Genomic DNA, 271,504 nt, shown 5'->3' with positions numbered 1-271,504 from the left:
AATGCCTAAACACCAACCTGTTTGCATTGTCATTGTGAGCATGTTAGCATGCTGATGTTAGCACTTAGCTCAAAGCCATTCTTCAAGTTGCCACTAACTTGTGACCATCCCAGAATTGAGCGACCCACTGTTGTGTTGCAGTTTCCTTGTGTTATGACTACTTCTAAATTTTCTTTCTTTTTCCAGTTTGTTAATTGGTACAAGACTACACCCTACATGGTGTGTGTTCCTTTTGGTAGATTATGCAAACTTGTTACTCTCCTCTGAGTACATAGTTTCCATCTCTCCCCCTGGCTCTTCCTCTCTCTAAACCGAGTGTTTGATCTAATTAAGGTGTAAAGGGTCCGCTGCTGCCAAACATGGCAGTGTCTTTAAGTCCACGAGTGATGCCTCTCTCTGTTCAACACGTCCACATCCAGTGCCAAAAGCTTTCACATAATGTTTATCTTTGAGGACCAGTCCCGCTCCGCTCCATTAAACCATCAGTGGTGCAAGATTTCCTCAGATATCTTCAGTTCTAATTGAAAGTTACAAAGGCTGCACGCTGAGTATATTTTTAGTATTCACCAGACCAACAAATGGCCCATCCTTTGTTTTCTTTTCTTTTCACGTTCTTAGCTGGGTCCATTTTTTTCTTGTTGGGATTCAAAGAGGCTTTCTTGATCAGCAGCAGTGCTTAACTTTCTGGAATCCTTTTCATGTGGTCTGGAGGAACTGCAATATTTTCCACTTCCACGTTCATTTTTCGGCAAAGGAGTTTGCCGCAGGTGAATTAGCAGTGAAGACAAACAAATGAGGATGAAGGGATTGTTATTAGTTTTGCAGGGATATGGTTATGAACTGAACTATATTTAATCTCGACCTGATAACATTGCTACATAAGCTATAGGCTCAGCTTTTTTGAAATTATCTTCAGGTGGGCATGTTTATATAATTGCATGGCAATCTATCCAGTAGATGTCAAGTTCCATTTATAACCACAAATTTAGATAGTGCTAGAGGAAATGTCAACCGATCTAGTAGACATTGAAATATTTCATTGGATAAGTGACAGTTTTGGTCTATTGGTGGCATTAGATACAAATATTAATCATTAGGTTTCATCCACTGGGGACCAGGCATGAATATCTGTGCCAAATGTCATGCAGAGCACTCTATAATTCTAGGAATTCCGTCTTATAATACTAGAAGAAAAGCCAGGGGATCCCCACAGTCAGTAGGTTTCATCCTCTTGGGACCATGAAGGGATTTTACGATAATAGTCGTTGAGATATTTCAGTTTGGACCAAAGTGGTAAAGAAACTAGTACACATTCTGTAGGGTGTAGTCCAGTCTTGTGCCCAATCAAGACCTTGGAAACAGTCATTTAGTGGCAGCCATAACACAAGACAGCTGCTGCACAATAGTATCACCCCTGGCGTGGTCATAAAAACAAAACAAATTTTGCAGCTTATTAAACTAATCAACTCTAATCTCATTTTGGGCACTTTGCCTGATCCACAGTGAAATCAGGCAGCTTAAGATACCATGTGAACCCAGCTCATGATATGCTGACACATGCACTAACTTTACATGGTACAACCCGTAGATGGGCTAAATATGGTTTATTCAGGTTTTATGTTTAGACAAAGCGGTCTATGAGGATAATACAAGACACTAAAGGCAAATGATATTGCTTTAAAGCATTCTCATATGTGAGTGTACTGTGCCACTCTGGCATACTTTGTGTGTGGAGTCTATATTATTCCAGAGAGCCATTGGGGAGAGGGGTTAAAGCCTGGAATGCACACTATTTCCCCACAGGAAGCCAAGCATGGAAGTCTACCATTGCCCCACGCCCAGATCTCCCCATCACACGCACAGTTGGCAGGCTACTCAATTATGGTAGAAAAGTCTGAGATTCTCACACAAGTCATGTATGACACAAAGAGTGAAATAAACATCCAAGTAAGCCGCTCTTGATCTTTTGTGTTTTATTAGACATTTGTATCTTTTATGTCTTACTGTTTCATACAAAATTTCACATGAACATTACAAAAATATTGAAAGGCATTTTTTTTTTTATAAACATACTAAATCTTTCTGCCTCGAGAGCTTTGTTTCTCATAAAACCTAATATTCACAAATTGTCAACGTTACTGGATGACATCTGCCAAGCTTTGCCTCTTTAAAGCAGCATGTTTTACATTTACACAGGTCTCAACACACAAGTCATAGTGGGTGTTTCTTCAAAAGATATACTGTATATATATATATATATACACATGATACATTATTGTACAATGTATGTGATCTTCTGATGCTGTACATAATAGATTCAAGACATGTATGAAGTAAAAATAGTTTCCCTAGAAGCATCAGATCAAAGTTTGTCTCTAACTTAAAACTGAGTTAGGGTAATGCTTTCAGTCAGTGGTTTTAAGTGTGTCTTGCTAAAAACTTAATTACATTAATGTCATGAAAACATAATAGCATCATTACTACTTTAAAATTCAATGTAATGATTTTCGTCTCTTACAATGCAGAGCCTCATTGCCCTGCTGTATTACTTTGCAAGATATTAATCGGTTATAATGTGCAAAATAATGATTTTTTAAAAAACGGTTTGGCTAAATTGTGCTTTGATACTGAAAAACTACTGTAAGTAACCACTGCTCGCTAAGGGAAGTCCAGGTCTCTATTTTAAGTATATGTATATATATGCCTGTGTAGCATACAGTATAATCACAGGATTTCTCAGTGACATGAATCATCACTATGAATTGTAACAGTAAAGTACATGTACTGCACGTGATGCTTTTTTTCCACAGTGTTCCCGTCTCGTGTTACATGTGTCTGTTGGAGCAGGTGCCTGTTCTCTGGCTGAGGAGAGGCAAACTTGTAGGTTATAAACACTGAAATATATAGACATGACATTAACACGCACTGGCACGCTCATAGAAAGACCTCACCCAAAGACACACACAGACATACGCACATGCAAGGGACACAAACAAACACACACACACACACACACACACACACACACACACACACACACACACACACACACACACACACACACACACACACACACACACACACACACACACACACACACACACACACACACACACACACACACACACACACACACACACACACACACACACACACACACACACACACACACACACACACACACTCTGACCTAACACTTGTGAACACCCATCTGGTACATATAACAGACAGTCATTTCATTAAATGGCTCAGCGGGGGCTCGTCCTTGCCAGCAGAAAGAGGCCCACATCCAACACACACACACACACACACACTCATGTACTTTCCATGTACTGTAACTTAAGTGCACCTACACTCGCACCTAAGGAACACTACATTATGGTCATAACAAAAGCTTACAAAGTCTTACGAAGCTTTCCAAAAGCTTCACTTCAGGTCATTCAAGTGGTGACAAACAGTACTGAGTTTAGCTAAAATAGTGCTATAAATCACACATAAAATGCTTTATGTTTGTAATAAAACCAAACAAAAACAACATCCTTCATGAAAACAAGGAATCTGTTTTTTTGTCGTGATATGTTTGTATAAGTCACACAGTGAGTGAGTGGCAGGAATATTCGTGTAGCTCCCACAACGGATGTAGCTAAGGGGAGAAGGCACCAAAGCCTCACACAGCTTTGTTTACAGCTGCCATTTCTAAGTTTGGTTTCATTTCAGACTTTTGTCCATGGAAAGGCCTTGCCAGATGAGAATCTCCGATAATCTTCATAACAGAAGAGGTACAAACATCCCCGGTCCTCTCTCTTTTCCACATTAAACTGTCTGGTGATACTGAGGAAAAAGATGAGTTTCCATTGAGAAAGCAAAACTTGCTTGACTGTTTTCCGTAGCCTCTTCTCGTCCTCTGATGTGTTCAAGATTCCATATTTGTCTGCACTCTCCAGATTGTTGGGAGCTTATTTTTATCCAGTATTGACCAGTGGCTGTAGTAGTGATTTAATTGGCACAGGTCAGGGTTATGTACAGTCAGTTTGCAGTGTTTTTTTATGCCATGATCAGATGGTTGCTTCGCTCTCTGATGTCTGCTGGAGGAACAAGATCTTTCTTCACAGGGGTCGGCGACAGGTTAGAGCGTCTACCTTTAGGCTTAAACAAATCAGACACAAAGAATACCTGCGAAGGGAATAGAAAAAAAATGAATATCTAATCAAATCTGAATCTGTTATAAAGAACTGTCACAATCCAGAAATTGTTCCAGAGAGAAGGAACAGTACAAATCTAAGTTACACAACATAATAGACAGTAGACCAGACATATAAGAGATATTCTTTGTTGTATTGTGTCCTCATGACACTACTGTCTGTTACCTTAAATGTAGAATGTGCTACATTTACAAATAATTGCCCCTGCCCCCCAATCTTTCTGACAGATTTCTCTTGTCCAAGGTCATTTCTTTTCCCATTAAAGATACAGTATGGAGTTCCTCAAGGTACTGTATCAGGCCCACTTCAGTTCCCAATTTACATGCACCCTCTCTACGATAAAATTGCAAACAGAATCTCTTTTCATTGTAAATAACTGTCAAACAATATACTACATAACATAAATATTATCATTATTATTTAAGTGGAAAGTTAGAATAACATATTACGAAATTAATTTAACGTTAAGGCCACTAATCTAATCTAATATAGAAGATTGCAATATTGCAATAGAGTAATAATAAAAAAGCAATATAACCACTCACTATGCAGTAGGCCACCAGGGCTCCCTGCACAAATCCCGCCAGGACATCAGTAGGGTGGTGCTTGTGATCAGAGACCCGGGACAGGCCGGTGTAGAAAGACATCATGACGAGTGTGAACTGGGTCAGAGGGCGCAGCAGGCGAGCTCCATGCCAAGTGAAACGAGACTGCAGGTAAAACTGTAAACGAGACAAAATTGTGAGGTTATATACACTTAAGCTCTTTATTATATAGGGAGGAAAAACCGTTGTTGTTTTTACTACAGTGTGTATTTATACACTGTACAACATTGTAGTTACTCACCACAAGGTAAAGCATGGTGTACATCGAGAATGATGCATGTCCAGAGAAGAAAGACTTCCTGAGAAGAATAGGGGACAATTAGCATTTCATTTACAATATGTACCAATATATATGTTCTTCACCGAAACAAATAGTGCGTTTTAAAAAAAATCTTTAATGCACAAGATTGTAAAATATGTTGCGATATGTTTCTTTCAATTTCTCAAAATACCTGGCCTCCTGAACTTTGCTCTCTGGCCCCTGACATTGGTAGTCGGTGATGTATCCCAGGGAGCAGTTGATAGTGGAGAAGTCAGGTTTGCACACATCGAGGAAGTGAGGGCGCATGCGACCCACTGACACTTTGGCGATGTCAGTGAAGGACTGGCTGATTGCACAGCCAAAGACGAACACGCCGACCTGCTTGTAGAGAGCAGATATGTAGGGGTTCCCTACAAAAGACTTGGATCCCTCGTTCAGAAAGTAGATCCTGTAGCTCTCCCCGATGATGATCTGAAGGCGCAGAAAAGACGGCAACATCAGTGGATATAATGATTTTCATCACAATGTCCACATTAACTCACAAAATACCTTAATCCACATCTCCAGAGTGCTCCGTGAAAATGTGCGAGTGCAGGACGGCCAAAATATTTTACTGAGGAATGGGACAACACTTTGAAATTATATTACTTTCACAGGAATTTGCTTGGCCAGTCAAGTGTGAGACACATAAGTCCAATATAATTTAGTACTCAACTTAACGTCCATTGCTCATGCTATGAATATAATAAAACCTAATAAACTTCTTGGAACGTCTTTTTTCGCGCTTTTAAACAATCCCTGTCATCACCGTTTTTAACATTAGAAGACTTTAAATTGTGGGACTTAAGAGAAGTCCAGAGTGGAGCATTTAAGTGATGTATGTGACTAAAACAACTTTTTTTTCAGGCTAAAGATGTTATTATGACAGAAATAGAATTCAGTGTTTTCTCTTGAAGTGGTTTGAAGGGGGCCACTTTATATTTGAATGTGTTTACCTGTGCCGTTCTACTTCTGAGAGAAAATAGCAAGGCGACGTGGGAGGCAACTCAAACCGTCCGCAGCGTATAGTTTTCTGTAAGTGTGTAAATAAACCACTGTCTAAAACCGACGATTGACGCGTGAGGCGCACGTAGGGGGGAGGTGGACAGCCGTAACTCACAACAGCTGTTCCAGCTCAAAAACACCTTCCCAATCCCCTCATGCCCTGTTGTCCAGCAGCTCACAAATGAAAGTGAAGAGAGAGGAGTCAGAAAGAGAGTGTGGGGAGTTCCAAGGAGAAAGTGGAGGGATGGAGGGCAGAGTGACAGGAAGGGAGGATATAAAAGCTAACAGAGCACAGAAGAGAAAGAGAAAGGGGAAGAAAGAGGGAGGTGAGAGGAGGAATGAGGAGTGGAGCGGCAGGGAGCGGGGGGAAGACACCGCTGGTTCTAATCAGCAGAAATGCTGAGCTAGGCGACGTGTCTGATTTTGGTGGCCAGACTCCACCAGGCGCACGTCGGGGCGCGTTTGTTTTTCACCGCTCTGGCTGCCTCTCTGAAACGGCTCCGATTTCACACGGGATGTCTGGCTGTTTTCATGTTAATATCTTGGTTTCATCAGACATTCTTCTGAGGGGCGCAGAAATAAGTCTCATTCTGGGAAACACTCTCTGCAGAGGGATAGCCCTTACAGAGATTTAACAAGCTGATAGAGAGTGTTGTTTCCACCATTCAGGCCTTTAGAGCCAGCTCGATAAAGCCCAGCTGCTTTCATGGGAGAGAGGGAAGGGGGCGAAAACACATCTGGTTCCCCTTGTGCGAAATATTTGACTGTGTGAATGAATAAATGAACTGGCACTGTAGGACATGTAGCTGTTACACTGAGACCTCAAGAGATAATAGTGGGTGCAAGACGCAGATTTGTGGCTTCTGTCAAACGTCTTGTATTTCCAAATTGACACCACGGTGCTTTCATTCTTTCTCAAAAAGATCTGCATAAATTATAAAGGATATGGCCTCTTCTGTTTCTCAGCTCTATTCAGTTGGAAACAAAGCACTCAATTGCCTGATGTTTGTGTTTTATGGTTCAGAAAACACAAAGACTGGCCAGAAAGCTCCCGGGGGAGACGGATTGTAAAGTCACATTTTGCAAGGGAAAACAAGATATCTGGCTAAGTCTTCTTGTTTTGGGCCTTCACCACAATTCCACCCCACCAATTACAGTATTTAACCAAACAACCATTGCGTCAACCATAATTACACGGGGCCAGAACTCCTTCTCACCATTAAAACCCCTGTGGCCCCAAGCCCGTATAGTAGCCTGCTCTCCAGGAGGAGGGCACTACTGGCTACAGGGAAGCAATGCCATGAAGCAAGGCACCTTCTCACTACGGGTCTTCCAGGTGACAACTGCACATATGGGCTTTTTATTTCTTAGGCGTGGATAGGTCGGTTTGTGCACGGAGGTAGGCGTTTTGCTACGCTACTGTTGAGATATGCAGAGTGGACTATGTGTATTGACATTGGATGTTTTGAGCCATGGTACAGCTTTCAGAAATGTTTTTATTTCTATTTTTATTATTTTTATTTAAGTGGGGGAAATACAAAAGGCAAACGAAACTCTTCAGGTCCCAGTTATCAGTGTTAAGTCTAATGAAATGCTCTCCATTACGAAGCCCTGTAGACAGATGCATTACCCAAAACGGAAAGCATGTCTGAAAACCGTGGCAAAAAAAAGTACGGAGCAGTTTTTAAGCTTTAACGTCTGAGCAGTGGCAAATGGAGAAAGTTAAATTGAATTACAGGATGTTCTGCCGACGGTTTTGTGTGTGTAAATCTCGGGTTCACCCTCACTGTTTTCTCCCAGAAGAATGCAACAAACTACTCAACACATCACTTGCTAAAGTGCCTTTATCAACTGAGTCATCTTAAGCCCCAGAGGAGAAAAGGTCTTGAACAAATGTTGTTGACTGCTTGTTATCTGGAATGTGCTGAAGCCAATCAGAGGGACTGATAGCACAGGTATGGGGAGGTGTTTTTCACAGTAATCATTTAGGATAATCTCAGTTTATACCAACAATGAGTCAACAGTCAGATAAAGCCCTCTAATGGAGTGTGCACAAGTGTATTTGTCTGAACACGAGTACAGTGGGGATGTGGATGGTTTGGTTTGAGAGAAGCATGAACACATTGTACTGATTCGACTTTTTGAAATACTTCAATGCACTGAGGAAGAAACATAATGCGGTCAACATCTTGGGTGTGCTGCTAGTAATGGTGAAGGCTGCTGAAACAAAGAGTGGTAATGACATTAGTGATCAGAGTGAGGTGACTTACAGAGAGGATGGTGATAAGAATGCCAGCAGCGCTAAGCACACCGTCGCTAATGGTGTCTCCAGTTTTGGCCGGGTACTTGATGGACTCATCATCGCAGTAAAACCCTCTACGGTAAGGTTGAACAGCGCTGGTCTCAATGACCAAGAAAGGCAGGCCGGCTAGTGTGAAGAAGCAAGTGAGTGGCACAGAGAGAAAGATGGGGGTGTGGGGATGGGTGAGGGAGAGAGGGAGAGAAAGAGAAATGGAGGTGCGGGGTTAATGATACGCAAATTACAGAGGTCGCAGGTACAAGCAAGAGGCAACAAGGGAACATCTGGGACAGGCTCAAATCCATTCTGTGGCTGTTATCTGTGACTAATCAAGAAATAATGAATCCAGCTTTGTTCAATATTCAGTATTAGAGGGGATTTTTGAGCAGATGATGTCTTAAAGGGTCATAGCATTTTCCACAGTCTACCATATGTTTTTAGATCTCTTAAGGCTTTTTGTAATGAAGAGGGAAGCCTTTTGCTCGCTGCTTTTGCAGTGCTAAGCGCCTCACATTTTTTCGCTCTATGCACTTGGGGTTTTTGCAGTAACGCCTTGAATGCCTCGAGTTGAAAAAACTTCAACTCACAGTAGAAAAACACCTAGACATTTGGAAAAAGAAACTTAAAATACACTTTAGAAAAAGTGATTGCTGACAATTTTAAAAGTTGATTTGGGGTTTTTAAGTTATTATCGCAAACAATTTACTTGTTCCAGCTTCTATAATGTGAATATTATTAAATTATTTTTCGCCAAAACAAGCAATTTGATGGGTAAAAAGTCTGACATTTTATAGAAATAATTTTCTTTACAACTGACTATTTTACTACACATTTTTGGTAATTTCTACTTACTGTAACAGTTAATACATTTCCTAATGGAATGAAATTAATAGAAAGCAGTGGATGCCCCTAGACAATCAATCTGAAAGCGTATGATAATACACAGTAGCTTTGGAAGATAGCTGGCAGTAATGCACCGTATACATGGTTTGCTGCTAATGAGGTAAAACAAAGAAACACTGAGCGTGAGTCAGAGCCTGTCAAACCAATTGGGTCTTTTGAGGTGTCACAAGCCAACCACTGGATGAATCGAGAGTGTCCCAACACATGATCTCAAGTTCTCTTGCAGTACCACAGCAGGACTTACTGAGACCACGGGCACAGTGAAGCCCACGGCTGTGAGCACGGTGGTGGGCACCGTGCTGCTCTTATAGGTCAGCCGGATGCTGTTGTCATTGCAGAAGAATCCTCTCTGGTAAGGCGGGAAGGGAGATTTGTGCAAAAACACAGCAACAAGCAACACTGTATGGTTGGACACACACGAGCAGAGGTCAGACAGCTCTTTAAACCAACAGTGGACAGCTGAACCAATAGACATCATCAACAGGAAGACAAACAAAAAAAGCACACAGACACAGATGGAGAGAAATCGGAGACATTCATATGAACATTTTAAAAGCTCCCAGCAGACATGTTTTCAAGGCATGTATCTCATCCTGTTTTCAAAACTGACACTGATGCTGTCATGAGAAAATGAGCCAAAATAAACAAAATATAAAATGTGTTGGAATTAATACCAAATCAAAGCTACATCATTGTTTTAGACTAAAGTGAACCTTTTATGCTTAGAATAGCATCAACTGATCTCAAACAGGCTGAGTATGCGCTAAAGGGATTGGATGTGTCACGTCCTTACAGTAAGAGAGAGACCATTGCTGCTAACTGACAAGAAAGACCACAAACAGTATCAGAGCCATCCGTGCTTTCCTGCCGAGGCTTTCAAGTGCGCTTAAAAAGGGCCCACTTTAAGATGCCTTGGGGGGTGTCTGCGTCTGATCAATCTAGCGCTTTTTTGCCACTTAAAGTGGCAAAAAGATCTTATTTATCTCCTGACAACAAACACGAGTGGGTGTTACTGCGATGCAAGCCAAAAAGGAAGGCTTATTTTCCCCCATTTACCAAAGGCTTCAATGGAGGACTTTGAAATTTGAGTGTGGACGTGGTACCCAGGAGAGGCCTCAAATCTCTGACAGAATTTGGAGAACAGACTTTCAAATCACTTCAAAGCGGCATTTAACTGATGGTGGAGCTTTCAAGTCTCTCTTTGAATAAATCTGCGATCTGCCCATACAAAGGAAAACAAACATTGGCGCTCACTTTCTCACACGCTCTCTCCCTCTGTCCCAAAAGCCAAAAAGCACCGGGGTGTAGAGGTCAGCAATGAGACCTGCTGCAGGCGGGAGGGTTGTGGTGAGGGGGGGCATTATTTCTAAAACCAAATGTCAACACACGCTTCAGTTGTTGAGCCCCTCGATTTCTTACATCCACACACACACACACACACACACAGCTGACTTAGACCTTTGATGGCCCAGCTGGGTTGAGCTCAGGTTACAGACCAAGCTTTGCTGCCTGATGGGAACTCCAGAACGCTGGCCTTCCCTCCAGATTCAGCAGGATTCACATTATTAACTTTCTCATTTTCATTCTCACTCTTCAAACAAATACCTGGACGGAGCTACAATCAGCTCCAGAGGAAGTCTGGTGGTGAGAGAAAAGAGCAGGGTGGTATGTCTCAGAGATCTGGAACTGTGAAAATATACAGTGCTTTACAGTACCTTAAATCCTGAATGTCTGATCTCTTCAGTTTGCTTAGCCTGGCCATGAACAGAACCACACAGGGCAAACCAAAACAGGGTCTTTAGCTTCTCATATTGCTGATATATACTGTATGTATTTTTAAAAAACAAAGCCTACACAGCTGAAAGTGCTGAATGTGAAACACGTTAACCCCAGTCCTGAACCCTGCAAGCACCTCTAAACACATTCACAGAAGTGGGAAAAACCCCACAAGGCCAGAGCTAGAGGGCAGTGATTGATGGAAAGAGACAGAGGTGGCAAATGGATTGATGAAACAAAGTGCCCACAGCTTTTAAGGGAACCTGCACCGGTCAAGTGCTTCAGTTAGCTGATTGGAGAGAAGATGAACGCAACCACAGAGAGAGACTGTCACGTCCTGTTTTCCTGACATTCTGTGGGGTTTTCTTCTCTGTTCAGTCCTCTGACCCCTTCCATCCGTCTAAACAGTGCAGCATCAGCATTGAATGCAGCAAAGGATTTTCCCCTCCTACTCTCTTCCTCCTTTCCCGCTTCGAACAGGGGGTGAGGAGGAGGAGGAGGAGGGGAGAGGGTGTCCTTGTCCTGCCAACGACAACACCAGTCAGCAGGCATGGGTATGTCTTTTGCATTAACTCAACATCAACCCAAAGACAACAGAAACAAACAAAATGGGAACTGGAGATGGAGGGAGATGGAGGGAGATGGAGGGAGATGGAGGGAGATGGAGGGAGATGGAGGGAGACCCCCCCCCCCCCCCCCCAAGGTTTTCAATTCTAATGTCAGCATCAGGTTTCTACTATTTGCTTTTGCCCTAAAGCGCTTTGCTTAACAATAAACTGGGGAAGCTTAACTGAAAATAAGCAAACGCAGTAAATTGAGCACAATAATGACTTCTTCAGCACACAACCAAGCACCGTTTTACATCAAAATACGGGAGACAACTTATCGTTAAGGCATACTTTAAAATGTCCTACTCTCGCCTGTTTGCCTTTCCCCCAGTTCAGCACCGTCAGCTCCATGTAGCTGAAGTTTGTGGAAACTAGAATCAATGTACAACCCTCACACTGAATTAAATCCCCACCATATTTTGGAGGCATTCGCCAAAACACCAAGTGTGACTATTAAAATAAACAGACGCAGTTTTTCCACTCGCAGGGATCTCTCACTGTCTGGCATAGAAATGTATACATGTCTGAGGTAGTTGTGGTGTATACACAGATGCAGTTGTTTTTACTCGCAGCAGCCTCCACACAACTTGCCCCCTGTCTGTCTGTCTGTCAGTCAGGCCCGCTGCAAAACTTAGTTCATAGTTTCACTGTTGAAGGGAAACCAGGTCTGCCGCCTTAGGTTTAAGAAAAGCATATTTGCGTCGAATTGCTTGCGACAATAACTGCTGCTTTTCTTCTGTTTTTAACTCCATTTATCATTCACATCTATATATAAAAAAAGAGTAGGTATTTCAAACATGGCAGTTTGCGTCGGTTCCTCCTGAACTCCCACAGTCCACAAATACACAGTAATGTTGATACTAAGGTGGTCACAATACCAGACTTTTGAACTTCAACAAAATATTTGAACAAAAAACCTCCTTTGATATCACAACAAAAAGAATATCATTTTTCTCCATTATTTTTGTTGTTGTGATTCGTTTTGAAACACAAAGTATTGAAAAGTATTGATACTTTTGACAACCTTAATTGAAATTAACAATACATGTACATACAAACATAAATAAATGAGCTTATACACAACAATGTCACAAAGTACATACATATGTTTATACACATATGACCTTGAATTCACACGATATACATGTGGTATTGATGAATTTTAATGTGAACTAAAGTTAAGCATTTAACCTCTTGACCTTGAAAGACTCAAAACCCATCTAATTGGCTGCTCTGACTAGGCAGCCCTGGTTTCTTTCGACTGAATCTTCAACTCTTCAGAGTACTTTCACTTTAGCTAGCTAATACAACTTAATCAACATATTTTACTCTTTGTACTATTTTTGTTTTGAGTGAAAATGTTCAGCAAATCTGATTTAGATCAAGCTTATGTTAAAGTTAAACGTAGAATTACGTTAAAAGGGTCAAACCAACAAAATTACATAAATTGAGATGCTTTCACTTTGTGTTTATTTTCTGAAGCTTTGAGTTATTTCCACAAATAAATACCAGAAACATTAGGTATCAGTACCGGTACCAGTTTTTTGGTGTGTGAAATTGGGTAAACAGACCATATAACTCAAGCTGTCCACACTCTTTACTGTTTACTTTATTCAACATCAAGAAAGAAGGCCATGTTTTTACAAAACTTCAAAATATAGGTGCAATTGTAGTTGATTGGACACATTCTGTGCTGATCCAGTGCAAAAGCACACAGAATCATAATAATACGATTAACAGGAAAGCCACCCGCTACAGCTTAATGTAAAAGTGAACCTGATCACCTCACCAGGGTTCAAGCAAAAACACTAAATAACGGCCTTCTGCTTTCCTCAGGATTTAGGATTTAGTTCTAATCACCTCTGAATCAGGTTGAATTTCTCCTCTAGTGTACTGACTAATGTTATCTTTACTAGCACCGGTGGGACTCTGGGATCACGGTGACCACAGATGGTTCATATCCTTGAGAGCAGGGGAGCTATATCGCCGGATGCAGTAATACTAGAACTGTAATCAGTTTGTGAGAATGGAGGACGGGTGATTTCCAGCCCTGGCCCAACATTTCCTCCTTGCGGTTGCGCTCTTTAAACCACATCTTCAGCCAGAAAACCCTGCTGGTTTGTTGACAAGCTTCTCTGTGGTGAAGTATGTCCATGCAGAGCAAATCAGGGGGATTTACCCTCCACAGAGACAAAAACTACAGTGAAACTAAATATAGCTTGTCAAACAAAGACCGTTTCTACTCTCTTTCGTGGGGTTGTTTTAACAATAGCTGGACCGGTGCTTTCCCATGCAGCTGCAACAATTTTGTTTTATGGTTGAACACTGGTTTGCTGTTTGCAATCATGTTCTCACTCAGAACACATCATTGGAAACATATGGTTATATCAGAGAAGAAACTAAATGAGTCAAATAAGCGAATGGCCTCAAGGATGGTCAAACCTTTTTAGGACTTTTTGGGTTCAAACTTGAGTATTAAAAAAATAGTGTCACCCCACAAGAACAACCTTCACCCAGCGTCTGCAACAGTTGAACATCACAGGACCCGTGCTGATGAACAAGCACACACAAACACACACTCAGACCTGACCTTTTCACCACTTCCCTTAATTACACCACACACACATATTATGCCAGATGTTGAGATCAAGAGAATTCCTGCTGGTGAGGAATGTGAGCCATTCTGGAAAATATAACGAGGAGTCAGAGGCACAGTACAGGTGTGGCTGGAGACCAAAGAAATATATCCCTCCTTGAGCACTTTCTTATTCCCCTTTGCCAGCACTATTTTTTTGAGGGGTGGTGGCTGAGGAAATCATACGCCCACTAGCTAATGTATTCTTGGAAAATATGTAACTTAATAGCTGTTACAGCCAAACTTGTAGGCTACATTTGCTAATGGGCAGTGGAGGACATTAACTAAAGTACTGTACTTAGTAGAGTTTTTAAGCAATTGTACTTATTGTTTTTTGGAAAAGTCTTACTTTGACTCCACTACAATCAAAAGTCAAGTATTGTACTCCACATTTCTATAAAGGCTCTCGTTACATTTGCATTCATGGATGTTTTTCTAACCCTTTAAAAGAGGAGAGGGGAGCGAATAGTTTTGCACCTTTGGACTTAAAATTGGGTGGATGTTCCCCCCAAGTTAAACATATTCTATTTGTTATTTTGAATTCATACAGTTTTAAGTAAGATTCTTCTGTATAACGTTATAAAGCTAAAGGTGTTGTGTATCTGTAATGTTACAGTAGAGAGTTTTATTTTTTTAAACAAGTTATATCTACAGCAAGTCCATTGTGAGGTTGGGTTTTAAATGAAGACAAACAAAATGTTGGTCCTTTTTTATAGGATTTTCAGTATATTTAAGAAGCCTTTGATTCTTGAGGTTCTGTGCGTAAACCATGCATTTAGTGGGTTGTTGAATCATTGGGATCTTTAAATGTACTGACAGTATACAATGCGTTAAGATGGGGTGGGGGGTACTTTGAGTACTTGAGTTTAAGTACAAGAGTACTAGCTTTTAAAAATACTCAAGTAATAATTTGACTCTGCAACTCTCACTTTTATTGGAGTAACATTCACTCGAAGCATCTAAATACCTTTTTATAGTTGTAACAACAATCTAAATGTGTCCAAGTTTGATTCCTGTCACAGGACCAGGCTTGAAAAGTTCTATACTATCACTCAAGTAATGGAGTTGTGTACTTTGTCCACCACTGCTAATGGGGCATCACTTGTTGCTAAGGTAACGCAGCTTGTCGAGCTAGCTAGAACATTTTTGGCTAACAAAAGTTTTTTTGTATCTTAATTTACATTCATTTAACTGACACTTAGCTAACTTAACTGAACCTATACGGGCAACATCAATAGATAAAGTGAGTCATTTAAATATAATAACGCAGTTACGCTAAATGTATTAAACTAAGTTGCATAATTTAGAGAAACAAGATAGAAATACAGTATGAGAAGAGTACCAGAAGTCGTCATAGTAACAGACGTTATATCACCTTCGTACACTTATCATACACGTTATAGATAACGGTTAGTCGACACAGTTGGGGCTCTTACCTAAAAACAAGCAGAAGAGATCCACTCCGACCAGTAACTTTCTCCGGCTGTGGTCTTTGCAGTTATTGTTGTTCATTGAACTCCCGCCGTTCCTCGTCTCGGCTGCCATAGTCTTCTCATATATCAAACAGCGTTGCATTTAAAAACGTGTTATGTGCTTTCAAATGTCAAAATAAAAAAGTGGACACAACTCTTGTCTTGTCACAAACTATTTCTACTACTACTAAGTGCGGTTACTTCTACTTGAATCCTAAAGGAGACGTCGTCGTCGTCACGCAAGTCTAAACTAATGTTAGTCTGCTGTTGAGAAAACACGCTCTGTCAACCATTCCGCCCTCTTCCAACAATCCCAGCTCGCTTTCTTCTACCCATCCTTTTTACTCCTCTTTTTTAGGGCTAGTAGTGTGAGTTCCAAGAAAGCCACTCCTCCTCCTCCAGCTCCTCCCCTTTCAATTAATACCATATGGGCAGCTCCTTCACACCGAGGGCCGATTCCCACACTGCCCTCAGGGTGCTGCTCCCTGCAGCCCAGCAGTAACAAGAGGGGGTTAAAGCTAGAGACTATCTGAGAGGCTGAAAAGTTGTCTACACCGCAGGGGTTATTATAGGATCAGAGCTTTAAGGGTGCAGAGCATCCATTGAGCCTAAAAATTTCATTTTTGACTGTCATTTGTGACAGAAGAGCATCAGAGTATTCAATGAAAGGACACATAACCAAACAAACAACTCTTTTTAATCTAATAAGAGATACAAGTTTATCCATATCTATTCATAACATTTTTTTCTAATTGAATATTGGGCTAGGGGTGACACGGTGCAGTGGTGGTTAGCACTGTTGCCTCACAGCGAGAGGGTTGCTGGTTCTCCCCATGTCTGCATGGGTTTTATCCGGTTTCCTCCAACAGTCCAAAGACATGCCTGTGTTCGGTTCATTGATGACTCTAAATTGCCTGTAGGTGTGAATGGTTTGTCTGTCTCGCTTCGTCTCTATGTGCCCTGCGATAGACCGGTGTCCTGTCACGCCCGATGTCAGCTGGGACCCCGACAGGGACAAGTGGTTGAAGATGAATGAAAATGAATATTGGGTTGCTGTGGGCTAGGCTAGGGTGACAAGATGAGAATGGGTGAAATTTGGGACAGAAGAAGTTTGTGTTGTTAAAATATAAATATTAAGTTTAAACCATAATCTGGTTTGTACAGGTGCTTAAAATGCTTGAATTTAAATGTTTAAGGTTTGAAAAGTGCTTGAATGTTGCATAAAGTACTTGAAATTGTATCTGCATTTCTTTCAGAACAAATAGCTTTGGAATACAAATACAATAAGTCAGAGCCTGAAATTAAAAACTTGAAATAATCATTTTCAGTATGTATGTATTCGTAGAAATATGTTATTTTACCACAGCTGTAAGGTGCTGGAAAAGCTTGAAAATGGACCTTGAAAGTGCTTGAATTTTACCTTGGAAAAGGTGTACGAACCCTGCATATACTGTCCAGGGTTGAGCAGCCCTTAAAGGTGAAGTAATTATATTAGATTAAAACAGCTTTATGTGTCTGAAAACTTCAAGTTTTAAGTAAGATTTTGCACATATCAATGACAGAGATCCAGGAATAGGAGCATTCATTTTCCTTTAATGAGCATTGTTGTTTTTCCTCTTTACATTAGTTATAAACTGGTGAACAGTCTACCCTGATGAAAGACAAGATGTAGGCTAATACAGACACTGTGTGACATCCTGTGCACCAAGACAAAAGGAAAACCCTGAAAAATGTAATGAAACGTCAAGCAACAAAATGTAGATGTCGGCTCATATGTGAAGTGCTGATTATAAACAAGATAAGACAGATTGTATCAGTTATCTCTGGAGTGAATTACTCTAGGTCTACAAGCGATACACTTTATACATCCTGATTCTTCCAGCAGGGTTTTTTTGCTCCACACAGGGACAATGTCATCAAAAGCATAAATCAATAACAAATATTCATTAGAAGTAACAAAGAAAACAAAACAAAATCCGAATGCAAAAGAACACATTCACAAACAAATCCTTGCGTGATAGTTTAAGTGAACAGTTACTTAATGAAATTGCTGTTTGGATAAAGTGCAATGATTCCATTTGTGCTGCATTATCAGGAACATCAGAAAAAAAGAAAATGTGCCCAACAAACTACACAAAAAAGTTGAGATCAGAAGTATCGTACAGTCACATGTGCAGCTCCATTCATGATTTTCTCCACTGCAGAGGATCAAAAAACACTTTCAAATACATGGCACAGTGCTCCACATGGTATCCCAAAGGTGAAGTTTTTCATACCGTCATTACCTGCTTCGGCCAATGAGGTAATCAGAAGGTGTCAGCATACAGCGGCGGGGGAGGAAAGAGTTCCAGCTCTGTGAAGTCCACCTCCTGCTCACTGTCATACAAAACATAATGAGACATCACAGTTCATGAGGAGAATGTCAAAAAACAGGAAGTTCTGTTCGGGCTGGACCAAATGTCATTTTATTACATTTGAAGCTTCTATCGAGGCTTCAAATGAACACCATTATAATTTATAACCAAAAAAAGAAAGAAGAAAATCCTCAAACAAAATCCTTCATTTGAATAAAATCAGATTCAATTAAAATCATTATACTAAAAATGAACTAGAGCAGAAGTAGATCATGGTTATATAGGTGTTATTTATGGTGCTGTTAGATTGAGGTCCATTTGTGCGCAGCGAGCAGGAGAATAAACTTTTGACTGCAGTTCAAATGTTTGCCTTTCAAAAGGCTCTTTGGAAACAATTATGAATCGGAGCAGAATATTTCATTGGTAGTGATAATCTCTGAAATTCATATATGTTTTTTTCAGTTTGGCTTCTGGACTTAAAATTCAACAGTTTGTATTTACTGGAAATATTTGGATCACACCAGTCAGAAACAATCTTACAAACAATTTTACAAATACTAGTAATATCAGTGTAGCCTTATCTTTATCTGCCACTGTGCAGAAATACCAGGTTTAAACAGAATACACAGACACAGCATTTAAAAGAATTTCAGTGTCCACGTTACAAATGAATATTCGAAGCTTGGAACTATTTGGTACAGCCCTGTACTGCATATGTTGCCTTGGCAAAGTCTGAGTACTCTGCTTATACAAATAAAGATCAAAAGAGAGGCAAGCTTCACTTAGAAGGAAACATGTCAACACTTACGGATACGGAGGCTCCTCAACAGCACACAAGAAGTCTGGATAAAGACGAGCAGATACAAATGTCACATTAACTTTGAACTGTCTCTGCGACAGGTCTCCAGGTTACAGGAGTCAGATAAATTAACCTCGCAAGTTATTTTCCATTACAGGCAAGATGCCAACCAGGCTGCAGAGATTTGTTAGCCCCCTCCTTTTAGCTTCACCATTATCAGTGAGAGTGACAAGTGGTGACAACAGTGGAGTCATGGAAAATAATTAAACTCTGTAAACTTACTTGAGGGCTCAGCACTTTGCATAGGATGGAATGGACGAAATGAAGACAAATGTTTTGGATTTGAGAAAACAAACAGGGTTGTTGATTACAGATTTTGAATAGGACACTATTATTGGAATAAAGTAATGGTTGAGCTCATGGATAAGGGAATACTGTACTTTGTAGGGGCGGCTCCTCCTTTATCAGGGACGTCATCAAATTCCTCTTTGCTGTGCTGAAAGAAGATGGCTAGTTTCTGCAGGGCCTCGTGTCTGGTTCTAAAGGTTGGAGACAAGAAACCGTTAGGACTTGTTTTACTACAACAATGGCTTTCCAGGAGCTAGGAGCCCCTACACATTACATTATAATCCAGTACAGTATCCGGAAAATAAATAAATCCCTTTATTAAGCTTATGATGATCAGCGTTTGTGTCCAATAAACAAGATGTAGGCATCGTTTCAACAAGGCTGCGTATGTTACTCTAATAAAATATCATATCCTGGGCTGGTAAGTGTTAAATGTTTTTGACTTTAATACCAGTTCCAGAAGGATGCATTTTTCAATACCAATTTTAAATTATCCATATTGACAAAAAGAAATGACTTAGGTACAAATCTTTCATTTTATTTTTCAGCTCCTTTACACATATGCGCCACAAACTATGGTCAAGCCTCTGAAAATACAACAGCACTCACACGATCCCTGTCTTTGTGCGTAACGTAGTTATCTTCCTGCATGCTTCTATGACCTCTAATGGTAGACAGCCAGTCACCAGCATCATTAGCTCCTGGTACAAGCATGCAGCATGCTTTACTCCCTAGGTATTGAAATTTGGTATTGCATAAAGCAACTGGGTCAGTGCCTAAAAGTATCAAAGTTCGTTACCCAGCTGTATCCCACTTCTGACAAAATAATTCATGCATACAATGTTGGATAAAACCCTCATACTTTCAGGCTACTTTTATGAAACAATTAGTCAAGACGTTCGTCAGGAAGTTAAAGGGCTTGATTTTTGCTCATCGTTGTCACTGATTTTAAGCAAAAAGGCTAAATATTTGCCTGTTTCAGCTTCTCAAACGTGCTGATTTGCTGCCGTTACATATGAGAAATAAATTGAGCATCTTTGAGATTCAGTCTGCTGGTCTTATGAAACAAGCTATTTTAATACCCCACCTTAGGCTCTGGGAATTTATGATGGCCATTCTTTCACTATTTCTTTTTTAATATGTTATAGAAGAAAATATTCAAAAATAAATCTACATATTATGTTCTAAATCAATCACAAATGAAAACTATCGTAAGTTGCAGCGCAGCCAGTTTGGTGTATCCTCTATTGTCATCCAATTTACAAACTACTGTCTTTGGTATCTACTTTAATCATACAGTATAGTAGAGGACTCCAGGAACACCTCCTAAAATGTCAGGATTGATGTTGAATTTTCCCCTTATTCAATTTTATTAACTTTCAACATTACTTTCCTTCTTTTCAATGTTTAAATTTAGTTTCTCACAAAGAAATATTTAGGTACGAATATACATCATTTGTACACCATCACCGCCTTGAGAAAAGGTGGATGCCAAAAGATTTATGTACATAGGGGTAAGCAAGGGAGACGTGCCAAGGTATTCGCTTTGACACTTACTGTGTGTGTAGGTCCTCCAGATTGGCATCGCTCAGAGTGTGCTGGGCGCTGACATGGCCACATGCTGTCAAAGCGAACACATGAAGGGCAGAGGGGGTAGGGTAGGAGAGGGAAAGATGGGGGTGAAGACAGTGTCATAGAGGAAGGAGGGAGGCAGTAAGGAAGCGGCATGGTAAAAGTGCACATCAAAGGCATGTCACAGTCTGCCATATGTCACTGCATAACATAAAACAACCACAGGCAGAGCTTTTATTGCCCTCTCTTAAGGCTAAGAGGGAGGACTATGTTCTGTTCTCATGTTTTCAATTCAAAAATGACTGGATATAAAATGTACTCACTCATCTCAGGCAGAGAGGCAGTCTGTTGGGGAAAGCTACTATACAGAATGAAGAGAAGGAAAAGTAACTTTATATGCTGCATGCAACATAAACTCAATCATATCTTTCAGCAGGAATGCGCTCTTATGTGGTCAATGGTTTTCATGCTTCTTAGAAAGAACAGTGATTTGAAACAAACTTTAAGCCACAGTAAAGTAAAGTACTTACTGGCTTTCATTTGAGGGTGAGAGGGTCTCATCATCACATGTCCACTCCTCGCTCTCATCTGTGACTGTGGGAAAAACTCATTAGTTTGATTAATCACAGCGTGCATGCTGATGATGGATGTTTGGCAGGGTAGAAACTAAAAACCCCCAGCTTACATGGAATTTCTTCACAATCATAAAACAACACAAAGCTGTCAAGCACATGACAACTAGTTAAGTTATTCAGGCCAGGCAATGCGTCGTGTGAGATTATGGGCTGGTTGCCAGCCTCTGTGCAACTGCTCTCCGTCAGGCAAGTGTACTTTATTAGGCTGCAGCGCGTTTAAAGAATGGTTAAGCAGCTTATGTAAAGTTAGGGTTAAAGGTGACAACTTAACAATAGCACTTTAACCGTAGAGCATAGTGCTTTTTGCAGATGCTACTGATACTTACAACTGCTTGTTAGTACAGGGTGGCTAGAGGATCTGCAAAATAAAGAAAATAGTTATGAACCATTGATCATGACACACTGACACATTGGCAAGGGCTGGTTAAGAATCCTTTTTATTGAGAACCCAAATCATTCTTATCAGTGAGCTACCCAGTACCTGCTTCCAATGCTGATGGTATCTCCCTCCAGGTTTCCTCCTCGTCCAGCTGCTTGGGCCTTCTTGCCAAGTTCCAGCATCTCTTTGATATTTAGTTCGACATTCATCACTGAAATATAACCGTCTGCAATACACAGGAGAGCATTTACTAAAATCCCTGATAAATTGTGGTGTACATTGTACATTGGTCCTATTGCTTCTATGTGATCACGTTATTCTTAGCCTGGTGTAATCAAGTTAAGACGTTTACACTCTTTAAATCAAGGTCAAATCTTGTGACAAAAGGCCAGTGCATTGTCATATTTAAATCCTGATTTGAATTCTTGAGCTCATAATGACAAACAATATGACATGTGTCTAAACTCACACTTGTGGTTGGCGTCTCGGGCCAACCATTTGCCTTTGGGGCAGTTGGTGGTGCGTATGATGCTGACCGTGTCCCCGCTCTTCACTGGCAGGTCATTCTTGCGAACCTTGCTAGCCACCATCACCTTGGCGTGGTACATTGGCTCCTCTTCGCCGGTCACCTAGAGAGTTCAGTTTCATTAAAGGGAGGCTGGACTTTTGATTTCAGAAAAGCTAAACAATGCATGGTTTTCTTATTTTCATTGACCGTCATTGTGATACAAAGATATTCATTAAGACGGGCAATTTTCAAACAATTAAGCTAAATGAAGTGTCCCTTCAAATACAGACCAGAAAAAACAAGACCGAAAAAAAATTATCAACTACTAAGTGAATTAATTGCTTAACTAACTTTGAACTTTTTCTTCATCTCATTTTCCTTCTTCTCCCTCTCTTTTTGCTCCTTTTTCTCCTTCTCCAGGCGGTGCTTTTCCCTCTTCTTCTGTTCTTTATGGTCAGCAACGCTGGGGCTATGGCGTTCTTTACTGAAAACAAACTGGACTGCTCAGTGGTAACAAAGAAAACCCATTGCCCCAAAAGATAACATGTACCACCTGAAATATCAATGGAACCATAGGCTAGTGAAAAAATAACAATAAGAAAAAGCAAAGGTTTTTTTCAATGTGAAAAAAGAGGGAACAAGCGTATGGCCAGCTGTATCAGAGATGTCTAACGTACCTGTGGCCGTGATTATGGGCTGAATGACTGTGCTCTCCTGATAAACTGCCCCTGCAGTTTGATTACAACAGTAAGAGACAAATCAATGTGTGCCTTTCGTCTGGCAAAAATGGATCTAATGATAAAACACAGGACTTGCATGTTTGAAAAAAAAAGGGACATACCACGGATTCCGTGGCCATATGTTAAGAGACGCCTCCTCTTTCTTCAAATAAACACAGAGGATTTTTAATTTACCACAGATGATTGTTAAACAAAGTGGAGCACATTGTGTCCTCATTGCATAGGAAGTGTTCCTGACCATAAACTTTACTGCTCTATTATTACTTACTCACAAAGATGACACACTCAATTAAATTAAAAGGAAAAGTTACCATAGGGAGATGGTCAGCATATGGATCTGTAAAATGGTTAACAAGGAAGTTAAACAGGGAAAATAAACACTGCAAAAGGGTTAATATCGAGAAGAAAAACTATATAATGTAAACACTTACTTTTAGGACCACCTTTTCGTTTACGCGAGTGCTGGCCCAAGATTAATTTGTTAATGTTCCCGACCTCCTCATACACATTATTGCAGGCTTCGTAGTAACTGTCCTGTTGAGATACACTAGAGGGGAGCAAAATAATCAAAATGTAAAAACAGGAAATGTCAACACATGGAACAAGGTGTGATTGCAGATAATACAAAGCTCACTTGGGATGAGGTTGACTCTCATCATTCAATGCTGCATGGCTACTATTTTCTGCTTCCTGTGCAGCAGAGTGAGACTCAGCAGCTCCCAGATCAGCCTCTTCAGCTTGAGTGCTAGAAAGAGGATCTATGATCATCTCCTCACTCTGAGACCACTGCTCTGATACAGGCGGCTCTGGGAACTCCGAAAAGTTTATTGGTTCAGGAAAGCTGGCTGGATCAAGGGGTATTATGTTTTGACTGCCAAGGTACAGATCTTGGATGCCGGTGCTCATAAGGGGCTCTACAGGATCACACACTGATAAGTCGGGTTGGGGATCCTCAAAATCAGGGATCCCACAGTCGTCTGGTAGAGGAAGGTCAGTGTTGACTAAGTCTAAGGCCTCCAGTTCTAGTGCACCAAGGTCAACAGCTTCGGCCTCAAGATCTGCTGTTTCCATCTCTGAATTCTCAAAGTCTGGAAACTCTGGAGCGTCTAGCACAGGGCTGGAGATGGCTGGATGCTCAGCTTCTGGCTCTTCGTTTTCTGCTTGGCTAAGACCTGGTGTTACCTCTATTAATAAGAAATCAAAATCAGCACTTTAACAGATGTTCAACCTTTCCACAAATAAGTATAATGTAAACTACAGTAGAGATAACAGTGAGCGATGTCCAAGTCAAATACAACTTGAAATCATATTCTTCAGTCCGTAGCCACAAAAGTCGGGGAGACAGAAAAGGTAAACTTAACATACCATTAATTGTGGGTCGGTGGTAACAGCGGAGATCTACTACTGGAGGCCTGGGGGGTTTCGGTGGTAATAGCCCCAGTGACCGCAAGTCAGGTAGAGGCTTCTTTCGAGGAGCAGAGGTATGATGAAGTTCCCCAGTCCTGACAGGGGGACGAGCTTTATCACTGCAAAACCGCTTATCCAACAGAGAATCTAGACGTATGGAAATACAGTATCGCGAATGCATTAGAAATCATTTAACAGAATAATGCCCAGGCCAGACTAGATACATGAGCATGCGTGGCTGAAACTGCTGCAGGTTGCACGCACGTGTCCACACATGGAGCATTTGCACTGCCTGCCTAAGTTGAGTTTTGCCTATGATAAGGATCATAATTAAAAGAACATTTTATTTCATTTTTATTCTAAATGTAATTTTTTACTCTTTAAGAGAGAGAAGGCTGAGATGCTGTGCTGTGACATATTCTGTACATTGAAACTGTAGTCAAAGGGCTGTTATGATGTCAAGATGACTGTCAAAAGACCATTTACTGTCTCTTTTGGCTCTGCAATGTGCACATGTGCGTTAACACGGGTTAACAAGCAACTGGCTCAGCGATGCACAAACGCTGCTGTTTGACCCCGGCCGTAAGTAGAAGAAGATAAAGGTGCCTAATGTGGACAAAAAATGTTATCACTGAATATAACTCACTGCGTGCAGAGTGGTTAGCTCTGAAGAAAGGTCGAGCCGACAGACAAGCCAGGTGTGGAAGACAGACTGGTGGGGGTATGGGCAGCTCAGGCTCAACAATGTTCTTTGGCGGAAAAGGGAACCCCTTCTCTCTTGAGACGTAGTCAGGGGAACGCAAACTCTTAGGTTTGGCAGAGATCAATATCTGCCTGCGCGAAAACTTCTTCTTTGCCCTCTCCAAGGTGCTCATGATTTTGTTGTCGGAGTCAACACTTGTCTCCGCAGAAGGAGGAGTGACTGGGATATCGGGGCTGGAGATCGGGAATTCAGTGGTCGATTGGTCACTTCGGAGCGAAACCCCATCTTCGGTGGCTTGTTTTTCCACAGACGGCAGCTCGCCGGGAGCACTGGAAGGTCTGGTGGTCAAATCAGCATACGTAGGCTCCTCTCCATTTTCTGCACTGACCTTTGATGCTTTGGCCGACTTGAAAGGAAGCAGCAAACCTTTCTTCTTGATTTTAGTTTGTGGTAGGACTTGTTTCCCTGGCTCTGGTTCCAGTTGGTGCTCCTTTTTGGCTGGCGGTTCTGTCTTTTGCTCTTTTACAGGCAGGAAAGGAAGCACCAGAGGCATGTGTCTGTCTTTGAGGGACTGCTTTGCTGTGCTATCACCATTAGCCTGCTGGGATGAGGGGGAGGTCTGCTGAGGTTGTGGTGGAAAGGAAATTGGTCGCCTGCCTCCAGATGCCCGCAGCCCATCTCTGAAGATGACCCGGGGAACAACTGGTGTCTTGTTTTCCACAGCAATATTAATACTGCTGACCACAGAGCTGCAGTGACCAGGAGGAGGAAGGTGTTTGGGTTTCTCTGCAACAGCTGGTCGACTGGTTTTGGATTGAGCTAGGAGGGCCTCTTCCTGAAACTTGGCCCTCAGAGCTCTGAAGTTGCTCAGTGCCTCCATTGAAAAAGAGAAAGAAGAGAAAACAAAAATCATCAATCACTAGATTTATAGAAATGCTATGACTTTCACAGATAATTTACTTCATGGTTGATTTAGGCAGCCAAACCCCAATGCTGATGACACAACATAATTTAAGGGTTGGTTTACCAAAATTACAAAAAAGACATTTTCTCACTCGCTCTGCAGCGGTATCTAGTTATGCAGATAGATCGCTTTTACTTGCTGAGGTTTTGTTTCAGACATTTCTGCCTTCACCTCAATACAATGGAAGTGAATATGTCTTTGAACAGAGTAGAACTTCAATGATTAATTGTTTAATTGATTTGTCGATACAATTTAGATAAATGGAATCATTTAGTTTGAAGTCATATTAATAAATAATATATAGTCTATATTTGTTGGTTTCTGAATAGGGTTTGGACTGCTGGTTGGACAAAACAAGACATTTGAAGCTATCAACGTTTGGGAATTGGGATTGGTCATTTTCCAAGTTTTCCAGACAGATTGATCAATAAAGAAAGGTAAATTCTTGTCATTAAAGTCCAGGTGCACCATGGGCAAATAAAAACAAAAGTATCTGTATGACTAAACACCTTTAGAAGTGAATAAGAAATGTTTTCAAATGTGTGTAAAGTGACCCTTTAAAGGTACTACAGTATTTAGAATTTTAAAACCTAGCTAACTGTATAAACCCACTAAACCAAACAAATAAAGCAACTTAACAGCTAGCACAGTGCGTGTTGGGAAGGCTAACGTAACCTAAATTTAGCTAACCTCAAGCTAAAGTAATTCCGTAAATCTTTTTAAAGTTACCTCTTCCATTGCAGCTCGCTCTGTTCATCACTGTTCAGGTTTGTCCATTTGGAGAGCGGTCTAAACTGAAGTGAGGCGGACGCTGTCGTCGTCTACGTGGATAAATTTAACGAGATGACTCCGGACTGTTTGTGCTAAAACAAACAATTTGAAAGCGCCGCCGTGAGACGCACCTGCGTGCTGCGCGTGACCCGAGGACGTGCGCGCTCATGACGTTATTTACGAATCAGAAGCGGCGGAAGCCACTTTGCATAAATAAGAGGTATTATTACTCTTTGATAAAAAATATTTTGATACATTTATAAATGAGATCAAACTATACAAAAAAATATATAAAAAGTTAAAACGTTGCAAAAGCCCTACATCTGTATGAATATCTATGTACCTTATTTTCTGACTGACCTCTTGTATTTTGACTGATTTTAATTTTAATTTTAGTATTTTATTTTTTATTTGTAGTTATTATTATTTAGCTTTGTCTCGTAAATTATTCATTTTTAATTTCTTTATCTGTTATTGATGGCACTTGCTCGGATGTTTATTTATATAACTTGTCTCATCTTGAATATGATATATGCCTTTTTGATGAAAAAATATATCAATATCAAAAGAAATATATTAATAATAATAATAATAGTTCTTTCATGACCGAAAGAACGAGGTCGCGGGTACAAGCGTCCGAAATAGGTTTTCTCAGGAGGGTGGCTGGAGTCTCCCTTAGAGATAGGGTGAGAAGTTCAGCCATCCGTGAGGAACTCGGAGTAGAGCCGTTGCTCCTTTGCGTTGAAAGGAGCCAGTTGAGGTGGTACGGGCATCTAGTAAGGATGCCCCCTGGGCGCCTCCCTAGGGAGGTGTTCCAAGCACGTCCTGCTAGGAGGAGGCCTCTGGGAAGACCCAGGACCAGGTGGAGAGATTATATCTCCACACTGGCCTGGGAACGCCTCGGGATCCCCCAGTTAGAGCTGTTTAATGTGGCCTGGGAAAGGGAAGTTTGGGGTCCCCTGCTAAAGCTGCTGCCCCCACGACCCGACCCAGGATAAGAGGTTGAATATGAGATAAGATGATGAATTTCTTTATCTGTTATTGATGTCACTTGTCCGGTTGTTTATATATATATAACTTGTTTTATCTTGAATATGATGTACGCCTTTTTGAATGTGCAATAAAAAGTAAAAAAAAAAATATATATGTCAAAAAAACTATAATAGTAATAATAATAGGAATAATAATCCATGGATCACCGTATTGCATATATTGTAAGAAAGGAAACGTAGGCCTACATTAAAGGTGTTTGTGTACATTGGGACATCATGTCCTGGCTGGACTGAAGTGTTTGCAGGGGTGAATATGCAGACATGAGGGTAATAGATCATTAAAAAAAACTTTCCCAACTGTTGTAAGAGCCTGTGTTTACTCTGGATCAATCATTCACTGTGGTTGGTCAATAGTTTTAGAAGTCACAACACAACGGCTGTTTTCTTCATCTTAAGCCCTGGCTACTCATTTTCAGTATGAAGACATGTATTCACTTACTTGTGACTTTATGCACACTGTATCTGTATGTCAATTTTAGCCCAGTTGTGAATGCATCCAGGAGGCCATGGACCACTGCCAACAGGTGAAGTATTCCTCAGTTCAATATCTCTTTAATACTGTATAGCCCATGCACCATGGGTATTAGAGGAGAAACTGCGGTGATAATGGATGTTTTTTTGGGCGCCAGTTGGGCCGGGATGAGGAGGGCTAGAGCTGTAAACAGACCAACACCAACCAACTGTAGGCTGGGGAGCTGGTCATCTTGGACTCCTTGTAACTCCTGCACAGACACCAAGGTAAGGGTGTTTTGTTTTTTTCCTGCTTTTGCAGAAATTAGTCATCTTAAGATGTTAAATGAAAAAATTGATTACAACTTAAGCTGAGATTGAGCTTTCTGTCTGGTAGCTCAGATCAATGCAGGGATGAGATGATCAATAGGTCCGAAGGGAACAATGATTATCTTAAATCAGCACTTCTGCTCAATAAAAGAGGGCCTTGCTTTTGAAGAGATATTTTAGGCTCCAAACTCAATTAGGACCTTTGGAACGAATTGTAGACTCAAATGTTACATAGCTACTTATATGGAATGTAGAAATGAACATTTATTGAATTTCTATTATTTAAACTGCGCCACCATGAACATAATGCCACATTGACTACTTAGTGTTTCTGTATGGATCTATCTTGACACCGGTATAAGAGAATGGACATACCGAGTGATTTTAAGAGCCCGTTTGACTCTTTCTTAGGCCCGTTTCCGATACATGGAGAAGCCCTCACAGTTTGGTGGCACAGAGTGCATTGGGACACTGTGGGAGAAGCTGGCATGTCCAACAGAAACAACACCGTGTCTGGTGACAGATTACTGTGGAGATAGCTTCACCTGCAATGAAACAGGCAAGTCTCATTAATGACCACTCAAACAGCACATTTTCTCTTAGCTGTTCATGTACAGAACATGTAAATCTGTCTCTGTCTATCCAGGGCGCTGCATCAGCCAGTCCCTTCGCTGTAATGGAGAGTCAGACTGTGACGATTTTTCTGATGAAGAGGGCTGTGAAGACTTCAACCTAAGAGATGACAAATGTTCCACTTTACTGACGATCCCTGGTGCTAAACGTGGCACTCAGGGGTAAATACGGCTTAGCTTTTCCTGATGTTATTGCTATTATTCACCTTATAGTTTGGCTTACAGGAAAGAGAGTTTTAAAAGCAATGCAAATTAATAATCAGGACAATTGTAAATAATAATAATAATAATAATAATAATGATGATTTCAATAAGCACATACTTTAAAATCCCCATTATTTGCCCAGCATATTGTTTTTAAAAAAGAGAAATGTATACAAATTACACCAGTATTTATTTTGCTTGACATATGTCTCATTTAATCTTTATTATCTTTAGTTGATAATGACACATTTGAATGATTCTCCTTTGCTTAGCTACAACGTCTTGACTGGAGACTTTGTGGATCATGTGCTTGACCCCAAGTACTTTGGAGGCAAGTGTGAATATGTCTATAACGGTGACTGGAGGAAATTCATCTACGATGCGTTCTGCGAGAACCTACACTACAATGAAGATGAAAAGAATTACAGGAAACCATACAACTACCATACTTACCGCTTTGTGGTAATGTTGTGATTTAGACATATGCGTAACTGAGTAAATGGGCTGTATGAACAAAGACATTTTGACATGTAATCCAACCTGTTTACAGGCTCAAGCTACATCAGAGGGCTCTCATGAATACTATGAAGATGCAGTGAGCCTGGTGAAAGCAAGGAAAACGATGAGATCTTCCAGTGGAGGTGTCTCAGTTGGGATCTATTATGTTGAAGTCGGATTGACTGCAAGTGCCGAATCTGAGTTTCTCAAGAACATAACGCAGCATAAAAGCCAGGTGTGATCTATTGACCCACAGGTCAAAATGTTCTTTATGATATCAAGTGCAATTATTTTGTTTTTAGTGTATCATTATTATTTAATTAGTTTCTTGATTTTTTAAAAGACTCTTGGAAATATGATGGCTGTCTTCCTGAGAATTAGATGAGAAGATTGATACTTCCCATGTCTGTCAATAAAATATAAAGCTACCAGCAGCCAGTTAGCTTAGCTTAGCTTAGCTTAGCATAATGAATGTAATAGCCTGGCTCTGTCCAAAGGTAACAAAAATGCCTACAAGCACCTGTAAAGCTCACTTATTAACAGTGTATATTTTGTTTGTTGAATCTGTACAAAAACCAAAGTGAAAAATCGACAAGTTGTGATTTCACATACAGTTGTTTTCTATTATGCTAAGTTAACAATCTCCTAGCTCATTAAAAAGTTAAGTACACAGCATGAAAATGTGTTAAATCTTTTGTAGCCAATGGAAATTACATTATTTTGGGTATAAGATATGGTTTTATAATTTATAGAATTTATGTTCTTTATCATTATTATTTCTACCTCTGAAAAAAAACATTACTCATTACTCCTTTTTGTCTTCAGGACCTCGGGTTCATTAGGCTTTGGTCCAAAGTGGAAACAGCCCACTTCAAAATGAGAAGTAATAAGCTGATGCTTCATGAAGATTTCTACCTGTCACTCATGGAGCTCCCAGAGCAGTACGACTTTGGGATGTACGCCCGCTTCTTCAGCACATTTGGCACCCACTACGTCACAGAGGGAACCATGGGAGGAACCCTTGAATATATCGTTGTTGTCAACAAAACACATATGGCAAAATCAAGTACTGTGGGCTTTCGAGTTTCTTAATCAGTGTAATTGAATACACAATGTAACGTGAGGTAACCTTTGTTTAATCCTCACTCTCACAGATATGGAGGGTAAACAAGCTGCTAGCTGCTTTGGTGCCTCTATTGGTTTAAGCTATGAATACATAGATCTCAAAGTGGCTGGGGAAAAATGCGGTAAAAAAGGATCGTTTGATAAAGGTGAGACATTGAAATCCTGTTCAGTGATTATCTTTATCTTTTTCCATTCAACTATATAATATATGAGTATTGTTTTAGTATGGTGTTAACAGAGCTCGGACTACAAATGTACTTATTTTCCTTTTCTTTTGAAATGCAGGCGATGACGCTAACTCAGCTACGATTGAGGACATTGTTACTCTAGTGAAGGGGGGAGTCACAGACAGCAGCAGTGGACTGGTGGCTATCAGGAACCCTGACACCTACAGGAACTGGGGAGCATCCCTCAAGTACAACCCGACACTCATAGAATATGAGGTAACTTACTGGGATGTTTGGCAAAACATGCTCTTAATAAACAGAAGAAAAACAAAACATAAGTTGAATTCTCAATTTATGACCTCATGCTGTGCCGTTGCTGGTGTGGTCATCTGCTTTTTATTAAGTTTTGTCCTCCTCCTGTCTCTGTCCTTTCTCCCTTCTGACCCAGACCATGCCAATTTATGAGCTAGTGCGTGTCAGCACAGCCGCTGACCATGTTGGTGCAAGACTGGCCAACTTGGAGAGGGGCTACGATGAGTATCTACAGCAGTTTGACTCCTGTCACTGTGCCCCCTGCAGGCACAACGGCATTCCTGTCCTCAAGGGCACCTCCTGTAACTGCATCTGTAAGTCAGGCTACCAGGGAGAGGCCTGTGAAGAGACTCTCAGAGCAGGTAAGACTTGTGCCATAAGTTGAAACAGCAGAGGTTAACGCATTAAAATAATTTCCCTAAATACATGATTAGTTGATTGACATTTTGGAATATAGGCTCATTTGCGTTCGTGCTGAGAGTTTAATGAGAGGCTCAATACCACTCTTGCATCTCTCCCTGGAGACAGGACAGGACACTTAGTTTAGCTCAATTTAGCATAAAAATTCAAAGCAGAAGGGAACACCTAGCCTGGCTAAGTAACTGAACTAACTACCTACAAGCACCTTCAAAGCTCAAAAACTGCGCAAAAACCAACAATGTAAAAGCGAGAAGCTTCATTGTTGGGGGCAGTGAGAGGACTCAAGGAAAACCAAAAATTGTTATTGTTGTTGCCCAAAAATTAGACCAGCATATAAAAACACGGCTTGTTGTGTTTACACCTATATAACTATATTATATGTTGTACTGATTAAACAAACAAGATATCAAATTTCAGTCAAGCAGCACCCTTCGGTGCTAAAGATTTAAGCGTAAGTGCCAAAAGCTGCAGTTCCTTTAATGGCCACTTGAGCCTGGCTTCAAAGCAGATCAATCCCCATAGACACCCATGTTAAAATGCCCAACTTTACTGCAGAAATAAACATGTTTACAGCCTGGTACAAAGAACGGTTTATGTCTTTATAGCTAATTCCCCTGTTCATGACAACTGTACGGGACTAGACTATTTTACACAGTCTATGGTTTTAGTTAGAGCCAGGCTAGCTGCTTCCTCCGACCCCCAGTGTTTGTGCTAAGCTTAGCTAATTGGCTGCAGTCTGTAGCTTCACATTTAAAGTATAGATATGAGAGTATCATTCCTCTCATCTAACTCTCAGGAAGAAAGAAAATTATTTTATTTAATATCTAGAACAATTATACAGATATACAGATCATGTTACAGGTGGTCTATTGCACCCAGACCTTGTTTAAGGAAGTAACAGGTAATAATTAAAGAGTCATTTATTTTCGTCTGAAATGCCATGGATTTAAAGAAAACAGTCACAATGCATAGAGTCACGTAAAGCACCAGTACCTCATTACATCACCTTCATTCATTTATCCGACACTTTTATCTGAAATGACTTAATAATAGGATAAGTGCATCCAACCGTGAAGATAATACCCAAAAAGTGCAAGTAAGTACATAGAAATGATCAAATAAGGAAAAACTGCCTCACCTCAAGATTACACTTCAGTGAAAGTACTTTTTTTTACTTCTTACATCTAACAGCAAGTTGTATATTATATAACTTGGCTACCTGGCAACAAGCGCAAACCTCTTTCTCATGTATGTGGTTCAGTGTTTTCTTACCTTTTCTCATGTGATGATGTGATGAGGTAATGGCAGTGCGTAGACATCATGTTTCCAGATCTATACCCTGATGTCAAAATCAGTTTAAAACCCTCTTAATTTTTCCTCAACAGATACCAAGACGGATGGGTCGTGGTCATGCTGGGGTACCTGGTCATCCTGTACGTCGGGGAGGAAGACTCGAACAAGAACCTGTAATAATCCCGCACCTGACGGAGGCGGAGCAACCTGCCTGGGCTCCACGTCCCAGACTCATCGCTGTTAAAGTCTCTCAGTTTCCAGGGTGAAAGTCCTGTTGAGTGCCAAGTGAGCACTCAAGGGATATAAACTGCTCTTCCACAATCCTTGTATAAATGTCTGGGTTCTGGGGAAAAAAATTATGATGAATACCTTTAATCAGGACACACAAGATGACAAACTGTACAGTATATCCACGTAGCAATAAATGTGTGATGTGCAGACTTTACTGTGTGTGTTTCTGTCTGAGCTTTTTCTAAGCACGAGAGTGAAACTGTCAACTTTAGATGCTTTGTATGAGATTTCTAAAATCCCCCTTTATGTGAATGTAAATCCCCTTGAGTGTGTTTTTGTAACAGAAGCTGAACCCAGGTCGGTGCTTGAGGCAGATCAATGCTATAGAAGAAGCATGGTTTACAAATATGTATTGAAAATCCCTGAACCCATTCAGGTCAACTCTTATTGTATTCAAATAGGATTAATTATGTCACACCAAGAAATCAAAAGACAAACACACCACGGACCAAATGTCTATTTTCAAGGAGATTTTAATAAATCTTCATATCAGTTCTGTTCTCTGAGCAGACTTTTAAAAACATTCAGTAGACTCTTGCTGCAGTCCTCTGCATGCCAGGCCTCCATCGCCGGGTGCTGGGTTGTTACACTGTCGACTCCTCGTCTTTGTTCTTCCAGTGCAGGATGACCACGCACCCCAGCAGCTCCAGCTGCCGTCAATGGCTATAGCTGTGAGAAGGGGCCACATCAAATCACATATCATTATACCAGTATCTCAGTAGGTTTTAGTGCACAGAAAGAAACATATGCTTATGTTGTATGCTGTGTTTTGTAGTTTAGATCTTGAGAACTAACCTTTAGGCCTTTGAGTGATCTCACAGCCCCGTCCGGAGTAGCCAACAGGACACACGCAGTCACACCTGGTGCCTGTTGAGATGAGGATATCTCCATCACAATCATCGTTATCACCACTGAGACAAACTGTGTTGGTGTTACTGGCTTCACTTAATCTTCCTTTAAGTAAAATGAAACCTTAAAAGGTATAATATGCAGTATTATAATGTCACCCCCCCCCACACACACACACACACACACCGCAGTACCTTTCAGCAGGGTTATGCATGTGTGTTTATTTTTTTGCTTTAGAATGTAACTTCTGTGAAACGATCAGAAATTCACTGATTCACTGCTTTGTCCTCACTGAATGGCACTCACTCTTTTCATTCACTCTCTAGGTACACTCTATTTGTGTGTGTGTGTGTGTGTGTGTGTGTGTGTGTGTGTGTGTGTGTGTGTGTGTGTGTGTGTGTGTGTGTGTGTGTGTGTGTGTGTGTGTGTGTGTGTGTGCGGAGAGGAGGAGCCGTATGTGAATCCTGTGTGTATTTATATCCTGGGAAATTTAGGTGAGCAAAAAACATACAAACAAGCTTTTATGCAAATCACTTCCTATGCAGTGCTGTTCAGGAGTTTGGAATCATTGTAGGTTCTGTGTTTTCACTACGTGTTAACGTTTTTATTTTTTCCAGGACACATTTGTATCCAAAGTTTTGATCTGTTATTTATTGCGTCTCTGTTGCTGCTTTTGTGTTTTGTTGTATGTAAACACTGATTTTAGAAAACTGCTATACAAATAAAGTTATTATCATTATTATTATTATTCGTCATGAACATTGAAAAATATATATCCTAATATATATCCTATACCCTATAATATATAAGTACCTCTCAAAACGGCGACTCCGTTGTTTTGGCAGGGAGCACATCGACACGAATCAGCCTCTGCAAGGAACTCTGACAGCGCTCTCTTCAGGTTTCTTTTCAGGGTGGCATCTTGGGAGAAGTCTCTGGAGGTCACCAGCTCATACAGCGGCCGTGTCTAATAAGAAAGAAATGTCATGATTAAACTATCTTTGTACTTTTCAATTCAGTTCTCTTGAACCGGACTGTGTTGAAAACAAGGCGGCCTATTTTTATTTGGCACAGTTGCTATTTGGCATATTTTGCTGTTTGTTCTCCAACTTGCTATTGATCAGCCCAGCTGTACTTTGCCTGTTTGTAATTCGGCCAATTCTGGTGCCTCCACTGACCAACTCTTTCTGTAGATGTTTCTGCTTCACTTAGTCAGGTCAAATTCCTTCAAGACAGTTTGATTATGGCTTCAAATTGAGATGGATAAATATCAAGGGAAAATTGGGTGGGCAGAAAACACACAGATAAGAGAGGCGTATGAATGAGATCGTAGATTTTAATATGACTAAAAACAGAATTGAACAGGGCAAGTAAGGTAAAAAGAGAGAAGCAAAACACAAGGTTTAGTGTAAGACAGAGATACTCACTGTTCTACGAATGAAGTCAGGGTTAAAACGCACGCCTTCGCCCCAGAGCTGCATCAGCTGCGGGGTGGGAAGCTTCTTCGACACCAAAGCAGTGATGGATTCACTACTTCCGCCCTTTACAACAGCAACAAAGTCCTCAACCATGCTGCCGTGCACTGTGTCCTCTGGGGTGAGACAGAAGGGCTTCAGTTAGTTAGCATCAGTTCAGGTGTCTGACGTAAAACAGAGCATTTGATAAAAACGTTGAACCTCACCTCCCATCTCATTCAGCAGGCCGTTACAGGATCCACCGCTGACCCCCGCAGACACATAAACACCATATATATTGGCCCCGACCTTAAGGCCTGACTGCGTGCAGCGTTTGTAGTCGTCCAAAGTATACTCTAGAACAACAAAGGGAGTCAGGGAGTGGTTACTGCCTGTCAACATTATATTATCATTCAAGAAATTGAGCCATTGGGGTCAACATTTCAGTTTATCTATCACCTTATCTATTATATTATATTATTATATATATTATTAAAGAGGATGTCACTGCAATTGCAACCCCAGTATCTGATAATAATAACTATCTTTATGAATTCTCGTGACATGTAGTAAAATAAGAGACTCAGCAATTAAACCACACTTGATTTGACCGAGACCCGGGAGATATGTATTACCCGTCTTCTCGAGCTTCTCCTTGTTCAGAATGATGGTGTGCTCATATTCTCCTCCGAGGGCTGCCTCCGTGATGTAGTGGGTGCCGTAGTCCCTGTAGATCTGTCTGTATTCGCCATAAATATAGGTCTGGGGCAAGGAACGCAGTTGCTGCAGGAACTCAGGGTGAAGCATCAAATTATCTGACTTCAACATGTACTGAGCCAACTCCAGTTCTGCTTTGGCCCTCACAAAGCTGTTAGTCTGAGGAGAGAGCCAACGGGAGGCAGGTGATGGATACATGGAATTTGCACTTGATATTTTTGACGGCTTGTGGGTTTGTATGAACCGCCAGGCCACAAATTTGTTTTCGTGTGCGTATGTGTTTTTGAGAAAGGTTGTACAGAGGTCAGGAGAGAAGAAAAATCAAACAATATCTCACCTTGCCAGAAGCACGGCGAATCTTCCGTTCTGCTTTGGTGTATTTGGCGTTATTGTAGTTGAAGCCAAATTCAGCTACTCCTGGAATGGAAAAGCCAATGGAAACAGTGGTTTGGGTCATGCGCTCCTTTATGGTGTGGTCCATGTAGTCAGAGTATGAGTTAAACGACTGCAGGGTGAAATCGTACGAGCCTTTTGTCTGTAAATACATGGGAAGCAAAATGTCCTTTATAGTGTCTAATATAGGCATACGTTCAAGTAATAATATACTGTCATTTATCTTTATAACATGGAATAACAAATGGGAGATGAAAGATGAAAAAAACATAAAACAAGATTAACCGTGATTATTACAGGTTGAAAATCATCTACAAATCTCTAATAAGGCGCCCTTTATAAAGGGTTTATAGGTTGTAGCATTATTAATGTTAAATTATTTACTAATGCTTTATCAAGCAGCTGTAAACAATTAATACTAACAAATTATAGGTTCATAGGTTGTGAAAATCCCCCTGGCTGATGTTTTGCCTTTCTATTTAGTAATAATGCAGTTATAAATGTCGTCAAGACATTAATAAATGTTTAATAAGTTGTTGGTTATTGAATTTTGGTCCAGTTCTCCTGCAGCCCATTTCTGAAAGGTAAGTGTGGCTTATAACTGATCTATAAAGTACTTTTCAGTGATTTGTTAACCATTAAGAAACACATTAGTTACACAGCTTTGTTGAATACTTCATTCTGATTGGTCAATTAGGTCATTCTACGGTCTGTTTTTTTTCTGAATAACTATGGACGCAGTTCTGATCATCGACTCGTAAGGGACAACTTTTAAATGATTGATTTTGTAATAAGTTATGTAAAGAGAGTGGGTCATTATTATTAATTCAACCCCTGCATCACCCCTTATAAAGGATAACTTATTATAAAGTGAAGCGGGAAAAAATATACTATACTATATAATCTACTATAACTATAAACCCCAACTCAATACTCATCTGACAAAAGTGTGATTAGCAGCCTGTTTCCACCTGCGTAGTGTACTGTTGCAAGTTGTAAGGCTTCCTATATCTGACGTCCTGGATGAAGTGCGGCAAGCAGCTGCCAGCGTAGTATCTGTTATCAAGCACCACTCCCTCCAGGTTACTGTTCAAGATGTTGATTCTGAAAGATGAGCAGCAGCATTACCAGTGAGCATACTAATGTGAGAAGATGTTTACGTTATCTACAAGTCCTCGAACACAGACAGGACTCACATTGCAGACTAATAGGAATGGGACTCACCCTTTGGCAAGGTTTTCAATTCCCCAATACTCTCCTGCCTCCTGCCTGCAGGGCTTGGGAACCTTCTTACAGCCGACCTCATCAGACATGTCCCCACAGTCGTCCTCCCCACTGCACTGCAGAGTTCTGGGAATACAGCGACCTGAAGGAGAAGAAAGATTTAGCAATGGTTCATTTCAAAAACAATTACATTAATTGTGTGACATTTTGGAAATACTCGTTTTTGCTTTCTTGCTGGAGGTCGGATGAGAACAAGGCAGCCAATAGCTTATCTTAGCATAAAGGCTGAAGGCAGTGGGGAAAGAAAGCAGAGCATTATGGGGATACCTGTTTGGGTGCAGAGGAATCCCTCACACAAAGGAACATTGTTACAGGTGTAGCGGGCTGGAACGTCACAGGCCTCCTCTTCCCTGCCATGAAAGTTGCATGGCTGCCCTCCAAACTGAGACGGCTGGTCCAGTTTAGCGTAGCGATACTGGAAGGTTTGAGGGAGACAAACCCACAAACGCTCAGAGAAACACAGAGGAAGGCCCGCCACTATAAAAGGTGGTGAAAGAGCTCAGAAACCTGCTCCTGGGAACTATAACAGCCGAAATCCCATTACAGGGCTGTTTTCACTTTGTCATGTCAAGGTTATTAATCCTCCTCCTTGTAAAGTGAATGAAATAGAGCAGTGAAGTACATCAGCTGAGACCTTTGCCAGCAGTGTAGCCTCTCTACCTCGCAGAAAATCAGCCCACAAAATGTCTTTATCTCGCAATTCTTGAACTACAGGAATGATTTAATCACCCAAATCTAACTGTATATGCTTATCTCATTTATCATGGCTGCTGCATTACAATTGGTTTGATCATTTAATCTGGCCAGTAGTAGTAGGATATTTAATATCGTAAGGCCTAGTCCATTTTATCTGTTTGCTAAGATTGTTAGATCAGGGAAAAGTCTGAAATTTTGGAAAATAAATGTGCTTTACTACCAGAGTTAGAGGAGAAGATTGATGTATCTCATCTATGCTAAAGCTACGGCAGCAGCTGACTAACGCAGCTTAGACCTTTGTGTTTTGTATAAATGAAACAAACCAACATGTGAATTATGAGCTTAGGTGTCCTGGTATTTCATTTATTTGTCTTTATGCTAAGCTGGTGGCTGTAGACCCATATCATGATCATATTGTATTAATCATCACAGTCATTAAGAAACCAGTGCTAAATATAAATGTAATGGACCATCACACATTTTGAGTAGAGTTGAGTAACATTTTACAACAGCCAAGGCCCTAAACATGTTAAACATCAGCTCAAAATATCAGCTGTGAGTGATTTTTATTCCTTCTTGATAACACTGTTGTGTCCTGATGGGCCAACAAATGCATGCCATCCATGCGGCCTATTGTAGCCGTAGTGTCTCCCAGGGCCCACCATCACCTGGCTGGTATCATCACACTTACTCTTTTTTTCTGACAGGTGTCGCAGCGTGACCACGAGCTCCACTCTGATAAAACACAGTCCACTGGATGAACTACCACCTGATTGCCCACTGACCGAGCTTCACGGACGTTGGGCTCTTCGTTGCTCGCTGTTGTGATGGCAACTTTACTGTGACATGTACATGGAAAATCAAAAGCAAAGGTGTTTTAGTTTCTCAGAAACAATTTACTACAGGATTAGGCTACTGACAGAACAACCGATAGATAATAATAAGAGAAAAGACAATCATCTCACAATGAAAACATTTTGAAAACTATTTCTAAAGCATGTCTTTGACTGTTAGTCTTAGTCAACCTCAAAGTAACATTAAAATATAGCCAATCTATGACCAAACAGACAAATTAAACTCATACCTTAGCAGCAGAAATCCCAAAGTAACATGGAGTAAACAGCACTGCAAACTGAGTGCATTCATCTGTATCCCCAGAGGATGCATGGTTATGTTATGACTGACTGTGAACGAGTAGAAGACACTGCTCAGCTCTCTGTGTAAACACACACTGATCAATACTGGCCTGGATATGAACTCGGTGCTGTCATTAGACTCAGAGGTGGAGCTGAATACACAATACTGCCGGCCTCAGGGCCACAAAATTAAGCGTTGAGGTGTTAGTCAGTGTGTATTTAACTCAGGTTTGCTACATTAATGATGAAGCAGGTTAGAATATAAAGGTGCGTTTAATAAGCAGGAGGTCTGGATGTCTTTCCAGTTATTATACTGTATTTTTGTGTGTGTGTGTGTGTGTGTGTTTGCGTGTGTGTGCGTGTGTGTGTGTGTGTGCGGAGAGGAGGAGCCGTATGTGAATCCTGTGTGTATTTACATCCTGGGAAACTTAGGTGAGCAAAAAACATACAAACACGCTTTTATGCAAATCACTTCCTATGCACTGCTGTTCAGGAGTTTGGAATCACTGCGGGTTCTATGTTTTTACTACGTGTTAACGTTTTTTTTTTTTTTGCATGTGCATGTGTGTGTGTGTGTGTGTGTGTGTGTGTGTGTGTGTGTGTGTGTGTGTGTGTGTGTGTGTTTGTGTGTGTGTGTGTGTGTGTGTATAATATATAGGAATGAGATGAATCTGAAATGTCAAGAAAACATGCTTTAGCATAACAATAGGCCATATGACAGTGGTGAAAAATGAAGGCTTTGTAATAAAGTCAATTCCTGTTACAGACTTCTGTGGACAAATCACTGATTCATGTTTGTGTACTTGCAACCTTTAAACTTTGTTCACCTTCACTTATTTGGGATTTTACAGAATGACACAATCCGCTGACTCACTCAGTGAAAATCAACATAACACTAAAACAAACTATCGAATAACTGGGACTTATACTGCTACTGCTGATATTACTAATAATATTATTATAGCTAACACTATATCGAGACATATTGCCCTTGCAGTTTGTGCAGTGGGATGTGATTAGTATGTTTTTTTTCACAGATGTCCAAGTTATTACAAGGTCTATCAAAAGTGATTTCCCCCTCGCAATGTCTCAGATGATTTCATTAAAATAACAGTTTGAGACTAAAAGAGGTCAGATGACCCAATATTTCACATGACTATGAAAAATTCCCAAAAAATAATACAAACATGCACAGCCGGACTTTTCACCCCATTAACCATCTGACGACTCTCAGCTTGATCTTGTGATCCCTTGAAGGGAGCCTAACCCCTACAGGCTGGGAAGCACTGAAATAAACTACCATATCATATAAAAAGTAGTTAAATCCATCACCACGTTGACCAGCTACAATAACATGCTGCGTACACACTGATGCATCAGAAACCTCATAATGTAACATATATATTAGTAACAGGGACGATGTAATGTGTAATGAGTACTTTTATTTACTTAAAACGTATGTTGCTTTTACGTAAGTACAATTTTGAGTGACACTGTGATACTCATGTGATCAGGTAATATAATCAGCACAAACAACAAGGGATGATTATACTAATATATGATCTATTACATGGGAGTATTACCACATTATGTGTGAGGAGAGCAGCCTCTGTTGGCAGGAGATACATCAGCAGAAAGATGGCATCAGAATAAAGAAAGCAGGAAAGTGGGAATCACATGATATTTTATTTGTGACTGAACAGTGGCATGGGTACAGTGTATTGGGGAGTCATAGACGTACAAAAGTCCTTTTTTCTCTTTTTCATGACAATTCTTAATTCCATAAATAAAATTTACAAAATATTTTGGACTATTTCTCATTTTTCTTACACGAGCAGGGGTACAGTTACCATTTGTTATTGTAAGTCTAGCAGTTAATAGTGATATCTCTATTGTTCATATTATATAAAGTTGCCTTTTCTTTTCGACCGTTTTGATTGGGTGGAGCAGACCTAGTGTTACAACAATGACCTGTTTACTGTATACAAATGACCTGACAAGAACAGTGACTGGACAACAGAAATAAACCTGATAAGGCATAGAAATGCACTCTACTGTCTCTGAGCTTGTGGTTATTAAGCCATTATGGGTTTATTCTGCTTATTTATTCAAGAAACCAAACAGAGATATGATTCAGAGAGGCAAACCGTAAACAATGCGACCAAAGCTGGAAATGTAGAATATCTAAAAAACAACGGAATGCTGAAAATCTGCCTCCTATTAGCTTAAAAAAAAACTGTAACCTTTAAGGAGAAGCAGGATTTTTCTCGACCCCGTACATTTCTTTCAAGCTCAAAATGAGTGAGACAGGTACAGCAGGCTTTATTTTTGAATGACCATGTAACACAGACTCACAGTTCATATCTCACCAAGCGAACAGAAACAAAGACATCTTCAGAAATGAAAAATAAATGGCTGCGAAAGTGAAACAAACATCCAGACGTCAAAAAAATGGAGGTGCTGGTAGGGCGTTGCTTGAGAAAAACACAGGTAGTTGGCATCCAAGAGGCAGAGAGCTATCTTATGGCACAGAGGCTCGGGTAATGGGGACTGGGGAGATTTCTTATTTACAAAATAGATGTTTGGCAAATTTTTGATTTCGACATTGATGCCTCAAAGTCATTTTCAATACCTCTAATGACTCTGCCCCATCAAGTAAGAATTCACAGCTTATAAAATAAGAAAAAGAAATCATATATATTTTTTATTTCTTTCAGGTCTCGAGGGGAAGCTGCAGAGATCAGTTCTGCTCACGTCTGAGTCCGCTGAATCCACATTGAAGTCTGTTCATGCAAATGGACGAGTCGGTGGAGCAACACTATGAGAACATTTGGCAAATCCATCTGCTGCGTAGTCTTTGCTGGTGGCGGCGGACAAAACCGAAGGTCAACCACGTACAGTAGGACGCTGCTCCTCTCGAAAGGTTCCAAAAAATAATTTGCATCATCAGTGTCACCATGGCCGTTTAACGTATCCTCACAGGTATAAACTCATTAATCCATTACAGGAGGAGGGGGGCAATCGCCTCCTGCTGTAGGTTTTCGGTCAAAGATCAAAGGTCACTTCCTGGTTGAAAGGTTATTTGATTGGATGATAAAGCCAAAGTCTGGTTGTCATGCTGAGGAGTGCAGTACAGTATGTGGCCTCTGGAGGAAAGCAGATCCTAGGACAGCCAGCTTATTTAGAGAACTGCCAAAATATCCTTTAAAGGTTGAAAAAACAGAACAAGTCTGTGTAATCCAGCTGTGAGAGAGGCTGCTGTTCAGTCACTCATTCCTCTCTTCTTCTCTTCTTCTCTCTTCCTCGTGAGCTTCTGTCTTGGCCTTGAGAGCTTCCATCACCCTAAAAAACAAACCAATTGACCAAATCATGAGGCTGTATTTGTGCAGTTACAACTGGGACCACCGGGTGGCAACATCGGGCCTTCATCATCTTTTGTTTGGGTGATGCGGAGAGGCATAATGACAGAAACTAAACCAAGGCTCTTTCTCAAGTGGCAGCAAACCGCTCATCGGCAAAAGAAAAAAGAATGAAAATGGAAATATGGAGCTGACAAAGAAAGCAGGGCTATAGGAAATAAAAGGGGAGATTCTTTGGACATTGGAGATGAAAAGAGCAGAGGAGAAAATACATGAAATGCCACAATGTGAAGGTAGTTTGTAGATTACACAGGCAAATAAAAAGAGAAGAGGGGACCGTGAAATACCCACTCTGTTTGTTGTTCTCTAGCTGTCTTCCTGTGGACTGGTCTGATCCTGCAGAGGATCAGGGGCTTCACTGGGCACCGGGGAGATCGACCTTGCAACAGCAGAGCCCTGAGAGAGAACGAGAGCTGTGAAATGTCTGTTTTGCACTTGATACATTGGCAAAATGAACTTTCCTCCAGCATATGAGGAGCTGCAATACGTCTGCTTCCTCCCACATTTCCCAGAAAACATCATCCAAACTATAAACTTTAGGATAATGACTCCAATTAGTATGAAACACCATGTTACCTTATTATATATGATCTAATCAAGACACTTAAAATCATCTTTGACCTTTCATGTTAAATTGACTTGACATTTTCTGGGAAAAAAAGAGGGTAAAATCAACCCCATTAGCCCATAATAATGATGTGACATTCTACTGTGTGTGATTAAATTCGATGTACTTGAGAACAGATCCATATGACAATAACAGATTATAGCATTGTGCCACTCAGTTGCTAAATCAAATCCATGGATTTCATTGACCCAGGGGGACGGAGCTCACCGATTGTTCCTCCTTGGCGGAGCTGCATGTGCCCTCTGGGTCTACAGGGGAGTGATCTGTGGGGGCGTCACTGGCCTGGGAAGGGGGGCAGTCTGAAGACGAGCTTTGCTGAGGGGCTGGGGTGGATGCTGCGGAGAGAGGAAATGAGAAATGTTCAGTAAATACAGTAAGAGGACCTTTAGTTTTTGTTTTGTACCACTTTCCAAAATGTGGAGTGTTTACTGATTAATGCTAATCTGCTCTGTGAATATATTTCAGTAGAAGAGCAGTCAAATCCAGATCATGACCTTTATTATGTGTCATCCTCTTGACTTTCTTTTCTATTTTACCTGACATTCTGTATTCAGTACACTATCAAAGAAAGCACAGCTTTATACACATGCATGCGCCTTCGTACCTGTCTGATCTCCTTAAACCTTGTAGTACACCCTGCTCTCAGAATAAAATAAAAAACTACCGTCTTCTGTCCTCCAGAGTTATCAGCAGACTGCAGGGCCTTTTCCTATCGTGCACCCTTCCTTTGGAATAACCACCTGCTACCAGAGTATCTGACTCTTGAGACTTATGAGTCTCAATTCAGCTATTGAGCCTAGCAGTTATAGTCCACGCTTGTCCTAAATATGGTTTTCTGAAAACTACAGCATCTCTCTTAACCTTTGTTTGTTATCCCACAAAAGGGCGCAGAATCCTTTCAACATTTAGGGACATATTAAGTAGGGATCTGGGCGTCCAGTCTTGGCAAATGCTCTCAATATTGAGGTTGACATGTACCCTGCATCCCACCCATGGTTTCACAAGCATATGAGCATCCAAGTTGTGGCTGCAACTGCATCATTCCACATGTTTGGATCTTTTTCTTCCAGGAGATTCAGACTCTCCTATTGTCTCTCTCTCTCTCTCTCTCTCTCTCTCTCTCTCTCTCTCTCTCTCTCTCTCTCTCTCTCTCTCTCTCTCTCTCTCTCTCTCTCTCTGTGCTTGTTTCCTTTCTTTCCTTTCCAGACTTTGTGTACTCTGTCCACGTCTCACCAGTGGAGAGGAGGTTGTGACTCAGGTTAAGCAACAGCTGCTCCCGGATCCATACTCTTCATATATGTGTACATTGTACTATTGTGCTATATTTCATAGCTACGTATACATCAGACAACCACACAAGCACACAACCACACAACCACAAATGTGAACCTCATGGTGCCGCTAGAGAGAAGTCAGTAGGACACATCATCTGGGATCAATAATGCCTTCTATGTAAAGGGATCTAATGGGTGTTAAGATAGTCTGTGATATTGTCATTCATAGAGCCATGCAGCTATAAATGCTAATAAAAGGGTACAGATGATGGTTTAGTTCGGTGAGATGCAATTTAGAAGGAGGACATAATTAAGAACACTTACGAGACTCAGTAGACGGTGATGTGGATGTACCTGGGCTCAAGGTCATCCGAGAGAGATCCAGGTCACTGCAGCTGCCTTCCTCTTCCTGGGTGGCAGCAGCTGAAGGGGGCAGCAGCTGACTGCAGACCAGTGTGTCTGGTACACTCATGAGGCCTGGGGTCCCACACCTGCTCACCGCTGCAGAGGCGACGCCAGGTCCCACACCTGCTGCTCCGGCTCCCGATGTAGAGGGGCCCTCTCCTGCATCTGAGTCCACACCAAGGCCTTCCCTCCCCAGGCTCAGCTGCCTCTGAAGCAGGGTGGGGTCGGCCGTGTGCTGGGGGCTGGTGATGGCGGAGGAGGGGGCTGATATATCGCAGGCTTGGGGGCACATGGTGGTAATGGGTACCAGGCCTTGGAGCATGGCAGCTGGTATGGCGTGCCCTCCCACACCCACTGTCTGGGCCGGCATGTAGGCTGCCATGGCCGCCCACTGCTGCTGAGTGGCCGGGAAAATGTTGGCCTGGCTCCAGATGAGTGGCTGACCACCGGGAAGGACCTGAGCCACCTGGAGGGGGCCCTGCACAGGGAAGGCCAGAGTCTGGGCCTGAGCAGGAAACGGCTGTTGCGCCCACTGGGCCGCCTGCACTGGACCCATCGTCATATAACCTGGAGCAGACAGAAGAGCAGGAAAAAAGGAAGGAAAATGATTAAAGGATATTAAAGCAGGAAAAGAAAGGGGAGATTATTATTATTTTGAGCACAGAATACAAGTTCAATGCATCAATTTTAAAAGCATCTTCCTCTATTAATATTGCTGTATTGTAGTCTTTGAGTAACAATGAGAGCTAAGTAATGGTGAATTTAATAACAGAAGGTGCATTTCAATACAGCATTCTTAAGCTTTTACAGTTAGAGACTTACAGTCAGACTCAGCAGAGGGAGGTGGTGTATTCTCTTGTCAGTGTCAAACAGGCTTAATAATAATAATAACAATTATAATAATAACAATAATAATAATAACAATATTGTTTTCTTTGTATAGTACTTTTCAAGCTGAGCTTATTGCTTTCTAGAGAGTATGCACATCTCAAAGACTTTTTGTTGTGTTTCACAATTATGTTTTGAAGTAAACCCAACACGAGTCCAACCAGGTATGAATCCCAGGTTGAGTATAAACATGTAGCCATCAATGTTTTAGATTTATAATAGAAACGCACATTCATATTCTTGTCCAACATCTGAGATTTGAGAGTCAGCTGCCTTTGACTGCCATTGACTTCATAAGCTGTTGCAGCTTGGACAGGCACATTGTGAACAGGATGAAGTGAATTAAGTTGTTTCCTGCACTATGAAGGTCACTATTCAGTAGGCTGCTGTTTTTAAACGATGATGGTTAGTTCTTGAATGTTCTTACAAAAACCGTAAAATATGCAAACCCCCAGTACCGGTCCTTTAAAAAACATAGCTTTACAGTATCTGTCTCTACAGTGAATCTTTGCAAGGGTTTTCACAAACTACACATCAAAGAAACACATCCCCACGAGTGCTTTATTCTCTTTTATGTTTTGCATTGTGGAAAAGATGCAGCGTTTCAGTCTGGGTAGCTACCTGACGGCACGGAGGTGGGGCTGAAGGGGGCGTACAACTCAGCAGGAGTGTGTTGCTGCTGGCGGCTGCTCCTGCTAGGGTCCAGTGTGTTGGCAGGTGACGGGGGCATCTGGGAGGCAACGCACATGCACACACACACACACACACACACACACACACACACACGCACACGCACACACACACACACGCACACACGCACACACACACACGCACACGCACACACGCACACACACACACACACACGCACACACGCACACACGCCCACACACACACACACACACACACACACACACACACACACACACACACAGAGTCACTACTATCAAAGTCACCTAAAAGTCGCCGTGCTACACATTTATCTTTAATCTGCAGTACTGCCGGATATTCAGGTAATTTAGATCTCTGCGACTCTTCTAATGAAATGACCTAACATTACAGATAACATGATGTATTTTCTCCTTGCACTTCTATAAACTTGTTTCAATTACACAAAGTTAATCAGGGTTTGCTTTTGCGTGGTACTACTCACCGAGGGAGGAGTGGACATGTCGCCGAAAAGATCAAAGTGGTTGATGTTCTGTGAGTCGAACCAAGGGGTGAGGGAGAGAGCGAGAGAGACAAAGTCCGGTGATACATCACAACAAAATGATTTAAAACCCTGAATTCATCTCCAGATAAGGTATGGTGGTTGCATGGGTGGGTAGGTGTGGGAGTGAAATCTTTTCACAAAGGCAGTTTGTGCTGCGGACTGCAAGAAACAACTATCCCCTCATTTCATTATCCGAAAATGGATCTAAAATGAATCTTTCATGGCTCGCTATAATTGAGCGGGTAAAAGGCTATTCAGTCCTATAAAACAGGCTCTGATTAGATATCCTTATGTCTGCCAATCAAGAGGGGCCCTCGTGAGAGCCAGGGCCGCTTTATCATGCTGATTCTACTCCGTGAGCAGATACATACACAGAGGATTGTGTTTATTTAATCAAATAAATGAAAAGAAAGAAGCTCCTGGAACCACCCGACCTAGACAATGAGGCCACCTCACCATATAGGCAGACGTGACCCCCTGCTCTGGTCCCTTCAGTCCTCCACTCGCACTACTTAAAAGGAGAGGGGGACGCGGCTATGGAGGAGACTATGGAATGGCTAAGTTGCATGAAATGTCTCTGGGGCCATGCACAAGCAGACAATGAATCACTGCTAAAAGCACATAAACACAAAATTTTGCATGCTATAAATAAACAGAATACACATACAAACACAGACATTGAAACAAAAGAAAGTAAAGGGAGGAATCGCAGCAATCTGTGTTGCTGATTACAGGGTGTTTATGTCCTCCTTGAATAAGCCAGGACATGAAGGATCGCACAGTTTGCACGGCACTTTGGAACCATTGACGGTCACAGAATGAGTCTGAATTTGGAAAAAAAGGTAAACATTGTACACAGAGGTCTCTCCCTGCAGGCACTGACACACATCAGGGGAACTTGAGGCTCTCAAAAAGCTCCAACTGAATGAACAGACAAGCAGTAACACTTAGAGATATGGAAGCGCTGCTACTTATACTGGCATGGGCTGTTTGGGTGAGATAGCAAGAGGGGGGCCGGGACAGTTTATCTGTTTGATATGCTGAGCAATAAGCACACCAACAGCAAAGACCAGAGAAGCACTTTGCTAGGGCTGTTTTCAAAAGTTGCGCGGAAATTGTCTCTGGGTGAATGTTTGGGGAAATAGGCTTGAATGAATGTTTTTTTAATAAGCGACTTGAGAGATGTTATTGTGTGGTCACTGCATGGTGGTGAGAACTCATAAAACCTACCAGGATGAGATGAAATATATTCTCTGTTTGATAAAAGGGGCGGGGGGGATCAAAAAGGCTTTTTTCCCCAAAAAAAATATATTGCTATTCAGTAAAGGTGTAGCTGTTATGAGCGTTTGGCGGCCTTGATTGTATGTAGGCGTGACTACACTGCATGCAGCTCAACCCAACACCCACCTCACCTACAAACCTCTTGTCCTCATCCTCCGAGGAAGACGGAACAGCCTCCCATTTATTTTATCGGGCCAGTTCGCTGTGCCGGTCAGTGGGAACCGGCAAACAGACTCCAAGCTGATTTTATCTCGACCATCTGGTCACGACATGCGTCAGATTCTGCACAGAATTGGATTTTGGATGCAAAGCCTGCCTGTCTAATGTCCTGTGAAATTGCCAACATCTCTGACTGTAGTTGACCAATCAATTAGCCTTATCTAGAAGGCTAGCCATGACCAAAGTAGCTTTGTTTTATCATAATCCCAGAAAGTGGATGCAGGCATAGACCCCCCTTGGGAAGTACGCTTTAGAGCCTGTAGGCTGTAATACATAACTAAAACTATTAAATACAGTAGAATAAAATGTCACGAATGGACGCTGTCAAAGGGGGCTTAAGGTACTTCCTTCAAGAGGATCTTAGAAAGAGGTTTGCAAGTAGAAGAGTGGAGAAACAAATAACAAAAATTAAAGAAAAAAACAAACACCTACAGTCATGAAATGGCGTTTTGGGACATCATAGATCCCTTCCTTCTGCTGACTGGTTGGGACCTGCATTGGATTGGAGGTCGTTTCAAACGTAAGTGACAGAGCAACACCTTCTTCTCTTTTTTTTTTTTAACAGGCTGGGTTATTAAAAAAGCAGGGGCTAAAAGAACTGAAACATGTCTATTGAGAAAGAAAAAGCTTGCATCTATTTGATTTAGTCTACTTTTTAAGATGTAATTCTATTTTTTAGAGCAATGGGATTATGCTAATCCTACAGCTGTTTTGTGGAATCAATTCTACTTAAATCAATATTGATTGCAAACAATGCTCCAGGATGGTGCGTCCTGGTTCTGTGAGTATTAAGAAAAAGCCTATTGTTATTCTGCAACAGTATGTCTCAACTGATTCATCCAACAGTACAAAAATGCCTCAGCTCTGGCCTCCTTTGTATCTTTCTCTCACATTTATTCGGATTATCTGTTGCTCTTAACCTCGCTGTCTGTCTCTCCATCGCTCCCTCGACTGGTTAACTTTCTGTTACGTTTTCCACAAATCTATTGATCTTGTTTCATTCTGAGATCAAATGGCATGGCAAGTGATTAATCTCTCTCTGCATCTTTCATCTTCAGAGGAACGCAAGATACAGAGAGGCAAAAAGAGGAGGAGGAGAGAGGGAGAGAGGGCGAGAAAGGGAGGGAGGAAGGATTAAACCATACAACAGATCCCTGGAGTCCTAGCTGGTCCTTGAAATGGTCTAAAGCCAAAGGTCAAAGTGTTGGATATATAAAAGGAGCCTGTTACGGGCTTTGGGTGAACTATCCAGACTGAAAAACTGACCTTGACTCTGCTGCAATCGTTAGACGCTACATGAGGCATCAGATTAAACATAAAGCCGCTGCTGATTTATTTTTAGCATATTTTAAGTTTGATAAAAGTGAAAACGGTTGCCATTTTTTCCCGGCAATAGCCATTTAGAAGCATTTATAATGTGTAATTACCTCTCTATATAGAAGTTTGCATTGGTAGTGGCGGAGTCCGCCATGCTGGATTCAAACACAGGAAATGATGCATACATGTAATCCAGTCATTTTATTTCACTGAAAGCCTTACTCTCATTACACTGTATCAGAGCTGAATTTAGTTACAGATAATGTAAATGGAACATCCTACTGCCGCTACTTCACAATAAAAGCGTTCAACTGGTGAAACACTGGGGGCTTTTGTTGTGAAAACCCACGGGAAATGCAATGTATATGCCTCGCCGTTTACGCTGATGTGAAACAGAAAAAGACATGGTCATTTTCACATGTTTTTCCACAGAGGATCAGTTTGAATTATTGCAAAGAGTAATGGATTAAAATCTTATAGATTAGAGCTCTAACATGAACCATTCTGTTTTTAATAGATCTCACAGCTTGAACTGGTTCTTTCCTGATTTCATCTTCAGCCACAGAAACCCTTCTTTCTCCAAAACCAATCTGCACTTTTTGACTTCTTTAAGAAAGGTGCTATAAAGTCATGTTGTTAGTACTGTTACTATTATCATCTATCACAGGGTATGAAGTGGGAGAAGAAAAGGGGACAATGCTTGTCTTTGTACCTGATAAACGCTCTCCTCTGACTGGGGGCCACGGAGGGGTTCGTGTCCAGCCTCAAAGACTATGTACTATAGAACAGAAGTAGTGGGCAAGGCGTAGAGGTGCAGAGAATAATGAGATGGGAAGACAGAGAGAAAGGTTGGCAAATAAAACAGAGGTACAACGAGGGAGTGATACATGACGAGAATAAATGAAAGCACAGGGAAGCAAGATTGGCGTTGAGAGGGGAATGAAATGAGGGTGTAAAAAAATAAAAGGGGCATCAGAGAGAGGAATGGGGGAGATGTGGAGAGAAGGAAAAAAAGAGTGAGGTGGGAAGAGGAGAGAGCACAAGTATAATAAGTCAGGCAGTAGTTCAAGGCAATGTGGAGGTCTTAGCTAGAGGTTTCCCTTCAACAACAGCAATGTGATGCTCCACCTCTCTGAGGAAACAATAGACCTTCGCTTGAGATCCATGAGTGAAGTCTCAGATCGGTCAGTACGTTGATAAATGTCTTTATGGATCTCAAATTAAAGGACTAGTTTGACATTTTTGGAAATACGTTTATTCACTTTCTGGCAGAGAAAAAGACGAGAGGATTGGATAACTTTCTCATATCTGTGTGGTAAAATTGAAGCTGGAGCCAACAGCTGTTTGGTTAGCCTAGCATCAAGACTGGAAATGGGGAAACAGCTAGCCTTGTAGCTCGACATATTTTTCCTGACAAAAACAGGAATAAAACTAAGTAAAAAGTAACCATTGAAAACGAATACTATCAAATCGAAACAAATTGATAACGTGAAAGATGAACAAATGAATTAATTAGTGTTTTAAAGCAAAGTCTTATTAAACAACCTGCATTCATCTGCAGAATCACACGCTGAAGCTTCGCTCCTCCATTATCCTCCAAAAATATCTCTTGCTCAGATGTGGAGCTGTTTGACCTGTTGCAATACCATCAGTATGAAGCGTCGCCCATTTAGTCTTCACCATTTATGTTATCTGGTGTCAACAGTTCTTGGAATAAACAGATTTATGGTTTTAAGTCTTTGGCGATCCAGTGAAAATTAAGAGAGGAAGCAGCAACTAAAAGGTCGGGACAAACTACGAAAACATGCAGGCAGCACGCCAACATTAATAAAAAAGATAAGTTAATGTAACATTATAAAATGCTGTGAATGTGGATGTAATGCTGACGCTAATTTCAGTCTGCTATCTTTCATTCTTTCATGTTCGAGGAATGAGTAAATTGGAGGATTAATATTTAACATCTAAATCTTCCTCTAGATGTTTGCTAAAGAAATGATGCTACGTTAACCAATGTGTACCTTTTATTTTCATGAACAAGTGAGTGAATCAGCTTCTGAATGATTAGATGTTAAGCAGTGAAGAGAACAGCAGGTAGCAGCAGTAATGCTAATGCTAATGCTATGTGAGAGATTAGACATGCTGACTGGATTTACTGAGGTGAATCCGGCTGTTGTGGACACAATGTGTAAAAAAATAAATGTTAAACAGAGCATTTACCACTAACCTCATGATGGATGAGAAAGATGCCTGTAACTATGGTAACTGTTCACAACAAGATGCCGACATCTAGCCTCAAAATGATGACTTAAAGTACAAAACAAATTACTAAAATTAGACAAAAAATTACTACATAAATTTAAAACATAAACTAAATCTAAATCAAGTGCCGAAGCTGACACTTCCAAAGTAAGCAGGATATAATATTTTTGGACAATGCCAAACTAGGGTCTCCGTGCCTCCACTCGGACACCATTTGCTGTTATTGGGCCTATCTGGACACATGCTTTTTCATGGCCCACAAAAGTGACAGCACTGATGTTAATTTGGAATGTCGGGGATGGGGGTGTTCGAGTAGAGACAAGGGTAGCACACGGCTAAGTCATTGGTGTTAGCGTCCTTTTGACGACTTTTGTAACAACAAAGCTAATGACAAAGTAAATGGTAAAAAATATATTCTGTAGATTAAACTGATTTTTTTTTTTAGAACTTTAGCCAAAAACTGCCCGACTGGTGACACAATCAACTGTTTCCCCTCATCTCCGGTCTGTATTTGACTTCTGCTAACTGGCATTTTCACAGCGCAGACATGAGAGTGGTATTGACCTCATCAGCAAGAAAGTGTCAAAGAATAAGTGTATTTCCCAAAAATGTCAAATCACTCCTTTAGAGATTCTGGCCACAGTCTGGAGTTTTGTCAACCAACATCAACATAATCGAAAGCTGCAAATGGAATGACTTTATGCAAAAACACACTTCAAGAGCAAAGAACAGAGGTGATCTGGGAGGTGGTTGGACGTACTGTACCACTGAACATAGCATTCAGAGTAAGAGTTAGTGTTGTCTGTATTCAGTGTGAGCAAACACAGAGAAAAAAAAAAATCATGTTCAGCCAAGTAAATGCACAGGGCAAAAAGAGGAGGGGGCGGGATAACAACCAGTCTTTGGAAAAAATCAGAACATTGACACAGATCAACTCAAAAAATATGGGTTTACAACACTGCACTGGCAAATGGGAGTTGAATGGTTGAACAAAACTGCCCACTAGGATGGTCTACTGTGTATTACTGGAATGGTGGAATATCATGAATCATTAATTCAAGCAGATCAGTGACTTGAGGAGATATATATATATATATATATATATATATATATATATATATATATATACATATAATTAAGGATTACTTGTTTTTTATTCCAAGTTTTAAGAGTGAAAACAGCACCAGTGAAGCCAGAAAAGCATCAAAGTCAGCAGTGTTTGGTTCCTGCTCTGTGTGCCCACAGACCTACCTGGTAAACTGGATCGTCCACTTCGTCCTCCAGGATGGTCTGTGCAGTGGTGGGACAGAAGGAAATGTTTGTTGTTTGTTTTTTCATCAGAAAGACAGTGCAGCCCAGATTAGAGTCTCATTAGAAAATAAATGGAGGAAGCACAGAAAACAAAAATACATTCATCTCATCTGTCTTTTCCTGCAAGCGAGCATAATTACACACTGACAGTGGGTTTTAATGTGTTTTATCCACACACATGTACGCACCCGCACACACCAGCGCACGCATTTCCTGTCACACATACCTGACTCCAAAAAAAAAGCATCTAAACTGTTGCCTTTCCATTATATTTAGATGCTCAACATAGAAATCAATGGTCCAGACAAAAACAATCTGCAATGCACTTCAGAGGAAGCCTGAGAGTGTTAAGATTTCTGTTGTGTGAATGAAATGCTGGCTGAGTTATACAGTATGTGTGATCTCGCCTCCGAATGGGAAAAAAAGAAAAAGAAAAGAAAAAAGCAGAAATGTGCTGTCCTACCTGGTAGACTGCCTGCTCACACTGTTTGTCCTTCTGGGCTTTCTTCTCCATCTCCTCTCGCTGTTTAATGTCGTAGATGAGCGTGAAGAGGTCGCGCAGGTCAATGATGAGAGGCTCCGCCTGGACGAGAGAAGGAAGAGGGTGTGCAGTTAAGGAGAGGGAAGTCAGAAAGGAGAGGAAATGGACAAATAAACAAAGCGATGCAGGTGATCCAGGTCAATGATGAGCAAGGTTCGGGAAGATGGATGAACATCTGTAGGCAACAAAGACTGCATGAAAGAAGTAGTACCATTTTTGAGGCCAGTTTTGACCATATTTGGATGAAATTGTGGAGCTGGGGAGAAGCAAGGCCTGCCTTACTAGAAGTACAGGGTGGGTATAAAGCCAGATGTGCTGGATGTCATCTCATACTGTATCTATTTTGCAAGGGCACCACGTCCGCATCCGGGGCTTAGTGCCAGAATGATAAGCGGTATAGCCAAACCACACACCAGCGCAGTGTTAGTGTGAGTATGAACATTAAATCAAAAACCGAGCGCTCCAGGCTGCAGACAGGCGATTGTGTCCTAATCAACATCAGTTAAAGTTTCCCATCACATACAAATGAGCACAGCAATCGCAACATTAATCAGACATCAATTCTAATGATTTTACACATGATCCATGATGATGAAGATAAAGAATAATAGAAATGCATGGCAAAAATATTGTCGATTATTTTAGAGACCCCCCCCAGCATTTCACAAATCATGTTGTCAGGGGAGGACATGTTTTATTAAGAGGAGCCAAGCTCCCCCTGGCTCCCCTGTAGTTTACACCCTACTCCAGTGCTGACACAGCGCTGCGGATACGCCTTACTACAGGAGATTACCACTTGGTCGGCAACCAGGCAGAGTTGGAAAATGGCCGATTTAGAAGATGCAGGAGAAAAAAAGAAGCGCAAGCAGATTTATTATTTATATTTTGGGGAAATGATCTGAAAATCTTCAGGAATAACAAACCTAAAGTCAACTCAAACTGAATCCTCAGACTGTTGTCCTCAACAATTTTATGAATATTTTTTATTATTAGGAGTGACCTTTTATTCTATTAATGAATAATATTCTAACCTATTATTCTTTACTTACTTCCAATTTATTTATGCATTGATATTATTCATTACATTAATATTAAAACATCCCTGTTGTTTTAGTCAGCCAACTCCTGTAGAATAGACTATGTGACTGCAGAATATGAAGATGTTTGGCTCTGACCTCCTCTACAACTGCCTTGAAACTAATGTAGTAGAAAATAGCATTAGCAGTAACTAGTGCAGTAGCTGCATTTGAATACCGGCATCGCTTTATTATATGAGGACAACTACAGTGGCATTAAAAGTCAGAGCACTGGAGTAAAAATGAACAAGTTTCTGCATCACTATCCTTTAGAAACAACTTAACAGACTTCATCTTTAAATGTTACTGAACTGACCCACAGTACACATCACAGCAATCTTCAGTTAAACCATTGTTTGTGGTTTCCACAATCCTTCTCTGGAGCCCCTGACATGAGCTGCAGTTGATGATTTGTGACTGAACAAACGAGTGCACACTTGCCAGCTTGAGACTTGGGCAGAAACAAGGACTTGCCTGAAACCTGAGTGCAAAAAAACGAAGGTCTCAAATTTTAAACAAAATAAAAAAAGGGGTTTTTGAGAGTGCCAGAAAGACTTTGCACAGCTGCACAACCACGCAGCTTGAATATTTAATTGTTAGGCCTATGCACTGCATGGACTTGGTCTCAGCTATGTAAAAAGACAGCTTTAAAAGGAAAATGCTAAAATCTTAATGATCAGCATTTGGAAATTTGAAAACATTTCATAGCCAGTCTTGTGACCTGGTTTGCCCTCAAGGACTTGAGACTTGACTTGGACTTAAATGAACTTTGAAACAGTTCTAGCCGAGCGGAAAAGTACCTACCGACTGTGAGGTCTTGATGGCCACAAACTTGTGGTGGCCCTCCTTCCCGCAGACGTAGCCAAAGGCCCGGTGGTCCCTGGTGTCCTTGGCGATGTAGCTGATCTCGTGGACTGAGTGGTGATGCATGAGCACCTACATGGCAGAGAATTATTGAAACCATTTATTTTGAGCTTTCTTTTCTCTTGTGTTGAGGACAGATAGGGAGGTTTGAATTGTATTTTTGTTTGAACCTGTGGGTAAAGTCACCCCCCCCCCATGTTCTAGGTGGTGTGGGTTATGTTTGTTATTTTGGCCTTTAAGAACACTGATAGCATTTGTTTGCTTTCATTTTTTTGTCCCAGAATTTGTTTTTGATTGTTTTTTTTTCTTTTCAAAAGTTTAGGTAAAGGTTTTGTGTTACTCCATGTGTTCCCCTAGTCATATAATAAAGGCTGTAACAAGGGGCTAGAAGCACATCTACTCTTTCTCCCCCATTGAGAAATTCTGGATCTGGCCTTGGCCTGCCCCCCACGCTGCTTCATCATCTACCCTGGTTTGACCAGTAAAAGAGCAGCGTGCATCAAGATGGCTAGAAACATCGGAGAGATTCAGCCACAAACCGACATCTGTGAGCCTTACTCTGGGTTCAGACACCGGCTCCGTGGCCGGCAGCCTCACAAACTGCAGTGATTGTTTAGGCATCCTGTCTGGACTGTACCAATCTGACCCAGACTCAGATGAGGAGTCCTGGAAATCGACAACTAGCAAACCTATCAGAATGGTAATTTTATTTGTTTATGTACACTGTATATGGAAGTTTCTGGTGTCTCTGCTGGCTTTTTTTTTTTTGCATTAGCCATTGGTTTAAGATTAGTGACTTGATCTTGCTTTCAAGGCACACGTCTGAATCAGAATTCAGGGAAGTGCACACACACATCTCCCGCTTTAGGAGACACCTTTTTTAGTGACACACTTTGCACGGATAAAGTCAGTATAGTCAAGGTCAGACATTTCAGGGGACATAAACATAAGAAAACACTGTTAATTGGATGGGGACTTCAAAGATTAATTTCTTCCTTTTTTGAAATAATGTTTTACAAGTACAAATACTGTACACTGCCTTGGCAAGAAAAGTAGGTCAAACCTACTTTGAACATCTTTGCATATTTCAAGTCAAACGCAACTAACCGACACAGAGGGAGGAGAGATTCAAGGATGTTCAAATCTGTCACACAGCACTCCATATATATGTTAATAGTTACTATAAAATCTGTAATCCTGCAGAATGATGTTAGTTTTGTGCTGTTCTGTCAGATAAGGTGACATATCAGTCCTTTTTTTCCTTTATTTATGACTTGAGGACTTGATAAAATCAGGAGTCAGTCGCATTTTCTAAAAATGTACTGTATTGTATTCACAACATAATGAGTAGCTCTGAAACACCGGTAAAAAATAGACCCAAAAAAGCTCACAAAACATAAACACACACACACAGTAATTCAGCTGTCAATCAGGCAAACCCACTTACATCCCCGCTATTAACAGAGATAAGCTTAGGCACTGGGGAGGAGCTTTCATTTGAATATTAGCCGATTTTCAGCATGGAGCGTCGCTAGTAACGCCTCAGATTAATGTAAAATACAAAACTAATATGACTAGTCTATTCGATTCAGCAGAGAATCGTGTCAGCTTTACATAAAGCATTCCTATCTAAATGCTTGCTGACGTTGCCTGCGTTGGAGTGATCCCCATTTCCCCATAATAACTCAAGAGGGATATTATGTGTGGAGTGTTATTTACTGCCAGTAATCAGTAAATAAAATGAGGAGCATTAGGGGGCATGATTTCCAAAACAACAAATGAGCTTGTCAAAAAACTGGTGAGCTGGTTGGTGGTGGCGGGAGGCTTAATGTTCTTTTTCATTACAGACGAAAGACACGCCACTATCACCACCAGTCATATTGAAAAGAGATATTATCAAAGGGTGTTTTTTTTTTTTGGAGTAGAAGTAGTAGTTGGTGGTGGTGTTGGGGGTCGGCAGCCACGGGACAAACGCTGTTGCATAATTATCAGTTTAGCTCTAACTACAGCTGAGGTGGAGCCGTGGTATAATTAGCATTAGCGGCAATGATCATTAAGGGGTGGAACTGAGTGCTAATTATCGGTTAGCTGATGAGCAGAGTGGGCCTATCTAGCCAACACTACGCCCCAGGACGGGGGAGAGCCGAGCCCCTCGATCATCCTGTAATGGAACAGCAGGCCTCCGAGTCCGCCAGGGGGATGGAAGCCAGGATGGAGGCGGAAACAGCCCGTCTCATAATATCACCATAACATTGCTCAGTGCGCTATCATTAGCAGGCAGGGAGGGCCTGAGTGATCTTAAGTAGGTCCTGCAGCATACCCCTAATCTTGCTAGGGTTTGTGCTAAACCAGTTTACTCAGGGTCAAATATCAAATGCAAGACCTGTAATTTAATGCTGTCAAGTTCAATCTTCATGAGCCAGAGGGCAGGCTGTCCTGTGGAAAGCATGTTATTGCTCATTTTGCATTGGTATTTGGAGAGGAATTTGGATTTTTGCAAATAAGGTGATAGATTTGTTTCATTTCAGCACAACTTTTTGAATCATCTTCTTCCTGCGCAGGTATTTGCGGCCGTGCTAATATGTCAACCGTGCCAACCAGGCTTACAAGATGGCGTCCCTGGCTGCTGTTGTGAACTGAACCGTGCAAGCAACTGCCCTCTGGATGTCCTATACTGTAGGTTCACAGTGCAGCAGCTGGCGGAGGCTTCACAGGGCAGCTCTGCCATGAGGCCGACTCGATGACATGCTACTCACCCCTGATCTTTCACAGTAAATCTTGATCCCGCCGAAAGAGACCGTCAAGAACACTCTCTGCTTGTGCTCTCCTTTGGAACGTGCCGAGGAAGCCATTCCCTGCAGGAGATTAAAGGAAACGACATGAGGAGATGAAAGGATATGAGCTCAGCATGAGAGACAGTGAGCTTTCTTCTCTTTCCGACTCAGGTGAGTGTGACAGTGGGAGATGGGGATAGAGATTGGGGAAAGATTGGAGGGGTAGGGTGACAGGAGTTACATAAGGTGTGATAGGACAGAGTGTTCTTTCATGAGCCGTTTCTTGTAGCCTCACTCTCAGAGGAATTCACACGTCAACTTGTGCAGCACGTCTTATTATTATCGCGGCCTTTTCCCCCCCTGAGCACCTTTTTTGTCTCCCCTTTTTTTGAAGTAGGTTTACTTCACTTCAACGTGATGCACACAAGTGCCAGCTAACAACAATAAGGTGAGATGTGCTGACTGAATGGATTGCGCTGCTGACCGACCAGCTTGCTCCAACAAATTCACATAGTGCTGACTGAACAACCAATCCAGCCTTTGAAGTACGTTTTTCCCATGGATCTCGGCAGCTCCCTTTGTCTTATATTCTCAGCTCTAATAAAGAAAACAATTAACATTTCCACGGAGCTCCATTTGACGAGACCCGTGTGCTTGACGTGTCTTTCAACGAACAAAGCCTGTGGGGGAAGAAGGGAAAAGACGAGTAGAGAAAAGAACAAGAAAGAGACAGTCTGACAAAACTGCAGGTCCAGTAACGTTGATGAGTGGTCGACCTCTTTTTTACATCAGCTACCCTCCACTTTAGATTTTCCTTTTAAAGCTAAGCTAATATTTAAAACCTGAGACATAACAGGTCACATTAATCACCGTCAAGCTCTGCTTCTGCAGGTAGATGTTATCCTTCCATCTTTACACACATAAATGTACATTCATATGAGAAAAAGAGGAGCTGAAGGGATTAAAGGAGTATAAAGAGGGAAAGGGTAAAGAGAGGAGGATAAAGAGCAGAACAAGCAACAGGGATAAGGAAGAGATGAAGTAAGTGAGAGAGAGGCGGGCGGGAGAGTCGATGGATGTTGTCAATCAGCTATTGGCTTCTCCATTTGGTGGATTAGTCCTCAAGGCATCGAGAGGCAGTTCAATAGAGACCCCGTCCCCTCCTCTATCGCCTGTCCAGATAATAGCAGGTCTGTATCGACTGCTCCATTGACTGTTACAGGCTGGTAGCTGGTGAGTACTGGAGTCATATGGAGGACACTGCTGAAATGTCAGATCGAGGCGGGGAAAAAGTTGTTTTAATGGACATATCACTTGGAATGGATATGGGCGATGAGAGGCTTTGCCTTCCGGCTATACTGCTCTTCTCGTGGGGCTTCCCACACATTTAAGCTCCAACAAAGTATGAGAGAAGATACTTAAAAAGCCATGCATATACGTCCTCTTTTGGAGGAGGATTTATCCCGTAGCCACCTACTGCAAAGATGCTTAAGTGCTGCTTTTTTTCCCCAATAAAGAGAGTCATAAGTATTTCCTGCCTTTTACTTTTGAGCCAGTAAACACAGCTGGCATTTAAGAGGATACAGAATAAACTTTTGAGATGAGGAAGCATGCTATTTCCAAGTAATATGTCATTTATATTGATAAATGGCTGTTAGCTAAACCCCTCGCCAAACAGTAATTGTCCAATCATAATTTAGCAACCATAAGTAGACATAGCAGGTCTTTCAAGCTTTGGATTTATCCACATTTTGAAGCAGTTTGCATCGGTTCTATTAAACTTTTATTCATGTTACGTTAAGTAATGTTTATTTACGATATGTCATTTCATTCTAATGAAATAGCCGCTAGTAACCTCAGCTAATTTGCTAACTTACAATTAGACGAGTCGACTAACCATACACCTACTGTACTATAGCATTATGTGGCGAATTCAATCATGAGTTAGCCTAGCTCTGTTATCCGTGGTCAAAACAATCATATTCTAGATAACCTTATGAGTGTGTCGAGCATTGTTGTAATATTATAAAGTTACCGTACACATTAGCTTGGTGGCTGGAATTTGTCACTTGTCATAGCAGCACATAATAGCATAGTTTTATTCATGTTAGGTTTATTCACGTTATGTCATTTCATTCTAATGAGACAACCGCAAATGGAGCATACCTATGTTCCCCGGGTCCTATGTTCCCTGCTTTGTATGTGACCGGAACACAACAAACAAAAAGCAGCTCCTTTTCTTAAAAAAGGGTCTGGTGTTCCCCGCTTTTGCCAAAAAAGGTTAGAAGTTCCACGCTTTTCACAGAATGGGTCCTCTGTTGCCCTGTCTGTTATTTTTTCCGCAATCAGTGCTGAATTCCCTGGCAAATAGGCCCATGTAGACCCTAACACTACCCCCTAACCCTGACCTAACCATAAGCCCTAACAAAATGCCAAATCAAATCACCGAAGGCATAGGCTTATGCGACAGGGGAACACAGGACCCGGGAAACATAGGGATGACCTCGCCGTAAGGGATGTTACCTAACACAACGTTAACTTGCTAATTTATGCTGGATTCCAGTTGTACTCAATAATCAGAGTTCTCAGTCAGAAATTTTTACTGGTATGCCAACTGAAGTCAGAATTTCTGAGTTTTAAGTCGGAGGAATCCTGCGATCCCGGCCTCACGATCCAACAATAGCGGCGCCCAGCATCAACAATAGTTTAAGCTGTAGGAATCCACTATTTAGCTTTGCTGGTTATGATTTTCTGACTTGTCACTTTCTGTTTTTGACCTCTGAGGTAAATGGAACACAATAATACCATTAGATGAGTCAACTACCAATACAACTAATATACTACATAGCTAATGTTGTGAGGCGAATTCAATCATGGGTCAGCCCATCTTGTTTTAAAACAAGTCAGCTGAAAACAATTTAAAAAAAGGCAGCTGGAGACAACGTTTTCAACCAAGATATTAGGCTTATGTTAATACGTTTAATGTTTAATAATTTAGCTAGCTACAGCTGGTAAAATGTGCTAGCATCAGTTGTCATTTCAGCCGTTGAAACTGACAACAGCCGAAGGATATGAGAAGCCTGCTTTAGTCCACCACTACACGTCATCAATTACCCTATTTTGATACTTAAAATTTTAAGTATCTACACCTGTTATCACAGTTATCTGTGTATTTGCAAGAACAGAAAACTAAGGCAAAGTACATTTTAGTCCACATACTTCAAAATAAGTTCAAGAATACTCAACCCTTTCATCCACAATCACTAGTATTCAGACTTTTTTGCGACTTACTGTAGGGCTGAATTTGACCTAATTTACTTGCAACATTCTGCAAAGAACACTGGCTAAAATATTATCTGGGTCACATTATCACAGTTTGCATATGTGCTACAAGTACAACGTTGTGGACTTTGTTGTAAAAATAGACGGCTGTGACTGACATGAGAAGACATTCAGGAGGCAGGCAAATTAGGGGGTTAGTGTTCTTGCAGTCACACACTAAAAAGTGAAAATTTCCTACTTAAGTGATATACTGCTTTAAGCGTTTCAACATAGGAAGCCAGTTTGCCTCCAAGGTCAGAAAGGCGGTATGAATAAATGCAGAGAGCTTTGAGCAATGCTAAAAATACAGCAGCCCATTAGCGGGAAAATAAAGTACAAAGCTGCTACCATTTTGCTTAAGATATAAAACCAACCTTACAGTAGCTACGTGACAAAGAACTAAGGAATAATACAGCTGGACTTTTATTTGTTCCACCTGGTCAGTTTTTTACGGAGCATCAGTGAGTCACATATAGGACAAGACAGCTTCAATGACTCATTCAAGAGACAATACAGACATAGCCCAGCATGCCTTTTCCAAATCTGACTGTGATGAGTGAAGAGACTAAATGATGAGCCCACGGACACACGCAAACACACAAGTCTGCACCTTGAGCTTCATCATGGAGTCCTGGCACAGCTTGTCCCCGCGCGCTGCTGTCACCTCATCAATCCCGATCAGCTTGGCCTTGTAGCGCACGCCATCTCCACGGAAACGCTTAATAAGCCCCGCCTCACTGCGGTCCTGACCTGCGGCGGGAGAGAAAAAAAGACAGGACGAGAAATGAGGATGAGAAAATGAAAGGTGAGTTACAGGAAACAAGGATGTGAGCTCAACTGAATCCTACAACTTAAGTATCATGCCCTGCTCGAGGTATACAGGCTACTGTGTGTGTGTGTGTGTGTGTGTGTGTGTGTGTGTGTGTTAGTGTGTCAGTCGGCTGCTAAGATATAAATATTTATGGCACAGGAAATGCAGAATGAATTGCAAATTAGCAGCAGCGAGCAAAGATTGAAAAAAAAATTGAATTTACGATTGAAAATGAAGCTGGATAAAAGCGCAGGACTAAATGAAAAAACAACTGGAACACTAAGAACACTCTGCCATCGCCTATTGCAGGGCATTGTGGGGCATTCACACAGAGAGCTCAGGGTGGGAGGTTACGGGGGTAAATGAATTGGAGGGGGGGGGCACTCACTCCTACGCATCACCCACGCCCACAGTTCCCATGGGTGCTATTGGTGGTGACAAACCAGCTTGAATGGCTGCTATTGAGAGGAATCATCTCGGTCCAGTGGTCACCCATAATCCACCAGGCCCTCCCAGGGTGATGGATGCTGGGTGGTGGGACGGTGGTGTGAGACAAGGTGCGTTCGCAAATGTGTCTGGTTGGCCTCGGGCTTTATAATGTCATCCCCTCCCCTAGCTGTTGCCGATTATTCTTTCTGTCAGTCTGTCCTGACACCACCTTGACACTGACACCTTCCTCATTTCGTCTGCCCGTTATCTGCCTCTGCACTGTTTTGGTGTGGGCCTCGAGCGCGTCTCCTGCGTCTTTAACAAATAAACCATCGCCTCGTAACCCGTGCAGGGTTTGTCAGCCGCAAAAACATCATATCCCACGGCATTTACATAGACGAGATAGCAAGGATTTCCAAAATCAAGGTCACCATAACCTCTGAGAATATAACAGTCTTCAGGCTCCTTGCTCACTCAATTCTAGGTCACGAGTCTTGTACAGTACATCAGTTAACGGTACGTTTAAGTGGCTCGCTAAGCTGTGTGCGAGTACAGAACAAGGTTTAACAGAGAGCGTCAGGCTGCACTCAAAGACCGTATTACATCAAAATGACCTTATTCCACAGAGAAACACAAAGCATTCCCATCCATGCTACATCTATGTCTGGGAATTTCTCCTCCCATCCGTGCAATTTCTGGAGAAAAATCCAAAAGAAAATTAAGCGGTTTGTTCAAATGGGGAAAAAAACGTCCAAGTTCGAATGCAAGCACTTGTCTTGGCTATGCACACTCTCTCACTAATTCATGAGGGCACAATTCTCTAAAGGGGGGGAGGGCTTGACGATGCTAAAGTCATTAAAGTCTCTAAGCAAGTAGAGTCAAATCTGGGTCTAATTTGAACTTGTTTCTTGCTTCTAAGCCAGAGGATAATGAGTGTTATATACAGCCACCGTGTACCTCTGAACATTAAACAGACGCGTGCTGGCATGCACACAGCAACCACGTCGAGAAATCATCATTCCTGCTTTGATGACGGACTCACTAAAAAGACAAACTATACATTGTCTTGGACGTGCTATTGCTTAATGCCTGCAGGACAGATGCAAGAGAGGGCGGACTCCTACGATAATGATTGCTGTACCTTCTTCAAACCATTCCTCGCATAGTGACTGCAGCCTATTCATACAGTATTATGCATTCTATCCAGATTTTACTGACTCATACACTAATGTAATGTAAAATGCATGCTGCTCCAGTTGCATTTTAAACACGATCGGTCCAATTCAGCGTAGCTCTCTCAGATGAGCTTTAACCAGATGTTCTGTGCCATTTGTTTCTTTACATACAGCGCGCCATTTCCCCTAATAACACTTCAGGAGAGATTTAGAGGTTTATGCACAGATCCTCCAAAAAAGTAGGCCTTGCATACCGAATGAGAGCCTTGACATAGTGGCATAACTCGTACGCTACGTGCTCTGGGTTCAGATCAAGATGAGCGAGTGTGCTGTATTTGAAAACTAAAGAGCTGCAGGGCATGCTGTTTCATGTTGTTACACACTGTAAGAAAGGAGAAGGGAGAAAGAGAAGGTGTGTGTGTGTGCGTTTGTGAGGGAGGGTGACACATATTCCTCTGGCTTTCTGGATTTACAATTACCCAAGGTTGAATGGTCCTCACAATATTTCTGGCCCATAAGCCTGATGCTCATAATTTGTCTGACAGAGGGCTGCCTAAAGCATAGTCTGCTTCTTAGTGTATCCTAAACATGAGACAACATCCCTGTCATTTGGGAGTCCTGGTGGTCAGAGATGCATACCGACCCTAGGTTAGAATCCAGCCTGGGACCTTAGTCACATTCTTCTGCCACCAATATTTCCTGTTGCCCTCATTTCCAACAATCTAAGAAATGCCACAAAACCTTCAAAACTGGAGCTGAGGTTTAACAGGCAGGACATCAGAGGGCCTTGAATCAAACGTTACTATCACCCACCTGAAACACAGGCCCTGCACCAGGACCATGGAGAGAACAATTACTGTTTGCTCTGCTCCATACTGTTTCAGGGCTTGTCTCTGATCAGTGTTGCATCCTGCTCCTTGCCACACTAGAATGGGGACAATGAAGGGACAGATGGCAACAGATGGAGAGTCAGAGATGCCCCTCCAGATATAAGGACTTGGCAACAAGAAACTTTTTGTTGGGGATCTGGGCATCGAGGCAGCTTCACCTCTGAACCTTACTGAGCGTGTAGTTTGTCTCTTCCTGTCAATATCTCCGTCTGCTTAAAAGGCCACACACTCAGTGCATTGAGCTATGATAAGAGAGTGCAGCTTCGCGACCGAGTCATGAGGTCACCTACATGCAATGTTAACCATTATTTTGTGTTTCTGCACATCTGACATCCCTAAAATGAAAACAGAACACTATATATCAGCACAGGGGGCGGATGACTTTAAGCAGCAGTAAAGAGAATGAGTGACTGAGGAAGGCAAATCTGTCCGCGCCATCTGCCTCACCCATGTGCACGAAGTATCATCTTCAGCCTCAGCAAACACACAGACAAACACTTAAAGACTTTAACAGCAGCACATGTACCCTCATCCTACCCACACTGATGTCAAAATTCCACCACCCAACTTTAACTGGCATTAAAGAACAGATCGAGATTTTCGGTTTAATGACTGATCGTTAAAGCACTTACAGAGTTAATGAGGGGTGTTGTACGTCGTCAACGCAGTGGACAGACCATTGAATCACTGCAGAGTTACATGTAGGTATTGATGTGCGCTGGGCAAGATCATTCTTTAGGTAGGGGGCTCCACAATTATGCTATTATCACTCATGGTGAAGCAGTGGGCCGAACAGTTGGAAGAGCGTACCAGCAATGGATTCGTTCAAATGTGGGAAATTCTGTAGTGTTTGTATAGAGTGACTATGTGTACTACTTCTTACATTCTTCCCAATGTCATACATTCAGAGTGAGAGGTGATTTCATCCTTTTTTTTTGCCGCTCTGTCTCTTTCTGTTTGCTTGCATCTCCGTCCTTCTGCTGCTCTTCTCTCTCAATGTCTCTCTGTCCTCTATTCCTTGTATCTGTTTCTGAAATTAATCTTTTTGTGTGTGTGTGTGTGTGTGCACAGATTACAGTGGGAGCGCAACAGTTGCTATGGAGATAGAGCAAAGTCTCGCATGTAAAGCATTTCTGTTGATGGATAGAGGGGAGCTTTGGCATGGCAGCCAGAGTTTGCTGCTGTGAGGTTTGATTTTTCAAAATTATTTCAAAAAGAACAGGAACGACTGTGACTTTTCTGAAGCGAAACAAAATATAGTGTGTCTAGTATCACACTGTGTTGTTTTTTCCTGTGAAACACGTTCTTTAAGTGTGTCTTGTTAAATGAATGACGATTTCCATTTTGACACATAAATAGTTGTATGGAAAATAGTTTCCTTGGCTGTAGATTGTAGGCTTTGTGTAACATTAGCTAAAAACTACAATTCCCTTCTGTTTCAAGAAACGATTTAGCCTTGTAAAAAAATGTAATTATATATTTAAAATGGGGCTGGACGATATGTAAAATCTTTCCGATATAGGTCATTTCATATCTTGATAGCGATATATACTGTATCACTCATATTTTACTATATATCATTACATATATGATTCTCTGGTAATCAAATAAATAAACACTATAGGAAATAACCACATCATAAAGCATTTTTTGGATACTGGTGCGAATTAAATAAGTGACAAATGAAAAATAGTATAGAATAATAGTATAGAGTATTTTCTCAATTATAAAAAAAACCCTCAAACCCCCTCAGAAACAGAAAAACAGAAGAAGAGAAATTTGAGTAAATTTGCTTGTTATTATCAATTGAGACAACATGATTGTGCATCACAATACCTTGATATATCATCCCGTGATGATTCCATTGAGAGATGATATATGATCATATCTAATTATCCTAATTTGCTGCCCTTTTAAACAGAAAAATAAAAATAGATGACATATCCAAGAGTGGATTGGACGAGGGAAGTCAGAAACCCATTTACACACAGTTGGATGAAAGATGAAAAATATTAAATAAGAGCAACATTGTCCTTTAAATCACACAGTTTCTTCTTTTGCACTTCCCGACCATAAGAATATACAATGCTTTGTCTAAAGACATGTCATCAACCTGGTCTTTAGTAGCGTCCTTCACCTGGCCCCAGCCTACTCACAAACACCACCAGCTGTGCTGCCTGACAGTCTGCATGCATTAATGTTGCCCCATTTCCATTTATATGGATCTAAATAGCATCTTTGCTGATTGTGACAATGGTCCCTGCAGCACATGTGATTAACATGGTAAAGTCAGGGGCTGATAGCCTGTGCTGATAGCCCCCTCCGTTGAGCCACATGGCCACGTGTGTAATAGCCTCCTCGCTCTGCTTTCCCCCCTCCACTTAACTCAAATCAATGGGCCCTCCTCCAGCCTGACCATTTATCTGCAAGACGACAGGGCCAGTGAAACAGCCACAGAGGACCTGGCCCCGCGGCCTCTCACAGCCAGCCCACAGAAGCCAGATTTACTGGACTAGCTGGAGTGGCTTTATTCATGGATGGGGAAATGAGGAGGGAAAAAAAGAGGGATGGAGAGCGTGAACTGGAAAGCATCCTCCTCTTGCTCGCTTCCTTCCCCCTCCCTGTGGATCTCATTCGTTCAACCACTCTATCTCCTCTTCTTTCCTTCTCTCAGCCGATTCAATCCCATTTCAATCTCCGAGTGAAGTTTTGGAGAATGTCTCGTCCTATTACATCACTTATGCTGTTCATCAGAGCGACAGGGTGCGAATTACCCTGTCCATGACACCTAAATCATGGCGCTACCAAACCCTGAGGCTACATGGAATAGCTGTTACTACATCTGGATCCCTGGGAGCTCTCGGCGGGCTTGACTGAGTGAAGCTTCTCTCCATGTAGTCCGGCATTATTTCGCTCCAAACATGACTTGAAGTTATGTTCACTGCCAGATAAATATGAGAAAGCTGCCAGTTTCCCATTTTGTTCCCCTTTTCTACATGTGTTTGAGTACTTTTCCTTCAACATCCTACTGTCTCAGCCTTTTTCTCTCATGTGCATCTACATTTCAGAATTATTGTACCAATGCAGTTCTCTGGCAGAGATTAGAGACTTTACCAAGTAGCATCTCACGCACCTTTAATCCTCCTGGACTCCCTTCGCTGGCTGGTTTTGACACCCGGCTGGAGCTCGGCCTCCGCTGACATCCTCCACTGCTGAGTCCCTCGTCCTGCTCACAGCAGATCCACCATGGGTTAGCGGCACACAAGCTTATCCTCCCAACTCCCAGTGTCCAATTCCCCCACACTCCAGTCTTTCTTTACAGCCACTCTTTGGTGAAGAAAATCTCATTCAAATCCATGATGAGACGTCTGGTACTCCTTGATAAATGAAGATCCGGCATTGATAACTACGCTCCGTCACTGCTTGCCCATGGTGTTTGAGTATTGCTGAACAACACATGAAAAAGATGATTGAATTATGAGCTTGGCGATCCTCTCGAGAGCAGCCTCAGATCAAATTTGACATCTTCTGGAGCGTACCTGAGTTCTCTCCTTGAAGGTCAAGTATCACATGGTCCACTGTTGCTCTTTTCTGAGGGTCCACCTATTACTCAGGAGTAATTCCCTCCGGGCGAGACTGCAACATTGATTGAATCAAATATTGTTCTTCAGAGTAGGTCAGGAGTGGATATTATTCTTTGGTGGAGTACTTCAGATGCAGTCCGACAGCCCATCACAGACACTTGCTCCGAGCACTGCAAGGTGAGGAGACAGGGGTGACAGTTAATGTTAAGCAGGAGGTAGTTAAAAACATTTGAATAAAACACATGCCCCCTGATCACTCATTACAACATTAATTAAAAATACAAAATAGCAGGCACCAATTTAACAAATCAACAAAGATGTTATTATCTCTTCTGGATCATCAATCCTTAATGAGCTGCTCGGTGCCCACCCACCCCGAAAGAGACCTGTGGCGAAATATTTGACGCTTTTGTTTTATGTACAGCTTGTGAGTAAATATAGAACATTAAAGCATGACCGGTGCTTCTGTGCATGCAAAGTTAAATTTCATGAGATTGATTGTTAACGCTCACAGCTCAGGCCAACGGCACGAGAGGAGGGGAAGTAGCAGAGAGCGATGTATGACAGGCTGTCTCAAAAGCAAACTGCGGTGGAAATCCTGGCACAGCCGTCTATAAACTGGAACCCCCCACATTGTGCTTTAATGCCCTTGAATCATCCACTGCTAACACGGGGGCCGTGCCAAGCTGGCACCGTGGCTGGCACTGTTTCTGTTGGCATGGTGATGGGCCATTGTTGGAGAAAGAGGCCTTCAGCCTACCCCGGCCTAAAAAAGAGCTGCTGCACATCGGGCACCGGGCACAACTTACCCTGTTTGACATTGTTTGACATTGTGATTTTGTGCGGTGAGAACCAGTAACCTGAGTGTCCTTTTAGATGTATCGCAAGATTTTTGATTGAATGTAGTTATTTTAGTACATAGCAATTTTCCTGTGATAAGAGAAAAAATAAAACATTTAAAAAGGAACAGTGTGTGTAGGATTTAGGGAGATCTATTGGCAGAAATGAATATACATGAGCATATGATCACCTGAAACTAAGAATCGTTATGTTTTCTTTAGCTTAGAATGACCCTTCGTATCTACACAGGGAGTGGGTCCTCTTCCACAGAGCCATGTTCTACAGAAGCCCATAACGGACAAAACCAACACCAAACACTTACAGGTTTTGTACGTTACCTGAAGGCCACCGTAGCTTCTACACGCTTGGAAACACAGCTAAATCCTGCACACTGCTCCTTTAAAGATGTGACCTGTTAAAGGGTCACCCAAATTTCAAAAAGTATATCTTCTCACTTCTGTTCTTTTTTCTGCCTTGTGTTTTGTTTTGTTTTTGCTTTGTGTTTCAGAGACAATGCTCCAGACACAGTTAAATCTGGGTAAACCACAGACCTGTGAGCATTTTTTATTATAACTACTTTCTATCAAAAAATGGTAGGACTATCACAGAGGATTGTTTATTATCCACAGTAACTGGGACACTGTCTCTGGATAGAGCTGTTGCTGTTCATTTTTTAAAATGTCTTTTTCCAATGTTTTGAGCTCCACAAATGGATATCTATTCACCTCCACTGCAAAAACCTCAGACGCTTTATCTCAGAACCTTGGAACAAAAAACAGAAGCTATCTGCATGTATACAGTAGCATATACCGTATGCAAACTTTACAAGAAATATCTTAAGGCTACTATTGTACCATTTATCCCAAAGTGGGCTGTGCTAAATCGACATATAAATACTATATTTTCACATCTACTGCCGCTGTCGCAGAATCACAGAGTAATATATGGAGTGATGAGGTCACAAATGGGGCTACATGACTAGATACCATTAGAGGTAAGTGGAAAATGTTTTGTTTTGCCAGGCAAACCTTCCAGGCAGACATGTTTTACAGTGTACAGATACATAGCTTTGTGCATTCCTGTATGCATGCATAAAACAAATTGATCTATGAAACAGTCTCTCTACAGCTGTATGCTCACTCTCCTCCTGCAGAGTAGTCCTTCAACACTTCCATTATTCCAAAATGAAGTGTGATATAAAGACACATTTCATTTCCTTTAACAACAGGTCATTGCGATTGCCTCATCACCACCGATTCCCCCTGTGCATGGCTGTCCGGACCATGTGTCACACTTCATGTATGCTTATATGAGGCAGATAATGTCACCCTGGTCCAGGGGAAGGGGGCAATCTCCCTATAAGTATGTCTCAGACAGAGCCCTGGAGTGCCAGCGATGGGAGAGGTATTTTCCATGTCACAAAGAACCTTATCAGAATGTAATTTTCATTACCAACGAGGGAGATATGCCTCATTGTATTAGACGGAAGAGCGATTTAATGTGATGTACGGCTGCTTGTCAAAACCAATGCTATCTAGGTCACCCAGACTCCCCAATCTGCTCTGTGTTTTAACAGCTCCCAGTGTCTCTTATGATTTGGGTCAGAGTTAACGAGCATCACTCGTTTCTCCAGCTACTCTGAACTGTTAGGGGATGTCAAAAGCCCTTGACAAAAGCCACCCTTTATTTATTAATTTGTTCATTTTAGTACTACCTCTCTGAAGTGCAAAGGGAAACTTCCTTGAGGGAAGTCAATTTCATTTCCGCTCACATTTCTTTATTTCAACCTGCCGATGTCTTTGCCTCTGTCTGCCATCTTGAGATGTTTGTTTCTTGCTTGCGTCAAACTCTTTACCCCATAACTGGATTACTGAAGAAGAATAGGCATGATGTGAGAAAACTTGATGTATGGCAACTCTCTTTTCCTTAACACTAAGCATATCAATCATGCAAGCCATTGATTTTTCAGGAGACAGTGTGAGTGTATACCTTGAGAAGGCAAACTAGATCCCCTGGGCAACATGCAGGTACATGTATCTTGTCATGCAGCTTCAGTGTATTGGGATAAGATTTGATCTGATCTTGCACGAGGAGAAAAGATTCTCTACACGTTCGTTTGATCAGTTGATCAAAAAAGACGCCTAAAACCTTTAGTGAGCTGATGTACAGGTCAATCAAAACACAACCAGTCAAATTGTGAACTGGCTTCATGATAAAACATAACAAACTGAGTTACTGCTTTCAGATCTTCATAATTATGTAATTAATATACATACAAAAAAGCAATTTGCTTGACGATAATTTAGTTGCAATGAAATAAAAACTATCATTAAGATTTATGTTGCAGAGACAAAGGGTTGTAATTGACAACAATTATATCGAGTTTCATCTTCCTTGTTGCCTCTATGGATGAAAATGATTCATTAAGTTTGATCAGATTTTCATGCATGTTTACCATTTCAGAACTATAATGGGCAATCACTGAACACGTTGATTTTTAAATCTGATCATTCTTGAGATTCTTTTTCAGCTCCAAGCATTTGTGTAAGTCACAGTTCCTCCGGAGACCGGTGTTTAATAGACTGCACAATCAACCTCATATTGTGAGACAAGCCTGTGTGCAGCGTGCCACCGATGAGTAACAAAGGTTGAACAGCCATCTATCACTGGATATGGCCAATTACACCTCCATTCAAAGTGGTCCCGACGGAGGGTGCAGTCTGTGCTCTCCAGTTTGCTTGTGACTGCTGAGGAGCGGAAAGGCCCCCGTCCTCCGGACCATTTCCGTCTCTTCCTGGCCAAGGCTGGCATGGCCCGGGGCTGGTGGAACGTTTGTTCGACAGACCGGCTCTGGCACCTTGCGCTGGTCATCTTTGTTACAAAATGCCCCCCAGCTTATGGAGTGGGACACAACTGTCACAACCTGGCCAAGCAAAGCTCCACTGAATAGCCCTGCTGTGTTGCCTTGTGTCACCTATGGCAGCAAAGGCCGTCCAACTACTGCTATATCCTCTACATACCTAAAGCCTTTAATGTGTACTGTTGTGTTTTTCCTGGGCCGGACATTTTATTCTATTCTTCTTATCCCAGCCTCACAATTCACAATAAGGTCGTCTCACGTGGCCTTACAAGTACCTGATAGTCCATGAATCTAAGATAAGGTGAATGTTTTTTGACTAATTACACTCCTGATTAGCGAGTGGTTGACTGGCAAATGCTTATGTGTTACACACATTGACCTGATGATAGCTGTAGATAAACACTTTCTAGCCTTTGAGCTATCTTTAACATTCCATTAAAAAAAAATCTGTTTCTTTTTCATATTTTCTGAAACCGTCTATATCCTGACACCTCTATGAGACAGACAATCTGTGAAAAAGTCATGTACCTCTGCTTCCACCTGCTGCTCCCTTTGTGCTGCTAATTGCATCTGCGAGATGACAACCTATCACTGTATTGCATATTCCTTACATAAAGTCTTTTCAGAAACACATTTTTAGTGTATGATTTGGCTGTTGAATTAGTGTGTGAGCAAGTCGTGCTAAAACCAAGCCCCGCCCACCAATCGGACAAACTCTCTCATTTTACAGCTAAATCATGCACTAAAATATGTTTCTGAAAACACTTAATGCAAGAAACAGCCAATACAGTCTTTATTCCCTTTTTTATCCCCGATGCCTAGTTTCACAGTTTGATCCGAGCTCACAAGCAGTCATTGAGTGTGTTTACATGGACATTAATGACTGGGTTATTGGAGGAGCTCAGTACGTAGTGTGTGTTTGTGCTGGTGAAGAGAGAGAGACAACGGATGAACTCAGAGCAGACCGTTGGAGTTGGCGATCGGAGCAGAAAATATAAGCAGAGTGATAACGTTGTGAGGTGGTGGTAAATATACAGTGTAGTGTTGAATACTTCCTGTGGCTGGTTTGTTTTTGTAAACACAGTGCCTGCACAATGAGAACGCAGTAATCAGTAAACAGTAAACAGTAAACAGTTACGTGGTGTATGCAGGAAATATGAATGACCTGATTTCTCCTTTGTGGTCATGTAAACACCATATCCTGATCAGATCATAACTGGGGCAAACCTCAAAAACGGGTTATGTATGTCCCTGTAAACGCACTCATTTAAACAGCATCTGAGACTCCACGGCTGATTGGTTGTCAGTCAGGTGCGGTGGATCGAGCAGATGCCATTAGGAGCAGACAGGGAGCAGCAGCTCGATGCAGAGGTACGGGACTCTTTCACAGATCGTCTGTCTCATGTGCTGTCAGAATATAGTGACAATTTTGACAAATGTGAAAAACCAAAACCAAGATTTTTTTTTACAGGAAGTTACCAACTTCAGCTTTAGTGCAGGATGTATACTGCATTCCTGTTTTTCACAATAAACAAAAGTTCAAGTCACTATGATGTTATGTGATTAATTAACACTTAACAGGTCATCAGTTAAGGAATATTAATTCACAGTTTCTTCCTACATTAAAATGAGCTCTAAATGAGATGGATTCCTCTTACATAAACATTGATTTCAGGACCAGTGGAGTGTAGCATGAGAGAGGCACTAAAATGACAATCATCTAGCAAGAACCAACTGACAAAGAAGAGGAAAATGATCAGATATGTTTAAGCGCCACTGCTTTCCACAACAACACAACTGGGAACAAAACTTAATTCCACCCACTCCACTATGCTGTCAAAAATACCATTGGGTCTATTCTCATAGAAATATGAAATGCGTGGTCCGAAAATAAGCTTTTATGTACGAGGGATCCACCTAATTTGGTCCCATATCAATGAATGTCTGAAGTAACTTTGAATGAACATTCCTTAACTGATGCTCCATTAAGTGGGAACTAATCACTTAAAGTCACGGTAGGAACAGGAATTCACGATTAACTTACGCATGAAATCATCATGAGTCAAGTATTAGTAACGCATTACTCATGTTTATGATTTGTACCTTTATTACAAAGTGTCAACCTCATTGGGGTGCTACAGGGAAAGCCTGCAATTCATCGAATAGTTGTTGAGATATTTGAGTCAGTGGTAAATCATAAATAAGTCATAGAGTGTGGTCTATACCTAGTCTGTAAAGTGTCCTGAGATAACTTTTGTTATGATTTGGCACTATAAATAAAATTGAATTGAATTGAATTGAAATGAATTGAATTCAATTGAATTGAAGCGACAGAACTGTCATCCACAGGTTACACTGCTAGCATGGCTAAAAGCCTATAAGGAGAGTGGACCTGGACCTCGCTCCAGACCTAGCTCCAGAGCAAACAAATGGCTTAATCCCCACAAAAGGTATTAAATAATATTTGTTATTGTTGCATAATCTTTGTATATCATTCACCAAAAGTGCCAAACAGGCCTGTCTTCTTGCACGATCCAAATCTTTTTCAAAACTTGCCATTTTCTGCATGTAGGTCGCTAGCTCGGAGGTTCTTGTTTACCAAAGATGGTTTTGAAAACTGTATTACGCAGAGAGCGGAAGGGGAGAATGATGCGTCTACATGCGTGAGTAGGGCTAGAGAGAACCTGATGACAATCCGTGATGAAACTGAGTAAATGACCACACTTTCTTTTCGCTAGCACGTGTGAAACAAATTGACATAAAATGGAAGCAGGAGAATGGGGACAGCTTTTCAGTACTGTCGTATTTAATATAAGTTAAATCTTTCATTAAGATTTCTGCAAGGATTCATCTGAGGGAAAGCTGAAAAACTGTAGCCAAAGAAGAAGGGCCTCTCCTTTCTTCTTCTTCTCCTCCTCCTCCTCTGCCTTCCTGGCCTTCCAGGGGGAACTGATAGCCTCTGAGCTCAGGCTGTTCAGCCACGGCCCATTAGTTCACCTCATTCTGACAAGATGGAGGGCCTCTGACGATGGAACAGTCAAGTGTGCGAGCGAAGGAGGAGGGGAGGGAAGAAAATACGTACAAAAAAAAAATGCAGTTTGGGCGTTTGAAGCGCTCTCATTTACTTTCTGAGGGAAAGAGAGGCCTCATTGCTTCGGGTTCAGCGGCTACAGCTGGTAAACTAAATAAGCGTTGCCACACAGTTGCTTTGCAGTGCAGATTTATGTCAGCACAGGCCTCGGAGCTATGCACTCAGTTAGGCGTGGCTCCAACATGGCCGGGCACAGCTACACAGAGGGCAGTGAGGATCTGCCCTCTGAAGTGCTCCTGCATTATCCTTTCTACCAACTCAGCTGCAGGATAACTGGGCCCAATTTAGATGGGAGAAGAACGAGGAGAGGATGGGTGTGAGGCTGTGTGTGTGTTTGTGTGTGTAAGTGTGAGAGAGAGGGGGGTGGTCTCTTCAAGTCTGAGACATGACATAAATGAACAAATACTCGTGCTTGCACAGCAAAGACCCGAGATGCAAATATTAATGGGGTTTATTTTGAAAGTTTGCATTTCTTAGACGGCTTCTGTCTCTATAACAGACATATTCAGGCTAATAAAGTGTCACTAGCTCCCTATGGTGACAGTAAACAATAGCATGAAAACAAGATACATTTCTTTCTTGTACTCTTCTAATTCCACCCATAAAGCCGGTCTGGAAACCGAGCTGGTGTGAGACTCCTGCACCCTTCTCGGTACAATTAATCTGTCTGTCTATCCAAAACACCTTCTCTGATGTTGTTCCGCGGCTTCCCCGAGGAGTCTTTAATTCACTGCTGATTTGGTTTGTTGTTGTGCTGTGTCTCAGTGTCTGAACAGTGTGTTAAAACAGGCTATTTACCACGTTCGGTGGGAGAGAGAACTGGGCAGGCTCCAGACGGCCTGGATAAACACCATGTTACCTCACAGCCAATCTTTTCTCCTTCTGTCTCTTTGTGATTTGTTTTGCATTTATCATTTTTAATCTCCGCAGCCTTTTTTTTTTACCCTTTCAATTTCATCTTTACGTCTTTTTTTCCTCTCCCTCCCACCCCTGTTCTCCCCTGCCCTCTTTTTCTTTGTCTCCCTCTCATCCAACATAATGCCTATTTGTGAAAAGAGGTTGAAGCATGTTTTATTTTGCTGCCACCCCCACCCTTGCCTTCTTTTGTGAGTTACAAAAGAACTGTGGATACCTTTGGTCTGGTCATTATTTCATGCGGAGAGTAATTAATGAGACAATTAGGGTTTTTCCTCTCCCTCTGTGTTCCTTTTGAACTAAATAAATAGCCAAAAGGTGTCCTCTTTAATTGCACATGGGTCATGGATATAATTAAGATACACAAGCAGCCTCTTAATGAAACTCGACTGTGAATAGCTCTTTCACTGTTTCTTGTTCTGACTGTATTCATGTCTTAGGAGAAACGTTGGATTCGGCAGCACTACGGACAGGCAATGTGACAAACCCAACAGGATCCAGTGTAGTCGAGATAAAAGTTGTCGTGATCAAACACAAAAACATAACCTGCAGTCTGCGAGACAGCATTAATGAATCTGAAGGGAAACACCGGACAGCCACTTCAAAACAGCGATCCTTCCTTTCTACTTAATGCCGCACTGTCTCATTGATGTGGTCATGACGTGACATACCTCACACACACAATGTTGAGGAGGATATTCACTTAATGTAAATCAGAAAGCAGTGTGACATATTTTATTATTATATTGTTTTTAGTTCCTAATTGCTGTTGTCGTTGTGAGACTGCTAAGGGATTGTATGAACAAAATGAAGGGTTATGTTCATGTTTTTTTGATGAAGGGAGTAGAGTAATTTTTTTGGAGGAGCAGGGGAGGGTCTTTTGATATTTTCCTCCCCAGATTCACATTTAATTTCAGCCTTCCTGTGAGTTGCATAGAGCTGCCGCTAGTGCCCCGTTCAAACATCCAATAATCACTTGCTTTTGCTCAGTTTTTAGTTTCCCCCATAGACAGTAAATAAAGATGGACCATGTGTCTCCATCTCCCACCACAATCCCGCCCATACACCCGCCCGACCAGTGGCGAGTCGATCACAGCTCACAATCTGACATTTCACCCTGTTTTTATAGTTTGAAATAAGTAACAGAAGCCAAACCTATCAAGAAAAATGAACACAACATCAACAACAACAAATATCCGCTGAGCAGGTAGTATACATCGGTTTTTAGAGCCGCGACCAAAAACAACGATGGTGAGAGCGCCGAGAGTGAAAGTTACGGGTCAGACGGGGAAACCATGAGATGAAACTCCGTATAAAGCTGCAGATTCAGCTGATGATTCTCTGTAGTTTCATCACTGAGTGACGCTTTTCACGAGAAAATGACATTCTCAAACAACGAAACTGCATTCTCAGTCACGTTTCGTGTACGGTACATTGTGAAATTGTCATTGTCTTAAACACGTGGTTAATGTTGTGAATTTAAATAAAACTATGTGGTGAGGTTTAGAAAAATATGATGTTTTGGGTTAAAATAAGCACTGTTACCTCATTTCAAAGACATGTGTTTAGTATTTTACATAGGTATGTTACTTAAATAAGTCGATTTCACATGGGACACAAACAGTGGTCTTCTGGGTGAAAGTCCTGTGTGTGTTTGACCTGCCCATCCACCCTGACCTCCTCCCTGCGTAGAATTTTGTCTGTTTATTAAAAATATTAAGAAAGATGTCCGTACGATTCCACACCAATCATTTTCAAACAGTACCTGAGGACCATATTTGTTTGTGTGAAAGTGAAAAACAGTGATTATCCTCTCCTTTTGTTATTTATTTATCATGGTTGTGCACAGTTCAAATGTTAAAAAATCACCCCCTTTATCTTTTCTGCCGCTATAAAAACTCCGGCTGGATTGGGTTTCCTTTCTCACTGCTGCTCCTGGCACAAATACGCCTGAGAGAAAATATAGGCGTGACTGACTCACATACAAAGGAAAGTTAGCATGTGTAACACCTCTTGCTGTGATAACGCAGATGGGTTATTTTGTTTACTTTCATGACTCTACTTGTTTCTTGCAGGCAGCTGTAGGAGCCCTTCAAAGCACAGAAATCCTTCTTCTTCACCCCAAATGAAGGAAACTACTACAACTCTTATTAACATCCCAATTAGTGGAATTTTGCGGCGATGTGATTTTGTTTTTGTGGCTGTACCGTAGATATCATTACTCACAAAGTGCTTTCTTCTTTTCTCTTGAGGGCGCTTTGTTGAAGCTCACCGTCTCCAACTGCTAAGTAACAGGTATCTCGTAAAACTGTACTTTAAAAGAAGCGCACACACACACACACACACACACACACACACACACACACACACACACACACTCACACACACACACATAAACCGTCTATTCCCCTGACTACGGTACAGTATGTGCGGTTGTAATTAGTGAATCTCCCACCACACCTCAACGTCTCTCATTAATCTCTCATGAGTGATTAGGCTGCTGCGACGTATGGAACCACGGGAGGTGTGAAACCGGGTGTGAAGCTGTTGTCATCTCATATGTTATCACACTCTGGAGACTGGGAGGATTAAACCACGCCAGGCACAGCCCATTGGCAGCTAATCATGCCGCTAATGATAACTGAAATATTCGACTGCCTCTTGTTACAATGGCATCGCAAGGTCAAGATCTCACACAGATCGCGAGCACACACAAGCAGTGCCACTGTTGTTAGTCTGAGGCGCCAGCTTCTTTAGTTGTTGTTTTGTATAAACCCAGAGCAGAGGCCGGGTACAAGCCTGAGCGAAGTCTTCTGAATATGACAGTTGATGGCTGATTAGAGCAAAACATCAGCCTCGCCTCCGACTGCGACGCTCTGATGAGAAGTGATCTAAAGGGTCTCGTCAGAAGACGTCATGCTGACCACGGCTGCTGTGCCAGATGCTTGTCGCTCAGAGCAGCACCACATCAGAAATACTGGATAGGTTCCCTGCAGGCATCACTACGAGAGAGATTTCCGTTTGATTAAAAAAAGGTACAAAGTTACAAATGAGAGCAACAGCAATTACTCAGCTTGGGTTTACATTTAGGATAATCAAATGTCAGCAGCCATTAGGGTGAAACAGCCATTCTACATTTTACATACATTTCAGATTACTTGATTGCCACGGAGTTGAATATGGCCTATAGCCCTTTTTCTAAGAATAACATAAATGCATGAAGGATAATGATGCATTAGCAAACCAAATCCAGAAATGTACAATTTCCTCCATGAAGGTCAATCTGAGGGTCAGCTCCCTAGAGTTGGTTCTGAGTCAGGCTGGATTATTGGTCAAAGTGAGCAACTGCAGCGGGGACTGAAGGATCCAGGTTCACTGTGTGACAATGCACAATAAACTGAAATTATAAGGTAGGCGACCTACATTTTAACCTCATCTCCAGAGGTTGAAAACTAGTTTTATGGACATTATTGCAGTTTAAAATGGTGAATAGTCCTGAATAAAATGAGAGAAAAGGTGTGCTCAACAGGCGTCTATTTTTGCCGCGGGCCGATCTTGCAGGATAATCAAGTCCTTCTCAGGGATTAATTTTTCTTCTGTTTGATTAATTTTCTAGAAAAAATGTATTTTGCTGATGAATCTGTGCTCCTAATTAACAAAAGTAGGCAGTGTATAAGTGGGTGAGCAACTCATCTCCTAGAAATGACATTTATGGACTCCTTATCTGTTTTGTCCAATACTTTGTGAAGGCAGCCTGGTTTACGTTCAGTGTCAGCGTCGCCTGAATGAAGGAAGGTTCATGGTTTTGTTTCTCACACAAGTTGAGTTAGGCAATGAAAGAACTCTGGTTAAGCCAGAACGACTCAACTCGCACATGTGTTTTTCTTACGTGAGTGTCCTCTAAAATGTCTGACCTTGACTATACTGACTCGTATCTGTGCAGAGTTTCTCACTAGAGAGGTGTTTTTATATTCTTCTACTGAAGGGGAGGGGTCTGTGCACTTTCCTAAAATCTAAGATTAAAAAAAAATCCTGGGAGAGATATTAGTACATCACAAAGTCGAAAGCCAATCGCTGTCTAATATGCAAAAGCTGGAAAGACGTTGATTACACTTACCATTCTGATACGTCTGATATGCCTGATATGTCTGCTAGTCGCCGATTTTATGAACGGACTCGTCATCTTGATTTGACTGACGCCGGGTTCAGACATGGAGCTCCTCAGGGTGCTTCCGCCTCCTGTCTGACCCCAACATAAGGCTCAAACGTGTACGATGTTTTTAGCCACCTTGATGCACGCTGCTCTTTCATCGGTCAAACTAGGGCAAGCAGCAGGGATGGGCGTGTTGTGAGGCCAGATCCAAAACTTTTTTTGTCTGAAACGAGTTTTCGGAAGGAGGAATTTTCTTCCGGTATTTTCCATACCTTAACCGAGTTTAAGCTTTTAAGAGAGTGAATATTTTGCAGATCTGTTCTGTATGGACATTTGTGATTAGGCAGATACGTCCATTAAGACATGTTGTAAATGTTCCCCATTATGTTGCTAAGCAGTTTTTTTAAATTATTAGTTTTCCTACATCTCAACAGTGTAGTGTTGTTGTTTTTTTACAGACAACCTACTGGCTAAATCTAATTCATTATACGCTCAGCTGACAGTTTATTAGGTAAACAAAGATAAAAACTAATGCAGTCTAATCCAACTGTCCTGCAATGATCCCGCCATCATGAAGGTTATGAGGTGTTGACTCAGCTGTGGTTATCTCAGTGGATGCACTTTTAGTTGTTGACTCAGCTGTGGTTATCTCAGTGGATTTACTTTCAGGTACTGTTGAATTGTATTGCAACGCATTGACTGGAGAATCTTCTTATCAATAACTGGAGACTAAATATATGAAACACCTCCAACTTCAGGCCGCTAAAATGACCATAAAGTTAAATCAACAGTTCCATTGAAGAGATGCTTCGACTGTGTGCGAGAGAATAAACTTTTGCTGTCATTTCAATGTTTGATGACTCAAAACTGTAAATGATCCAAACAGGGGAAAATACGCGGTGCTCAATAAGAAAAAGCATGAATCAGGGCATAAGAAATCACATGGGAATTGAGTTTGATAGCTCCTCGAGGCTGAACTAAACATCTCAATTACCTACGGGGGATTGAAAAAGCACTGCAGTAAGGAGATGTGGCAGATACAATATTTAAATGGACTGTCAGTGGAGGAAAAACCCGGCAAAGCTTATATTTGATTACATATTTTATAGAACAGAAACACAAATGCACGCACAAATGCATCTCAACTACCGTAGTGCCTGCTGCTGCTGCTGCCAGCCCGCTGCACTATTATAATCATCAGCCACATATGGAGCTGCTGTCCCGCCCGTGGGGAATAGGGTTGCAGAACGGGCCAACAGGATGAAACCGGAAAGGACCTCACTACTCAGAGGTGATGAATGCTCCGCTGCTTATGGAGCCTCCTGTAGTGCATCTGTGAGAGCAGATGAATGGGGAGGAGAGGCTGCTAAATTGGGTCACACGAACGTAGCGTTTCTGGGTAATGCGGTGAAAACGCTGGAGGAGCGCAGTTGGGTGGCTGCACGTGCCTACAACTGGGGCAGAGCGGCTCCAAGTTCACTCGATTTGCTCTTTCTGGCTCCTGTCAAGCTCCTGGCATTACTGAAAAGTTACGCTTTTGATTTGCAAGAACATGGTTTGCTTTTTAAATTTCTTAGTCTCTCCATCAATGCAACTCACATCAAATTAACTGAAAAACAGTTCACACATTTTTGGATGATTTGGCTTTTTGACTTTTTTTATTTTTTTGCTGCTATTTACAAATCGTGGAAAATAAATCAATTTTAGGTTGATGCATGTATTTAGTCAAATATAGATCAACAGATATAAGGCCTTTACATAATGTATCAGGCAGATATTAACAATCGAATTAACTGCCAGGCCCGTTGGTTAGCAGCTGATATGAGACATCTTTAAGGTATGCAGCATTTTTGCTTCAACATATCTCTAGAAAGTTCCACATTCATGGACCATTTGTAAATCAAGAAAATCATTTTATAAATCAATATATATATTTTTCCAGTAATTTCTTTAGTAATTAGCTGTGTAATACTATTTGGGTCAGGCAGTCAGGGTCCTGCATCACCCTCTCAGGGTTCAATTTGCATTAATGACCCACTCACTCTACATTCTCCCTTCATTATTCCCTCTACAAATTGTGGAATGCATAATTACTGTATAGCACAATACTGTATGGCACATATGAAAAATGATCTAAATCATGTTCTTTCAGCTTCCTGTTTAACAGTTTAATGTTTTTTATGACTCATCCTGCACTCGGTGGCGGATAGAGAAACAGATCCAATCACACAGGATTTGGGATGACCTGGTAAGCTATCCCATTATGTACCATAAAATTGCACTTGACCTGTTAGCATTTTGGTAGAAGACAGCTATATATCTAGCGATGTAATGGGTTGGAGGTGGGTGAAATTTATTCATGTCTCGCTCATTCCCCTCATCGTGATCTAACAATGCAGGTGGAGAAGAAGGCCAACCGCCCTCTGCAGCTCCTTATAGGTCCATGTTCTCCAGCGACTCATAATATCATAGCCACAGCTACTTTTCAGCGACCTAATGAAATATCTGAATGATTTGATTCACTTTTTTTTCACTAGACCTTTAAAAGGTAACTGGAATATTTGAATGTCAGTTTAACATCAAGCTATGGCAGCTTTGATAGCAAATTAGCAGCATTAACCTTTAAAAACATGTAAATGTCAATCATTAACACAATCATATACGCCAGCTTACATGTACTGTATGGACTGTGGGTATATGCCACATCACAACATGTCAGATCATGTATCTGGAGCTTGACGTGTTTAATGCACTTCTTTTCTTTTAGACTTCTCTCTGCTCTGATCTAATTACACTAATTTGGGGTTGTGGAGGAGTTTGTTGGGCGGTGGGGGCAAGGAGGATGAGGTGAGGGGGTCCTTTGCCTTGGCACAGATGAGAAGACAAACTAGATTTGAGGGCGGATAGATCTTGTCGGCAGCACACGCCGCCTCTTGGCAAGCGAGGCGAAGTCGATATTGAGTCGGGGCCTCTCTTACCTCCTAAGATTTACAGTATGTGGAGCTCCACAGCCTCATACTTCAGTAGATGGATGAACATTTCATACGGAGCCAACTGGCACAACAAGAGTTGAGCTGAAGGTCATTGTGACTCATTTCCAGCACCGAAGCTGGGTGGCTAGAGACAGAACTGCTAAATCTCTACCACTGATTTGTTTTAATAGTACAAAGAAGATGGCTCTGTGAAAAAGGAGCAGACTGTGCCGGTACTGTACAGCAACGGATGCAACACACATGTACACACTGTGCAGTGCCCAAGACAGTTGAGAGTACAGTAGTAGGGTGTGGGTACAGATTGTCATAGAACCTTGAGGCATATGGCAGGGCGCCCCATGCCTCCCAGCTAATTGAGTCCTAATGAATCACTGGTTTGGCATGCTACATGTCCCTTGTGATGGCGGGTGTCATTGATGCATTGAAGATGCCCAGTCCTCTGGAAGTGAAACGGGCAGTGACGGCTGCCGCGGCTGAACGCAGGAGGCAGGCCGACACTGCAGGCTTCACACTGAACACTTCACTCAAACACCAGATGTTACAGGTCAAGGCACAAGGATTACTAGCTACTCGGCTCCACACAATGGAAATAATTGTGTGATGGGCTGGCAATTCACTGGCCCATTTGATTCCAGTAACACTCTCTATAGTGGTGGGGTCGCAACCTCATTGTCAACTCAACAGGGCCACGGCCATGAGAGAAAACACTTGTAGTCAATGGTGCCTGACTGCTGTTTTTGCCGAATTTACATATAAATTATTGAGTGCATATGGACTGATGGAAACCTTAAATTAAACTGTGACTGCAATTAGGAGCAAATCCTTCTTCTTCAGATAACTTCCACTTTTTCATTTCAACATTTAATTCAATATTAAAAACTGAAGTTAACTCTAATGAGGTTGAATGCTTTCATAAACAGAATGGTCCCATTTTTCTTTAATGTCTAAATGGATATTGGGAAGAATATAATGAATTCATATGTAACAAAATATGAACAGAAATAAAGTTGCCATTTACAGCTTTTTTATTATAATGTGAAAGAACATGTTTAATGTGAAAGATAATATCTTGTATTCTGTGGGGGATCTATCTAGTTTTAAAAGTGTGGGCCCATTTCCAATTTTATTACTTAAACAGATCCAGCAAAGACATATTGGAAAGGAAATGTTTATTTAAACACTTTCCAATCTCAGGTTTTATATTTTGCACAACTGCTTGTTGATGTCAGTGAGAGAGTAATAAGTGGGGATTGTTTCTATTTTATTGCCCTGTGTGAGGTCTGTCCAAACTCTCTGCAGGATGATTCTCCCGGAAGATGGTAATAGACGGACATTTTGGGAGTTATGCAATTTCACTTTCTTGCTTTCACCTCAGAGGGAGGATAATAATAAGTAGCAACAATGTCTGTGTAGCGAGGAGGTCGGGATGGATGGATGAGTCAAACAAACACAGGACTTTCACCCAGGAGACCGCTAGTTGTGTCACGTGTTAAACCTAAAGAGGTAACATTATGTACCCTAACTAACTTAACAAACGTACTAATTTTAACCCTAACCAAGTGGATATGTTGCCTAAACATAACCATACCCCGCACACTGAGAAATGACCCCAAAGGCTTACCCAAAGCTAAAAAACGTGACCAAGCGGCCACATGCAACAAGCTGGGAGTGAGAATGTGTTGATGTTAAATATGGACTTAGAACAAACAGCTTTGTTTAACATACAGACTGGAAATGGGTCACTAAAACACTAATTAATGCTTTATATCCCATTTGTTTAACCTGTACAAAAACAAATGAGTAAAAACGACTTTTACATGGTTACGTGCCAGACTATTTCTTGGACCAGCTGCAAAGGAACCAGCAGAGCCTCCAGGAAGTGGTCCCGGCCAAGAAATAATCCAGCACATAACCCAGATAAAGAAGCAAACTGTTGTTTTTACATTTTGATTTTTGTAAAGATCTTCTCATCTGACTCTCGGCAAGAAAGCGAATAAAAAGTATTGACAAACTCTGAGTTCCTTTTCGTGTAGCTGCTTTTACAGCTTGTAGTTTTAGTCTTTGCTCCTGACACATTTGGTCGCCACCACCCTCCCGCTGCACTCTCAACTTCAGATGCACCTGTCATGTTGATTACACTCTGAATTGAGCATGTGCATCATTCAGCATCCAGTACTGCTATCTGAGCAATCTTCCCCCCTTTTGTTCAACTGAGGCGACCGAGATCACCTCTGACCTGCTTCTGCCGGGGGTCACATCTTCATTAATGAGTAAAATGGATGTGATAAAGCCACCAGCAAAATGAGAACTCAGACCCAATCTTGCAGGATCATTAAAATGTAGTATTATGAAAGATTCAGGCCACTCCAGCAATCATGTGTCTAATGCTGAAACGCTCACATTGATGTTAGGGTAACCCCTGTTCGTTAGTTGCATTATCTAAGAGCACTTGGGAAACCTTAGGGGAGTTCAAGCTGGGGTAATGCCACTGTAATATGAAGAGAAACAACAAAAAGTGATAACGCACCAGGCTTTCAGCAAGACAAAAGGCACGAGGTAGCACTGAGGCAAATGGGAGAGACAACCCAAAGGATTTCAGCATTGCTAAACAACAATCCAAATGTTGTCCTTGCTTTGTTGTAATTGTGCTGAGATAACATGAAAAAGAAATAACCAAACCACTTTCGCCATTTTACAGTAATTGCAAAAGGGGGAAAAGCATTATGGTCTTAATCGGATAAGATATAGCTCACATATCCACCCGCTGCTTTTTCTGTCAGGAGCTAAATTAAGTGTCTCGATTCCACTGGGAGACCCAACAAAGAAGCCCTTACTGGAGAAGTTAATGCTCTCTAGTGTTTTGTTCAGCTCAATCTTAAGCCCCACAACTCACACTGGGCTGCAAAGAACTGTCTTGGGATGACAACTGGAAATTGTGCTGTATGTGTGTGTGTGTGTGTGTGTGTGTGTGTGTGTGTGTGTGTGTGTGTGTGTGTGCGCGCGCTTAGCACATGTGTCCTACAATCGAGCCAGTGAGTGCAGCTTAGGATCTGTTGCAGAACATCCCCTGTAAGGAGATTATTATAGGCAGTTTGGCCGATTGGCAGAAGTCGCAGATGAACTTTGGCACCAAAGTCAAAATGCTAACACCGACCTTTGCTTACATCCTGCTGAGACGCAAAATAAACACGACTTGTGGTCATTTGAGCCGACGACATGTAGGCGAGCTACATTATTCACCAGCAGCTTGTTTTATAGCTGCTAGCTGTTTTTGTTACTGCTTTTTGCACAGCAGTAGTCCAGGCCATTTTCCATCTAGCCTTCTCATATACGAGCACTCAAGCAGAAAACACAGGGCACCATGATCGACATATGGTTCAGTACTGAATTGTGCATTTGAACTGGTTATGTTGGCTCATGTTCAGCTTTACCCAAGGGTGTTTGAGTGTTGAGAGGTTACAGTAATTGAAAACCATGGATGGAGTGGGTTTAAGACTTAAGTAGCCCTTGATAAGCTTTAAGAAATGGTCCAAGGGTAGTCTGACAAGAAGGATTTTTACAAAGAATAACTCTTATTTCTCACTCTTTCGTCTTATTATGAATATTTGGCAGTGCTTACTCGCCCCTCATGGAGTCAATATGGTGACATATGGAACCAAAAACCATAAAATGATTAGAAAAAGTTGAATCCAACTTTATTATATGCAACAAAAAGAATGAAAAAAAAGAAGAATCATTGGCCAATGAAATCCATCCATCTCTCATCGGGAGAATCCAAATGTGGGCGCAACTGCACTCCCTGACGCAGTTAAGACGCCCCCCCCCCCCTTCTCTCCACCACCACCACGATAGAATGTCACACAATTAGCAGGATAGTTTTGATCCCACAGTGACCCATGAACGTGAATGAAGACCACCTGACTGGCTCTTGTACAGGCCTATAACACTGATTTGAAGCAGACTTTGGCTCAGCGCTGCCGGTCAGACAGGTGCCGCTGCGCTGTGCTGCGCTCCCATCCAACCAACCATCCATCCACAGGTTCTCATCCCCCCAATGCAGCCCGCTGAGCATTTTTCCAACCGTTTCTGAGCCGTGATCAATACATGTATCAACATATGCGTCATCGTTCACTCAGCATCAGAGCCGGTTAACAACGCAGTCGTTGGAAGATGACTTACTGCTGTTGCAGCAGGACATCTCTTCATTTGAATATTTGTGTGGAGGGAGGGGGTACAGACGTGGCTGGAAAAGCTCGGAGCTTTCCCCTGATACTTGACATCTTATAAAGCAACATAACCAACAGATGTGGAAGTCATGCATCGATGTAATTTCCACACGAGATGCCCTTTTTCCAATTTGTGCGCAATTTAATATGGGGCAGCCGGTTATTTGACAGGCGACCGGCGTTTGCGCTTTAAAGGACTCCACATTCAAATCCACCAAGCACCATATCGATGATCTTCCCCACGAGACGTTTCTGATCCCGTTTGATCCATTTTCATAACATATGTGACTGTTTCTCAGTCACCCACAGCGGACTGTTCCGCAACCCATTTTCATTCAGCGGACAAACGCATCCTATCCATAAATCTTGACATGTCGCGGAGCTGCCTCGCATCCTCAAAGAACTCTACAGTTCCTGCAGTTTTTAAACACTCCCGGTAATAGAGAAGCTCAGAACTGAGATGCCACTCACCTTTTCTCAACGGATGCTTCTCTGGAGTGTCCCATTTATGCGTTTTAATCCACATCTGTGTCCCCTTCATTTGAGCGCTCTATTTTTTTCCCCAATGAGAGAGAGGGAGAGAGAGAGAGAGAGAGAGAGTAAGGGAGAGAGGGGGAGCGTGTTTAAGAAAATCCATTTGTTAATTCCATTTCCCGGACACACAAGGTGAAATCACATTGCCTCGCTTTTTTACATGTTCAAAATTCTTCCATAATTTTAAGATCCCGTAAAGCTTTATCTTCTTTTTTTTCCTCTCTCTCTCTCTCCAGCTCTTAAGTTGCCTGGTTACCCCCGTTTCTCATTCAGGGAGGCTGAGGGCTGCGTACAGCGGCCAATCATAGCAGCAGCCGGAGAGATTAACTATTTCTTGGCTCCACTATTCTAGAGGCGAAAATGAGGAGAGTGGGCGGAGAAACTGGGCCCCCGGTGACAGAAAAAAAAAATTAAAATGCACAGAGAATAATGTAGAGAGAGGGGATCCGTTAGAGGGGGAATGTGTGTGTGTGTGTGTGTGTGTGTGTGTGTGTGTGAGTGTGTGAGTGTGTGAGTGTGTGTGTGTGGGGGGATTAAACATTTTTGAAAAATAAAGGATTGGGAAGAGGAGGAGGGACCAGTTGCCACTTCTCACTACAACAGAGATGTAAGTGAGTGATATTCAAGTCTCGCAGGATGTTATGCAAACTGCAGTGGAGCGGTCTCCTGTCCTCCTTCTCCTTAGGTGGACAATAGGTCTTAAAGGAGCAGAGATCCGTCTCATTTCTGAAATCCCCAAAAAGCAATCCATCAGGGTAATTGATCGTCCCCCTTTAACCAGCCATCCATCAAGCCAACGCTCTCTCCCTCCTTCTCCTCCCTCCTCCGTCTTCCCTCACCCTGTCCCACTCCAGTCGCCTCATCATAGGCCGTATTGATTTCAATTTCCCCCCTCCAGCCGGGGTGAAAGGTGTAGGGGAGCGAGCCGGTACAATCACTGGTACACGGCACGTGGGGGCATAATGACCCCCCACCTAGAGGGAGGCTGCTACTACATCGAGGTTACCCCCCCCCCCCCCCCCCCCCCCCCCCACACACACACACACACACACACACACACACACACACAAACACACACCTACTGTATGACGGCCTTGACCTGCACACCCACCAGTGGTTTCAGACAGGCCCCCCCGGGGTGCCATGCAGAAGTGCTGGTGCATTATGGGGGAACGGTCGGGGGTCCTGACAGCACAACAACAAGCTCCTCAAAGAGACAGCATCCAGTAGGAGGGGGTCACCCATGTGTGGGGGTGTGCACGAGACTGTCTGGGACATTCCAGCAGATAAAAATAAGCCTGACACATTTTTTTTTTTGTCACATCTTACACGTGTGTCACCACATTTGTTTTTAAAAGCAGATTTTTACATTTCACAAAAAAGATGTCAACCGTGTTTGATTCATGCTTTGTTGTAAAAAGAGTTCACACACGATAAAAAACAAACAACAAAAAAACTTTTTCTTTTCATTTTTGTTGTTGTGTTGCAGCTGCTGAGTGTGATTGATGCATTGCTGGCTTCACTCCATCCCACAGATTACAAATGAAAACAACAGTGTTGGGGTGCTCCCTCCCCCACTGCCGGACGAGAGCTGTGTGTCCGTGTGTGGGTGTACAGTTGTGTATTCAACACACACACACACACACATACACACACACACACACACTGGCACAAGTACACACTCTCGCTCGTACACTTAGCGGTTGATTGACGTGTAGCTCTTGGCTTGAGCACAGCTTAATCCCGCTGCTTTCACAGATGGACTCAGTCTTCCTCTTTTTGTCTAGTGTCACCAGCAGTGGCATGTTATACATTTACACACACACACACACACACACACACACACACACACACACACACACACACACACACACACACACACACACACACACACACACACACACACACACACACACACACACACACACACACACACAGTACAGCACCATGTACTTTTGTTTACTGGGGAGGGAGGCTGCTGTGTGGGTCATAATCCCCTCTGTAACCCGCCTTCCCTTTAGCAGCCACCCCTGCTTCTATGCACACACACACACACACACACACACACACACACACACACACACACACACACACACACACACACACACACACACACACACACACACACACACACACACACACACAAACACTACTTTGGTCATTAAAAAAACAAAGGAGGTCAGTATCAGGCAGCTGGGTCCTGTGAAGCGAGAATTAATCCTCATTTCAAGGCCCACAGACAAAAAGAAGCCTCACAGATGAAATGTTTCATGAGTTACACATGAACACACCGCTCTTGTGTCACCTTGTTCATCCATCCATCCACCTTCACAATAACAGAGTGCGTGTGTGTTGTTGTTCAGGCCCTTCGTAGGTTGCTGCGGTGTGTTATTAGCACAAATCAAAGGGGGGGGGGGGGTGGATTAGACTTTTCTCCCCCCCTAATCGTATTCCACTTCTGCAAAGGCTTTGATTTCCATGTAGATGGAGCCGTGTTGATAACACCGAGGAACTGCCCCGGAGAAATGAGGCAGAGCGATAAGATAAGGCGAGCAGATTCCCATCCAGACAAAAAAGACAAAGGGGAGAGTCATCACCCCACATGGCGGTTAATCTCCATTCAATCCAGAGATTACCGCAGTCAAAATTCACATCGCTGCACCCTGGCAAATGATTAGTCATGTCCCCAGAGGAGAGATGGTTAACATGTGCCCCCTCCCCAACACCCCCACAAATCCTCGGAGTGAAAGCTGATCAATACCTAGTTCCTGGTTACAATGACAGAGTAGCAGCTTTGGGATCAAAACATGTACTTGAATGGCAGAAAACACACTTTTCACCGCACAGACACAAGGCGCTGATTTGTGACGGTGTTTCCGGAGCTTGTGTTTGCTAAAGACTTGACCACTGATTAGGCCATTCAGCTTTATTCTTGACACAAGAAAAACAGCCACAGAGTGAGCGTGTTCTCCAGGAGAGAGGGCTGTTTTCTCTGTATTGTGCTCAGTTCTATGCTAATGGACTGTTTTAATCATGTCTAATCGTATTGCCGTACGTGTGCGAGTGATTAGCATTCAGAGAGGGACTGCGGGGAAAGGCCTGACATCGACAAATGACACGTGACCCTTGACCCCGGCCGCTTACCGCTGCTGAAAAGTTCATCTCCTTTTTATCAGTCTCACCAAGGCCTCTTCATTTCCTGTATTATGGCTGATCATAATGTACCCGAACACCAGCAGGTCTGGAGGCAGTCCTCCTCAGGGGACAGAGCGCAGAGCACCTGTGGTAAAGCAATACACCCAGGATTTACTGAGGGAGATAAGCAAGTTGTTCAAGCCAACCATTATGTTATGTGTGGGTCATTCACAAATGTGTGCCATGCTATCATCTTTCTTCTAAGTGAGAAACATGTAGAAGCATGACTCATGAAGCTGTTTTGAATCCCCATAGAGCCCATGTTAAAATGCCTAAATTTACAGCAGAAATAAACATGTTTACAGCCTTGTACACATAAAAAAAAACAAGGTGATGGTCTCTATAGCTGAATTTTTGTATAACTCACCATTTTTAGTTTTCTGGCTGAAACTTCAATGCTCTAGTTCAGTCTCACAGCTCTCGTCGACCACATTTCCAGCTGTTCTTGCCAAAAAAAAGCACTGGTAAAAACCTATTGTATGCTGCCTGCTCAGCACCCAACAACAATAGACGCAGTTTGCAGCTAGCTGAAGAACATGGTGGATCTTTTAGCAGTTAGGATACTTCCCTCAGGAGCTAGTGCAGAACAGATAAAGAGGTACAGTAATAAGAGAATAAATATTGGACTTAAGTCAAAATGACTCCAAATGAATGCTAATGTTGCTCCCTGGCTGCGAGAAGCTTTGGCCAGTGGCCATTTCACCTTCATGTTAATGGTGAATATGTTTACAGCTGTTTCACTGCTCCTGAGTGGCCCAAATTACTCATCTAATCTCTTTATACTGCTTTTAATAACTTTCAACCTCGAAAGACTAAGTTTATTGTTTGCCAATGTCTACTTTAAAACAACAAGCTACTGAATAAGCATTTAAAATGTGTCTGTGTATTGTACCACACATTTAGCTTTGTGTGTGATGATCTCTGCCATTGTTGTGACTGGTCTTGAGTCTACAAGACACAACAGCAGCTCATTAATCTCTTGCATCCAGACCAGCTGTATTGTCAAGGTCATGAAAGGTCTGGAGAAAATCTTGCTCATAAAACATGAGAGAATCCGACCATGGAAGTCCTGATGCAGCTTCTGGTGAAAATGGCACCTCAGCTTTGTTTTCTGTTTGGGGAGACTGTGATGCTCGTCAAATGTAAATGCACCATTCCCATAAAAGCTGCACAGAAGCTGAGGGTGTGACTGTTTATTAGCCGCTGATACTGAATCACAAGAACAGGAAATAAAGCAGATGGACAATGACAGGTGCCAGTTTTCGTTTTGGTAGTGAAAAGGCAATGGCTTTATATCCATCTGCTGAGCTTGCATTTTTAATTACAAGCACTAACACCATGTGGTTATGTTGCATCTGTACACTATTGGGATATAAGACAGTCCCAGTTATAGCCAGTGATTTGGGGTCCGAACATCATGATTATTGTCTGCTGTAGATTTGGCGAACTCGATGGGCCATTTGCATCTTGTGTTTGCTCCTACATTCATGGTGCATTCTTATTGTTTGATGACACATTAAACAATTATTCGATTGTTTGTCTGGTCCCAATGGGCCATATATATCAGAAGATGTCAAATGTTAACATATAAACTGTCATCCACTTATCTGACCAATAGGTTGGTCACCCATCTCCCGGTGATGTAGGTCTGAAGTGAAACTGTCTTTGCCCAACCAGCAACTCTGGGCACACAGCAGCTTCTTCGGGGTACCATGGAAACACACCCCGCTCATGTCCGGTTTTGTCAAAGAGACCCTTTATTTGCACAGAGTATTTAGAAACCCCATCACACACAAGCACATATTGTACTGCGGTCCTTCCACCCACACATCACTGTGAGCAAATTGTCACAGGGGCCCGATGACAAAGACAGTGTGACAGTATGTGATTTATTGTGTCAGAAAAAGAAAGTAAAAGAGGGTAATTGAGGGGTAAGTGTAGGAAACAAAGTTTGCAAGGTGTCAGCGTAACATTGTCTGCCATCACAAGACTATGATGAATTTATTCATAGGAGGGTGACGCTGCCAAGTCAAGGACAAACACCATATAATTACCCCATAAATTTAGGAAGCGATTAATTCTAAATTCTAGCTATTTAATTAAAATATGCAAATAGACCGCCATCGTGGTAACATGTGACACACTTAGCAGAGAAACAAAGTTTGATGGGAGTTTAGTCACTTCCAAACATTAGTGGGATTAAAAAGAGCCTCAGACCACACACACTGACACACACACACACACACACACACACACACACACACACACACACACACACACACACACACACACACACACACACACACACACACACACACACACACACACACACACACACACACACACACACACACACACACAAACACACTGCATCTGTCTCCATTGCACATTTGCACCATTGCGCATCACTGATTTACTGAGCACATTTGGGTCCAACATTGGTGACTCAAGCAAGCTGACTCCTTCAAAGCAGAAGAAGAGTTGGGGAGCCATTACAGATATAATTGGATTTCATTTCAACCATGTGAGTGGAAAAAAGACTTGTCACCACCCTGGAGAAAATGGAGCCAAAAAAACACAATCATTGTATTTACTGCAATGCATAGAGGGGGAGTGTTTTTGTTTATATGTACAGATGTTTTTCACACTGTGCGCCTCCGCGTGTGTGAGTGTGTTTCTCAGTGTGCTGAGTGGGTGCGCGTTGCACATTTCAATCCAGTGTCAAATGAATCCAGAGAAAGAGAGAAATGGGTTTCCCTGATTCTCTTTAAAGCGACGCATCAGAGGACATATTGAAGACAGTAAATGAAGGACGGGAGGGAACCACAGCGTCCGCCATACCTCTGCACTTTCGGAAAATAAGTCTCACAAATTGTATATTATTATCTGTCAAGGCTGCACAACATGTCCATCTTGACAAGCCCTTCAGTGTATGGAGCCCTGAGAAAGAAGGCTATCAGACACGTTTAAAGATGAAGATAATGCTATGTAGATAGAAGCATGGCCTGTGGCTGATTATTCAAAAAGAATTATGTCCTATGTCCTTTTCCGAAACACTCTTCCTTGACTGCGGCGCTCAGAGAATCTGGCTGCACTCACACTTGGCTATGCAAAAATGTGACGCCGGATGTTACTGACGTGGGTTTGCCCTGACGAAACTACAATGGTCTGAAGATGAGATGCACTGTCACTGTGTTGTTCCATGCAGGCTTCAAAAATATTTTCCTTTTTTAATTTAAATTTCATCACTGGTAGTGAATTAATAGGCTACCTGTAACAAAAGTGGTTGTTCACGCTCGCCCTCCTATCCACTCATATTTATCATGAATCCCAATTAGTATGACTGTTTGAAAATAATTATTGCAAACAAACTCCCACAGACTGTTTATCTTGCAAAAATATATTTATTTGTGATGCTTTGCTGCTAGATCTTCATCGGGCAAATGGTTTGTGATGATGAAATCATCCTAAAAAAGGAGTGTCTGTAAGTCCCCAATAATAAGAGGGCATAACTACTAAACATCAATTTACTATAAGACATATGCTTTGTCCCAAATCGTGCACTTCCACGCTCAAACTGGCTTTTTTTATGGTGGAAGTGGAGAGGTGGAGAGATTATATCGCCACACTGGCCTGGGAACGCCTCGGGATCCCCCAGTTTAAGCTGGTTGATTTGGCCCAGGAAAGGGAAATTTGGTGTCCCCTGCTGGAGTTGCTGGAGCTGCTGCCCCCGCGACCTGACCCCAGATAAGCGGTTGAAGATGAGATGAGATGAGATGAGATGGAAGTGCGCTCACGGCAGAAGTAGGTAAATTGCAGTGTACTGCATTTATCCGGTCGCGCACTCAAAAACGGCCAAACCGCTAAGTGTGTATCGATGGACAATGAACGCCATCAATCGCTATAAAAGAAACACTCCATTTGCCTAATGGAGGTCTAGCACCGAAACATCGCAATCTATGTATTTTTGCAAGATAGACAGGCTGCAGTTGTGAGTTTGTAACTTTTGACCAACTTCTCCTTCTCCCGGGCTCCTGTCATGAAAAAGATGTGCAAAGTATTGTCCTGTTATGAAAGTAATTGTTACATTAATGCATAGGCATATATGCGGTCATAAGGAATAATATCCTTTCCTTATGGAATGATGGTCCAGTTACACTATGTCAAAGGAAATAAGAAAGGAAGCATTGCAGCTCCTCTCCTTCACATTAAGATAATTCTACCAGCTCTTATCGTGGCTGCTACTTAGATTTCACTCACTTAGGAACCTTCCCAAGCAAATAAGAAATGTTTTAAGCATAACCTTGCAGGCTAAAATGTTTTAGCTATGTTTCAAGAGTTTATTCAGTGCTACTGCATTCACACTGAACAGCAATATCTTCTATTATTTCAACTTAGTCGTGTTCACGCATTATTCCAAGATGGTAACCCACTGCCAGCTCTCCCCAATGATTTCACACACACACACACACACACACACACACAGACACAGACACACACACACACACACACACACACACACACACACACACACACACACACACACACACACACACACACACACACACACACACACACACACACACACACACACACACACACACACACACACACACACACACACACACACACACACACATTCAAATCACATAAGCATGAGGAAAACAGGAAGTGTGGAATGGGTAAAATAGGAATCAAATAATTAAATATGCAAGACAAAAAGAACAAAGATATATAGTATATATAGTACAGTGTATAAGAGTAGCAAAATAAATGCATGCACCAGCCTTCAACTTTTCTTCTTACACTGCATTTTAATTATTGAACTTACAATATTATTTATTCATGCATTTATATATAATTTTGACTTGTCTGATAATCTTTCACAACATGTTTTAAGTTTGGAGGCTCCATAACAGTCCAGTAGAGTTGTGGAATGGAGATTATTTCACTTGTTTCCAATGCAAATGCACCAGGGTTTACACATATGTTGTGACTATACTTACATACTTTAAATTACTACAGAAGCCTACCAAATTTAAAAACATTAACATTTTTGAAACAAGCGAACAAGCTTTGTAAACAAGGCATATTTTCTCATTTTTTGTGCTCACTTTTCATTTTCTTACGAGGAAAACAAGATGTTAAGACTCAATCCCAGATAAATGAGGAGCAGAGATGGGTGTATTTTGCAGCGCAGCACCCAGATGCCACGCCGGTCTTCCAGGAACGCGTCAGAAAAGTGGAGCTCCACACAGGGTGTCGAGGTGAGGGAGGAGGGAGCCTCGGAGCATTTGATTTTCCATCAAGCGATTCCAAATACCTTCAGACCTCCCCTTCACACTGACAGGCACACCTACATACACATCTTCACATCATCACACTCCTGTGCACATGCAGACAGATGGGTGCAGCTGCTGCACACCTCTCTGTGTCTGACACACAACTGACATATATATTTAACCACCCACACGTACTTTGCATGACACACACGCACACAAGATGCAAATTGAGGCACACTGACACACAGGCAGGCTTTTCCACTCACTGCGCCACGTGTGCAGGGGCTGTCCCCGAGATATTCACCAGAGACTTGGGAGTTTAACTAGTGCAGGGCTCAGATTGGAGGCTTTGATCGTCAGGCAGGAATCAGCTCACCAAGATGTTGACTATGGGTTATTTAGAAGTTGGAGGCTGCTTTGGACAAACACACACACCACTACAGAGCCTGCTTCTTTGGCATCTACAGTCTGGGTTTCCCTCTCCTCCCACAGTATCCTCATCTCCATGCGAAATGTGCCAACCTTTTGTTTAGAGAGTTTTTATCTGGCAGAATATGAAGCTTGAAAATACACAGAAATGATAATAAGGCTCTCCTCTTCTGATATTTTGAGGCTCTGACCCAGTTTTGATTTGTTCCACGGGGGGCGTTACTGCGATACATCGCTTCAGAACTCGATTCTCAACCCTAATAAAGAGTGAATCCGCTCTATAATTACACCAGAAACTTTACCAGCACAAAAACAAATGTTTTGCCGGTGGATTGCTGAGCTTTATCTAGGCTGGACGGCCGGCCAAGTATGGTATTCTCAACCTGCTTGGACAGGAAACAGGTACTGTATATGAGGAATAAGCCACATTGAGGGAGATGCTACGTGTGTGTCTTTGAAGAAGGAGAAGAGAAACAGGATCTGAGGGAAGCAGCAAGTGACAGAAGGAGACAAAAGGTAGAAGAGTGAAAATGAAAAATAGATACAGCCAGAGCCAGATGGAGGTTTGAATATTCTGCTTACTTCCATCCCTCCACACGTACTGTAGCGTGACGTGCGCCTGTCGCCATAACCCGCCCGATGAAGAATGAGGCAGATGCGTAATGGTGTAGGAGAAGAACTCAAATGTCAGTCGGTAATGGGCAGCCTGTTATATTAATCCCAGGCCTCCTTAAGACTCCAACATCCTTGGGGAGCAGTGTCATAAAAAATAACGCAGTAAAAGAGAACTGTGTAGCAATGCAGCATGAAAAATGCCCTCCATCTGCAGTGACTCAGCCAGTGGATCCAAGGTAAAGAGGAATGTGTTTGCCCTCTCTCATTCTCCTCTCATCCGTCTGTCTCTCCGTCTCGCACTCGACACACGCTCGAGTTCATAGACCCGTGTCCGCACACATATGAAGACGGGAAAGGGAGACACTCGCTTTAGCACGTTGTCGGGGCCTGCTTGCATTCATCGGGTCCTGTGTGCATATGGTTTCAGTCATTCTCCTCAAATAGACATGAATTCATGCATGCTCGCTCAAACAATCACCACCGTCTTTCCTTTTCTAAATCAAACAGCAGATGCAGGCCTTTTCTTCCTTCTACCCCCCTCCAGTTTGGCTAATCTGTTAATTCTACATTCCCTGGGTGAGACAGACAATAAAGACGAGGGGCTTCAACGTTAAAACCCCTGGCTATGGGATCTACATGGTGAGACTGTCTATTGTTACGGGGCTTTCTAATGTAAATAGGCAGTGTAAACAACAATCACTACATGCTACTGTCCTAGATAGACACCACTGTGCACTGCAACACCATTAAGCACAAAGACATAGTTATGCATGACTGAGTACACTCACAATTACACTTTGCAGCAGACCGTAGCGAGGCCGAGGACAGCACATGCATAAACAAGCATGAACTCTCATTTAGATGAAGCTCACAGTGTGGAGAGCTCCCTGAATGTCATTCAGTGTCCTGACCTGTTTGAAATTGTGTATAGAGGACAAAACAGTTGGTGCATGTTTATTCTCAGGATGTGTTGCCTTTGCATGACTGCAAACGGGGGAGAGGGGGCCATGATAAGTTTGCCAACATTTGATTTTCCATCCAATGCACCTGTAATTCGAGGAATGACTCCTTGTTTCCTGGCTTACGCTGAATTGAAAATCCATACACAAAAGCAGGGATTTTCCTAGATGATATAGATGCATTCATATGCAGTTTCCCACTATGAATCTTATCCTGTTTTTGATCAATTCTGGGAAATGACATTTACACGGAACACAGAGCAGCCTGGTTATTCATTTATGATTCCAACATTATCCAGGTTTCTGATCATCTGTATCAGTTCAGGTGCGTTCCTCTTGGCCATTTCTGTACTGATTGAGTTACCGCAGCAACAGCTGAGGATGAACCCAGATGGACTGTGCTGCCTTTCCTGGAATTAGCTTCTCCATCTGATCACCAGTAAGCGCGATGCCACAGTCTGCCCTCCACATTACCAGTGTCAGACTACATTTTCATTGCAGCATGTAGACCATCATTGCATCATTTATGATCATATTTTTTGTTTTACATAATTTAGGTTTAAGATGCACTGCAAACATGACAAGGAATGTGTACAGGAGATCACAGGATCCTGGTTTCCTTTGGCGCACTTCAGCTGGCATGTCAGTGTTTTCTCAGTATTTTGACTTGTCATATGACACTTAAATATCATATCTTTACGACAGTAAATATAAGCTGCAGAGTGGGGAAAAATGCTCATGCCATCCGCCAATGTCATTCAATGAGACGGAGATATCAGGAATTTCTGACAGCGACTACCAGATGAAAGAACTACAGAAGAGTCAACAGACCCGTTACAAACCAAAATGGTTGCAAACCCACAACTGCTGGTAGTCATCTGGATAAAACCTCTAAAAGCCCTACACTGGGTTGACTTTTGCTCATATTGACCATTCAAATGGTGTGACTACAAAGGTTAGCAGTGAAGTCCCCATTGAATAATGCTGGAGCATTCCCAAGTTGTCCCATTCTGCCAACACTATGTAAATGCAGCAATAGTAGGGAAAGCACAGGTGTTACAAATAACAGTAACTATGTCTTTTTTTCTGTCACAGTAAGCTCCAGAAAAAGGACCCTTCTACTGACATACTGACACCCTTCCTGACACTGCCCTTCTCACTCACATAAGTACACATGCAGCAAAAAGAGAGAGAGCATGACAGCTTCTGCCGTGGCCTCACTCATCCGTGACCTGCTCTGATGCAGATGTGCTCTCTACCTCGTTAACCTCGACCAATGGGAGCTGCCTGCGGGCAGCTGTGCAGCCGACATGCCGCTCTGCCTCACCAGACTGTGGCGCTGGCACGAGGAACTCTGGCGACAAGTCAACACATACTCACACGCTTGGACACATGTACGTACACACACAGTACACACAAGTGGGCGGACACATGGCTGGAGAGTGCACAGACATGACTGTGTTTTTAAACAGGATCCACCTCTGTGCCGTATGGTGTGTTGACACGTACTATAAGCAGTCACCTTGTTCAAGGCCAGAAATAAATGTGTAATTTATTGACAGGGGCGGTTTTCCTGACTACATTCAATTACACTTTGTGAGGAGCTTGTAGAAATTTATATCTATTCCTATAATGTTCACAGCAGCTCTGCATCCTGCAGGGCTGCAGCTACTACTACCACCTGCTTTACAGTAACCATAGCAACTACTTGGGGCTACCAGGGCTTTGAGGGGAGGAAGGTCAGGGGTTGAGTTCTGTTCAGTGGAGAAATCAAATATGCTCTTTGCTTAGACAGCAGCTCTTAAGATTGATGTCCAGCAGGAGAGGAATCTTTGGAGCGAGTTTCTTTGGAGGGTTCAGGCTTCTCTGACCCGGGCTAAAATCTGCTGCTCACGCCCACTGTGATAGAGTCCCTATCTGCCTGCTCCAGAGGCTTTCCTGTCTGCTTAATCAAGATGTTTTTATCAGCCTGTGCGAATGTCCTGAAACATCAGAGGGTCAGAAATGTTGGATTTATTTCCAGGGTACTCTCCGTCAATCAGTTTGCAGTCTGTTTCTGCCTTTTTCCTCTTTTACATCAGAAGCGAGCCCACAGGTGGTCGCTTACTTGACTGTAGCCATGGCAACTGCCCACGGAAAACCATGAGTGTTTGGCGGAGAAGAAAAAGAAAAAAAAAACAACCTTTACTTACCTTTAGAGGGGCTGCTCCTTGGAAGAGTGTGGGTGGTTTTTCCCTTTGCTAAGAATGTTTTAGGCTCTGAAGGACCTCTAACTCAGAACAAAATGGACACTGCCCGTCAGCCCAGGTGGGCAATGTTCATACCCCTCAAGGCCAGTCCACAGATGGGCTGAGCCAAGAGGGGGGGGGGGGGGGTTGGGGGGGTGGAGGGCACTGGGCACCGTCCTGGCACGGAGGAGCTGAGCCATCTGTCTGTCAGGACTGCTCCGTTTCAGACCCCTGCTCTGCCTCCCCGGTGTTCCCACCACAGATGGACAGCCTTCAGAAAGGTGTTAGTCATGCCTGGGCTGCATCACAGTGACACTAGGAGGACCATACAGTCTGGCTATCATTAAAGCAAAGGCTGAGCGAAGAAAAGAGGATGGAGCGGGAGAACGCAGGAGTAAATCTGTTGTATATGTTTGAACAGGTTTTGTATAAGCATTTACTCAAAATATTAAGTAAACGCTGTGCAGATACCAGATATTAAATGCAACAGCCCACAACCCCTCATTCTACAACCAGGGCACCCACACGGCACCCACACGTCGCTGTGTTCTCCCTTTTGTCCTTTTTTTCCTGCTCTTACACCCCTGCCTTGCTGTGTCATTTTCCTTTTCACATCTGTCTCTTGTGTGTTCCCACGTAAGCACGATGTTTGAACACAAACACACTTTTTATTTTCTCACCTCGGTTTCCTGTCTATCTGTGCTTGGCAGTCCCCGTAGCCCCTCTATCCATTCGCTTTCTTTTATGCCTCACCTTTCCTTCATCACATCATTTCTTTTTGACCTTTTTTCCTTTTCTAATCATTTCTCTCCTCTCCTCTCCTCTCCTCTCCTCTCCTCTCCTCTCCTCTCCTCTCCTCTCCTCGTTGGTAGCCCCATCACTAATCCGTTGGGATGCAGTGCAGCATCTCTGCCCGGGTTTTCTGGGAGTGGATTTGTAAGAGAAACACCAGTAAGCCTCTCTCTCCCCCTGTCTTAATGGCAGATTAGAGCATTGCTCCAGCATTAAGTCGACAAACACACAGAACCGTCGTGGAGCCTCGCAGGCAGGTACAGGAGTAAGGTGGAGCAGCTCGGGGAGAGACTCGACATCTGTCGGAAAAGTGGGAGCGAGAAACGGAGGTAAGAAGAGGGGGGAGGGCGATCATCATAAACTAAACATAAGCTGCTTAATGTACCACCTGCTAATTCAATTTTTCACAGGAGAAAAAACAGGTACGGTGAAACACACATGAACCCCCACATGTTTACCTTTTCACGGTATTGTTGTGATGTTCAGAGAGGTTGACCTTTTTCAAGACAATGGGTTTGACGCTCATATCCGCAAAGTATTTTTGTCCCCCGTGCAGCACAAATAGACCATGCGTGCAGTGAATATCCCAGGTGAAACTGTTTTTGTAATCATAATTGCGTCCTATAAAATCATAATAAGCACGAAAACCAGAATTGTTTCTGCTATCCGGTTTTATTACGTGATGTGATTTTTCCATATTGTAAAAAGTGAGATTTCCATATTTCTTAAAAAATGATAAAGCAGGTCAAAGCGATGCTACTACTATGAAAGTATCAAAACACTCAAAAAAAACCAGTGTCCTTAATCTGAGCCTTCAGGACTTCCCTACAGTTGTGATGTCACAACTATACTATATATAGATAGAAGGTGCTGCTGCAGTGCCGTTAGTTATTCCTCTGCTGCAAAAACGCTGCAGAGACACAGAGAGCGCAGATGCAGAAGACCTGGAAACACTGACCAATCAGAGCAGACTGAGGAGAGGGTCTTAAAGAGACAGGGGCTCAAATGAAGCGTTTAAGACAGAAGGTGAATACAGGTATATTCAGACAGTTTGAGAAAAATAATGTGTTTTTTGAACATTAAAGCATCTAAACATGTTCTAGAAGAAACTTAAAATACAAGTATAAACCTGAAAATGAACCTAATGGTCCCTATAAGATATAAATGCGTATATTGATTTTAAAAATCGGTATTTCTCATATTTGTGAAATATCACAAATATCTAATCTCAATGACTGAATTTAAATTGTTTCATACTTTTGGAGCTGTATATGTAAATTTCATGAGGCTCAATTGTTGTTGTCTCAATTGTTGTTGTCTCTGAGCTAAGCTAGGCTAACCAACAGCAGCATCATATTTACTGTGCAGACACAAGAGTGGCTTTGATCTTCTCATCTAGCTCGGCCATACAGCGATGATGAGTATCTTGTCAGGCCTGGGCAGGAATGAGGACTCAGATGCGAAGGTGAACAAGTTATGCTGGCTTTTATTCTGAAACCTCAGCTGAAAAGCCAAAAAGCTGAAAAACAAACTTAGGCTGCACTGAGCTAGTAAAAACACAAAACACAGTCACTCAGAACAGGAGGAAAACAAAAGGACCATCAAATAAGCTTCTCCAAAAAACAAGGCTGACAAAAATGCAATTAAAATCAAAATCACTCTTCATCAGAGGAAAAACAGAAAAGCAGAAAACAAGAGCGTGACAATACTCAGACTTAAAGGCTGGAACAAGGCTGTGGATCGGGCTGGACGTATTCGACATGACGGACAAAATACTCTGGCAACGGGACAGGGGAAGACACAGACTATATACACATGGGGGGGGGGGACACAGGTGGAAACAATCATGGATCAGGGGGGAACGTCAGACCGGTGACACAAGAGGAAGGGCAAGGGACCTGAAACGAGAGGAGAGTTACTTTTCAAAATAAAACATGAAATTCACAAGACAGAAAACCCAAAGACAGAACAGACCTCACCGTGGTGTGACATATCTCACCAAATATCAAACTATCTCATAAAGTTTTACTCTCTATGATGTTGCCGGTTGGTTAGAACGGCATATTTCTTTTACTTCTTTTTAAGCATTCAGTGGCAGATAACATTTTCCTGATAAAGAAAAAAAACGAAACACTAAGAAATGACATCTTTTTAAAGAAGTTGCAAAAGAAGAAGCAGCAGTTTGTTTGGAATAAATAAAACTGCAAAGTGAAGATGAGCACAGATATGCACTGTGGCTATTCCTGCAGCGCACAAAGGTTCAAACCTAAACATAAAGTGAATGAGAAAAAAAAAAGAAACTGAACTCTGCCTTTCCAAAAGGACAACCAAGATAAGACGGTGAAACACAGGTGTAAGTAAGCCGGTACGGTCCGGACTCAGTACCGCGATGAGGGTAGCCGCCTGTCAAAAGCCACATGCAACAACCTGACGATGACATTTCTAACAAGAGAACACATCTGCAAACATTAGGGCAACATTAACAATTTAGTTTTTTTATAAAGTGCTTTCTAAATTGTTCCACTGTCAGTGTGTTTGTGCCCAACACAGACCTGTGGGTTTTTAATCCGCGCTGGAGGGAATGTTTAGTAACTGCTGCAGCATTAACTTCTGCTCCAGCTAACTGTCTGATATTGAGTGCTGTGGGCTTTTGGCAGGCAGTCATTTTTTTGTTTTGTTGCAGAAATATCCAAAGTAAAATGACAGACAAAATCATTTTGTTATGTGTCATGATGTTCATTCTATTCCAACAACAGGGACTGCTTCTGTTACTCTGAAATAATAAGCACACACACATACGCACACGCACACACACACACATACACACACACACACACACACACACACACACACACACACACACACACACACACACACACACACACACACACACGCACACGCACACGCACAGGGACACGCACACGCGCACACACACACACACACACACACACACACACACACACGCACACGCACAGGGACACGCACAGGGACACGCACAGGGACACGCACACGCACACACACACACACACACATACACACACACACACACACACACACACACACACACACACACACACACACACACAGGGAGCTGAAAAAGAGTATATATATATATATATTAAATAGACATTGCTGCTTTTTATCTGATTGAAAATGATGTTTTGATGATAAATGAAGTTTCTTCACTAGCTCTAATTTAACAGTAACGGTTTTGTATTGGGAGTATGTGGAAAGACCATCAATATCACCCCACAACCCAGAGCGCCGGCCCTTAAAAAAAAACAAAAAAAAAACAGAAATCATGTGGATCATTACTTATAATAAGTATGTAATAAAATCCCTATGCCCACTGGGTGTTTCTGGGCCCTACACTGAGAACCATCTGTCGACACTCTGACATCCTGGATGACTTCATCTGCTGATGCCGCAGATGATCGGACAGCTGGATGTTGCTGCCTCTTTCGCTCCTCTGGCCGCTGTACGACACAGTCAGAGGGACTAACCTAACCGAGTGTGCCAGGTAAGGTGGGCTGACAGCAAAACAGGACAGAGGGCTCGTTACTGGGCTAACGCTTTGAACCGGCACCGCGGCTCACACATCTGACCTACATTACGCTTCAAGGAGCCGGGATACAGGAGTCTCTAGACAGAGTTTTGAAAACATCAGATGAGCTACAGTACTGCTGAGAGTGTACCTCATGTTTCCTTCACTTGCCCTGTTGTTGAGTGAAACAGATTTTCTTTGCTGTGATATTCCTTGTGTTTGTTGCATTCATTCAAATGGAGGATGTGATTTAAGCTTCGTTGTTATTCCAGTACATTTGCTTCTTCCTGTCCAAAATAAACCAACTTTATTTTACCTCTTTTAAAGAATTATAACATGACATTTTTTTTTTAAAGATTTTTTTTTTTGGCAGTTTTCAAGCCTTTTATTGGGTCGGACAGACAGGAAATGGGGCGAGAGGGGAGGGGGGGGGGGGGGGGGGGCATGCAGCAAAGGGCCACAGGTCAGAGTCGAACCCGCAGCTGCTGCCTCAAGGACCTTCAGCCCTTTTACATGGGGCGACTGCTCTAACCACTGTTACACCGGTCGCCCCATAACATATAAGTGATTTAGCTCTAATAAAAAATACACAACCTAATTCTTACTCAGTATCAGAACTGAAAAAGCATTTATACAAATGTGTTGTTCCACTTCCATTAAAAAAAAAACCACAATTATCACTGAAATAAATTGAAACTGACAAAAGTAATAATGAATAATAATTTACTGAACAATGACAAAAGGAAATCATAATTTGCTTTTGTATTGTGGTTTAACAGAACAATAACAATAAAAAAATCAAACTACAGGTATCAACAAATTTGTCCATGTTTATTTGAAGCTTGTTGTTTCAAGGTCTGATTTACTACCTGGTTGTTAAACAAAATACAGTAAGTTTATATTGTTACATCATATATTTTGACAATGTGTGTTTCAAGTCAAAACTGCACCGTGATTTTAATAATAAAACATGCTCCTTTTTAGTTTTTTTTTCCAGCATCCTCAGTTTCCTCCCCCACAACATGTATACTCTCATCAGTGCTGTGCTCCAAAACTAAATACACATGGCTCTACCACAAAATGATATATGAGCAGCCTTATTTATTCACAGAGGAAACATCAGTGCAGTCTGGAGTCATGTTGTGGTGAGACAATATTCTGTGTGATCCCACAGCAGACAGATTTATTTTGGTTGTGTGTCTGGATGTGAGAGTGAAGGATGTGAATGTGTGTGGATGACAGAAATGTGAAGCTTTTAATCTTTATAATGGTTCGCCTGAAATGTCTGCTTCCTAAAAGGGGATGTTCCAGATGTGGTGGGTGTGTCCCAATTATAATTTACTCTATTGGAACTTTTTTTTTTCTTTTACAGCTTTTAAGGTCTGCCATATTTGACCAGGAACACAACACCTTTGCAAAAGTTGACACCACCGATGTGTGTTTCAATTTAGTTAGCCATTTTAAATGTTAGAATAACAGTTTTAGACCTGTTTAGACAAAATAGGAAACACAAAAGAGCAAACACATTTATTAAAGCTGCAGTTGGCTAGTCTGGCAGATCAAGTTGAAATTTCAAATGTTTTCAACTCTCACCCCCCTCCTCAACTACCACCAAACTCCTCCGCTGTCTCCAATCGGGTATCATCAGTGCGCGTGCACCAGATTCCTGTGAACGCGCCCATGTCTTCTCTAATCGATAAACAACATGGAGTACACGCTACACAGAGGTAGGCTGGCTAACTTACTTACAGATAGCAACTAACATCATATAGCGTATGCCTAGCTTGAGACGCGTGCCTGTGATATTGTAACATGCGTGAGGGGGGAGTGGACAGGATGATACGGGCGCGGTTTAATTTTTGCAAAACACACAACAAGCTCTAGGTGCAAGTAGAGGCGCGTTTTTTTCCTAAAACTGGATAATTTATGTTGTTCTATCAGAGCATAGTGTCGGCTTCAGTAAATATGATCAAACAAATGTTGCCAACTGCAGCTTTAAAGAGTAAGATTAACACAAGGCCGAGGGATTAATATTGCTCATGTGCACAACCCTGACTGGACTTATTTAACTACAATATAACCGGTCGTAGAAATAGTGCTCAGTGGGGAGTTTGTCTCCCCGTTTTGCTGGCAGGTTTCGACAGACTTGAAACATACAGGTGTCTTGTTTAGGTCAATAGTTCTTAATATGTGTGCAAAGTAAATTAAACTGCAGGAAAACATAGCAAAAGTCCATCATGCTTGTTGTAATGTTACCAGTAGGGATGTTACGATGTGAGATTTAGACATTGGGATTACTGTAAAATATCGCAGTTTCACACTTGTCCAGAGTATTAATCAGGGAATTTAATATTTAATACTTTAATATTTAATATAAAGGAAAAAGATAAATAAGGATTCTATTGGTCCTGCATGTAAAACATGTTGGCCTACTTTATAATGAAAATAGAGGCATGTAGTCACAGAACTGCAGTTACATCCAGGTAACTACTACTTAATATTGAGAAATAAACAGAACCATGTTTTAAACTACTCCACCCGCGCTGAAACTGTGCTGGTCCCCCTTAGTAACATTATGTTATTTGCTCGTTACATTTGTTTTACCTTGACGAGAGCATAAAGGTGTTTTACATTGTTGGACTCTTTGCAGTCACTTTTAGACGACACGCTTTGCAAATTGGACATCCATCTTCATCAACAACTCCCTGCTCATTTTGTAGATATCCAAAATGCATTTTTACAGCTTTTTCTCAAGGCTTCTGGTGAGTGGAACGACGACTGTCCGACACACAAAATAAAGTGGCACACACAAACAACGTGACTGAGATTCGTGTTCGCAGGGAGACAATGCAGGAATCAGGAGTCTGTTGATATCGAAGCTTCTACACTTTTTACGGTTATAAAAAACGTTATTATAACCGCAGTTAGGGCAAGATAGGTTAATCCCGACATCCATACATACCAGTTAACTACCAAAGATGAAACATGATGAGTTCTTATTTTTGTATATCAAGACACTTTGGACTGTTATTAGCACTTTAAACGGCTGCATGGATGAATAAACATGTAGGTAAAGACATGCGTTATGCGTTGTGTTTTTGTCTCCACCAGTGACTGGCTCCTTTCCCACATGTGTAACTTTGTGTTCGGATGTGTGTACTCCCTCCTTTGTGGACTGCCTATTAGTGGGACAAATGCACATGTTTTCCTTTTCATCTGAAAGAGATCAGTGGATTTGCACAAAGGCAACCCAATTTAGACATCTCTAACAAAGCTTGCCTTCTTCCTCCCTCTCCCCTCTGCCTCACTTTCTGTCTTCTGTCGCACATACATTTGCACATTTGCATGTTCTTTGAGGAAGTGGCGGTTCTCATCCAAAAGCCCAAGCTGTGAGAAAAGGGGATTGTGGAGGCTATAGCGTCTGAACGGACAGAATTAGTGGGAAACTAAGAAAGAGAGCGAGAGGTGTGTACGGTGAGAACGGTCCCCTGACAAAGCTCAAGTCCGCCCTGTTTTAAAACACTTTGATCTTGCTCTGAAGCCGCTCACCCAAGAGTTAACACTGTTGCTTTATTAAGGACCTTCTCTCCTCTGCTCTCAGCTCTGTCAACACGTTTTTTTTATTTTATTTTGGAGCTCAAATTAGCAATTCAAATGGAGGCTATTTGGATATGCTCGCCCAGCTTCCTCCCCTCGGCTTTCCAGGCAGTTTGACAATATTTTTGTTAAGCCCCATTTCCCCCTAACGCAACTGTAGCAACGGGGGAGAGAGAGGAGATGGGTAGATAGAAGGGAGGGCGGGCGGGGAGATGGAGGGGGAGAAAGAGAGTGTTAGTGTGGGTGTGGAAGGTCAAATAGGAGACAGTGTGGCCCTTGCCATTTGGCGCGTTCTCTCCGCTGAGCTAATATGAGGGATAATGACGGTTATTGGAATAATATGGTTCCATTTAAAGCTGGAAGGTTTCAATTCAATCAGGGATTATAAGACAGAGCCACCCTGCCATTAGACTGTGAGACTTTTTTCTGTTTTTCATTCACTGGCTGACCTGAAGGACACAATAAACTCTTGTACCGTTAAGCTGTTCGCAGTGACATTTCCTAAATGTAACTTTTGTTCTTCTAATCAATATTTTATGAGAACAATGGATGAAATGACTGTGTGGGTAATGTGGAAGGTGTTGCCAAAGATAATGAACATTTACCAAGCAGCGAGGAAGTGCCGCTCGCCACAATTATTACATTTTTCTGCGGTCCAGAGGTGTGTTCGTGTATTTCAAGCGGTAAGAAATTCTTTGTAAACATAGGTCAGCACGTCGCAGGAGTCAAAGGACTCTGTCACTGATTTGCTGTGGGGATTAACTGATGGCATTTTGTTGCTAAAAGTTAAGCTATCCCCAACTTTTAGTTTGGCTGCACTTCTCTGCAGACCGCAATTCACTGATCTGGGAGCAGTCGCTGCAGCTTTTCATCATGTCATTTCATGGCAGCTCACCGCTGGCCACACTTCACCTCTGCTTGTTGTGTTTTCTGTGTGACCGTTTTGGTTTACTCTCACCGCTTTGTTTTCAGCACTAGAGGTACAGTTCAGATAATTGTGGGGTTATATGAGGTACTCCAAATTGAATGTAGTGCATACAGTAGATTCCAGTCACCTTGATAGTGTCACAACAGTCATGAAACATTACAGGTGTGTAGTTGAGATGGAAATGAAGGCCAAATTCGAAAATAGGGGTGATCCGAGAAGGAGGGCAAGGGGGGAAAACACATCTGTTGTCTGAGACCCCAAAAGAAATGCGTTGATGCTGCTTTTAAATCCCAACCAGAAAGAGAAATTAAGCGGTGGAGCCCTAAAATCTTGTAGAAGAAAAAAATCCAGTCTAAATTCCAATAGGTACAGGAAGAACTAAATTGATCACGATACATTTAAATTATCATTATGTAGCATTTATTCATACACAGAATGCCAATGCCAATAGATTCATTTGCTTTTCTTGTATTCATACTCACCTCTGTCTTATATTTGTTATAAAAAATAATTCTAGCCTATAACGGCTCAGGAGCTCTCTAACCTACTTAAAGTGACTCTACTGCAGCCAATAAAAAAATGTAAAACACTTAATAAAAAAGAAAACTGGGAAAGAGAACTTAATAGTGATTGATAGTTATTGGAAGATACACTGCACATCTACCAGTCCAGAGGGAACTCTCCTGGAAATACATCTGGTGGGTCATTTCTTACAGTTATGGTGAAGTAAACAATTACATAGATGTAAGACATGTTGTCAAGAGAGGGACTCATTTGACTTAGATGTTTCTCATATATTTATTTTAGTGTTTTTGGAAACGGTATGTACAGCAGTACAACAAATAGCAGAATATAAGGAACCTAGTTGCAAAATGATTTCGGCCGCTGCTTCAGAATTTTATGAAAAGTCATGAAGTCACAACTCCTACACGGCTGCTAGGAGACTTCGCCGGGAGACTTCGCCAAGAGGAGAGTGGGAGGCAGCTCCAGAGATGCACCTTCAGTTAGTAGCTGTAACAGCATGATTCAGCCAAGCCAGTGTCAACCCCCCCAACAGATATTTTCCCTAAAAGACATTGTAAGAAAACGATGAATACAGAGATATGACTGAATTAGGGATGGGCTCTGATTTTCAAATTGTCAATACATGATAAAAAACGAAAAATTGAAGTGATATCATCTTGTCTTCCGCTGTTTTCACCGGCACCAGTAAAACATGTGCAGCACGAGTCTGCCACACAAGGGCAGTATAGCTTCTGCAACAGCACTGTGAGATCTAGCATGTTTCTCTTGTTTATAACATGTAGCTGCTAGATGCTACTACGCAAACAGGATAAACATGCAAAGACGTCATCACTACAGCCATCTAAAAGTTACGCATGGAACTTCACAAAAATAAACAACAACGAGGAGCAGTGTAAACAAATAAAAAGCTTCAGCAGCGCCTTCCCAGACTGACATATGTACCGAAACATGCGGGTTGAGACACACTCTAGTGGAGTATGTGTATTATACAATATTAATTTAATAGTTCCTAGTGAATATCAAATTTTTGCTTGAAATGCCATCCCAAGAATGTATTCATCCGCAGGTCCAACTGCATGAATGATGACTAAAGCAGTTTTGTTTTTTTAAAGTTATTATTTAATGTTGTAAACCTCTTGCCAATAAAGATTTATGTGTGAGGAAAAAAAAAGTAAAGTACACTCCAGTCAGCTAAAGTGTATCAACCAATCATTCCTTGTGGATTTACCTCAGTAACGCGGCCAGTCTACGGAGATTGATGGAAGCTGCAGGAAGATCCCATAAAGAGTGAGAGGTTGCACCACAATGGCTTTAAACCTCACGATTAAAAGGTACTTTCAACCAGAGGTCGACACAAACGCTCACACCCAAGGTTGTACTCATTTGAAGCCGTTCATCATGCACAACCTGCGTGCTTCAGTTGATAGCGTTTGCACAAACACAAACAGGTGAAAGAAGCACACCTGAAACACACACACACACACACACACAACTTCCCACTCTCCCAAGCAACTTCTAGAGGACATGAGGGTGAAATTAAATATTATTTTTCTCCGTGTGAAATGTGGGGAAATATGACAACAGCAGCTAATGAAGCGAATGATATATCTCCCTCCTGTGTGAGGCCTCTATTCTCAGCTCAGCCACAGAAGCCAAAACTGTGGCTCCCTTGGCACGGCCCCTCCAGTTTTACTCCATCAGATTGTATGTTTGTGCAGCATTATCCAAAACAAATAGTCAGTTAAATGACAGTTAAATGCTAATTCAATATCTCTTCGTCCTGTCAATCAGGTCCAACTGATTAGCGGCGCTTGTTCATCTAAATGTGTTGTATCACCTCCTAGCCAAAATATAATGTGATCCTTTCATGCGTGGTAGGCCTGGGCTGTGGCGCAGTGCTAAGTCAGCGCTCTAGTTAATAAGTCCTTTTCATTAAACAAGCGTTCATTAAACATTCATTCATTCACTCATCCTCATTTGCATTTTCTCATCATAAAAGCATTCATGAAACATTCATTTGTTCACTTGTTCTCATTTGCATGGTTTCAAATGCATTCTTCAAGGAATGAATAGAGCAAGAAATAGGCAGACAGTGAGCGAAGGAGAGGCGCCAGGAACAGGACAAGGAGAGGCGAAAGGAGTTTGTTATTACTCCATTTGAACCATCTGTCCTGTAAATGACAGTAGAAATAAGATCATGTCTCCTCTCATCATTATGTAGAGGCGCTCGCCTTTTAACCAAAATTGTCTGTTGCACAATGCGCGGCCACAATATGAAAACAAATTATTTCTTATATCAAAGCATGCAGAGACGGAATATTCGTTCTCGGCTGTGGTTGAATAACGCACCTGCACAAGCAAACGACATCCCATTTTGAAGATGATAGGACTGGATAACAGTTATGCTGCTCTTTGCAGCTGCCCATCGCACCATATCACAAATAATAAATATTGCAACAAGATACAATGGAGGTCGTGCATATGACATTACATAGCATCTTTGTATTTCCTTTTCATTTGATCCATGTTGTACGACTGAACTCTTCCCTACATGATTTTCCCCCCTCGTGAACAGGCCACACATCAAAGACGTATTCAAGGAACCCTCTGTGAAATAGAGAAGCTTTGCTCTACACAACACTGCTCTGGGTGCAACTCCCAGTGCACTATAGTTTGTGTATGTTTTTGAATATCAATGTGATAGATTGAATATCGATGATGCATCAACGAGAGATCATCGTTATACAACTCCAATCGTGGGAGCATTCTACAATCTCCATCCTCTTCATTACCTTTCCCCCCTCTCCTTTTAACTTGTGCCGTCAGGGGAGACATCAATCTGAGTGACAGGTTGTGTGATCCTCCTCCTGGGCTCGGAGGGAGAAGGAAGGCTGTCAACATAAATATCATTCCTGGAGCAGCCATGGCCACCATGAATCTTCGTCCATGATCACAGGCAGAAACAAACCCGAGCCCATCAGCACAGCTGCAAACCACGCCGGCACCTGCAAACGCAACCCTCTTCCCTGCCCTCTGCAAATACCATGATCAATACTGTCAGTTTAGTGCTTGTTCTTGATTGTTTGCCCATTTTGTTTTCCACAGAGGCAGATAATGCAGACAGTGGCTTTTCTAGTTTGACTAAAACAAGCTTGAGAACTTTGGTATGTACTGTATCTGCAAACATTTTGATGTAGAGGTCATCAGGCAAACTTGAGTGCTTCATACATCTCTGGTCCAAATTTACCTCCTAAGCTCACATCTTAAGTTATTTTACTCTGACTGGTAGCTGCAGTCAAAATGTCTGTATGAAAGTAATCCCTCTTACTTCTACATTGACAACACTTAGTGTGAAGTTACGAACAAAACAAAACAGGTATAGCTGAGCACAGGGAAGACTGGAAAATACTTTTTTTGTCATCAGAAGGGATTTAAATTTGGGGTTCCAATTTTTTTGACCACTAGGGGCAGTGTGTGTTGTTTGATGTGTTTGATTCTCATTGGAAAAATAAATTGTGTTATGCAATTTAAAATGTTTAATATAAATTAGAATTCAGGATGTCCAACTCACAGGATGTGGAGTGTTGGGATAAAGCCTCCCATTGGCCGCCCATATCAACCGGCATTCTCCTCCCCTTTTGCCATCTCCGCTCATGCAGCCAGACTTTTCTCTGCTGCGGAGATCTGGCAATGCAAGACTAGAATTACGGTAATTGGTGATGTTGTATACTGTCTTCTGAGTGTGTGTCTCACACATCCACGCTCCACTTGTCTGTCCTGCTATTGGATAATCTGGTTAGGAGTGGCTGTGCGCAGTTAGTGCAAGATAAGATTCAATAGAGTAGGTCAGATCGCAGATTTTAGACCGTAGTTTAATTATACAAAAGTCAATGTCAGCATAAGGTCAGTTTCTGATCATCCATCATCACATGTTTATACTTTCGGGTTCATTTATTATTCATGCATGCTACTACGTGGTAGTATACTGTCTGCTGGTGGATTTTTGTGGGTTAATCTGTATAAATAAGGAGATTAGTCTCACTTCGCTCAGTGACTGGATGTTTCTAAGATCAGTTGCAGCTTTTCTCCAAAGTGCAAAATTAAATTCAAACTTCTCCAAAGATGGATGGCTGGTCCAAATTACATGCTGTATTTTAAATTCAAACAACAACGTAATTTAGTATTTCCTTATTTCCCCTCAGTTTCCATTTACATCACTTTGCCCTTCTGTTGCTTTGGCAGCCTTAATTTATATGTAGTCATTTTTCAATTATACACCCAGATGCACACAGTGACATTAACTTTGCAGCTCAGCGGGGAGTGACAAACCCCCAAGGCCTTATTTGTTAAAGAAACTTAGGCACAAACATCACTCCTGTGACCAAAGTCACAGAGCAAGTTTGTTTTAATGAAAAAACGATCTTGAAGCTACAGACCACACTGTTTTCTTTTTTACTCAGAAACTAAAATAAATTAGTTTCTGAGCATTAGTTCATCCAAAGCCTAGACTAATTTTAAAAAAATGATAAACCGGAAACATTTTGAACAATACATGACCCTGAGGCTAGTGCTTTGTACAAGTTGAACTGTGTGGACAGAAATTGATTATGTTACCCAATTCATCTGTAAAATGAACAGCACCAACCGAGGTGCAGGGAGGTTCGAGGATTCATTGCCACAGCAAACCTGCAGGCAACTCAAGGCTAACACTACATCTCTCTCTCTCTCTCTCTCTCTCTCTCTCTCTCTCTCTCTCTCTCTCTCTCTCTCTCTCTCTCTCTCTCTCTCTCTCTCTCTCTCTCTCTCTCTCTCTCTCTCTTTCTCTCTCTCTCTCTCTCTCTCACACACACACCTTGTTCGACCGGGGCCAGATGCAGCAGATGCAGCTTATTGCACTCTGTCTTCCTCCCCCCTGACTTTATTAAAGATTACAGGAGATAATCCTCGTGGCATCATGTCGGATGCCAGAATCAGGAGGCACAATATCATCAACACATATAGAACAGCTCACTGGGGGAATACAGGATCACTTAGACCTGTGGGATCTGTCCATAAGTCCGGCGACTGTTAAAAGATAACCGCGCTGCCACATGTGGTTTCGGAGGGCTTAAAAAGGTACAGTCCGTAATCCAAATGTATACAATTGGGTCAGCAAACCACCAACATTCAAAACACACGATTGGACCCTGCAGGTGAGCCTTCGAACACAATGACTTACCATGACTAGTAATGTTTTTATATAATTTTAATCATGGGTTGAACAAAATATCAATATGGTTATAGGCTATTGCGCTGGTTTTAATTCAGTTTACTACGACGAAAACTGAAGTGTAAAAACGATAATTTGCAGTTTTACAGTGGCTTATGGGCTGTAAAACCACAAATTATCATTTTGACATGAAATTTGTTGTACAAATTTAAACTTCCAAGATATAATGTGTTAATGTGTGAGCTTAATTGGATTTTGTTACCTCTTGACAGAGTAAACAGAGCTTGTTTTAGTCTTTATGCAAAGCTAAGCTAACCAGCTGCTGGCTTTAGCTTCATGTTTATCGTACAGACATGAAAGTGAATTTAATCTTCTCATCTAAATCTCAGAAAGAAAGCAAATTGTTGTATTTGTAAAGTGGTTAACTATTCCTTCACATTTGTATTCATAAATAGTTCGCAGACATAAGAAACTTAATTATATGTGTGAATTTACTTTACGTTTAACGCGAGGAAAAGTTGTGTGTACCACAAAGCTTTCACATGTGCTAATGTGTGCATACAGTACACATCCTTTGCGAGTTTATGTTCCCTGCATTTGAATGACCTTCCATAACTGCAAAACACCAGCTGAAAACATGTCATTGTTGTCAGTGGAAAACACAGGCTCTCCGCCTATCTATCAGTCTGTGCGAGGCAGCTTATCAGTGGCCTATCATTGTCTGAGCCACAGCCACGGACACCTGCTCTGCAGAGTCACACATTAGAAGGAAGAGGAAGCCACCGGAATACAAATCAGACTGGCAAGCACAAGGAGGGGCAGCGACGATAGGGAGAGAGAGAGAGATTGCAGGCTTTGGTTAGGGAACTAGAAACAGTTAATTAGTAAGGCTGCTCATAATGCTTTCTACTCTAATACCCCCCCCCCCCCCCCCCAGTTTCCTCCGTGACTGCAGGTGCTGAAGGAAATCATCAGGATGATAGAGTCGTGCAAGCTTGCTCTTAAAACTGCCAATGAAAATACTTTTTATATTACCTCATTGATTTTTCATCGTGTAGCTTTTACATTATTGATTAATATGTGTTGAAGGAAATTAATGATGGTGTCGTTTCTATAACAGCAGCTTCAGACTTTTTGATGAATTCACATCCAAACAGTTGGCCTCTTTTGCCTGGGTTGCATAACGACCACAGCTGACTCATAAACACAGCAACCTCTAATTAATATTTTGTTGAGTACCCAAAGCAAGGTCATTATCGCAACACTTCACTTGTAATCAGGGCTGCTCAGCACTGACGCTGTACAGGCAGAGGGTGAGATATAAATATTCTCTTCTTCTTGGTGAAGGCTGTTTGATTTTAAACTAGAATATTAACAGTCTGTAGCAAATGGGAGAAGCCAGTTTATAACCTCTGATGTCTTTTTCATTGTTGGAGGAAGGAGCCAGCCGTCATTATCATGTATAACAAATCTATGACTGACAGAGTCTGAAATTAAGTTTTTGGTTCAGCTGCCAATGGCAGGGCAATATAAAATATTTACAATCCAGAGTTAGTTTTGAAATAAATTTGCATTAATACACTATTGAACTTGTTTTCTATGTAGTTGTACAGAAGGGTATTGTTATAACAGAGTAGTTTATTATTCTGATTAAATCAGATTCAGAGCTGTTTTTTTACATTTTCTCCCTTTTTTTCACTTGTAAATTAAATCAACATGGTTCCAGGGATTCAAAGTCAGTTGGTTGGATCACTGTGGTCCAGACTGGAATATCTCAACTACTGGAAATATGGTTAAGACTTTCATGTTCCCAAAAGGATGAATCCTTGGAGATATTTTCCTCTAGCACCACAATGACTTTGAATAACATTGTCTTGATTATGGGATGGATTATTTTCTGATTAAAATGTGGTACTGACATGTAAATTCCTTACAAGATAAATTGTCTTAACTTTGGAGATTGCCTCATGTTTCATCTATCCTAAATTCTATAAGATCCCCTTCACTTTAAAATGTGCTTGTGCTATGTTATGTTCCCTAACATGTCTGTGACCTTGACTATACTGACTTTTATCTAAAGTCTAAAGTTTGTCACTCGTGGGGTGTTTTCACATTCCTTTACTGAAGGGGGGGAGATGTCTGTGCACTTGCCTAAAATCTGAGATTCAAACGTTCACCAAGCAAACTAGATTTGGTACACCGGAAATTTGAAAGCCAATGGCTGTCTATCAGGCAAAAGCATGAAAAGAAACCTGAAACCGAATTGAACGGAACTGAACTGAACTGGACTGCTCGTTGGAAACAAGGCTTAGGTGGATCTTAGAGATCGTTTTGTTAACTGTCTCCATGGTCCCAGCTAATTTTACAGTTTAATGATACATGGACAATAGATGCCAAAAGGTAAACTGCATTTCTGTAAAAACAGTTACCTACGGGCGATCTCCACCACCTTCATTTGATGCTTCATGGGTGTGGATTTCCTACTATACTACCTAACCTGTCATAATAAAATAGGAAACCATTTAAAACAACACAGTTTACTATGGTATGACATGATGGTCAAACACAATGTGAAGCAACGCCGTGTGACACAACATGTCTTATTTGTATTAAATCAGTATCAGTAATCAAAATGACATTTTTCATTGGCATGCAAATTAACGTAACAAGGTCAGGATTACTGCTGAGATTAATTAATTTAAGCAAATACAAGGAACCCCGCACACATACAATAACCTGATGTTTAAAACAGTATTAGCTGGAACTGGCACACCATGACCATGAACCTGGATCTCAACCAATTTTCCAGAACAAACACAATGTCACCTCCCGCAAATGCAAATCCTCCGATAATCATCATCTGAAAAATTCATTTAAAAACCCCTGGCCCTACCCCTACCTGTCTTCACTAATGGCATGTTGCATGCATAATGTATGAGAGCTATATAATATTATAGATTTTGTTATGCGGATCCACCTATGCTACAAAACACAGAGGGGTGCTGTAAGTACTCTCTGGCATGCATTTCAATTTCAAAGTGGATACACTTTGCATGGAGTCACCTGATCAAACATGTCAAATTGAACCATGCATCAGTGACGGTGAAGCCGTGGCGGCCTCGTGGGGCGATGCAGGCTTCCCTCCCCATCACTTCACTTGCAGCATTGATTTGATGTGAACTTGGACCATCTGTCCCGTGTTAATTGCACATGTGCTGCTATGTAGCCTCATTGTGGAGGCTGATCTACAGAGGGACCAATAATAAAAAAAACTCTGTGTCGTCTTTCCCAGCAGGCAGTCCTCTTGATAATGGGTGGATGTGAGTGGTTCACTTACTCCAAAACACAGTTGGTCACCTTTTAAGTAAAAACATGGAATTCAATGGTGGATCCAAATAGAAGAAAAAGAAAATCTAATCTGTTGCATTTACGGCAGATTCGTAGTAGTAATCAAAGAGCATAATCAATCAAAAAGGTCTGAGCTTGTTCTCAGTCTTGCCTTAAAAAAGCTTTTGTTGATAGTCTACAAATGCTACCCTCACATTCTATATGCCGTTTTAGAGCTGCGGCAGAGCAGGGTTTGGACTTTCTGAATAATAATAAGTGGCTAAAGGGGAGATTTAGTCAGAGTGCATTCATCTCGCTGGCTCGGCTGTGGGTGACATCGCTTTCCCCTCTCCTGCTCTCTGTCTTTTTTTTTTCCTCCGCCGTGAACAAGCACTCATTGAAAACAGCAGGGCCGTCCTCTCTGACTTTAATGTTGCATGGTCGAGATGAGGGAAACACAGAACAACAGTGAGAAGATATTTTGATGCCAAATGATCAGGGACAATCCCAGAGAAGGGAGAGGAAGGAGGTAAATCCGAGCGGGCTAGGAAGACAGACAGACAGAGAGAGAAAGAGAGAAAGAGAGAAGGCAAAAGAGTTCAAGAGAGAGCAAAAGCTAGGGATTAAGACAGCAGAGGAGGGGAATGAAAGAGATATGAGGGCAAAAGAGAGAGCAAAAGTGCAGAAATGAGACAAGAGATAGTGAGAATGAAAGATGTAAGAAGAAGGAAACGCTGTGATCTTCTGCAGTGAGAAAAAGGAACAAGGGTGTCCTGATGGAGCAGGGGGATTGGAAACCAGAGCAGCCGTTTCCTGGTCTTGACAGGTGTCATGTAGAGTTCCAAAGTGCATGATGTTGGCTTTCTGACACACACATACAGACATTCAGTTGAACTGAAATGTCAATTCTTCACTGTACTCAGCTGGGGTTCCTTACAGTATTCAGAATTTGAATAGTATTGTTTTCCCTGTATAAGCGTTTGGATGTCAGTTATCCGCTTAAATGACATCCAAATGCTTTGTGATTTGAGTTAATGGATAACCTCAAATGTATCCATTGACTCTAATCATAATTAGCCATCTCTTGTGCAGTCAAGAAAGTAGGGAAGAACCCCCCAGTTTACACTGCTGGCCTCCAAATCGTGCAAGATAGTCATGAAACTTGGCCACACCTCCATACCTATTCCGCTCACAAATTTGATACTTTTAACTTTCTTTAAATATCAGTTACTTTTGGAAATCACATAAACCCCAAATGAATCACACACAGCCCTAATTTAAAAAGAAAATATGTCAAGCGAGGACTCCTATTTTCTAATTTCAAAACAGTGATAAAGAACATCAAATTCCAGGAGCTGAGTTTTATTAAAAATAGTAATTTTGACTGCTGTGTCAACTGCATGCCAAATAATCAGAGCACAAGGCAAATTTGTCACTGATCTGTTTTAACCGAATATTCTCTGGTTGATCTCAGCTAGAATACAAATCCCACATACATCAGCACGTTAGCATAGCATTTTAACAACCGATGTAAATTTTAATGGTTCAGATAACAGACATTAAACTGTCCTGCAGTTATTACAGACATTTGAACTAACCAAAGTCACTTGCCTCATTCATGGACTCACGGTGGAGCGCTGCTGCACTTCTGGCAGAGAGTCGCTACAGAACGAAACACTGCTGCATGAAACTACCCATCAGATTAATATACAGGTGCTGGAACCCCTGTCCACAATGAAACTCGGTCACTGACAGTCTGGTTGAGCATGAATCCTTTTACGTTCCTTGGAAAGATTCCCTGCACAGCATTCAAGCGCGAGGATTACCCAGAAGTCCATGCTATTGCGTTCAGGTCCAATCACCCTAACTGATGGGGCTATCCCAAACCTAGACACTCAAAGTCCATTCCTAACGTCAACCATCTGCCCAACCACTCGGATGCTAAGCCCGAAGTGTCTTGCCAAGAAAAGCTGCTGGATTCTTTATATTCTTTTTTGGTGTTAGCAAGTGTGTTATGCTAGCAGCGGCTAGTGTAGCCTCGAGCAGAGGAGAGGCGCAGCTACAGAGGTATGATAAACTCACTCATTTCTAACTCCACACCTCCAGGTTTGTTTCATTTTAATTTCATACAAATATTAGAGGCTGAAGTTTGTTTGCATTCTGATCAACATGCCAAAAAAGGGCAGAGCAAGAATCGTTCAAGAGCTGCCGTCCCACCCACTCAGCGCTGATGCTGAACTATAAAGTGGGACGGAATTTAATAATATTAGCAAAACCTGCGGGGTGTCGTGTTGGCGGCCTGCTGGGAGCCAGAAAAACTTAGCCTTTACTCTGCCGCCCCACATATTTCTTGCTAGCTGGCTGAGAAGTGCGGTCATGAAACAAAAAGTATGAAAGAGAGATGTCTCCCTTTTGGGTTCCTGATTTTTTTCCTGATTTTGCTTTTCAAAGGAGAGCAAAGGACACGTGATTCTCAGAGTAGACACGAATGATGTAGCTGGACTTCTGCCAATCACTTCAGCAGAAGATTCCCTATGATCCATCTGTTTACTGTTAAAAAGCACTGGGGGGGGGGGGGGCGGGGACGGGGGGGGGGGGGGGGGGCATGTCTAATAAAGTGGTGCAGTCCTTCCTGTGCATGTCTGACAACACAGTATGCAACACCACCTCTGTTTCCACAGCAGGAGCAGCAGAGGAGGCCAGGCACCTCTCCTGAGAAACAATTAGCCGTGAACTTCAGAGGAGAACAATGATTAGCATGTGAGCGTACGGATGGAGGGGGGAAAAGGAGTTCTCTTACAGTTACACTATTGATCCCTTACATAACCAAGCACTGGATTACATAACATTTTGTGCTCTCAGAATACCCAACCCCCTCTGCTGCCCCACATCACCCCAGTCCCACACACACAGACACTATTTTCCTCTGCCCTGCTCTTTTTCATTGGATTTTTCTTTCCTTCACTGCAGTAACCTCATTTGGACTGCTGCGCTAATTAAAGAGTCTACGAACCAGAGTAAGAGCCCGCCATATGCTCTTGCCGACAGTAGCTCCAGTGTCACAACCTGGAGCATCAGACATACTGTAGAGCAGAACTGAAATACATTGCAGCCTTCTGCCCACCTCAACCAATAAACTCCTCATAAACCCCCTTCAATCTCCTTCAACTAATATTCATTTAATGTGCGTCACATTGTGTTTTTAAGGTGCGTAACAATAATTGTGCTACTGCATTACACATTATATGCAAAGAATGATGTATGCTGATAAATCATGGAGTTTTTCAAAACAAAACAAATTAGGTTTCAAGGTTGAAAATGAATAAAACGTAGGAAACAAAGAAAAGGTAAAGAAGAAAGTGCAAAAAGGCATCCTGGTAAAACACAGCATGAAAAAGGATTTAAAACATGATTCTTGCTCTGCCAGCCAGAGCTCCTCAGGCGAAGCAGCCTATAGGGGCCCTGACGGCATGAGCACCGGTCACCTTTAATCTTTAGTCTCCATTAAGGAAAAGCAAAAGAGCTTTAGCTGAGGCTTGCAGAAAGCTCACAGGCTCATCAGACAGAAAAAAAGCCTACGAGTAGGGAGGATGTGCAAACCTTCATAACAGATCAAATATTAAAATCCAATCCAATATAAAAGACTGTGTTCACTTTTTCTAAATTAAGATTTCAGATGCATGTTTAAAATCTCTTTCTTCGTCATGTGGGTCAACGCACAGTATATGAAAACAGTTACTCTATCCACTTCTATGGCTCCATGTTCACCCAAGTGATGTGAATAATCCAACTGTAATGGGTAATTAGCATACAGATGGGGAGGGTTGCCTAAGACGACAAAGTTTTTACTGCTCATCGTTAAAGCCAGTAAATGACAGTAATGCCTTTAAAGTTGCTATAATGAATATTATATTAACGACTGATCAAATGACTACTGGTTGCTGGGTTTCTTCACACATCATCCGGCTGCAGTTCCCCTGAGCACTTTGGAGAGTTTTAGTCTATCTCAGATCATTGTTTGGGTTTTACGGCTTGCATCTGATGTTTTGGTTCAGTCTCACTGCTCTTATATAGTAGGCAGCTGTTTAGCAAAAGAAAGAAATGAAAAATGAAAATACATTTTTGACTTTTCAATGTCAGTGTTGTCCTTTACATGATTGTTTCCACCATAAAAGTCAGTTACTGCATGTTTAAGTATGCACAGGGTGAACTTGTTTGGCCTCAGTTTTAAAATCTGACCAAAGGCTCAAAAGGACAAAGGTACACAGTCCAAAAACATGCACGTGTTCGGTTCATTGATGACTCTAAAAAAAAATTGCCCATAGGTGTGAATGGTTGTCTGTCTCTGTTCGTCTCTGCGATAGACTGGCGTCCTGTCCAGGGTGTACCCCGCCTCACGCCCGATGTCAGCTGGGATCGGCTCCAGCCCCCCGCGACCCCGACAGGGACAAGCGGTTGAAGATGAATGAATGAATTCTGTATTCTGGCCAATTCAGATATCAGAGAAATAGACTCTTAGCTGACTACACTATGTAAAGGCACCTGTCCTCTAAATATATGATGGCACTATATGTATATGTATTGCATTGTTGTGATTCTTTAAATGTGTCACTACGAATCTCCATTCATCCTCAGATATACATCACTTCAGTTATTTCACTTGAAAAAACAAATTAGGAACCTCCACTGTACTAAAATCCAAGGTAAAGAACAAAAACTACACTAAAGTTGGACTCATTTTTACAAATGTCTTATTACTTTTTAAAAAACTTGTTGGAGTACAAAATCTGGAGGCGTTCAGGAACGGAAAGCTGTTAACATCAAACGGCAAGTTAGATTTCACAATTTCTCTGACTTCTGAAGGAAACTTGGCTCTTAGGATTTTGACTTACAACAGAGCAAGCCATGCTCCATTTTTGCCGTCAGGGTGAAATCACAATATAGGCTGACCTACCAGCGGTGGGATTGAACTAAGTACATTTAATCATGTACTATACTCAAGTACAATTTTGCAGTGCTTTAGTATATGTTAATGCGTTACTTGAGTATTTCCGTTTTATGCTACTGCATACTGTATCTTAGAGGTTAATGAACACTGTGGACGCCCGGCTGGTCTCAACCAGACATTACACAGACAGAGAGTTGAATGTTAAGAGTCGATTAAGGAGCAGCGACCCAGGCACACGCGAGGACGCATGAGGCCGTGGTAGTGCTGCTTTTTTTTTCCAGAACTGAATCTCAATTGTCATATTTGAATATGTTCCTTTTTACAATTTGAATATACATTCAAATTTAGAATATTCATTGACAGACATCATTTATTATTATAAGTTGAGCAACTCAGCAATACATTAATTCAATTTAGCTTCACTTTTACCACCATATGGGCCATTCTGCATAATGATACATTTCTTTTGGTACTAAAAGTATATATTGATGCTAATACTTTTGTACATTTACTGAAAAAGTTTTGATGCAGGATTTCTACTTGTAACAGGGTATTTCGACACTACATTGCTAGTTTTACTTCATTAAAATATCTGAATACTGCTCCCACCACTGAGACATACACATCATGAAATATACAGTAATTAATTACACTCAACTGTTAATCTTATATAACCTCCAGACCTCCTCACAACCCATTTAACACCCTGTCAGTACAGAGCACCACCTCCGTCTGCTCGGCTGGGCAGTCATTGTACGGAGAAAATAAAAAAATGAAGGGCGAATAAAGAGATATGGAGGCTTTTCTCTCATATGTACAGCTCATGTAATGAGGGTCATAGTGCCCAGGGCTACTCAATTGTACAGACAGGAAAAATAATTTAATTCATGAGGGAGGGAGGGAGGGGGGGAGAAGTACTAGCTTTCCATATCAAAGAGGGCTGGCAGCATTTTGTTTGAGAGGCACATTCTCAAATTCTACAAACTCAATATTCTCTTTTTGATTAAAATTCCAAGCGTCTTTGCCTGATTGGTGTGTCAAGGGGGTTTCCAGACAAAAGGTAGTGGATTCAACTCCTTGAGGCAATCGCCGGCTTCAAGTGTTAAGTGCAGTGGGAATCTGTGAGGGTGCACTGTGCAAAAAAAAAAAAAAAGTCTTCAGACAGCGAATCCCAAATGCATTGTGGGGTTTGTGTTCCTTCTACGGCGGAGCAACACAGCAGTGTCAGACAGAAGGCTTGTGATTTAAGTTTGAACCTTTCTGTGTCACGGTGCGAGCCTCATAGGCCTTATCGTGGCAGCCCTCACTCCTCCACAGGATTTCCACTCACCAGAGCAAACGTCTATCAGATCAGACACATTAAGAAGCTAATTGTCCCCCTTGGGTTGGACTGTTAATCATCTGAGCCAGTGCACAGAATTCAGTGAAGCAGGAGCAGAAATAGAGGCCACGGCAGGCTGACACATACAAGCATGGTCAGTGGCTTTGTAAACCACAAACAGGCATCAACGCAGACAGCCTGTGGTTGTACTGAGCCTCCCTCTGTGAAATGAACGACTACAGTTTGGAGACTTTTCCCCCCTCCGCACATATGACCTGCTAGCAAAAAATATTTCATTCACTTGAATATTCTTATTCATTTTTGTCTGTCTCTTCAATAATACATTTTGCAAAAGGCATAGACTGGGTGAAAAGCTCTTCCACCCTGAGGAAAGCTGGTGTTTGCCATGTAAGTGTATTCTTAACCTTATGCGCATTAGTTTGTATTATCCAGCAACTGCACTTATTTCAAAAGACTAACGCTCTCTTTTGGGGAAAAAGAAACGACCTTACCAACTCCTCCGAAAGCAGCAGGAGCCACGTTGGACCCCATCCAAGTAGAGACATATTGGCAGGTGAACATTTAATACCATTCACCCGTCCCCAGTGAACACACAACATCAGCCCCTGCCCCCTTTGAGCTCTAACAAATAACTCCTCTTTATGGCCAACGTGTGTCTTTATTTCCGCACACAATTGAGTCATGATGGGATTACCCATTGTGTGTACAGCTGCAGTCACAGGATTAGGGATGACTAGGGATGATGGCAGAGAAAACACCGTTCTAACCAATTGCACAACACCAGGCACCGGCTCCACGAATGGCAGCTTAGAAAGCCGCCACCAGGACCTGGGATCAAGAGCAGCACTGCAAACTCTGGAGCAGTGAAAAAGATACCACATGAAAATGAGGTAGGGGGTAAAAAAAAAAATATTTGAGATTAGAAAACAACGACAAAAAATCTTGTTTTGTCTAGGATTTATTGCATAATAATTTTAGGGCTGCGCAATTAAGGCCCAAGCGATTATCAAGATATTGAGCTCCCCATCATTTATCATGACTGACTTCCCTGCTGTGCTGCATTATGTTTATAGACCGAAATCAATCCATCAATCAAGCAAAACATCCTGCTAATGTACAAATGTTTGCGTCAAAATACGACTGGTCCTTATTCACTATATCATAATTATCCTAGAAGCAAAATATAAATGAAATTGTAGCCTTCCGCTAACATTTTTGTTTGCTGTCTTTCAAAGGCTGTCTCTGCAGGGTGCATGTGCAGTTGCATGACAGCTTCCCTAAAGGTAAACACACCTCCATCGTCCCCTGGTGGTTGGCTGGTAGTTACTTGATTTGATATGCAGTGTTTTCTATGCGCACAGAGCACATTTATATGTCAAGAACGCAGTGTGGAGAGCCAATATCATGATGGTGATTAATATTCAATTAACTTTGCAGCCGTTAACAATATACATAATATTACTGGATTATAATTAGTGATGCATTAATGTTCATTGCTTTGATGTTGCAGCTGGTAAACGTGGAGCTAATTTGTATTTATATATATATATATATATATATTATATATTACTTTACAAAGTACTGGGTAGCTTGTGAATTTCCTCCTAAATTATGATATTACTACATCAATAAGGCTTTATTGGTCATAAAGCCTTATTGATGTAGTAATATAATTATTTTTTCCCATCAGAATCAGCAAAGTAACTAAAGCTTTCAGAGAGCTGTGGAGTAAAAACACCGCAGCACTGAGCCATCCATCTCAGCTGGGAATGGAGACATGTCTGTCGGAGTCATGTTATTTGTGATTTTAATGAAGCAGACAGGTCACGTTTTCAGGCTTTTAAATAAAGCTCACCACCGTTTACGGCCGTGCGTAATGCCATTGCAAAAAGACGTCAGGTATGCAAGAGTATTATCAACAGATGTTAGAAGTTGAATATGGAGAATGAGCACAACACCGCCATCTAGTGTCTCAAGATCGTCGTCGCAGCAACAAAAAATAATTCCAGCAGTCGGGTTGCCAGGTTCGTTGTCGAGTTTGTCAAGCGATCAGCCTGCACCATGTCAAGTGATGACTCATACAGGGTAACGACTAATTTCAACTAATCACTTCATTTTAAAACAGTACTTAACGTTAGCCAGTGTTCAGGTGGAAGTCTTTCTTTGAGTGGTGTGTAATCCATTAGCTAGCTCTCAACTCAAAATGATTCCTTGTTTCTGTAGCAACAACAACTCTGGCAACCAGCAATCCCACTATTGGCTGCTACAATGGAAACAGAATGTGACAGAAAGTCATTGTCAAACCCGTCAAAAATTTTAAATATTAATTCAGACTAGGGATGCAAATTATCAAGTAATTCATTAATCGATAGTTGTTGTGTCAAATCATTATTCCTTAATCACTCATTTGAGGGCAGGGAATAACATGTTGGTAGCAGGGCTCCAGACTTTGGCCCCCAAATGAAAATTTTAGGGGCGCAACCAGAAATTTTAGGGGCACACACGGTAAATAAATGATAGAAGGAGGAATTACAATGTGCTGTTTCAAATTCATTGTCACATTTTTATTGTGCTCTTAAAGATGAAGAATAGAAGGTAAACCGACAGCACCATCGCTGTCATGGCAGTACAATATTTAAAAAATATACCATACATTCAGAATAAGGGGTGTGACAAGGTGATACACGTGAACCAGACACAACGAGATTTTAACACTAAACTTTAACACTAAAATTTCAGTATTTTCTTTAATGGAGGTTTTTTAGCAGGGAGCTGTGGTGGTGCTGCAGGTGCCTTTGCAAAGTACTTTAGCCGCGGTGTAGCCTACAGTACTCACGATGGTAAAGTATAACCCACGCGGGGTGCCTCGCCATCTAAAAGGGCCCCGCGCCTGTCAACATACGGCACTGCTCCACACAGAGTGAGACAAGAGGGCTCATCTCACAGAACAGATACTTTTCCATTTACGGGGAATCAGGGGTTCAAAACGCAATTAATTGGAATTAATTTATTTTAATCGAGTAATTTCTTATTGATTTTATCATTCAAATCGATAATCAATTAATTGTTTGCATCCCTAATTCAGACTAAATATTCTTTTAATGGAAAAGCAATACTTTCATTCTGTACCCCTAAAAACGCCCCTTGGGTGTACGATTTTTTTTTTAATATATAGCTTTTAATAAAGATTTTGCATTTTCAACCTTTAACATTACATCGGTTTCTGAAAGATATGAACTCTAAAGATACCAGAGGAAGGGACAAACATTTCTCAATGTGGCTACAATTCCTTCAAGAGATTCCTAAATATCTGCACAGCATGTGCTTCTTAGTGATGTGGCTTGTGTGAGAAGCAGACACATTTATTCATCACAACCTGTCAGCTTTCTCCTTTCTGTTGTTCATACCTTTGTGACAACAATCACATATTTGTGACGGTGGGTGCATGTATGCTTTTGTATGCCAGCAGAGGCGGCGAGCAATGACTGTCAGATGTGACACGTGATGACTGGGTTCGCGAGACACACCATTATCGCAACTCCCACACCTCAGGCAAGTATGCTTGTGTGTGTGTGTGTGTGTGTGTGTGTGTGTGTGTGTGTGTGTGTGTGTGTGTGTGTGTGTGTGTGTGTGTGTGTGTGTGTGTGTGTGTGTGTGTGTGTGTGTGTGTGTGTGTGTGTGTGTGTGTGTGAGTGTGTGTGAGTGAGCGAGGCGTGATGACAGGGTATACCTCGTGTTCACATGCGCCTTGTAAAACAGAGCTGCACATCTCTGTCAGCAGATGGGCCCTCATATGAGTGAAGCACCGCAGCCGGTGTCATGGGAACAATGACTAGCAGTGCTGCTATTACACTTCTCTACAAACTGGTAATTTATTGTAATTCTAGTCAGTGTCACAACAGCGACGATGTGCATTTCAAGCACTGTCATTTTTTTTTTCAAGGCTGCAAGCTCGTGATTCCACAGCTGAGGAGACACTATGTTTTTGGGTGTTGTGTTCATATGACACCCTCCCCGACCCCTTTGAGCTCGAGTCACACTGAGAGGCAGAGATGTCAGACGTTGTGGGTGATCAGCGGGGACAGTGTCCAGCCGTCCCATGCCAGCACAAAACTGTCATTGGTGTTTGTGTGAGTCTACATCCTCTCTGGAGAGTGGCGGGGGACGCCAAGGGAGTCTAGTGACTCACAATGTAGATGGAAAGGGGAGCGAGGGAGCTCTCAGAAGGACTGAGAGTCATCACACATGTGCCCACATCATCCCCCTCCCTCATTACCGCCCACACCACCCACAGAATCTAAGAACGTGTTCACACCGCGTTTACGCACACACTCGTGCACACATATGACAGCATATGAAAAGAAGTAGCCTTTCCATAATGGGCGAAGCCGGCTGTAGCAGCGAATCAAGCACTTATTCAGAGCAGCCATCCCGTATAATACAGTGCTCACAATTATTATACAATTTCAGAGAGAGTGGTTAAAAGCTTGTGCAAATGATCATGTTTCAGTGTCTACATACTGAGTCCTGCTATCAGTCAGTGACAGATCACAGCGTGCAATATTCTACAATCTGGATTTCACATGCTGAATAGAAAATACCTATTTCGCGGCGCCTTTGATCAAGTCAGAGAGTTATTTGCCCATGCGTGAGGTGTTGTGAGCAGACTACTGTAGTATTGATTCCAAAAAAGTAATAATAAGCCTTTGTTGGGCGGTGAACATGACTACAGTTTTCCTAGCCATCTGCCTGAAGTATAGCAGCAGTGTGATGCAACTTATCCTCCACACAGATAGAAAAGCATAGGCGTGCAATTACTAAATTAGTCGAGAAATTAATTTCAACCCAGTGAACTGACACAGAAACGCACTGAACTGCTAATCTGGGAGCAGGAGGGCTAAAAATCCTCTGGAATTTAAAGTTTAATGGATTAATGATGTCGTGGCTCTCGAGTGGATAGGACTGAAGCACAAAGTAACTCTGGAGGAATTAAATTGCTTATGGTGCTTATGTCAGAAAGCAAGCCTAAGGAGTCAACTAGTACAGTAGCTGCTCCAATGTGGAGTAACCCACTTCTGTGCAGTCTTAACTACCCATGATGCATCAGAGGCAGAGCTATTGTTATGAGTCTTATTTCACTTGCCATGAATGGCCTCACAGTATGAGTCAGGGAAACAAGTATTTCCTTCAACCTATGGCAGGCCTTTTGTTTTGTAAAAGCCAACCCAGGGACACAGCATCATGTAAGGTCATAAACAACACCACTGATTACCCAGTCAGCACACAGTGATTAGTCATAGCCAAAGAGTCCAAATCCAAAATAAGTAATAGGCCTATTTCTGATTGGCCCCCACACAAGAAGATTAACACAGCGTTTTAATGAACTTGGACCCGAAGGCAAAAGGCTGAATTAATCATTTTGGCAGGAAGGAAGTTTATTAGACAGCCCATTGTCTTTTTCTTCAGCCACGGTTCACAAGTGAACTTCAGCATAAATGTCTCTTTGTAAAAACGGCAGTACAATGCTTGATAGTTGGACCGGCTGAAGGTCTCTGTGGGCACAGACACATGCACACGTGACCTCAGACACACAAGACACAAATGCACATATACATACAATCACATGCACCATGTGCTTGACAAGAAAATGTGACTCCAGAGACCAAATGAAGGTTTATCAAATGGCATGGATTTAGACTCAGTGGAGCTGAGAGCCTTTCAAGACTGAAGAGTCTATGTGCTAGAGACTCTGTGAGACTGTATCCGTGCAGCATTCAGGTTACTGTAGAGATGTGAAAGATTATTGCGAACGTTCACATCATCAAGACAGCTGTATGATTACAGAGTTGGTTATATAAGATTAAACTAGAGTTTACTGACAATATAACACCATAGCCATCAAATGTGTGTGTAATTACACTGAACCATTATCTTTGGTTGCTGTGACACATCCCTATTTGGTTTAGGTTTGGTTTTCAGGCTTTTTTGAGTTTTTGAGTCTCCTTGTTTATTGCTAGGACTTAGTTGGACCTTACTCCTGCACTGAGGAGAAAAGTCTGGAAATAAGTGCAGTGAGCCTGCCGGGACACATTCTCCTCTACCACCTTCTTGTTGCAGCTTCAAACCAAATAATCACCCTTCATTACACTATGCATGAGCTGAGGGCCCTCATGGCGTCAACGTGATGCGATAAAAGACTAGTGGATATGGACCTGAGTAACATCATCCTTCTGCATACCCAAAACTAAAGAGGGAGGGAGAGAGGTTTAGTTAAGAAGGTCTGAGAAAGCACTGCAGGACTATATTTCATTCGGGATACATATCAATTTTGGTATTTTTAGTTAAGTCGCTGTTCTTTTTAATGCAATTTTCTGTCCTTTGTAACCTTTAAATGAGAATTTTTTTTCATTGGGGTGTTTTTGTGATCCTGACATGTTAACTTCTAATGAACATAACCATTTGTCACTCAGAGACAGAGAATGCAGAGCCCAGATGGTGATTTGCCATCACAGGAAACTCTTAGAATATTATTTGGATGTAAAATCTCTCTAAAAGGACAGTCACAGGTTTTATCTAAATTGATGGTGGATGGTGGAGCACTGGTTCTTTCTTAAAAACCTGCACATTTTTTATGTTGACTAACAACTTTGAAAGGTGTTGCTTGCAGTGATGAACCCACAGATTATTATCCCCTGAGGTTTCCCTCACCTATTTTAGAATATTGCAGCTTATTGTATTGGTTTTACGCACCACCGCTTTACTGTTTTGGTTCACCTGCCAAGCCCCAAAATGACAAGACACCCAAAGTTAGCAACTAGCTACTAATCATAGTGGAGCTTTTAGCAGCTAAAGCCAGATACACCCGATCCCATTGTCCCCCCTAAACCCTGAACCATCAGGGACTTAATTGATGTCACCTGGTACTGTAAGTGTAATAGGCTGCAAGAGTTCTAAATGTTATGGAACTGGAAAGCATCAAAACATTTGTACCACTGTGGATTTGGGACTTTTTCCCCCCACATTTTTTACTTTTTTCACAGCCAAGGCTCGACTGCCTGACTTGCACTGAACACGCGGCCAGTCCTCAGGATGTACGGATGTGGACTAAGACAGGAGGGTGTCGAGGCAGGCTTTCAACTGTCTTCTAAGCATTTTGCTCCAGGAGAGGGATCACGGCTGGAGACGTCATTAAGAGGCCCTTATTTTTTGGCTGGCCAATGTGGTGTCCTACCAGGTGACAGCACAGGCTTCTGATGTGCCAAAGTCAATCATTTTTTGAGTTGTGCACAGGGTTGCCAAGGAGATTCACAGATGTAAGTTCAGATCATCTTGTTCCCAATAGTTCAAAGACCTTGAAGGAAGTTGGCAGAGGATTTGGACAGCTGGGGAAGCATGAGGCCTTCAATAAGGCTGTGGGGGCCATAGATGGCTGTGACATATAAAAGAAACCACCCACACATAACCAGTTAGATTCTTTTAACTACAAACAGTGTCACTCCGTTTAATTTTAAGGTGTCTGTGACTCTTTAGGAGATTTATGGACATTGAAAGGGTCATTAGGATTATAAGCACTTTCAGACACCCATTAACAGAGAATGCAGGAGTGCCTTAATAAAATGCATGGCAGATATTTGTGAGGGTCATGAAGGCACGTGCTGGGTACCTTATTCAAGGCACTGGAGATAAGTCATTTCTTATCTGTGTGTTCCTCCCATGGATGTATCAAGAGAACTGGTTACAGTGTTCAAGGAAGTGCCCCTATGAAAGTTGCTAAGTGGCGCATAAACCCTCAAAAGGTTCAACTACTGCATCTCAAAATACCCGGAAGATGTCATACTACATCTGCTAATTTTAGTTTAGCGCTTTGGCTAACTTGAATGCGGAATAAGTTATTTAACTGTGCAGATCTTCTAGACTTTCAGAATGTTATAGGACGCAAAGATCAACTTCTGATATTAACACGAGTCATTTCACAGGAGTTGTGACCCTCGAAAAAAAATTATCCATGCTTTTACAGATGTATCTACGTCAATGGGTGAAAATATTTTTGTGACCAACACGAAAGTTGTAATTCCACCTTTTGGCCTCCTTGTCAAAGACAAGAGTAATTCAAATGTTGGTAAAAACCTAATTTTGCACAGTATGTGACTTTTTTTCCTTTTCTGAGCCCCGCTCACTTTAACCCGATGAGAGGAGCACAGAGGGGGCAAAAAAGAAATACAGAAATCTCTCATGTTAAATAGTTTCGGGGCCATTTAAGTTATCAGAGTCTCAGTATTTCCTTTACATTAACCTAATTTGAGGAATTAGGGGCAGCTCCATTCTGCTAGTTATGTCAGGCTGTGCATCCCCATCACTGGTTTTGCTGGAAGAAAATAACCTGCCTTGTATAAAATGAGGGAAAAGGACAGACATATGAGCCAAACACAACCTTGCTCGGGGGTGGGGGATGGGGGGGCATACATGCAGTACAGTCGACCCGGTCCTTCTAATTCCTGTTGCGTGCTTTTCTCACCTGGCGAGTGTCTCCCCAGGGCAGGTGACAGAGGTCATGCTACAGAGGATAGTTGGCTTGATGCGAAAGCAGTGGCCCCAGGGACAAACTATGACAACCACCACCACCACCATCATCATAATCATCACATCTTCTTCGGCAGGACCCCCATTGTGTAACCATGGCGACAAACTGAAGGGGGGGGGGGGGGTCTAGCACTGGAGGTTGGTGCAGTGTCAGGGTCAGTGCTGTGACCTTCAAACTACCTCTTTACACCACTATGTCAGGAAAACTTGTTTGAAAGGCTTTCATAAGACTCCATATGTCCTTCTTATCTAACACCATGAACGTGTTGTGAATATTTTTCACCTTCGACTCACAGCTGTTATAGTTTGCCACATGTAGAACGAATCATTAGCCTAAGCTCGAGATTGGATGACATTTATGATGCAAAGGCTTTTGTGCTTTTTTTTTTGTGCAGCACATTTTCGGCTTATAGTTTTTGTATTGTAGTCTTCAGTGGAACATAATGATTACAGACAGTCCAGTTAGAACTACAAGAGGTGAAAAAAACATCACACAATTTCTGTTTGCTAGTACAGTTTTCCTGCTTTGACACACAGTACGCATGCCTTTTTTTTCGGCTTTTCCCCAGCTACATTACATAACATTGCGGTGTTTGTTCCAAGCACTATAAATCACAATTACAAAAGGCGGCTACACCAGAGACTCATATTAATTTAAATACTAATTAGCACATTACAGAGACACATGAGACGATGCAGTCATTGTCTATTTTTCTGGTGAATTAGGTTTGCCTAGCAACGATGCAATGTCAAGAATGATAGTCGAGTTGATTTCAACAGAGAACCCTGATTGGGCTTCATTAAAATGGTATTTCCGGCCATTCTCTCATGTTTTGTAAGGGATTTATATTATTTTGATTATCCTTTATTAATGAACCAGTAACTAAAGATGGGTTCTTTAATATCTGTGTATCTGCGCACTCACTTTGCAATCTGTCCTGATCAACTTAGAATCAGCAGCTCGATGACAGAAACCCAATCATGTTCATTATTGAAAGTACTTGTGAGCCCTCTGTATTAAAATAGTGTATTTCCACACTAAACACATTTTTTCTGCCCACACATTTTTGATACTAAGCTTTTAAAAAAGCATCTTAAAACTGGGTAAAAAGTTGTGCAAGCAGAGTACTTTAGTGTTGAAAAGGAAAGCTGAGCTTGAATGTAGGCCTGAAATACAAATGAATTAGACTTTGGAATAACCGCCTCCCATCACCTCCAGCCCCTGTGTCAAGCTAGCACGTCCCTGACCAGTCTGAGATTTGCTAACGATCCTCAGCAGTAAGTCGGATTCGTTCCTGGTGGGGGCTGGCCTTCTCCATTGGTGCGCTTTGTCACCAATCCTGTTTATGATTTTCATGGACGTATTCGTGGTGGGGAGGGGTTGCAGTTCGGTGGGCTGAGGATCTCGTCTCTGCTTTTTGCAGATGATGTGGTACTGATGGCATTGTCGGTCATTGACCTTCAGCACTCACTGCATCTGTTCGCAGCCGGTGTGAAACGACTGGAATGAGGATCAGCACCTCTAAATCTGAGCAAGCTCTCGATCTACCGGTCAATCTTCGTTCCTACCCTCACCTATGGTCATGAAAGCTGGGTCATGACCGAAAGAACGAGGTCGCGGGTACAAGCGGCCGAAATGGGTTTTCTCAGGAGGGTGGCTGGAGTCTCCCTTAGAGATAGGGTGAGAAGTTCAGCCATCCGTGAGGAACTCGGAGTAGAGCCGCTGCTCCTCGCATTGAAAGAAGCCAGTTGAGGTGGTTCAGGCATCTAGTAAGGATGAACCCTGGGCGCCTCCCTAGGGAGGTGTTCCAGGCACGGGGGGTGCCTCGGGGAAGACCCAGGACTAGGTGAAGAGATTATATTTCCATACTGGCCTGGGAACGCCTCGGGATCCCCCATCTAGAGCTGGTTAATGTGGCCTGGGAAAGGGAAGTTTGGGGTCCCCTGCTGGAGCTGCTGCCCTGCGACCCGACCCCGGATAGGCTGTTGAAGATGAGATGAGATAGCCAACACATTAATAGAAATACACATTTGAATAAGGATTTCAGCATAAATATTTTTACCATTCGAGGTATAGTCGACCTAATATAGCCCAAATTTAATTTTAATTTGTACTGCCTAACCCTGCCTTTAACCCTCTATAATCTCAATATAGCCAATGATATCATCATATACAACCATTAATCTGCTATATCAACATCTGTTGTCATTAAGTTGCATTTATTTTTGTTCTCAGATAACTTTTTCATTATTAAATAGTGACTTTAATAAAAACAGAGACAGGAAAAAATGTGAAGATGCAATGAACACACACAGTTTTACACCCAAGTGTTTGCACATGCATTGGGTGTTATGAAAATTTGTCTTAGCTGTTAACTACCATTTTTGTGTCCATATGTTAAGTAGAGCGGCCTTTTACTTTTAACGAGGAATTCACTATTAATTCATGAGCGACATAAGCCATTACCATTAATATTCAATTCTATATTGTACGTTATATAATTAGTGAAAACGTCGACACTAGTGTGTTAAATGTTGTAGTCAAGATGTGGAGATCATCTGCTTGCTCCATTTGTACAGTCCTCCTCCATGTAACACATTAAGGTAGTTTAAACACACCTACATGAGAAGATCCAAAATGTGAATATCAAATGATAAACAACAATGTTAGATATGGTTTAAAACGTCTACAGACGTGGTGCTGAAGACAGGTTTCCACTACACACACCGAGTCAGGTCACCTCTGGCATCTGGGTTATGACTCATTCATCAGCAGGGGAAAGGTTAGGCTACACGCTTCTGTGAAAGTGCACGTCATGCATGATCATTCTTTACTCTAGGCTGAATGGTGTGCATCCTATCCTGTATTTAGTCAACATGTCACATCCCATCTGCGTATGTCTGTGTGTGTGTGTGTCTCAGCTGTGTCTCACCCATGTGGGCTTCGCATGAGAACACAGAGTGACCCAGTGAATGTGGACTCAATATTGTATGTCCACGTCTGCACTTAAGCCACGTGAACGCATGGATATAGGAGTGTATATGTGAAAGTATATCCATTATTACCCCCCCCCCCCCGCACACCTCAGGCTTCTCTGTCAGATGAGCCATGATCACGGGGAACACCTCATGTTTCTGTGTGTCACATCAGACAGCAGCAAATCTCAGATGACGGAGAGGCACAGAGGAAATAAGTTCATGAAACATTAAGCAGAAGCTTCCTTGAGGAGACTGTTATTCATATACATACATCTTCAACCAAAGGCTTATCCAATGTGGCATGTCTGCTGCAGCTTTTTGGATGTCTGCTTCTGCCCGATGCACCGGGCTTAATCACAAGCGCATGGGAATGGGACTTCTACAACAGTGGGCTTACTGAGGGTAAGGCATGGCCGAATTGATTCCAAGTGGCTGCCAACATCTTATCGGCCTCTTGCTAAGCACCCTGCTAAACGGCCCTGTCAGAATGCCATTGTAGCCCGACCATGAAGAAGATTTAACTGCTCCTAAATCACAACTACAAGTGTGTTTATTGTGATGTCCGACGTTGGAAGGAAGTGCAGGAAATTGAGTCGTAAAAATATAATGAGTGGGGCAATTTAAAGAAAAAGAAGGAAATTAGCAATAACACTCATGAAGACGAAGGAGGGAGGGGATGGGAGAATCTATGACAGAAGTTGTAAATCCGCATTTAATGCTGCGGTCTCAAATGGTATCCGCAGAACATCAAAGAACCCCCCTACTCCCCTCTCGCAAAAAATCCAAGAAAGCACTCAGAGGATTATTCTCGCACCGCATACGCTCACACTGATGGGATCCTTCACTCCTCATTTACAGACCCCCTCCCACACCAAGAGAGAGAAGTGTGTGTGGTGAGAAGAAAAAGGAGGGTAAGAGCACTGGGGAGAAAAAAAATATATATTTATAGGTAAGAGATGTAAGGAGATGTGGAGAAAAAGTGACTCAAGTAATGACGAGATAGACTGAAAAGTAAAATGAGGTTAGAGTTAGCCCGAGTGTTTGCCCTTTTAAAAAGGACAGAGGATCATTCAGGCCCACTGAAAACTGGCACTCGACAAGCCACAGTCACACACACACACACACACACACACACACACACATACATACACACACACACACACACATGCACACACACACACAAACACACACACACATACAGCCACACACACACACACGCACACACACACGCACACACACACACGATGCCATGCTGACAGCACAGTTAAAAAAACTGATGTAAAGGATGCTCCAAGAATTTACTATTGCACCATAAAGTTGGGGAACGCACAAGGGAAGAGCAGGAAAATCACAGCAACAGTGGCCGAAATATCCGTATTTCCAGTCCCTAGAATGGGTCAAGCTTTCCGTGCATTGCAGCTGAATTCTCGACAGACGATACAGAGAGGTGTTCACCATTCAATAAAAACAACAAACAACCCTGGCCTCCTAAAGAGGTTAGTGTAGATGATGCAATGGCATCAGTTATATAGAAGGACTCAAGAGCATTTCTTCATTAAAAGAAGAGCAAACAATGCCATGGCAGCCTGTGATAGACAGATGGTTCATCGAAACACCTGCCAGGTTTGTTTTGAAGTGCCCGCCCTTTTCCAAACGTTTCCAATGACAGTTTTCTGTTTGTAACTAACTAGCTAACCTGACTCGTCACATTAGCTAGTTAGTTAGGCTTCAAATACACTACATTTAGTCCATAGTTGGAACCTTCCCGCTGACTAAATGCCCACATAGTTTCACGCCTCTATGCTCCCAGTTTGAACTGCTGTATTATATAGTGGTTTCATCTTAAAGCACAAACCAAGATAAGCCTGATGACATCACCAGGGGTTATTTTCAGACAGAACAAAAGGTGAACATTTAGAGGCTGTGCAAAGTGTTAAGTCAATAGAAAGTTCGGCGAATTGGTCAAATAGACGCCAGTTTGCCCACAAAGGTGCAAACTCAGTGAAAGATGTGTTGCTGCCTATTGATACTGACATAAATAAAAGAAAACATTGCTGAACTTATGATGGGGCTTAATGAATCAGGTGCTAAAGCATCATAAGCGTACAGGGAATATAGGAAATAGGAAAGTGATGAAAAGAACAGAATGAAGTGGACTTTCGGGTGAGTTCTGAGATCAGGTCAGTTTGAAGCTAATGAACACAGACTGCCGAAACGGTCCCGAGGTCGAATTCAAAAGCACATAACACAAGCCCAAACACACTTTTAGCCTTTAAAAAGACTCCAGTACCTTCAGAGAAACAGAAGGCTTTACACAACTGTTTTCATGGGCTAAGAAGTATTTCTCATGATGACATTGAACCGACCTTTATTCGTAAAATCGGCGGATTGCCACTTAAATAAGTATTTAGAGTGATAGAAAACCATTTCTTCCGAGATCTCTGACAGGAATAAGGCAAGAGAGTGAGCCAGCTAACAGAAAGTATAGAGCAGACACCTGTATACCAACATAAAAACATACAGACAACAGCACACTGAGAATATTCTGTCCATAACAGACCTCGGATAAAGTGCCCGGGAAAAGAGGATTGCAGCCCTGCATTTACAGATAATCTTTGGAACGAGGCAGGGCAAAGAGAAACCTAGGAATTCTGTTAACAAAATGAAGGGGGGGGGGGGGGGGGGGTGGAGAAAGAGCATCAGGCACGCTTATCTCTGAAAGGCTCCTGCTACCCAACCGGGTCAGATGAATAAAGAGGCTTTAACCTAATTTCTCACATCCACCGCCGCTCTGACCGTGCCTGACCATAGCGAGCAAGAGAAAGTATGTGTGTGTGTAAAAGTAATGGAATTAATCCAGTTTTCTTTACACAGCTGGAGCCATATGATGAATGCCTTTGGTTGAGGCTGCACATCAAAAGATGCCGTCTTCAAACACATATTCTGCCAGTGTTCTGTGCTCCATGAAACACTTCAAATGCACACTACAAAACAGTGAGCACATACCGTCTGAATAGTTCTTGTTTCAGAGTCTAACAAGGACATTTCAATAAATGAACACAAATATGATAATAAGGACAGCAGTTTTGTGGTGGCAAAGACAAAAGCAAATGAATATGCATGGCGGAGAGCGGTATTAGCCCCTGAACTAATTTACTTCCATCCTGAGTAATGACTCATCACATGGAAAATGATGGTGATGGTTGGATCAAAAAAAAAAACAACTCATACAATGTAGGTTCATATCCAAAGATTACACTGCCCCCTGCAGGATCAAAGAAACAAAATCCATCACAGCACTATGGTCACTTTATTCTTCAGTATTCATCAGTTACACAGAGCCAGCGTATACACAGAGCCAGCGTATACTTAGACTGCTGTTTTCCTGCCATGCACCACTATCACTTTATTATCTAGCTTATAGTTATATATTATATTATATTTATACTCTATTACTGCACTATAGTTCTGTTACGTCTGCTCATTACACACATGTATCACGTCTGACTTCATCTGAATCTGATCACTGTCCACTTATATCTTCTCTGCACTACAGTTCTGTTTATACCTGTTTCAACAGTCTACTGCATGTTTACATTGTTTACATCATATACACCCGTTCACATGTCTGCTTACATCTGATACACACATGTCTTTCTACATCTCACGCCGATGATGTTCTCCGTATCTAACCTATACTAACACACTAACATCCTGACACTTATTCTACCTGTACTAACACACTAACATCCTGACACTTATTCTACCTGTACTAACACACTAACATCCTGACACTTATTCTAACCTGTACTAACACACTAACATCCTGACACTTATTCTACCTGTACTAACGCACTAACATCCTGACACTTATTCTACCTGTACTAACACACTAACATCCTGACACTTATTCTAACCTGTACTAACACACTAACATCCTGACACTTATTCTACCTGTACTAACACACTAACATCCTGACACTTATTCTAACCTGTACTAACACACTAACATCCTGACACTTATTCTACCTGTACTAACGCACTAACATCCTGACACTTATTCTACCTGTACTAACACACTAACATCCTGACACTTATTCTAACCTGTACTAACACACTAACATCCTGACACTTATTCTAACCTGTACTAACACACTAACATCCTGACACTTATTCTAACCTGTGCTAACACACTAACATCCTGACACTTATTCTACCTGTACTAACGCACTAACATCCTGACACTTATTCTACCTGTACTAACACACTAACATCCTGACACTTATTCTAACCTGTACTAACACACTAACATCCTGACACTTATTCTACCTGTACTAACACACTAACATCCTGACACTTATTCTACCTGTACTAACACACTAACATCCTGACACTTATTCTACCTGTACTAACACACTAACATCCTGACACTTATTCTACCTGTACTAACACACTAACATCCTGACACTTATTCTACCTGTACTAACACACTAACATCCTGACACTTATTCTAACCTGTACTAACACACTAACATCCTGACACTTATTCTACCTGTAATAACACACTAACATCCTGACACTTATTCTACCTGTACTAACACACTAACATCCTGACACTTATTCTACTTGTACTAACACACTAACATCCTGACACTTATTCTACCTGTACTAACACACTAACATCCTGACACTTATTCTGCCTGTAATAACACACTAACATCCTGACACTTATTCTACCTGTACTAACACACTAACATCCTGACACTTATTCTACCTGTACTAACACACTAACATCCTGACACTTATTCTACCTGTAATAACACAGTAACATCCTGACACTTATTCTACCTGTACTAACACACTAACATCCTGACACTTATTCTAACCTGTACTAACACACTAACATCCTGACACTTATTCTACCTGTACTAACACACTAACATCCTGACACTTATTCTACCTGTACTAACACACTAACATCCTGACACTTATTCTACCTGTACTAACACACTAACATCCTGACACTTATTCTACCTGTACTAACACACTAACATCCTGACACTTATTCTACCTGTACTAACACACTAACATCCTGACACTTATTCTAACCTGTACTAACACACTAACATCCTGACACTTATTCTGCCTGTACTAACACACTAACATCCTGACACTTATTCTACCTGTACTAACACACTAACATCCTGACACTTGTTCTAACCTGTACTAACACACTAACATCCTGACACTTATTCTGCCTGTACTAACACACTAACATCCTGACACTTATTCTACCTGTACTAACACACTAACATCCTGACACTTATTCTACCTGTACTAACACACTAACATCCTGACACTTATTCTAACCTGTACTAACACACTAACATCCTGACACTTATTCTACCTGTACTAACACACTAACATCCTGACACTTATTCTACCTGTACTAACACACTAACATCCTGACACTTATTCTAACCTGTACTAACACACTAACATCCTGACACTTATTCTGCCTGTACTAACACACTAACATCCTGACACTTGTTCTACCTGTACTAACACACTAACATCCTGACACTTATTCTACCTGTACTAACACACTAACATCCTGACACTTATTCTAACCTGTACTAACACACTAACATCCTGACACTTATTCTGCCTGTACTAACACACTAACATCCTGACACTTATTCTACCTGTACTAACACACTAACATCCTGACACTTATTCTACCTGTACTAACACACTAACATCCTGACACTTATTCTACCTGTACTAACACACTAACATCCTGACACTTATTCTGCCTGTACTAACACACTAACATCCTGACACTTATTCTACCTGTACTAACACACTAACATCCTGACACTTATTCTACCTGTACTAACACACTAACATCCTGACACTTATTCTAACCTGTACTAACACACTAACATCCTGACACTTATTCTACCTGTACTAACACACTAACATCCTGACACTTATTCTAACCTGTACTAACACACTAACATCCTGACACTTATTCTACCTGTACTAACACACTAACATCCTGACACTTATTCTAACCTGTACTAACACACTAACATCCTGACACTTATTCTACCTGTACTAACACACTAACATCCTGACACTTGTTCTACCTGTACTAACACACTAACATCCTGACACTTATTCTACCTGTACTAACACACTAACATCCTGACACTTATTCTACCTGTACTAACACACTAACATCCTGACACTTATTCTACCTGTACTAACACACTAACATCCTGACACTTATTCTAACCTGTACTAACACACTAACATCCTGACACTTATTCTAACCTGTACTAACACACTAACATCCTGACACTTATTCTACCTATACTAACACACTAACATCCTGACACTTATTCTACCTGTACTAACACACTAACATCCTGACACTTATTCTAACCTGTGCTAACACACTAACATCCTGACACTTATTCTACCTGTACTAACACACTAACATCCTGACACTTATTCTAACCTGTACTAACACACTAACATCCTGACACTTATTCTACCTGTAATAACACACTAACATCCTGACACTTATTCTACCTGTACTAACACACTAACATCCTGACACTTATTCTACCTGTACTAACACACTAACATCCTGACACTTATTCTACCTGTACTAACACACTAACATCCTGACACTTATTCTACCTGTACTAACACACTAACATCCTGACACTTACTCTAACCTGTACTAACACACTAACATCCTGACACTTATTCTACCTGTACTAACACACTAACATCCTGACACTTATTCTACTTGTACTAACACACTAACATCCTGACACTTATTATACCTGTACTAACACACTAACATCCTGACACTTATTCTACCTGTACTAACACACTAACATCCTGACACTTATTCTACCTGTACTAACACACTAACATCCTGACACTTATTCTACCTGTACTAACACACTAACATCCTGACACTTACTCTAACCTGTACTAACACACTAACATCCTGACACTTATTCTACCTGTACTAACACACTAACATCCTGACACTTATTCTACTTGTACTAACACACTAACATCCTGACACTTATTATACCTGTACTAACACACTAACATCCTGACACTTATTCTACCTGTACTAACACACTAACATCCTGACACTTATTCTACCTGTACTAACACACTAACATCCTGACACTTATTCTACCTGTACTAACACACTAACATCCTGACACTTATTCTACCTGTACTAACACACTAACATCCTGACACTTATTTTACCTGTACTAACACTCTAACATCCTGACACTTATTCTACCTGTACTAACACACTAACATCCTGACACTTATTCTACCTGTACTAACACACTAACATCCTGACACTTATTCTACCTGTACTAACACACTAACATCCTGACACTTATTCTACCTGTACTAACACACTAACATCCTGACACTTATTCTACCTGTACTAACACACTAACATCCTGACACTTATTCTACCTGTACTAACACACTAACATCCTGACACTTATTCTAACCTGTACTAACACACTAACATCCTGACACTTATTCTAACCTGTACTAACACACTAACATCCTGACACTTATTCTACCTGTACTAACACACTAACATCCTGACACTTATTCTAACCTGTACTAACACACTAACATCCTGACACTTATTCTAACCTGTACTAACACACTAACATCCTGACACTTATTCTAACCTGTACTAACACACTAACATCCTGACACTTATTCTACCTGTACTAACACACTAACATCCTGACACTTATTCTACCTGTACTAACACACTAACATCCTGACACTTATTCTACCTGTACTAACACACTAACATCCTGACACTTATTCTACCTGTACTAACACACTAACATCCTGACACTTATTCTACCTGTACTAACACACTAACATCCTGACACTTATTCTACCTGTACTAACACACTAACATCCTGACACTTATTCTACCTGTACTAACACACTAACATCCTGACACTTATTCTACCTGTACTAACACACTAACATCCTGACACTTATTCTACCTGTACTAACACACTAACATCCTGACACTTATTCTACCTGTACTAACACACTAACATCCTGACACTTATTCTACCTGTACTAACACACTAACATCCTGACACTTATTCTACCTGTACTAACACACTAACATCCTGACACTTATTCTACCTGTACTAACACACTTACATCCTGACACTTATTCTAACCTGTACTAACACACTAACATCCTGACACTTATTCTACCTGTACTAACACACTAACATCCTGACACTTATTCTACCTGTACTAACACACTAACATCCTGACACTTATTCTACCTATACTAACACACTAACATCCTGACACTTATTCTACCTGTACTAACACACTAACATCCTGACACTTATTCTACCTGTACTAACACACTAACATCCTGACACTTATTCTACCTGTACTAACACACTAACATCCTGACACTTATTCTACCTGTACTAACACACTAACATCCTGACACTTATTCTACCTGTACTAACACACTAACATCCTGACACTTATTCTACCTGTACTAACACACTAACATCCTGACACTTATTCTACCTGTACTAACACACTAACATCCTGACACTTATTCTACCTGTACTAACACACTAACATCCTGACACTTATTCTACCTGTACTAACACACTAACATCCTGACACTTATTCTACCTGTACTAACACACTAACATCCTGACACTTATTCTACCTGTACTAACACACTAACATCCTGACACTTATTCTACCTGTACTAACACACTAACATCCTGACACTTATTCTAACCTGTACTAACACACTAACATCCTGACACTTATTCTACCTGTACTAACACACTAACATCCTGACACTTATTCTACCTGTAATAACACACTAACATCCTGACACTTATTCTACCTGTACTAACACACTAACATCCTGACACTTATTCTACCTGTACTAACACACTAACATCCTGACACTTACTCTTCTCTTACACTTTATTCTTGTGATAGGTTAAAATGTATTTGTATAGTTGCACTGTCGTGATTTGCTGCTCTGTGTGCCCTGAATTGCCCCAAGGGGACAAATACCGTTTTTTGAATTGAATTGAAAACACTTACATAAGAGAGGTTACAGTAGTTAAGTTTTTTTTTTTTTTTTTTTTTAAATGTTCAAATTCTCTGATTTCAGCTTGTAAAAGCAAAAAAAGGGACTATTTCAAACATTTATCATGCCTTTCTATAGGCACTGTGTAATGTAATGGGTTCAGTGGTAATTTAATTTTCAAAATGCTTTGAGTTTCTTCTTGGGTCTTCATGGAACTTTTTTATTAATATTTGCACCGCTAACCTGACTCCACCAGAGGGTTTAATTCGTCCATCTGGGAACTCTCCTTTGGAGATCTTTTGGGAAGGGGCGAAAACACTGGTTGCTGATTGGATAAACCATCTGTCTATCACCAACATACGAGCCAAATCAACCAATCAGATCGACAAAGCCTGAAATGATAATACATTAAAAAAAAATTATGAAATAAAAAATGAACAGATGAAAAACAGGAATTTCTTCACAGTAGAGATGTCGTCTACAGGGTCAGAGGGCAGGATGTCGACACTAAAATGTATTTTCCCAGAGTGATTAACATATGTTACCATACAACATTCAAGATAATTTTTTTTTCAAAATGTCTGAAAATTAATAAAAAATGAAAAACAATTGGAGAAGTGACAATACTAGGTTTGACTCCAGGGAAAGATATAGGGGAAATGAAAACCCTGTCCTGGCTCAAATCTCAACCTCTCACCCTTCAACAATGACAAGCTTCTCGGGCTTTGGAAGTTATAAATACTTGATTTATTCTGAAATACTGTTATTTTTTACCGTTCAGAATTTGATAGAATATCAGCCGGGGCAAAACAATCGATAATGAAAAGAACTGTTAGTTGCAGCTCCATTTTACACAGTGCTGACACAAGTTATGACACTCACTTCAACTTTCTAAAACCTTCTAAACACCCCATTCAGGCCTAGACCAGCTCTAAGTTGCTGTTTTTGAGTTATCATCTAGCTCACTGTAAACTAATATTCTGATCCATAACTTGGATGATTGATGGATGCACAGAGTTGATGTTTTCTCAAGTTGCTATGCCTCAGCCATCTCAAAGAAGGGCTCACTTATTCATCTAACATGATGCATAAAACGAGCCATTTCACAGTTGTAAACATAAACATTCACATGTGTCCCAGTTTATTTCCTGTTGCAGAGAAAGTAGGCTGAATGGCATCAATGACAGGAAGTGTATCTAGGCTGTTGCCTAGCAATGGAATTCCGTTGTAAAGGTCTATATTAATACTGCATAAAATTGTTTCCTTGTGGGCGTACAGCAACTACATTTAAACTTTAAATATTTACATGGGTATCAACAAAGCAACCATCCAGCTTGACATTTACAGAAACTTTTACAAAATATCCACAGGAAGTGACTCTGTAACCTGCAGTGATGTGGGGAAACGATACGGCAACAACCCCTTTGGACAGAAAAACAGAAAAACACACAACTTAATAATGCAATGCTATTTCAAACACAGGTGAAAATGACTGGCACATGCCTGCTCTGCTGTTTGACTCCGTTTGTATGTGACCTGTCCGTTAGCCAGGGTTTCTTTCTGTTTGTTTGGTTTAAAACAATATCCTGCTCCTCGTGTGTACCTTGGTGTTTGAACCCACGCTTGTCTTCAAACAGAAGACTTTCAAATGTGTGCTGTAGAAGATAATCCATCATTCACGGTGACCTCAGTTATCTTACTGTTTAAAAAAAGAAAAAACATTATTTGCAATTCTAATGCAAACATTGTAGAACAAATTTGCATCGTACTTGGCAAAGAAAAAAAAATATATAAGGCAATCAATTCTCCTTTCAATGAATATTACATCCTTAAATTATAATGACATAAGAGAACATAGGAAGGAGTGCTTAAATGCAGAATACAGTAAAAGGGCAGAAAATAAAACATTAAATAAATCATAAATACATACGTACAAAGAAATGAATTTAAAAAGTGGGCTATATTATTACAATTCCTTAGAAGAATCTTGTAACATATCAACGGTATAAGTACATTTTTATGATTAATAATTTGTTTCAACTTTGAAGGGAATGAAATTTGCCGAGATTTGGAGAATTTCGTTTTAAGGACATGAAATTTTCCTTGTAAAAATAGTAATTTGACAATAAACTGTATTGTTTTGTATTGTTTAAGTTAGCTTACTATCTTTTTACGGTCTACTTGGGAAATAGCCAATCAAATTGCAGCAATGCAACAGTCAGTCAGCAATGTTGCAATCTTTGAGCATGCATTTGGGCATTTGACATTAGCATGTGGCCATCACAACAAAGCCAGGTGCAATTCAAACATTTTGAAACTTTTCTGCCCAGCAACGGATCTTGAATGTTATAATCATGATAAATAAATGGATGGATGAAAATGTGCATGCTCTCTCTTTACAGCGAGTGACTGGGAGTTACAGACAAGTACACACATTTAATTACACTACATCCTTACAGACCCATTCAATGGAATCCCATTACTAGGCAACAGCCTGGGCCCTTGTTTACTTCCTGTCAGTTGATGTCATTCACATACACTGCAACAGGAAATAAACTGGGACACATTTGAAGTATTTGTTTACTAACTATGAAAGGGTCTATACCACTGGTGATACTCAAACTCTCCGGTGGTAAAAATCTCCAAAATAAGAAAAGGAAACATTAATTACTAAATAAATATAATACTATCAAATACCAAAAGTTTTCGAAAGAAAATACTTTTAGGATCCATGAAATGTAATTTAAAATAATTTAGCATTTCCTGTCATATTTTTGTGTCAATATCAGCCTGCTACGTAGTCACGTTCATGAGTTATGACCTAGACTGTGATGGCAGAGAGTCAGCAGAGGTAAAATGATTAAGTTTAAAAACACTGCAATCGTGGCTCCAAATGGGAACTAATAGGAAGAGAAGTGCAGATCAGGAGGAGAATATTCAGAGTGGTCCTTCTGAAGCTGAAGTCAAGGCTGAAATCAGTCAACAATAAATAATCTTCTGATTGGGAATACACCTTTCTGTCCGTAGCAGAATAGTGCAGGCCTACGCTGCTGTAGTTTAACAGTGATGGGACCTGAGAGAGCCTGGTATTTTCTGAGGTGGTACTTCATGTACAAAGTTTGAGAACCACTGGTCTATACAACCTTTTCCAGCTCCGGATTTTCCTTCTCTTTCATTTTCTGGCACTCCAATTCATGTGCAGGCCCTGTCATAGTAAGGACATGCACTCCAACATTAGTTAATAGTTTAGATCATGATTTAAATCATCATTATACCTGTGAAACTCTTACCTAGAAGAGTAAGAGCCTAATTTAGAGAGACCAGATTATACTATTTTCAGGAGAAGGGCTTTCATTATGAAACAGGCTAAGACTCATTCAAGGAACAATAATACAGTCTTTACTTGTTGTTGTTGTGTATTGGGTAATGGTGAATATTTCCGTTAAAAATAAAATCAGGTTATCATTGCTTATATTTAGGATGAACACTATCATGCTGGCCCATGACCACCACCAAGTGGCCCTCGTGGTGGGCCTGGCAACCGAGGATTTTTTATTTTGTGATGTGTTAATTCAGAATTAGCACTACCACTAAATACCACTAAATCCACTCGTTTCTGCTGCCAGCAGGTGGAGCTTTGCCACAAATGCCCCGTATTCTCTAGAAACCTGCACCAGTGTCTTGCTCTGCACTCTAAACATAAATGAATGTGTCTAAATATTTTTACTCTGGCAAATCCTCAGACTCAATTAAGACTTCTTGTTTTTTGCCCCAACAACAACAACAACAACAACAACATGTCTGGACATGTGTTTGTGATTGATTAATCTCTTTTCTTAGTAATGTGAATCATAGTTTTGAGGTTGAGTGGACCCTGAAGTCAACTTATTCCAGCACCAGTTTATAGCTAGTATAGCTAAAATACATACTTTTTTTTATATCTGAGTCCTTTCATGTTATGTGCAAAATACTGTCTCTTTCCTGTCAGGTTCACTGGATCAATACCCAACAACTGAGCATATCATGATACATTTCTTTGAGGATGAGTTTTGTGGCTCTATTTTCAGTAAGTTTTTGTGCTTTTATTTTGAAGGTGAACTAGCAAAGGAAAAACTCCTGTGCTTGTTCTAGAAAATTTGAGGTCTGACTGCAGGTTCACTTACGAGTTCATAACTTTTTTTTTTATGAAATAAAAATGAACAGATGAAAAACAGGAATTTCTTCACAGTAGAGATGTCGTCTACAGGCTCAGAGGGCAGGATGTCGACACGAAAACTTAATAAAAGTCCTTTTGTTAGTGTGTGTGAACATTCACAGTCAGTGTTTCCAAACATATGAGAAAAGCTTTAATGGAAAGCTGGGAAGACATTTCTTTGATTTGAAGTAGAACAAATATACATTCGACAAGAACATGAACAGAAAACAGAAGAAAAATTGAAGGGATTGTCTCATATTGAAGCTTAAAGCTGCCTGTGGCTACAGAAATGAACATCCACCCTCTTTTGGAATTAGCTGAGCAGTCAGTGGAGTGAGAAGGAGTAGAGTCCTTTCAAACAGGACGTGAGAGGGCAACATTTATCCCAAATGTCCCAGAGCTTTGCTCAGCTTTCCTTTTCATGATGTCCTGTATGGTAGAGATTGGTTCGCTCCTGTCCCTCCGTGGGACCTGAAGCAATTCCACCACCGTGCAACTGGGCTTTGGACGCCTGCGTCTTAATGCCCGTTTCTCCGCCCTGGTCTTGGGTGGAGGGAGCCCATCACACATTCGACTGCAAGCTGTGGTGATTCCACAGAAGGAGGGGTCATCTGAATGTGAAGATCCCTCTGAGCTGCCCTCTGACGGTGAGTCTCTAAACATAGGTTGAAGTAACCGTTTTGTAAAGGGTGTGGGGTTCGCGGTGACAGGTACACCGTTACATACAACAGCTCCATTACACAGATCTGGAGCAGTATGAAAACAGGGTTTAAGAGTCTCCACATTCTCCATGGGTTTCATCTTACGGCGTCTCTTCTGTAAGGGAAAAACAACTGTTAACAACTGTAAATCAGTTACAACCAGTATTAAAAATCGCACTGCAATAAATCCATCTTTACACACCTTTCTATTAGCTGGACAAAGACTCTGTGTCTCTTCTGCGTGTAGCATTTCTGGGCCTGTGAGCGAAAAACCAAGATTATTTTCTACAGCAAAAAGATCTAGCACTGGTTAAATTCTGGATTGATTAGCTATTCAAGATATATGAGAAAAAACCCTTTAACAGATTAATATTATTACCACGATAGCACTTTTGTAGTAGAACCGTACCTTCAGTGGAGGCGAGTGAGTGGATGAGTGGATAGGATGCACTCCTCTTCAAGCCCGTCTCATCACAGGAAGAGAACTGCCTATTAATGTAACAGTAATGGTTGAGGGAAAAGACTACATGTAGCACACTTAATTAAGACATGAGTCACAGCTGTGTCATCACTTAAGATTCCAGCTGCGATGCTCTTCATGATTAATTGTATCAATAAACTGGCTTAATGAGTAGAAGCAGTTCAAGGCACAGTAACCTCCACCCATTAGCCGTTATAGCCCATTTGGAGCTGCCTCTCAGTGCTTATTCACACTTCCCTCCCAACTAGAGCTTTTTCATTGCCACCATGTATGTAAAAGAAAATGTGAACATTTCATTTTTTTACTGAGTCTTGTTCTAAAGATAGTACATTTGTTGTTGTATACATTTCCAGCATAAATTCAAACTGGATAATTGTCTTGCTACCTTTCAGGACAACAGTAGGTGTAGCTCTTAGGTATGGGTGGCTCTGGATCTGTTGATGGAGGAATAGTGGAGACCCGGCAGTGGTTGGCACACAGCAGCAGGCCGAGACACAGACACAGCACCAGAGACAGCAGCAGGTAGTTCTGCCTGTCAGACACCTACGAGACACACCATTGATTATATCATTAGCGATGTCTAATGTGACAAATGAGGGACAGGAAATTACAGTGAAGAAAATGTAAACATTTCCATACGCATACATTTAAACATGCATTTCAGAAGTTGGATCAGTAAAGCGCCAGTGCATTAAGTAGCCTTTAAGATGTTTCTCAGAGATGTGTCAGTACCCATGTTTCATCCTAATGACTTGTTCCCAGGAAAAGACTAAATTACCTCTGTCTGATATCAGGCTAAAACTCCTGATTACAGATGAAAGCTTTGTGCCCAAAGCGTTTGTATCTACCTCGTTCTGCAGCTGGCTGACTCTGACAGACAGGTTAAGAACCAGCTGAGTCACATTCTCCAGCTGGCCCTGCAGCAACTGAATGGACTCAGTCTGACGCAGGTCCTATCGGGGGAAAAGAACAAATTAAGCAAACACAAACATAACATTACGGCTGTCCACTCTTTTCATTTTTAAGATGATTTTGTGCCTTTTTTGGTGAGTAAACAGACAGACAGAGAAGCAGGAAGAGGTGGTCCCAACGGTTAGTCATTTTTATGCTCTTTTTTCATGCTGAATGACTTATCTCTGGTCAACACAAGATTTAGAGTGGTGCTTTGGTATTATTATTATTTTTTTTTTACAGATCTGTCGATTAAATCAACTAATCCATTAGTTGACACATTTGTAAATTAAAAATCTCTTTAATAGACCACAGCCACTCACACAATCACATCATTGAATGGTATGTGAAGGTATAATGAATAAATATTTGAAGGTACACTTGTTTTTTCAGTGAGTTTGTAACTATGAGTGACCCTTTGCACATAACATATAGTCATTTGACTAAAATATAAAAACATGATTAGTGCAGCTTTAAATTCTTTGACATAGCAGCTCAAATCTGTGGCAATGTGGCACTCAGCCTAGTAAAAGATTTGTAATTGTATTTTGAATCAATATGATAAAATGATTTGGGGACAGATAAAAAGTCAGATACATGACGACAGTTTGAAATGAAATTAATTACTCACCTGCTCCTCTGCTATTCTAGAGGTGTTCTGGAGTTTAATAATGGTTTTGTTGAAAGCCTTCTGCATCTCCTCCATCTGCTTCCGATACCTTGAATTAAACATGGAAGAAGACGTCTTGATATAAGCCTGAGTAGAGGCAACCAAACTCTGCTTTGTTTGTTTGTGCGTCTCTGTTTCTCACCTCTGGCTTAGCTGCTCCAGGTAGCGCCCACTGAGTGACATGTTCATCTCCAGGGCCTTGATTCGGTTGTTGAGTCTCATGAACACTGACTCCTTCTGGCTGGAGCCGTGCACCGGGTTCCCGTTCTGCTCTGTGCCATTGGGGGGCTCCGCGTAGATGTCCGAGAGGGACGGTGAGGTAGGCAAGGAGGGCTTGCCACCTGACGATGAAGAGATGTCTTCTGCGAAATCTTCAGTTTTAGTTTCTGTGATGACTGAGTGACCACCAGAGGGCTCAAGTTCTGTAATGGTGTCTGGAGCAGGGTGAGATATTTCAGTGGAGGCAGTACCGCTTTCAGGTTGAGCTGGTGGGTCAGCGTGATGTTCTAAATTAGGGGAGGTGGTGGGAAGGAGAGCTTGAGATTCATCCGTCTTATCTGGTGTTTGGATGACGGCTTTTATCTCGGGTTTAGAAACCTCAGTGTCAGACTTCTCTTCTGTCAGTGCTACTGAGGCATCGTCCACTGTCGTACTGACACTGGGTTTTACATGGATGGAGCTGCTGAGAGAGGCTGAAGGCTCAATGTGCTTCTCTTCAGCCAGCACATCATCCTGGCTCATTTCTGGCTTTGGCTCCCTTGCTGGTTCCTCAGAAGACAGTTGCGGTGTCTCCACAGTAGGGGTAAGCTTGGCAGAGGATGAGTCAGTGACACTGGGTGTGGGGAGGTTCAAGGTTTGACTGGGCTCCAGCAGAGGAGGTTCGGACAATGACTCTTTATGAGATTCTACTGTGTTCCCTGAAGGCGGTGGCGTTTCCGACAGGCTGGCTCGGCTCTCTGGCTCCTGTTCAGAAGCCTGTTCTTGTTTGTGGGGCTGATGTACCTCACTGAGGTGCTGCTGGGGCTCAGGGCAAGCAGAAGGGGACAGGGGTAGTTGCCAAGTGGGTGTTTGGATGGGAAGAATAATTTGCTTTCCATTCGTAGTTTGGCATTTCCTTTTTTCCGACAGTAGGTCTGAACACTGCTGATGGAGATACTCCTGGAGGGACGCTGCGCAAGAGCAAGAGGAAGAAAATGAAGGAAGCAGTGAACAGTAGTTATGGATTTCTCGTTCTCGCTCATGATGATCCCTTTTCTCTTTTTCTTCATCCGACTCCTCCTCTTTATCCAAAAGGGTGATTGTAGAGCTGATATGTTCTTCCTCATCTTTCTCTAAGGGAACGATAATTATTTCCTCCACTGGGGGGCGCTCTTGTTTGCTTGTGTCAGAGGCAGGTTTCTCTGACACAGAGGTGTCTGAGGAAGGGGTTACAGTTGCAGGGATATCAGAATCTGATAAAATATCTTCCACTTCAGAATCTGGACTAGAGAGGAAGAAAGCAAATATTAAACATTATTAAATACAGTCAAAGAGACAAATTGAAATTGAAAAATATCTAAAGAGCATGGAGAGCAACTTTTTAAATTCATTTCACAAAGCACTGGCCAAAGGGAAAGCAGATTTTCAGATACAAGGAACTACTACTACTACACACATACATATATTTATATAGGGTTTTCATAATATTATACATAAAACATTAATGTATGATATTTTACAGAAAAATATAATAATAGATCAAGGATAAAATCATAATAATCGTTCTTAATGAGACATTACAAGGAATTTCACATAGGACTGCATTTTACATGTAGACTACAGATAGGGCATAAGGTATTCAAGACTATGTCACATTTACCACTTTTCCTCAGTTCCAACAGTATATATGAAAGTTTTCTTGTTCGCGTTTTCAGTTATGAAATATGCAATAAGACTAACAACATGAACTCACACTGAAGTGAGGTCTGCAGGGGCAGTTTGAGAGGTGGTTTCAAGTTGGGGTGATGGCTCAGTAATGTTCACTTCCTGTGATGTAAGGTTGCCTACAAAACGTAAATGAGAAAAATAACAGAGCGAGAGAATTTACAAGTCATTGGCAACATATTGTCAACAACTGAAGAGTTGGGGAAATAGTATAGTGACTGTAAAAACAAAAGCTGGATGTCAGAGCTACTGTGGGTAGAAATGTGCAGCGGACTGTGTTGGTCGTACCTTGCATCTCTGGGCCTCCGCCGAGAACATTGACAGCAATATTATTTACCATGTTCAAAATGACATCTGAAGAGAAAATGGAAACACCACAGTAATAAGTCAATCTAGTAATGAAGCTTTGGGATCATTGTAGTAGTCTCTATGCAGTTGAAATGTTTGCTACACCTACCCTTTGCTGATCCAATCAGATCCTTGGATAACTTGACTTCACCGGGTGCATATCCAGGAGGATAATCTGTAGGGAGCAGTGTGCACTTAATAACACATTCATCTCATGAGAAAACATTAAAGAACAATGCTAAATGTGACTGAAAGAAGTTCATAAAACATAATGCCTGAACAAAACCATGAATGGGGGATTTTCAATTATATTATGCTTTTTCAACTGTATTAAATATATGATGCTCTCAGGTTCATACCCAGGTCATCATCCTGATCATCTGCCCTTTCTGCCGGATCAGCTATCTCCTCGTATTCTTCCACCATGCTTGTGCCAAACACCCTGGCAAAAAGTACATCAAAATCATTCTATAATCATGTCACAGTGAACATGTCACAGTGAAGTTGTCACAGTGAAGTTGAATCTGTCTTATTTGGAAGCAGATGTGCACATTCTCAAGTCTTGCTGTACAAAAAGTCTACAACACACACACACTGGTCATATAGTCCACCGACAGCTGGTCCTTTTTTTTTTTTTACGAGACAGTTTCAATTTCTGCCACCTCTTTTGTTCAAAAGCTTCAGCCAGATTTCTCTTTACATGTTGCAAAAGTGAAAAGAACAGCTGCTAACATATGCATCAGCTCTACTCGTTCCCACCAACGGCTTGATAGTGTGGTTAGGTGGAAGGGTGAGCTGACTGTGACCGTGTGCCAAATATGACATAATATCACTTGACACCATCTAGAGTCCATGCAGTATGCAACTAGCTATCATTTGGAAAACACAGTTTACACCAACTGGTTTAATCAGTGTTGAAATTGAAAAAGAAAAATGCATGAACAACGAAAAAAGACATGCCACACAAAACAATAAAGAATTTGACACATCCATAGCAATATTTACATTGCTTTCACTTTCTTGTTCTATAGTACAATTCCTTTTTAAACAGCTTACAATATTCAAACCATGTTAACAGTGTGTTAGAAAAACCTGACATTGCATAAATGTTACGTACCTTATGAGACTTAAGGGACAGAAATGTTCTGAGCCAAAATGAGAGACCAGCTCTACCTAAAAAATGAATAAATGCATATAATTATAATGGAAATAGATGTTGTATTGCCCCACACACACACAAATATAAACACCCTCTGCAACAGTGATTGTATTATTTACAAACAGCAAAGCCACAATTTTGTTTTGTTGTAAAATTAGTTTTATGGGTTGAAATGAAACACTGAGCGACTGGTTTGCAACATGAGTAAATCTGAGGAACAGTTAGATCAGACAAAGTATGTTTTGTTATTATGACAACTGGGGGTTTGATTTCAGAGGTTATCAAATGCTCATTATGTGTGATATGATTGTATTCCAGGAGTATTCATTGAAGTTACAGCAGGTTAGCAGCTAGCAGAGCAAGTTAGATCTGAATCTGTTTCGAGCTGACGAAGGCACAAAATACACCCCCCTACACGTTTACTATTCAGCTCACACCAACCACGGACCTCTACAAGAAAAGCAGGCTAACCTTTATGTACTTGGTGAACATCTGAAGCAAGAGAGAAAAGAGAAAAGAATTAAAGAGACGTATACATGCATTCAAAACAGGACCTCTTTGTTGGTTTTCATTTGAGTCACTTCAGAGGCAAAATGACCAAATGGCAAAATCTAGAATGTAAAATACAGTCCAAACTGGTCTAATAACATTTTACCGTTCAGAAAGTATCATATGATAAACACTGAAACTGTTATATAATAAGTCCTATAACATAGTCTTATCATGCTGTAGAAACTTAAAGAGATTCAGAGGGAAAGTGTACAGAAACAGCTAAAACAAATAGATTACAGTGATTCCTCTGCACTACCATGGTCGTGTGGACAGAAACCCTCACCTTCACATATTTAGCATAGAGATGCTCATCTAATGGGAAGCTCTGGACTGTGCGTTCATCCCGGGCGTGAAAGGTTCCCAGCTTTAGCCACTTGTTTGTTGGATATCTACAGGAGTAGATTTGCAAAACAATGTCAGATCAGTGATACGGATGTCTGGGAATTTAGGATTACAGATTGGGGTCACTGAACGTTATTGTGCTGAAAGAATGCAGGTTTTGGACTGGGTGCATATCTCTGTGGATCGAGCGTTTTGATACTTTCACAGTATTTGTATAGTACCTCGACCTGCTTTATATATTAAATAAAGACAAGGAAATCTCACTTTTTTTAATGTGGGACCTTGAACATTATCAATATACTGGTAGGTGTTTATTGTATGCATGATAGCTGCATGGCATACCTATCACTGATGGAGACAAGAAAGTCCTTGGGAGTAGAAGAGAACAGCTCAAAGTTAGCGATGTCCAGCTGCTTCACCTGGATGGGCTCACAGAGCTCAATGATGAACCTGTGACAGAATGAGAGACGTGGCTTCAAAAACTGGCTTCAGGTTGAGGTGATAAGAAATGTTCTCAGGGCGCATCTGTATTTAGAAAGCAGGAGATGCATGCATGCATACGTACCAGATTTTATTACTACAGGGGTTTAGCATGTACAAGTCCATGTTCTCCTTCAATATGGCTGAAGTGCTCTGTATGGAACAAATTCACAAATCATTATGTGCTTCTACTTCTCATTATGTTATGTTAGAGTAAGCAGATTCCTGAGTAGGATGTAGTACATATAAACAGTACCTTCGCCTCTGTGTTAGCGCCAAGGATCTTGGCTCCACACTCTACTGAGGCATAGTTATTGAAGTTCTTCTGGACCTTCTTCACCGCATGAGGAACCCCATTGTTGGAAGAATGAGTAGACTGAGCTGTTGATAGGATGAACATTATAAAGAATTATGGAGAAGTTTTAAAATTCACTCTTTGGTTTCCACTTACACCGTTATAAATTATGTTCTGGATCATCAATCTTAACACAACTGTAACAGGAAAAACTTGTAATCTTACTCTTTTCATTCTCGACCTCCATCATCTTGCGTGTCCACTCATCAAAAGTGGGGATGTCCTCAGGGTCTTTGCCGCCCACACTGGAATCTGTGCCTGGCGTAACAAGGGAGCTTGAGTCCTGTCAAAGATAATGAGAAAATGAGAGTTGGGGCACCTCCTTTGGTAGAGAGAGGAAAATATTTCACATGGCGTTCGAGCTCCTTACTTGCATGTGTGATGTGTTTGCCTCCAGATGCTGTGTGCTGTGACCAGTCTGAGAACTCAGAGGAGGGTCCGTGTGGGTTTTAGTACCTGCAGTGTGAACATTGGAAGTGTTCTCCAGAACAATTGGAGGACTGCTTTGGGGGGAAAAAAGATTGTTGCTTTGTTTAAGAGTGTCAGGGTCCCATTTGTCTTAAGTTGAACTATAACCCAATTCTGTAGTGAGGCTCACAACTAAAAGCCAACTTCACATGAATGCAAGAGAAATGCTATAGATATTTTTAGCTCATTAAGTAGGGCACAAGATACATAGTCTCACCTTTCACTGTCATATGGGTTGTTCTCTTCCTCGTCGTCACAGTCAGCTGGAGGCAGGTCAGAATCAACCGCCTCAGGCGCTGCTACGCCAGCTGCATTATCTGCATCGTCTGAAACACTGAATTGAAACAACAATTCATGTTACACTTTTGCAGCCCTTTCATTTGCAACCAAAAGCACTGTACATTTTTATGAAACACCACAACAAGATACAGCAAAGCAAGCATTTTTTGTTCCATTTTTCCAGATAACTGACAGATTAAATGGACTTAACAGCCCTTATGAAAAAGAAAACAGAAAAAAAAATAAGCCTGGAGGTGATAATATCTTGCCTATCTAGGATGGTGTCTTGAAGGTTAAGGATGTCGGAGGTGCCTTTGAGATCAGCGGCCAAATCAGAGACAGGGTCGGAGGAAGGCAGCAGGGAGGATGAGTCCTGGTCTTGATTGACAGAAGTTTCAGGATGCTGATTTTCTGAGCTTTGCTCAGGTTCTGGCTCAGGCTGTGAAATTCCTTTGTCTGCTTCCAGAACCTCCTCTACAGCAGGCTCCCCTACTTGAAAGGCCTGATGGATAAAGAAATGTTAAAATGGTTTGCCCATTAGCCATTATCATCCACACACTTAAAGCTTCAAATGTTCCAGGAACGATCGATGAAAATTGGATCAAATGGAAATCTTAGCTTTAACATGTCTTTGAAATTATCACTCACATGCATTAAAAACATCACAACACAAAATCAATTTGTGCTATTAAGTTCATTTTTAGGAATCCTCAAACCTCAGTTTTAAAATTTGTTAATGCAATACTGTACCTCTAAATATTCTTTTTTGTCCAACACTTGTATTGTCTGCTCCTCTTTTTGCTGATCATCCTCCATCAACTGCTCGTTTTCAGATAGGACAGGTAAAACCAAGCTTTCCTCGTCCTAGAGAAAAACACACGCACACAAATCCATACAAACACAGAAGTCATTGACACTATGAAAGGGATACAGGGAACATCATTTGTAAATATATATAATAAAGTGTGAGGTCACATGTGGTATTTCCTACAGCAACCTGTGAAACCTCTGGGCAATGACGTGGGTTTTACTATGGTACTATACAGCTGATGCTACCTTGTTATGATGAATCTTTTTCCCTGACTCTTCCTCCGAACCGACGTCCTGTGAGGACACACTCCTCTGGGCCTCTTGGTGCGACTCCGTGCAACTGACATAGCAACTAGGGTACCTATGAGACAAAGGGAAAGACAATCAGGGTCATATTACCATAGGAGCACATGTGTCTGAATATGGGTCACTTGTTAATGCATTAGGGACAAATGTCCTAGTATCTGGGACAGAAGTAGAAGTACTGTAAAGGGGATACTCAAAAACTCTTGAACCAAGCATACTAAACATATTTATTTGACTGCAGTGAGTCAATCAGAGCGGAAGCTGCAGCCCAATGTCACAGTGTGACGCACTGAGAAAGTCCTGGCACCCTGTACCCCAACGGAGAACATTTATCTTATCTGTATGCAGGGAATGTTGTGAAATTAAAGGGGAGAGGGATAGGTCATGCTTCAACAGTGGCTATAAAGTTGTCAACAATCCCAACCATTATCTGGATTTTATTCTGCGTTCCAGGTCATGTACTTTACTTCTAGCTGCTTTGTTTTTCTGATTTGAACGGCTAGACTAGTGACAGACATTAGTGAACAACAGAGCATTTGTTTTCTAATTGAAAGCCCCCAAAGGCGCAAGAGCGGCCTTACTGCCAGACTTGCTCAATAATTAACTAACTGGTCACAGCCAACGATTTAAAGTAGTAGACTTCACTTAGAAAATGGTAAGAAATGCAAGAAGATTTAGGTGTACCCTTCGTGATAAAATGAATATTCCCTCTGTGGGTGAACCTAATAATGTAATAATGAGTTATCAAGAATAATCAAGAGTAATTGGTTAAACAAAATTCAAGACCAAGCAAGAATAGGATGCAGTGTTAGCGGATCTGTGCTTAGAAGAATACTTATAAACAGAGCTTTTTGACGAAGCAGGATATGAAGGAGTGAGACATAGATGAACACGTCTCCCACAAGTGCAAAGATCATATGTGTGTCCACTCTCATCAAGATTGTTTTTGTGACACACCTCTGACTGACAAGTGACCCAGGAGTCTCTCCGCTTCTGCCACGTGACATGATCAGTATTGATTACTTCCAATATTTAACCCTGAAGGATAATCTGATAAGATTAGAACATGACAACGATATGGCATCACACGTGGTGATTTCGATTTTGGAGGGGATTCAAATGTGAGGTAGAAAAAATCATTTATATTCAGACATACAGCGATTCATGATGCACCAGCCTCTTTAAACACATTGATACGGAGGCACTATTTTATCACTTGTGCTATGACAGTATTTCTGCTGTGGGCAAAATACTGTTATAGTAGGAGTCAACGTGATTTCCCGCCCCTACTGAGATCCTTTAAATGTTGGTGTACAAATATGTAGGGAATGTGGATCTCTTTATCTATATTACCTGTATAAATATTTACCAACTTAGACCAATATCCTAATCCTACATTAGGCCATCATTTTATTTTCATTCAATTGATTTAATTTCCATTTCTGTACAGTACAGTGCCAAGAGTGTGTATAACAGACATTAACAAAAGGTCAAAAATACTATCAGGGCCCCCCAGTAGCTCACCTGGTAGAGGGGAGGGGCTCAAAGGCTAAGTCCTTGGAGCAGTGGCCCAGGAATCGAATTTGACCTTTGGCCCTTTGCTGCATGTCATCCCCTGTCCCTCTTTCCTATCTACCTGTATCTATCATAAAAGGAAAATAACTCACTGACTCACACAGCTTCAGTGTGAAATGAAAGCCAAAGCAATGCTGGTGTAAGGAGGCCAGGTCAACATCACATGAATCTTAATACTACTGTATATTACATCTGAGCCCTTCTCTCTATCCAAAGTCAGTGCATGTTGTTTTTGTTACCATCCTCTAACATCATGGCTACAGCCCATAATCATCCTGCATAATCCCCCTCTCTGCTGGCTTTAGTGTGTTCTGTCAGATTTACATAGACTTAACAACCTGCAGTTTTCAAGAGGACTGACGTCACGTGTCTGACGTAAAAAGGCCAATAGTCCCGTCGAGAGCCAATGAACCAAATCTGTGTAACGTCAGCTCTGTGACGGGCAGTTTGGATACTGGGAATCAGCACCTGCAAATCATGCTGCCAATTTATGTGTGTGTACTGTAGCACATATCTTGACTGGATACTTTTCAGCTAACGTAACTGTATCACCAGTCGGACTCCACTCACTGGTATTATCCCTATCCGGACAGATCTGGTCTGCCTCAGTTTCCAGTCTTTTCATGGTGCTTTTACTGGGTGATCTGCATCTAGCAGAGAATTAATGTACATACTTCTAAGGATCTACAAGCTATATTTCATATTTGTAAATAAACATTTACATGTCAAATTATTATACAAAGGTGACTTTGATGAGAGGAAGCAGTCAGAATGTTTGGGCAACGCTCAGCCTGACATTAAAAACGGAAATTAAGAAGACTTTTCAGTATATTTGGAGCTGTTAAAGCATGTGATTTTATTGTGAAGGACTGGAGTATGGTCCTGGATGTTATGACAGCACTGATGTTAATGTTGAAGACCAGCAGCGGCTAGTGTTTACAGCGAGTAGATCAGGGTGATATTTTGGGTATTTGGTTACAAAGATAAGAAGTTAGACTTTTGTTTAACACCATTAAATTAACTCAAAACATTACACCATAATTTATATGTGTAGATTAAACAGAAAGTTTGATAGAATTAAGCCAAAAACTGTCCCGACTGGAGACACAAAAGAGAGTCCACCCACTCTCACTTTAATATTTGTATCCATATTTTGAAAACAACTCAAATGTGCACTTTTGAAAAAAAAATGTTTTTTACTTTTTCGCACTTTTCTTGTTGGCGTCAGATTATTTACAACATGTTGATGAACGCTGGTTCGAGGGGCCCCTGTCAATTTTAGCCCAGGGCCCCAGCAGACTCTTGAATCGCCTCTGGCTGTTTAATAACTCAATAAAATAATGTCATGATAAGGTGGAGGGGTCAACTTACATGTTTTAGATAGTTCCTAACTTAGATAAAACTCGTTTATGAGCTCTCTGTGTTAAACCTAGCTAGCAAGCTAATAGTCAAGTCCCAGCAACTGAAGCTAACTCCTGACAACAAGTCAGAAGTCAGCCAGGTGCCACATCACAGCATCATGTTGACGCTAGCTTTTCTAGCTAATATAACGCGTTGTGACGGATTTAAATATTTTTGTGGCGTTGGTCAAGACAGTTTGTTACTTCTAAAAGTCAATGACATGATAATAGTATGAGTTTAATGAGGGTAAATGTAATAAACTTACCAACAGACTCCAGCTACACACAGCCACACTGACAGAAGTCGCCATAACAGCAGTGTCATCTTCATCCCTCTCCTGCCGGGACACACATCCTCACCGTGCTCCCAAATAACGTGTGTATCCTTTTAGCTAGCTGCGTAAGGACGTAAATTCACCCGCTGGTTTCCTTCCTAACTTAGCTGCGGTTCGCTGTTTTGAAGGGTGAAGTGTGATGCTAGCCGCTACTGTCCCCACACACACATCCTGCTAACCCACTGTCAGTGCTCGTCAGCGGCCAACCGTCCAATGAAAAGGCAGAGAGGCCGTTGCGCAGTTCAAACTGGGGTGGGAGCGCTCGTTCCGTGGGAGCTAGTTGCCCGCGTGGGCGGTGCTTGTCTTCGCTAAGGTATTTAAGCCGGGTAAAAGAAGCTACTCTTGCTTTCAAAAGGTTATCATAATTGTTATGATGACGACTGAAGATGACAAAACAGTCCCACAAAACGTTAAATATGACTGATACACGAGTCACCGAGATGTGGTGTTCAGTGGGTGCTTAAAACGACCGCCGGTTCAATATAATATATAATCTTACACAATTTAGATTTGTAATAAACCTGTGTTTGTTCACAAAAGCATCGCATGACATGTTGTGTATTCATGCCCAGTAAGAGGTTGATTAGTAACATATTGCGGTAATTTGTTAAAACGACCCGCATTTTGTAAATCAAAGCCTGCAACAGACTGATGCAATAACAGAAGCGTCCTGTCGAGGGAAATCCTGCAGACACTACATGCCTGAGACAGTAAATGCATGTGTAGGTTGAAGTCACTAGAGGGAGCCATCTACGCAACATAAAAATATATATTTGGCAAAACTTTGCAAATGAAAAAGGGACATGAGCAGTCTGTGTCTACACTTCCCACCACATCAGTCCAGATGCTACTGTAGTCACAGGGAGTGTGAGCAGTCACAAAAGGAAACACACTAACACATTTAAGACACCTGTTAAAATAATAATACAGAAATTCTGATTAAGTACCTTTGGAGTGAAAACATTATACATGTGCAAGAAATATATGCCAAATGACAGATGTGTTAAGTTACTGAAATAACTTTACATTGAACTAGGCCACTGCTGCCATCATGTGGTTGGCAGTCACCCCACTGGTTTAATATTTAAAGAGATTTTCTCCCATATTAAGCCTATGTTGTGGATGGTAGTCTATACAATAAGATATTATTATATGATTTATAAATCAGAAAAGATAAGTACTTAGGTGTACCTGCAGTCAAGTGTTTGATCCCCAATATATCAGAACCGTGATAGTGCCAGATGATACAGTATATGAACCGTTTTGGCTGTTTAAGTGTCACTTTATGCTCATATTTATAACTGAGTTGAAGAGTTTTAGGCTACATATGCAGTACACACATCCATCTACATTTTGGTAAGAAGAATGAATAAAAAATGAATTACGCTTCTGGTTTTCCGTTGTTGTGTAGCAGTGACTTTGCTCCACAGTTACAGTCAACATTGGATCATTTAGGTTTTGGACATTGGTAGATGTTTATTATGTTTATGTTTTGGTTTAACTAGATATATATATTCAGCATAAGGCAAACAATCTAGTTCAACAGGTGTAGCACTGTCCCACAAATCCAGACATTTGGGAGGAGGGAGCGTAGAGGTACCAGCAGCTAACTGCCTTTTTGTATTGATATATGGAAAACTATATTTTAATAGTTCAAAGTTTTAAATATTGTTTCATCTTTGAAATCCATGTTATCTAGTGCCATCTTCTGGCTAAAAGAAAACCTTGCCAAAATTAAAATACCATTAGTAAAGTATAGACTTGTTCTGTCTTCAGATTCAATATTAATTATTTGTGACCTTGAAGAAGTCATTTGGTATTAAGCATGGTAATAATACAACTTCAGTTTATTTTCTAACCTGTAAAGTATTGTACAGTTTTGCTGTGATATTTATCAAATTACTAGTTATTTGTCTTGTGGGTATTTTATCCACTGAGAAAACATTAAACGTCCCACGATGTGCTCATTTTCAGGTTCATACTTGTATTGTATTGTATTTCTACTAAAACACGCTTACATGCTTTAATGTCCAACAAACATATTATTTTCTCATTCTCTTCTCTTTGATACTTTCACAGTATTCATATAGCACCTTGATCTACTTGGAAAGACATGGAAATCTCACTTTTTGCAATACAGGACCTTTAAGTTTCAGTAAATATCAATACATAAGCGAATTATATTACCGTATTATTTATGAACAAAGTGCTGCTCTCCAGCAAGAGATCTGCATAAATATATATAAGCACTGTCCCCAAAACCCAGTGGCTTCAACAATAAAGATTGTTGACAAAGTGAGACATTATGAGGAAGAAGTTTATTGAGGATACAGAGACACAAAATAACAACTGATGCAATTCCCCAGGTTAACATTATGCCCCCTGCTAAACACTGCCATCTCACTACAAGTGGAACCATTTCGTTGTTGGTCTTCAGCAGATTATATATATATATATTTTCAGCTTTCCAATTCTCTTTCTACATTTAGCTTTGGCAATACAGAATTGTACTTCATGCCGGTAAGGCAGTCTAAATTAGAGAGAAGAGAGCATTTAGTGAATAGAGACACAGAGAACGATTAAAGCGTTAGGATCCTTGATGAGGTCTTAATAGTCCACAGGTACAGTATCTCCTTATCATTAACTATATACATCAGAACACAGTTTAGGCCCACATACACAATAACAAACTGACAGAGAAGCACTTGAACACTGACAATACCACCTTAAGCTCTGATGGAGACGCTGACTGACTGACAGATTGACTGATTGGCTTCGATGGTTGTGAGAGAAGAGGAAGTAACAGAGGCAAGAAGAAGATTCGGGAAAAGAGAAAGAGTGCTAGTTTGTGATGGGCATGGAGTTGCATGTTTCAAACCTGAGAAAAAGGCTGAATGGAAACATGTAAATGCATGTTCTGTGTTCGTTCAGTAAGGAACTTGTCATGTTTTCGCCGCGTGAAGTTTTTTGTTTTTTTCCCTTCTCACGAGTCAGCATCTGAATCAGATCTTAAGGCTGTGAGGGGTCACAACTTGACCATTGATACAGCACAGGTGGACACCTATGACGAGGTTAAATGCATTATTGAGGCCGTTCCCCTATAGAGAATACTGAAGGTGCTCCTCAGCCTTGCTATGTGTGTATGGCTGCTACTACAACACAGGAACAACTCACAAAAGTCCAACATTAAATTTACCCCCGAGGGTTTTTATGATTCATCATTAACAGCTTTGACCATGAAAACAATTACAACTGAAACGGCAACAAACGTGCAGACGGACGGCACATGCACACGTGTCCTCACGCACTCATACACAGAATTACTCGCACACAAACACGCACATACACGCTCACATACTTAGATACAACTTCTGTTCCTAAGAGAACATTAAGCTGATAATTAACACTTAAGGGGGCATTATACAATAAATTAACACAATACTAAATCAAACCCAGCCTACATATAGGCAAATTAGTCCCTCCCCCGTATACACACGCACACACACACACACGCACACACACACACACGCACACACACACACACAGAACACACACACACACACACACATACGCACACATTCTACATACACACACTCCCATGCAATAAAAGCAGCTTATGTGCCATGCTGCATTTTGGAATGAGTAGGGCAGTACGACTGCTGAGCGTATTTTCATGTAGAAGCAGCAAGTAAGGGGGTAGTGGCTGACTTGGTGAGTGGTTTTTGAGAGGGGAGGGGTAGAGGCTCCAGGGACTGATTCTGGGTAGTGGATCTGCTAAGCAAACCTGGACCACAGGCGAGCAACAAGCGCACATACACATACACCACAAGACAAGTACCATACTGTACATAGATATATGGACATCGTCACCTGGCAGGAAATCGAGGGTCAAGGGGTCAAAGACTTCAGTGTCTGCTCTAAGGAGAGACCCGGACGGCAGAGCCATGGCTAATAGAGGAGGGATGGAGTGGAGGGAGGGAGATAAGTGTATAAGGATAAATGTTTACGGTGGGGCTTGTCTTGTAGGAGACGGTGGGGGCCGCCGGCTGGGGTGGAGAGCGAATGATAAACGAAAAGTGTCGGGGAGCAGGACAGATAAGAGATTCCACACAAAAAAGAATGAGAAAGGAAAGATGGGAGGAGAAAAGTAAATAAGACAAAAGGAGACAAGAAAAGAAAAAGAGATTAGTCTTTAGTCCTCACAGAAATTGAAGCGATGCTGTGTTTCAAAGTCAAATTGATCGAGGAGAATAGAGATAAGCTCTGTCACTTCCTGTTGCTGTGTATTCAAGCCTTGATCAAGAAACTTACCTAAGTTAAAGCTTTGAGAGGCAGTTTATTTTTACCGTAGTTCGGCAAAAGAAATCCATAATAATCTTTCATCATATTTTATTATTAGTGAGAAAATGAGACTCCTGCACCTCCTCTTGGCTCTGTTATCTGGAGAGGGAAAGCTGCAAGAAGAGGTCTCACTCTTCTGTACTTTAACTCGTGTTGTGTATCCCTCAAATCTCATGAAGTACATTCTACGGGGAGATAGTCTGTCCAAATCAGAGCACAGCGTATCTCCTATGCTCTGGTCTCCAGGGGGATGAGGAGTAAGCACAGTATTAATCAGCTGAACTCACTAGTCATCCTGGGAAACAGAAAACTGAACTATCGCTTATAGAAGGGATACTACGGTCTGCTTGAAATGACCTGCATGTGACTTCAGGAGGGACTATATATATATCACCTCACGTCTGTATACTAACTATGAAGCTACCGCCTGTAGTCAGTTAGCTTAGCTTAGCATAAAGACTTGAAACAGAGGGAAAGAGCTAGCCTGGAAAGAGCTCTCCAAACAATATGTTGAACATTTCATTCTATTACAGATAAACACACCTGTTGTTTCATGTTCAGCTCAATATTTACCATATGGTTACACAACTTAGAGGGGAATCATTGCTGATATTATTCTGTGTCATCGAGGTCACCTGCTGGCTTGCTAGAAAAACGTAGATTACATTGGATGGAGATCTAACTCTTGATCCAGTGTCAGATATGGAGCAGTTAATAAGAGCAGCTGAGATTTTATTCTGAGCAGGTCAGCTCGAGAAGATGTAAAATAAGTCTAATATGTAAAAATATGTGTTTTTTTCCTGATAAAAAGGGAAAAGATACAGTTTGGAGTTTCAGTTTTGATTCCAGTGGGAAATTGCAGTTATGTGGGTCTTAATAATCCCTACGCTAATAAAGACGCCAGAAGAACATTTTTCGCATCTTCCCGACAGATAAGTTATGTGAATGTTGCGTTTACCTGGGGATGCTAGGAGGGGCCCTGTTCGGGCGGCTGGGAGCCTGAGGGCTGTCAGCACTGTTATTAAAGGGCCCCAGGGGTCCTGGGCGGTTTGGTGGTGGCGGGGCCCCTCGGGGAGCCGGGCGCTGGCCTGAAGACATCCTTCTGGGGGCAGTGGGGCTGGCTGGAGGAGACCTGGAGGAGGGAAAGCATATCATTTTAAATAAGTGAACAATCGTTTTGATTTAAAAATGGTTACATGATATATGTACGATCGGTTTAATTCTAGTAACTTTACCTGCGGCCACCAGCTCCTCCTACCCAGGAGCTGTCAACAGGCGGAGGCATGGGGACAGTGATGGTGGAGGTGGAGATATCACCGATGATGGCCAGGGCCTCCTTCAGGGCCTGGTGGGTCCTCAGCACCTCATCCCTCCTCTGGGCCTGCTCCTGGGACTCGTCCATCAGGGTATTCTGGTCACCTGCAGAGTACAGCTGGGCCAACAGCTCGGCATTGATGAAGTCCTTCACCTAGTGGCAGCAAGAGGAAGTGTAGGGTGAGTAATCAGAATTGTGAAAGTACAGGCAGTCTGATGGTCGTTTTTTTTTCACCATCATGTCACTAGTAGTGTCACTGATAGTAGTAGCATCTTAATTACAGTAACAGCAACGGAAAGCTGTCTTCACGGCCCATATAAATATATAATATCTGTGTAATATTCTCTTACATTGTTGATCATGAGATGCATGATGGTCTTGGGCATGAGGTCCCGGATGCACTTGTTGACAATAGCCATGTAGGAGTCCACCAGGTTACGAATGGTTTCCACTTTACGCTCCAGCTGAGGGTCCATGGAGAAGTTCTCTGTGGTGGTGGTGGTCTCACTCTCAACCTATGGAGGGAGGGGGGAGACATACTTTTTAAATGCAGAAAGAGAGACAATGGGAAAGAGGTCCATGAGAAAAGAGTACATGTACAAAAGATGTGGAAAGTTTCAAATATTTAAAAAATTAGTTATATGAGGTGGGAAATAAAATAATAATATTGAAAAGTGAGTGAGTTTGCTTACTGCCATGACTTTCTCAGGATAGACCCCGGCACGTAGGAGAGAAGACTTCCAGCTGTCCACATCATCCTGAGAGTCACAGGCCAACTCCAGGGTGCGATTGTCCTTGTACACATTCCTTAACACCATGACACAGGAGAGTATATGTATACATTTTACACCACATGCTGGAGCATATTTAACTAAATATACATTATAATTTCACTAATCTATGAATGATTAATTATTTTTAAACATGACAATGCTCCCCATTGTCACAAAAAAGGTTCCACTAAAAGATATAAACCCTGACATCTGGAAGTAGTGACAGTATTAGGTTATGTGCCTCCTTCTATGTGGGATATTTTGTTGTCTAACCCTTTCTTTGGTTTCCAGCCAAGAGGGATGAAGAAACTATAAAACTTCATACAGGACGTTCTGCTCTAATTACTAAAAGCTCATGCCTGATCCTAAACCTTTTACACAGATTCACTCTGTTATGGATCAGCGCTTTTCAAATATTATCATCAACCTTTAATTACAACGTTTACACCTCCAAGTGACTGTTTTTATAGTAATTCACTATAAAATGCCTGGTATATTCCTGAAAGCCCTCGCCATAAATTACATATTCATAAAGTGAGCTGTAGATCTACTAGTTCCAGTTTGTCCCAGCCTGCATACATGCATGCTTACATACTGTATAAAACACATAATCCGAAACATATTTCAGCCGCTGCACCAGCACACTGGCCTTGGACTCTCTAACTCCATCTACTGCGTGTGATTACTGTCAAAAGTCCTGTTTGATTCGCATCCCCATGAAAAATCAGAAATCGAAACGTTTAAGATCTCACAGCTGACCTTGACTCTGTGTTGAAAATGCAGAATATGTGCTTGCTGGACATGAAACTCTTCTCCATGTCGCGGACCTTCAGGTTGTCCAGAGGGAGCATGTATTTCTTCTCTTTCTCCTGTGAATAAGGAAAGCAGAAGGTGTGGATGGACGAGCGCTTTTAGGACTAATGCAATTTGCTCTGTTTGTTATTTCTGTGAATTCTTGTGCAATCAAATTTAAAGTTGTGCAAAAACATGCCCATAAGAGAAAAGGTGAAATCAGGTTTATAAGTGAGAAGGAGAGTACGCAGAGAGAAAGGGGGGGTGGGGTGTTAGGAGGGAGGAGGAATGGGGGAGAAATGAGAGTGGGAGGTAGGGGGGGTGGGGGTGTAGAAGGGGGTAAGCAGAAACAGAGAAAGAAAAGGGAGACGGAGAGCACATGTGGAAGTCATTACAGTGTGGGTCAAGACACAGTCGTTGTTCACGGTGCGTTTTGTCGGGGAGAGCTGGTAGCTAAAGGCTGAGTAAACTAAGTAAGACGGGGAAAATGGGGATATAGATGTGAGCACTGGAGGTCCGGTGCTTAAACACACTGTTCATCCTCTGAGGTAGAAGCTCAGGCACGGCTGTGACACACTCAAAGAGGGCCTGTGACGGACGCTTAGGGTTGAAGAAACTCTGCTCTTCAGTTTTATACTCCATCATGACCTCCATCTTTCTTAACTCTCTCTGTCTTTTTACTTTTATCCCTCCCCCTCTATATTTTCTCAATATTTTTTCTTTCCATTCCAGAGGGGCCCACTTCCTGCCTGATTTTTTTTAAGGCGAAGAAGGAGGGAGAGAGAGAGCGAGAGAGGGAGAGATTAAATGACAGCCTGGCGTTAAAACTCAACATCTGGTAGTGCTTAGCAGCACACAGAGAACCAGAGAAGGAGGGAGAAGTTAAAGAGATGGCGGGCGAAGGAGGAGGAGAGACGAAAGAGAAGAAACACGAGAGTGGATTTGCAAAAAGATTTGCAGAAGAAAGCCCACATGTGGCCCGCAGGTCCGGGAAGAGGTGGTAGACGGTCGCAGGTAAGAATTAAAGAGGATGAGGAGAAAAGAAGAAAGAGAAGACAAGAAAACTCTGCAGACTCTGCTGTGTTGTATTCCCCAAGGGGTCACTACAGCCCATATATGGTCACACGTGTCTCCTCCCTCTTCCTCCCTCTTCCTCTCCCTTTCTCACTCCCCCCCCAACCCTCCGTCTCCCTCTTTCCCTCTTTTTTGTAATATCCCCTCCCTGAACGTGCAGCCAGTCTGTCCCAGTCGTCTGAGCGAATATGCCACGTCAAGGCTGGATACTCTTCATGGCCGGCGTGACCGAAACGGACCGCGAGGGGACTCAGAGCTCAGACGTCCACCAAAAAAAAAAGCACACACGCCAAGAGATGTGCTCCAAAGGGCCAGGGAAGGCGGCAGACGCGGATGAGGCGAATCGCAGTTTTGATCGGGTTTTCAGTAGAGGGGATCCTTGCTGCCAAAATGGAGAGGGGCGAAGGGAGGGCACAGATGACAGAGCCGCCCGCGAGCATCTGGAATGGCAGAAAACAGCACACAAGGCCTGGCTCTTAACTCCGGCTCCGTCCACCCAGTGTTCAGACTACCTGTTCATTATCATACTGGTGTACAGTAGTCTGCACATTGGTTAGACTGGGCACGGACCCTCTTCTGTCAGTCTGTCTTTCTGTGTCGCTCTCTCTGTCTCTGTTGGCATTTCAGGTCTCCAAGATGTGTGTTTTTTGTTTTTTTTTGCATCTGATCCTTTTTTCCCACTCTTTGCTATTTAAAAAGAAAATCTATTCATAATTTGTATATGATCTATATTCATCTGTATTTTGTCCCAAGTGCATTTTAACACTACCTTCTCACTTACTTTTGGGAATAAACATTCATCACTAATTTTCAACACTAAAGTGTAGATTTGACAAGTTGCTCTGAGAAAACAAACTGTAAAATAATCGAAATTTTAAAGCCCAAATTCACAAAATGGCGAGTTCCCATAATTTATAGCATGAATGAGTGAGTGTGCAGCCTGCCGCTCTGATGAAGATGTGCTCGGCTGGAAGGGGGGAGGAGCGAGTGTGGCTGCAGAGCATCTAACGCAGGCCAAAGGAACGAGGGCCAATCAATCAAGTGGAGTTTAGAAAATACAGTCAGACACCTCCAGTGAAGTTATTTCAGTGGGTGGGCAAAATGGAGTTGGAATATTTAAGGATGTAAAGTAGATTGCTGTGGTAACTGTCAAATAACTGCAAAAGGCTGGTAGAAAAAGAAGTGTTCTGCAGATGGTGCAAGAAACACATGTGCAAAAAGCTCCAGAGCACAAAGAGTATATGTGCACACAGGATGTGCTACCTTTGACTGGTCAGTTAAATGAATGTCTATATAGATCAGCCCTTGTGTTGTTGCGTTTGTGGTGAAATAATGAAAAGTCAAAGAGTAGACTGTGGTATATTACTCATTATAAAGTAGGGCCAAAACAGTGACTCATAAAGTGATAGCTGCATATGAAGCTGAAGCTCAGGAACAGAAATGGAGGGATATTGATATTTAATAGAGGGGTCTCTCTCTTCTGAAACATTGGAGGCTGAATGTTTGGATTAAAAACTTGTGATTTTCCTGCCAAGAATGCGAGCAGTTACAAAGTTACTGCCAACCGCACCAAGAGAGGGAGGAGGGTGTGTGTGTGTGTGTGTTTGTGTGTGTGTGTGTGTGTGTGTGTGTGTGTGTGTGTGTGTGTGTGTGTGTGTGTGTGTGTGTGTGTGTGTGTGTGTGTGTGTGTGTGCGTGCACGTGCATGTGACTATAGAAAGTTCACGGGGTGTAAAACAGAAATATACAAGGCGAAAGCCAGCGAGTCTATAATTTCCTGCATTACCACACTAACGTATCAAATGACAATCTGTAGAGCGAGTGCTGTGCAGCCCATGTGCTGTCTGAGGGCTGAGTATGCGTTCATATATTTTTGGGGTGGCTGTGAGTGAACATTTGGTTGGGATTGGGATTGTTCCAAATCTTTTTGCAGGGAATAAGCGAATGCCTGAACTCCCAGTGGAAAGAGGTGGGGAGGGAAGAAAGAAAGAGAGAAAAGAAGGGAAACTCAGAGACAAAGGGAAAGATGAATGGAAAGAAGGAGTGACAAGACGAGAATCATGGCCAAAGTCTTCACAAAGATTTGTGACTCATCAACGCAGGCTTGATGCTCACAAATACTAAGTTAAGCACATTGAAGTGGAACGACATAAAAACTATTCTACATCCAGGCTAATAACCCTATTGTCTCGATCGATATATCTTTTTGTACAAATAAATCTGTGTATCTCTCTGTGAACTGCACGAGACTAAACGAGGTCTGATAAACAAACAACAACGCAGCAACGACACCAACAACTGGCTGAAAGGAGTTGCAGTGTGTCTGCCTATCTACACTTGCTGTGCAGAATATCCTTCAACCTGTACAGCAGGCACAGACAGGCAGGTAGACGTCAGCCTGCCGAATACGCCAGCAGCACGGAGCAACGGCTGCAGCCTGTCGATGTGGTGCAAATGGTGTGTTTTATGATGTATTATCAGTACTAATGGACATAAAAATAATAAAATGCCGTTTTTTAAAAAGACAAACGTCTGACATCCGAGTCATTCATTGACCTTGTATAAAGATAGACTTTCAGACGGCCATCCATCAGTTTTAGTTGGTTTTGTATTTAGTTGAATACATTAATAGTAATTCCGAAAATAATATTTTTCACCATTTTCATAATGGCTCCTCATCCTGATGTGAAGGTCCTAAATGGAGCTGCAACAATGAGTCACTTATTTTGCTAATCGATTCATCATAATATAAGTAATTTTAAGAGAGAGAAAAGCTGTTTTAAGTCTCTCAAATGTGATGATTTCCTGCTTTTCTCTGTTTAAGATCAAATTAAACTGGAAATCTTTGTGTTGGACTGACAAAACAAGACCTTTAAAGACATCACCTTGAATTTTGAGAAACTGGAATGGACATTTTTTCAATATTTTCTGTCCAAAACGATTAATCACTTAATCTAGAAAATAATCAGCAGATTAATCTAAAACAAAAAATAATACAGCTCTTGTCCAAAATATGAATTTACAAGACCACAAACCCTCTGACTCTGGAGGGAAGTATCTGTCTCTTCAGCTGCTAAACATTCAGATAAAAATAACAAAACAATGAGCTTAAAGACGCTAAAACGCTTTGTAAAGCTGAGGTGGGTCATATTTCTCTCTGGATATGTTATTACAAGCAACTCCTTTACATTAGGAATAATTTGATTCATTGTTATTATAAAAACACATTGCTGCTTTAAACTCACCTCATCATCCTTGAACCAGGAGAGGCTCTCGGCAGTCAGCACAAACCAGTATTCCTTGGCTCCTCCCTTCATGATGCTGATGTTGTTGATGGTCAGCCAGCCTTTGCGGATGACCTGAGGTGAGGGTAAAGTCAGAAAGTCAGCTGTAATGTTGAAAAAAGAAAATGTAAATAAAACTAAAAATGAAAACTAAGAAAACAAAAGGATGACAGGAGCTTTTCATCCATCATAATTTAAATTAAAAAAACAACTTGCCCAAAGGAATCTGTGTAGGTAATCAATGCATGAATTGCGATGAAATGTGAGTGAAGGTCAGGTTAGGTTAGGTGTGTCATTGTGTCTTTGTGACTCACTCAGAGCCTAACATGTGACCGTGTGTCAGTGCAGTCTCATTCAAGGAACTGTGTTCACAATGCCACAAGCAGAGGCCGGTGTTAGCTTGTTAAGGGACCATTGTGTTAAGTGCTTCAAGCACACAATAAAGCATGTGTGTCAACTGTGTTAGGGGAATTAACCCTACGAGCCCTACACAAACAGGCCCGTGGGCACAGTGCCAAGTGATTATTAGGTTAGATTACTGTCAGTCTTGCACCGCCTAAGACTCACTAAGGAGGTTACCCAAATCATTACAAAGCCTTTCTGTCACAGGCAAACAGTAGAGGGCTGTTTTGTGCCTGGATGGCAGGATGCTAGAAGAAATCATTCTAACATGTTTAGTCTTAGAGATGGTATTTTAACTGCCAAACCATGGACATTTTACATTTTTATTTGTCTAGTTGGCAACCCCTTGTAGTCTGCGGATGCTGGTGGGTGGAGGGGGTGTTAGACAGTAAACACTCATAGAGTAAACTCTTACAATCAGGCCTGATGCGGGAGGAGAGGAGGCCTGCAACAGGAAGGAATGTGGGGGATTTAGAAACCTTATGGAACTAAGAAAAAATGGCAACTTTCCTAGTGCATCTTGTCTTAAAGAAAATGCCTCTCCCCAACAGCAGCTTACACAGCCAATTTGCCATTCTTGAACCCGTCGACGGTGGAAAACGGGAAAAATGACAGGTTGTTATGCAGCGGTGCTGGAGAGCACCACACAATGGGAAGAAGTGTTACTGCAGGCACAAATGACATTGCAAACCACAACCCACAATGAGCGATACTCACCAACAGACACCCATAAGAGGGCAGCTGAGATTCTCACTAAGGGATGGGGGATGAAATGCAAAGTGGCACCTTGATGACACAGGAGGGGTTCAAACAAAGGGAAATGTCTCAACAACAACACCAGTGATGATGGTGGCATTAAGTAATAGAACCCAATGTGATTCTTTTACTGAGATAAAATCATAAAAACCAAAGAAGCAAACAAACCACTGTACACAACTGGTGCCCCACTAAACATAATACACCATGCATGACTAAAATATAAAATAATAATAATAAAATCCAAGAAATGTTAAGGTTAAAATGCATATAACATAAAATGTGTCTAATGCAAAAGACCGCCTCAAATGAGTATATTCACATCTCTTTCTCTCTCTGCAGTAGCCATCCTGCTGCTGTGTGGATGTGCGGTACTCCCTTGACCTTGTGCTCCACTGTTTATGTGTGACATACAAGACATGACAAATGCTCACCTGATTTCCTGCTGAACTCTGGCTCTTATTAGTCTGACTGCTCCTCTGCTGCGCACTGCACACAGGAGAGACGGGATGACGGGGAGGGAAAGGTGAAAGTAGAAGAGAGAGAGAGAGAGAAGGAGACATGACAGGTCAGGGGAGGTAAAGGGGTAGCTTCTGAACATTTGTTTTCATCAGCCTGACATCTTTATGCATGAATAATTTATCACGGTGGAGCCGAGCTAATAGATGGAGTCTTTACTTAGCAAAGCCAATGAAGTCTTCATGGTTAGTGTTGATGTAAGAGAGCTGGATGTCTATCAACAGCAGAACCTGTAACAACACAAAACATTACACATGAACTGAGCCCTTCTTAAACAAACACAGTAGTTTGACATTTAGGGAAAGACTTTTATTAGTTGTCTTGGTGAGTGTTAGCAGAGAAGATTGATAACACTCTCATGTCTTGTTTATACAGTAAATTTGTAGCTGGAGTTAGCAGCTGGTTAGCTTAGCTTAGCACAAAGACTGGGAGCAGGTAAAAACACCTGATTTGTCTCTCTCTAGCACATAAAACCACAACTTGTCGTTTTTACACTTTGCTAAACCAGATATAGAGTGTTAATCCGGGAGCTTTAGAGATGCAGGTATGTGGGTTTTGTTGCAAGGGTGAGCTCCTTCCCCATTTCCAGTCTTTGTGCTAAGCTAAGCTGGCTTTATATTTAACTTACTGACATGACAGTGGCACCGATCTTCAAATGAGCTTATTTCCCAAAACTATTTATTTAAAGGAGCCGTACTGTACATCAGGGCATTAATATAGCAGCAAATAAGTATTTTCCGTGTAAAGATATAGTGGAGAAATGGCGTCCTAAGCAGAGAATGAAGTCACTCTCCCTCTGTGTGTGTTGTAATCCGAGTTTCTCTGTTTGTTTTTGACATGTTATGTGCATGTTAGTGCATGTTGCTGTGAAAAAACGCTGTTATTTCATGTATTGTGGTGAGAACCGTGTGGAGGCAATCCCAGCCCAATTTATTATCCATATTTCAAGTAGAGCACATTAATAATAAACCATTTGGTTAATTGGTACCTTGATTGCCATTCCATAACAATGACAGATATGGGTATAAAACTGGCTACCGACTGAACTTTGCATACATGTCACACAAATGTTTACCTGGTCCTTGGCCCGACTCTCTCTGTCTCGGATATGAGAAGTCACAATTTTCTCAGTTTCCTCACGTAGCATGGGGAAGCAATCCAGCTGAAAACACAACACACAGTTTATCACTTACTCCACATCATGAGGAATGTGGGAAGCTCAGAAACAAACAAGAAAACAAGATTTTTTCAACAGTGAGCTCATCCCTACTTCCCTCCAAACTTCCAAAACTCCCCATAAACCACATGAGTTACCTTGTCGGAGCACTGGCGCACGGTGTTGATCAGTTCCTGGATGACCATGTCCACACACTTGACGCAGGGTCCCTTCAGCTTTATGACCTGCTTCTTCACAATGGCCTCAAACGCCATGTCTGGGGTGAAAAGTCCAGTCCTAAATACCACCAAGAGGAAGAGAAAACGGGTGCAAATGAAATGAAAAGTGTTCAATGCGGCAGCAGCTCAACGTACACATGGTCAAGACAATCTGCTGGAAGTCAAACCCAGCATCATAATGGAGGAGAAAGGTGAATTAAGCGACTTTGAACGTGGCGTGGCTGTTGATGCAAGACAAGCTGGTTTGAGTATTTCAGAAACTGCTGATCTACTGGGATTTTTTTTACTGTAGTCGAGTGGAGATTGGCCTCCGCAGTCACCAGATCTCAATCCAAAAGAGCGCCAGTAGGGAAATAAAGCTGCAGCAACTGTGTGATGCCATCTTGTCAACATGGACCAAACTCTTGCATGTTTCCAGCACCTTGTTGAGTCTATTTCACAAAGAATTGAGGCAGTTCTGAAGGCAAACGGTGAATCTAATAACGCGTCTGGTGAGTGTATATCAATATTTGGTGTGTATTTTAGATCTATGCTTGCAATAATAAAGGGGTCAGTGCAAAACACTTTTATCAGTGTGTTAAAACAAATGGTAGATATTGTACACGCTGTTGTTTTTGGAGTGCTCAAATGTGGTGTTCCTTTAAATGTCAGATTTGTCCCTTGGGTGGCAATTCTTTTGGTTGTGGTGGTTAACCGCTGCTGAACCAATATAGAAACACAGAGAGAGACCGGACTGAACATTAAAAAAGAGAAAGAGAGAGACAACATGCTCCTCCCTTGTTTATGAACTCATACCAAAGGCTTTAACCAAATTCTGACATCTGCATTTTAACTTGTTGACTGTCTTCAGGTTGTGAATAAAACAGTTTATATCTTTATAATGCCAACGAGCAGAAAGACAAGAGTGACAGCATCACTGGTGGAGGAAGACTGTGCCTTTTGGGAAAAGACTCGTGGTTGTGGTTCAACAGCAGGGGGGTGTTGAAAATAAATGCATTTTGACAATCACGTTTTTCAGTTATGTAGACAATTTCCTACCTGATACCGTGGATGTTCTTGATGGCATAACTGATCTCACGACGCATCTCCTTCTCATCACACTCCATCTGAAGGGGAGAGAGAGGAGGAGTTTAGACAGTAGATGCTGAACACAGTTGTAAAACTGTTAAAGAGCAGCGTAAGAGACAGCATGGAGAGTGGGAGAGCACGACAGAGATAAAATAGAATATCTGTAAGATTAAAAAGAGAGACAAGCTGTATTTGAATAAGAGTTTGAGCAGGGAAGCTATTTAGGGATCATTCAAGACAAAATGACAAAAGAGGGAATATAAGGGGTCATTACAAAGAGTGATGGGCAGTTAAACTGTCTTAAAATGAGAAGAAATAAGTCCACAGCGAGTGTCATTATTTCAACTATTCCCTGTATTTTCCTTTGTTTAGAGCATTTTCTAGAAATGACTGCCACTATCTTTGAACAAGACAGAAAAGGACAGATGACTCATGAGGACATTGAACTCTCGTTTTTACATTAAGCAACCTGTGAGTTTAAATTACACAAACATCAAAAAACATAAACATGGTGGGATTCCGGTTCAATATATTTAACTTTAACAAATCTTCAAATTGAAAAAAAAAGCCATTTGTGTCACATAATTGCACCATTCGCAAATTATTTCACTATTACTTTTGCCATCTTCTCCTATGTGCAGCATATCACCTTGACCAGCTCAAAGGGGAAACGCTCGTGGAAGATGCGATTGATTTTCGCTCCCCCAGACAGCTCCACTGTGTCCACCTGATCCCCTGAGCCCTCAATCCTTTTCTCAAAGTCCACCGAGAACTGCTGCACCATCCTGAAACAACAAGGATGAGAATAAATGTGAGAAATAAAAGATGAGCAAATTACTTCTGACATCTAAAGTAAGAGCTGATAAGCAGCGGGTGCCATGGGAGAAGTTAACTATCTCTTCAGAGGTCAGATATTTTGCAGGACACGTAGTTTTTTCTGAATTAAGTCAAATGTAAATGCACTGACTGCAACAGCTGCTTGGTTTTGCGTGATGGGTCATCGGGACGGTATCCCCGGTATTCCTCGGCCTCCTTGTCCAGAGCCAACAGCTGGGACTGCAGCTTGCTGCGGAAAGCTGGCAGGGTGTCCCGGATGTGGTTGGTCAATTGCTGTGGAGGCACAAAGCGGGTAAAATTAAACAAATTATAATCACATAGAAGCATGGCTAAGTAGATTATGCCACTGGCATTTTGGCTGTAGGGGAGACCGGGGTTGGTGGTCACAGTGCTTATTACAGCCCAACTAGAGGGCGCTGTTTCATTATTTTGATACAAAACTTTTGCATGACGTCATATTGGGGTTGTTAGGAATTTCAATACAAACATTTATCAAAAAGAGGAATGTAATTGTTATAATTTTAGTCTACTTTTCAATAGCTAGCTTCAGCATGAAACCTTTGTCCAGAGGTTGTTGGTTGTCTCGCTGCTCTGAGGGTTGGTTGTAAGATGAAAAAATGTCTTTTCAGTTGTGGATATGTAGACAGTGATGTTCTTTGTTTTGTTTTTTAGTAGGCAAAATTGTCAGAAACTTTAAAAGAAAGACAGACAGTGACAGCATGCCACCTGACATTATGCTCTGGGGTAGTTATAAAGACCCCCGTGATCTCACCAACAACCCCGGTCTCCACTACAGTAATGTACCAACCTTGCCTGTTCAGTGTAACCACAGATAATGTAACATTCTCACAATGACAAAGCAGAGAAAATGCAGAATGCCTGCCTGAGTGAAATCATAAATTATAAGGAGCTGAACTAGAAAGAGCGAATGCATTTTCCACCTACTGACAGTCTTGTATCACCCACACTGACGTGCCATACAATAGGAGCGGGGAAAGAAAACAGCAACAAAAGGCTGCCCTCTTATTAATTATGTAAAGTGCACTGTGGGAAAGCATCGGGAACAAATCTATGATCACCTCGTTGAGCACTCTCTGCAGTCGTGGGGTGCCCATTTTTTCAGCCATGTGCCTGTACGATGCGTGTGAAAAGAAGAACTTCCTCTCCGCCTCAAGAGCCGCCTTGATATCTTTCCTCCCATCAATGTCCTTCTGACTGCGATTCACCACTCCGATATAACCTGGGAATAAGGAAGCAAGGACACAAATTGAGAGAAATAATTAAGGATAATCCCAAGAGACAAAGGCAGGGATAGCACGAGCTAGATAAATAGAAAAAAACAAGCAGTGGTCGTGGAAGAAGGGACTGAACACTGATTAAGACCAAAGGGAGAGACTTTGACAGTGAAAGGTTAGGAGAGAGAAAGTCAGCGGGTACAAGAGCCAGAGTGAATCTGGCTGGCATAGCTCACTTTATTGTATAACACACACACAAACACACACACCTCTTCGCAGCGGCAGCAGCTTGTTCTCCAGTATGTCTCGGGCGTCTGTGCCCTCATCCATCAAATCCAGTTTGGTAATGACTCCAATAGTCCTCAGACCTAGAAAAGGGGTCAAAAGAAGGAGGAAGATTGTAATGGCTATTTAGGAACGCTTTGTGGAAGTTTAAAGGCACTATTTTCATAATCAATATATCGCTGGTGCTTGTGCTTTCAACTGTAAACCTGTCCGCGGTGATATTAGATGCTCAGAGAAAGTGCTCCAGAGTTAGGAGCCCCAAAGTCCGTGCAAGGAGGCAGGCTGGTGTCGTGGATGGGTCAAACAAACCATGGAGTTTTACCTGAAAGGCTGTTTTTCCTGTTCATGTCCCGTGTGTCACTGCAGCTACTCTTACGTTAACCCCACCCACAATCTTTTCCTAACATTAAACAAGTGGTTGTGTTGCCTAAACCTAACCGCATAGTTTTATGTGAGTTCACAACATAAACAACGTGTTTCCCGTGTTTGAAACAGCGACTGGGAGCAGCATGCATTTTCCACACAACGCCGCCCAGGGCATTGACAAGTGACATCAAAGGGTCCTGACAAAATGTCCATATGTGACGAGTTAGGATAAGAACAGGTTATCATCTCATAACCACTGGTGTTGTTTCCCCCTATCTTTGCATTCATGCCTCCCATTAAAATCACATGGTCCTTGGTTTCATTGTCTGTGTTGTTGGTGGGGGCATGGCACTGTACTATCTGAAGGTTTATTTTGCTGTAATGATCCTTGGGTGAATAGGTTCCCAGCTGATGCGGGTCTTCTTTGGATAGCATGAACTCCACTCCCTATGTATGCGGTGCAGAGTCTTCAGGGTGCCTACAGCACAGACTCAGCACTGAGAGATATTCTGTACCTCCTCATCTCTTCCAGTCCATTATTACTACTGTCTTTCCTCCTGTATACATACCCCTGACATTGGGATGGGAATGGGGAACTGGTAAAAAATATTATTAGTATAATTGTTATTGTACTTATCAGTTCCTTTTATCAGTGTCGGCATGTTTTTGCTGGACAGCTGCACATTGCACAATAATGACTCACACAAACGCATGCGTCTACGCTGCTGGAAAATTGCAACAAGGAGTCACGGCAGAGAGGAAGAAGCAGTCCAAAACATGGTGTTATGATAACATGAGTGCCATACAGGCAGGCTTAGCAGATTTTTTTTCTTTCAAAATCTGAAAACCTAAATAAAAAAGAAAGCTGTACAAATATTCTCTCATGTCATCTAAACTCTGTCCAGACTCAGATTTAATGAAATAAATCAATAATGGCACTCAATCGTATCATTAAAACAGATGCGTTGAATGTGAAAACCTGTATAGGCCGACTCGCTCTCCACACAGAAAGCTGATCAGGAATCAATAAGGGAATCGATAAAGAATCGGATCGATAAGCAGCATCAATAATGGCACTGGTATCAGTGAAACCGTATTAATTCCCATCACTACTGACGTTCAGTGTTGCAATGTTGTTGAATCCAGCTATTCATTTCCTCTATTCCTTCCTTCTCCCTTAGGTCTTTCTTCCCTCCTGTATTCTTCCTCCTCACTCTCGTTGTCTGGTATCATTCTTCCCTCTCACAAGGTCACTTTGAAAAGTCCTCCGATGCTTTGCCAATTCATCCTCCTCCCCTGTCTGAAGGTCAATCTCTTTGGCCATTATATTAAGTAAAATTCCTTTTTAACCCTTCCTCGTGGTCTCCCTTTATTAAGCATCGCATCTTCTGAGTTTCTTTACATCTTTTCCTGATTTTCTTTTTCCTCTCCTCATTTTTTCGATGCCTCCATCCTCCATTTTCCCCCTCCTCTCAGCCCCCTTGTTTCTAATAATAATGTGTCACTTGATCGATCCCTGTAGGGAAATTCTGTGTCCGCATTCAGAGAGGTCAGAGAACAAGGTCAGACACTGAGCATCATCCCTGCAGCTGATGGAGATTCAATGTCTTGTTCAGGGCGACCCCACTCATCACAAGGCCACCTTTTATGTGCCTCGTTTACTTCCGTTCCTCTTTTTACATCTCTCCCACAGTCTCTTTTAATGCCCTTACCCTGTGGATCGACGTCCTTCGCCAGTTTAAGAGCGTCAGAGTTGGCGAGGTCAGTGTTGGCCGGAGTGACGGCCAGGATCAAGCAGCTCTCTCTGGTGATAAACTGCATGATCATTTCTCTGATCTGCTGCTCGATGTCCACGGGCTGGTCTCCAACCGGCACCTTAGTGATCCCCGGCAGGTCGATGAGAGTCAGGTTCAGCACTGCACAGACAGAGGAATGCAATATAATAGCAATACTTTTTAACTGGAAGGGTCTCCAAATAGTTTTACACTGCTCCCTACAGCAGAAGAAAATAGAAATACAATAAAAATAGATGTTTTGGCCATATTTATTTAAACTTGAATAAACTCATAATGGAGCCAGGATTGGGTTGTAGGCTACTAACCATTTGTAAAAGCAATATTAAATTCGTAAGATCTAACTACTTGCTAGTCATTACAGTCGGGTCGGACCATTAACATTATGTAAATAAAATAGAAATTGACTGTAAATGAACCTGCAAATAACAAGTTCAGCAGTTATAACAGCTAATAATATAAACATAGTTAACTGACAACCCTTTGTAAATGTAGATATGACTTTGCTTAATGTTTTGAACCACGACATTTGGTCATTTAAGCTAACAATGTTTTGTAGTTTGAGGTTTTTAATATCTTCCCAGTTTACATCATTATTAAAGAGCATTTCAAACTAGTCTCAGGTCAGATACTTCACTCATAATCTATTTAAGCAACCTCCTCCATGCTTTGCCTTAACAGGTAAATGTTAGCAGCTAGCGTGTTTACTCAGTTGCTTTCCTTAGTTAGCCTAGCTACACCTGGCTGTTAGCAAATTGGAGTAAATATGTAGTAACAACACTTTAAATTTAGTGATGCCTAAATGTCCATTTGGAGCCATCACTCAGCAGGCTACATTACACCTACAGTCATACTTTCTATAAGCTGGTGCCGCCAGGAGTAAAACTGCTGGAAATTACGTAGGAATCACTAGTGAACAAACTTTTAATTGTGCATGTATACAATAATCTGGTTTCAATAAAAGGACTGACTCCCTCAAAGCATTTGAATACTAATTCCAATGCTCTTGGATGTCTACTGTACATGCTATCTAACAAGAAAATGTAAAAAAAAAAAAATGCTAGTAAGGTAATCGTATAGCTAATAAATGATAAGATAATAGCTATAAATTGACAAACAATAAACATTATCAGTTATATTCTGAATGGAGCTCTGCACATGACAGAGGGTCACAGATGGTAGAAATCTGAATTAATTAGTTCATTTTAAATTAACTTAATTTCAAGGCTCTGGTTACAAAAGACAGCATTTCCTTTTACAGTGCAAACAAACTAAGGACATCAGTGTAGCATCAGTGTAGCATTATTATAGCATTATTACAGCATTATTATAGCATCAGTATAGCGTTGTGTGCTATATTCAGCCATATTAACACAGAGCCTTAAAAGAACCTGCTGCATCCTTTTAACTCAACAATAAAAATTAATTCATATGCTGTATAATTATTTTTGCAAGGAAAACCACATCCTTTGTTTCTAATGACCCAGTTTTTAAAAACATTTTCCGCCAGCTAATAATGCAAAGAGCGGGAATACGAAGACTACAGCTTATCAAAATCCACCTCGGATCCAAAGTGTTATTGTGTGCTGTTACTTGTCAGTAAAAGAAAAAAAGCAGAGTTTTGGCTTCGCACCGTGAGGGGAGTAAACCCGCAGGTTGATGGGAACGGGAGATATGCCTTTGTTGGCCCCCGTGACACGGTCCGTCTCTGCCTCGATCTCTGAACGAACCTCATCAAAGTCTGTGAACTTCTTCCCTTTGCAGTGGAGGAATTCAGCCCATTCTGAAAGGATGGAAACGAAGATAATAAATAGGATTAGTGGTGGCTGTGCTGCATGTGTCTGAGAGAGAGAAAAAAGCCAGAAGCAAAGAAACACAGTACATTTTTTTTTTTTTTAAAAAGGGAGAGGGGGAGGCTGCATTTGTTTATGTGTGTATTTTAGCATGTGTGGGTGTATGAATGTGTGTGCACCCACCTGCAGTGGCGCTGATAAGCTGCAGAACCAGTGGCCTGCGGGTGACAATACCAGATCCACGAGGCAGAAAGTCCCTGAGGAAAGACCACTCCAAACTCATTCAATCATACCACAAACATTTATCACAAAGTATACAGTAGGCATGGATGTTGGTGGCATATTGATATATTCATCTCAAGGCTCTTATAGGGCAAATTTATTGTAATTATACACTTTATCAGGGGTGGGGAACCCTGCTCCTGGAGGGCCACTGTCCTGCATGTTTTAGGTTCCTCTCTTCTCTAACACACCTGATTTTAATGCTCTGCTCGTTATCAAGCAGCTGAAACTCATCAGGAGGTTAATAATCGTTAGACTCAAGTGTGTTAGAGCAGGGAGAAACCTAAAACATGCAGGACAGTGGCCCTCCAGGAGCATAGATTCCCCACCCCTGCTCTATATAATGACATGCCAGCTACTGTAGACCCTTCAGTGTCACCAGTCTGGTATGTTATATGCGAATTCAATATAGTCTGAGTAAAATAGGGGCAATTTTAAAACAGAGTAACTCCTGTAGCTTCAAGCTGCTGCTGGTGCAACTAACAAGAACAAATAACACTCTGGCCCGATAAACAGCGGGTCAAAATGAAGAGCTGCAACACTGACAAAAAGCGATGACTTCTCTATTTCCCGAGGGGTTCCACACATGCTCGTTGTGTGTGTGTGCATGCATGATGAGCGCGCCACACACCGGACAGAAATCACGACCACCTCCTAAGCTTAAGGTCTGTTCCAAGAAAGCTTTATTAACACATATCGACCCTCCTCCACCGGAGCTCCCTCAGATGGGATGAGTTAAGAAAAAAGAGGAGCCCACTACTCGTCTATTCAGCGCTGTGCAGAGCCAGTTCAGGACAGATGGACCATTACTCAGCATCACGACTCTCAATGAGGGCTGGGACAGGACGAAATCAATGCATTCATCTGGTGGGACTGCACACATGCACGTTCAAGCTGCACAAGAGAGGAACCATTTGGTCATACTGAAGACATCAGTGAAATAAAGTGGTCCGAATTGAAGCAGACATTCTGACTCTATGTTTCTGTCATGGTTCAAGCTCCAAAACCACTGAATCCTACATTTCCCATAATGCAACTCCATTTCATCTTTCATTAGACCTTCCTTGAACACATCCTTCAAACTCCCAAAATACCCCAAGTTTGTAATGCATGTTTTCGGTAAAATATCTGGAGTCTAAAGCCTATAATATAAAATAAAGCCTAAACAACACTGATGACACCACCAGCCCCCTTCAGACCCACATGAGTATTCTCCATGGCAAGTTAATTGACCTTTTGTGTAAAATTGGTGGAGACTGAATTAAATCGACTGAAACATAAACTACTAGTAAATGAATCCATTTAGAGTTCATTTCTCAGTAAATCCTGAGATTAACTACCTCTCCATCTCTTTGAACTGCAGGGCTATAAAACAAAAAAAAGCCTTATTATTTAGCAGACAAAAGCACATCATATAGTAACTACTGGGGAGTCATTGCGGGACAAAGACTTGTTTCTGATCCACTTTTTAGCTTGACTATGAAATTGATGTTACCAACGGAACGACTAGATCCTTATCTTGAAAAGAAAAACTCAATTCAAATACGTCTGCTCATAATTTATTTGTTGTGAGTGACCAAAATCCAGGGCGAGATGATGAATATTCACGTGTTTTCAGGAGTGGGAGCTGACATGTACTGTAGGGCGGTGTTTTAAAATGGTCACATGCAGAGATGTGTCGCTGCCATGTGCATTTTATAACACACAGAACATGACACTCTCATTTTTATGGGGTCGACTGCATATCAATGCCTTCCAAAAGGTTGCTTGGGAACCGTAAAGAGATGGATATTTCTGGGACTGTGAAGGAGCCTGGCTTGGTGCTGATTGGGCTGCAATCCCCAAGGTGCTGCTGTAACCCAAATACAGCTTCTTTTCCTCTGAAGATACATATGCACATAACATAACTGAAGGTCTCTGCTCATCACAAGGTGCAACAGCAGTGACTTTAAGCTGGGGGAGACATGGTTTGAACTCGACACAGAGAGATTGGCCCCATAGGCCTCTTATGTCATCCTCAAGGTTAACCGGAGAAGGGATTATCCTATTTCTGGTGGTCAATTTTACCTGCCTACAAAGTTCTCCAGCACGGAGCTCTTTCCTGCACTCTGACCGCCGACCACTGCGATCTGAGGCAGGTCCAGGTTGCATGCCTGGCCAATGGAGCTGAAGGCATCCTGCAGCTTGTTGACCAGCGGGATCAGATCCTCCATGCCACGGTTTCCCATGGTGCCTTTGAACAGGTGGACTCAACGAATGGAAGTGGGGAGAGAGAGAGAGAGAGAGAGAGAGAGACAGGAAGGGGGATTGAAAGAGGAAGGGGGTGTGTGTGACGCCGCTATATTAGTCCAGGATACCGCGGTGCTTGTTGATGTGGTGAAGTCATCTAGCCGCGCATTGCCCCGAGCCAAGCGAGGGTCAGACGACTGTGGAAGCAGAGGAGAGGAAGAGAGAGAGAGGACGAGAGAGAGAAAGAGAGAGAGGGGGGGGGGGGGGGGGTAGAAAAGATATATGAACGGACAGGGACAGACAATTGCGCAGTTGCTTACCACAACCACTATAACCCTCTCTCTCTCTCTCTCTCTCTCTCTCTCTCTCTCTCTCTCTCTCTCTCTTTCATGCACACACATAAACGCATACACAGCGAGCAGCACGAAGCCACATACTTTCAAGGGCATTTGATGAGCGGAGCTCTAAATAAATAGGCTCCATGTTGAATAAACCCCGTGCAAACCCCGTTCAAGGCTCCACAAATCACACACGGATGACACTCAATAAAAGGCGAAGCAAAGCACCGTTTGCTGCATGCACACATGCGTTGAAATACATCAGAAAAGAGTGTCGTATAGATATATATATTTATCATAACAACAATCACACGGTATTATTATCGGTGGTGCGTTGATTGTGAGCCTACCCCGCCTCAGGATTCCCTCAGTGTTTTCGGTGTCCGTTGGTCCCGGTCGCTGTCCAGTGCTGAAACGACGCGCAGATCAGGCAGCAAAGACGAGTGACAAGACCCTGGACGATTATACAAGCACCACCTGCTATGGCGGTGCATCAGCTTGATCTCAAATTCCTGTGCACCAAATGTAATCGCCTGTGGGCTTGGTTCCGGTCGGCTGAATGTCAGAGCGGTCTCATCCCGAACACAAATTCGCCTTTGACAGATTATTCATTTTTTTTCTTACCCCCCTTCTCCTCCGTTCCGCGGTGTAATTGCGAAGCTGCGCCTCGTCTCTTTACACCATAATCGACGCGGCGGAGGACCAATGGAAACAGCGGGATCGGAGACGAAGGCAGAGCAACGCGGCGCCCCATTGGCCAGGCACGTACAGGTTAGGCCTACCTGAGCCCGCCCCCTGTTTACATCCGTGCCATTTATGCCGTTGTGAGTCATGCGGCACGGCTGCGCATCGCTGCAACAGAAGAGGTGGATGCGCTCCTTCAGATCCCTGCAGTAGGAGCAGAAACCAGCTGTCCTGTATCCAATACACTACAATTTCATACTAGTGCAAGGCCTTGGCAGTCATTTTTCATGTCGCCTTGCTTCTAAAACATCACTGTGATGAGATGCATCCTTGATAGGTGACATTTTAAAACATAGAGGATTAGGACTGGATGAGAAAGTGTCATGCTTGGTACCAGATTGCCACAGCAGGCCTAGGCTGGTGGATGCGGTCATGCGAAGAAGGACGCTGCCATCCTGCCTTAACACGCAGGACAACCCCATACCAGAGACAAAGTGTCTCCTCTACTGGATGGGAACATCGCATATGATTAGATCTGGATCTGAGGGGAGAGATGTAATTAGCCCCTCAAGCCCCACTGCAAAGAGGCTGAAAAGCGGTCTGACATGCATCGAGGACATAACAGTCAGAGCTCTCCCCGTCCTCCATCTGCTTGTGACAGTCAAATATGATCGATTTGGTCAGTATGTGCCCTCTTCATTATGATCAGGCAGGCCTCTGGAGATGGGTCTAGTCGGCACATGATGTTGTAGTGAGCTGGAGTAACACTAGGTGGCAGTAACGACCATAACACTGCAGCTCTTCGTTTGGGCCCAACTTGATATATGCCATTACTTAAGGGAAAATAATGAACTAAGACCTGAATCTTTACAAAATGATTGGGTAGTATAATATTAAAATAGTTATGTCAAAGGGAGACACATTTATATGTTCAATAAAGCCACAAACATGGGAAAGACTCATGCAGACCTATGTAAATTCTGCTTTGAAGTGTCTGGATGGTCTTTATATTTATATATATTTCAGAAAGCAGGAGAAGAAGAACCCAAATATGTTCTCAGGATATTATTAAGAGTTATACTGTCGGACTGGAGCACTCAACCCCTGTGACCTTACCTGACAGAGACCGGATGCGTGAGCAGAGGTATCCAGTAACATCAACATCAATCCAACAACTCTCTCTCTCTCTCTCTCTCTCTCTCTCTCTCTCTCTCTCTCTCTCTGAACCGTCCCTTTCATCTGCTGCCAAAGATCCTGTTTCCTGTGGTATCTGGAGTAACAGGAGAGTCCGTCTCCAGGTCAGTATTTAGAGCTTCAAAATATAAATGGGCCTGTTTTTAGACCAGGACCTGGCAAGTCACTTCAACGGTGACCTGTCCACCTACAGCTCGGACACCATTAAAATGAGGCCCGTGATGATTCAGACAGTCCACAGGTCATTCCAGGAATTAAACTTATTTATTCATGGTGTCAGAAGTGTTCGTGAGATGTTTTCATGGGGGATAAATATTCTATGGACAGCTCTGCCACTACAACCTGGACTTTCGAAAACAGTCGATTACATTCGATAAAGCAGAAGAATGAATGACATGTCAGTTATTGCAGTGATTCCCAAAGCATGGGCTCTGAAGGTACTGTGCGAGGGCCGCAATAGGTCATTTACAATAAATGTTTTTTTATGTTTAAATATTTGCCTTTTAAAAAGCAACCAGAGCTAATAAAACAAAGCTGTGGGATTATTTATTTTATTCTTTATTTTTCTTATTCTATTTCTGATCCAGAATGTATCTCATCTCCTCATTGTCTGACATTTGTGTCTTTGCAAATAGTAACATGTATGTGGATGGATTATTAATTTGCACTGCATAGACGTCTTCTTATTTTCATGTTTAGATCAAATGTTTTAGTGGGCCGCAGAAGGTTTTCGCAGCATTCTCAAGTCTGGGAAGCTGTGGTTTATAGGTTTAAAAGCTGATAGAAGTACAGATTTTGATATGGACATTCTATAAATCTATGTCAATGCATCATATTTTTCTATAAACTCATCACTTAGTATGTTCAATTCGTCTCCTTCTGAAATGTGGTTGATTAGAAATATGAAGTAGCATAAAATAGAAATACTCAAGGCGAGGGTAAGTACGACATTGTTGAAGTACAGTAAATCCAACAGTATTACAGATCAACAGATCACTGTAGGAAACATATACACAATGTACATCCACTAAACTATATATATGTATATGTATGTACAAGACACTCTGCTTGTGGGTGTGTTTGTGTGTTTTAAGACAGATGGTGGAGTTCTGGTGGAAGCAGAAATATTATTGGCATCAGGTGAAATGGAGGCCAGAGAGCGTAGACATGTTGGTCTCCATGCACCACTCCATCATCGCTCTGAATCACCACTTATGCCTGCTTTATTGCTGCGCTGTGTTTGGACAGGATGGTGCTGTCTGAGCCCATTTAATGACCTTCAGTGTCCTGTCTGAACATGAAGTCCTCTAGCAAATAAGGTCACTGTTTTCTTTTCAGCGGAGCCCAACAATAAGAATCAGAGAGCCCATTCAGACACAGCTATTGGATTTGATACAGTTTAGATTCAAATCTCCTTACAGGGAAGGAATTCACTTGACCTTGCCCTTTCTTCCTTTTCTCAAATGAGATTACATGGCCACTGAGACGAGCTAAGGAGAAATATGTGCGCTCTGTCATTAAAAGATGAAAACAGACCAGGGCTTGAGTTGTGCAAGGTTGTAAAGTACTTAACTAGAGGGAAATATTTTAACTTATTTTCCCTCGTTTTCCTCTTTAAGCCAGTTTGGTAGCAGACTTGCACGACAGTGGAAACGTGGTGGTGTTAAACTGTCATCAGTGGCCCCATTACGCAACCCACGCTATTAAACAGCCCAGTCTTGTACTGCACACACACACACACACACACACACACACACACACACACACACACACACACACACACACACACACACACACACACACACACACACAGATGGAATGACAGTTTGTGTTGTTGTTGGTAGGAAAAGAGGAATTTACTGAAACTGAGGAATCCCGCAAACCCATACTTAAAAAAACAACATGCCTGAGGGGTGATGCTATCACAAATATTACCAAAATTACAATGAGCAGGAGTTCCATGGTTTTTACACCGTTTAGTCACGGCAATACTTAAGGGATAAAGATCTTAAATATTAGCTTTCTCAGCTGAACATCAGTTATGACCAGCCGCAACAACAACGCTGATATAGTTTTGGGGTCCCAAAGACACCAACTGTAGCGGGAACTAACACAGAGGCCATTTTAAATATGTTTCTAGGTTTATGTTTGTCTGTTGTCACCCTAATAGTGTCTAAACCATGCAAGATACGTCACGAGAGTTTATAGATGTATAGTTGAGATCAAAACGTAGGTTATGTTCAAAAATGGATGTCGCCAGAGCAAGAGCATCGAATGTAAGGGGGTAGGAAGTAGGACTTAGTCCTGCAGCACTCTTTTAAATTTTGTACAGATATTCATAGTCCCCAGAGGATGAATCCCACTGACCTTGGTGACTTTTCTTCAAGCAGCATAGGGTGAGAAGTTCAGCCATCCGTGAGGAACTCGGAGTAGAGCCGCTGCTCCTTTGTGTTAAAAGGAGCAAGTTGAGGTGGTTCGGGCATCTAGTAAGGATGCCCCCTGGGCGCCTCCCTAGGGAGGTGTTCCAGGCACGTCCAGCTGGGAGGAGGCCTCGGGGAAGACCCAGGACTAGGTGGAGAGATTAGATCTCCACACTGGCCTGGGAACGCCTCGGGATCCCCCAGTTAGAGCTGGTTAATGTGGCCCGGGAAAGGGAAGTTTGGGGTCCCCTGCTAGAGCTGTTGCCCCCGCGACCCGACCCCGGATAAGCGGTTGAAGATGAGAGGAGATGAAATGAGATTTCACTGTGTTCAGTGTTATCTTCTGCCTTCAATTTATCTCGGCAGTACAGCATTATTTCCCTGCCCCGCCGGCTATCAGTGCTTCAGCACATTTTCTGGAAATCAGTGCATCTCAAGTGGTGATCCAGTGCGTCTCTAGGAGATGAAACTAAAAGTCCCGTCAATAAATTCATCCAAAAACTGAACTGCCTTTCTGCCATTTCATTCAAATAAAACTACACACTGTAACTCACAGCCCACCAGATAATGCTTAGCACCGATCACATTGCACCACACACAATGACTGACATTAAGGAAGTGATGATTTCAACACCTTTTAAGAACCACATCACTTCCTGTCAGGTCGAGAACTCCTCGGACAGAGTTTCAGCAGACACTAAAGGGTTGCATCACCGCTGTGTTACGTCAGCTGCATCTGATCTGTTGTGTTTGCGACCGTCTGTGTTTTCACAAAGGACACTCTGGTGCCATGTCTGTATGAGTAATGAGAACCTCTGGTGTAACACCTGTATTGAGCTGTCAAAGACCAAACAGTGAGGCTGAGGTTTCGTGTTTGTAGGCGTGTGATCCACTGTGATTATACCCTCACAGTCACAGCAGACAGCACGCCATTTTTAATGCTTTTCCCAGAAACACCTCACACTGACCCCCTGCGGGCCCACATCGCGAACACAACAGAACTATAAACGATCATATTCATTCAACGCCATCAACGCTCATTATGAATCAAACGCGATGACTCACTTGAGCTTCGGCAGATCACAACATGCCCAAGACACTCACTCTTTCCCATTGTGTCTCATTAAGTTCAGGCTCAAGCTCTGTCGTTCCACTCTGAGCACTGAAGCATGTTGTTAAAATGTCACCGATGCATTGAGGTAGGAGGCTACGTTCGAGGGTGTTAAACTACTGAGCTCAACTCTTCGTGTCCAAACGTTGCAAATCAACAAGCCAGACTGGCACCAATATAAACACACGCAGCACCTCACATATGTAAATGCACGTCTGGGGAGCCAGTGGTTGATTTTTCTATCAATGGAAACTTGTGTTGTCAATGTCTGCATGACTCTGTGTGACAGAACTGTCATCTAAATAGCTGCCGAGCACACTTTCATGCTCTTTAAAATCCCTTCTGCCCGACTCACTGATCAGATTGTAGTGACTCTGATGGGGGACGTTTCATCTTCCACATGTTCACACTGTTTCTCTCATCTGTTTTGTTTTGCGTTGGTGATGCCAATGTCCCCCCTCCTCCCTGTTTCCATGTAATTCATACTCAAACTAACGCAGCAGTAAAAAATGTCCCTTCAGAATTAAACAGTGGAAATCCAAAACTGCCAAGAATTCTGGGATACTACTCTGAAAGAGTTTTTTGAGATAACTGCCAAAAAGACTATGACGTCAACTATTTATTTTTACTTATTTCTCCGTCTGGTTATATTCCTCATTTCTTATTCATCATTTTTATTAACTAGCAGCTTTTTTGGAGGAAAATTAATAATCTGGATTGATCGACTAATCTGTAAAATAGTCCATAGATGAATTGATAGAAAACTAGTCATTAGTGGCAGCCCTAATCAAGACTAAAGAGTTAAGAAAAGGTTTGTTTCTGTTTTTCTCAGAAACCTAAGAAAAACATTGCGTCCAAAACACTCTGTAAGAACCACCATCATTAGTAAATGTATTCTCCGCTCAGTGGAAGTTGAACATTTTCGCCGTCAAGCATTGAGTCCTGGCTCCCTGTAGAGCTTCAGCATAGAGAGAATCCCTGTGGAAGAGGCTGTGTGCATGTTATGATCCCCTCTTCTCTTTGCATGGGTTGTCTGAGTCATAATGTTACATAAGAAAAACACACCTCAGTGGTAAAAACATCGTGGAATACTGATGCCTGTAAAACAGACAGGTTAACTAGGCACCAGTTTGATCTGATGGAATGAAACCCAGATGTGCGCTGCAAGCTGCTTTTCAAGGTAGTCTGGTTCACTGCTGTTGGTATATGAAATATTTTGTCACAGAGGCGGTCACAGCATGTTGATTACGGAAAAAATGACAAATGAAAAGGACAGTAGAGAGGAACCAAGGAAGTGCCACCAGAATAATGCTTTTTTGTAAACTCACAATGAATACTCAATTGTGTTGGACTCCAGCGGTGATGTTTTTGCTTTTTCGTCGTCTCTGTTCAGGACAGAACCAGATGTATCACATGGACACAGGTGGGCCACAAGCCTCCTGTAAATAGATAAAAGCAAGCCGGAGGGGATGGATTTCCTTATAAAAAAGTTTAGTGCCCACTATAATGTGTCCAGTCAAATGAAATCCATGACTGTTTGCCCCCTGACTTTCCCTGTAGCATGAGGTGCACATTTTTGTTTTTATATAGAATATCCCTACACAACCACTTGATCATTTGAGATCAAATCTGGTTAAAATATCCATTGTGTCCAGAGAATTACTCCTAACGACGGTAGTGAGCACCTGACTTTTCTTGTAGCACCACCAACAGGTCCATTTTTTATTTGTCCTCTGAAATTAAATTGACTTGATGAATTGGCACAAAACTTTGGCCAGGAATGCATAGTTGGCAGCCGATGAACCCTGTAGCACATGGACATTAGTCTCTATAAACAGATTCTGCATAGGGATGTAGAATCTGTAGGAAATGGGACCAAATCTGGGAACAGAAGTGATCTGGTTTCTGTTTGTAGCCCGAATACTATTTACCAATCACATTTAAATGGTGGATGGATTGCCATGAAATTTGGACTATCACTATGAAAGTAATGTACCATGGACACATGTCCCTGTGGAATATTTGAGGGGTACTTTATAATGGACACATTTACACTCTTAAGTTGCATTTAAAATTCCATACATTTAGTAGGCTTAAACAGTATGTCAGACTTTTTCAGTATGTCTCAAACCCCATGAAACTATACCATATTATTTCCATTGAAATATTATGCACACACGACAACATTCAGAGACAGACAAAAAGACAAACGGACAGTGACCAAGGCAGCTCTGTAACATCGATAATGCTTCAATTTACATTTTTACATCTTAAATATCTGCATTTTTTTCACCAAAAATATAAGGATTGACTGGTGATGTCGGTAGAGCTGGGATATTTCGAAAAACATACTGTTTATTCCCCCAAAAGTATGTTGGACAACAGTATATTTGTTGAGCATGTAGTGCCTCGCTTCACCTTTCTTTTTAGAAAGGTGAAGCGAGGCACTATTAAAGGTGAAGGTGAAGCGAGGCACTATTACCTTCTGCTAATATTTTGTAGATTTATGGCATTAAGTTTATGTGGGTTTTGAAAGAAGAAAGAAAGAGTGTCCACACCACGTCTCCATTCCTAGCCAGACTGCCAGCCTATCCTCCTGTGCCAGACATCCTGCCCAGCTGTAACTGCACTTGCTATAGAGATTATGGTTAATCACAAGGTGGTTTAATAGTAAAACTATCAATTTCAGAGGAAGTAACAGCTATGCAGCTGACAGCCAGCAGACACATAAAGAGATGCTGTCCAGTCAAAACAACCTGCAGGGACAGACCGACACGATGGAAGAACACCACATTGTGTGTTTTTCCACTGAAGCTGTGATTTTCAGTGTTTGTCGCTTTCAGCTCACCTCACCCCGCCACCACCAAAAAGAAGACACACATGGACCTTTACACACTCCACACCCCTCTGGCTATTTCCCACCCTGCCACACTCCTCGTCCCCTCCCACTCTCTGACAGTTAGCTGTATAAATATCCTTCTCTCAGCATTGCTGGGATTCAGACACTGACCTGCACTGACCAGGGGTACTCAGGTGGAAGGAGACCAGCCAAAGAAAGAAAGAAAAATATCAATCAAGTGGAGACACTCTACTGAACAGAGGAGGATAAACACTCAACACATCCCTAAAACTTTCCCAACATTAGGAGATCATCTACTCAGTCTGATACTCCACAATGTGGCTCCAGGTGTCTCTCTTTTGTCTGTACTGGTCAACTTTCTCCACCCTGAGCCAGGCCCAAGACCAAGCCTCCCTCCGCCGCTCCAATGACCACACTGGACGCTGTCACTACACCTTCACAGTGGCCAGTCCAGAAGAGTCCAGCTGCCCTGGAAGCAGCATTAAACCAGAGATGGATGGGGTCTTGTCCCGACTCACGATGCTGGAGGCTTTAGTCAGCCGTCTGATAGCAGGAGTGGACGGAGGCGTCGGGCCTGAGGTGAGGGCTAACGGCGAAGAGGGTCTGGAGGAAGCTTACTCCCAGGTAACAAGGGAGAGAAACCAGCTGCAGCAGGAAAAAGAGCGCCTAAACGGGCAGGTCCAGGAGCTGCAGAGGAGGCTGGCTGAGCTAAGTCAGGAGGCAGAGAGCCTCAGGCAGAAACCCTGCCAGCAGACACGCACCTCAGCCGGGACTCAGCGTGAAAACAGACCTGCTAGTGGTATGTACATCAGAGAGTAGAGGGACACGCACACAAATCCGAACATGAATTATTTTAAGTTCCTGATAGGAAAACAAAGATGTCGCTGCTCTTCTGTGTTGTTGTTTTTTTCTGAAAAATGTATTTATGGGTAACTTAGGTTATGAAAAGCGTCCCGGTGCAACAGGTCAGGTTGCAGTAAACTGTCCCAGGTTAGGCAAGGGGATTGGAATTTACAACACAGACTCTTCTTTTATGGCTTTGTCACTCATGCAGGTCTGTTAATGTGCATGTAATCCTTTTCAGGAGAGCAATAGCAAGATTATGGGGGAACCTGCTGTGCTCTGAGGCACATAAATGAGACTTTTAGACTTTGACGTTGTCTGTGTGGTAGGACTGACTGAGGTTTAACTGTAGTTTACTACTAAGACATACATCAATTGTTATTTCTTTGTCGTGTTCTACTCAACTTTCTTTCCCAGTCTGTATTTTTATTTTCTTATACATACCCCTCCTTCCCTCTGTCTCTCTCAGACCCTGCATATGATTTTGGGAAGGGTGCATACCAGGAGATGAAGGCTGAGGTCACGGAGGTTCCAGCATCCCGCCTCATTCCTGAAGGAAATCACAACTTCACAGGTAAAGTTTGGGTTTTACTGATGCCAGTGGTGGCCTGTTGGTACAAATTAGAGTAATTGAAAGCATTGTGAGTACAAAACAAATATGAAGTTTAACTCTCATTTGTCCCTCCAGGTTGTGGAGAGGTGCAGTCAGTGGGAGATCCTGTGTTGCACAGGAAGGCTGACAGTATCACAGGGAAGTATGGAGTGTGGCTGCAGGATCCCGAGCCTCAGGGCCCTCATTTCACCAACAAGACCGTGTGGCGTATCGACACAGTGGGTAAAGACGTCCGTCAGCTCTTTGCATACGAAGACATGGACCAATTATCCCAAGGCTTCCCTATGAAGGTCCTGGTCCTGCCAGAGCCTATGGAGAGCACAGGGGCGACCATGTACCACAGCTCCCTTTACTACCAGCGAAAACGCAGCCGCACCCTGATCCGTTACAACCTGACCTCTGAGAGCCTGGCCTCACGCCTGGAGCTGCCTCATGCTGGCTTCCATGGCCAGCATCCTTACTCCTGGGGCGGCTACACTGACATCGATCTGGCGGCGGACGAACAGGGCCTGTGGGCTATCTACAGCACAAGCAAGGCAAAGGGTGCAATTGTGATTTCCCAGCTGGACCCTGAGAGCCTGGAGGTGAAGAAGAGCTGGGAGACCAACATCAGGAAGAACACAGTGGCCAATGCTTTCATGGTGTGCGGACACCTGTACACAATTGCCAGCTATACCGCACCCAACACCACCATCAACTATGTGTTTGACACAGCCACCGGCGTGGGGCGGGCTGTTGCTGTGCCTTTCAAGAACAAGTACCGTTACAACAGCATGGTGGACTACAACCACGCCCAGAGGAAGCTGTACGCTTGGGACAATTTCCACATGGTCACCTATGACATCAGACTGGGCAGGGCGAGCCATGGTAGCAGCTAAGCTGGAGAGAAACTGCTGTTTACAAGACTGTACTAATGCAATAGCAAGTGAATGATATTATTAATTAAACATGTAATAGTTTGCATTGTACTAAGTGTTATTGTGTGGTAGTCTATGTGTTTTTGCATCATTAAAAATCTATTTTTTCTATTACTATTGTAAATAAGATCCCTTATGGAAACATAAATATATTCTTAATGCAGATTAATGTAGCTATGATAGGGCCCTCCATCATATCAGTGTTCACTAAAAACTGTAATCATAGTTTAAAATTGTGAAATATTGTCTGTCTATCTGTTTATAAATGTTGACGTTATTTAAGTTCTCAACAAAAAGCATAATGTAGAAAACGACAAATGTTGTATGTTATAATCTGGTTTCCAATTTAATTAAAAAAAATCACTCGCATTCATTTTTATTAACGCTGAATAGACAGTTTGTAGCCTTTATCCTGCTTGATAATGAGAACACTGAGTCGGTAGGGGGAGAATCTTTTTCTGCAATTTGATTATGTTTATTTGGTTGTTATCAAAACGTAGATTTCCTCCTAAAGATTGTTTCTCCATGCTCATCATCTTTCTTACTGTTTTTAGTTTAACTGAAAATGAACACAAACTGTTGGGATAATTGAATTTGAATACTGCAGCTGAGGCTTCACAATAATCCTAACAGCTGTGTACAATAAAAGGTAATGGTGACTGTAAATACTACAGATATATTTACTGTGTATAGTATCATCTCCATGTATAATGTAAGTAGTATGTAATAAAAACATATGAAATGTTTGCTTTGTGTATTTTATGTAAAAATAGGTTTATTATATGGTAAAATATGGTCTTAATTGGTATCAGTCAGTATACAATTACAATATCTGCCAAATACAAGATACTGAACTAAAAATATGTGATCCACTGAACTGAAGGCTTCACCTACTGATGTGGCATTGACCTTTGACCCTAAACATTTATACCCAAACATGACGAAGCTAAATATCTTGCGTGGAAGCACCTACCTACATATCCAGATTAATCCACGGGTGGCGACAATAAACAATGTGCAGCTCCTCCATCATGGCTCCAGAAGGTCATGAAATTGGGATACACATGGAGCGGGCACCTGGCTGTCAAATTAAAAATGTGTTTAAAGTGAAATTCCGGCCTGAAATCATCCCACGGTCTTTTTCGGCAAATACCCTCATCAAATAAGCCATCGAGACAATTTTGTTTGTGTAACACGAAAAAAAAGTCTCTATGGCTTATTTGATGCGTTTATTTGCCAGAATAAAAAAAACCTGAGATGATTTTATGCTGGAATTTCACTTTAAAATGTTTGTTTTAAATAGTTTAAACTGTTTGTTGAGTTGAGTACATGTTGCCAATGTAGAAAAGGCTCTGGGGCGCTCATCAAGAAGAAATCGCCATAGCAACAGGATCGGGCAGGATCGCTTACTTGAAGCCAGCTCTTTGTGGCTCTAAAGTTAATGCCTGTTCTGGTGGTTAGCTAGTCTAAGCTAATTTTAGCTGAAGCTAGAGAGCCTGGATAAATGTTAGCTAGCCATTAAGCTGTGTGGAAGTTGCTAGCTCTCATTGCACAACCAACACTGGCTAGTATAGAACATTTAACAGTTGTAAACAGTTTATTTCCTGTTGCAGTGGATGTGAATGACATCCACTGACAGGAAGTTAACAATGACGCAGGCTGTTGCCTAGCAAGTGTATGCCTCAGTGTAATCTAGAGCCAGACTAAAATGCCCATATTGGCCTATCAAAGTCATATCCAGGGGTGCAGAACCGGATCAGAATGGGTGGGACCATAGACTGTATGGGGAGGGACACAAAAGTGTGTTTTTTGTTTTTTTGCCCGTACTCAAACCATGCCACCATAAATCCCAACAGGCCTGCCATGCCATCCAAAAAGTACTGCACATGTAATCATTTACTGTTCTTACCTTTCTTGTTTATTTGTCCTAAACAGCCAACCGAGAGCACTGTCAGGCACTAAACAAGCCCAGTCTATGTGTCCTGATCCCCATATTGATGAGAAATTCCTCAACTTTGTGTGCAAGCCCTCATGCTGCCATGTGCCACCATATGCTTGTTGTTCACTGCCCTCTGGGGAAAAATGTTTGAATCTGAAAGTCAGCCATGCACTGGTAAAAAGTACTTGTCAGCTCTCTGGTTTCTCAGTTTAAAGGTGAAACCACATAAAAACCATGTATTTCTGTAATTAAATTTGTAAATTACAATAGTCTGTTAAAGATGGTGGTTGGCGGCACAGTTAACAACACTGTAAAAGGAGATGGGATGTATTATAATAATAGTCAGGAGACTCAGCAACAGCTGATGGAAACTTGGGTGAGAGTGAGTTGACTTCCCCCCGCCAGTGTTCACACAAATACAGTAAACCCCACTGTGGATGGTTTCAGCTCCATACAAAACCACAAACCCCTTAATGCAACATTGTGAGATGAAATTCGGATGCAACAGGGGAATTGTGTCATTTCGTACAAAGGTTTAAGCTTTAATTTTCACACGTAGTTACTCACTGTGTCCGTAAGATACAAAACTGCATCTGTAAGTGATACACAGTTTCCTATAATTGGCTTTTTAATTATAAAAAGGCTCTGATCTTTGGTTTCAGCATTGTAAAATGTCCATGCATCATCAACACCACTGTGCAAACAAGTTGCATGTGCATCTTAATGGGATATGTTACAGCCTGCCAGTGACCATTCATTTCAATATGTCTACTTCTTTCTCTCTGACAGAATTAAACAAAACACAAATAAACACAGATATAGATAAATAAAATATAAGCATAGTGAAATAATTGTATATAGGCCAATAAATAATAAAGATAAGAGCAGGGAATTTCTGAATTACACGCTCATGCTACACATTTTCCCCACATATACGCACTCACAAGTCCACCGAACCTTTAATATTTACAATCTGCCATCAGAGTCCATCATAAGCCCTGTTGAGTCTCTCTGTCAGTCGCAGCAGCAGCAGGTCCTGCAGGCAGTCCCAGGTCACCCATAACCTTTCTACGAGACTGTATTGACAGTAACCCATAGCCAAGCCAAAGCCCACATCTGTCACATAGTGTCTGGCAAGCAGCAGCCGGGACAGGCTCACCAGAGCGGCCCAACCTACTACTAGAACCCTCATGGATTCTGTGTCCACCAGCTGGGCTAGGAGGAACCGGGCACACATGGCAGCTCGTGTGGCGTGGCCTGAGGGGAAGGAGTAGCGCTCCACGAAGAAGGTGGAGAGGATGTCGGAGCGGTTCTGGGCAGGCGTGCGACGTCTGACCATAGTCTTCACAAATCTGACCAACAGCAGGTCCAACATGAGAGCTGTGAGGAGAGAGATGCAACACTGGTTAAACATTTCCCCTCACAGCAATTGCACTGTAGTCCATCACTCAGCAACTCAGTTTCTTCGGACTATAATAACACCTTTATAACCTTTATAAATGCTCTTTAAGTTACAAATGGCTTCATTAATGCTTCATGTATCACCTACTAATACTGTCAGATAAGTACAAAGTGGAAAAAAAACCCTTGGCTGGTGTCCACCAGTATTTTGTAATAATGCAGTGAGAAATGTTGATAATCCAATGATAAGTGTTTATTTGTTCATCACTTTTGAAAAAGGCATTACATTTACATTTATAAATGTTTAGAATTAAACATTTAAAATAGAAAAAAATGATGATACTGGTATAGCCAACTACCATTTTTTGCCACTGCAAAAAAGATGACAGAGTATTTTAAAGGAAAATCTTTTTTTCACAACTTGGAAACCCAAAGTTGATCTTATAATCAGCTTATAACCGATCAAGGCATGTATTATAACCCCTAATATCATAAGTCACACATATAATGGCTGTCTCATTAAGAATCTTTAATTATTGATGGGCTCTTTATATACTTGTAAATGGATACAGTACCTAACTCATTGTCTAAAGACAGAGAACTCATTCATTTCTAATTTCTCAGCTGCAGTATTTCCAAAACAGAGGCATCCATATGTGCCAAAAATATCTCTGGTATTTCACCACAGCACAATGCGGTAACTGACTTGATCTCAAAGCTGTCAATCAAAATGTATAGTCTACACATGCAAGTATCCACCAACCATGTCACGTGCATGTCTGTTAGCGGCAGCTATCATCTGCGGCTCAAAGGAGAAACTTTCCATGGCTGCACTGATGTGGTTTCTCGCTCGGTCACGAGGACTCAAAGATCCACTATTAACCTGTTGGACACTCGGCTTCGGCCTGTTGTGTTATTTTAATATCCATTAACATTATTCGGCTCTACAAAAGCACCTATGACTAAGGCTTACCTTTGATGTTGGCACGTGCGTAATAACGCATCGGCTTTACCAGCAGCTAAACAGCCAATAAAAGTGCACCTTAATGAAAGCAGGTTGATACATGATCATGTAATGTGCATTTTCTTTTCCATATATGACTGATACGATCAGGAAAGTTGATTTCGTAAATGAAGACGCGTTTCTTTGGTGCCAAATGCGCAGTACAAATGATGTGAATGTTGTTGTAGCCTTGTTTTAGCCCCTAAATGTGCATGTTAAATGCGTAAAGGAGTCATCTGTCAGTCATAGGATGCAGATTATTTACTTGACAAAGCATAAAATGAATTTATGAATGATTTGCAGTAATCCAACCCAATGGGATCATTCTTTATTGCCCCAAATCTCAACAAGCGACACACATTCGCTCACCCAGGGCCAGATTCAGCATGATCTCCTGCTCCACCACACTCTCTTCCCGGAGCAGAGTGTACACAGTGCCGATGAGCCACGGGACGACGTGCCCGGAGAACTCCACCAGCCTCACCAAGGGCCGTATGCTGCCCCATGGAGACTCCTCACAGGCGCAGACTCCGAGCCGCTTGGACAGCCACAGATCTATCGCCAGCAGAAACCGGAGCGTTATAGTGAATATGGGCTGGTTCAGACTGACGGGAAAGTCTTCGGGTTGCGCTCCAGAGGAAAAGTACGAACAGCTGGAGCCCCGGCGGCGGACATGGCACTCAGATGATGCTCGGCTTCCACACACAACTCCACGGCAACTATTCCGTCTGGACGTTGGTGAGGACATTTTGGTTTGACGGTGTGTCCACTGTGATCTACCCGCCCTTCTTTATCCACCACCTGTGTCCAGTTTAAGGCTTTAATCCTGCTGCGCTCAAAACATCCTGCAAACTGGGGAGTCCGGATACAGGTCAAGGTTCAAATCTTACCAGTTGAGAACTGGACTGCTCTGGTCACGTGGCTTCATTATGCTTTCAATTAACATGTAATTAATCTAAAGTGACGTTTTGGATTCTCCTTTTTTAGGTACAAGTTTTCAAACTAATACACTGCCTGTATAAATGTCGGTTTTATTATTAGTTTGCTCAATAATACATGATAATATTCTCGTGGAGAAGTGTTTAAGTGCTGCACTTTAATAAAATAGAAATCCTTGGTCGGAAACCGGCTCATACGCGTGCGTAATTTGGTAATTGGCACATTTGTCCAAACGTTTCCAAATCAATCGAAACGCGACCTGAACGCACCGCATTTCGTCACAACGCGGTCCGTAGGCTGCCCTGTGCAGTTCATGCTTATGTTAATAGAGTAGCCTGTTCAGAGGGAAGTTTCCGCCTCCTCTTTAGAGTAACGTGTCTGTCATCACAGCTGCTGCGGAACAGAAGGAACACCTCCACGGTCACATCACTGAACATGCCGGGGCTGCTGCTCGGAGATGCGTTTCCTGATTTCGAGTTGGAGACCACCGATGGCAAAATTAAACTCCACGAATTTCTCGGTGATTCGTGAGTATGATACGGATATTTTTTGGTTATTGATTCGTAGGTTTATAGATAGTTCCGTTCATACACGAGAGAAAGAAAGACAGAGAGAGAGAGAGAGAGAGAGAGAGAGAGAGAGAGAGAGAGAGAGAGAGAGAGAGAGAGAGAGATAGAGAGAGAGAGAGAGACACAGAGAGAGAGAGAGAGAGACTGCGTCCAGTTCCTGTTACTACTTTCTGACTTCTGCTTTAGACCTTTGCTCATGATATATGTAAATAACACCTTAGCCTTTAAATCTATAACGGTGGTATTGATGCATATCAGTGTATATGCCATAAAAATAATGATATTTAATGTGGTTGGACAAATGCACACATTAATCCAACAAATGAAGCTGTTTATGACCAGGTCATAGAGCTCTTGGTCAGTTAGTGAGATGATCCAAATCAAAAGGCCAGAGGTCCAACCTAAAATCTCAATGGTGCAAAATCACATTTCTGACCTTGTGAATAAAAAAAAACCCTTTACTGTCATTTGGAGTGACAGAGAGGTCACATCCTGTCTGTTTGGTGCATCCGGACTCATCCTATTGTGCAACCTGTAACCACAGTATTAGAAATGGATGATGATTGAAAATGCAGTCTCCTCATTACAGAAGCAGTGACCCTAAAACGCAAGAGACACAAACTCACCAACCTTTCTTTTCAATCCAGATGGGGAGTCCTGTTCTCTCACCCCAAAGACTACACCCCGGTGTGCACAACAGAGCTGGGTCGAGCTGCCAGGCTGAGCAGTGAGTTCACTAAACGTGGCGTCAAAATGATCGCCCTGTCCATCGACTGCCTGGAGGATCACCACGGCTGGACCAAGGTGCGAGAGTCACAGCACCATCACAGAACACTGGGACGTTTATGAGCATCAAAGTTTTGACTTCCCAGCTTGTGGAACTTTTTTTTGCGGATCGAAGGAAGTTTAGTTCTCATTTTTAAAAAGGAACTGGGTTACACATACCACTACTCTTCAATGACTACTTATACTATATTTTAGTGTGTCGCGGGACCAGAACTACACACTGAAATACAGTCATGTTAATGCTGTTGAAACTAGTTGTATATAGCCTTCACCTACATTTAAAAAAACTTTACTTTCAGTCAAACTTACACCAGTTTTAACATTTTGTGACCTGCACAATCTTCAGGATATTTTACAGACTTAAACCCTTACATTTTTAAATAAACTGGTTTTGGTTGGTGGATTATTTGCCCAGTGTGCAACTGGATAAATTGCGATAGTCGATGTAATTATGAAAGCAGTTTGAATACATTGAATATTGAATATATATATAGTCTAGACTGCATCAGTTGCATTTAAAGAAAAAGTTTTCCTTTTCCCTTTGATCTCATTTGCACTATGTTGTGATTTGAGCATTATGTTTACTCCCTATTTTTATTATTGTTTGTTTAGCGCTGTTTTTAACAAATGTACGGTGTCCTTGAGTGCTTAGAAAGGCGCCTATAAATAAATGTATTATTATTATTATTATTATTGTTGTTAAATTCAAATTAGTACACTGCATACAGTATGTCACCTATTTTAGGAGGAATCTCATAGATGGATGGTGTTCTTTATTTTCTTTCAATCTTTTTTTTGTTCAGTTTTACTTCTACTGTGTACTGCACTACATGCTTCCTTTTTATTACATCATAAACATGACCATAATATAGATGCTTACAGTGTAGCACGGATTTGGTTTAAACAACTAACTAAATGAATTATGTCTCTGCACTGACTAGGACATCCTGGCATACAACTGTGAGGAGTCTGAGTGCTGCTCACTGCCCTTTCCCATCATAGCCGACAGTAAACGGGAGCTGGCAGTGGCCCTGGGCATGCTGGACCCAGATGAGAGGGACAAAGACGGCCTCCCGCTCACCGCCCGCTGTGTAAGAGTCTTCACGATCAAAATGCAATTTCCATATTTTAAAGGCAGCATTCAAACTGCATATCTTATCTACACTCATGTCTAAAGAATCATTATTCACCTCCATCTCTCGGTTTGTGTGCAGGTCTTTATCATTGGCCCTGACAAAAGGCTCAAACTCTCCGTCCTCTATCCCGCCACCACCGGACGCAACTTTGACGAGATTTTGCGAGTTGTGGACTCGCTCCAGGCCACAGCGGGGAAACGAGTGGCTACACCTGCCGACTGGAGGGTACGTCACACCTTTGAGAGTGACCTCAGATTGTGTCGATCATTTCATCAGCTGACTACAGAGACAGAAGAAAGAGGAAGTGAGCTGCTGCCATGCAGAATAACCTTGTTTCTTCTCTGTGCCTGTCTTCCCCTAGCCCGGAGACTGTGTGATGGTCCCTCCCAGCATGTCTGAGGAGGAGGCTGCCTCTTTGTTCCCAGCTGGCGTCTACACCAAAGACCTGCCCTCTGGGAAGAAGTACCTGCGCTACACACCCCAACAATAAGCACGAGCGGAGACCGCACTGATATTCTGACATTCACTTGTGTCACACTCAATCCAGTAGCTCTCAGTCTCGGATCTTAATGACCAATTGTGACAAAATGAATGGAAAGAAAAACTAAAGGGATGCATAGAACTTTTCTAATTTTACACTGCAATAATAAAAGCTACAATGATCTGCCGACTTTTCTAAAGGGACATTTGTTTTTGGAAAGGTAGAACATGCACAGAATATATATTTATATTTAAATATAGAAAACAGCTCATTATATACCATACAGCAGAGAATCTCATATTTTCTAACAATAATACTATCAGGGTTAAAATACTTTGTATGCACCTGTTCTTTTGGACCAATGCCAGGTGAAGTGGTTGTTAGGATGACCTAGTTAGATGACACAATGCTATTTCCATGCCTGTGTATTCATTTTATCAGACAGTTGTACGTCATTAAACAGTAAGTTAACAGTTCAGTGCATGTGGAATTATTACTATAGGTCAGTATTGGTTGTGCCTGGCCATGCGGATTTACTGTATCTATCCTGTAACAGTTGAGTGTTCGATGTATACATTTCACAAGTGGGACAATAAAGACTAAAGCAGTGGTTCAAAGTGGAACAGCAGGGCTCAATATAAATGATGCCAGGCTCTGCACTGCTAACAAAGCATGGCCAAGTTTGTAAAAGCACTGCCAAGTAAGGCAGACGATGACACCAAGTGTCACAACTGCCAAAACAAAGACAAGGCTCATGGAGCCTTCACGTCCTATGGAAAATATGGTAAATACCAATAGCCGAGGTGAAAATTGCACATGAATACCGCCTAATGTGATAGTTTCCACTGGGGAGCTAGTAGAATATTTTGATACATGAGTTGCCGAAATGAGAAAAAACGCGTTTAAACGTTTTCTGCTGCAGTCAGTGGTTCGTTTTTCTAGCCTATACAATGTTGTGGCATAGACGATTTCAATATGTTAACACTTAGTGTCATTTTTTTTAAAATATTGTTATTGTTTGGTTTACCTACCCAGAGCAGATGCTAGCTAGCAGGTCAGGATCTGTGGGTCAGCCATGTTTAATTTGTCTATGACAACAAAAACACTTGAACACAACACAGTGGTAATTTCCACTTCACAAATAGAAAGGACCATCTTTTCCATTACACGTGAGGCAGCATGTTTGTGCTTTGTTGTCTCACAGGTCTCTGCTGATAGTGGTGGTGCCTGCTGCCGTGGTCCTGCATGACGCTTCCTGCTACTGTTCTAATCTATAACCTTAGCTGTGCTTGTTTCTACTATTCTGCTGTATTAACTGCCATAACACCACATGAGTCATATTCACATTACTATAGATATTATTATAGTTACTGTTACTCTTTGGCTGCTTGCATCTCTGGAAGTGTGTCTGTCTCTGTCTTTGTGTCTGTCTTTGTCTCTCTCTATCTGTCTGTCTTTTCTCTCTCTCTCTCTTTCTCTCTTCTTTTCTTCCTCCCTAACAGTTGCAGACAGATGTCCGTCCTCCACAGAGCTGGGTCTGTCTGACGTTCCTGCCTGTTATAGGGAAGGTTTTCGTTGCCACTGTACTCTACGGGGTATTTGTTGGGTCTCTGTAAATCATAAATAAGTCATAGAGTGTGGTCTTTACCTACTCTGTAAAGTGTCCTGAGATAACTTTTGTTATGATTTGGCACTATAAATAAAACTGAATTCAATTGAATTGAATAGAGGTTGTACTAGTGAAGCCAAGGTTGATATCTCTTGGGCTTCACCAGTACAACTGTTGGTTAACGAAGAGAGGGATGTGGCCAGAAAAAAAGGGGAACCACTGGTCTAGAGAATGATTAGCAAACAATAAAGCTGCTCTGTCATAACTTGTGGACATTAAGGTTCAGAAGCGCCTGCATGAGTTTGTAGGCATTAGCCAGCAGCACTCTCCCTGTCCCTTCTCTATTGTGAGGTAGCTCCGTTTGAAGGCGGCTGTTAACTCAGCTGTGTAGGATTTGGAGTTCCCCTTGAACGTGTCGAAGGCATCAGTGAAGAGCTTATCAACTTTGATCCAGCAGGCTCCTCTCTGTGATCAGCAGATTAAGGACAGTAGAGGTAATACAAACAGGAAATGGAAAAGAATAAAACACAGTGAAGTAAACAGAACAAAGGATGAGCTGTTTAAAGATGAGTGAGTGTCACTTCACTAAATTATATATCAAAACACATTAGGCTCGGAGTGACGGCCAAATGCACAAGTTTTATTATATGAATTATTTATTAAGAATACATTTCAAGGTGACAGTCCTTGGTGGTATTTGACTTTGGAAGGAGCTGTTGATGTCACATTCACTCCTGCATCCTCCTGCTCTTCATTCTGGGTAGGACTGGACCTAAAAAGTCAGACATGGAAAGCTCCAACAGCGTGTTTCAGGAGAGGTTTTCTCTACTGTAATCTTCCAGGTGTGTGACGTTTCTGCCACAACTCAGAACTACACACACCAACAGATATCCATCCTCAGAGAGTCATTGTTCTTCAGGTTACTGATAAAATAAAAATTAAAAAAACTGCACCACTGAGAGCAGCAAACTTGTGTTCTCATTTGTCATCACTATGACGTCAGAGAGAGTCAGTTCCAGCTAGGCTGCCTCCCACCTGCAGCGTCATCTCTGGTTCATGAGGGCCTGGTACTCCCTCTGGTGGGCGAACAGTCGCAGGAACACTTTGTACTTTCTCTCATAGAAGCTGAGAGAGTGAAAAAAAAAAGTATGGCATGTCAAATGTGATGCTTGGAACTGTGTGTTTCAGTTTTCATTGTGACAATGTGAAGTTCCCTCACAACCTGACGCTGAATGTGCTAGTTCAATCTCATACTTTTTGGGTACTTGTAACCTAATCAATCTGTATCTATGTGGGTCACCTTGCACATTTAAAAACATATATATAGCATGTATAAGATGTTAAATGAATACAGATGTGATGTTGCAAAGCAGGTGGTGAAAAAGCCAACGTCTTGCTGATACGTCAGATATATTCCATATATTTATTAGCCATATAACCATGATTTCACCAAACATTCAAAGTCATTTTTTTCTCACCCCTTGAGCTCATAGTCAGGCTGAACAACTTTCCCCACTTTGGCCATTCCCTCCATCGCCTCCTAAAACATAAATCGCAAAGACAAATATCACTCAATAAATCATGTTACGCACATTCAGTTTGAGGCCATGCCGTGACCCAGTTATAACATTAACGCAAGCCAACTGCGGTCATTTCGGTGTGGCGAGTGAGTTCCTGACTAATGCGGTGCAGGGGCCTCTCTGCTGTCTGAACCTACAAAATCCAGCCAGTTGACTGTGTGCCTCTCAGAGGATCAGACACAACAACTGCCTGCAGTAGTTATGGCTGAAAATGGGTTGACAGGTGCAGCCTAGTCCAAACAATAATGTCTTATTTTTAGTATATCTGGCTTAAAGGCTTGTCATTCTCTTGTGCTCTGAGCCCTGGTACTGAGACACAGAAAGGGCTGAGAGCTTGACCTAGCAAAAGATTTAATCATCACTTTATATCTTAAACACACATCTTCTCCGTGGCCATGCGCTTTATACCATATACACCCAGCAGATGGAGGTGTTGAGCCAGTGATGGTGGGATCTGTGCTGTGTGCCTGTGGCTGGACGTTTAACGTTTTTGAGGTCAATTTTATTAGACTGCAAGTAAGAAGATTGGATTGCAAACTGCTGAATATATTGCAAAATAAAGCATTTTTAAAGGGACACGCCACTGATTTCACCCATGAAGTTCAGGTCACACTTCATGAGAAGTACTACAGTCTGCTGGGGCTCTGGGAGAAAACATTTTCAGTAAACCTGCTTTACAAACTGCATTTAGAAGGCATTGGCAGTCCAAGAAAAGATGCTATCCAGTTGGGAAATGTAGGCTACAGTGTTTTTGAACATATAGATGTATTTAGTGCCTTTGGGAACAACACTGTTCAGCGCCGCACACACAAAGCAGCAAGTACAAAACAACATACAGTACCTCAACTCTTGTGAAATATTCAGCACAGGGATACTGGTTTATACTCTTTTTTTTAATTATTCCCCAATGTGACTATTTATGATATCTCTGTGTATTTCCATTGGAGCATATGTGCACCAGATGTGCAAATGTGTTGTGATTCAACAGTAAACAAAGGGTTTTTTTAATAACATTTTTTTGAGCATCTGTAATGTTTTTTTAAACAATTGTTCAAATATATCTTGTAACGCAGAAAAGCTGCAACTATTAGTCGACTAATCAACTAGTTAGAAAAATAATATCCAAATATATTGATAGTTGAGTAATCGTTAAAGTTATTTTTCATGCAGAAAATGCTGTTTTCAGCTTCTCAAATATGACAATTTTGCTCTTCTCTCTTTTAGATCATATTAAACTCTGGGTTTTGGACCTACAAAAATCTTTGTTTAAAGACCACTTTGGACCCTGATGGACATGTTTCATTATTTTCTGAATCGAGCAGGTGAATCGATAATGAAAAGAGTTACTTTCAGCCCTATAATGTAGTAAAAAAAACAAAAACAAATGTACTTCACTTTCTCACCAGCAGTAGTTGCATTTGGAAACTCATTTAGAACGTTTGTTTAAAATCACACACGCAGACTCCTTATTATCAGCAAATTTAACCCCAAAGAAAGTCTCTCCTCAAGCCCCTGTCACTTTTATGACCGTAGTTTTTACACTGCATGTGTCTGTGTGTCGCTCCACCTGTATGGTGCTGTAGTCCTGTGATGCACACGCACCCAGGACTGCTGCTCCTATTAACACAGCCTCCATCTGGTCGGGCAGCACCACAGGCAATCCTGAAAAGGACAATGTTGGAAAAGTGGATTTGGCCAAAGCGTCTATGAGAGATACTGTCATTCACAGTATAAATGCAGTCATCGTCCCTTGTACTTTACCTGTAGCATTAGCATGTATCTGGACAAAAAGAGCATTTTTGCTCAGGCCGCCACACAGGAAGAGCGTTCTGATGTCATGTCCTGCTTCTTTCATGGCCTCCAGGATATGAAGCGTACCAAGCTGAAACAGATATAAAAGGGGAGTCAGGTTACAAGTTAACAAATCCAACCTTTCTTTTGCACTTTAAAAGGTACAAACACAGTTAAAACACAGCAGACTCACAGCAAGGGCTTGTATAGTGGCCAAATAGAGCAGGGCCAAGTCATCCAGGGTTTGGGAGAGTGTCAGTCCGACCACCTGAAAAACAGTAATGCACAAATGTCTGCAGCTGAATAAAAGAATTCACCAGAGGGACACATTTGGCAGCAAAAGGTTTGGTGAAAGCCAAGCCGTCATTGAGGGTTTTGTATCTCAAATCAGTGATTCATTTCTCAGTTCTCTGCTTCCTGGAGATACGGCTTTCAATTAAATTGACTTACTGAACACAGAAATCATTTAAGTGTCTCAACTGTTCATTTTGAGTACAAAATCATCATATTTCTGATATTTTGCCGAGTTTAACTGCTGTTAGCTAGCGGTTTCAGCTAGTGTAGCTGCTAACCAATTGCATTGTGAATTTAATTTGTTTAACAGAATAAAAAAACATTTTAGGGAGTTTATTTCCAATATTTAGATGAGAACCATTCTCGTGTTTGTGCTTTACATTTAGAGCTTGAGCCAGGAGGTGCTTAACCCAGCTTAGCTTAGCTTAGCAAGTGGAGGAAGGAGAAAACAGCTAGCATGGCTCTGTCCGAAACGCCCTGAAATGTCACTAATTCACAACTTATGTCTTTAATAATCCTTAAACACACACACACACACACACACACACACACACACACACACACACACACACACACACACACACACACACACACACACACACACACACACACACACACACACACACACACACACACACACACACACACACACACACACACACACACACACACACACACACACACACACACACACACACACACACACACACACACACACACACACACACACACACACACACACACACACACACACACACACACACACACACACACACACACACAAATTTAAATTCAATAAAGTAAAGTACATTTTTTTAGCTTAAGGGGAGAGCTGTAAAGCTAAGCTAACTGTTTCCCCAGTCTTTATGCTAAACTAGGCTAATCGTCTCTTGACACCATCTCCAAAGGCTACTGAACGCACAGATTACCATACATTTACCAAAATACTGACTAAAATAAATTCATAATAAAATCAACAAGCAACTTCTTTGGAGAGCATGACTAACTTTACATCATTTATATAATTTAATAATTATTATTCTTTCTAAAGCAAAATGATATAACTAAACTGCCAGCATACTTAAGTCATAATAAGTCACACGCAGCCTTGACTCGTGCCGCCTCACCATGCCCTTAAAGGTGGGGTCAGCCAGGGGCGACCTGTTCCCGTGGAAGTCCGGCCACACGTGAAGACTGGAGCCCAGCAGGTCCACAGCAGAACCGGAGTTAGCCACTGAGCTCAGGTGGCTGTTCAGGTAGCTGTAGATGTTCTCGCCAGCAAATGGAGATCTGGGAAAAATAACAACCAGTCTAATGAAATAACACTGAAGATGCTTTTATGGGAACTAATAATTTGTTGAGCATTTTTCACCGAAGACATTTTGAACACAGACAGGACAGGACGTCTTGATTTAATTCTAAAATGTTAAGAAAATCAAATAATTAAATAATAAACAACTTCCACAGAATATTCAAGATGCACAAAACCTTACTGAGCTTTTAATCTTCCCAAAGCTTACTAAACATTATCAAACGCCAGCCAAACAGCGATGATAGCTGTGCTAGAGCGTTGCATCTCAAATCAATGATTAATTTGCACAGATTAACAGTTCTTTGCTTCCTGGAGATACGGCTTTAGAACAAATCGAAAGTAAATGTAAAAGTAAATGCATCAGCTGACCTCTGACGCGCCTGTTCCTGGAGCTGGATGTAGGCGGCGTGGCCCTTCACCATGTGGTCGATCTGAAGGGAACAACAGAAAGAATTACAGATGACACAGCTGATGAAATAAGAGCTACAACTGCTGTGTTCTTTTCACAATTGGTTAGTTTATCAATTATATTTGATTATTGGTTAAACATTGAATCTATAAAATGTCAATTTACAAACATCAATACAAAGTTGCTTGAGCTTAAAGTGGTGTTATAAACAAACCGACTGCTTTTATTATAATTATTACTAATGTTGCCATTTATGTAGCCAAATGAGTGAATAAAAGCCACAGTGTTGCATTTACACATGGATTGTATACATTTAGTCCCGACTTGCAATCAGTTGCTGCACAGAAAAGCACGGAGGAGGAGTGAAATCGTGTATAGAGCTTGACGGAGGACTAACCAGCCTTCCTGTTGCACTCTGTCCTCCCTCATTAAGCCACAAACCAGGCACCATAGCCGACAGGCAGGGCCCCCACACTCCTGGCACAAACAGAGGCTGCTCGCTGATCTGATGCACATGAATGAAAAATGACATGTTTAAGTAACAGTCTACAAGAGAAAAGCAGGGCTGCAGTAAAACACTAACAGAAACACTGTGATGGAAACCACCACAGTTTCACTTTGAGATTTTAAAGCAACAGAATATGAACCAACAATTGGCTGAACTTCGCACAGGTTCTTCTACTAGTAGGGCTTTAATGAACAGTAAGAAGCTTCATAACATTGATATTCATATTTCTAAGTCAACATTACCACACTAATATGATTTAGTATTACACCATTTGTAGAATCTGAGTCCAGTGGTGGTTAGGGATGACAAAATTAACCGCAAGAGTTGTAGAAGCTACAGTATCTATGGTGTCCTGGTGTTCCTGCATGGTTTTCCTGTGAAAATGAATCTTGTGAGTCACGTTGTCGTGTGTGTGGTGAATTCTCTATTTGTGTTGTGTGAAACAATCGTAGTGCCCCTCACCTGAAGCGTTGAGAAGAAGAGCTGTAAAAATGTCAGAGAGAAGTGACGTTCCATCTTTTTATCTGCCTAAAAAAAGCTCCTTAAAACAGCAGCGTGGAGCATTTTGGATCTCTACAGAATAAGTAGGGGGTTGTTGTAGAAAACGGATATCTCATTTGCAAAGCGTGCCGTCGAAAAGGGACAGAGATAATAATTCACCCCTTTACGCTCAAATCAAGGTTTAAATAAAACAAAACACAACGACAAATGTTACAATACTAAGCTGGACCAAAAGAGTTTAACTCGGCTGGAGTAGTTCACTGCGTGTTACAGTTTGTTACCGGGATCTTGCAGGAATATGTAGTAGTTACCTGGATGTAGCTCCGGTTTAATCAGTACGAGCTGAACCCTGTTTTCAAGTAGGCTGACATGTTTTATGTGCAGGACTGAAAGAATGCTTGTCTTTTTCCTTATATAGTGTCCAATAATAAATTCCCTGATTTATAATGGTGAAAATGTGTTATTTCCTCTGACGATAATCAGAATATAGGATCCCTAGTGGTTGCTGCGCTGGATTGTTTCCAACTTGTGGGATCCAAGCATTTCCAACACCTCCAGAGCATTAAAGGGCGTGATATATGCCACCTACATGTATTTTTGTTGATGAAACTGACGCGTTATATGCATTAAACTTATTATGAATTAAAGAAAAACAATAAATATAATGCATTTAAAATGACTTAAGAGAAGGAAACATTCAGGGTGGCCCTGTCATCAGCATGAATGGAGCAGGTGATTTATCAGACTGCTTTTAATAGATTGCATACCTGCGTCTTAGCATTAGCTTCACGTCACCTCCAAGTTCAGAGCTTCTTTTTTTTTTTTTTAAAGGCAAACAGCAGGCTCTGTATTCTCCTTCCCCCCCTTTCTTCCTTGAGAAGAATGAATCCTTGATTTAATACTCATCATGAAATAAATGAATACCTTTTTGAAATGTAATGGAGTTGTGCTCCCCTGACGCATGGACTGTTATTGTTGTGTTCGTATTGTTTTATGTCTAAGTCTTGTGTTATGCTATGTTATGTTAAACCATGAAATGTAAATAATAAAGAAAAAAAAAAGGGCAAACAGCAGGTGAACTGGAGCTGTGATCTGCTCACCGCCATGTGGCAGGTTGATGTCCCGCAGATCATCGCCATGCGCGCGGTGATTGGCTGGTCCTCACAGGGCAAATGAAAGCCTTTCACATCCGCACCAATCACACCTGGAAATAGAAAAAATTGTAATCATATTTTATCAGCATCTGGATTTTTATTTTTGCAAGTCTCACAAAACTCGGGTCGGTCAAGGATAATTTAATCGCAATGATTTGCAGATGCAAATCCTTTTGAAGTGCTCCTTTAACTTTCACGTGGAATTCGGCGGTGACACTAACTGCTGGAATAATGTTTGTCAAGCTGGTTTGAGTTTAAGGTGGAAGGTTCATCTGCACGCGGGGGGAGTGGGGGGGCAGTACATCACTATGACATGTGTGACAACTAAAAGTGCAGAATGTTGTAGCCTCTGACTGATACAACAATGTGTGATAGGCAGAGGTCACGGCCGGAGGTCACAGGGCAGAGTTCATGAGCAGTTTATCTCCCAGAACAAAACCAGATGGTCAGGATTTCTGAACCAGAGGGATTGTCTACTGCTGCCCTGGAGCTTACCATGTGCTCACAGATACAGTGCATCACAGTCCTGCTTCTTTATTACACGCCATGCCTACTGTATCACTTCTACTGTCAGGTATCTAACAAGACAAAAATGCCAAATAAACAAAAAGGCTCAGAGTGCCATGGACATTTTTGTCACAACATTCATGTTCCCCAGACCCCTGGCCTTTCATCTAGCACCGCCATCAGGCCGAAAGTCACATTTGTACACAAGAGATCATGTGTATTTTGGGCCTGTGTGTGTGTAAATAATAACACAGAGAAAAAATTGAATTTCCCTTGCGGAATAAATAAAAGGCGTTCTTCTTCTTCTTTAAAAATGTACTGTCATTTACCCCAAAGCATGAGTCCAGTTGCTTTAGGGACACTTCATTGGCTTTCCTCAGGTGTCAGACTCGGGTCAAAATGTTCAGTATTTATATTTGTGCAGGAAGCATCGAAACGTAACCAATCATGAAGTTTGTAGAAGTAGATTTATGCTCCCTCGTGGATGAGCATCTTCATATTTGAGCTCCATCTTACACCCGCCCTGGACCAAAATGCTTTAGACATAAACATTAAATCTTCTGCCTCCCTTCTCCCTTTGGCGTATTTTGGAGTTTTCAAAGTATGAGATAAGTGAACATAAATTTGCCCTGTACATCTTACTTTTTGTTTTATGGTTAGAAGAGTTTAATTTAAAAACAAGGAAACTCTTAAAGCTATGTGGAACCTGCAAAGTTAACTAATGCACCTTAGAAAAATAGATACATTTGGAGAGAAGACTGGTTCGGTAAACGTGTTTAAGATGTAATACCGAGGCCTCCAGCATGAGCATCAATGAGCGAAGCACCAACTGCAGTTCCTGGCTCCAAACCCAAACCTGCCGCTGCCTCCTGGGTGAGGCCGTCTCCCAGCGGGCTCCCTGGAGAACACGTCACGCTGCCTGGAAGACAGAAAACAGCGCCCTTGTGAAGACGATGTGGTTGAAAAGATCATAGCATGAAGGCTCTGACATTTTTGAGCAATTCAAAATAAATCTGGCAATATACAATTAATCAAAGTGCAAGCTTGTTTGTTAATGTCTTTTAACCAATTTTGTTAAAGTTGTTTTCCAGGAGATCCTCCAGTCCAATGCTAGTCCAAAAGCCAGGATCCCATCCTTCTGGGGGGCAGTAAGTCCATTTACACACCAGAGTACATAAAGACCTGTGAAATATAACCGAAGAGTACTGTAAAGTGTCTCATAAGTAAATATTAATCATCAGATCAATTTAGCTGCGTCCTGCTGCACTGTAACTTTTGCAGAACACGACGTCTCGCTGCTGTGGCCAATCATGTGACTGCGATCAGAGTTGTCACCGTTTGTTTTGAGGGCGGTGTGGCGGTAAAAAAAAAACCCTGAAACACAAGCACTGAACTTCCTGGGAGTTTGTGTCAAGCTCCAGCACAAAGCTCAGTCCCTCCGTCTCTTTTCTTTCTTTCTTTCTTTCTTTCTTTCCTTCTTCCTCCGTGAAATGAAGCTGCCATCAAGTGTGGTCGGAAATGTTGAGATCATAACAGAGATCTGACGGAAAACAGTCATTTTGAAATATAGGGTCTACTACTTCTACTCTTAGCGCCGGCGCTCCCTGATGCTGTGTGAATGTGGCCTCTTATTTTTTTCATTTGATACAAGGACACTGTTTCAGCAGCTTAGCTTCACCTCATTATTATACTGTAGTCACGGACAACAATGTATAAGTCGACGTCAAATCGAGAACCTTTTTAAACCCGCTCTGACATTCATGTATGAAACAATTATTACACGTGTAAAGAATTAACAGATGGCGGTTTTAACGCTCAGATCGCCACAATTTAATGACGAAGATCCAACAAAGCTCACCGTTTCAAAGAGCCTGTTGCTTTCCAAGACAGGAAGTCTGGAAGGTCAAAAAAGTGAGCGGCTTTGTTCCAGCAGCTTTCTCTTAGATTCTGGACAAAAAGACAAGAGAAACATCAGCTAATGAACCCCCTGGTCAGTGAGTAAGAACAGCACATGCATGTAGATACAGACCTATCAGATGCCTCCCAAGAAAAAGGTGGATATGGTTGAAAACAATACCACACACATGCTGACCAGCCACTACAATAAAACCGAGGGATCGGTGCTGCTGCGGTGACCTTGCTCACCTCTCACCTCTTTGAGCCACAGCAGCTTAGGGGGTTGCATTTCTGGTGACATGACCCCTCCCACCCTGCTCAGGACCCTGTGGCCGGTGTCCGTTATACGAGCAGCCTGCTCTTCGGCGCGATGGTCCATCCACATCACTACGTTCCTTTGTTTGTCACCTGGGAAAGCCAGGAGAGGAAGGGGATCCGGTTTTTAGTGAGAGAAAAATGTCAATAAAATATACCAAACAGCTAATACTGCCCAGGCACATTTCCAAGTTTAAGTCTGTCTATTAGGGGATGATAAACAAAATATATGTGTTATGTATGCAGCATATAATGAGTCATTTAACCTGAGTATTTGGATCCTGACCCTTGTCCATCTGGCTTAATTGGACAAAACTAAACACAGACACAAATCCCAAATCAACTCCAGGGTTTCTATTCTATAGCTGACCCTGACCTCTAACCTCACCGTGGAGGAGGGTATTTTACCTTCAGGGATCAATAAAGTATCCAATTACAATCACACTAAATCAACTTGTCAGAGCGAAACTGAACAGCGGAAAGGTTTTGTTCCAAAATGCACCAAAGAATCCCTTCTAGTAAAATTTAACAGTCAGATATTAAAAAATAATAAAACATTAATAAGAAGAAGAATTCCTTTAATAGTCCCGCAATGGGGAAATTTGATTTTTTCACTCTATTATTATTCATGTTACACACACACAGGCCCGAAATACACACACATGCACAAACAGGACCTATGTACATGCAACTAATGGAGTGTTAGAGCGAGGGGGCTGCCAGTGACCAGCACCCCGAGCAGTTGGGCGTTCGGTGCCTTGCTCGGCAGCGCCCAGGAGATGAACTGGCACCACTCAAGCCACCAGTCCAGGCTCCATTCATGGTCCACACAGGGACTCGCACCTTTAATAACCCATAATGTGTACACACTCATTGGCCACTTCATGAGGTACACCTGTACAATGTAGTAAAACAGCTCTGCTATGAACTCTGGTTTCACATACTCATACTTTTTCTGTTCATGTTGACACTCTCAGAAAGGTAATAATTCTACTTTGTTTATCTTTGAGGTCATTGCGGCTGGTGGTGTTGTTTCGCACTTCTTAATATAATGCAGTCCAGTTCAACACCATTGAAAACTACAACCTCAAAAGAGTGGGAAAGTCCCGCCTTTGTATTTCCGATACATGGGACCTCAGTAAAGATTTCTGATGCATGTATTCCAAAAAATAATTTTACGGTCTTGTTTGAAATGTGCCATGAATTTGTCACATGTTGTTTGTGGTTTGTAAAGATAATTTCTCATGCAAAACAAAACAATTTATTGTGAAGAAGTTTGATAATGGTAGGTTTTTGCATGAGTCCGCTTTGTGAACTACAACTCCTCACTGCTCTCGACGCGAATGGTATACGTCACCACCCGTGCTTGGTGCTCTGGTACGGACATGGCGACATCTCTGCCCCACTTTACTGCTTTTTTCCAAGGAAAGGATAGTAGCATGGAAACGGGTGAAAACCATTACCTGTCGGGGCATGTGGAGAGTTTTACTTACGCAGTGAGAAAGGGTGATGACGTGATCTCACATGCGCGACATGACATGTAGCCTTCCTCATTGTGTTTTCTCAACAGCCTTAAACTGAACAATTGCACAATAAACACTCAAACTCTTGACATGAAAAATTATCCTTTAACTCCAACATTTCTAAATTACGACCGGGACCAGCAAATAATTAAATAATCTACATTGAGACTCATTCAATTTTTATTATCTCAGAGGTCCCATGGGGGTCCAGTGGAAGGGGCGGGACTTCGCCACTCCATAAAAAACATGTAGTTAAATGAGGGAATGTCTCTCGGACAGTGTCAATCAAAACTGAACATTATATCTTTGTAAAGAGCTGTTGTGCTGGATCACATTAGATTGTACCTAATGAATTCAATTCAATTCAATTTAATTCATTCATTCATTCATCTTCAACCGCTTGTCCCTGTCGGGGTCACGGGGGGGCTGGAGCCGATCCCAGCTGACATCGGGCGTGAGGCGGGGTCCACCCTGGACAGGATGCCAGTCTTTCACAGGGCACATAGAGACGAACAGAGACAGACAACCATTCACACCTACGGGTGATTAAGAGTCATCAATGAACCTAACACGTGCATGTCTTTGGACTGGACTGTGGGAGGAAACCAGAGAACCTGTAGAAAACCCACGCTGACAACATGCAAAATCCACACAGAAAGGCTCCAGCCGGGATGCGAACCTGGAACCTTCTCGCTGTGAGGCGACAGTGCTAACCACTACACACTTTACAGAGTAGGTAAAGACCACGCTCTGGCAGGCAGGAACGTCAGACAGACCCAGCTCTGACATCTGTCTTGACCAATGAAGTGGTTGGTGAGTGCATAAATGGTGCTTTCCTTATTCCTTAAGGTACAAAAGGTCAAGGCTACAAGGGGAAAGAAACGTCACTTACCATCCTGAGTGACTGGCACCGGCTGGAAGCTTTGGTCCAAAACCACAAGTGAGCAGGTGGCATCGAAGCCGATCCCTCGTACCTGCCTCCTGTCCACACTTTGGGCAACTCTCTGCAGTAGATATAAAATACAATCTGAGACATCAGGTCAATGCTTTTCCTGCACACATTAGTCAAATCTGTGCAGTGATCATAATACATTAGCAGGCACTACTACAGGTGTGTTATTTTGCCATGTCTTTAGCCCAAAGTAATGAACTTCTACAAGAAAAAAAGAGCAAATGGAAAAGACAGATGTGTGACAGTTAAAGTGACGGATTAGCTGCAACCATGAATTCAAAGAATGTTTTGTTGTGTGTGCATTTAAGAAAATGTTCAACAACATATTTTAAAGAAACTAATGAGACCAACATAGAGAAGTGACTGACAATGACACTCCCCGGTGTTATATCTTGATTATATTTATGTATTATTTATTCTGAAAATACTGAAGAATGACTGACAATTTTAAACGTTATATATTTTGCTATCTGCTTCTGATTTATGATTGTGTTTTTTTATTATAATTTGTTTTTTGGTGTGTTTCAGTCAGAGAATATCATGTGTGATATATTTAGTTTATTGTTTATTGTTAAAAGGATTCCCATTAACTGTCACCAAAGTTGGACGAGCTAGTTTTCCTGGGGTCCACAACAACAACAACAACAACAACAACAACAAAGCATCACTTAACAACGATAATCTAAAAGGAGTAAAACATTACAGACATCATTATAAAAATAAGTGACTGAAGCGTCATATTCATTATCATATTCATGCGGTAGATTCTCACAAATTTAAATAGTGCATTCTCAGATGGTACTTGAAAGATACTTTGCTGTTCAGTATACGTTTATTCAGTGGCAAATTGTTCCAAAGATTGATTGCACAAAAAATAACTTTTCTCTTTAAAGCATTTGATTTGGCCGTGGTAACATCACGTGGCCGTTATCAGCTGACCTAGTCAAATGAGAATGAACCTGATCACACCTAAAATCTGGTTGTATAAGAAAACGGGTTGAGAAGAAAAGGCTGTGTTTCTGAAAAATGTAGTCTGTTCTCTACCGTTAACTGTTCTCGACCGTGAACACGGATAGTGTTCTCATGGGACAATGTAATACTAAAAGCAGAGATGCACCGATCCAGTTTTTTCTGATCCAATGCGATACCAATACCTGGGCTGAGTGTATCGACCGATACCCGATACCAATCCGATACTGCTGTTGAGTGAATGAAACGTATACCTTTCCATGTGAGTGAAGGCATCAAGCTTTACATAAACAAAGTAACACAGATATAAATGTACTTAATATAATTTATTAACAAATAAAGTGCACATTAGCAGCTAAAATAAATAAATAACACTTCCATGTAAAGTGCACTCCAAACAGATATTTCAAAATATAATATAGCGGCAGCCGGTAAAACAGTGGTTAGAGCAGTCGCCCCATGTAAAGAGTAAAGAGGCTGAAGGTCCTTGAGGCTGCGGCCGCGGGTTCGACCACGACCTGCGGCCCTTTGCTGCATGTCTCCCTCTCTCTCTGTCACCCCATTTCCTGTCTGTCCTATGTAATAAAAGGCTTGAAAACTGCCAGAAAAATAATCTTTAAAAAAAAACAAGTAATATAAAACCCTAACCAGTGTCGCAAACATAAAATTGAAGTGACTAGATCGCTGTAACCGTCTTGCTGTGTATGATATTAATAAAAAAGAAATGACAGGATCGGCCTCATTCATCCGATATTCGATCAAGCTAATTAGTCAATATCGGAGCCTATGGATGGGTGCATCTCTAACTAAAAGTTTTTACGTTGTTTTACAAAGGTTTTATTTTTGATATAATGAATTAATATTACTTAAACACTTTCATAACTGCGTGGTCAGTTTGTTTTTTGTGCATAAATGACCAGGAAAACACACAAAACAGTTGAAACAAACACAGTAGAAAGATGTAAAGCGAGGTCTGGTCTGCACTGGGGTATTTGAGTTGTTTCGATTGCATGTGGGGGGTGGTTGATAAAAAGTGGTGACACTTTGCTGAACTCTGGGGCCCCCCCTACCTTCACCACTGTGCAGCATTTCTCCCAGATCTCAGTGGAGGACTGGACATAGTAGTCAGACTGGGGCTCCCAGATGCTGATGGGCTCCTCTGCAGTGCTCTTGAGCAGGCCAGCCCTGGTCACCAGTGCCGCCCTGACACTGGCGGTGCCCACGTCCACTCCGACATAATAAACCTCTGCCATGATGAGGAGGCGAACTGCAGGGAGAGAAGCAGGGGGAGCGGAGGACCCAGGGGTTGATCATTAGCCCGGTTTCACTGCCAGTGTCAACATTTGCTCGACTGCTTCGAAACGCATGGGAGTAAACAGATATCAAAGCCAAGTGTAGAGTACATTTGCTTTGAATTAATGATTTATTTTGGATGTTTGGGCGCACCAAACGCTGAAATTGTCCCCAACACTGCGGAACAACAGAGCTTTTCTTCCAATGATTTGCACCGAATAACCTTTCAAATACACTCGACACACGTTATGAAACACAGCGGGCATATGAACACCACAAAGAACAACATCTGCGAACTTACCTGCAGCTCACAGTCTCATTTCAGGCGAGAAAACATCACTTTGGAGTTTCTCCAGAGCGTACTTTGAGCCGGGAGACGGTGGCCGCGACGGAACGCGATGACGGCCAAAAAGGACAGAGTCGATTTTCTTCTTCTACTGAGCCGTGTCAAATGTGAAGCAAGTTTTTAGTTCTGAGCCACGGAAACAATCCCTGCAACACACAAAACGGACCAAATCTCCTTGACATCGTGCATTAGTGACGACTGTGGGAGATGTGAATACCATAAAATAGTTTTATATGACACGAAAAACATACAGCATTTTGTAAAAGTGTCAAATCTGTTAAAGGAAATATTCAAATAATACTGGGGCAAAAATTTGGTTTATCAAACAAGCAAATTTAGCTACTATCCTGTACTCATAGACTGCCGATATTATCCGCCGATATTTGCGTTTCTGTAGGTGTATCGTATCGGCCGATGCGGGCTGCTGCGTTCGCTGATAGTTTTTTCCGGCGTTAATTACAGACCGGCGTCCACAGGCAGCGTCGTGTTCCTGGAGACGCCATTTTAAGTTTTATGAATGTTCCTTTTTTAAAATTGAGACTCGTAACATTTGTTTTCATCATTGTGTAATTTTTATGACGTAAATTGAGGGAGCAAAAGTATGGTATCGGCCCAAAATATCAGCTCAAGAAAATCAGCAGTCCGTATCCGTCATCGGCTAAGGCTGATGGAAAAAAATCGTTATCTGCATCGTCCATAAAAATCTATATCTGTCGATCCCTACTATCTTTTTATTTTCTATTATATATATAGTACAGTACATATATGTCTAATGATGCATATTCCTAAATAAAGCTGTGTTCAGTCATATTACCACAAACAGACACATAAAATGGGTCCGTTTTTATTGTTCCATATATTTTCCTCTCTGGAAACAAAGTAAACTAATTATTCTAGAATTATGCACCATGTGAGCACAATATAACTCAAAAAATTAAGATATTAAAATTTCAAGACAAGGCCTCAGGCAGGATTAAATAATGATACAAAGCTCTCGTTATTTTAGTTGATATTCACAAACAAAATGTGCACCTTTCCCACAAATGACTGTAAAACCAAACACACAGTGAACCTCCCTGTGGCTTTTCTGAACCCTTTGCCCTGTTGGTAATCCACATTTTCAAATTTTACTTTTGTTGTTCGGTTGTTTAGCTGGCAGCTCTTTTGCAGGATTTCAGAATCATAAGGACACTAGCTGTTATAATCTCATCTCATCTCATCTTCAACCGCTTATCCGGGGTCGGGTCGCGGGGGCTGCAGCTTTAGCAGGGGATCCCAAACTTCCCTTTCCCAGGCCACATTAACCAGCTCTAACTGGGGGATCCCATTATACACAGGAGAAGCACAGGTGTAACTAATAACAGTAAGGTATAAATAAATACAGCAAAACTAAAGGGGCATGCAGCCATTGTTGTTGTTATTAAGTATATTACACCGGCCTTTTTCCTGCTATGACACGCCAACTGTCTTCTGTCAAAAAGCTCTATCAAAAAACTCCACTACATGAGTAATTAACCACTCATGTGTAAAGAATAATACTAATAATGTAATTTACTGTGATAGTGTGCGGGTTGCAAAATTGGATTTGTTACAAAGGGGAACAGATATTAACCTGCCATCAAAAACACCGGCTCTGACTAAGAATTGTCCAACTTTCTAGTCTGCATCCCGCCTGGTCTCTTTCCACTATTGTGCTCTTTTCTTAGAGGAGATCATCAGCTGTTTAAAGGAAGTGGTGCTGGCTGCGATCGGTGTGTTTGGACCAGGAATTATATGCAGAGACCAGAGTACAGAGAAAAACCAAAGCAGCGGGGACAGGAAGAAACAGATGGTTCTCAACAAACACTCCATAGACAGTGTTTGAAATCTCGTCTTTCACTCTCACTGCTCTGTTTGTGTGTGTGTGTGTGTGTGTGTGTGTGTGTGTGTGTGTGTGTGTGTGTGTGTGTGTGTGTGTGTGTGTGTGTGTGTGTGTGTGTGTGTGTGTGTGTGTGTGTGTGTGTGTGTGTGTGTGTGTGTGTGTGTGTGTGTGTGTGTGCATGTGTGCGTGCGTGTGTGTGTGTGTGTGCGTGCGTGTGTCTCTGGTCCACGCCTGAAGGTAATCAAAACTTTGCTCTGTTGATACGTCAACACATGCATATATAGTCTTTCGCTGTGTTATGCTTTCATGAAAGAGGGAGGATGGGGGGGGGGGGGGGTGTTTCTATGGACCCTGGTCTGTCCCACCTCTGTACAACAAAAGCAGCCCTGTTGGGAGGCAGGACCAGCTCCTGATTAGAAAACTGTGTGCAGTGGAAACAGCTGGCCCAGGAAAGGGAGGAGGAAAGCGCTGTTATCTAAAAGCGACCCAGTCAGGACAGCAGAGGGGAAAAGCTGACAGAGAAACAGGAAGCACAGCGGTAGTTTGATAGGAAAATAGTCCTCAGTGGGGCTCAACACAGGTGTTCAGAGACAGAGAGAGAGAGACACACACGCAGAGAGGGTAAAGTGGCTGAGAAAGACCTTGTTACTGTAGAAGCTGCTGAAGAAATAAAAAAAAGGCGCTGTGGCATCAGACACAAATGTTTCTGTAGCATTCCTGTGCTGGATTTCTACTTCAGAGTGTCAAATACTTCCACATGGGTGTTGTTGTGAGGACAACATGTCATCTCAAGAGTGTTGACTTCAGGCGGTCCTGGTTCTCTCAGGCTGTCTGGGACTGTTAACTTATTTATAGTTGGCTTGAGGGGAACATGTTGAATAATACAATGGGGGAGGCCAGACAGACTTGACTGCAGCTGCACAGAGCCTTCACTCATTAATGCAGCTTCACATTTACCTATAGAGCCAACCACACATTAAAATTAATTTCCTTATCATTCAACTTAAATATGTGCACAAGCAAAGATCAAGTGGCTAAATTATAAGCATGAAAGTAAGAGATTATAATAATAATAATATTCAGCTTATCGTTTGGCCTTATAAATCAATATTATTTAATTCAACTCCTGACATAAGCAAGTGTAATACAACAAAAACAATTATGCACATGGATGGATTAGTGAACGGGCCACCAGGCAAACATCCAGGGGCCCAATGTGTCAGGAGGCCTTCACCCACCTTCAAAATGTCACTCAAAAAGACACTACTAACCACAAAGAGATGCCAAATGACCACAAAGAAACCTAAAACAGCTGCAAAGACACACAAAGAGACTCACAATGACTATGAAAAGCGGTGAAACACAGAATGACCACAGAAAGACACAATATGACTGCAAAGAAACACACAATGACAACAAAGACATAATATGACCAAAGAGACACAAAACAACCACAAATACACAAAACAACCTCAGAGATACAAAACAACCACAAAGAGACACAAAACAACCACAAAGAGACACAAGATAACCACAGAGACATAATATGGCTACAAAGAGACACAAAATAACCATGGAGACACAATGTGGCTACAAAGAGACACACAACAACCACAAACACACAAAGCAACCACAAAGAGACACAAAATGAACACAAAGAGACCCAAAATAACCACAGAGACAAAATATGGCTACAAAGAGACACAAAAAGAGACACAATTTGGCTACAAAGAGACACAATTGACCAAAAAGAGATACAAAACAACCACAAAGAGACACAAAATGACCACAGAGACACAATATGATCGCAAAGGGACACAAAACGACCACGAAGAGACACAAAATAACCACAGAGACACAGTATGGCTACAGAGAGACACTAAACAACTACAAATACACAAAATAACCACGAAGAGACACAAAATGAACACAAAGAGACACAAAACAACCACGGAGACACAATATGGCTACAAGGAGACACAATATGACCAAAAAGAGACACAATATGGCTACAAAGAGACACAAAATGACCAAAAAGAGACACAATATGGCTACAAAGAGACACAAAATGACCAAAAAGAGACACAAAATAACCATGAGACACAATATGGCTACAAAGAGACACAAAAGAACCACAAAGAGACACAAAATGAACACAAAGAGACACAATATGACCGCAAAGGGACACAAAACAACCACAAGGAGATACAGAATGACCATAAAGACACAATATAGCTACAAAGAGACACTAAAGGACCACAAAGACAAGAAAATGACCACAAAGAGATGTCCAAAACGACTTCAAAAAGGGGCAAAGCAACCACAGACAAAGAACACTATAAAGCCTGTGTGTCTTGCTCCTGAATGAAGTGGGGAATTTTTCATGTATGTTGACTGTTGTTTTATGTCTGTCTCTGTGTGTTTGTAAGTATATTGAGAGCTACAGTAGTTAAAATATTTTGTGTATGTGTTATACTTGGCCAATAAAGTTGATTGTGTGACTGATAAAAACAAATCCTCCCCCTTCGCACCTGAAACATGCACTGTTGTGGAAAGTCGTTTTTTTTATGTTGCTTTAGAACAACAGAGCTCGTGCTGCAGGTGTGACCTCATTTTCTTTTTTCCATCTTTAACCCTTAACTACTTCCCATCCAAGACAAGGTCTTCTGAACTTATAACAGCATTTAGCTACAGACACTGACAATGTGAGGTTAGTATTATGCATTAGTGACTATTTAAACGTGCTTTTATGCAACTTTACATTATGTATCTTATCAAAAACATCTTTCTGAAATTATGTTAATTTTCTATAACGTGTTAATCGAGGTTAGACGTCTTCACAGGCCGTCTGGGTGAGCCGTCACTTCAGGATGGGTAACTAATAATTGAGCGGGTAACTAAATATTCAAAAACACTACGTAATCCCAGAGTACACCGCTCCAGCGTTTGCATTACCTAATCCCATAAACCATCGCGGGGGGGCGGGGATATGGCTAGTTGTCAGAGCAACCTGCATGTCATTAGACATACCCCGCCCCCTGAAGCCCCTCCAGCCAATCAGAGGCCGTAGAAATGACATCATTGTTATTTTCAGTAGAGCTGCAGCTTAGAGGTGGATAAAGTTCGTCTCCACGTTGGAAGTGATAGAAAGTATTATCCCCATAGAGGCGCCGTTTGTTTGAGCTTTTGCGGGGAAGGAGGACCCATCAAAGAGGAGACTTCAGGTGTCGAAAACAACAACAACAACCACAACAATAACAGTAACAGTGAGGCTCAGCGGAGGGACGACGGCGGTGTTTGTTGATGATCGTTGACAAGAGAAAAGTTTTCTCAGGACACCAAGTTGTCAAGTGAGTTGAACTTCAACAATAGGCGGACTCTTATCAGAAAACAGCCGAGAGAGCGCACGGAGTCACAGGACACATGTAAGCAGTATTTTTTATTTAAAGAAAAAAAAAGGAGGACAGACCTCCCTCAAGGTGATTAAAAGAAACTTTATGTCCAGAAAAATGGAAGCGACGTTTTACGACGAAGCTGTGAACGCCTCCAGCTCTCAGCATAGCGGGCCGACGGTGTACGGCTTCAACCCCAAAACCCTCAAGCAGACCATGACGCTGAACCTGAACGACCCGAAAAACTTCAAGCCCCAGCTGAGCGCCAAGGCCCTGGACATCCTGACGTCCCCCGATGTGGGCTTGCTAAAGCTGGCCTCGCCTGAGCTGGAGAGGTTAATCATTCAGTCCTGCACCGGACTCACGACTCCCACCCCGACCCAGTTCGTGTGTCCCAAGAACATCACCGACGAGCAGGAGGGCTTCGCGGAGGGGTTTGTGAGGGCACTGGCTGAGCTGCACTACCACCAGCAGCCCCCCGCCGCCCACGCTGACGCACAGAGCGGCGCGGCCAGCAGCTTGGCATCCGGCCCTGCTGCGTCCGAGAGCGGCGGGATATCCTACAGCTGCACGGTGCGCACCGACCCGCCGGAGTATACAAACTTGGCTGCTTTCAACCGGGCTGTGGGCTCCGCGTCTGCACCTGCCAACGAGAGGCCACCACCCATAAGTTACACAGCCAACCCAACCCAGCCGCCCCACAACCACATGGACCACCACCTGGCGGCGGCTGCGCAGCAGCACTCGCGGCTACACGCGCTCAAAGAGGAGCCACAGACTGTGCCCGAGATGTCCGGCGACACCCCGCCGCTCTCCCCCATCAACATGGAGAACCAGGAGCGCATCAAAGCGGAGAGGAAGCGCATGAGGAACAGGGTGGCCGCGTCCAAGTGCCGGAAAAGGAAGCTGGAGAGGATCTCCCGGCTGGAGGACAGGGTCAAAAACCTGAAAAACCAAAACACGGAGTTGGTTTCCTCTGCCAACGTCCTCCGGGACGAGCTGGCTCTGCTCAAGCAAAAGGTCATGGACCATGTTAACAGCGGCTGCCAGCTCATTTTGACGCAGCAGCTCCAAGCGTACTAGACTGCCAAGGGGGGTGGGGGAATAACCAAGGGACATTTCTTGGGGACCAAATGCAGCTTCGAGTGGTTCCTTTTAGCCTTGCGGGGCATTGAACTTCCCCACCAAATTATCTATCCGCTCAGGCTGGATCCACTAAGTTTCTGCAGACAAAGAGCAAGAATGGAGACTGACAAGACACTTGTAATCGGTCAGTGGGGTGAATCATCACAGAGCAGTGCCCTCCAAACCTATTGCACAGACGGACAGAGCAGTTTTGTCTTTTTGTTTTAACACAGAACTACAAGATGGAAATGTATATTCAGTCAAGCCAGGGTAAAATGTCAGGCGTTCATACTTAGACTTCAGCTAATTATAAATTAGATGAAGTCCCACGCAGCCTTGACACAGCACCTGGAGGATCAAATTGCAAAAAGGACAGAAACACAATGTGAACGAGACGTCCCACTATGTCAAGTAGCAATGTATGCATTGAGTTGAAGCACTGAGTACCCCACCAGCGACTATACCGTATGTACAGAGTAACACTAACACAAAAGAAATGTCTCACACCTTTTGGCAAGGTGTGTGTAGCGTTTACTGACGAAACAGCCTTACTTTCTTAACCCTTATGTTCATACAACTTTGTGATAAAGGTGTAACATACGTTAGACCTGAGTTAACACTTTGTAATAATATTTGTACGCTGTATTTTGAGCACTTCAGAACTGTAAATATGACAAAATAAAAATGTTGGACACGTGAGATGTGTGAGTACTTCTGTGTGTCTACTGAATAATTCATCATTGAGCAGTCTTTTACGTGAAGTGTTTGTTATTGAAGGAACTGGGGCGGACGGGATATTGAGTCACCAGTGCAGTGTGTGTGCGTGCGTGTGTGGCTGTTGTAATGGTTGGTGACTCTACGCGGCCTCTGATTGGACGGCGCGGTGTCGGAAGTGAGCAGCAGGCAGCCAAATATGGCAGGAGGTCCTCAATGCGCACTGGGACGAGTGTGTGCGTAGGTCTGAATCATCCTCCCACTACAGCTGGTGACTCTTAAGAGGGAGCATAAGCAGATTTGTTTGAAACACTTTTGGGAGTGTGTTGAGGTGCAGGATGATGTAAGGAATAGTCTTAATCTATAAGATTGTAATGAACTTGTACAAAGAAAAACATTTTTATTTTATTTCCCGATCTACTGTGTGTAATTGAAATTACAAAACAATGTTTGTGTAGAAAAAAGAAAAAAAGGTAAAAAATTCATACACATTTCAACCTGAGCTAGAAGCTGCACACAAACATGACGAACAGGTATTCAAGTGCGCTGAGAAATACAACATAAAGCTTAAAGTGTAATTCTGGTGGGAAATGATCCCGTGATTCCGGCACTTAAAGACATCAAATAAGCCATCAAGACAGTTTTTCTTTGTGTGTGTAAACTATAAATGGAGAAATCTGGGAGTCGCTAACAGCCGGATGTTTACACTGATTAGCTCAGGGAAGTACGGTGAAGGCATTAAAATGTCTTTTTTTTAACCACTAATACTGTTCAAAATAACACCAAACCTCTGCAGTAGCATGAGAAGAGTCCTTACACAGAAAACAAAGCATTAGGACATCAGGGTGGCTGAGTGGTGAGAGCTGCCGCCCCATGTAAAGAGGCTGAAGGTCCTCGAGGCAGCGACTGCAGGTTTGACTCCGACCTGAGGCCCTTTGCTGTATGTCTCTCCCCACCCCATTTCCCTATATAAAAAAGGCTTGAAAAACGGCCAAAAAACAAAGCACCAATGGGCTCCTTCCTTTCGAATTGCATTTGTTATCGACTTGAATGGACTTTACTACGAGAGGAGCTGGGCCAGTTGGTAAGTCTTTCAAAACACTCTTTCAATAAACTCTGGGTTCACTAACTACATTGTTGGTGCTTTGTTTTCTGTGTAGGGACTCTTCTCATGCTGCTGCAGAGGTTTGCTGTAATTTTTAGCAATATTAGTGGTTAAAAAAGCCAATTTAATGTCTTCACCCTACTGCCCTGAGCTGATCAGTGTTAGCCATGTCCGGCTGTTAGCGACTCCCCAAGGTTTCTACGTTAATAGTTCATACACTAAAAAAAACTGTCTCGGTGGCTTTTTTGATGTATGTAAGTGCCGAAAAAGACCATGGGATGATTTTGTGCCGGAATTACACTTTAATCTCTACACACATTTGTGGACCACCAACACTGATGGATGCCCGCTGGCCTTTAAAAACAGACACCAGTAAATGTTTTAGGAATACTTAGGGGACCATTTCAAGCTATTTTCATGAGGGGTGTGATGACACTGGAGACAGCTGGTTGCCACCTACACACCCACTGTAAACCCACACACAGTGTTTTCACTTAACTGCTTCATTAGGCTTCTCAGCCAATCTGAAGAGGGCTTGATTGACATTTCAGTTGCACCTGTTGAGGCGGGATCAACCAGATGTACAGTGTGGCTATAAAGCCTGCTGTGGTCGTGTGTTACGTTTCAGATGGCAGACATTCTCCTGTCCTTCAGCTATTTCCGCTACTTTTCAAGGGCACCGTCACTGCATCTGGGGCTTAGCACTTTTCCCAGTCGTGTATAGGTGGTAACCCACAATTTGCCCAAGTCTCGCAGGATGGTTGAGGTTTGGCATTAACCTTAACTGGTTATGGTCAGTATAGGTGGTAGGGAAGCATCTGTACACAACCTATACCAGAATATCAACTTGTGTTGTCCAGACCTATCTCCACAGCACTGAGGTCTGGCAATGTGAGACTAAGGCGGGACAACTTCCATCTATTTTCATGATTCAGATGAACTCATGAAATTCTCATCATCGCGCTACCCCCAACTTCAACCTGAGATGAAAGCTGATCAGACAGATTAAGTGAAAACACTTGTGTGTAATCTACAGGGCCTTTAAGACCTTTATATAGTTTTAATCGTTCCTAAGTGCAATACTTCAGTATTTTACCACCAACTCAGTTTCTCACTGCATAACAGAAGATTCAAACGATGGTTGGTCGTCTTCCAAAATGGCCGGTGGAACAGACAAAAATAATTTGCCAGTTATTGGCTGGAGTGGACTGCCCACTCTGTGTCCAAATGTTTAGTTTCATCTCGCTCCACTCATGTTTTATCTCTTTGTGCAACAGGGATGTTATTTTCCAAGCATTATAAAAAGGTATTCAGATTTTTGGGCACACTGTTCCCCATCCGTTCTTATGTGGGGATTATTTTTGTGTTTGGTTCCTGATGATATCCACAGTTCACATGCAGTCCTGCATCAGTGGTTCTCAGCTGACGAGCACACCCTCTTTCCCAGCGAGGCGCTGCCGGTGTACGTGGTCCTGCTCTAGTTCTTCGTGGCTCGGGTGCCAGAGCCGTGACAGGATACGCTCCATGTTCAGGGCGTACATAGTGTGGGATGGCATCACACCGTGGTGAACCTACATCAAACAAATGTTTCAGGAAGACCTTTAAGCAGACAAACCTCTGAATGTTACATGAGGGCAAGCCAGAACTATTAATGTGAACAAATCCAGTGATAAACAGAAATCAAAGTGTTCTGAGCACAGTTCACAAATATAACAACAACATTTCAAAATATGACAACCAGACAGCACACAATTATATTATTTAAACATTATAAATATTAAGTGGAAAGTGTTGTGTATTTTAAGTGTAAATACAATTATTTTCTGTGACCAGCATTTAAGTACGAGGTCATTACTTATAAACAAAGTTATTAAAGCTCACATACTTCTACACACGGACTGAATAACACTCTTTGATTATGAATAATGAGATCATATGTCAAAATGTATGAAGCTTATCTTTTCAGGATAAGGTCTCTAAAGTTAATTATTTAATGACTAGAGTGGCATTAAGGACTATTTTCTTGATCTGTTATTTAGTCCATAAACTGTCCAAAAATGAGAAAGAAAGAGGATGAAAAACAACTCTGAAACTAGATTTGTTCAAATGCTTGGGAATATTAAATAAAACAATCATTTCATATGCTGAATTCGGGTTGTTTCAAATACTACGCGCTACATCTGTAACAGGTCCTGTGACCAGGAATACACATTAAGCCCATGCCTCTGACCTGTAAAGCCTCCAGGAGATCAAACATGCTGATTGGAGGGAGGGGCGCAGGCAGACTGTCAGCAGAACAAGCCAATAAGTGAACAGCTTGTTGCTCGGCCTCATCAGGTGACACTTGAGGCGGTGGACCTGCAGGGAGAGAAGCGCTCGGAGGGGGACTGAAAGACAAAAAGGGAATAATTACTGTGGACTGAAAAATGTGAGCAGTATTACCACTACCCTTTAATTACTGCAGCAAAAACGGCTGTATGTTTAAGAGTAGATATATCTACATTAACTTTTAAACCTGAACAATGTGTATATACTAAAGGAGCTAACACAGTTATCCCCACCATTCAGTAACACTGTGGTAAGCAGCGAGGCTGTTTTTCAGATAAGGCTGCGGTGTGACATCACTGCCAAAGGCATAGAGGAAGCGTCCATCTCGTAACCTATACGCCTTCCTCCGGGTGATGACAGCCGTCAGGACGTCTTTCAAGTGGTGCTGAAATAAATCAGGGCAGTAAGTCAAGCTTTGCTCAGTCTCCAGGGTAAACACAGCAGCAGTCAGTCATACTTAATAAGTGGTAGAGAAAATAAAACTCTCCATTCATTTGAAGCCTCTGCATGGATGTCAATGGAAAGTTGAGTTCTATGAGCTTTACCGAAATTAGAGAACTACTGTCTTTCTCTCTTTTCTTCCTCCCCAACCAGTCAAGACATAACCTTATAGCTGGATAGAGCTGGGAAAGTTTTTGTTACCACTGTGTGCACAAGATTGCTGTTGCTGCTCATGGGGAAATTGTTGGGTAAAAGCATAAATATGTCAGAGTGTGTGGTCTTTACCTACTCCATATGTACTCATCATCTCATCTCATCTTCAACTGCTTATCTGGGGTCAGGTCGCGGGGGCAGCAGCTTTAGCAGGGTACCCTAAACTTCCCTTTCCCGGGCCACATTAACCAGCTCTAACTGGGGGATCCCGAGGCGTTCCCAGGCCAGTGTGGAGATATAATCTCTCCACCTAGTCCTGGGTCTTCCCCGAGGCCTCCTCCCAGCTGGTCGTGCCTGGAACACCTCCCTAGGGAGGCGCCCAGGGTTCATCCTTACTAGATGCCCGAACCACCTCAACTGGCTCCTTTCAACGCAAAAGGAGCAGCGGCTCTACTCCGAGTTCCTCACGGATGGCTGAACTTCTCACCCTATCTCTAAGGGAGACTCCAGCCACCCTCCTGAGAAAACCCATTTTGGCCGCTTGTACCCGCGACCTTGTTCTTCCGGTCATAATCCATATGTACTGTCTCTTAAAAATGGAAATTTCTTGCTTTTCTCTGTTTTTAATAACATTAAACTGAATATCTTGGATTGACAAAACAAGAGGTTTAAAGACAGCACCATGGATATATTTCACTATTTTCCTACAATTCATAGACAAAATGATTAATCCATGAATATAACATAAAATAATCTGCAGGCTAATGGATAACAAAAGTAATTGTTCGTTGCAGCCCTGACTCAACACTGCCGACAGACGGTTGCTACAAACCTCAACAGCATGGATCATGCTGCTGACGGCATCTTCTGTGATGTTATCTAGGCCCAGTTCAAAGGCCGTCACCATCATACGGGCCTCCAGCTGCCCCCGCGTCGGCAACAGCAGAGTGTGGGCACTGAGACGCAGCTCCTCCTCCTCACCCCCCACCTCCCGTGGGCTGAAAGGCTGGGCGGCGCTCAGAGGGTTCTGTGGCTGGAAACGATGCTGAAGACGCAAACAAGACACACAGTCATCGGAATGACGGTTGTTCCAGCATTTAGAGATTAACTGAATACCACTAGCCATTTAAAAGATGATTTAAGCAATTGCCGTATTTGAAAACATTTCAACATTTGGAAAAGCTCCTAGTCTCTGCAGGGACGAATAAGAGAATAAGTACTTACATCAAATTTCTGTCTAGAGGAACATTTCTTCTTCCCCTTTGGTTTTCCAGGCTTTGAAGCAGGGCCACCTTGCCACTGTAATGGTCCTGCGCCCTCTAGAGGACAGTTTAAGAACACAACATGCAATGAAGAAACTTGTATGTAAAACTTATTTGATTGCATGTACAGGTTCGGACACCTTTTCCAAGGTTTGGTTTTCCAAATTGTGAAATTTAACGCATTTTCAAGCACTTTATCCAAAATTCAAGCATTTTCAAGCATTTCAAGCACCCGTACGAACTCTGATGTAGGTATGATTAGGTGTGTGTGTGTGTGTGTGTGTGTGTGTGTGTGTGTGTGTGTGTGTGTGTGTGTGTGTGTGTGTGTGTGTGTGTGTGTGTGTGTGTGTGTGTGTGTGTGTGTGTGTGTATATATTGTAATTGTGTAAATGTACAGGTATGCAACACCACACTAACCTACTTTATTTTCATTTACTCAATCCTACTTCTTATTTGCTATGCTTTGCCAATATAACAATTAGTTTTCACAATCAAATATATTAATATTGTAGGAATGCTTAAGGCCTAAGTATGAACAACATCACATGTAATAAAATGTAAATGTACACTGAAAATAAAGGCAGATGCCATTTAAATGAACATTTCTCTTTAGTTTGATATGACTTTTAAACAACATTCGCCGCTTACTGTCTTTGGAAAGATCATACATTTTCAAATTCTGTTACTAAATCAATTAACTTAACAATGTCATTCTTCGTCCTAAGTCTCCAATGCCTAAGACAATAAAATGTATACAACAAATAAATAAAATAAATAGCTAATAAAGTTACAAGAGATTATGGAACTGTCAATGTCAATAAAACCCAGCTTTAACATAAACACGAGCTCACGTGCAGTTTCAGAGAAAAGAAATTAAACAAAAATCTGACCTGGTGTGGAGACAATGATCTGGCAGCGTGTGAGAATGGCCAGGAGAAAATCATTGTGAACATGGACTGTAGAGAAAGGAGGAGAAAAAGACAAAATAAGCAACGCTTTTTCCAGATAGCGTCAATTTTTCAACATAGTTACAAAATAAAGTATTTTTCTTGCTTACTCACCATTCTCCTGTGCCAACAGACGGCGTGCTTCAACGTCAAACTCCTCCTTGCTGATCTTTTGTTTGAACCACAGCTTCAGGTTTGCCCAATAACTTCAGGGAGAGGCAACAGACGTAAAACATCAAAAAAGACAAAGAGTTAAGGTGCGTTCACAACACTGTTTTAATTTCATAAACAAACCTGTCACACATAATATAGCTAACCCTCATGTCTCATTATGTCTTCAAGCGTTCAGACATTCAAGCGTTCAGACAAGAGCATCAAAAACTTAAGCACTAAATGAAAATTAATGAAAAACTTTCACATTTTCTCTCGTTTACCCTCTTTTCTTTTTAGTTAGTGCTTACTTTACACAACCAAATACATTTGAAACTTACATTACCATTAGAACACTGTTAAATGCGGTGGAGATAATGTCACACTCCTATAGCAAACAGTTTTAACATTTAATCGACTCACACTCCTATCTGTAATAACATTTTAGATCTCCATAATACCATTTCTCCTAGTCAAAACTGAATTCTTACGAGTCAGAATGATACTTTCAGATCTATCTACAATTGTCATTTTAGATATCCACAACATCATTCATTCAAATGACGTCACTTTTGCCATTCATGTGTGTTGGGCTTTTAATTCTAGATATCAACAATTACATTTTACATATCTAGAATAAACATTCTGGATATATGTAATGTGAATATTACTAGGAAAATTGCAGATGTAGGCTACATGTCTGTAATGACATATTTACTAGTCAGAATGTGTTTTGTCAAAATTGTGCTCATAGATAGCCGTAATGGTTTTTCATTTGGGATATCTGAAATTAATGAATTAGTAGAAGAAGAATTACATTTGTTCACTCTGTTATTATTCAGTTTATACACACACACACACACACACACACACACACACACACACAAAGTAACAATCTGATTGTATATATCTGAAATAGGAGTTTTTCCTAGTAATAATTACATTACAGATATCCAGAATGTTCATTCTAGATATCCAAAATGTAATTGTGGATATCTAGAATTGAATTACACATGAATGGCAAAAGCGACGTTATTTGTACTAGTAAGAATGTCATTGTAAATGTCCGAAATGCTGTTTTTGACTAGGAAGAATTGAATTACAGATACCTGCAATACATATTCACTTTAGCTATTACATGCTAAAACCGCTTGCCATACACTCCCCGTCCGTTATATGCATCACTTCCTCCCGAGAGCACACGATAAATACCGAATAAGTGCAAATATGTGCCTCAAAGATAACTGTTTCTGAGGAGAAATGCTACAAACATTAGCAAGCTGCTAGTTTCCACGTAGCTAGCTAACGGTCAAATACTTTGCATTTCAGCGGTAAACTAAGAACAAATCCTAGTGAACCAACACCACAAAGAAAACACACACAAACACACACTACGTGTTACTTACTGTTTGACATTATCGCCAATTGCATCAGTTAAATTTTTCTTTGCAATCTCGAGCTCGCTAGCGTGAGCTGCCATGACGTTATGGCTCAACAGTCCTACAACGACGTCATCATCCTGCGACAGAGAGTGAAGGTTCCTTTTTTGTCTTGGAAACTTGATTGAAGCATTTAAGTTTTTATGAAGTTTTCATTTATCTATAAATATCTCCGTACCTTATCTCCTGGCTGACCTCATGTATTTTTTACTGATTTTTAGTGTTTAAGATTTTATTTTATTAATGTATTACTATTATTATTATTATTATTATTATTTAGCTTTGTCTTGTAATTTTCTCAGCAGTGCCCAGGAGATGAACTGGCACCACTCCAGCCATTCATGGTCCACACAGGGACACACAGGGACTTGAACCAGCGACCCTACGGTTCCCAGCCAAGTCACCTATGGACTGAGCTACTGCCGCCCCCTACAGAGCCAATTCATAACAAAAGTCATCTCAGAACACTACATATGGAGTAGGTAAAGACCACACACTCTATTACTTATTTATGGTTTTACCCAACAATTTCCCCATGAGCAGCAAATCAATCTTGTGCACACATTGGCAACAAAAACTGTCCCTGTTGAGGTTATGTCTTGACTGGTTGGGGAAGAAGAAAAGAGAGAAGACAGATGGACAGAGAGAGACAGAGAGCGACAGTCCCAGAGATGCAAGCAACCACAAAAGTAAAAGTAACTATAATAATATCTATACACCTAATAGTATACCACCTATCACCTAGTATAGCTAAGGTGATAGAATATGACAATGATAATAATTATGGGGGTAAATGTGATCAATGGTGAGTATAGGTAATAACAGCTGTGAAATATTACTGGAGAAGTTGTTATGTTTAATTTATAAAACTAATGATGGTACATATGAGAGATAGTGATAATAGCAGCAGGAGGCGTACCTGTTATTCATGTCACTCGCTCAATTGTTTGTAGTCTTTTATAGAACTTGTATTATCTTGAATAGGATGTATGCCTTTTTGATTTTGCAATCAATAAATACATTTAAAAAGTATGCATTTATGAACAAAATATGAATCACCAACAAATTCTACATAATAATTGTTATATTAACTTAACAATACTTAAATATTATTTATTTAAATATATATATATATATACATATGAAAAAAATGACAGATACATAATGGGTGTAGGGGGCTGCGTATAATCTAAATAAAAATGTATAATGATAATTTTGATCAAATCTTCACACAACTTAACCAATACAGACATGGATTTGTTTCTTAACAAAGTTTAATTTCAAATGTTTTATGTCATGTGGACTTACTATCTTGATATCTCTAAATTTAAATTAAACTATAGCTACGTGTTGCGTGGTCCTCTTTGTTTGAGAGTGAAATGCTTAGAAAGGGTTTAAAGCATGTATTTTTCATCACTGACAAACCGCTCATCCAGAGTACTTGTTTTACCTGGACTGTTCCTGTCATCTGCCACAGAGTGGATGGTATAGGTAGGACAACTACTCCACATAACCACTAGATGGTAGTATGCCTATGATTTGAATTCTGCAAAGCCTAGTGGCAGCCCATTCACACTTAAATCTTAGTGCAGAAGAGTGGAGTAAAAATACAAATTGGCCAAGGGCATTTAAAATCTAATGTGCTTTTATCAAAGTGTCAACATACATCACAGTAACAAGGTCAATATGGGCAAGATGCATGCACCCCAAAATGCAGCGACAAGTTTAATTCCAAGACACAAAGGTCTTATCTGAAATTTGCAAGCAGCTCTGTGTGTGTTGTTGCTTGTTATTTTTGAGATTGAGCGTGTTTAGTCTCAAAAACATGAACTGAAATGACCATGGGCTCACTGGAGCAGGAGCTGATGTGAATAAAGAAAATAAATCTGAAAGTTTCATTTTGTTCCCACTTCTCTGCTCTAGGAATGTATTTTTAATGATCTTCTAACTTTTTGCTGCTCAGTAAAATTAATGTTCAGGGGATATTTTCCTCCACTAACTGAATAAATACTTATTTTAATGATCCCAGACAGTGACGTCCTTCCAACAAAAAGCCAGCTGCAGAATCAGAGTAGTTTTAATAAAATCTGAGAGAGCTGTCATTAAAGAATAAGAAAAAGTATCACATCCCATCTTAACCACTGACATTCCTGCACCATTCAAAAGTCCCTCACATCTGCAGCTGCTTTACAATGCAGCAGCTAAAATGTATAATACTGTTAAACCAGGAGATGAGACACTGAATTTCCAATGTCCATTTCAACTACACGTAATAGCAGAGCTTGATTGAGAACTGGTGGGAAAAAATGCAGTAATTACATTTAAAACACAGCATTTATTTTGACTTGAAAGTGTGTGCTGAATTTATCTTGAGCATTGGTGCTTAGCACTGTCGCCTTCACAGCGAGAGGGTTCCTGGTTCGAATTCCGGCTGAGGCCCTTCTGCGTGGAGTTTGCATGTTCTCCCCGTGTCTGCGTGGGTTTTCTCCAGGTTCTCCGTCTTCCTCCAAAGACATGCACGTGTTAGGTTAATTGATTACTCTAAAATTGCCCGTAGGTGTGAATGGTTGTCTGTCTCTCTTCGTCTCTATGTGCCCTGTGATAAACTGGCGTCCTGTCCAGGGTGTACCCCGTCTTACGCCTGACGTCACCTGGGATCGGCTCCAGCCCCCTGTGCCCCCGACAGGGAGAAGCGGTTGAAGATGAATGAATGAATGAACTAAATCCTGAATATAAAGATCTGCTATCTTCCTCTTTTCGTGCTATTATTTCTATTTCTATCCTGCATATTTACTTTTTATTTCTTTATTTAAGCATCAATAAAACTGATGCTTTAAACTACTTTTTTGCACTTTTTTGTAGGAATTATTGTTAGCTGCTAAAGGAAAAGCCCAAAATAGTGCAACTGCTGGAAGTGTTTTTTTTTTTATTCTCCACTGGACTGGATGTAAAACATTTCTGTGGTTCCTTCTGTTGTGCTTTGTGGCTCATGCTTCTCTCGAGCCGGTTTTAAGCTGGGGGGCCCTTTTGTTTTTCACTGTTTTAACTATGGTGTAAAAACAGTTGAGTAGTCAGGGCGATCGCTCTTTTGGTTCTGTCTCCCCAGGCGGTCATGAAGCCTTAAACAGACCTCCATGACTCACACCGTTTATCACAATAAGTGAAAGAGAATCTCCAGAAACAGTCAACGCTCATACGTAGACTATAAGGTTCAGTGACTAATGCTGACTCCACAGTGTTCTGAGGTCAGACGTCTTTAAAACGGAGATCCATTTGATAAGGGATTTCAAGGCTTGAGTCTAGAATAAACAAGCTTTTCATGCCAACCACATGAACAATGAAAACCATCTGAATTTCTGCTCACTAATAGATGTCTTTAACAGACGACATATCTGGTAGTAGTCAGCTGAAACTCAAGGAGCTCACTTATCGTAGCTCAAATGTTCCTTTGTTTGTTATCTCTGGGTTGTGACCGGTGCTTAGAATGACTTCTTTCGGTCAAAAAAACCCTCATTAAAATAAATCTCTTTTTCACAAAGTCTGCACTCGCTTGTGTGCTTCGCAGCTAAATGAAATATCACTCTGCTGCATGTTTGAGACTAATAAGGGAGAGTGGAAAATGCAGCTGTCTGCGGCTCAATGAGCCTTCCCAGATCCCTCCAAATGATCTCCCATCTTAAACAAGTGTCTGTTAAGCTTTAAATCAAAAGGGCACTTAGGAATGGACTAAGCTATGGAGTTGTTTAACTGTCCCATTTCGGGCAAAAATTAGTCACGGTGCCTATTTTCAAAGAAAACAGCTCCACATCCTGTCTGTTGATTTGCTGGTTAACACTAACTGAGCTTTGGAGGGCTAATGAGTCACTCTCACGGACATTCCCCCAACAGCAGATGTCTTTCAGCAAACAGCGGCACAGCCAGCTTCTTCCGCAAATCTTCCGAGCCTGGTGCCATCTTGGTGGTGAAATTCGTAGACAGCGAAGCTTCACTCAGTGACAAAGAGGGCTTTCACCCCTGAAACCTGCAGCGGACCACACTGCAGCAGCACTCAGTCATCCCCAGTCTGTTGGCCAGGTATTCGAGGTGGTACACGCCTGAGTGTGGTCCGTCAAGGGAGCCAAGGATGTTACCTTCTCTGTACCAACATCTGACTGTGCAGGAGTTTGGTTTTTCTGGTCTCATCGAGCATTTCCATAACCCCAAGAGGCCGTTTAAATGTAAGGGTTCAGTGTGTGGTGGGCAGAGTTATTGGAAGACTTCAGCTATAGCTTGAGCATCCCACACGTCTCTGGGGTGGTTATAGACTCAACGTCTGAGAGGCAGGCTTGTGACAGGAAAGTGGCCATGTCACAAAACAGTGTTGAATCTAAAGAACAAGAGTTCTCAGATGGATGTTCGATAAAACTCTTGAGGAGAGCGTCTGAGCTACTGAGCTGTGAACACCCTTAGGGCTTGTTGATGGGACACAGTTATCTATTAACACACATGATTGGATTTGTGCTTAAAGGAATAGTTTGACATTTTGCAAAATGGACGTAATCACTTTCTTGCCCAGAGTCAGATGAAAACATCATTCACACTCTCCTGTCTGTATGTTCCATATGAAGCTAGAGGCAGGCGGCTAGCTAACGTTAGCATGAAAAGGGTAGAAACAGGGAATTACATAGCATAGCTCTATCCACAGTAAAAAGGACAAAACAACAAACAGCACCTCTAAGCTCACTTATTCACGTTACATCTTCCTTTCATCATCTATTCTGTACAAAAAATGAACTGTAAAAAGAACAAGTTGTGTGTCTCAGGGAGTTTTCAGTGGGACTACTTCTTTGCAAACAGTAACCAGTTCCAGCGCATAGCACAACTACCTGTAAAACTACAACTTGTGTTTTTAACATTATAATTTCCGTACGAATAAAAAAAGTGAGAAATATAATGATAAATAGGGAGATATAGATGTGCTGTTAGGGTCATACTTTGAAACTTCAGATCCAGGCTGAAGTTGGGTCTTCTTCCAGTCTTTATGCTAACGTAAGCTTACCGCTCTGTACCTTCATATTTATATTTATGACACAGACAGGAGAGTGGTATCAACCATCCAACTCTACTCTTGGCAAGAAAGAAAATAAGTGCATTTCTAAAAATGTCAAACTTTAATTCATCCTCAGTCATTTAATTACAAATCCAATATCAGCATAGATGACTCATCCATTTTTTTGTGCTAAGCTAAGCTTACCGACTGTCCCGTGCAAACATGTGAATCAATCTTCTCTCTAACCCTGAAAAGTCTACAAGCGTATTTCCCAAAATGCCAAACTATTCTTTAAAATAAAAAATAACAACATGATTTTTTTGACAACAGAAAAAAAGAACTGACAATCAAAAAGAGTCATATAGTTCATGTTGAGAGCCAGACTTAAACTGATGACTCGCGCTCAGCCAGTCACCCACAGAAACGTGTCACCACTTGAAATGAGATGCCTCTGCGATGTATTCATCTGTTTTGTTACTTTTTCACACCAACACAAGGCACACACACACATTAGGCTTATTACTGTTAAATGCAATTTTGCCTCCTTCTGTACAGACTTTCCGTAACTGTCTTCTCTGATGGAAAAACAACAACATTTCATCTGCCTGACTCACACCCACAAGATAAGTTGGGAATGTGCATATAATCTAAACAAAGACTAAAAAGTTACACGTCAAGCACTAATTAGGACTTTGTTAACAGTACAAATCAGCATTGCACATGAAAAGAGTTCCTTTGAATCTGAGAGAACAAGGATGTCCCCTGAAGTGAACTTCAATGTTTAGTTAAGTTGTGTAATGTCGTTCTGCCAAGATTGTGACTCAATGATATCAGCTTTTATTACTGTTTCATTTTAACATTATAAAGCAGTTTTTATTGGGCGCTGCTTTCTTTTACATGTTCATAAACATGTTTCCATGTCCAGCTGGGTTTGACCGGTCTCCTTGCTTTGTGTTTTGTTGCTTTATAAAAGCATGTTAAAGAGATGGGTGTGAGGGCAATTGTGGTCAACAACAAAAAAACAGCTCAATATGAGGGTCTATTTTTGGCTGAGAGACCAAAGATTGTTAGATGCAACGCCATTGTTGAGAGCAGACCCACCAGTAAAAAAAATAAAAAATTCCCCTCCCCCTCTCTTCTGGGATGGTTTCCCCCAAAGGATTCTGCTTTCCATCCATAGCAGTGATTACAGAGTGCAGGCACCCGTGACTTTGTCAATGAAAGATATTTTACAAAAACATACAGATGAAGCACTTTTGTGTGGAAAGAATGTCAATTTCTCTGACTTTGGAAATTTGGACCAGATCCATCCCTGTTCATCCCACTCTCCTCCCTCCTCTCGTTTTCTTTCTTCATCCTGTCTGGCTTTGAGCAATGTGTTTCTCGTTGTCTGTCTCATTGCCTATAACTCCCGCTTGGTCGGCATATTTTTGCTGCTCGAAAGCCACTCAAAACAAAATGTAATTTCTCCAACAATGCTTGTTTTTCAGCCCATACTGAAATTTAATCAACAACCAAATTAGGAAAACATACAACAGCAATTTCCATACGTGCAAGCACACTTTGAGAATGATTGTCATTTATACAGTGGAGGAAATTAGTTCTTTTTTTCTCTGGATCGTTCTGTTCCCTCAGGACACCTGGCCCTTTTCACTGTTATGATAAGTTAATTATACACATAAGTTATCGTTTCGAGTCACCTGCACTTGGACAAAGTAGTTTAACATACAGTAAGGTCATTTTAAGAGTAGGGAGAAAAAATAAAACCAGTACTGTTTTTGTGTAATCAAATATACATAACATATGTATTTAAACCACGGCCCTTTTTCCAACCCCTTAAGGTGTTGGTCTTTTCAGGCCAGGAAGTAGATACAGAGTCTAAATAAATCTATATAGGTATTAACAAAATGTATTTTCCAGCTCCCAAAAACTATAGCACAAGTTAAATACCATGTATGAGTGTTTCCCCCACACATTTATCTTGGCGAGGTAGGAAGAGCTGCATGTAGATCCTGTAATGCTGAATCTTATGAGTGAAATCAATACCAATGAAGTTCTTTAAAGATGTGGCGCCTCATCGTTGCAGGGTTATGGAGTAATGGGGAAAACACTGCGGTCTCTTAATCACATAGACAGTTTGCAAATGTAGTTGCAAAATGTTCTTAATTATTCTTAATTTCCCTGCACCATCATATGTGTTTGATGGTTAAAGGAGCTGTATGGCTTTCTTTAAATCCCTGTATGTGTGCATCTATTATCATATAAAGATAACAATGTTCACGCAGAGTCCATGTCTGTTCACGCCACTACTGATCAACTAGGATCAACCAGCTGCTGATGACATACAGTCACAATTTAGAATGAGGTTCAAGTTCCCTGGCCTCCATAGCTGCCCCTGGACCAGCCTGGCTTACAGTATCTCCTCAGTCTATGGGCCTGATCAACATACGGACAGATTTCATAGAGTAGAAGCCCCCGCCGTAGTCGGCCCAAAAGATCCCATCTTGGAATTTGCTGCGGTAAACGCCTCCGGTGTACCAGACACCGTTAAGATTGGCTTGGCCGCAAGCGTTGTACCACCAGCCCCCTTTATGGAAATGGGCACAGTTACCTGTTGTGGGGAAACAGCAAGGGTGACGATTAGCTTGATGAAGAAGTGTGTTATTTACAGAGAAAAGGATTCAAATACATTTGGTGTTGTCTTCAGAAAACATCTACATATTGACAGAATAGTCCCACTTCAGACACATGTTAAAGTATTTAAAAACTACTTTGCTATGATTAATATTTTGTTTAAGATGGATTTCCCTCATAGAAAGTAAAAAAAAAACCCACAGCGATGGATCTGGAAGCTCATCTACGGTTTCTCCCTCATTGAGGAACTCTCGCCCCTCCCACCACTGTGTGCTCGCGGTAGGTTGAGATTCTGCGTAACTAAGTTCTACCTTCTATCGGAGGTTGACGAGCTTCACCCGAGGTGAAAAAGTACTGCACAAATGGCTCATCAGGATGACTAAACACATTGGAGAGAATCAGCCATAGGCCTACATGTTTGAGCCTCAGACAGGAGTCAGTGGAGCCTCTAGGGCGGATCGCCAACTCACGGTATGGTGGGTGCAATTCGGATGGACGGATACGGAGACTAAGCTGCCTGTCAATGGAGCTAAGTTAAAAGTTTAATATCTGAATCACAATATTAAAGAGGCTTGGAATTTCAATTAAACATCATGATACACTTCAAAGAAGGCTACATACAATAGCAAAAAGCAACCCCATGTTCACCTACCTGAGAATGCATCCTTGTCTCGATCCAGAGTCGTGAACTGTTTGCCGTTGTGGCTGCTCATAGAGTCCCCTGCGTTGCCCTGGTAGGTGCCCAGCCGCAAACGGTAACCCTCGCTCTCAGGCTCCAGATGAAAGCTGCTGTACTGAGCGTAGACCTTCTTGTCCATCCAGTCCTCGAGCTCCACAAGCAGTTTGTAGTCCCCCTGCCTCCCCAGGTTGTAGATGCCTTCCAGGCCGAGCCAGTATTCCCCGTCTATGTTGCCAAAACCGCTCTGAGTCAAAGGAAGATTAAAAGGAAGGTTACAGAAAGATCACAGGAAAATAATGAGCATTGTTTTTTATGTGGTAGCCTAAGGAGTTTAGAAACATGAGAATTGTTTAGGAACTTAAAACCCCCTTTTGTGGATGAGGCTGTGGGAGCATAACAGAACATCTTTTTGATGACGTTCTGGTCATGGCTCTGTAATTAACAACAAAACTCCAAAAGACCTGTGTCAAAAGAATGCCATTCTTTCTCTGATGTTGTAAAGTTAATGCCGAAAAAAAAGCATCCATCCTCAGAATGCTGGTCCGTCGCTCAAACCCCACAGGGCTCTTGGATCATGGCTAATGGTGAAACTGGCCTGGGCGCATGTGTTGAATAACCACAAGCAATCTACGTCTGGCCTTGTGCCCGCAGAACACTTCACTTGGTAGAGGAGGTTGAGGTTTGGGATTGTGGATTAGCTGGGTGAGCCAGCAGATGATGAACGATGTAGGGTTTCAGTCCAGGGCCTCCTCTCTGGTGCAGTGTGTGTGTGTACATATGGTGGCTTTGTGGGAGAGTGCAGAGGCAAATCAATGTTGAAGAGAGCAATTTAGCTTCCAGTTACACATGCACAAGCCTGGCCGAGCTGAATGGAACACTGGATCGCCGAGGCTGCCAGCAGCGATATACTCATGTCTCATTCTCACAGAGCTTTGATGAGAAGGTCTATACGGTGTGGTGTAGTAAGCCAAGCATCCATCCATCCAGGAAGGCAGCATGTAGTAGCGGTTTCGGAAAGAAAGTCCTGCAGATTGAGCTGTGGAACATACCTTCCTAGTCGGCCATCTAATGTTTCATAATGGGAATCACAAACCAAATGACCTCGGACAAACAGTGCTGCTGACGGGGCGTTATATTTTACAGTAAGTGAAAACACAAGGATTCTGGCCCAGGAAATACTACTAGAGAACCCCAGATGGTTCCTCTGGATGGGTCATATATCGGCACCCTGTCTCTGGATGACCCAAAAATCACGTTGGCTCCGGAGAGGAGAGAGAAAAATAAGATACGTGTCACATGTCATCACCTTGTAGTTATCCCAGTTTCTGAAGAAGTTGACGGATCCGTCTCGCCTGCTCTGGATAACGGTCCAGCCCCCGTTGTCTATATCCTGTTCACACCAGGCCTGCACTGGCCTCTCTGCTTCGTCTGGTCTGATCAGGTACATGCCGCTGGTGCTGTGGCCAGCTTCCTGCGCCGCGAGACAGTCTCTGAACGGGCCTTAAGGGAAGAATAAGAGGGGGAGTCCGATGGTAAGAAAGACAGGGACGTTACAAAGTAAGTAGCAGCTAATTGTTGTAACCGCTGCCAACCCAGCCCTCAAACAAAAACCAGTTTGGACTATATATAGGGCCTCTGAGCATGGTTAGTTTGCTTTTAGCAGGACTACTTTTTCTGATGTTACTTTTACCTCCATTATTTATATGGTGCAACAATCTCAACCACAATACTTATTTTCAATTACAGGAAATAGGTTGAAAAGAGTCTGTAAATTAGCTTTAACTAAGGCTAGCTGTGACTAGCTAAGCTAGAGTGCAGTCACAGATCTTTGGTTTTGAAGTTCCTAAAATGTTTCATGTTGTTGTTGTTCTAAATGACACATTTTACCCCATAAACCATTTCTGTGGTAAAAAGAAAAAAAAAGTCTGATTCTGGTCTTAGCTCAATTATGACCAAGTATGTAGTTAACTGTGTTTTGGTTTTGTTGGGCAGTTTTAGACACTTTTGGTGCCAGAGCATTGAGACAACAACATGGATGCCATGAGTTCACACGATGAGGAAACATTGAAGTCAATGTCTGACAAAGGGCTGAATAAGTAAGAAAAACAGGGAACAAAACCACACAAGCAGACAGAGTAATACAAAAAGCATTTATCTGGGTCCACAAAAATGTTTGCTATCTATATCGTTCCAGAAAAACCGAGGGGATTGGGGTGAATTAAGTCACTGTAATAAGAAATGAATTGCCTTCATTTGAGGTAGAAAAACAAAATACATATTGGATTAACAAAATCTATGTGACTAACATCTGTCTTTTTTCAAGGTGTCTCATTACAAGATTTTTAATTAATAGCACATGTAGCACTGAGTTTATTTAAAGGGCGAGCTACCCTTTCCTGGCTAATAACATGATAATAATGTAAAGGTATAGTAGTCCATTCACTTCATGAAGTATACCAGAAGTGGCTCTACTTTGTGGTTTGCAGAAGCCTATCATGCCAGCCTGGGTTTTGTCTACGTTTCATATGCAATGGAACAGTCTTGTTAGACATTTCATACACAGCTGCACTGAAATCCTACATACTTTGTTATTCTTGGACGAGGGCAATCGAAATCTAAATGTGTCAGGAATTTCTGTTGATGAGCAAAATCGCACTGGTTAGGTCTTTCTTTGCTTTGCTTTAAGTCCCCTGCCTCAATCGAGACGTTACAACATTTTTATTTCCGTCCTGGTTTGTGTTTTTTCTGTGGAGCGGGGAGCAAAGTTCCAGCTGAATTTGCAGACCTTTGAAAATAGAGACCACTGGCCCACCTGCAGTTGTGTTCAAACTCAGTGATTATTATTTTGTTAGGGTTGGCCTGCAAAGTCATTAATGATCCTTATTTTACCATGACTTGTTTTGCATTTTTGTGACTGAATTGATGACTAAATGTATGAAACTAGATGGATGGATGGATGGATACCCCACTAACTCATTCACTCACTCACCTTCAGCACTGAAGTTTCTATGTGGAGGTTTCTGAACTTCCAGGGTGCCGCTTGTGGGTGAAGGCCCTGAGCGAGAGCCCCTTTCTCTGGCAAAGGCTCGGGTGTTGTCCCTCTGGATCTCATTGGTGAAACGTGGCACATTAACAGGAATATTCTCAGGCACCACCTGCACAAGCGGAGGTCCCACATGTGGCTGGTCATGCCTGCGGCTGTACACCTGCATACACCGCTCCTCCAGTGCTCCAATCAACACTGACTGGTTGTTCACTACTGCAGACATGGCTGCGTATTTGGCCTCCAGTTCCCTGTAGCGTGATGCCAGGCGCAGGGACTCGCTGGTGGCGTTGAGGATGCGTGTCTCCAGCTGGGCCAGCTCCAATGAGTTGTCCCTCTTCCTGATGATCTCGTGCAACAGCTGCATGTAGAGCTGGGTCACTCTGGAGTTCATGTTCCTGCTCTCTTTCCTCAACAGCTTCATCTCATTCACCAAGTTACCGTCAACATCCACCACCAGCTTCAAAGTCTCCACCTCCCTATGCTGCTTCGACAGGAGGTCACGCACTGCAGCCACATCCAGGCGTGTCACTCGGTCCTTGTCGACTGAATAACCACGGGCGGCACAGATGGGTCCTGTGATCTTCTGCTCAGGGACCAGGAAGGTGTAGGAGCACTTCTTGCTTTCTCCACTGGTCTCTGGAGCCCTTCGTATCCTGGAGAGGATGGGGTTCTTGGTGAGGGCTTGGCTGTTGCCCCAGAAAGACAGACTGACCAGAATAAATATGCTCCATGTTTCAGGTCCCATGGTTCCACCGCTGTTCCAAACAAGCTTAAGATCTCTAAGAAGAACAAGAAGAAGAAGAAGAACTCCTTTATTGGTCCCGCAATGGGGAAATTCAATTTTCACTCTATTTTTTCATTTTACACACACACAGGCCTGAAATACACACACATGCACACACAGGACCTATAAACATGCAACTAATGGAGAGATGTTAGAGCAAGGGGGCTACCAGTGACCGGCACCCCGAGCAGTTGGGGGTTCGGTGCCTTGCTCAACAGCACCTCGGCAGTGCCCAGGAGATGAACTGGCACCTCTCCAGCCACCAGTCCACACTCCATTCATGGTCCACACAGGGACTTGAAACAGCAACCCTCCGGTTCCCAGCCCAGTCACCTATTGACTGAACTACTGTCGCCCCTCTAAAAAGGAATGAAGAGCAGACCATTTCTCCGTATTTTCCATCTTCCCTACCCTGTATTCGGTCATTGGCTCCTACCGAAGACGTAAATATAAATATAAATAGACGTAAATTCAAGTTTGTAGCCATGGTAACTGGGTGGTAATGTTATTTTGTTATTCTTTGTCATTCAGTGGGTCAGCCATTGGTCCAGAATGATTTATATCGACACTTGGATATATTGATGTGATGTGATATGATGAACTTTGATACACACATTCATGTCCCCTTCAGAATGAACTGTAATCACTTTGGTGATCCCCTGACTTTTTATCTAGCACCATCAGCTGCTCAAATGTGTTCAGTACTTTAGTTTGTATAATATTTGCACAAAAAATTCAGCCTATAGCGTACTTGTGTGTTTATCAAGTGTTAGCATTAAAACAAGCAAAACTTTGACGGTAAACCAGGTAAACATTATACCTTCAGCATGTCAACATTGCCATTGTGAGCATGTTAGCATGTTGATGTTAGAATTTAGCTTAACGTGCCAGAGTACAGCCTCACAGAGCTGCTGGTATGGCTGCAGACTCAAAAAGATAAAAACAACCAATCCTGGACAACTGGACATTGTAGTTTTTAACTAAAGTTACTCAGAGAACAAAATTCTGCATTTGTTGGGGACTATTTTTCCACCACAAATTAATATACATTTGGTGAGTTAGTTGTATTGAAAGCCCTAGAATAAAGTTATATATGTTCGTGTGAACAAAGAAGGGTGTTACTTTGTATGATGTCAAGCTTTGGCTACATGAATTATGAATGTATGTAGGCACCAGATGTATTCTTTAATTTGGTCCAAGTATGAGGTTCTCTTTCTGTTACCACTCATTTTGTGTTTTTGTTCAAATTCCTGCCAGATGTTTTCTTTTCTCCTCTAATCCAATATGATCCAATATAACCACTCTGCATCTGTTGGCATGATACAGGAGTTTTCAAGTCAAGACTCAATATAAGAGTTTCGCTTAATTATGAAGTAAGTCCGCATTAAAATGTAATGTGAAAGCTAGCAGACTGAGGCAAAGACACAACTGGTTTCACATATAAACTACTGCAGATAGTCCTGCCTCTGGCAAGATGTGCCTTTTGGTACTTTTGTTGTGGAGTGAGAGCAGTGCCACCCACCCACCACACCCACTGTTATCGTAACTCAGATTTTCAATAGATTCCCTCATGGGTTCTCTTTCATTACAGCGCTTACCACATCTGTATCAGGTGTCTGGGTGTGGGCAAGTACTGGGATTGTTTTTCATATTAATGTAGAGCTCCTGGCTCAGACCTTCCATGAACTTCCCCTATAGCCTTTCAGTTGACCTGCACTGGCTGGTGTGGACAATTAGCAAGTTAGAAATGTCTCAGTCTGACAAAAGATTTGCCTGAAAATGGAAATATTTTGTGGCCACTGAATAAATCACTTTAATGGGATAGTGTTTGCTGCCAGCATCCACGAGGTGCAGAACTGCGTATATTAGTAACGAGCAAAATGCTAGAAGTCAGCAGGTGTTTTTTGTTGGGCCTCACTGACTCATTTTAACCTCTGCCTGGCTGGTACAAACAGATAAATTTGAATTTGGTGAGACATAAAAGAAATGTGTTTCAGGAGCAGCAGGGGGAGCAGGAATCCCTCAATTGTGAGTAATGTTTTCTGGAGTCTATTTTTGGAAGGAAAGCTTGTGTTTTGATCTTATTGAGTTTGACAGCACAACGAAAAGAGTAGTGGAAGATGACGTTAAAAATGCATGCTAAGTGAAAGATCCCTCGCTCCATAGTCAATAGTGAGGCTTGGCTCTGAAAGTGGAGCCAGTAGTGAGCCAATTTCAGGCTGATTTAGGGCCAAATCCAACCAGAAGGCAGTCTTGTGAATATGGCCAAGGATGTTAGGTAACCTTCATCTAACAACTGTGACAGAATCCCAATATGACCCACTATCGGAGCTCATCAAAATGAATCTGCTGATTTCAACAGATGCCAAAGAAGCAGAATTATCTGAGACCAAGACAGAAACAGCAGGGGCTTTGAATCATTTCTGTGGTCTCCTCTTGATGTTTAGTTGACCTGAAGAGCCCTGACCACAGTTAATAAGATGGATCCCAGAGCATTACCTAAACTCAAGCCGTTGCTGTAGCAGAATAGTATTCTTTTATCATTGTCGGAGGAAAAAACATGCGTCAAGGGAAACATATAGCAATTTTTTGTGTTTCCATAAAGCACAATGAGTTATTGACAGACATAAAGTAAAAGTTCAGCAGATTTAATACGTGGAAGAAACTGTTTGTTTTGTCTTAGATTATAAGCCATCTGAGGGCAGAGGAAAAGGCGGTTTAAGGAAAACGGGCCGTGTGTCAGAACTCAGTGTAAGAGCTCAGAAACACCTTGGCACTGTCAGTCAGTTATTATTAACTGTTGAGTACTTTTTCTTTTCTTTCTGTGATCACAGGTCATCCCCTTCAATAGCTCAGTCTCAGGATTTGGCCCGTCTGCACGTCTCCAACCCCACAATATGAATCTCACAGGCCCCCGGTCCTGACAGGAGTGACAGTGTTTACACAGAGGCTCCTCAGCCAGGGCTGTGAATCTCATCGGCAGTTATTACCACCAGGTTTCTCTCTGTCGTTCACACCCCGCTGGTCTTCATCAAGTTGGCTGCAGCAGCTGTGTTTTTTTTTTTTTTTTTACTTATTAAAAGGGTATTTTCTCCCACTCCTCGCTCAGAGCCAGAGCTGACCAGATCCAGTAACCTCATCTAAATTAATGCAGTCCTTGCAACCAGACAGGTCAAACTTTGCGGTGGAGGGTTTTCCCAGCCCAGAGGAACACAAGGACGCTGCCAATGGTCCCACTGACTCGAAGTGGTACCACTGAGCTCTGACTGTCTTCTGGTAAGATCCCTAATTAAAAAATTGCAACCCTCTGAAAGTGCATGGAATACCACATTTGCACCCCCTTATTTCAACACACAGCATTAATGTATTGCACATCAGAAAGTCACATTTTTCCAGTCTAACTTTGTTGTGGCTTTTGCTTTAGGCAAGCAGATTTAAAGGACTGTGCCAATTAGCCCACAAGTAATTCTGATGGTGCCACTGATTAGACATGTCGGCTGAGGCGACGGCATGATGCATGCACAAGCTTTGTACTGTGCGTGGTGACTGTAATCACAAGGTTTTAATAACAAATGAAAGTGACTTTAAAATGCTCACTGGTTACTTTAATTTCAGCATTTAGAGTCATTTGTGTCTAGAAGACCCCACTTTCATCTGAAATGTCATTGTTCTATACTACCTTTTACTTTTATCAGTAATTAAAAATGTTTTATTCATAGAGATGACTTGGAAAATCTAAAGTTTCAGCCATTTCAATACTTCTCCAAAGCATTAAAAAACAGATACAAAGGCTAGATTCACAAATAACGTGATCACAGAAATGAAAACATAAAACTCTTACCTGTGTCAGTGAGTTCAGTCAGCAGTCCAGGAGCTGCAGGTAAGACCCAGCTTGGTGTCTCAGTTGTGTTTCCTATAAAGGGTTCATGCTCTCCATTCTCCTCCTCTCACTCTCAGTCTCCCTCTGTCTTTGCTCTCATTGAGAACGAAGGCCTGCATACAGATATGGCACAAGCATACACCGTCCACTAGGAGAACAGTAGAGGGTGGTGCAGAAAGAGGGAGGCCAATTTCCCCTGTAGTTTGAGCAGAGTGATGGCTTAGCCCTGCCTTCTTTCTCTGATGTCGCATAATGTTTGGAAAGAAAAGAAAGACTCCTCCTTATATAAGGTTTCACCACAAATGAAAAACTATGCGATGAATCAGACTGGCTTGGAGTCAGCAAGAGTGGTGAGGATGCTCTCACTCAAAATCAACATAGTTGCCATTGTTATTCTCAGAAAGGTCTTGTTTACAATGTTTTTATTGTCTCCCACGCACGCTATGTGTCTGTCAGGCTAGTAGAAGTTGATGTCATGCACATAAACGCTCTGTCAGCTTCATTCACTATAATTTCTCCTTGTCTACTTACTCCTCGCAAAGCTGTTTCCCATCAGCTCTAATCTAATGACTGAGTGATTCTGGCAATCCAGTAGCTTTAGCATATTAAATAGAGAGGTCTGTTTTGGATGTGAGCGCTTCTCTAGTGTTTGCTCCATACATGGGGTGTCTCTTGTGGAAATCCGAGAGCTTTTGACAGCTGTGTTTATTTGCTCATGAGGACAATATGCAGAGGGCTTTGCAGACTAAAAAAAACACCCCTCAGCTAAATGTTTTGGACTGAGGAGGAAGCACAGACTTTGATGCATGGGGATTCTCTGCGTGGGGCGACATGCTTCAGCATGTGGGAGGACAGATTTGCTCATGAGCAATCGAGCCAGGGCATTCATAATGTGTGTGTGTGTTTGTGTGTGTGTGTGGGTGCTTGCGTGTGACACGTGCATGCGTGAACACATGTGTTTGCATATGCATGATTGAGAGCGTGTGTCTCCGCCGTGGTCGGTTGTATATAATAGAGGTCTTCCAATTTAAATAAATTATATATCGAAGAACATGTGTTTACTGAAAGAAGCTAAAAAATACATTTTGGTCTAATTCAACCCATGCCTGGAAATCTTTATCTGTGTCTGCACAATATTTAACAAGCCCCACTGTGTGTAGTCTGGTTTCCCAACCTTGGGTTTGGGTTCTAAGGAGGTCTCAGGATATATCTAAAGGGGTCCCAAGCAGCCGACTAAGCCATTGTTAGACAATTGAATAGGCATTATAGATATGAGGAGGAAAGGCCCTACTATACCTCAGAGTTGCCTTAGTAGGCGATTTATTGTAATGGTAAGCTGGATCACCTGTCAATGTTGTTGGGAGTATTGAAAGTCCAAACATTCCATACAAGGAGGAAGGTTGTGATGGGCGTTGGGTTTGACAAACAAAGGGTTATCAACCGGGAGACCGGTGTTCCCATCCTAAGTGAAACCCAAAGTCAGTGGTCTTTAAGTTAACTTTCTTACATAATGTTCTTTGGTATTTTAAACAAAATCAAAATATTTTGCTTAACCTAACCGTGTAGTTTTGTTGCCTAAACCTAACCAAGTAATGTTTGTTTTGTTTGAGGCCACAACGCGACTCCCAGACCATTAAAAAATGACGCCAAGTGGTCCCAAAAGCACTAGATGACAGCCTTCTGCACCTACTGGTGGGTGCAGTAGGCCCCTTCTAACCCATATGAGGCCATTTAATGAAGTGATAGTGTCTGAAGTGGATGTCCAAAGGGAAGGAAATGGATATGAAAGAAAAATCTGAATTCATGTACATAATAGGTGTGGGATAGTGGAATATTTGCTTAAGTTCTGATCATGCCTTTTTTTTTTTACTTCATTTAAACAGCTTAATCTTTGCACCAGTAACCTTAGACGAATGTTTCAACAAAGCAAAGTTCCACTTTATTTAAGTGTGCAAGAATGAGGTGCCCGCGTTTCATTTTTGCCCCTGCCCTTAAAAAGTCTGTTGATGTCACTGCTGCTACTTTTTCCCCTCATGTACAGAATAGACTCATGCCTTTGTATTACTAGTTTTGTAGTAATTATTCACATTTCTCTATAACTAACATACGCTGTTAAAGTTAAAAATCTATCTCTATTTCTCTCTCTGTGTGAGCCCCTCCTTGTGGCTAAATACGTTTATTACCACCTGCACCTTCACAGGAGGAACCTGAGCCTCTGCTCCTTTGCGTTGAAAGGAGCCAGTTGAGGTGATTCAGGATCATCTAGAAAGGATGCCCCCTGGGCGCCTCCCTAGGGAGGTGTTCCAGGCAGCTGGGAGGAGGCCTCAGGGAAGACCCAGGGCTAGGTGGAGAGATTATATCTCCACACTGGCCTGGGAACGCCTGTTAGATCCCCCAGTTAGAACTGGTTATTGTGGCCTGGGAAAGGGAAGTTTGGGGTCCCCTGCTAAAGCTGCTGCCCCCGCGACCCGACCCCGGATAAGCAGTTGAAGAAGAGATGAGAGAGATGACCTTCACCGATGTTGCGGGTCTACCTTCCTACATAATCCTAAATAGAAATACTACCTGTAAGCGTTGTTGGAAGAAGTATTCAGATCCTTTATTTAAGTAAAATGATCAATACTATTGTGTGAAAACAGGGGCCTACTCCTCTACAAGTAAAAGTCCTGCATTCAAACCCTAACTTAAGTAAAAGTAGTCAATTTAAGCTGCCTTATTGTATGTTGCATTTTACTGCTGAAGAAGTTTAAGATCATGCTAATTTTAGCAACAGCAATACATCATATTTTATAAGATCATTGTGTTTGCAACGTGGTTGTCCTGTGAGAACCATTTGTCTCCATAAGGTCAAAGAAAAACCACCCTGTATTCAGCTTTGTGAGGATGCATTTCCCAGCTGATCCAAGAGGATTTTTCAATAGTTTATTTGGCTCAGAAAGTCCTCAACCCATAAAAGAACACTTAATCCCTGACTTTATTAAAAAAGAAGCTGAATTAAAAATCACCAAATTTGAAAGAACACTGTTTTCACAGAACAAAGAAGGGTGATCTAAAAAGTAACCACTGCCTAAAGCTGTCAGACAGATGTAGTGGAGTAAAAGTAGTAGTATTTGCCTCTGGGATGTAATGGAGTGGAAGTATAAAGTTGCATTAGACAGACTAATAGCCAGTTAGTGCTTAGTTAAATTACACCACTGCCTGTATGTGCAGGAAAATAGATCGATAGTAGATAGTTAAATGTCAGCTAAATAGGGACTAAAGGTGAACTAGCATCATGATAAGCATGAATACATTTTTTTCAATCAACCATTTGCAGCCCCCTCGCTCTGACATCTCTCCATTAATTGCATGTATATAGGTCCTGTCTGTGCACGTGTGTATTTTGGGCCTGTGTGTGTGTGTAATCTGTATAATAACAGAGTGAAAAAAATAAATAAAAGTAATTCTTCTTCTTCTTACATTTCTTATTATTGATAATCTGGATAGACTCAAAATAGAAATTCAAATTTGAAGAGATTAAAGTTTGGTCGAGATTAGCAGAATTTAGCTTTATGGATATGATGCTTCCCTTGAAGAACTAGTACATTGACATTAATCCACTTTATTGTTTTGTTCAATAAAATGTTGCAAACAAGCTAGCATACCTTCAAACCAAGCCCTCTATGACGTCACGCGTGGTGGCCAATAGGAGGCGGTCAGCTTGTGACAGTTGGTCGTCGACCGTTGACATCAAAACAGAAGATTTCCCAACTGTTCTTTGATTGAAAGCGAATTATTTGACCAACACAGCGACGGTTTTTTGCTTTTAAATATCACTGAACGACTCGTTATCCTTATTTAATCATATATTGCCCTGTCGGCTGCGTACTTTTCAAGCATGGTGAGTTTGACCCTCGTCTCCTGTAAACTGTTACCAAGGTTTTTACCGTTTGTGTCAATGACAAACGCGTGTTAATTTAGCCTGTTCACCGACCCGTTGCTTTTGTCCACTGTGCCCTACAGAGACCGGCTGGATTAGTTGGTTTAAACGGGCTTTGCTTGTAGTGTTGCGGATAAAATTAGACTCCTATCCTGTGTCACTGTGGACCTGTTGAGCCCCTGAACAAGCCTGAGAGACAACTGTCAGGGCATAACGTGACCAAAAACCCTCTAAAACATAGTTATAGTTATATATTTTACACCGTGTACAACTCAGAATTATTAATAACACCCTGCTTTTAAAGGGTAAATATATTGTGATTCATTTTTCAGTTATTTGTCTGAATTAACCCTTTAAGATCACTGCACTTGTGCTTATTATAATAATAATAATATTAGATTTTATTCATGGGCGCCTTTCAAGACACTCAATGCCACTTACATGTACAAAAAAGAAATAAACAGATAAACACCAGGAAAAAAAAACAAAAAAACAAGCATAAATGCAAAGCAATAAACTACAACAGACTAATAATATAGCGGCATCAGTAGTAGTATTACCCAGTAGTAGTATGATTCTTGATGTGTTGCAGGAAGCAGAGGGCCCCCAGGCCCTGTGCGACCTCTGCTTGGCTCAGGTGTGCCGCAGCCTGGACGCTCTGTGCAGCAGGCGAGCAGACAGCTCCTTGTGCCTCAGCTGGGCCCCGCTCTTCCCACAGGAGATGGCAGACCAGCTCCTGTGTAAGATGGCAACTAAAGGTAAGCCAGGAGATCAGAAGAAGGCTCTAACAACATCCATATCAACAACTGCAGCTAGCAGGCGATAGTTGTTCTGCAGCAAAATGTAGAAAGGCCCCAATGATCTCACACCTCAACAAATGTGACCTATGACCTTAAGTTGGTTATACATTTCCAGGCACACAACTTCCTGTATAAGAAAAGATAATTCTATTCTCAGAAGAGGAGTATCAATTCAATTGAATTCAATTGAATTCAATTTTATTTAAAGTGTCAAATCACAACAAAAGTTATCTCAGGACACTTTACAGAGTAGGTATAGACCACAATCTATGATTAACTTATGATTTACATAGACCCAACAATTCCCCCGTAGAGTACGGTGGCGACGAAAACCTTCCCTATTACAGGCAGGAACGTCAGACAGACCCAGCTCTGTGGAGGACGGACATCTGTCTGCAACTGTTAGGGAGGAAGAAAAGGAGAGAGAAAGTGAGAAAAGACAGACACAAAGACAGAGACAGACACACTTCCAGTAACTGTAATAATATCTATAGTTATGTGAATATGACTTATATGTTATGACGGTTAATAGAATATAATAGTAGCAGGAAGCGTCATGCAGGACCACCATTATCCTTGACTTACCAAGTCATCATATGATTTGTTAGTTGACAAATGTACTTTACCAGCCTGAAATGGTGGGAAAAGTCTATTCCATAAACATCAATGTGGCTAAACGGATGCTACTTTTTCTGCAACATCTCTATGTTTCCTTCTCTTTACAAGGGTTACTAAATGACACCACTGTTGGGATTTTCCGAAACTGTGAACAGCTCCGCCTGCGCCGAGCCTCCATCCGCTCCTGTCCAATGTCTGCAGAAGCTTTCCGTCTGGCCCTCTGCCCTCACCGGCTCCAGGAACTAGATGCCTCCTGGGTCTCTGGCGGCCTCACTGGGGCTAACATCATCTCAGGCCTGGCCTCCAACCCGGAGTGCAGATCCAGCCTGCAGAAGTTGTCTCTCTCTGGGCTACATGTGGACTGGGAGTCTCTGGTGGAGGATGGAGGGACCCGTGTTGGCTTCAGCTCGCTGCGGGGCTTGAGGACACTTAACCTTGCAAACACAGACCTGACTGACGCTGCCCTTGAGGATATCTGCACCCTCCCTCAGCTGGAGAGTCTGGACATCTCTTGCAGTGCCGTCTCAAAGCTTACCGCGCTCCTTGATTGCAAAAACACCCTGAGATCTTTGATCGTCCATCGGCTGCGGCAGCTGGATATGTCGCCTGCCAGTTTGCTCTTTGCCCTCAGCCAACTTCACGCGCTCAGGCATCTAGACTTTTCAGAGGACCATTATGCTGTGGATGACAGTGACGGGAGAGACGAGGAAGAGACAGTGCGGCAGCTTTTGGAGGGGAGTCCACAGGTCCTCCCTTCTCTTGTTTCTCTAGATATCTCTGGACGGAAGAGAATCACTGAAGCAGCAGTCAGAGCGTTTGTGGAGGCCAGAGGTGGACTGGTCTTCTTGGGCCTGCTAGCCACCGAGGCTAGCTCCTGTGACATCCTGTCTTCACTGCAAAACCTAAAAGTAAGGAGCTAGTGGTGGAATAGAGCATAGAGTTGCCTTAATGCTATGAATTGTTAGGACATCAGAGAACGTTATGGGCAGACACACAAGCCTGACTCTCACATAAGTTTCTCATTTGTCTTTGACTCGAGGCTCCGTTTCTAAATGCACTGAAAATGCCCGCTGCATTTCCTGTCTCTCTTGACAATGCTGATCTGCTGTGTATGTTCAGGTAACCGGAGAGGCTAATGAGAACCAGGTGTGTGAGGCCCTGAGAAGGTACAGAGAGCGCGAGTGTTTCATGCGAGAGGCCCTCGTCCATCTCTACAATCTAACCACTGACATTGACAAACCACGACCGGATATGCTAAAGGTACTATGGTTAGCATTGTTTTTGAACAATATCTTTAAAGCATAATTTTATTAATTCCAACGCAGTTCTTATTTACGTCATATTGGCCATCATTTGTATTGTTTAGTAAAGGTTGTTAACAAGCAACAGTTAAGAACAGATGATCCAAATCATTTAATTTCAAGGTAAAATGTCACTAATTATCCCTCATTTCTCTCTTCTAAGTAACTTTGGTTAATCTAGGGTGTGTTTAAACCTGAATGATTGTGTTCCTTTAACCCGTTTTTATTACAGATAGGTTTGATGAAACCATGATAATAAGACCCAGGTTGTTAAGAAAGAAGAATTCAAAGAACTGAATTGTATGAGGGATGCAGCAGTAGTGAAATTTTGGGCTGATACCGACGTTTAAAATAACAATTTGTCCGATAGCCAATACCTATGTTTTTTGTTATTCATTTTGATTTTGTTGTTATTTATTCCCCATTTTGTGCCAGGGAAGCAAAGAAATAAAAAAAACACAACCTTTAATATTACGATTCATTTTTAGAAAAATAAGTGCTACAAAAGCATTTTAACCTTTTAACAGTGCATAATTGTTGCAAAACAGCAGATAAACATCGACCACTGCCATCAGTGAAGGTCATCTTATTTGCTGATAGGCCGTCGGCAGTCAACAAGGTGAATAACAGCAGATTTTCAGCTGATAAATCTGTGCATCCCTACATTGCATAGTATGATGTTGTACTCTAGTGTTGCACAATCGACTCAACTTATTCTCTGCAGGATGAGAAGCTGTTTTGCTTGTTAGTTAGTTAATCCTTTATTTAAACAGGAAATGTCAATGAGATCTCTTGTGGTTTTCTGTTCAAGACAGACCTCTCCGAAAGAATTAACATACAACTTGCACAGAAAAACAGAGACATTCGCATGAAGGTTTTACACAGTAGAGGAAATAATTTCCAATAATGTTTTAAAATATAAAAGAAAAGGAATGATAAGTTTGCAAGTGTTCGTGGCTCAGCCTTTGTAAGGAGTCTAGCATCTCAATCCTGTTCTTTCTTTTAGCTGTTTGAACAAACTGTACAGTCAAAATGTCCTCTGACCTGACACTATAATTACTGTATTTAGTCGTGATCACAAAGAGGTCCTTTTTAGTAGAGCCTTGCAGATACAAAGTACAAAGCAACCTCACAGCTGTCATGAGTAGTTTCAGGTGGTGGAAGGGTTACACACTAATAATATCATGGAAATGCTCTATCCTATCACCGTCCTCTAATTATGGAGTTTTAGTAACATAGCAGATTGTAAAAAAACAACTTCATAACCCTTACCCCCCCACATGCAGCTTTTTCGGTCATATTCTGATACAAATGCGATTCTGAAATAAACCCTTTGCTTCCTGTAGCTGGTGCTGAGTGGGATGCAGAGCCACCCCACCTCCCTGCATGTCCACCTGGTGGCCACAGCGTGTGTGTTCAACCTGACCACTCAGGACCTGGCAGAAGCCATGCCTGTCAGCCTGCTCAGCGCCTCTGTCATGCAGCTGCTGTACGCCATGAAGACCTTCCCCAACCAACAACAGGTCAGGGGACATGCCCAGTGTATCAGATTACAGATCCATCATGATAATGTGTAGTTACACAACAAAATGTGGCACAGAAAGGCTCTGTTGCTACCAGCTGTCTTATCATTCATCAGATTCAGACCTAATATTTGGTGCATTTTGTTGCAGCTTCAGATAGTTGTAGTTACTCCATAATACCTCATACACACATATATCTTCTTACACCCATGGGATTCTTCAATTCATGGACTGTTTCCATCTCTCCAGGTGCAAAAGAACTGTCTGCTGGCGCTCTGCAGTGACTACATCCTTCAGGATGTCCCTTTTGACAAGTTAGTTAATTTCTCGGTCCACGGTCACGCAGTAGCCAAAATAATCAGTGCACTCATAGAGTGGCACTGTAGTGTTTTTCCAACAAATTGTGATCCAGCTAAAATATATTTTGTCTTGCAATGTAAGTGCCAAAAGAAATAGTTACCTCCAGATGTAAAAGTGTAGGTCTGAACTCAGATTTTCCCAAGGCTTCTCTGTGTATCACTCGTGTATTTTTGTAATACTGTGTTCCTTAAATCCATAATGTGATCATGGTTCAGGTATTTAGCAGCCATGCTGGTGATTAACTGGCTGCGCAGCCACGAAGATCCTACCCTTCAGAGGATGGCTGTGGCTGTCATCTCCATTCTGGTGGCCAAGGTCAAGACACTGCTCACTGACTGTGCATTAGTCTGCTGCAGGAAAATAGTTTAGCACCTGTTGGTCCCACCTGTTTAGAGCCCTGTGCCTTAGAGCTTTTGATTCTCCGCCGAACCCGATTTGGCCTGACCCTTGAAGGTTCCCTGATGTTTCAATGCCGTTGTTGTTGTTTTTTTCCAGTTAAGCAGGAATGCTTCGTGCTATACTCAATAACCTACTGTTATGCATAATTTCAACATTTGACTGTTGTCTCATTGATATTTCAGTAAAACAGTCCTGAGACACTCTCCTCTCAATAATGAGGAGAAATGTTTTACAGTCACTATTTAATCTGGCTTATGACAGTTTTTAGGCTGTGTTGAACGTGTCACAAATGTCTGTTACCAAACTGAAAATAGTTGACTTATGTAATGAATGTGTAATTTATATTAGACATTTTTTACAAGCTAAAGTTTATATATCAGTGCATATGTATATTTCTTCATTTAAAAAAAAGTTTTTAATCATGCTCGGTTCCCAAAACTGCTGCTGTGGTTCGGGTTCAGGTCGGTCTTGGACAGAACCTATGTGGGTTCATGTAGAGTGTTGGGCCTCAGTCACTTCCTGTATGTGACACTAGTTTCAACAGCCAGTTTTACGCTTTTATTTAGTCCAGTCAAATGGGGCCAATTTCCCTGTGCGATAAACAGTTTGCTCTAGTTTGACATTTAGAAAAAACATGTCGAATTCAAAGAAGCACTCATCTATTTGATTTATTTGCAGTTGTCCAAAGAGGAGACAGCTCAGCTCAGCAAGGACGTCTTTATTATGAAGGTACATTAACACTATGAAGGTATTTAGTTTCAAACTTACACAAGGTCCCCGGCTTATCACTAGATATGCATGAGTGTATTTCTAGTTCTCTCTCCCCCTCTCTCTGTCTTTCTCACTCGCCATATTTTCCATTACCTACCCTGTGTATACTCATTTACTCACTGTCACCTCATTGCCCCATGCATTCGTCCTTCACGGTTTACTATTACCCAGTTATTCAATTACACCTCTCTGTTTCTCTCTTTGTGTATGTAATACACAGTATGTATATTTTATGTATTCATTTATTTATTCATTTATTTTGTCTCTTTTGGTCTCCTCGACCCTCTCTATCACTCCCCTCTGTCTCATTTTCCACTCGTTTGCTCCGTCTCACAGCAGCTGCTGGCTATTGTGCAGCAGAAAGCCATGGCGGGAGTGGTGGACTCCACTCTGAAGTTTGCCTTGAGTGCTCTGTGGAACCTGACAGATGAGATGCCCAATGCTGCTCGCAATTTCATCGAGTGCAAAGGCCTGGAGCTGTACGAAGAGGTTCTTGAGGTAGAAGAGCCCCAGAAATACACTGATAGACACATTAATACAGAAATGCACCCACACACACACACATAAACATCTTGCCATGCTGTCCCTTTTTTGTGTTGCAGTCCTACTACACTGAAGCTTCCATTCAACAGAAAGTGCTTGGCCTCCTGGTGGGTTCAGCGTGTGTATGTGTGTGTTTTTTGTGCCATGTGTCCCACAGTACTGCATATTGCATATATTGCATATATTATTGCATATATATATATCATTTCAAAATGATTGCAGTGTTACAGTTTATGCTCATTTTCTTCTGCAAACATTCCCACACTCAGTAATGTAAAGCAGTGACATCAGGCAGCATCTGTATTTGAGAGTTTTGTCAAATATTTACATATTGCCCCAAAATGTTAAATCCATCTGTAGGCAGTCTGACAATATTAGTAATGCTTTCAACAGTGCTGTCATTTGTCTCTCTATGTTTCAGAATAACATAGCAGAGGTGGAGGTGTTACATGCGGAGCTGATGGAGGAGGACCTGCTGGAGCACATCCTCAGCCTGCTGCAGGACTCCCAGGTTGAGGTGGGGGTGCGTTACTTTGCAGGGGGGATTCTGGCACAGCTCGCCTCCAGACCAGAGGCCTGGACCCTGGGCGACGCGCTCCACAGCAACATACTGAAGCAGCTGGTGAGTGTGGGAGGCAAAAGTTTTTGATGCTGTTTCTGCATTTTATACAGAGTGAAATTCTCCACTTGCTCTTTTCAAAGCATCTTTTTTTTTTGCAGCATGCATCCATAATGACATGGACCCAACTCGAGAGAGAAATGGTCTCATACAGGTGAGAGAAATGCAAACTGGACAAGACGGAAAGAAAGCTTTTTAAAGTCGGGTAACTTTTAATGCATTATGTAGAATATTACCAGGAGTGCTAGAGAAAGCTCAGGCGATCATAAGAAAGCAATTTAAAATCTATTGAAAATAATTCTCTGTGAGTGACACCTCAGTTTGCATTCCCTTGGAGCACTGATGCCAAAGAAAATCGACCATCTGGTTAATTCAAGCACAAGACAAACCAGAGAAAAATACTCGGAATAACTACAGTAAAAAAAATGTTTAATCCCAGTGTACTGTCTCTTTGTTCACACATTTCAGGTCGTTCCGTCCATTTTGTCCTCTTCTTCAGACTTGGCAGCCCTCGGGAGTGCAGCTGTGGGCAGTGTGGGCTATACATCTGGTCTGCAGACAAAACAGTAAGACACACAAACAGACTACTGTGGAAATATTGGGAGGAATAATAACTACAGGGAGCACATGGGTGGATTTATAGGGGTCAACATATTAAGATCAATTTGTCATATAGAACTGTGAATGTACTGCAGCTGCAGTGATTATTGGTCTAATCACTAAGTCGATCTACACAAGGCAATCAGAAACCATTTTAAGAATTTGTAATTCTTCATCTAAAAATGTCCGAAAAGGCCTTTTTTTAGCCTCTCAAATATGAAGATTTCCTGCTTTTCTCTGTTCTGTTATATACGTATGTTATCATATTAAATGGAATATCATTGGGTTTTGGACTGTTGGTCGGACAAAACAAGACATTTAAATAGGTCAAACGGACATTTGAAACTATTTTCTGACATCCTAGAGACTAAACTAGAAAATAAATGTTGGATTAATGATGACAATAATCATTACTTGCATCCCTGTATATTTTGATTATTTATTTAAAGTAGATCTGATTGCTGACTTGCCACAAATATTGCAGTCTATGTAATGTTAGAATAGATTCATGAATATGTCTCCGGAGTATTAACATTCAAGTGGTGGTGGTCTTCTCTTCCTCTCTTGTCTCTTACCACGTCTTCTTTCTATTCCCTAGCTTCACACTACAGCAGCATGATGGAGAAGGAGGGTGTCACTGATTTTCTGCGGGCTTTGGTTGCACATCCCGACACACACAGCGACATCACAGGATTGTCAGACAGCATCTTGTTTATGGTAGAGCAACACCAGAGTCACTCGGGGTCCTTCAATGACCAGATGGGGTCTCAGCACTCTTGAAATAAGTGCAAGGAAAATCGATTTATTTTGATTTATTGTTGAGCTGTGCCTAGTCTTGCTGGCCGGACCTATCTAGATCTATCTATCTTCAGTCCGGCTACACCTACCACACATTCTGACTTTGTATTTCTTTAAACAAATCACAGTCGTCTTGGGTGGTGCTAAGTGGAAGGTGCCCCTTGCAAAATAGATAGCGGAGAAAGTGTCCGGACTGAGCTGTGCCTAAAATTGGCTGGACTTGAGGTTGCAGATAACCATATTAAAGTACAGACAGTTTACGTCAATCATCTTGGAAGTAAGGTTTTTACATAGTGAGCATAATCACTGGTTGTTAAAAGTTTCTTTCATGTTATTTAACCTGTTGATTTAGTTCAAAATCCATTTGCGGGGAAAAGTGTTTAAAGATAGTAGTGAAAGTCATAATTAACATTTACAGTTTTCTGAGGTTTAATTTAGTGTTCTTTCAGACTTAAGCTTGTGTTGCAAATCATGCATAGAACCAAAACCTGTCACTAGGGGGTGCTTTGGTACTGTAGCTTCAGGGCTGTTTTGCACTTAAGATGTGTTCATGTAAAATATTCAGTCACCAAATGTTAAAATTCAGGATCATACATAATAACTAGCAAGAGACCAAAGCTGCTTGAATCTGCTGTGTTTATCTGTCTGTACTGAGGGCCTCATTGTAAAGCTTCAAAACAAGTTCTTCTGCTCTCCTGCTCTCCCTCTCTCCCCTGGTATCCTAGATGCTGAATTCATTATATTTTATGTAACACAGCTGGAAGACAGAACTGCTTGTAGGCATCTACGGTCTATTCTAAGTGAGCCTATTAATAAATCCTTTTGAAAAGTGGATTAACAACCTCTCGTGAATATTTGAGTTGTACCACCCTGTTCAACTTTTAAGTGTTAATTCCCTTTTAACTCATATTTTTAAATCCCCCCGAGGAAATCAAAGGGCTCTACTGAATAGAATATGGCACTGTGTGCTGGTGATTCAACCAGGTTAGTCATCTTCTTGCCAGTGGTAGGTTGCATGTTAGGAAAGAGCTGCGTAAACTGATCCAGGGTCAGCATTTAACTACTGCCTCAACCCCTAAACATTAATGTGGCAGAGGCGGTCCTTTGGGATCAAAGGTCGAGCACCCTATAGTGAACATGGTGTGATGTTACAGAGAGAAGTTCAAGTCAAGAGCAGTGTGGGAAAATGCCACTGCTTTCCAGGGGCTGTAGGTTTTACTATAGCACGCTTGGTGCCTTTGCCCTTGTGTGGAAAACATGAGCATGTGAGGAGGTAAGGTGAACAAAAGAGCAAATAGGTAGTGCATTGCCCTAATCAGGTCTGAAGTTTATGGTTCAAAGAACCTATCAATATTCAAGTGACACAGGAGACGGAGACAGGCAGAAAGACTAACACATAGACAGAGGCGGAAAAACAAAGGAAAGAACTGTACGAGCAAACACATGAAAGGTAAAGTTTCTTCTTGTCAGACAAGTTAGTTATATGGTAAGGATGTCCTCTTACCTTTTCTTAGCTGACAGTTTCGGCTGTACTCCAGCCTTCCTCAGAACTGTCAGCTAAGAAAAGGTAAGAGGACATCCTTACCATATAACTAACTTGTCTGACAAGAAGAAACTTTACCTTTCAAAATGAATAAATAAGACATTAGCAATACAATCGATCTAGCAAATGCACATATTCTCTTTCTTGCCGAGAGTAAGAACAAAAGCTGGTTTAGCTTTGCACTAAGACTGGCTGTCGAGCCTTTACAAAATCCGCCTACCAGCACCTCTAATTAACACAATTAATCTGTACAAATACCAAAGTGTTAAAACCACAGTTTGGGAGGTTATGTGCCGGATTTAAGTCTTGGCCAGAAGCAGTGACGAGTCTTTGTTGGTTGCTAGCAACTGCCGCAGCAGAAACTTGAGGAGGTGTTTACTGTTTTCACAAGCAGAGTCCGTATGAACGTCCTCTCTTGTCAGTGGAAATTTTCTGAAAGCTGAGGTCAGAGTTCACCAGTTGTGACACGTTTGCAGATGTTTTCAGAAACGGTGGAGGCTGCGGAAGTAAATTTTTCCCATGGACGGTAAGTTATTGTTATCTTAGTAATTTCAATATTTTAGATCTTAGGAAAATGTTGACATTCCCAACGGCTCCATATTTCTAATGTGTCATTATGTCTTTGCATTTCTTATATTACGTTAAGTGCTTACTAGCTTGCTAAATTTTTAGCCTCTGTGGCCTCATGACGCCGACAGTAACGTTAATGTTGCCATTGCCTAGGCTTTGACATCGATATTGAAGACACAACCCTCCACACAAAACCACATACACTTCGATATTATATTTATACAGAATTAAACAAATAAGATACAATCATGTCTGTACATGTAGCTAAAGTCAACAGCAGGTTGAATTAGCTTAAAAAGGAAATGGCCACCTATCAACACCTCCTAAGCTTATCAATCAGCATGTTACATCTGGGTTTAATTCACACAAAAATCATAGTATGAAAACATCAAGTTTGGATTTTCTGGGAGACAGGAAGACAGCCTAGAAACTGTCACACATAACTCTATGCAAAAGGTTGTTTTTACACCTTTAAAAACATTTTTAGAAGGTTTTGTATGGATTAAACAAACAACACATATCGTGTGAATTAGTGAGCTTTAGAGGTGCTGGTAGAGTTTTTGTCATCCTCCGATAAAGCCAAACTACCCGTTTCCCCATGTTTCCAGTATTCATGCTAAGCTAATTGCGGGCTGTAGCTTTATATTAACGGTACACACACAAGAGAGGAATCAATCTCATCTAACTTTAAGCAAGGAAGCAAATGAGCACAATTCCTAAAACGGCAAACTCCTTACATGAAGAGAACAGATGGATCAGCACGATAGAAATAAAGATGTCTATGAGGAAATTGACAGGTGCAAAAATAGGATTTGTGGCTAAAAATATCTCTTGACAAGATAAATAAAGGATGCGAGGTATGCAGAGAGACATACAGATAAGAGG

At 41.8% G+C, this 271,504-nt stretch overlaps 14 protein-coding genes across 18 annotated transcripts; 5 read left to right on the top strand and 9 right to left on the bottom strand.

Annotated features, from left to right (window-relative positions):
- Positions 1–2,007: 2,007 nt before the first annotated feature.
- Positions 2,008–16,115, bottom strand: LOC310957454 (phospholipid phosphatase 3-like). 2 transcript variants are annotated; one of them, XM_083928022.1, is made up of 6 exons: positions 15,771–16,115; positions 9,560–9,714; positions 5,260–5,540; positions 5,049–5,106; positions 4,748–4,924; positions 2,008–4,173 (listed from the first exon to the last, which is right to left on the bottom strand). In XM_083928022.1, exons 1-6 carry the CDS (start codon positions 15,907–15,909, stop codon positions 4,045–4,047), a joined length of 939 nt encoding a protein of 312 aa, XP_083784148.1. In that variant the 5' UTR covers positions 15,910–16,115; the 3' UTR covers positions 2,008–4,044. The 2 variants fall into 2 exon arrangements, with proteins under 2 accessions (XP_083784148.1, XP_083784147.1); XM_083928021.1 differs by lacking the exon at positions 9,560–9,714 and adding an exon at positions 8,384–8,541.
- A 12,340-nt stretch (positions 16,116–28,455) lies between these two features.
- c8a (complement component 8, alpha polypeptide) lies at positions 28,456–33,713 on the top strand (the record flags this gene model as incomplete). The annotated part of the gene is made up of 11 exons (XM_083929052.1): positions 28,456–28,562; positions 28,668–28,776; positions 29,230–29,377; positions 29,465–29,612; positions 29,927–30,116; positions 30,205–30,387; positions 30,978–31,218; positions 31,307–31,315; positions 31,563–31,720; positions 31,893–32,118; positions 33,562–33,713. The coding sequence occupies 11 exons, from the start codon at positions 28,456–28,458 to the stop codon at positions 33,711–33,713; spliced, it is 1,671 nt and encodes a 556-aa protein (XP_083785178.1).
- Positions 33,714–34,274: 561 nt separating this feature from the next.
- c8b (complement component 8, beta polypeptide) lies at positions 34,275–42,681 on the bottom strand (the record flags this gene model as incomplete). Its single annotated transcript, XM_083929051.1, has 12 exons — positions 34,275–34,429; positions 34,556–34,627; positions 35,423–35,576; positions 36,037–36,200; positions 36,291–36,419; positions 36,699–36,939; positions 37,118–37,315; positions 38,145–38,277; positions 38,398–38,539; positions 38,725–38,872; positions 39,845–39,992; positions 42,659–42,681. 12 exons carry the CDS (start codon positions 42,679–42,681, stop codon positions 34,275–34,277), a joined length of 1,707 nt encoding a protein of 568 aa, XP_083785177.1.
- A 1,333-nt stretch (positions 42,682–44,014) lies between these two features.
- Positions 44,015–69,584, bottom strand: LOC310958022 (disabled homolog 1-like; the record flags this gene model as incomplete). Its single annotated transcript, XM_083928810.1, has 13 exons — positions 44,015–44,104; positions 44,544–44,671; positions 45,935–46,582; positions 47,525–47,633; positions 48,054–48,101; positions 50,046–50,105; positions 51,643–51,708; positions 54,441–54,479; positions 54,964–55,083; positions 56,922–57,053; positions 59,738–59,836; positions 63,687–63,826; positions 69,515–69,584. 13 exons carry the CDS (start codon positions 69,582–69,584, stop codon positions 44,015–44,017), a joined length of 1,749 nt encoding a protein of 582 aa, XP_083784936.1.
- An 81,974-nt stretch (positions 69,585–151,558) lies between these two features.
- LOC310958040 (SUN domain-containing ossification factor) lies at positions 151,559–164,723 on the bottom strand. Of its 3 annotated transcripts, none has more exons than XM_083928835.1 (24): positions 164,487–164,723; positions 161,186–161,300; positions 160,880–160,993; positions 160,399–160,631; positions 160,068–160,184; positions 159,753–159,885; positions 159,548–159,665; positions 159,284–159,408; positions 159,113–159,180; positions 158,890–158,997; positions 158,489–158,594; positions 158,125–158,145; positions 157,612–157,667; positions 156,854–156,936; positions 156,604–156,669; positions 156,435–156,500; positions 156,175–156,265; positions 154,366–155,706; positions 154,185–154,272; positions 153,451–153,555; positions 152,988–153,145; positions 152,531–152,610; positions 152,324–152,379; positions 151,559–152,236 (listed from the first exon to the last, which is right to left on the bottom strand). In XM_083928835.1, exons 1-24 carry the CDS (start codon positions 164,549–164,551, stop codon positions 151,775–151,777), a joined length of 3,975 nt encoding a protein of 1,324 aa, XP_083784961.1. In that variant the 5' UTR covers positions 164,552–164,723; the 3' UTR covers positions 151,559–151,774. The 3 variants fall into 3 exon arrangements, with proteins under 3 accessions (XP_083784961.1, XP_083784962.1, XP_083784963.1); XM_083928836.1 differs by having other exon boundaries at positions 151,559–152,233; XM_083928837.1 differs by lacking the exon at positions 158,125–158,145.
- Positions 164,724–166,922: 2,199 nt separating this feature from the next.
- dnm3b (dynamin 3b) lies at positions 166,923–190,060 on the bottom strand. The gene is made up of 21 exons (XM_083928721.1): positions 189,782–190,060; positions 188,932–189,290; positions 186,766–186,839; positions 186,423–186,572; positions 184,709–184,912; positions 182,615–182,713; positions 182,190–182,350; positions 181,241–181,383; positions 180,923–181,058; positions 180,244–180,311; positions 179,125–179,263; positions 178,886–178,972; positions 177,970–178,040; positions 177,726–177,780; positions 176,095–176,208; positions 171,744–171,853; positions 170,904–171,018; positions 170,562–170,726; positions 170,132–170,364; positions 169,855–170,028; positions 166,923–168,601 (listed from the first exon to the last, which is right to left on the bottom strand). Exons 2-21 carry the CDS (start codon positions 189,090–189,092, stop codon positions 168,559–168,561), a joined length of 2,502 nt encoding a protein of 833 aa, XP_083784847.1. The 5' UTR covers positions 189,093–189,290; positions 189,782–190,060; the 3' UTR covers positions 166,923–168,558.
- Positions 190,061–197,857: 7,797 nt separating this feature from the next.
- On the top strand, positions 197,858–200,819 carry LOC310958241 (myocilin-like). 2 transcript variants are annotated; one of them, XR_014593530.1, is made up of 4 exons: positions 197,858–198,499; positions 199,013–199,117; positions 199,232–200,555; positions 200,588–200,819. XR_014593530.1 is itself a non-coding variant. In XM_083929092.1 (3 exons), the coding sequence occupies exons 1-3, from the start codon at positions 198,016–198,018 to the stop codon at positions 200,032–200,034; spliced, it is 1,392 nt and encodes a 463-aa protein (XP_083785218.1). In that variant the 5' UTR covers positions 197,858–198,015; the 3' UTR covers positions 200,035–200,819. The 2 variants fall into 2 exon arrangements, 1 of the variants encoding a protein (XP_083785218.1); XM_083929092.1 differs by having other exon boundaries at positions 199,232–200,819.
- Positions 200,820–202,991: 2,172 nt separating this feature from the next.
- Positions 202,992–205,164, bottom strand: LOC310957777 (polyisoprenoid diphosphate/phosphate phosphohydrolase PLPP6-like; the record flags this gene model as incomplete). Its single annotated transcript, XM_083928507.1, has 2 exons — positions 202,992–203,392; positions 204,786–205,164. 2 exons carry the CDS (start codon positions 205,162–205,164, stop codon positions 202,992–202,994), a joined length of 780 nt encoding a protein of 259 aa, XP_083784633.1.
- Positions 205,165–205,762: 598 nt separating this feature from the next.
- LOC310957958 (peroxiredoxin-6-like) lies at positions 205,763–208,797 on the top strand. The gene is made up of 5 exons (XM_083928723.1): positions 205,763–205,882; positions 206,572–206,728; positions 207,652–207,801; positions 207,925–208,071; positions 208,208–208,797. Exons 1-5 carry the CDS (start codon positions 205,791–205,793, stop codon positions 208,334–208,336), a joined length of 675 nt encoding a protein of 224 aa, XP_083784849.1. The 5' UTR covers positions 205,763–205,790; the 3' UTR covers positions 208,337–208,797.
- A 1,855-nt stretch (positions 208,798–210,652) lies between these two features.
- Positions 210,653–225,330, bottom strand: fggy (FGGY carbohydrate kinase domain containing). Its single transcript, XM_083927955.1, has 16 exons — positions 225,242–225,330; positions 224,718–224,914; positions 222,619–222,730; positions 220,145–220,296; positions 219,851–219,939; positions 219,059–219,174; positions 218,783–218,911; positions 217,432–217,535; positions 215,720–215,827; positions 215,283–215,344; positions 214,729–214,891; positions 213,501–213,575; positions 213,278–213,398; positions 213,084–213,178; positions 211,415–211,476; positions 210,653–211,061 (listed from the first exon to the last, which is right to left on the bottom strand). Exons 2-16 carry the CDS (start codon positions 224,898–224,900, stop codon positions 210,980–210,982), a joined length of 1,653 nt encoding a protein of 550 aa, XP_083784081.1. The 5' UTR covers positions 224,901–224,914; positions 225,242–225,330; the 3' UTR covers positions 210,653–210,979.
- A 4,972-nt stretch (positions 225,331–230,302) lies between these two features.
- LOC310958047 (transcription factor Jun-like) lies at positions 230,303–232,354 on the top strand. The gene has a single exon (XM_083928845.1). The coding sequence runs from the start codon at positions 230,645–230,647 to the stop codon at positions 231,620–231,622; it is 978 nt and encodes a 325-aa protein (XP_083784971.1). The 5' UTR covers positions 230,303–230,644; the 3' UTR covers positions 231,623–232,354.
- A 399-nt stretch (positions 232,355–232,753) lies between these two features.
- tada1 (transcriptional adaptor 1) lies at positions 232,754–240,259 on the bottom strand. The gene is made up of 8 exons (XM_083927788.1): positions 240,171–240,259; positions 238,729–238,820; positions 238,558–238,623; positions 237,630–237,724; positions 237,238–237,450; positions 236,045–236,196; positions 235,714–235,870; positions 232,754–235,054 (listed from the first exon to the last, which is right to left on the bottom strand). The coding sequence occupies exons 1-8, from the start codon at positions 240,242–240,244 to the stop codon at positions 234,902–234,904; spliced, it is 1,002 nt and encodes a 333-aa protein (XP_083783914.1). The 5' UTR covers positions 240,245–240,259; the 3' UTR covers positions 232,754–234,901.
- Positions 240,260–246,812: 6,553 nt separating this feature from the next.
- On the bottom strand, positions 246,813–256,344 carry LOC310958178 (angiopoietin-related protein 1-like). The gene is made up of 5 exons (XM_083929016.1): positions 256,217–256,344; positions 251,535–252,370; positions 249,852–250,045; positions 248,519–248,789; positions 246,813–247,843 (listed from the first exon to the last, which is right to left on the bottom strand). The coding sequence occupies exons 2-5, from the start codon at positions 252,334–252,336 to the stop codon at positions 247,656–247,658; spliced, it is 1,455 nt and encodes a 484-aa protein (XP_083785142.1). The 5' UTR covers positions 252,337–252,370; positions 256,217–256,344; the 3' UTR covers positions 246,813–247,655.
- Positions 256,345–259,995: 3,651 nt separating this feature from the next.
- LOC310958177 (protein zyg-11 homolog) lies at positions 259,996–268,695 on the top strand. Its single transcript, XM_083929015.1, has 14 exons — positions 259,996–260,135; positions 260,767–260,932; positions 261,701–262,500; positions 262,712–262,852; positions 264,240–264,416; positions 264,666–264,730; positions 264,992–265,091; positions 265,854–265,904; positions 266,283–266,444; positions 266,549–266,596; positions 266,911–267,111; positions 267,210–267,262; positions 267,577–267,674; positions 268,307–268,695. The coding sequence occupies exons 1-14, from the start codon at positions 260,133–260,135 to the stop codon at positions 268,486–268,488; spliced, it is 2,247 nt and encodes a 748-aa protein (XP_083785141.1). The 5' UTR covers positions 259,996–260,132; the 3' UTR covers positions 268,489–268,695.
- Positions 268,696–271,504: the final 2,809 nt, after the last annotated feature.

This window comes from Echiichthys vipera, assembly GCF_963691815.1.
Source record: "Echiichthys vipera genome assembly, chromosome: 15".
Classification (NCBI taxonomy): Eukaryota; Metazoa; Chordata; class Actinopteri; order Perciformes; family Trachinidae; genus Echiichthys; species Echiichthys vipera.
Note: the sequence above shows the minus strand (reverse complement) of the source record. Positions and strands in the feature narration are given on the sequence as shown.

Bases quoted from the DNA above. Each gene is read 5' to 3' on its own strand.
- LOC310957454 (XM_083928021.1), bottom strand. From the start codon at position 15,909: ATGCAACGCTGTTTGATATATGAGAAGACTATGGCAGCCGAGACGAGG. The intron at 8,542-15,770 runs GTAAGAGCCCCA...TCTTCACACTAG, and splicing joins TCTCTTCTGCTTGTTTTTAG to CCGGCCTGCCTTTCTTGGTC. The intron at 5,541-8,383 runs GTAAGTCACCTC...CTGCGCCTTCAG, and splicing joins TTCTTATCACCATCCTCTCT to ATCATCATCGGGGAGAGCTA.
- LOC310958040 (XM_083928835.1), bottom strand. From the start codon at position 164,551: ATGAAGATGACACTGCTGTTATGGCGACTTCTGTCAGTGTGGCTGTGT. The intron at 158,595-158,889 runs GTATGCCATGCA...CTACTCCTGTAG, and splicing joins CTTGTCTCCATCAGTGATAG to ATATCCAACAAACAAGTGGC. The intron at 156,501-156,603 runs GTAGGTGTAGCA...TTTTCTCTTCAG, and splicing joins TCTGATTGGATCAGCAAAGG to ATGTCATTTTGAACATGGTA.
- dnm3b (XM_083928721.1), bottom strand. From the start codon at position 189,092: ATGGGAAACCGTGGCATGGAGGATCTGATCCCGCTGGTCAACAAGCTG. The intron at 184,913-186,422 runs GTGCGAAGCCAA...CTGTCTGTGCAG, and splicing joins GCGGGTTTACTCCCCTCACG to TGCTGAACCTGACTCTCATC. The intron at 179,264-180,243 runs GTAGGAAATTGT...GGTGGTATTTAG, and splicing joins AAGAACATCCACGGTATCAG to GACTGGACTTTTCACCCCAG.
- LOC310958241 (XM_083929092.1), top strand. From the start codon at position 198,016: ATGTGGCTCCAGGTGTCTCTCTTTTGTCTGTACTGGTCAACTTTCTCC. The intron at 198,500-199,012 runs GTATGTACATCA...TGTCTCTCTCAG, and splicing joins TGAAAACAGACCTGCTAGTG to ACCCTGCATATGATTTTGGG. The intron at 199,118-199,231 runs GTAAAGTTTGGG...TTGTCCCTCCAG, and splicing joins AGGAAATCACAACTTCACAG to GTTGTGGAGAGGTGCAGTCA.
- LOC310957958 (XM_083928723.1), top strand. From the start codon at position 205,791: ATGCCGGGGCTGCTGCTCGGAGATGCGTTTCCTGATTTCGAGTTGGAG. The intron at 206,729-207,651 runs GTGCGAGAGTCA...TGCACTGACTAG, and splicing joins ATCACCACGGCTGGACCAAG to GACATCCTGGCATACAACTG. The intron at 208,072-208,207 runs GTACGTCACACC...GTCTTCCCCTAG, and splicing joins CTACACCTGCCGACTGGAGG to CCCGGAGACTGTGTGATGGT.
- fggy (XM_083927955.1), bottom strand. From the start codon at position 224,900: ATGGCAGAGGTTTATTATGTCGGAGTGGACGTGGGCACCGCCAGTGTC. The intron at 215,345-215,719 runs GTTAGTCCTCCG...TGTTCCCTTCAG, and splicing joins AGAGTGCAACAGGAAGGCTG to ATCGACCACATGGTGAAGGG. The intron at 211,477-213,083 runs GTGGAGCGACAC...TTTATGTTTTAG, and splicing joins AGGACTACAGCACCATACAG to GAGGCGATGGAGGGAATGGC.
- LOC310958047 (XM_083928845.1), top strand. From the start codon at position 230,645: ATGTCCAGAAAAATGGAAGCGACGTTTTACGACGAAGCTGTGAACGCC.
- tada1 (XM_083927788.1), bottom strand. From the start codon at position 240,244: ATGGCAGCTCACGCTAGCGAGCTCGAGATTGCAAAGAAAAATTTAACT. The intron at 238,624-238,728 runs GTGAGTAAGCAA...CTTTCTCTACAG, and splicing joins TCTGTTGGCACAGGAGAATG to TCCATGTTCACAATGATTTT. The intron at 236,197-237,237 runs GTTTGTAGCAAC...GATTTATTTCAG, and splicing joins GCATGATCCATGCTGTTGAG to CACCACTTGAAAGACGTCCT.
- LOC310958178 (XM_083929016.1), bottom strand. From the start codon at position 252,336: ATGGGACCTGAAACATGGAGCATATTTATTCTGGTCAGTCTGTCTTTC. The intron at 250,046-251,534 runs GTGAGTGAGTGA...TCTTCCCTTAAG, and splicing joins TAGAAACTTCAGTGCTGAAG to GCCCGTTCAGAGACTGTCTC. The intron at 248,790-249,851 runs GTGATGACATGT...CCTTTGACTCAG, and splicing joins GAAACTGGGATAACTACAAG to AGCGGTTTTGGCAACATAGA.
- LOC310958177 (XM_083929015.1), top strand. The intron at 262,853-264,239 runs GTACTATGGTTA...TGCTTCCTGTAG, and splicing joins CACGACCGGATATGCTAAAG to CTGGTGCTGAGTGGGATGCA. The intron at 264,417-264,665 runs GTCAGGGGACAT...CCATCTCTCCAG, and splicing joins CCTTCCCCAACCAACAACAG to GTGCAAAAGAACTGTCTGCT.